At 43.3% G+C, this 288,358-nt stretch overlaps 3 protein-coding genes across 5 annotated transcripts; 2 read left to right on the forward strand and 1 right to left on the reverse strand.

Annotated features, from left to right (window-relative positions):
• The first annotated feature begins 28,155 nt into the window (after positions 1–28,155).
• TPD52 (tumor protein D52) lies at positions 28,156–158,423 on the forward strand. Of its 3 annotated transcripts, XM_054189892.1 has the most exons (7): positions 52,836–53,196; positions 58,351–58,466; positions 60,142–60,290; positions 61,156–61,257; positions 68,224–68,272; positions 91,006–91,187; positions 158,132–158,423. In XM_054189892.1, exons 1-7 carry the CDS (start codon positions 53,025–53,027, stop codon positions 158,283–158,285), a joined length of 924 nt encoding a protein of 307 aa, XP_054045867.1. In that variant the 5' UTR covers positions 52,836–53,024; the 3' UTR covers positions 158,286–158,423. The 3 variants fall into 3 exon arrangements, with proteins under 3 accessions (XP_054045866.1, XP_054045865.1, XP_054045867.1); XM_054189891.1 differs by lacking the exons at positions 52,836–53,196; positions 91,006–91,187; positions 158,132–158,423 and adding exons at positions 28,156–28,700; positions 69,387–71,092; XM_054189890.1 differs by lacking the exons at positions 91,006–91,187; positions 158,132–158,423 and adding an exon at positions 69,387–71,086 and having other exon boundaries at positions 52,654–53,196.
• A 53,867-nt stretch (positions 158,424–212,290) lies between these two features.
• HEY1 (hes related family bHLH transcription factor with YRPW motif 1) lies at positions 212,291–217,090 on the forward strand. Its single transcript, XM_054193095.1, has 5 exons — positions 212,291–212,547; positions 212,702–212,777; positions 212,864–212,947; positions 213,060–213,141; positions 213,933–217,090. Exons 1-5 carry the CDS (start codon positions 212,339–212,341, stop codon positions 214,514–214,516), a joined length of 1,035 nt encoding a protein of 344 aa, XP_054049070.1. The 5' UTR covers positions 212,291–212,338; the 3' UTR covers positions 214,517–217,090.
• A 22,046-nt stretch (positions 217,091–239,136) lies between these two features.
• STMN2 (stathmin 2) lies at positions 239,137–278,811 on the reverse strand. The gene is made up of 5 exons (XM_054191712.1): positions 278,686–278,811; positions 252,267–252,362; positions 251,462–251,634; positions 243,343–243,534; positions 239,137–240,435 (listed from the first exon to the last, which is right to left on the reverse strand). Exons 1-5 carry the CDS (start codon positions 278,702–278,704, stop codon positions 240,376–240,378), a joined length of 540 nt encoding a protein of 179 aa, XP_054047687.1. The 5' UTR covers positions 278,705–278,811; the 3' UTR covers positions 239,137–240,375.
• Positions 278,812–288,358: the final 9,547 nt, after the last annotated feature.

The raw sequence follows: 288,358 nt of genomic DNA on the forward strand, positions 1-288,358 counted from the left end.
TCCTCTATCAGACTTCAGCATGGTACTTCCCGAATCTCTCAGGTGTGCTCTGCTGGCTCAACTTTGATGGGATAAATGTGCCAGAGCGTCCAAGGTGGAAACATTATCCTGCTACAGTGGAATGTGTGTATTGGAGATTGAGAATACAGAGAGGAGAGCCTGCTTATTCCTAAGGTGACAACCGTCATTATAAACCTTCTATCTGTTACTAAAACCCCTGTAAACAAAGAAAAGGCAGCTAGAATGGATAATCTGCAGTATTTACTAGCACTTCCATTTGAATAAAATCTCATAGCATTCCTTCCAAGCCACAAAGAATATTAAAACCTCCTTCGGTGTGGCCTTTAGGGTGGTTAATGATGGGAATGAGCATTCCTTTGGGATACATAAGGAGGAAAAGAGTCAAAAACATCTAGAGCTCCACTGCTGTAGTGAATGTGCAATTCTGTTCCCATGAGGAAAAAACAGACTCAGAAGGGACAGACTTTTTAGCTTCATTTTCAGCAGAGGACAGATTTGATCCGAGGGGTGAGGGGTTGGGCAAGGAAGGAAACGCCGAGAACAACAGGACATGGAGAAGGGGCAAGACAGGAGCTCAGCTCTCAACTTCCAGATTGTTCTGAAGGATGGGGCCAAAGCTCCTCTTTGACTCTGCCACCTCAGGGCCCCTGGGATGGTGGGTTTCCTCAGATCCCAGAGCAAACTGCTGAGCACAGGAGCCGGCTCCTGCCCCTGTTGGGTGGCTTACAGCCCGCCCACTCACCAGGCCAGGCCTGTCCCACCACCCCAGCCAGGAGCAGGGTGCTGGGGGCACCAGGGAGCCCCAGCCCTGGGCATTGGGCACCTCCATGGGCATGGGGACAGGCCAGGACATCGGCATGGCTCGGTGGGGCCCATGGCCAGGCAGGACAGGGCTGTGGGGAGCTGGAGACCAGCCCTGCTGTGGCATCTCTGGGGCAGGGGCTGGTGGCCCCAGGGGGCTGACATGGGGTCCTGGGCCCTGGGCAGGTGTGTGGGGAGCCTCGGGGGACTGACAGGGCCAGGCAGGGCTGTGGGTGCCCTCAGGACCTCGACACTTTTTTCCCCCCTTCATCTTCTCCAGGATTTTAAATGCTTTTGCTGTCTTTCATGCAGCTTTTTCACTCCTTTTTCCCAGTCCTGATGGATGGCGGTTCCTCCTTGTCTGACCTGGGCCACAGCGGGGCTGGCGGCAGCGGGTCCCCTGCTGAGTGTTTCCTTGGTTTTCCTGGGTCCCCGCTCCAGATGTCCCCAAGGCCGTGTGGGGCTAGCAGACCTTCAGTGATGGTGCTCCACAACCCCCCGGCACCAGCCTGAGGGGTGGGCAGCCCCTCAAAATGGGTCATGAGGGTTAGCAGGAGGCTAGGCAAAGAAATGAAGGGAGGCCAGATGATGCAGGAGGTATTGGCTCATAGAGTTGCAGCCGTAGCGGTGTCGGAGCTGTAGTACTGTGGAAATATAATAGGGGCAATATCTGGGGGAGAGAGGGATTATTCTGGAGCACGAGGTTGCTTATTCTTCCAGTTATTTCAAATTCTGTAATGAAAGCAATTACTTTGTACAAACCTTTGCATATTCTCGGGTCATACTGTCAGCGGTGCCCAGTGATAGGACAAGGGGCAATGGGCACAAGCTGGAACACAGGAAATTCCATCTCAACACGAGGAAAAAAAATCTTTACTTTGAGGGTGGCAGAGCACTGGAACAGGCTGCCCAGAGAGGTGGTGGAGTCTCCTTCTCTGGAGAAATTCAAAACCCTCCTGGACACGTTCCTGTCCAGCCTGCTCTGGGTGACCCTGCTCCGGCAGGGGGGTTGGACGAGATGATCTCCAGAGGTCCCTTCCAACTCCTGCCATTCTGTGATCCTGTGATTTTAAGGTGAAAGAAATAGTAATCAAGGAACTAGAGCAATACCATCTGCAGTCTGGTGCGTGCACTCCCCCCTTTCATATCGGCCTGTTTGATTTATTTCTTCATTTGAACCTGACGCATTTTCCCCTCCTTTCTCTCTGCTGCCCCCTCTCCCTGCAGGGCTCTCCATCCCTGCTCCTACCCGGTCCCATCCCTCGGCATGGCAGGGATGGGATGGGGTGCCAGGGCTTCCCAGCCCCGCTGCCCCTGCTCCTGGAGCTGGGCGTATGTTTGATAGCCGGCTGTGGAAATTTTACGTTGTGATAGTTTTCATGGGAAGGGTGTGTTAATTAGCTCACTAAATACTTTCTTATCGCTGGCAGGCAAAATTAGGGAGTCACCTTTACTGGGAAGTATTTCAAAGCAAAGGAACTTCAATTCTGTTTTCTCCTTGTTTCTCTTTCACACCAAGCCCAGCATTTAAAAGAACCGATTGTTTCGAGCTTTAAAGTAGCTTGTGTTACTTTTTGGTATATCTTGTGGTTGATTGTACCAATTCTGCCTTAGCGTTTTGGAACATAACAAAATAATTTCCTGCTTTCCTCCTCTGCTGCTGCATGTATTGTCAGGAGTGCATAATCATCCTTTTGTTTTCTTTTACTTATTTTACAAAACAAAAAGTCTTACCCATGCAATGCAAACAATTTAATTTGAACAATTAAAGAAAAACAACTTAACTAGAACTCACTGCCATAATTTTAAGACTTTTTTCCCAGTAAGCGCTTTGGCGAAATGATGGCAACTGGAGCCAGCGATGGTTGGGTTTACTTTTCCAAAAAGGGCTGAGCTCTGCTGAGTCAGTGTTGTGCAGGATTGAGCAGAAACTGCTAAAAAGACTTTCCAAACAAAGCTTGATGAACAAGCTTATAATATTGTTCTCTAAAAAAGGAAAATATTGTTTCCTATAATGGCAGAGTTACTGAGTTTTTATCGCTTTTGAAAATCATTCAGTACTTAGAAATACATATCGGAAGAGTTATATCATGGATTTTGTAATACATATTTAATTTTAAAGTTTTCCTTCATTATTTCATGAAACTTGCCTCTTATTTTTATTACTTTGAATAGGTTCGTCTCTTGGAAAAGTGTAAAATCATTTTCAATGAGAATTGGTAAATACCTTAGCTTTAAGTTCAAATAAACCATGGCTGAACAGTCAAACCCATTGCTCCCCAAATCAGCACATAATTTTTGAGCGATAAAATGAGATATTGAGTCTTTATCTGACTATAGAACTTAAAATTTTTAACTCTAGTGGCTGAGACTTCCCATTTTCAGGCTTTATCAAATATGAAGGAGAATTTTCTTCAAAGTCTTATTACAAAGCAAAGGTTTAAAATCCTCACAACCGAATAAATCCTGGAAGCTAAGCTTTAAAGAAAGCACTAGATGCTGGAACACATTCTATAGAATTTTAAAAAATGCAAAACAAATCTCGTTGTCTTGAAAGTTACTTAAAGCAAAAAATATCTCCTCTGTTCTTTTGGGAAAAAAAAAAAAAAAGTGGACCTAGAAGTATCCAGCCTTCTCGGACAACACAGATAATTCTTCTCATGCAGCTATTGATCTGGGGGTATTTCAAAGAGCGGGGGTTTGTGTGGTGGGCTTCGTCAGATCCTTTGAAGTTTCTCCCCTGATGCGTTTCAGGTATAAATTGTAATTTCCGAGTGTGTTATTGCTAACCTCAGAAGATTCCTTATTCTCTACTCTGCTATTTTGATACTTTATACATAAACGTAATTTTAAAATTAGGTTAAAAAGTAGTAGCTATCTTATATAAAGACAGCCTCCTGAAGAGCTCTTTCATTTACTTCCTTGTTTGTTTGCTTGGGGGGCAGTCTTCAGCGGGAGTTGCCAAGCCCTCTTCTCTTGTAATTAAATGGGAGCAAAAGGAAAATATGTAGTGGTTTGTTTATTCAGGAGGAAATGTTTGATTTAATTTAACAGATTATATTCTTGAAAAGGAACAGGACCAAAAATAGATCCTGAGCCAAATTTTGCCTTTAGCTACATCTTGCAATCTTAAGCGCCGCCAGAGCCGTGCCAGGGAGCCGGTGCCTGAGAAACCGTGGAGGCTGTGGTGGGGCTGTGTTACAGCTCTGCAGGGCTGGGAGGGGAGAGAATGACCTTCCTCTGACAGCTAGAAAAACTGGCCTTTGGTCTGCTTGTCTGCCAGCTCCAATGCCAAGGAGGGAGGCTGGGGAATGTACTCTGCACGTGTGGCACCCCCACGGCGGGGAGGCTCCCTGGGCACATCACGAACCGGCTGGGAACGACTGCGGAGAACAGGGAGAGCGACTGCATCTGTGGTGACTGAGAGACACCAGCTGCAATCACTGGTCTGATAAAATACACCGTGGTTTTTGCACAGTCACCTTGAACTGAGCGTGGAAGGTTCCTGCCTCTCTTGTCCAGTGCTGGAGGTTTGAAAACTTAATTCTGCTCTTGGAGATACCTGTTTGAACCAAGGGCCTGAAACAACTGGCTACCAGTTGTCTTGTAATTTAGTCTTAGGATCAAGATTTTGTACAATAAGGGCCCATTCTTGCTTGGTCTTGGGGTGCCTCTGCAATGCAAATACAGGCAATTAAGCTGGCGCTGCAGGGAGGAACACGCCGCTCCCAGGTAGCGTAGGGCTATTCTACAAAACAAACACGGACTAGTCTTGGGAAGGGTGCAAGGTTAGTAAAGGGTAGTAAAATCTTAAAGGTTTCAATTGGACTTAGAGGAATTCTTCCCTTCTTTTTAAAGAGACAATATGTCCTGTATGTATTGGAGTGAAAATACCACATCCCTACTAACCTTCCTTCTCAACTCCAGGTCTCAGTGGACACAGAAGCAAGGGAGAGGTGGGGGGTGGGGAAGCGTGCAGACCATTATGGTGAACCACCTTCTCTCTTCCAGAAAAACCAAACCACAAATAAAGAATTTAAATTACTGGGAGTCGTAGCTGCATATTTCAGGAAATTGGGACATTTCAGTCAATTAGGAAATAAAAAGGAGAAGGGAAATAGAAGAATTCCCAGTGTTTGTCATCTACTACGCGTTGCCATGATTCAGCTTTTCCCCTCTTTGGGGTGGACTGAGATGAGGAGGGAGCATTTAATGTTGTTAGGGCTGGGCATCCTAGAAGGGGAAACTGATAGCAGTGGCCAGTAGCCACCGGTAGTTTTCAGCAGCTCGCTGAGGTGGCACAACAGCTACTGTTCAGGATGCTCCTGTTCAAGCTCTGCAATTACATCATTTTAAAGGTTTGATCTTTTGATCCTTATCTCCATCCCTCCTTCACTTTTGTAAAGCCACTGAACAATAGAAGATACCTGAGGAAGAATATAAACCCAGGAAAAATACAGAGATAGTATATAAAATACTTCCCTTATCTGCAGCCATTTGCAGCTTGGAACTACCTTAGATGGAAGGGGTGATTTGCATTAAACAGTATTTGATGACTTTTTCTTCCTTTTTGCCCAATTGCTCCTTGAACTTACAGGAACTCCCCAAGACTCCTAGTGTCCTGTGACAAGGAGCTTCACAACTTAATGCTGCAGGGTGCTAAGTACTTTCCATTATTTTAACTGTTTTGTTTCATGCCTCCTGGGGTTTTGTATTGTAAGAGAAAGTTGTTCTCCGCTTTTATTTTCTGCATCGACCATGATTTTATCAGCCTCTGCCATAAGTCCCCTACTCCCTTAATTTCTTTTCCCTGAGGAACAGACCACCTGGAAAACAGAAGTGTATGAAATCCTTCCAGGTACCTTTAACAGAACATGCAGTCACAAAGTGTCTCCTCATAAAAGCAAAAGCAACAGCCTTAGTCTGTGCTACAGAGTCTTCTTTCTTGAAGGAACGTCTTTGTGTGGGACAACACTCAAATTTGAGTCCTAAAAGCAAGACCTTGACCTTCTGCCAGTCTAGTTAAACCAGCTTTACGAGCATTATAAATCCTGGGCTGGTACAAAGATTTTGAACAACTACACATTGTTTTGAATCACAAGCAGCAACAAAACCTTCGTGTTGCATTCCCATGACTACTTTAGTGACAATTTTAAACTTTGGAGAAATAAAATGTTACTTTCAAGGCTTTTAGATAAAGGATCTATTTCAGGAAAGTATTTTTTTTAATATTTGCAGCTAGTGTTTCTCCTCTTTGGCTCATCTTTCTTTAGTATTAGTTGTACCATATTTCCCAACAAACTGCAACCTCCAGTTTTGGTTGTTTTTTTTTTTTTGGGGGGGGGGCGGGCTCTATTTTGCAGCTGTATTTACGATAACTGGGAATTTGAAGGTGTCAGGAGAGTCTGATGCTATTAAGCAGTGACTCCACCGCTCCACCTGCAGGCCTGGGGCTTATCTTTAAATGCACTACTTGTACTCTGCCAAAGGCTTTTGCATTTCAGAGGCAGAGATATGTTCAGACAGTGTACGTGTCCTGACACCCGTGGAATTGAAGACCTGGCGAGAGATTTTATTGCTATTTGGTTTGGGAATAACTTCGCGTTGGAGAAAGTGGAAACATTTATCTGGCACCTACAAACCACAATATTTCGTTTGACTGCAAGTGTTTTCCTACATCACTTGTCACTCACAGGCTGTACCGGTTACATCTGCAAGTGCCCAGGATGATTCTGGAAAACAGCTCGCAGGTGGTTCGCAGGACAAAACCAGCCCCTGCTGCCCTGCAACAAGACTTCGGCATGAGACCCCTGAGTGAAATCAGACTTTCTCTCAGACCTAGCTGAGAAGCTCAAGGACAGAAAGGAAGAAGGGACCAGCTGGGAAAGACTAAACAAATCAGCCTGAACACCCACACCTCATTCTACTCAAATGGCCTTGAAATGTGTTTACAGACAGAAGAGCTGTGAATTGTGCTATTTGACGGCGCTGGGAATTACTGATAGGAAATCAGTGTAGGGAGCCAGGGGTTAGTTTATTACCTTTGCAAATCTTAGGAAGTTATTTTGCTTTCTGTTAAAATATTATTGTGCTAAGAAGCTTTTGATAGCAGAGCCTTCCCTATGTGGTGTTAAATTTACTGCTGGCCTTATTTTGGTAACAAGCAAAGTAGAAAGAAGGAGCACATTGCAAAGCAAAGCCACAAACCCCTCTGACCCTGGAACTGCTTCCAAAACAGGACTGGTGTTCAGACAAGGAACATGATCATGGCCACAGGGGAGATGATAAAATGTTATTTCAGATTCAGAGAGGGCTCTAGCAAGGTGCTCTCACTGCTGGCCAGATCTTCCTTTTTGCTAGGTAGGGAGAGATGCCCGTGTTGCCCTTGGCTGAGCACCCTGGCAGGAGGCAGCAGTGTGACGAGCACCAGCACCCCACCGTGCCTGGTTCTGATGACTGTTCATAAGGGCATTTTTCTTTGCTGTTTGTTATGCGGTTCAGAATATGGTGTCTAATGGGCAAGAAAGCTTGCAGAGTATAAACTCGTAACACCCGTTTGCCTGCCTTCATGAGCACTTGTCACCCAGATGATCTCCCTTGCTCATCCTCCTAATTAGGCTTCTAGTCCTATAGCCTCAGAACCAATGCAGCTTCTGCCAAGAATCAATAGAATGCAAAGCAGCAGGCAGGCAGCGTGCAGCCCATTAGGTACCAGATGCTCATGCCAGGGTGCTTTCCTATATCAGCATACCAGGAAACCTGAGAGGAATATCTGAAAAGGACTCCTTACCTCTAGGGTCTTGCGTATCTGTGCAGCGTCCTTGGGACACAGCTTCCTAGAATTGGATGTGGTGTGATTTTTAGCACTGTTACCATGGAAACTAAGCAACCTGGAATGAGCCACCTCTTGTTGTCCCTCAGGCCTATGCTGCTCCAGGCACAAGAGGTGCCTGCACAGTCTGTAAAAGTGCCCACTGTGGCCGTGAGCCCTCTCCCAACCTTCCATCAGCTCAGTGTAAATCACTTTTATCCATTAATTTAAACCTCTCTTTTTCCACAGAGTACATGTTATCAGTGTTTGTGCATTTACTGGTGTTTGCTCTGAAGTTGTGTTTTGTTTAAGTATCAGTATTTTTTTTTGAACATTTTGGGTTTCCCAAGCAGGATTCCCAAAGCATTTGCAGGGCAGCCTTTGTATGGATCGTGAACCTACCTTGGCTTTGTACCCCAGTGTTTAATACTCATGGGGCACCAAAAGCACAGCAGGCCCCGCTGATGCTTGATAACGCAGCCAAATGTGATGCAGCATGGGAGGTATGCATCCCATATAACGTATCCCATGTAGTCGGGTTTTCAGAAGGGACTTCAGAACCTCTGGAAGGTCACCGAGCCTTCATGTCCCAGCTGTGGCAAAGCTCTCTCTCCTTTGCTTTTCCATGTGCTGTGCAGGATGCACTGCACAATCATGATTTGAAACACATATTTTTCTGTTGCCTCAATCTTCCTATTGATAGGTACCGTGTATGCCTCATTTTCTCAGCCACTTTCAGTCTCAGCTTCAGAGAGGAGAGTTAAACAGGTTTTGCTCTATGAGGTAGCAGAAGGCTTCATTGCTTTGTGTAGGAGAGGACAGGGCGCCTCAGGATGAGAGCAGGAAGGCTGATTCTGTTAAGATGCATCAGACAGAAGGAGAGGTTACGGTGCTTTAGGCTCCCACCCAATGAGGACTAGCCCATAGCCCACGTCTCGGAGGTTCACATGATCCTGTGCTCATGTAACTACATCTGCCTGCTGTGTGTGGCATTCATTCTCCCTTCTCCCATGGAGAAAACACCTGAGAGGTCTTGAGACACAAGCAATGGCATTTACCGCCCTAACACCATCACAGCATGAAGAGCTGCCATGCCCACAGCCATCTGTTGGCAGTTTGAAAATGTCACAGCCTACCTGAGCAGTTGGCTGGCGTGGGGAGAGAAAAACCCTTCAATTTGTCCCAAAGACTGGACTGAAGTTACCTGGGCCAGGTATCCCACCGAGACTCACTGAGCGATCCCGTGGCACACAGGGCTCAGCATCAACACAGTGAGCATCACCCCACTGAGCACATACGTGGTGGAAAATTCCCAGTGCATTCCCAGGGGAGCAGTGAGAAGCTCTTCTGTAAAAGATTGTTGTTCATGGAGATGCTCCATTTCACTTCAGATAGTATGAACCTGAAGGAAATAATTTTGAAAGCACATCCACGCAGGTATGTGAGGCACACTGGAATCTAAATAACATACCTGCCCTCGGGGCGAGCTCTCCCCACATACGCCTCAGTATCTGACCCCTTCACAATATTTTTGTGGGGAGGCATACACATCAGGAAAGACGGCGAGGGAGAATTCCTCTCTCCAGCACCTTGGGCAAGCATGGTTCTGCACGAGATCTGCAACACTTCTGCTCTTAAAGTTAAAAAGGGAGGAGGAAAAGAAAGTGAGACAGCCCTCGCAGCCTCTACCTTGGCTAATGTTTGCACGGGAGCAGGGAAACGTCAATGGGGCTCAGAGAATCATTAACTGTCCCTGCTAAGTTTTGTGGCCTCAAGGTCACAGAGCAACGGTGCACTGGAAGACTACAGGAGAGCAGCAAAACAAGTCTGCTGGTGCTGGGGAGACCAAAGCACCTTGTCCATGAACAGCAGAGCTCTGCGCACACCTATAAAGCTGCAGCCAGGTTTGCTCCTGGGATTCTGCATCCCTGAGGCTGACACAGCACAAGGGCGTGAACACTGGACCTCCTAAAAGCTGTGTCTTTAATTTTTATTTTTATTTTTTATCCTTATTCTTATTTTTCTCCTGTATCGCAGTTCCAGGGAAAAAATAGCTGCAGATGTCTAACTGTAGTTACCACCTGCTAAATTTCTGACATCCTGGCCTAGTTGCCTTGTCTTCAAGGTCTTGTTTTCCTGACTGGACAATGTGCCCCCTGTTATCTGGTTAGTACCTGTATTGCTGGGAAAATTAAACCCAGCTCTCCCCCACAAACACCTGGCAGCTCCCTCACTCGTAGTGCGATTAGTGAAACCTCTTCTGGGTGAGGGCAGAAAGTCACTTCCCTTCTTCATGTCCTTGAGTACGTGCAGAGCCTTTGTTTGGGGTCACTTTTGTCTTGTAGTCCACAAAGCACAAGCAAGGATTGCCCTCTTGGTGTGGCACTCATATTTTGCCCCTATTTCTCACCCCCCAGCCCAGGTGAAGATAAAGAGCATTTGGGGTGGAGGAATGCAGATTCCCCCCTGGTCCCCCCAAACTGTGTGCCCTCACCAATGAACAGGTAGGTGTCTGCTTCCTCTAAGGACATCCCCCCTCCTACCTCCCTGCCGTAACAGTCAAACTCCACCGATTCTCCCTGTAGTGCTGGCATCCTATTTCCAGGACATCTATCGCTTCTGTGCTGGTTTGAGCTGTGCCTGGTGCCTGAGGCTCCTGAGCCGGGGATGAGTCACAGTGAGTCTGCAGTGTCCTGTGCTCAGAGCTTCGTTCCCCAGACATCATCCCAAGGCCACTGCACCTTCCTCCTGTCCCCCATCCTCCCTCTTGCCTCATAACATGACGTGGTGCACTGACATCCATCCAGCCAGAAAGATCTCAATCTTAGTATTTACAAACTTAAAGGTCAGGTCAGTACATCTCACTTGGCATGAGCAGGAAAAACACACCAACCTTGCAGGAAGGTTGATGTCTTACTGTGTGTACGTTTACTTTTGTGCAATGTAAGCACGATCCTGAGTTTTCAAGGCTTGCTCTCATTCGCTTTTTTTATTGCAAGGAAGATGCAGTCATAAAATGCTGCCAGCATGCAATGCCCTCATATAATGTAATTAACATTTTGACCACTGGATGTTACTGTTGCTCCAAACATCTGCAGAAAAATGGAGGGTAAAGACTTACTGACAATGCAATCTTCTAATTTTTTAACCTAGAACCTAGTTAAATCAGACAGTAACCTGCGGATAGGTGGATGACCTATTTATTGCCTGCCCATCAACTGGAGATGAATACTGAGTTATTCAGATATAAGGGAACGTCTGCATCCAGCAACATGCAAGCAAATTATTAAATTAAAGGTACTGGACTGAGATTTTTGTAATGAAGAAGCAAATTTAAACTGTTAGGCTTGGGAATTCTAGCACGTTGCCCAAGACAGTCAAATGGTTTTGTATGTATTATACTAGTGGTACATGAAGCCCATAAATAAACCACATTTTTTAGGAACCTTCAACCACTTATGTTGTACTCTACTCATTGATCCACCTCCCCTAGAACAATTAGTCTTATGCGTAAGCGATCTATTTTAAAAAATTGTGGGCTTATTATTATTATTCTAATCATATGCAAACATTTTTGAACACTTCCCGGATCTCTAATTATCTTTGCTCTCTACTACATGCCTCCCCCCAGCCTTTCTATATGGATCCCCCACACTTTGTGCCTGCAGCTTTCACTGATTTATCCTAAAGCGAAGCCTTCCTATCAGATGAGCACAGCTGGTAGGGTTGAGGTGTGCCCAGAGCAATTCATCATTTATTGATCGGTACCTCTGTGGAATACTTCCTTTGTGCATACTGTGTTGCAGGAGCTCCCGTTTTCATCTGCCCCAAACAAGAAGAGCCTTTTAAATATACATGATAGTTTGTCCATCCATAGGTGGACACCATCTGGGTGGACGATATATGCACCTATAGGTGGACACAACCATTACTACACTGTACAGACCTGACAGAAGCTCAGTATGTGGCTGCACACCAGTTGTCCACAAAGACGCTTCTGCAGTTTTTGGTATTTCCTTTTGATTCCTCATATATTGCAGGAAACATCCATGAACTGTTCCCCCAGCAAGGCAGCGTTTTCTTATAGTATCACCTTATCTGTAGACCCAGTAACTTATTTATGCATTACCTTATCATTTCACAGTTTCAGTATCTCCAAGCAGGCATCTCGAAGAACAGGTTTTGCACACTTTTCTGAAATCTCCGTGTGATTTCTGAGCCAGCTTGTTATGTCTGAAGATACACCTGGCTTGAAATCAGACGTAAACGTCCTGCTTGGTATGTGAAAAGTATGAATGCTCACAGACAGCACTCAAAAAGGGAACTACTCAAGGGGAATTCACGTTGCCTATTTTAACTGCTTAATGTAAATGATTAATGCTCCTAAAAGGGTGAGCCAACTGACCTATGGCAGAAACCTGATCCAGAAAGATATGAAACTCATGATGGGGATGCTGGTTTCTGTCCATTTGTGTGTTGAATGGCAAAGGGAAATCTTCATCACTGTGCATCCCAATACAGCATAGAGTTATTGAAAAAAAAAAAAGAAAAACATCTTTCTCTTACTGACTTGGTGTTATCACTTAAAAGAGTGGCCGGCCAAAAATTCTGAACCACTTTCTTTATCTCACCCGAAGAAATTCTTAGGGACTTGATACTGAAAATAGTTTATTTATCAAACTTTCCCTCTCTCCATTTTGTATGCCTTAGTTTCTGCCTTGTCTCTGAAAGACTGCTAGTGGGCTGATGGGATATTTTAACACAGAAAATGTGGGAGATTTTTTAAAGTGACGTGTAAAGGCTTCTTCTTATTTGAACCACCTAGTCTAACTCTGCTTGCTTGCTAGGGCAGAGCAGTCTACACCTTTTGGTACACGCCTGCCTGTTGCCATGCTTTACACACCCGATTAACGTGAGGGATAATAAATTAACAAAGTGTAGCTCCATAGTGCATAATCCTCTGTGCTTTAAATTAAAACTGTGCTGTGGGCAGGAGATTGATCAGAGCAGAACTTTGCCCTGCAGGCACGTTTTTCATCACCCCATCTGTTGCCCCAGATACTAGGGATGGAAATGCCCATTTTACTCTTTCTTCTTTTAGAGGATCATTTTTTTTTTCCCTTTAAAATTGTTCTTCCTATGTTTTCTTTCTTGAGACTGTTGCAAACGACATATGAAATGCAACATTCAAACCAGGGCACGGAAGTGGAATGCATGCTAGAAGCCAGAGCAGTAGAAAATATTCAAAGAATGAAAACATGCGTATTCAGGTAAAGTAAAACGAGGGATCCCTGCAGTCAGTTCCTTTCTGTGACTTGAATACATTGTTAATACTTAGCAATTATTTGCCAGGATGTCTTCTTGTTTTAGCTCTCTTCAGCTGAAGGGTTGGTGGCCTGACATTTGGTCCCTGGAGTCTTTTCCATGTGATCTGCTTCAATCCCACGCCAATCCTCTTTCCAACAGCTTGAGGAAGCAACCTTAGCTTACTGTAACATCTTAAGGCAGGCAGGGTACCCAGAGTGGAATAGGTCAAGTTCAAATGATCACATTGCCCGATCGCCCTGAACTTTATCAGGAGCTGGTTTCTTGATGTCTTTGGAATTCCCCATGAGTTAATCAAAGCGAACTCTCAGGCAGATTAGCTCTGAAAGGTTTGGAGAGGGGAGTCCAACAGCACGCCAGAGCAGCACCTACAACAGCTTTATCTACAAGAGCTTTGCTTTCCCCTCTCTCTTTCTTCTCTCTTAAGGACCATTATTTCCTGCTATGGGCTGGAAAAGCATCTGTTCTGGGAGAGGATAGAAACATGGGACACAAATTATTGTGAATGATTTGCTTTTTATTAAATCCATTTGATCCTCCATTTTGCACATGCAGGGCCAACACAGTCTCTTTCAAGGGTACCTAATTGTGCAAAATTCCCTCCACACACGCTTTTGTCTCTTTTTTCTCCACATATTCCCTATGTGAGATTGCAGCGGACAAGCCTCTTTGCCACATGTGAATTTTGCTCAGAGCGACCAGTATATGAGAGTTTGGATGAGAGAAGTTCAAACTGCTCATTTCCCACAGCAATTTGCCAACTCATGAAAACTGCTAGATCACTAAATATACATAGTCAGGTTTTTAAGCTTTGCACACAGAAATACAGGTCTAGCTCAGTGAATGTCCAAAAGCTGAATGGTTGGACACTCTTGCATTGATCATTTCATGTAACTTTTCAAATATATATTCCTGAAATACTCCTGAGCTGTATTACTTTACAGCTAAAACTTTGCAGTTCCCTCGTATCTATCTCATGTAAAAAGCCAGCATGGACCAAATACTTATCCTGACTTACACAGACGTAGGATCCCCATAGGATCTGAACGTCAAATGGCAATGTCCAGGCTTCAGGGTGGTGCTGAGATAGAGCTGGTTGTGGGCGTCTGTTGTTAGTTCTTAGCAAAGTGTGGAATGAGGATGGGGAAAAATGTCCCTAGTTTTCCCGATCTCCCATTCCATCACAAGTCACATGTCCACTGCTACGTCTAGAAAAGAAGAGCCCTGGGCATTCAACCATTTCAGGTCCAAATGCTCTGACAGAGTTTGCTTCAAACATTCCCTTGGACATTCTGCTCCATACACCCCTAGGGCACTGCCTGCTGTCCCCTGCAGAAGTCCCTGAAGCTCTCCAGGCCACCATGGCTGAAAAACTGCTCTCTGGTAGGTTCAGATCTCTTCCCACCCTCAGAGGCAGACAAGTGATATTAGATACCTGCTGGTTCAGGAGGGAATTACTGGCCTCCACAACCAGGTGGGTTGCTCCCTCTTCCCAAGGCAGTCGCTTGGGACCAGTGGTGGCTACTCTGCCAGTAAGGAGTCCTGTGAAACATCAAAATTAACCTCTGGGTCAGAATTTTCCTATATGACTCTGCACACTCTCTAACTTAGGCTCCATCTCATTTACAACATGTGACTGCTCACCTCCAAATTGCTGATATTTAAGTAACACGATAAGCACTGAAAAGTTAGTATATTTAATACTATAATTGGGACACATGTTGCCTCTCTGGATCTCAATGTGCCTGTTGTCTTCTCCATTACTGTTTTCTTATCACCACACACATTTATGCCAGTACATAGCATAAAATGAAAGCAACTGCATTAACTGGAGTTTTTCGGCTTGTTTCCACAGATGCTACCATTTGTATAGAGAAATGGGGAAGGAGAGCTTGCTCCATACACATTTCCATCCAGTGCTACTAGATCCAGCCCTGGCACTGTTGTGCAGAGCTGTTCCTCAGTTTCTCTGTGTGGGAGAACTTCAAAGGGCTTCAAGCCTCCCCGAGATACCTGTCCTCACTTGACATTAAAGCCACATTAACAGCACGGCCCCTCCACACAGTCCAGATAAGGTGGCAGATGTGTTTAATAGTGGGAGCAACAGTAGCAATGACACGTATTTTGTGGGTTTTTTTTTGCCAAGGACAGACCAGCTCCTCTAAATGGATTACTTTAATCTACAAGAATAACCCCCTGGGTTTCCACACTCCCTGCAAAGAAGAGAGAGCAGTATGTTAAAAAGCTCTTCCCAGTAGCTTCTCTAAACCTGTCTTCTTCTCCTAATCCCCCAGTTTCAGTCTTGAAATTAAAATATGCTTTCTTTCTCCTTTTATCACGAAGTCACTCAGCAATTAGCCTGCTGAAATGCAGGAAAATTTTAATTCACGCTAATGAGATATATTTCTCTTCTGAGTGCTATCTGTGCAAGGAGCTTAGAAGAAGTTGGAGAAAATTATGTTTCTAAATGGGGATGGAAAACCCAAACCTCCTTGCCAGGGTGCTGAGCACATCCCCTTCTGGAACGTAGCTGGCTGCGTCCAAGGTCGGCTCATCCACTGATAAGAGCTGCTGTGAAGAAACACAGAAGCCTGCTCCTCCTGTTTCGTGGGAGCTGCTTTTTAGCTGAGGCTTCACCCCTGGCCCCCACCTGTGCTACATCGCTGCTGTGCCACAGCAATGCCCGCTCCCGGGCTCCTGCTGCTGTGGTTCTGGCCCTGGCCCAGCTCCACTGGCTCAGCGTCTTGGCTTGCCCTTGGACATGTCTGGCCGCTGCAGACTTGCTTGGTGGCCACCCAGCTGTGTCTGACCCCAATCACTCGCTGACACCTGATCCTGCCCCGGACCACAGAATCACAGAATCACAGAATGATAGGGGTTGGAAGGGACCTTCAGAGATCATCTAGTCCAACCCCCCTGCCAGAGCAGGGTCACCTAGAGCAGGTTGCACAGGAACGCGTCCAGGCGGGTTTTGAATGTCTCCAGAGACGGAGACTCCACCACCCCTCTGGGCAGCCTGTTCCAGTGCTCTGCCACCCTCAAAGTAAAGAAGTTCCTCCTCATGATTAGAGGGAACTTCCTATGTTCAAGGACCTGCTGCTCAGCATCCTGGTCCCTTCTCGGTGAGGGCTCTGTTCAGTGAGGACCGTGGTCCTCGCTGTGCCCCGACTTGCTTTTGGCTTTCCAGAGTAGGATTTAACCCCATTTGTTACTGTTCCCTCCAATTCAAAACCCAAGTGAGACTGAACTGGCCTTCTGTGGCCACGTGATGAAACTGTTTCTGCCCGCCTCGTTATTTCCAATGAGTAACGTCAGATTTGTCAATATTTATACTGCATCCTCAGTAAAAGTCAGCTTGTTTAAGCTGAAGTCAATATAAACCATACTGATTCATGCTGGCTGAGAAATCTGTCCGTGTCTTCTAAACACTTCAGTCAAGGTAAAATCCCTGCACCTTTAGGACAAGAAATATCTGCTGTTAATATCTCCGAGTTAATGTTTTCCCATTATGCAGATCAGAGACTTGGGGAAGTGACATTAGCACTATCCTTCAATGCCTTTTATAGCTCTTGACAGGTTCCTGACATTGACAAAGTGTGTTACAAAAAGCAGAGTCAGCTGGCTGATGCCGACTGAGTTATGTTCTTATTAAAAGTATTATTCAGCTGTCATACAACGTCACATGTAAATATCCTCACAAGCTTCCAGTGAAGCAGTGTCATATATGCAGACGGTCTCAGTTTCCACTGTTTCCTTTGCAGCGGCTGTAAGGATACCATGCCAGCGGAGAGAGAAGGGAATGGGGGCCACGAAACTCAAATCCACCCCTCCTGGTTCGTGAGTGACCAAAGTGTGCAAAGGCACATGACAGATGACTTCCCAAGCTGTGTGAGAGCGGTGTTACCTTCCAGATAGATATATCAAATGCTAAACAAATATTTAGAGCCACCATTTTCACTCTGTTTCTCGTGTGAATGCATGCTCTCAGATTGACCTGCTTTATAAGACTCAATTCTGAACTCAGTTGTGATGTATTATGTGGAGGTTACTCGGCCACCTCCCATTGCAGCGTGTGCCTCACAAAAAGCAAAGATACCTCTTTGCATACTGGACTCACCACCAAAAGCGTGTCTGGTGGAGGCACACCCTGACTAGTTCAGCGACTGACTACGTGCAGCTGTGCAAGCCCAGGACTCATGCTGCACTCCGTATTTATGCTGCTCCTGGGGTAGATTTTACAACCTGCAGTTCAATTCCTTGCTCTACAGCTACATTCCTGAAAACCCCAAAGCCAGGTCCTGTGGAGCTGGCCTGGAGTCACTGCAGTGATGTGGCACAGCCGGTCCTTCAGCCTGCCATGGACCACAGGGCGATGGACAGCAGGAGGGATAGCAGCAGAGTACCATGACTGACTGGGCCTGCAAAATGTGTTCCCATTTGACTCTGGCATTGTTTTTCCAGCAGATATAATAGCCATAAGCTTGTAGGACTGATCTAAAAATGGTAACTAGGGAACAGGTTTGGAAAATGAGTTCCGAGCACAAGGCATCAGATCCGTGGTGAGCAGCTCTTGCAGTTTGATGCGAGCCGTAGTATTTGGTGTTTTTTCTCTAAATCCGGCTGTCTCCTGGTTCCTGATTATGTATGGTATTCACCTCATTTTTTTCTTCTCCTTTTCTCTATGGAGCAGAGTTAATTAAGCTGTTTTGACTCCAATGTGCACATGATCTAAATGAGGACAGCACCGTGTCGTTAAAACTTACCAGGAGTCTGAGGACATGATCAGAGTGCTCCCTCAGGCTTCTGGATCAGAAAAGAAAGTGAAAAGAATCAGAGTGATATCAAACACCATTTTTCTTCACCATTTTAAAGATTTTGGAGACCTTATCCTGTCTTCAACAGTGGCAATAAGAAGGAGGCATAAGCCTGGCCACTTTGCACTGCTTACTTCTCCTGCACACACAATTACATTAAGGCCATGCAAAGGCACATTCTTGCCAATTCCTTTTAGTATTTATAGTCCTGTTGCCCATGAAGAATACAAGATAAGCAAAGAAAAGCCATGTAAGAAGTCTTGTGAGAAAGGAAAACTGTTGGATCTTTGCCTTTTTTTCTCTGCCAAGAGAGCTACCTTGGAGTGCCCACCTCCAGCCACCGGGCCCAGGGGTTGTTTCTGCTCTCTGATCTGCTGCTCTCTCCTTTCCTCCTGCTCTGCCCTGGGTGAGGGATCCATATGGTTTGCAGGCCGTGAGGCTGCAAGAAATGCATAATGAGCAGCGAGGAGGGAATTCACCATCAGCAGACCAGGCTGCTGAACTACAGCCCCTGTAAACATTCATTGCACAGCGCCTGGAGGTGCTCTGGGGGAAACCCACACACATCACGTGGAAGGTACCAACGTTTTCCTCGGCTTTGATAGATGTGCATGTGTACCTTCCAGAGGGTGCCCCATGACTGTGAGACAGCGTAATTGCGGAGTGAGGTGGCAGTTGCTACAGAAACAGGTCGCTGGAGGAGCCAAGCAATTAGGCAAGTAAAAGCCAAGGAAATCACCCATGTGTAAACCGATTTCCTAAACTTCCCCACCTCCTCGTATTGCACGCACTCACGTGCAGATAGATGGAGCGTGTAAATAGGTGGAGTATTTATCATTAGCCAGTCTGAGATGTTCTTTTTTTAATTTTTTTGGGGGGAAGTGTATGTCCTCTTTAAAGATGAAAGAAATGATCACTTAGAGACAGAGGAAGCTTTGCTAAAAGGTCCGTCTTCCCCTGGCCTTATTCATTATTTAGTTCTTCAGCTGACACATTTAATACTGCAAGGCACTTGGAGACTCTAGTTTGAAAGAAATATACTGCACAAAATCAAGCTTCCTCACAGGAGCAGGAAACATCTTGAAAAGTTAATTGCTTTTTCACAATTAAATAAGCCTCTTTGTATTACTGCTCTGTTCAATAAGGAAAAAGGATATGCAGCACTTCTTTAATTTCTTCAAGATGCATATTATACGGGTAGCCCAATTCCCCTCTCATTTTCTGTTTTGATAGCAGTGAACACTTCACACCAATGAGTTGACTCTGAGTGTATCTTGGTGCACGCAAGAGGAGAATTAGGCACGTTATTTGTGATATTTTCTTTTAACGCTGAAATTGGCTGGAGACACGCAGACATATACGGATTTACTTCACAAACCCTATGGATAAAGCATAGAAGAGCTGCAAAAGAAATTACGGGCTTTGTTGTAGGCTGTTTTAAGTTGACAGCAGTAGATAATACATTAAGTGGAAAGCACACCGGAGAAACCACTGTGTACCGTCATCACAAGAGAAATAAAAATCCAGAGTTCAATGTTCAGAGAGAACAGCTGCAAATACTAGTTCTTCACCCAGATAAGTAGGTGCTGGCTCCAGGCTGAGCAGCAAAACTATTCACATGCCTCTTTCCTTCACAGCAAACCACAGTATTGCTCATAAAGCTGCTGTGAAGACCTTGATTAAGTGATTAATTATCACGGGTGTGTTAGGAGGTGAATTGCAGGACATGCTGCCTTATAGCTTTTGAGCTCAAGCACTCCTTTATACCCTCAAACTATGGCACCCTGAGATCTGTGTGTGTGATGGGGGGCTGTCGTGCATTGACTTCTCCTGCTTGTGTGGAAGGGGGTACACACAAATCTTTTCAGCAGAAGAACAGGCAACCGTCTGTCTTCTGAGACCTCCTCAATAGTGCTGAGGATATTATTATTTGTTGTGTTTTGCATACTCCCAGGACTGAACAGAACGGATTTAAGGTTTGCCCTTGGTAGTAGTCCCTTACCACAGTGCAAAGCCAGTGGCATTAAGTGTAACATGTCACTTCTTTGAGCGAGGAGCCCAACGTACCCACCTGGTAGAGGTTTAAAAGGACAAGGCTGTGACCGAGGTTCTGGCTTGCATTGCGGGGTCCTGCCCATGCAAACCTGACCAAGATCCACCAGCTGCCATCTTGGACTCTGAGGACGAGGGAAATAAGAATAACTGTGAGTCGGAGTGACCAAGTGTGCTCATGGCTGTGGGAGGGAGAAATGGAGCAGCTGGGACTTGATGCATATGCAAACGAGAAGGTGATCCAGTGCACATACGAGGGGCTGGACGGGTGTGGGAACGGCTACATTACAGAGGGAGACACGGAGGTTAAACAAATCCAGATTGTAGCTTCGTCCCCTGCTGTACAGCACACCAGGAGTTCTGGAAAGAGCTTTACATTATTTATCTTGCAGTCACTTCCAGTTAGCACCGAGAGGCAGCCACCCTGCAGTGTGGAACATCAACATACCTGCAATGACTTTCCTTCAAAGAATGCTCAACAGCCTCTGCAGCTATGAAGGGAGCAGAGTCTGTACCGAAACCAAGTCTGGCTATTAATCAGATTCATAACAGAAACTCAGACTGTTTATTTAGTAAAGTAATGGAAACGAAAAATGTGTAATGCAAAAATACAAGAGAGTAGGGGGATTTTTCAGGCACAGAGGTTTCACAGCTATTCACCCAGTTTGCATTTATTTATCGATCTGGAAAGCTGCTGCTGCGGCGAGGACTGAAACTGGAGCTCTCAAACCATCAGCTGAGCGCATCTTGAGCTGAAAGAAAGACCTGAGAGATGCAAATTTGGAATGGGGGCGTAAACTGGGCTATATGTGGCCCAGCTAGTGCTGTAGGAGGGCAGGGGACTGCTCTAAGAGGCTTAACTTCTCCTTTCGGTTACCGGTCAGATAACTGCACGTACACTGCAATCGCTGGCAGCATTGCTTTATCACAGCTTACACACCTACCCCCTCAGCGACTGCATGGGCAAATAACACCCTCATGCTCGCATTTAGCACAGGCACCGAGGTATAATGCGGGCACAGAATACACAGGCTTTTGCAAATGAAACAACTACCAGGATTTTCTCTTTGAGGGGAGAAAATCTAAAAGCGAAAGCCGCTCAGGCCAGGGAGGGCAGGCTTTGCAGAACCACATCTGTGCCTCCTTGCTGCTGCTGGGCCGGGCAGGGGCTGCCCTGTCGGTGAGAACTTCTGGTGGAAGTTCAGGTTCACTGAGCAACCAGAAGAACTCTGTGCGGCTTTTAAACAAATAGACAGGCAGTAGGAAAGGAACGGAGAAGGTCTGCTCCATCTGTTTTGCTCTGGCTGAAATGGGAATTACAGCCTGTCTGCTTTGGGGAAATTTCAAGGTAGGATTTTGCGATGAGTTTCAAAGTGAGCTTTGGAAGATCAGGTAGGAACTGTTTTAAGAGACATAGTGAAATTGGCTTCACAACAGTCTGAAGGAAAAAACAAATTTACTTGAGTTATAGCTGATTTGTGTATCTCGTGTGTTGGAAACATATTTCTAAGTGAGATTGTGATGGAACTGCCTAGTGGCTGAGTAATGGCAGCAGGGAGTACACAGTGTTACTAGTAAAAGATTGATGAGATGAATGAATCTTTAATCTCAGTGCTCATAGTCTAATTTTTTGCACTTATTTTCACTTCACATTGGCTAGCTCAGTGAAATGCCTTATCAATGAGAACAGCTGATATGCTTACAAGCTTGAAACAAAGATTGTCCGCAAGAGGCTAGATGCTGTGTTATCGAGGAACTATGAGGCTTGATCTTCTGTTTGCAAAATAGGGAAGGAGAAAATGTCTGCTGAGCGAATTTAAAGGCTGGAGTTCTGTTGCTTGTGTTACGCAAGTAAGCAGGCTTTTGCAATAGTCTTTTTCTGCTTGTAAAATCCGTAAATAATTTGCAGCAGTTTTAATTAATTGGGCCATTGCATTTTTTTTTTCTCTCTTGTAACCTTTTAATTGGACCCCTGTATGTTTCTTTCTGGCTCCAGTTCTGCTTTTTTTTTTTTGTCTGCTTCTAGCAAATTATTTATAACATTTGTGTTTTGGTTTACCAGTAATAAAGTGGACCTGGTAGTACCTAGTCATCTCATAAGAGTATATTGAAAGTTAACTACAATTTGAGAAGCAATCCTAGATCCTCTGGTTCTTAATTACCATGTAGTAACTGTACAGCACTGCAGCCTTACAAATAATTTAGTAATGAGTTACTGAAGACATGACCTCATTTTACTCCTAGTAAAAATTTTTAGAATATGAAAATATTCCATTTAGTCCATTTTCTAGACTAGAGTATTGATTAGCAGTTAGTTGACAGGGATGTAATTTATCTAAAGCTTTATCTACAGTATATTTACTACAGCAATAAAGGTGCTTGCTGCAGATGGTAATGCATGTGACAAAGAAAGTACTGTGCTCCCCAATCGATATATTTATGTTATAACTGGAAACAGCTCGGAGGCTTGAGAACACTTTATCACATCAGTCCTGTAATTGAGCAATCCTTATCAAAGGAAGCTGTGGTACAAAGGTAAGTTAGTAATGAGAAGTTAGAAACATGTCTTCTGCTCACAAGAGAAAGTAAAGAGCGGGGGTGGGAAAAGAAGGGGGGCAGGGAAGGAGAAATACAAAGTATTCCTAGATATACATGAGTTTTAGTAACTTTGCAAAAGGGAAAAGTAGTGACTTTAACATCAAATTCATAGTTGCATTATATCATTGTCTTTTATGTGATGACGTTTACAGCATTTGTGCATCTGTGTGTGCATCCATGACAAATTTCTTGTATCTCATGCAAAATAAGCCTTCTTAGGACTTGTGGGGTCGTAATGAAAATAAGCACGTAGGTACTCTTCCTTCACCGGGAAATGATGAAATAACCAGGAGACAGACAAAATCCAAGCCCATGGGGTGCTCTAGCCCTCCCTCTAGTGCCTCTGCAGCAGATTATACACGGGGTTTGAATTATATTTTTATTTATTTTTATTTTTACCTCCCCCCCAAGTCTATTTATCCCGCACTTGCTAGCAGCTGTACAGAGTGGGTGTCAAGTGCTGCTGCAGATGGGCGGCATGAATTCCCAGCTAATGGCCGTTTGCATGCACCCAGTCGGATTAGTTACAGGAAATGAGCTTCATGCAGGCAGGTGTCATGAAGCCTGTTCCTTTGATGGAATGTTTAGTTCCTGTAGGGATTTTGGGATTTGGCCTAGGACAAATAACTAACTGTCTTACAGCTAGATGACCCCTGCGCAATGCTCGGGGAAGCTTCACTATGGTGTACGATGCAGCTGAAGAGCTCCAGGTTCTTTTGGAGGCATCTCCAACAGCCCTGTCCTGAATGTATCAGCACCCAAATGATTAGAACTGCAAGGTAATTCTCTTCTGAAGCCTTTAACCAATTCAGAATTTAACTCCCACTTGCAAAAGTGACCTTGAACTTGGAGACACTCAGGCATTTAAAGAGGCAGAAAGGCATCCACAGATATTTTCAGCAACGTTCAGCGCTTAGCTTGTGGTGAGATGGGAGCCCGTGGGATTTTAGAATCCCACTAGGCATCTGCTTATCTATGCCAGTGTGTATATAGGTGTGACCTTGACCTGTAGACACTAAGGGGTGTGAAGGATTTATTTTCCGCAAAAGGCTTTTAGCAGGAAATACATGAGTCAAAAATACAGATTCTTTGACTTGACGACCAGCTGCTGCCCAACCTTAAAGAGGCGCTTACATGTTCGGTGTCTTTCTTTGACAGTACAGTTAATTAGGCACAGGCAATTCTGCTTTTAGGGATTTCTAATGCTGCCTCAGGTGGGACATATTTGCGTAGGATTTCTGACGCAATGTATGCTCCTCTTTGGCTGCCAGGACTCTGATCCAGTAAGTGCTTTCAGGGTATGCCTGGTGCATCAGGCAATAACGTAGAGGGAGGGAGTGTGTTTGCTTGTCTGTTTTCCTTCCCCTAATATCCCACTGACATTCAGCTAGGATATGGGAAATATAGGTTCATTGAGTAGCTACAGTTTTTATTTGCCCATGATATTGGTGGTTCACTATGTACTAGTCTCCCCTCCCGTTTTGAATTTGCACTTTGCAGGAGAGGGCAGCAGGTTATGAGGAAGGGGCTACCAGGTGAGCCAGCGAGCTGCGTGAATACCACCCTGCCATCAGGGCTGGCTTCTGGGGAGAAAAAAAAAACCCTCTGTGTTTAGCTATGTCACACTATTTAATAATGTCCTTAGTAGAACGCATCTGAGTGACTACTCTTTTCTCTCATTAAAATTTAACGTCAGAATCTTGATTCTGTGACCTTTTTTTTTCATACACAGTGGAACCATTTCCATTGGAGGGACTGAACTTTTCCCACACCATGGCAGGATGCTTCCCCCTGAGCTTGGGACAGGTCTATGGGAGATAACAGAAGAGGGAGTGGAACTCAGGTTTAGGTTAACAAAATCCTTCTAGGCATTGCCTTGCAAAGAAGCCAAGCTCTTTTGCTGCAGAGAGTGGTGGTGAATGGAGTTAAATCCAGTTGGTGTCCGGTCATAAGTGGTGTCCCCCAGGGCTCGGTGCTGGGGCCGGTTCTCTTTAATATCTTTATCAATGATCTGGATGAGGGGATCGAATGCACCCTCAGTAAGTTCGCAGATGACACTAAACTAGGCGGGCGTGTTGATCTGCTTGAGGGTAGGTTGGCTCTGCAGAGGGATCTGGACAGGCTGGACCGATGGGCTGAGGCCAATGGTATGAGGTTCAACAAGGCCAAGTGCTTGGGTCACAACAACCCCATGCAGCGCTACAGGATTGGGGCAGAGTGGCTCAAAAGCTGCCCGGCAGAAAAGGACCTGGGGGTGTTGGTGGACAGCCGGCTGAATATGAGCCAGCAGTGTGCCCAGGTGGCCAAGAAGGCCAACAGCATCCTAGCCTGTATCAGCAATAGTGTGGCCAGCAGGACTAGGGAAGTGATCATCCCCCTGTACTGGGCACTGGTGAGGCCCCAACCTCGAGTACTGCGTTCAGTTTTGGGCCCCTCGCTACAAGAGGGACACTGAGGTGTTGGAGCGTGTCCAGAGAAGGGCTACAAAGCTGGTGAGGGGTCTGGAGGACAAACCTTATGAGGAACGACTGAGGGAGCTGGGGTTGTTTAGCCGGGAGAAGAGGAGGCTGAGGGGAGACCCTGTCACCCTCTACAACTACCTGAAAGGAGGTTGTAGAGAGATGGGGGCTGACCTCTTCTCCCTGGTGACAAGTGATAGGACGAGAGGAAACGGGTTCAAGTTATGTCAGGGGAGGTTTAGATTGGATATTAGGAAACATTTTTTCACTGAAAGGGTTATTAAACATTGGAATAGGCTGCCCAGGGAGGTGGTGGATTCACCATCCCTGGAGGTGTTTAAAAAAAGGGTAGATGGGGCACTTAGGGACATGGTTTAGAAGTGTTTTTTGTCAGGGTAGGTTAATGGTTGGACTTGATGATCTTAAAGGTCCCTTCCAACCTCAGCGATTCTATGATTCTATGATTCTATGATTTTGAAATGAAACGTTGGACACGTTCCTTAGGATGGATTTCTCCCAGAAGATGACTCCAGGCTGTGAATGAATGGAGAACATTTTGTGCCAAGTAAAGTACTACAGCCCTGGCAAGACAAGGATGCGGGACAGAATCCTTCAGCGCTTTCTAGTGCTTAGGTTATGAGACATTCAGGTCTAAAATACTTTGGGATTTAGCTCTCTTGGTAGACGCAGCCCACTCAGCGCACCTAGAGTTGTACGATGTTGTTTGTGTTTGCCATTAGATCAGCATAACAGCTACCATCATCTGATTCAGCTCTGTGTACGTAGGAAGGGATCTGTTTGGAGGCAATTGCATTTGTAACTACAGCAGGAAAGCTAAAAGGCAGCTAGGGTCTTTGAAAAATAATGGGATTTAAATCTAGATTCTTAAATCCAGATTCTTAAATTTGGATTTAAAGTCTTAAATATGGATTCTTCAATAACCTTGGCAGAATTAATTCTTTGAAACCTTGGCCTTTATTCACTTCTGACCGCCCTGCCTGTTATGTGCAATAAACAGCTGATGGAGGGGGAATATATTTTAAAACTGGGCTCTGCCTGCCCAGCGGGAGATCTGGCCTATCTGTGCAGCAGAGCACTTGGGAGGCTCAAGTGCTGGGAGTGCGAAACAAAACGTGACATTCAGCTACAACGTGACCTGCTTCTGCATTTGCTGCTCTACTCGTATTCCCACACAATAAATGTCCCTTGCATGGGACAGGCCCAGTCCCACTCAGGACAAAGTATTTTGAAGTCCTGTATTTAGGCAGGTAGTTTCAAGTTCGAATGGGCTTGTCTTCTATACATGTACATGTTTGGTTTTGTTTTTGTAACTGAAGGAAACAAGAAGTCACGGGCACAAAGCTCAATAGCTCAGCACACCCCTAGTCCCGTTGTCCTTCACTTTTGTCCTTTTTCATAAATACAACAAGACGTTCAGGACAGATTCAGTCTTTTCTTCTCAGTTCATGTTTTATGATCATAATTGGAGCCCGTAGGCAATATTCATACAACTTTTAATAGGCATTGGTTGGAGTAACAGATGCTCATTACAACAATTCCGTCTCCTCGCTACTCAGGGCTATGTGTAAAAAGGCAATACATCATCGTGTTTGGAGATGGTGGATTTGAATGTTTTCCCATGTAAAATCTTTCTGGACAAGACAGCTGGGGGCCTGGCTGGGCTGTCATCCCACAGGTAGCCCCGTTGCCACTTGGAGTGGGCCACAGCAGCTAGGGAAACCGAACTGCAGAGTGCCTAAGGGACCTGTGAATGGGGAATTTCTAAACTTAGACACCAAGTTCAGCGAAACTGGTGCAAGGCTACACCTGTATTGAACAGGGCATTCCTCAGCGCGGCGGGCAGTGAGACAGTCAGCAGTGCTGGTGTGAGTTTCACTGTCAGAAGATATTGAATCAGCTCTCCAGATAATATCCCTCTTGCTTTTTGGGATGTGCTGGTGAAATATCCCTGCCCCTAAAAAAAGCAGCGAGATGCTGACAGCTTTACTGCTCTGCAGGTTGGTGCCTGATAGGCGTTTCAGTAAAATAGCTGCAAAGGGGAGCAAATTTTAATGCTGTTGATATTCTTCCACTGTGATTACAGATCATGTATCACGTATCAGCTGCTCAGCGGGAAAGCTTGGGACTTCAAGTGGAGTACTGTGGGGAAAAAAATATTCCTTTTTTCTTTTTTTTTTAAAAAACCAGATGTACGTTCTCAAATATCTATTTATTTTTTGAAACAGTCATAAAACATAACTGAGATATGTGGGATGAGCTTGTGGTGAGAATCATATATTTGAGCAAAGTAATTTCTGTGCTGTGAGATGAAACAAGGCATAAACATGCGGGGATATATTCTGATCCGCTTGCTATTTTTATGGCACCGTTGTAACACCCCCCTGCTGCAGCTATGCAGAGCCTCGAATATAAGCAAGCATTCCTTTACCCTAGCAAAAGCTCACGTTCCTCAGCTGCTTCATAGATTGAAAAATACCTGGATTTGCTGCTGCTGTTTGTTATCCAAAGCAAGGACATCCTGAGCTGGCACCTCCTGACTCTCTATTGTGCTCTGCTTTAGCATGTGACCGTGCATGCTGAACGCTGGTGACAATTTGGCTATTCACACAGCCCCACGCCGTGGAGGCCTTTGCCGCTCATTCTGCGCATTGATCTTTTCAAACAAACAAATCCATGGATGTCAAGGCTGGGGATTCGAAGAGGGTGGAGTGAAAGATCTAGTTGGTAGCTTAACATCCCTGGTAGTCTTGTGAAGCGGCTTGCTGGGCAAACTACGTAATGAAAACTTCTCCACACTTTGTGGTATTTTAATAGAAAGAGTGCAGCTTGCAGCTAGGATAGTTGTTGGTTTTCTTTTCAACCGTTAAAGTCCTTTTAATGCAGCCACAACGCATCGCTTTGCCAGGTGTAAGCGCTTGCGCGTCTCACAGGGGAATCTCGGAAGATGAAAATAAAATCACAGTTTAATTTCTGTAACGCAGTGCAATGTGTGAGGGTGCACAGGCTTCGGTAGCAATGCTAACGAAGAGGGGGGAGAACCGCCGGCAATGGGAGCTTCCACAACTGATCTCGTCGGTGCCTGAGGCTGTGCAGCCTCCCCCTGCAAGCGGTGCTAATTGGAGACAGCAGGTTGTTCTCCTCTTTCCTCATCCAGCCCGTGCAGAGTTGCGTTAACAAAAGCCAATGGCAGCACTGCACTAGTTGCACGCTGCCCGGAGGGAAAAATAACACAGACGAGGGCTCGACCCCGAGGAAAGCATTACGGCTGGAGAGACGGGGGCGCTGCGGCGGGACAAGCCCCCGAGCCCAGCTTGAGGATTCCTAGTGCCGGATTCGAAGCGCTGCGGCCGGCTGAGGCGCAGACCCGAGACACGACGAATTCCTTCGGGCGATTCAGATCCCTCCATCTCCTAAACCGCGCCAGGATCCAGCGGTTGCTGGGCCCGGGGCCGGGCGGGGGCTCCACACTGCCCGGGGTCCCCGCACTGCCCGGGGACCCTGCACTGCCCCGGTTCCCTGCACTGCCTGGGGCCGGCTGGGGCCTCGCACGGCCCGTTTCGCCGCACCGCCCGGGACCCTGCACTACCCCCCTTTCCCCGCACCGCCCGGGCCGGTCCGCCCTCACCTGGGCGGGGCGGGCCGGGCCGCTGACTGACGGGCGGCGGCCCAGCCCCCGCGGGCGCGGGCGGCGCCTCTGCTGCCAACCAGCGGGGGGAGGAGACGGCGGCGGTTGCCGAGCCGAGGCGCGGAGAGCCGGGACAGGCGTCGGGGCAGCCATGGAGCCCCCGAGGGATCAAGGTAGGGTGGGGGGGGAGCGGGGGGCTGCTGCCGCGCCGCGCATCGCCTCAGGCGGCGCCGGTTGGTGGTGCCCGGTACGGCCCGGGAACGGCGGTTCCTCTCGCAGCCCTTCCGCCGCCGGCACGCCCGGCCCCGACCTGCCCTGCCCAGCCCTGCCAGCCCGCGGCTGGTCCGGCGCGGATCGTGGCACGCTGTGTCCCTCCGCGCCCCCGGGGCCGGGCCGGAGCGGGGAGCGGGAATCCCCTCAGGAGGTAACTCCGGTGGCGGGCGGGCGGGGGCCGGCTGCGGGAGCGGAGCGGGGCCGGTGCAGGAGAGGGTCCCCCCGGCCTGTCGCACAGCTGCGCCTCCCGTCGCGCCCTCGGCTCGGAAAATGCGGAACCGGGGGGCGGGTGGTGGCTTCCCGCCGGGGCGGCCCCCTTCGGTCCCCGCCGCGCTCCCCCAACTCAGTACTCCCCTCGATCCCCCCCTCGGCTGTGGGTGCCGCCGCCCCACGGGCAGGGGAATCCCGTCCTTCCCACCGGGTGTGGGGGGGAGAATAAACTTTCTGATCTCAGCCAGGAGTAAAAGTGGAGCGCTCCCATTGTACGAGCGTGTGACTTTTGGTTAACCGGCACTGCTCGTGGGGATCTTTCCCTCTGAATTCCCTCCGTCCCAGGGCTGCCGAGCAGCTGGCGGCTCCGTTTTGGCAGCCGCCCCACGGCCCCTGAGCGGTGGCACCTCCGGGCGGTGGCCTGCGTGGCCCTTGTCGGCCGCGAAAGGCCACGGTGGAGCTTCTTCTCTCATGTGCGTTTTGCCTGGGGAGGGCTGTTGTCTGCCCTAGCTGCCGCGGTTGCAATGCTCTTCTTGAAACTTCGTGCTTTATGTAGAAGAATAAAACCTTGGGACCACTGCCCAAGTGAATGGTTGGTGCCTTGATGGGGCCTGACCCGATTGCGTGCAAAGCAGGGTCTCTTGCTTTAAAAGCTTCTCCCGTGAAAGCACATTGCATATATCCTGCTGATCCATGCATCAGTCAGAGTTCTTTTATATGGTATTGTGCTGAACTATACACCAGCTGCTTTCCACAGGACAGTAAGGCAGGCTGGGGTCAGTAAGCGACTTTGTTTGAGTAAGCTGGTGGGGCTCGCCCAGCTCTGCGTCTGCGCCCTTGGGCTGATTTATTTTTTCCTGCGGATCCTGTTTTGGGCAGTAGGAAGTGTTCCCTTGGGGCTGCAGCCCTGTTGGAGGCACACGAGGTGCTGGGAGTGTGACCCTGACTCTGCATGGTCGAGGTCTCCACTTGGCCAGGTGAGCTGCTTCAAGCACCAACCTTCATCTGTCCCCATGCTCGTGTAAGTGTTTTGAGGCCGCTGTGGTGCACTTGTACAATTAGTGACTTCTGCTTTTCTCTGTATGTAGAGGAAAGGGCAAGTTGTCTTTGCTGGAGCAGAAGATAATCTGGGGAGGGGCAGGATGTTCTTTCAACCATTCTGAACTTCTGTGTGTAACTTCAAAATATACATTACAAAAAAACCCAAAACAACAAACTTCCAGAAAACAAACCTCCAAACCCTGTTCTTGGGGACTAACAAACAGAACTGCTCAGCCAGAAAACAGCACAACTGTCAGTTCCATCAGGATTTTAATTCTAATTGCAGGAGCATTAACGCAGATTTCGGTATTTGTCCTGAAGTTCTTTCTTTGTGTTTGAGCCTATTAAAAGGCAAACACTTCTATTGAAGCTGTAGGGTCTTGGGCAACTTCTAATGGAAAAAGAGAGTAAAATACTGTGATCTCCTCAAAAGCTTTGGTAACGATGCTGACACTTTCTAGAGGCTTGTTTTGCTATTGAACTGATTTTTCATATAAATACCGCTTTGTATGAAGAGGGTAGTGCACCTCAGGTTGTGTATCAGAATAGCGTATCTAGTGTGATGCAAGTGACTGTTATGGAGCAAACATGGTGCAACACCTTCCTCCTCTGCCTTCTTTTTGGAGGTGATTATGCTATTTTCTCTTTTGTGTGAGTTGAAGACCTGCAGGTACAGTGGGAAAATCTAAAATAGCTAACACACTTGCGCCTGTTCAGTGAATGGCTTCTAATACCCTGCTGGTTAGCCCTCAAAGACCCATCTCCCTGGCAGACTGGAGCACTTGCATTGGAAGTTGTGCTTGATGATACGGTATTACTCACCAAAGCCATGTACTTGGCTAAAATCCAGCCTTCCAGGTCCTGTCTCTGGGACTGGCTTAAACATCCTCGACTGCCTCCTCAACCAGAAATTCATTTGTTTAAAAGTGTGAGTCAGAGGTTGCACTTTTCGTTGTTAGGATGACAGCTTTCTCAGCTAGCGAATGTTAGGAGGTGGGAAGAAAATCTAGGTTATAGTTAAGACTGGGGCCAGACTAGACAAAGCTAATCCTCCAGGAGTGTAATGTGTTTAAATCTTCCCTTTCTCTTGAGCGGACAGGCATGGCAGCAGTCCTTAAAGAGTTGTTACTAGCCTACTATCAGCAGCATCAGAATGATTGAGCAGGTTTTCACCTGAAGTGTCTTTGTTTTCAGGTAAGGGATGTTTGGCCTGGCCGTATGCCTCTACACAGAGCTCAGTGCACTCCAGCCACTCCGGAAAGCTTGGGCTGCAAGCGTTTGGGGTCTCTTACTTTGTGATTACAAGCACCAAAGCAGTACTGTCGGCTCCAGCCAAATGGATATAATGTTCTTCTGAGATGAGGAGTCCCTTGTCCTATTGCTTTGCGTTAAGTTGCCAAGAACAAAAATCTGTGCTTTCACCGCGTGGACTCAGTTGCTGAATGGACTAATAACTGCAGTTGTGTTTTCACAGAGCTTTTGGCTTTTTTTTTTTTTTTGTGTTTTTTTTCTCCATAAAAAATCATGTACTTGGTTTTGCTTGCAAAAAGAGTCTCTCGGTGCCTTGCCGTTGTTACTGTTAGTGCTGGTATGGTTCACCACTGGAAAAATAAGGATGAAGCTGGCCCAGCCACTGTAGAAGCAATGTGCTGATGTACTCTGAGTGAGGAGACTGTGCCACTGAGCAGTCTCGTGAAGACGTGCAACGTGGCACAGACAGTTCTCTAGTAATGCTGCATCTCCGACGTTGTGTTTAGAGGGTTCATCTTATGCTCCAGCAGCTCTTCACTTACATAACCTGGTGTCTTTCAAAATCTTCTGGCTTTGTGGGACTTAGGAGTCCCAAAACATTACACATGATTCCTTGAGAGCGTATGTAAGCCTTTCTTTTCCTAGAGCCTTGACTTGCGCTTTTGGAGCTGACAAAATGGACTTTAATGTTCCTTTTGCACAGAAAGAACTTGTCGCTGGCAGTGGGACAAGATTTCCACCATTGTCCTAATGGACGAAGCTGTACCTCTTTCTCCTGCTTTGTTTGTTTTCTTTATCACTAGGTACTTGCAGTACTGTAGGTAAAATTTTTTTTTTTTTCTTAAAGTGCAATTGTGAAATCAAACACTTGTAAGTAAATAAGAGTGGACAGCAGTTGTCAGAACTGCAAAGGAAGAATGATTTCACTGAATTGAGTGTCTGTAGCAGTGACTTGAAGATTAAAGAGGAAAAAAATAGTAAAAAAAAATAAATTAACATCGATAGGTCCCTTGAACAGCAGCAAGTCTCCTCCTCTCATGCAAGGGGGAAATCTCATTGTTTTGACTCAGGCTGAGGGTCCTGGCTTGACAGGGTGGCGTTACGTGAGTTATTTAACGGCATTGCTATTCTCCCTCATCGTCCGGTGCATGAATGAGGTACTGAAATGCAGGGGATGGGCGCACTGCGTTGGAGGGATGCTGGAGCAGCTGATGCACAAGCAGCTGCTTGTGCATTGGCACGGGGTGGGCAGCCAGAGGCTGGAGCAGCCTCCACTGTCCCTGCCCTCCCCAACGCTTGGGCATCGAAGGGCAACGTTAACTCTTCATTTGTGCTCACACCTGCTTCAGGAGAGGACGGAGGAAGGCGCCCGCCTGGCTCTCCAACAGTGGAAAGAGTCTGTTGCTTGTGGTATGCATGGATCTTCTGTCCCTGTTTCCATAACCAGCGCTGTCACATGCTGTCAAGACAATCCTTCACCCGCAAGAGTAAAGCTTGCTCTCAGACCTTTCAGGGTAGGGAAAGCTTAGCTAAGGATCTGCTTCCTTTGATCCTCCAGTGAAGCCAAGCTGTAACTGCTCGGGGGTTTTAAAATCCCAGTGACATGAAATTGATGCAAGTCCTGTTTGTTCCAGTTTTCCACACTTTGAAGCCCTGTGAAACAGCCCAGGGGTTCCCCTTTCTCCCGCAGCAAATGCCCGTCTAAGCAACGGGAGACCTTGGAGGCTCGGTCTGACCTTGCTGGCTCAAAAGGAGTCACTGCGCCTTGGCTCCGGTTTAAGAACTGTGCGGGCGCAGGCTGGGCACGCGCCTTGCTCTGCTTGATCTGGGTGCTTTGTGGGTAAAGTGGGAACAGCTGATTTTTATGGCTGAAGTTGGCTGCCATATGTTAACACCTCTCCTAAAGCTGGCCTGGGTATGAGTGCTACTGAGCTGCTTTCAGCTGTGCCTGGAGCGTGGCCCCTTCCATCTGTAGGGGCTGGCAGTAACCACATACTGCACTAGTCTGCCTTGGGAATTTTATTTGTATTCATTTTCTTGCTCCTGTCTGTCTTGTACATGCATTTTTTTTTCTCTTGTCTTCATTCCATTATTGTGAGAATGGTGAGGCTGGAACAGGTTGCCCAGAGAAGTTGTTGATGCCCTATCCCTAGAATTGTTCAAGGCCGGGCTGGATGGGGCTTTGAGCAGCCTGGTCTAGTGGGGGGTGTCCCTGCCCATGGCAGGGGGGGTTGGAACTAGATGATCTTTAAGGTCCTTTCTAACCCGAACCATTCTATGGTTCTACGATACAGCTGCTAAATACAGTAGCCCTTCACTAACAGACTTTGTTTCAGAAGCCAGATCTCAGCATAGTCCCTGGAGGAGCTGGGTGGCCAGGGGGATGGGTGTTGGGGCCACGCACTGACCCTGCTGGGTGAAGGCACCTTGAAAGCTGCTTTGGCTGCCCTGAGTGTTGTAAAGGCTGGGGTGCCGGGTGGGTTTTGTCCTCTTCCTTCACGACCCTTTACTCCTTTAACAGGGAGGGGTCCAGACAATTTTCCTGGGGAGGGAGCTGCTCAGCCAGTACAGAGAAGTCTTATGTGAAGTCAAGGGACTAGATTTGCTATGTAAAATCAGTGAGTTCTTTGTGGATTGCTGTTTCCTGAGGGTGCTGGACATTACTGCAGGTAAGGCAGGATATCAGCTCTGTCTCTTCTAAAAGTGATGTTTCCATGGCAGCAGATACAGTGCAGGGAGTCTTCTTGAAAGCCGATGTTTTCTTGACCAGCTTTCAAAAGAAAAAAACAAAAACCAAACAACTCCATTCTTAGTTTAACAGGAAAGAACAACAGTGTTGGTTGCTGAACTCTGTGCAGCAGACATCTGATGGATGTGGGGTTTTCCATGTTTTTAAGAGAAGCTTGCCTCCAGGTAGGATGATGTGACCCCACTGTTGCGTCCACTGTTGTCTTTGTAATATGGGCACTTCTGATTTGAAATTTGCTATATGGAGGAAGGGAGGTGTGTACCCTTGTCCTTTTAATATCCTGCAGTGAGTATGCAGAAAAATGTCAAACAAAGGGTGACTGAAAGGGAAAGCAAGCATTAAGCCAGATTAAGCACTAAATTGAAATGCTGTTGTTCAGCCAAAACTGTCATTCTGTGTCAGCTTCAATTTAAGACTTCAGAGGGACAGCTTTCTCTCCTGTTAAAGGTAGCGAGCATCTTCAGTTCCCTTGTGTTTGGATGTGTGTTAGCCAGAGAGATTCACTCAAAAAAATCTTGTATTGGAGGGTAGGTTTTCAAGCATGAGCCTTCTCTTTTGAAGAAGGCTGTAGTAACAGACCAGCAACCCATAACCTTCTAATCTGGATCTCTTCTGCAGGTTCAGTATCACTCCTGCCATTTCCTCTTGCTCCTCTTCCTCCCCTTCTTCCACTGGTTAAGGGAGCTGAAAGAACGTGTAGCTGTGTGTTGGCTTTGGCAGTTTGACAGAGTGATGCCATGAACTAGGGTAACTGACGTTGAATATGGTTGCCTTGCTATGAAAACATGTATCTCTGGCAGAGGTGTAGACAGCTGTATGGCTTTTTCTGCTGTTGCAGCTACAAGCAGTGGCAATCGTCTGCATGAGTCTGCAGTCAGTTGCCCCCAGGGGGAGGGCAGTGCAGCGGGGGGTGCTCTGGCTGCCAGCAAATGCCGTTGTGTGGAAAAACGCTCATTGTGCTATTAGTTGCTCCCTAACAGAAAGGGGTGGATTGATGCTATCTAGCGAGAAACCAGCGCTACTATTGTGGTGTGAATGCTGTCACTGAAAGAGGCAGCTTTCCTGTTTCACAAGCTGACTTCTCTATTGCAGAGTGAGAGCAGAGCAGTAAGTGTCCTCGGATGCTCACTGACAATGGAGTGCTCTACCAAATGTATACCCTGCCTTGGCTGAGCCCGGGATGCTCCATTAATTTCTGCAGAACTGAGGTCTGTAGGAACACACTGTGCCACGCGTGGTTTGGGATGACAGGCTTCTGAACTGCCCCTCTCCTGCCTGTAGCCTACCAGCAGCACAACAAATGTGTGCTGTGCTTAAAAACTTGATAGGCAAAGAGGAAGCATGCTTTGTGTGTGTGTATATATATATATGTGTGTATATATATATATATATATATAAAGAAAGCAAATAATTTATTTTTAGCGTAATTGAAATTTTAATGATCTAATTCAAGAATGATTATTAGTTTAGATCTTATTACAGAAAAAGACTTTATGCAGATGAAGTCTTAGCAATAATAAAGGTAATGTTGTATGCACTTAGTTTCTACACCTTTTCTTGGAGTTATTCTCATCCTTCCCCTGGCTTCTGGGGCTGGTAGTGTCATTTTGGTCGTGGCAGGAGTATTATAGCAAGTTGTCCATATTGTGACTCCTTTGCTGGGAGGAATAGGATGTTGATGGCTTCTTCTTCCTCGCTGTAGGATACACTGCTGTTCTTATCTTCACTTTTTACATGTTTGCTCTTTCTTTCATTGCTCTGCAAGCTCCATGTTGCATCCAAATAAAAAGTGCCTTTTATGTATGTTAGATATTATTTCTTTGCTCTCTTTGTTACCTCTAAAATAGTTTTGTCCAGCTGCAGATCTCCATTGGCAATTGATGACTTTCTTACAGCTGTGGGGTCTCCAGCGTCAACCCTGTGCCCTATTACTTATCGTACCGTGCCTGTACCGTCACATCCCATGTCTCTACTTTCTGAGATACACCAAGTAAAACAAAGCTGCAGGCAAATCAAGAAGAGTTCAGACAGAGCAAGCCTGACAAGCCTCTAGTCCTGAGGCCTTGCAAACTCGATTCAAAGCTTATGGCCGGTTACTAGCAATGGCAATGTGGTGTGGTGGGGTAAGGAAGAGGCTGGTGAGCAGCCGCAGCTTGCTGGGGTTTGTGGGAGAAGCTGGCAGAGGCAGAACAGCAGGTTTTATTCCTGTTTTGCTTTCCCTTCTCTAGCAGCTAGAGGGGAGTGGAGTTTCGTCAGAGCCCCCTAAGCCTGGGATACAGATGAAAAGATGTGCCAAGGGAGGCAACCTGGGCCAGAGTTGTTATTTTCAGTCATGTGCTTCCCCTGTGCTTTGCTAGCATCAGAGCCCATGCTTGGCAGTCATCTTGGTTCATGAGAAAAACCTCAAAAACACTGAAAAAGAAGCTTTGTAAGTAATGCTTCTTAGCTGCTCTTTAGCATGGCAGAACTACATGTTTCATCTGCGAGCATTGGGGATGTTCCTCATGTCTGTTTTGCTTTGTTTACTTTTTTCTAAAGTACTTTAATTAAACTACTAGCAGGAGTCCTAAGATGAACAAAAAGCAATCCTACTTATCCCTCTCTCTTTGACTGTTCTCTGCCTAAACATGTGTCACATCATGGCGTTAGAAAGTCTTGATTAAGGATAGCAGAATTTAGAAGAAACCCCCCTGATGCTTCTACTTGAGTCATTGCAGTGCTCTACAGCAGTCCAGTCCCTGCGAATCTCATATAATAGCGGACATGTACAGCCGCTGGCAGGAAGGGCTGCCTTTGAAGAAGGCCATTTCTCTAAACTTGCATCTTCTGGTCCTCTGTAGTCTTTGCAGAATAGTCTAGGGTCCTGATATGTTCCCTGCTTTTCCTCATGCAAGCTTCCAGGGGTGGAGCTGTATAAGGACTTGCCTGTGAGCATCTTTAAAGAAGCTGTCCTGTACGTAGGAACCAGTACTTCCAACCCAAAAGAAGGGTCGGGGACATGAAATGGGCACAACTCAAACTGGCTGAAGTGTGTCTTGCTCTCAAGTCGCTGTATTGCTCTGTAAAAGACAAATCCCTTCAGCACAGCTCAAGTGTGTTTTGCCTACATCTGAGGAGTCTCAAGAAGAAAGCCGAAGGCAGAGCAGAAGCCCCCAAATCAATTGCTGTTTTTAACTAATCTGCTGACTCTTCTGTGCGTTTTGATTACTGTTTGCAAAGCTTAGTTTTATGCCTGAACATAGACAGGCTTCAGTCTGCATGAATGGATCAGACGCTGCTGCGTGCTGTTTCCATAGCACCACTCAAATCTGTGCTAGGCAGTCCCTGAAGAGGCTTGCTGAGCAGCTGATGTGCGTTCAGGGATGAGGAACATCAGGAGTAGTACCAGCCCGGTGCACTGGGTAGGGAAGGAGCCTTATTTAAATATTGACTTTCCTGTTGCCAGATGTCACTCTCTTGGCAGAAGGAAAACAGGCCGTTTTACTGCAACATGCTTTGCTTGGAGCCGTGAGCTCTTAAAAGCACGATTCACACTGTGCGTTTCATCTCCTGGACAAGCCACTTGCAGCGTTGTGCTCCAAAACTTTTTTTATTTCAGAGGGGATTTGGTCTTGAGTAAAAGGATAGACCTGCAGTGAGTTCTTGTCTTTCTCTCTGGGCACTGGAACAGGCTGCCCAGAGGGGTGGTGGAGTCTCTGTATCTGGAGACATTCAAAACCCGCCTGGATGTGTTCCTGTGCAGCCTGCTCTAGGTGAATCTGCTCTGGCAGGGGGGTTGGACTAGATGATCTCCAGAGGTCCCTTCCAACTCCTATCATTCTGTGTTTCTGTGATTCTTCTCCCAGGATTGCCTGGCAGGTATTTGTTTTCCTTTCTTGTCCTCTGGGTTGTGACAGCCCTTTGTTCCTTGTGCCTAGGCAGGCTCTTCAGGTGCCATGCAGCTATAGTGCCCCAAGTAGGTAGTGTATGGGCCCTTGAGCAAGGGATACGTCCTGGATGCACCCACCTGCTGTATCCAGAGCATCACCTTGTGGTCCATCACCACCTCTGGAGTCACACGAAGGAGCAGGGAACAGAAGTTACTGTAGAGGATCCCAAAGAGATAACTGTCTGGACATCTGAAGAAGGCCAAGTGATGTGTCTGAAATGGTAAGCTGGGATTGTGCTGCTGCCTGCCAAGCAGTTGCTCATTCCTGATGTTTTTACTGAGCTAAACTGAGGACAGCATGGATCTGTCTCCCTACTTTTCCCAGGTTTCAGCCATGTTTGGACCCCTGCACACTATTTTCCCACTAGCTCTCGCTCCAGGATGCGTGGGGACCTCAACCCCAAGCTTGGGCTGGGGATACATACCCCAAACCCGAATTAGGATGTATGGGTGTAGGATCCTGTGCTCCATAGAAACTGTCTTTTAATTTATGAAGGTTAACTGCTAAAAATTCTACTGCGGCTTCTAGCTGGCTACTACTGTTGCATGATTTAAGTGCAGTAATTTGGAAGGAGGGGAAGACTTTAAAGCTTTACTGTTGTTTTCTCCAATAAATCAGTCCTTAACTGCAGCAAAGGTGTGTTCTGGATGCCCGCTTTAAACCTCCTGACTCTGAGGTAGGAATAAACAGTCGCTGCTAACATTTAAATAACTGCTTCTAGGAATCAGTCTTTAATATTAGCCTTCTCTGAAATACATTTGCATTTCTTAAAGCACTTCTAGCAAATGCTGAGGTACAGCAGTGGGACCTGTCTGTATCTTGTGAACTGCTACTTGAGTTTTGTATACTGATCTTGATGCTCTGCCAGGACTGCAGATCAGTCTAAATAACGGTCTTTTCTGGGTTCAGCGCCTTGCTAGAAAATATGTTAGCACTTCACTTAGTTTAGCAGAACGAGTTTACTACTACCTAAGTAGGTAGTAGTAAACTTCTTTGAAAAAGTAAAACGCAGTAGCTGAACATCTCTTTTTGCATAAGAACTTGATTTCTGGATGCAAACAAGTCCTGCTTTCCTGCCCTTCGTGTTAAGCTTTAAATGCTCAGTCAACTATGTTTTTTCTCTTTTGGAGGAATCTCTAAGTATTTAGTGTTAGGGGCAAAATTCTGTTTTGGACTGCATTGTCTCCAACAGTTAATTTGTTCAGGGAAATAAATCTCCTGCAAGTGTATTCTTTATTACTTAGTTCTAGCAATCAGTGCTGCTGTTCAATATAAACTTACTTAGTTGTGTTTCCCACCAAGGGAGGAAAAAATCAGCAGCTCACCAGGCATGTAACGACTGCCAGAGAGACGCTGCATGCGTTGCAGGACATTGCCACCATGTGCAGTGCCACACAAACTGCCCATTGGTTAAGTTGGTTAGACAGTACAGAACAAGCACTTCTGTAAAGAAGCAAGAGTTTCATGGCTTTGCTGGAGTGTGTGTGGGGTACCTGTTCAGTATGTTTCCCCACCAGTCATGGTTGTGAAGACTTGGTTTTAATAGTCCAGCAATCCTGAAGGAAAGGCGGTTGTTGCCCTGAGAGCTGGGACAGTAGGTGAGCCTTTTGCCTAATGCACCTCTGAGTACATTGCCTAAAAGAACAGCTTGTGAGCTGCAAGCTGTTCACGCTATTAAGTGTATAATTTGTTCCTGCAAATCGTTCTGGGTCAGGGCAATCCCCAGTATCAATACAGGCTGGGGGATGAAGGGATTGAGAGCAGCCCTGCCGAGAAGGACTTGGGGGTACTGGTGGATGAAAAGCCAGACATGAGCTGACAGTGTGTGCTCGCAGCCCAGAAAGCCAACCATATCCTGGACCGCATCAAAAAGAAGCGTGGCCAGCAGGTCAAAGGAGGCGATTCTGCCCCTCTGCTCTGCTGTGGTGAGACCCCACCTGGAGTACTGCATCCAACTCTGGAGCCCTCAGCACAGGAAAGACATGGACCCGTTGGAGCAGGTCCAGAGGAGGCTGCAAAAAATGATCAGAGGGATGGAACTCCTCTTCTATGAAGACAGGCTGAGAGAGCTGGGGTTGTTGAGCCTGGAGAAGAGAAGGCTCCTAGGAGACCTTATTGTGGCCTTTCAGTACTTAGAGGGCCTACAGGAAAGATGGGGACGGACTTTTTAACACAGCCTGTTGCAATAGGACAAGGGATGATGGTTTTAAACTAAGAGAGGGTAGATTCAGATGAGATATGAGGAATACATTTTTTTATGATGAGGGTGGTGAAACACTGGCACAGGTTGTCCAGAGAGGTGATAGATACCCCATCCCTGAAAACATTCAAGGTCAGGTTGGACGGGGCTCTGAGCAGCCTGATCTAGTTGAAGATGTCCCTCCTCACTGCATGGGATGTTGGACTAGATGACCTTTAAAGGTCCCTTCCAACCCGAACCATTCTATGATAAATCACAGACACTGTCTGAACCTTTAATTGGGAAACTTAAGCCACCCTTAAAGAGTATTTGGGGCATTCTGCTTTGATACTGTGGATTGTGTGGATTGCAGATGAACATGAGTAGTATGGTTGGCAAGAGCAGCGGTGATCAGGGAGAAGTAGTTTCTGCGTATTTCTAAACATTAGCAAGTGAAAACTGTTGGAATTAATGCCCTGAAGCTGAATGGTTTTGGTTGGTTTGCATGCCTGTCACTGAGCAGGTTTTTTGGTGTGAAAGACTTTTGGAGATTGTATAAGAAGGAAAGCAACTTGAGTGTCAATGGAATCTGCATAGCAGCCTGTTGAGTGCTTCGTGCAGTGGTGAGGGAGTGTTTTTGGAGTAAATGGCAAAAGGGAGAGCTTTACTGGAATAAATTTACAGTCATCTTTAATTCCACGCAAGCACACTGGTACATGAAATCTTTAATATGCTTCTGTTTCTTATTTACAATTCAAGAGCAAACTTCACCTTGGTGAATCACAGAAATGTACTTCCCTCCCATCCCCAATGAAAATTGCTTTCCTATTCAAGAAACATCTTTTGAGAAAGTGAAAATATGGAATGGGAAGAGAGATACAGAAATCAAAGGAATTCATCTATGTGTCGTCAAGAGAAGTTGAGAAGACTTCTTAAGCTCTTTGGGAGGGAGAACTGATAAGCTGAGCACAAAGCAAGCATCAAGTAAAATAACTAAACTTCTGTAGCCTGCCTGTTCCAAGGCCATGTCACTAGAGAGGTCTTGGTTCCCCTTCATGCAAGGTGGTGGCAGCAGCATTTCTGAGGGTTGAGATGGCTCCTTAGAAATAATGCCGTATCACAGCTCCCCAGCTAAAGTGCGTGCTTGGGGATTGACTGCTGGGAACAAGCAGTATGCAAGTCGGTGCTTGGGCCTTCCCCTCTTCAATATCCCGATCCAGTTCTTATCTGGCGGTGCAGAATGAAACATTGTGAATTGCATCAGTAATAGCTATTTAAGCTGTGAATTATTCTGAGTGGTTTCTGTGCTGATGGCTGAGCTATGATGCACCAAAGCTGCTGGGTAACCTGCTGGGTATCAGCTAAACCAATCTTTAAGCATAAAGTTTGAAAAGTTTACCAGACTAATCCATTAAACAGAACCGATCCATTAAACTCGGACTGGAGCCTGACCAATACTTAGAGTGGCTATGAATACATGTATTTTTTTGTTTGATGTTTACAGTTGTGAAATGGTGTATATGACGGGTTAGCTTGTACGATAGGGAGTGATGCTAAACTTAGACTTCACTTGGCAGTGCAAAGCTTTATTTTTAGGGTTTGCAGTGATGCTGAGTTTCAGGTCAAATACTGCGAGGAAGCAACTTGTAGAAACAGTGCAGTGCAGTTCTGGACCAGCAGCTCAGTAAAAGCAGTGGAAATGTGCGTTCTTTAAAAAAAAAAAAACAAACCCTAAAAAAACCCCCCAAACCCCAAAATCAAACAAAACAACCAAGCCCACATAAAACCAAACAAAAAAAAACCCCAACAAAACCTCTTTCCCTTCTTTCTTTCCCTCCCTCCCCCCAAGTTTAAGAGCTGAAGCTCAATTTCTTTCAAGGCACACCCTTTAAACTTTGATCCTTCAAACCCACTGGACTTTGTCATTCCCCCTGTAGTTTCCATTGTGTCAACTGTACCGGAATCAGGAAAAATGTCTGCCTGACTTTGTATTCATCTAGATGTCTTTCCAGTTTTGTCCACTCTCATATACTTCAGTAAAATAAATGGTTTAACTTGCTCTTCTTACTTCACTGTGAAATATAAGTGAGGAGCCTGGGGATCAGCTTATCGAAGCATGCTGATGTTTAGGAAAACGTACCTTTGTGTGGAATGGACTGGGATACAACTAAATCACGCGTAAATATATGAATGCTGCTTGGAGATTTGGAGAGATCCATACTTTTATGATTTGAGATCAGAACTTTTGTGATTTGAGATCATCCTTTTCTGATCTGAACCTGTGTAGGTTGTAAAAAAGCAAACATAGATTGCCTATAATGTCACCTGGAGGCGAAAAGCGATGTCTTATGTCCAAAGTCTGATCTGATGGAAGAGGGTATGTTCAACTTTCTCTAGGACCTGGAAATCATTGAAAGCTTTATTTCTTTGTGGAGAATTATCTCTGGACAAACTTTCTAGACCCTTCTCTTTGCCTTCCTCTGCTTTTGGAGTGATTAGTGTTTTATGACTCTCTGTTGATTTGTGTGACAGCAGTATCTCTGTAGGCTAACAGTTTCATTTAATTTACTGTTCTAGTCTGACTTGGAGTAGGAGCAAATGTCTCTTAACAGGATTTACTCAGCTCAAGCAGCATTAAAAGTCATTAAAGGACATATCAATCAGATAAAACCTCAGAGTACTTATTAATATAATGGGAACTTCAGTGGTCATAATACTTCAAAGGTAGATGCATTATCTGCATTATTTTTAGAAAAAAATAAGCCAGTCAATGCAGTTGGTTTGTTAGTGAATGGCTCCTGGTTCATTGCATGTAAAGTTGCAGGATTCTCCCTCTTATCTCTTAAATGAGATTAAGAGCAGTGCAGAAATATTCAAGACCTGTGTCTTGAGTTTGACCAATTTGCAGCCCTGGCAGAATGCGGCTCAAGGTCCCTTTGCTAGTGACAGCCACTGCTCCAAATCAGTTTGGAAGTGCCGCAGGAATTGCTGCTGCCCAGCTGGGTATGCAGTGTAGCAGTACGGGCAAGTAGCAGCCAAAGTTCATCTGGAATGGGACACTTCAAGTACTACACGGTTGGATGAGTGACTTGTAAAATGCTGGGCTGTAAAGGAATAGGTAATGTATCTTGTTTGATGCTGCAGAGAAAACACCACAACTTATTCTGTGTTTTTGAATGAGAGATACCCAGTAATAGGGAACTGCTGCATCGGTGTGCAAGAGTACTTCATACCAGCAATCTGTTGGTGTGCCATTAGCACTCCTATGTCAGGTCTTATTTTCTTAAATTTAGGTGGGCTCGCCAAAATTCTTCAGTGGGTGAGAAATGTAGATGAATAATATGGGCTTGTCTTTGTTATGGGCTCACCTGCTTGGATAAGCTACGTAACCGGCTCAATGTCTATTGTTGGGTTTTAAGTACTTCATGGACAGGCTGGTTCTCTGAAGGGTTTGTGGCAAAAAGCATTACTAGTCTAAAGGTGTGATTTGGCCGGGTGGGGAAGGGGGATCAGGAGTGTGTTCTTATGACCTGAGAGATTTCTGGGGCATACATGATTGCATATTTATTGTACCAGTGCACTATTTCTGCTGGCTAGGCAGGGTTTTACAGTGTCATGGACATTTCACACTATCTTCTTGGATAAGCCAAGAGCAAAAATGTTAATAGGATTTCTGCACAGCTTGCTACTTGCAGTTGCTTGTGTTGGAGAAATCATACTTTTCAGTGTTACGCAGTTACACTTGTTTGACAGTACCAGTCTAAATCTTAAACTTGGTTAGTCAAGGCCTGAGAAGGGAAGAGAGTATCAACCTGGTGCTTGTCATCATCATGTTGAATTATTAAGCAAAAAGCTTATGTTTGTTGTGGATGACTGAATAAGGAACCAGACTACAGCAGAAGCTTAGCCATGCAACCAATAACTTGTGTGTGGAAGTTCTGGCAAAAAAAAAAAATTGCACGTTTTTACAGCTTTGCAGTTTCCAAGAACATGATGTGACTGCAAGGAGCTGTGAGACTTGAGAAATCAGAAAGGTTGCTTCTCAGGAGGGTCTACTTAAAAGTAACTGGTGTCCCAGGAACTTGTGCATAGCCACCTCTGGTAAAAGTCTGTACAATGAGGGCTAGATTCAGCTGTAAGTTTTCAAATTAATTTCCAGGTTTTAATGTGCCTTTATTGGAGGGGTGTAATTCCCTCCCAAGTTACGGTAAGCTTGGAGTTGAGTTTGAGGAGGAAAAGGATAAATTCGAAGCCTGGGCTCTTGTACATTTTTGTAGCTTACTGAAATGGCTCCAGGCTAGTATCAAGTACCTATTTTTTGGATCTGTTTTAAGCTGTCTGATGCTGTGAACCTAGAGGAGGGGAGGGTAGCCCAATGAGGGGATTAGGCAGAGGAAAAAAAGTAATTTGTCCAAACAACCTGGCAAAAGATTGGCTGCCAGGCTTCCATATGAAGGCTGCCACCGAGTAGTGTGTGTATGTGTAACAACAGAAGTCAAAATGGTGCTTCCATTAAGTCCCATCAAATCTGCAGTGAGGTTGCCAGGGGTGAAGGTATGTGAACACTGCCTGCATTTAGAAAATTGGGTGGGGTCTTAGGAGAGCACAGGCAGCTAGCTATTTCCTTCATTAATGTTAGGGATGTTTGGAGTGGAATTATGTCAACAGGAGAAGGCTGTTTTGACAAGATGAAACTTTCCATACTTTGTCTTCTGATGGTAAACTTAGCAGTGCTTCTAACACGTTTAAATCCAGTTGGTGTTACGTGTGCATCCTTTGTGGGAGCCCACCTGCAGGTTACTGTGCTCTGACTATTTCTGGGCAACTTGTACAACAACATTAAAAACTACTATGTCCTGAATGCAGAAGTGACTCTCCCAGTGCTTTTGAAGGGCAAGGTAACATCTCCAGCTGAACCGACACATGTTTGGAAGCTTTTGTCTGGACTGAAGGGCTTTGCTAGGAGAACCCAAGAGCAAGCATTAAGGGAAGGTTGCTGGAGTAATAAAGGAAGCTGCACAGGAGTGGGTACACAATAAATTGAGGAGTCTGAGAAGGGAATTCAAAGACTTAACTTCAGCCTAGTTTCCCTGGGCTCTGTTTAATCGATAGATTAAAGGGTAAGAGGAGGAGAGGCTCCTGCTTCTAAGGTAGCTTTAGCATAATGACAATGAGCTAATTTGTCTACTTCAGACTTTTCTTTGTATACAAGAGTGAACTCCTCCGGCTGCAGAGGCATACATTTGCTTCCCTGCTGGGGAAAGGGGGGTCAGGGAGAAATGAACGGCTCTCTAAAACATACTAGTCAGGAGCTTCTTCTGTGTTAAAGGTCTGGAATCACGTGTCAGGCTCAAGAAGTTGCTCTTTCATTCATCTTGTAAGCAAAACGTCGGTCAGTCCCTTTTATGCAAATACAGGATGTTATTTCCCCAGAATCTGGCCCAACTGGACTGGTAAGCTATTTTTTTCCTGCAGACTCCTTCCAAACTGAAATCAAAATACTCTCTGCTGCCGTAAATGCTGTTGCCTTGCTTGTCAGCTGTCATAAAACTGCCATACACTGGGGAGTTGTGTGGAAGTGCCAAGTCCCCTGTGAAGTACCTCAGTTTAGAAAGTATGGGAGAAAATTGAATTTTATTCTGTCAGCAGGTAGATATTTGCAAATCTAATTCACAAGGTGAAGGGTTGGCCACCAGGACTCCTTGTGTTCCCGAGCAGTCTCTTCAGGGTTGCAGACCTTGGAGGATCTGAGTGAGCCATTGTCTTAACCATAGAATGGTTGAGGTGGGAAGGGATGTCTAGAAGTCATCTGGTCCAACTCCACTGCTAGAGCCAGTTTCCCAGGACCATGTCCAGACGGCTTTTGAATATCTCCAAGGATGGATTTTATGAAGTATTTATCCTAAGCCCTGTTGCTTGCATAAAATTGCGCGCTGCTTGGTTGCTTAGGTGCTTCTGTACTTCTGTCCTTGACAGTAAATGGTGCAAATTCTGTGCTACACCAAATCCAGGCATGAACTTGATAATTACGTGGTAGGAGCTAGTGTGTACCTCAAGCACTGAAGTGTGTTTGCTGGTATTATTAAGGTATTGCTGAGACTACAGATGATGCCTTTTTTGGTGATTATCCTTTCAGGTATCACAGTACGTGATTCAGCCTAATATGTAATCAGATCTGCTTTGTTCTTAAAACTTCAGTATCATTTTAACGGTGAGACCTGATGATGTGGAGTGGGAATGGTGGGCTTTTCTGGAGCTGCTTTTCAGAAGTGGAAGCTTTGGGGTGCAGTGTTGAAAGAGGGAGGTTTGCTTTAAGAGTGCAGAAGAGCAGAATTTCTTCCGAGGGAAGCTGGGAATTGCTCCAATCAAACTCATTCAAGTAAAACTTCTAAATAGATTGCAAGGTTATATACTAAAACTTTGTTTAAAACAATCCCGTTCTGCACTATAGCCTTTTCTTCCTAATCTTTTCCAACTGTCATCTGGCTGCAGCTCAGCGCTACTTCTCCAGCGTTTTTGACAGGTTCAGTCTCTTACCAGGGATTGGAGTCTCTAGAGAATGGCAGCGTAAATGGGATAAGCGGATGAAGTCAAATAACTAAATACATTCCTCTAAAATCTACCTGTTAATCTCACTTGGAAATGTTCCTCTGTATTTGCAGAATTTGGCCTGACTTTTCCAAAGTCAGTGCAATGCCCTACCTGATCACTGATTCTGGGGTGCTGACTACTGCATCCTTTGACCTGGACTCTTCCCACAGATTGGAAATGCTTTTCACCTGCTATGGAGTTGACAAATGTGACTGCTTTGACTTCTGTCTGAGACACAAAGCTTTGCTGTAAGTCAGGGGTTTCTGCCTAATGAGAATCTTGTAAGTGCTGGAGGAGTTGTATTCAAAAGGTAGTGGAGAACCTCTGCAAATACATAGACTTCTGATATGAATGGGTTAAGAGTCTTACTGTGGTATCAGCTTGTCTGGCAGCAAAATATGCCGGAGCACGGATCTACTCCCTCACAAGATCTCAGGAAATTAGTCTGAGTTTATAATTGGATTGGGAGGAGGAGAGAACAGAACTGCTGCCTTCGCAAAGACATGTGTCAGCCCTCTGAAATGCCGTGGGCTGAGACTTTGGTTTCAGAAAAGTACAATACTAGCAACCTCGTAATCTTTAACTGTAGCACACATAAGTGTTTGTGTTGTAGAGTGGTACATCTTGGGGGAGAATATTGATCATTCTGAGAGGGTTTTGTTTGTTTGGTGGGTTTTTGTTTGTTTGTTTGTTTTTTAAATATAAGTACATGAAGGCAGCATTTAATCTTAAGAAAATGCTGGAGAAGATATTTCTTTACAAAGGACCGTACTGGACAATGCTGTTGCATCAGGGAGAGCTAGTCCAGAGAAAGCATGAGGCGGGAGGCCGAAGTAATGAGATTAATATGGTGGTGTTGAGTTGGGCTCTGCTAGAAGGCAGCAAATGCTTAAACCCTTAAGCCACAGTCTGCTGACCATTACTGACGGTGCTGTAGAAGCCTGTATTCATAATGTTCAAAAACTCTTATAGCTGTGCAGCTCCATTCATGTCATGCACAAATCTTGGCAGCTGAAGGAGGTATCTGCCGTTAAGGGCAGGGGAGAGAGCCCAACGTGGAAATAGGAGCAGGCATGTACTAATTAAATGCTTGCTTAGTGTTTGGGATTCTGTCCTGTTGCTTCATGGCATGTATTCTCTTAATGCAGTTTTAAGGCCGTGGATCAGATGCTGAAAGGCTTTACTCATCTGTAAACTGGTAAGACTTTGAAGATCAAATGGATGCTACAGAACCTAGATTGGCTTAAGATGCTTAAGTAGCTTTATAGCTCTTAAAATGGCTTATGCCCTATAAAACTCAGTTGGGGTGGGGAGAGGAGCCTGACTGTTGCTGCCTGATTGGGATCTACCTCTGAAAGGTGGGGGTGGGGGAAGACCTGGCTGGAAGTCTTTACCCCAGCCGCAGTTACTGGAAGGTTCCCAGTCAGTCTTGCCTGTTAGCAGACTGCAGAAGATACAAATTCAAACCAGGTATAGGCTGAGCAGGTAGCTGAATCTTAACAATCAACCTTGAAATAAAAGATTGAATCTTTCTGCTATGCCCCCAAAACAGCAAGTGCCTCTTTCGCAACAAACTCTTCCCTCATCTTCCCCCATCCTCTTTTGCTTGCTGAATTAAGTGCTGGAGTCATGGTAGGCTTGACAAAAGTATAGGCTGTGGTGCCCAAGTTTTGCATCTCTGTGCTTGCACAGGACACAAACACAGGATGTCCCAAGGTGGTGAAGGTGCCTATGTAGCAGCAGAGCTCTAATGTGATTAGGCACAGATTTTGTGGGTTGGTTATTTAGGTATCTTTATCCAAAGTATTGCTTGGATCTTGTCCTAGGGTAGCCTCTGCATTCCTCCAGTCCCAAGGCATTAGTGGTAGCCTTTCAATTTTGAATTTAACTCTTTGTATGAAACACTCCTGAATACATAGCTTAGTTTCTTCAAAATGCAGAGATGGCATTCACTTGAGCTGAGTTTGGTTTCTTTAGGGAAAGAGGGATATGACCTTTTCATGTATAAGCAAACTATTGTTCTGCTAGACCTAAATGTGGGAAAAGCAGCTTTTCTGCAAGGTTACCATAACATCTTATCCTCCTGTAGCTTGCAACAGGGTAGAAGTGCTGTAATACTATATTGCCTTACTTAAATTGCTACTAGAGCCTTAGGTTAAGGTGGAAGCTGCAGACATGGGCAGCAGGTGGTATCTGAAGAAAGAACAATGTCTGAGACTAGGCAGGCAAATATCTGGTTAACGGTGTTTGCTCAAACTTAACAGTTTTTCTAGCTGTGCAGGAAGTTCCCTCCCTTATGATTCATGACGTGCACAATCTGTGCTGACTGTTGATGCTAAATAGTTACCTGGGAAAGCTTTAAGCACACTCTCTAACCTTAACAGAGGAGATTACACCATGATTAATGGTAGGAGGTGTGATGGTAATGCTTTGCTGAGGCTTGCCGAGCCTTCCTGCGCCGCTTTGCGACATTTAGTTGAACTTGTCAGTAATTGGTTCAAGCATCCTTGACAGAAGTTACCTACCTTCACACCAGTCTCTCAAACACCAGCTTCTAAAATGGCATAGATAACTTAAGTACCAACCTCTTAGTTATCCTGAGTTGTTAAGGGCAAATGAGCACTTGTTCTGGAACAGCAAAATCTTCAGTTTTAATCTCTTGCATACTGACCAAAACCCCACTGCTACTTGTCTCTGGAGCAGATGCATCCTTAGGCTTCAGCATCTCTTCAGGTACTGGCTTGGAGCTGATAACCTGCAGTAAGAACCAAGGTTCACCTGTAACAATCGAATTTGCTAGACAGAGCAGAGAACAAAGGTACTTGAGCATGTACAATAACTACTCTAAGCCACATAACAAATCTAAACTTTAGCTTCAGCTCTAAAATGTGTGTCTTGCACTGGGAAGGCAGGGTACATCTAGCATGGTATGGCTCTGTGGCCTCAGTTGCACCTTGAGCCAGCTCCATGTACTCTTAATTACCATGAGGAGGAGGGATGCCATGGGGTGGGATATTTTGGTCATGGGAGGGCCCTTTAGAAAGGCCTCGTAATGAGCCTGTTTTCATAGTGTTGAGAAATCTTGCTTCTTGCCACTGCCACTCAGGCCGTTGAGAGCTGCTAGACTTGTCAAAAAGCTTCATGCATCAGAGCAAAACCGTTCTTTGCGGTTCCGTGTGGCTGCTGTCTGTCATCCCCATCCTGCTTTGTTTCCTTGGGACCATCACTTTAATTTGGAAAGTCCCTTGGAGAGAAAGTCGTTCCTCTTCCAAATGCCCCACACTAACAGCTCGCAGGGCCCATCCCCAGACTGCCTTTAGACAGTGTAGGGGGAGTGCTGCCTTGCTCTGCCCTGAATCCCTGGCTGTGCTAAGGAGCTACTGCGCAAGAACTGGATAAACTGACTGTTACAGCTGGCAGGGGATTACCTGTCTTTCCTGAAGTGAATGAATTAGGGATGACAGGTAGCCTAGATGTTGTCCAACAGCAGGTTTGGAAGGGTGGACTGCAGTCCTTTCTCCTTACAGCCGGATTGGCTTGTACTTCAGGGTGAAGACCATCAAACTTCCCCAGGTGATGAGGAAGAAGCTTGTTCAGCAAGACAGCTTCTTTCATTGCCAGGTAGGATTTGTAGCTGAGAATGTGTGAGGAGTGACGCTTCCGTAAACTCCTGCAGGTAAGAGATCAGGAGTCCGATGTGTTTAGGTGGCTTGCTTGGGAGGTGCTATTGCAAGCCTGCTGTATGGCCCCTATAAGATAGTTTAATCTGAGCAAAGAGGGTAGTTGTAAGTAAGGAGCTCTTCCGCGGTCCCTCTCTTGGCATTGATCTTAGGACAGTAATATTTCTAAAATCTAGAGAATTGTCTTGGGTGACTTCAGGGCTCGTGCTCAGGCTAAGCCAGGGCAAAAGCAGAATTAAGCCTCTCACGTGTGGGCTTGGATTCGTAACTCAGCAAATCTTCCCTGTAAGCTAAAGGTATGTTCTAGTGGTGGGCAATGTCCTGTACTTGTCTCTCCGACTACACTGAAGATGTGTTGGAGAGTTTGGCCCATACATGCTTCTGTCTGTAGTGGTGACAGGCCAGGTCAGTGGTCTTAGACTGGCAATCCAAATGTCTCTAGGGACATGAAACCAACTTTGCACAATAAAGATACAGGAAGAGTGTTGGATGTTTTTGAATGGATGGTATGGGGTAAAACTGAGTGCAGGGAGTTCCCTGTCAATGACAAGAATATAAGCATTGACTCCAGTAAACACCCTTGGCCAGGAAATGGTATTCCTGATTGTTAGTAGTGATGAACAGATCTTCATAAAGGATTCTTTTTCCTATAATAGCTACTTTCAGTTGTTGTAGCCTGCGAGCACGGACTGGTGTTGCATTGAATGGTTCTCTGGTGTTGGGAAACAGTCCTAGGTGGTTTAGCCTCACCTTCGCGCTCTCTTTCTCTGTTGGGAGAGCGATGGTAGAAAACACCCAGCTCTTCCAGTGTGCCACATCAGATAACTTGCCACTTTGCCTAATCCAGGTAGTACAACTACTGCCTGAACATTTGTACACAAGGCAGCCCTCGTCTGCTGAGCCCCCTACACGAGGGAAAGCTGCAAAGCAAAATCGGTAGCTATGCATATTAGTGTGCTTGGTTAATAGAGAGTATATTATTACTATAGCCATGTTACAGTTCTCTGCTGCCTCTGGATGCTTTAACGAGAATCTGTGACCAAAGCTTTCACCTTTGTCAGGTGAACTTTGCAGTATTTCTAGCAGATGCCGCAGCCACGTGTCAGGAATGCAGAGGGGCATTGTATTTTTTCTTTTGGTGGGTTGGGAACATAGCAGAGACCTGTGTTCCAGGCTCCAGCATGCTCATTGTTATGAGCCTGCAGGTAGTCTGTACCAGAAACGAATGTAGGTCTGCAGTCTAAAGGAACTGCTCTTTAATTAGCTGGAAGGTCTGTTCCTGCACCCAGTGACTGCAGTGGAAGTGGGAAGTTAAAACTTCAGGTGGAATGCTTTCTTCTCGTATCCCTGGAGAATACATTGCACAGGCTTGACTTGGGTATGCTGCAAGGCTCCTTCACTTCTACAGCTTTGAGCGGAGGGTGGTGTAATGTCTCTGATCAGCTCTGTCTTAAAACATCACTCTTACAGTGGAGGAGAAGATTAACTTCCATTTGATTATGCTCCTCTGTGTGCAGGCTACAGTGAAGAGCCCAGGTGAAGGTGTGGGGTTGGGAGGTAATTGTTGCTTAGCTTTAAAGGTTATCTACACTGCTAGTAAACTTCTTTTTTCAGTGAAAGATGCTGACCTTGGAAGAAAAAAAATAGTAGTGACGCACTGCAAAACTGTGCTGAGTGCCTTTTTTAGGTAAGAAGCTTCTGCTTCCCAGGGCTAAATCTTATACCCCCAGCATGAATTCAGATGGCTTACATAAGTTGATCTTCCTTCATGGTATACGTGTCAAAACATAAATACAGTTCATCAGGGCGATGGATTCCAGTGTTACCAGTTCCCGGCATAACTGGTTGCTCTAAATGACGGTGGCTGAAGGCGGTACACATCAATGTTTTAAAAAAAGAAAAACAAAACAAAAAACAACCCCCTCATACCCAGAAATGTTTAGCTTTATGGGCAAAAATCATAATGCACACTAGCACGTTCATTAAAAAACCTAGGTAGCGTTTCTAGCATAGCCTTCAGAGATGCTGCTTTCTCCTATTCTGAGCTTGCATTGCAGTGGGATACCTGGGCAGCAGAGACTGGGTTCTGGCTACTGGTTATTACGCTGGTGGAAGCAGCTGGAGAAATAGTTACGCACGCAGAATTTTCCATTAATCAGAGGAAAAAGTCCTACACAGATGGTATATAGGATAGATTACGGCTAGTAATCCTTTTGTGTCCTAGAAGATTAAGGATATCCTGGTGTAGCTGCAGTCAGCTGACCTTTTTTTATTTAAATGACTGAAAATTCTTGATGCAATTCTGCAGAGGACCAAGGCTCTTCCAGAAGCCATGAACGGTGCGCTGTGAATGTTTGTTAAAGGAACGGTCTGTTTAATTCCAGCCCCAGTTACAAATTTACAGGAACTTAACTTTGTGCCATGTAAACAGCAGCAGCTACAAGATGGCTAAGAAATCACCTGCTAGACGGCTCTATCAAATCTAACAGAGGCGTAAGAGAACTGAATTTTCTGAGGAGGTATAGTGCGTGTTGTGAAGAAAACAGAGGGTTTCTGAATCCTGCTGTCCGGGTTGTCCCAGCAAGTGAAGATGAATGCTTTGGTGGAAGACGAGGACGCCTGTGCGCTCTGAATTTTCTGGCATGGATCTGTATGAGGATTATAAATCGCCCTTCGATTTCAATGCCGGAGTGAACAGAAACTATCTTTACCTGTCGCCTAGCATAAACCTTTCTCCTCCTGGATCACCTACACTGGTGAAGTCTGGTAACTTCTTTCTCTTTCTTTTTCAAAACCTTTACATGGAAAGCTTAGTGATTAATATCTGTAAAAAGGAACTTCTCAAATTAAGAGTTTTACAATTTGGCTGAAACACAGGTGTAAATGAAGGTAAAAGTAGACTTGCTGTTAACTCCGGTAGTTTATTAGCTTTGGTGTGTCATGTAGGTAATACCTCATGTGGTATGCATTTACCAGCTTTACCCTATTTGTTATTTCTTAATTCAGTAGAAAGGCGGTTTGAGGGAAAATGAAGTGAGCAAAAAAAAAATTATTAACAAAAGGGCAACTTCTACAAGACTGAAGTAATTGGCCTAGTTTGACTATTAGCTTTTTGAGGGGGGAGGTAGGAATTGCATGCTTAGTATGATTTCAGACCTCTGGATAGTCTGACGTGTGCTTTTGCCTTAGTACTGAAAATATCACCGATTAACGAAAATGCTCTCTAAAACCTTTACTCTGTTCCACCTAGCAATTAAAGTGCTGTGGATCTTATGCCTGCAGACACTAACTGTACCTGTGCTCCCCTGAAGTGGCTGTTGCTGTGCTGTGCTGCAGCAGCATCCGTCTGCTGCTTAACCCTGCTTGTTTCTAGCTGGTAACCTGTTGTAGAGAACACCTACAGCTGTGCCTCCCAACACATCCTGCTCTGGTTTTACCACCTTTCCTTTCCATTCCATGCTGCCAGACGTGATCTTCCAGAGTAATTAAAAATATAGAAAGCTTAGCCCCTACATCAGGTGTGACAAAGCAAAGCTACAAAGGTGGCGAGTTGGGTTTTTTTTGATGGACTTGTTCTTTAAAATTTTAAAGAAATGTGTGTCCCCTGGGGAACCTCTGTGTGAACTAAAACAAACCCCTCTGTGAACTCGATGAGCTCGGGGCCTCTGGGGAGCCGCAGTCAGCTTTCACTTCTGCAATTACTGCATCTCCCACCTCTCCTGAAGGCAGGGGAGCAGTCCTTTGTATGTGGTGGTGATGCATCACCATAAGCACCAACTTTTGTTGTGCTGCTTTTTCCCCTTTTTCATTCACTTTGAATGAATATATGATTAGTGTTTGGGAGAAGCCCAAGAACTTTCTCCCCCAAGTTGAAGAAATATGTCTCACTTTGGCATTTTCACTGAGATAAATGGGAAGCACTTAAATTTGATCTTTCTTATATATTGCAAAATAAATATCTTTTGTAGCACTGTACATTAGTCAAATGTTGGAGTGATTTTATGATCTTATAACAGCTTGTTCTCTTGAACTCTTAACAACTGCCTGCTTTCTTTAGCTTTCCCAACTGTATAGTGATAGCCAAAATGCTCATTCGGAGTGTCTAACACAGAGCATGTCCGTCTAAAGATAAAGCTTTGTGAGGGCTAACCCTTCCCCACCCCAAAGGCTCCTCAGCTGAAATGACTGGTACTTCCTTAAACTGATAATGTTTACTGCTGATATCTGAATTCAGGCCAGAAAGAGGTAGGAGCTTCTGGTCAAAATAGAGCACGAACTTGGGTGGAAACCAACCAAAGCAAACCTCAAACCAGAAAACCTGTGTGTTAGTTGAATGACTCTAACGCTTTGCCTTCCCTGGCAGAATAATAGAGACTTGAGTGCCATTCCCCTGAATGTGATCTGTGGAATCCTAATCAACTAACTTCTTCATGTCTTTATTTGGTTCATTTAAGTAGATCTAATAAACTGGTGGGATAATATGTTAATCTTAGAAATACAGACATCTAAAAACTGACCTTAAAACTAAGTAAGTTTTTCCAATACTAGATAAGTCTTCCCATTTTTTTTTCCCCAAACAGAATTTTTAAGACTTTGAGAGACATAAAATGCTCAGCTAAACTTGGTTATAGCAATCAGAGTACCAAGCGACTGAATTTTAAGACCTTTGCAACTCTATGAAGAGTTGCAACTCTATAAAGAGGCCTAACGTAATGAAAGGTAAAAAGTTGGAAGCCAATAACAATGGTTCTGCTGGTAAACAGAGAAGACCACAAGTGAGAAATGCTCTCTTAATAACAGATTGAGCCGAAGTATTTCCATTTGTTGGATGATTGCTATGTCCCTGGTTTCTTGTCCCACACACTGCAAAAATTTCTAAGGTGGGCTGTGCACCTTTCCTTACGAAGTTTGCTCAAAGCCAGGATCTTACTGTCTGTCAGCGCTAGCTTATGGGGTATATTTGGCTTATAGCCACACTGTTGTGGGTTGTTATCTGTGCAGACATTTGCTTCTTGGTCAGGCTGCCTAGCACAGCCTTCATGTAGCACAGATGAATCCCGTGTCCTGGAAGTATTGAAGTGAACTGAGGAATGGGAAAAAAGTGATCAGAAAGGTGAACAGAAACAAGGGAGGGGAGGTGCCAGAATAGAGAACAATGGGAAGGTGTTTGCGTACTTCATATGGAGCTAAAGAAAAAGTAATTAATGGGAGGGGAGCAGAAGGTGAGGAGAAGGCATGATTAGACAGACAGGGTGAGGTACGGAGGACTCTGAGTAGCAGTGATTGCCTGTCTTCCTGAGAGATCTAGAAATGGGAAGGGGAGGAGAGATCATTCCCTTGCTTATTAGCATTGTGTCTTAAGTTCGATGTAGCCAACAAGCAGCACAAACTCCCTTGAAACACCAGTTTTCCAAAGAGAAGGTACATTCCCAAAATGGAAGCAATCGCTGCGGGAGACAATCCAGCATGTTTCCCTGCTGCTGGATTCACTCGATCTATTTTTGGTGAGATAATCCAGATGACTCTTCATAACCAGATTGAGCAGACTTTCAGCTGGATGTGCTAATGCTCTTGGAGTCAGCGTGGTCTTTGGTACTTGCAAACTTTCTGAACTCGCTTTAGCAACTGCAAACTCTGTAGTCCCTGAAGGGGCTGCAGATGGAGAACAAGGTCAGGAGCTGGAGGTTAACGTACTGGGGGTTGTAGAGTGTCAGGAGAAAATGCAGTTCAAATTATTAGTTTTCCTTCAGTATAGGCATATGTAATTAATAGCATAAGTAGCAATTTGACAAAAAGATATTGCATTCTTAACCGTCTGATGTTAAGGAAATAGGTTGATGTATAAACCAAAAATTAAATTATCTGATTGTGAGACATGAGCTGTAATCCTTTTTTGGTTTGTTTTTTTTCTTTTTTTTTTTTCTTCCTTTTTTTTTCTCCTGGTGCTGTAGTGCTGTGCTTTGGCTTGGGCATTAGACTCGAACTTTTTTTTCTGCCCTACATTCCTGATAGAAAATAGTTTATTGGGAAACCTGTAGGAACTACATTATGTTTGTGTAGCAGAGAGATGTAAATCTCTGGGAAAACGTGATATAGCTTTCACAAATAAATGCAGAATGGGTTTTCAGTTGCTTTCTGTATGCTTTCTTCTCAGCGTACTCTGTGGTAACTTACCATTTACAAATGTTCTGCCCGTGTAGCAGTGTGCTTCTAGAGGACACAACTACAGGCATTCTGGGCACAAATACAGGCAGAAAATACACTGTTTTGGAAAGAATTTGTAGAATTGAGCTTTCCTGAGTTCAGTCACTTGATCAAGGACAAGGCCTCTTCTTTTCTTATGCTTGACAGCTCCTAGGAGTACGTTTCATAGAATACTTAACAGCTAATTACAGACTCGCAGAATCTTTTTTTCCCTGACTTTTCTGTTGATTGCGATGTAGCTATTTGATATCGCGTCTCACAACAAAATCATAGTGGTGGTCTCATTGCACATTAATGAGTTTTTGGATTCCCAGACCAAATGGTATTGTGCAGGGGCATCAGAAGCTGCTGAAATGAGGATGGAATCTTATCTGGTTAATTACTATAGTGATTAGTAAGGCAACATTACTTAATATGTTCTCAACTTATCTGAATTATATATTTATATACATATGTATGCACACTCTCACCCTCTCTCCTTACAAACCATCAATCCTTATGGGGTTTTCTCTTCTCTTTTAAGATTCTTATTTATTTTTTTACTATCTATAAAACTATTTTACCTCTTGAATAGAGAATTAGTTCTGGGAATCCACAACCATTCCAGCATGCAGTATTTCTGCAAACTGCTCTCTTTGCAAATTAGAACAGGATTCCTTAATTCTGGCAAACTGTATGTTTAAGTGTCAGCTACAGAGATTCAAAATGGGAAATCTTTTGCTGGAAAATACGTTTGTCATGTAAAAAGGTGTTTAAAGTGATCTTACCGTAAGCACTAAGGACTAAGAATAAGGGAATCTTAAAGTGAGTGTATCTTAGTAATACAAATAATAATCTCCTTCCTTTCCCTGAAGCTGTGAAGGTGAAAGTTGAGGAAGACCATAGGGATGTTTGGTATTCATACAGAGGATTTTTGCAGAGTTTTGGTTTCTGGATTTGGAAGAAGAGGTATCATTGTGAGTGGATGGGCATCCTCATCAGTCCCTTCTCAGCGTGCCACCACTTTGTCTGAAATTACGGCCTTTTGTTCCCCAGTTCCTTCTCTGTGCTTCTTATCCAGGTGCAAAAAAGCAGCTTACTTCTAGTTCCATGATATCTGCGACTTTCTAGCCACAGTGGTACCAGTTATTAGGGACAGAGAAGTTGGGTAGGGTATGGGGGAAGAGTTCGTACTTGCAGTGCAGCCCTTTTCTCTGCTGTTGCTGAACTTGCTCGTCGCGATGACCGTTACCAGTATGCCGAGAATGGGCGTTTTTTTAAAATCTGATCCAGAGAGCAGTGAGGGAGGGCGGCCTCTGCATTGGTCTTGAGCACCTCCAGTGCTTCCAGAGTTTCTGTGCCACATGAACGAGAGAGAGCAGAGAGTGCATCGACTCCTGGGCAGAGGGGCAGAGGTTGTGTTGGAGTCACTGGTTGGGACATAGCGTTCTGCGCCTTGTTTTCCATTAGAGTAGTGGGATCCATTGTTCTCAACATGTTTCCAGCCTCCAATTATAGCAGCAGTTGCAATTATATTGAGCTTTAATACAACTTGGTAGAACAAAATAGCCAGTAAAATGCCTCTGGTTTCCTGTACACCGTAGCACTCTGGGAGCGTGACTTTGGTGTCCTCTCATCAGTTTTCTTTGTGCAGTGGCACAAAAAGGGCTGTATATTAACGTTAGCTGCTATCTGGCAGAGATGTGATCTGACTTTTAATGGTTTATTCTTCTCCAGGGCTGCTAAGAAGTGACTCTATACCTGAGGTTGGAGAGGATGCTGCTGCTACAGTTGGTATGGCAGAAACACTCTCAGAAGAAGAACAGGATGAGCTAAGAAAAGAGCTTGCTAAGGTAAATTTCTTGCAAATAGCTCTTAAACTGCTCTTGAGAATGAAAATCTGGGATAATGCTGTCTTTGAACATACAGTTAATGCTTTGCATATTTATTCTGTGAGTGTCTAAAGCTGGGTATGGCACCCCTGTGTATTGCGGGGAGGAAAAGGGAGGGTGTCAAGGAGAAAAGAACAGCCAGTTCTAGCTATGAGGAATTACGCTAGAAGTGCTGAGTGTACCGATCTTAAACAAAGATGCATAAATGTCTAGCCCTTTTGTTTTCCTCAAGTGAGAAGGGGGTAAATAAGCTATCAATGAGAACATGATTGAAAGCCAAAACCAAGTATTGTCTCAACTGGTTTGCAGTGACTAAAGGTGTTGTTTCCATGAAGGATGCTTTGTAGTAATATCCATTTTTTCGCTAACATCTAACCATGTAAATATTCTCACCCATAGTTCACATAGCAGATTTTTTTTTTAAGAGCGAGTTGAAGTTGCACTTTTTGAAGGACAGTTAAATATTCAAACCTGATACATGCATTTCAAAAGTTGTCAAAGCCAAGCTATATTGAGTTGCCAGTCTTTCTTCTTTTTTAGCTTTATGTGACTTTAGGACCCTAATAGAAGACCCTAACTTAAGCCCAAGGTTGGCAAATGAAGGATAGCTGTGAAATAAGCACATTTAATACAGTCTGGGGTTTGGTAGTCCTGAGTATTATTTCATGCCAAACCAATCAGCTGAAGATGGTGAGGGAGATCTGGTCCTGCTAGGATACGTCACGCTGGACTTCGGACAGGTATCCAAAACCAAGATGCATTGAAGATATTGTTATTTCCTTAAAGGAGCTTAAATGAGCAGGCAGATTGATACTTTAAAGTAAGTGCAGTCTGGATGAGGAAGTAGGGTTGGATGTATGCCTTTGCCTTTGTACCTATTACCTTAGTACCTCTGTCACATCTATATAACCCACAGAATGGCACTGTAAAATGGATTTGACATCTCTGATCGTGATCTGGTCATCTTTCTGTGAGAGGCTTAAGTGACCATCTGTGTAAAGAAGGAAGTGTACAAACAATACAGTTTTCTAGTTGCTGAGCAGGTGCTGTGTTTTTGTTTTCTTGTGGTTTTTTGGGTTTTTTGTTTTTGACATTGTTTTGTTTTAAACTACTCAGTCTGCCACCATTCTGCCCCTGCTCTGGGGAAGGCGCTCCTGTGGCTGGATCCAGCCTGCAGTTGCTGTCTTAAGCCACAAAAGAACTTCTCTGTTTAAGCAAGGAGGCAGAACTTGTGTGCAGATCAGACAGGCTCTAAGTTTCCTGATACTGGTTATACATTGGTGTCTCTTCTGACGTGGAAGAAGGCTTGGCAATTGTCCCAGGTTTGACTAATCTTCAAGCTTCACATAGGCTAATGTTGTCTAAAGGTAATGATTTCTAACTATACAGTCTTTTAGTTACCAACTTCCTTGTGCATGTTCCAGTAACAGAGATAGCTGCAGGTAGATTACTTTCTCCCTAGCTCTTAATGTAGACTCTGTTGGATTTTCCTTTTAGTATTTAGAAATGTGAGGTAATGTTAAAAATGCGTTAGCCCTCCCATTACTAATGTCTAGCAGTTGTTCTAATAAATACATAGTTAAATGGCTGGGTATATCGCTTGTTAACTTGCCTCTCATCAACTCCACTGCCACAGGTGGAAGAGGAAATCCAGACACTCTCACAAGTGCTAGCTGCCAAAGAGAAGCATCTAGCAGAAATCAAGAGAAAGCTGGGAATTAACTCATTACAGGAACTAAGGCAGAACATTACCAAAAGCTGGCAAGATGTTACATCAACCACAGCGTATGTATCAGTTCACAATGATTGTCTCAGCTGTTGAGGTGAAAACTATGTAGTTCTTGTCATGTCTAAACCCTTTGTTCTTGTGCAATGAGTTGAGTGTAGATAACACGGAGTTAAGTTGCACTAAAACTTTTCTGGATAAATCAACATAGATTTCTTTCAAGAAGGCCACTATTAACCATACCATCTCATGCAAAATAAGAACGATTAACCATAATATGGGCAATTCTGATACACTTTTTGCCTGACAGATCTGAGATACCATTACTGAGATACAGAGGTGCCCTGAGTCCAACAGAGTGCCCTTCTTTTCCAGCCTGAAAAATTGTTGTAAACTGAGCTTATGCAGGAAGAGGGCAAAGTCACAGTTAATGTTCTTGCCAAATACAACTGTTAGCTTAAGGTCTAGAGTGAAATGCGTTCTGCAATTAATGACTATGCATAATGTAAGAGGATGTACCTCAAACTACTTATGTTGAAGTTTATTGACAAAACCATTCGGTGTAAGATTTTAGACACTTGGCACAAAAAATTAGGCCTCTGTTCTTTTTAAGTTTGTGTGCATGGTGTTTTTTTGTTGAGTTGTTTTGGGTTTTGTTTTTTTTAAGTCTTACAATAGCAGAGAACATCTGTTCTGGGGGTGGGGTAGTACGTGTATGTTGGTGAACCTCATCTGAAGTCTGAGGTGGCAGGGATGCTGTAGCCAGAAGGGACTGCAACGGCTCAAAATAATCTCTTAAGTAGCTTGTCCGTTTGACCCCAAAGTTTAAGTATACCTCTGGGTCTCATACAAATTTACGTATACTAAAATGTTTCTTATGTGTTCTATTAAAATAACTACAGAGTTAATTTTGCTTGAACACAGATACAAGAAAACATCAGAAACCCTTTCTCAGGCTGGTCAGAAGGCTTCTGCTGCTTTTTCAACTGTTGGTTCAGTCATAACCAAGAAGTTTGAAGATGTCAGGTAGGTTTCTTTCGCTTTTCACAAGTAGTTGCGTTTTTGATTTAAGCAGGTGATGACTGAAATGAATTTATGCTGTTAACGTACCTAGCATTTCTAAAAGTTAATCTATCAAGAACCCTTAGCATGTGTTTTAGGTGAGCTGAGCAACTTGCAGCAAAATCTGCTTGTATGTCCTCACTGATGCAGAAGAGTTCTGTGGTGTGTATTTTATATATACAAGAGAAGCAATGTATGCTATTACCTTCACCGCTACTCTTACTTTTTTGCTAGGATTGCAGGTGGCAGTGTCTCTGCCTCTGTGTGATGCACATAGCGCTGTCATTTCTGTTCTCTGACTTTCTCAGCTTGTGGAACACTACATTTAAACTACTGATGTCTTTAGCTGTTTGTGGTTTGGGTCGTTGGCTTTTTTGTTGGTTTTTTTTTTTTTTTTTTGGTCTTGTGTGTGGATTCCCTTCAGGTGTGTTTTATTTCTTTGTAAGCTGTTCTACGTCATAGCAGTGGCTTGATTTTATTACCTTTCAAATAAACTATTGGCACTTTTAAATTCTTAAATATTGGCATACAACATATTTTGATTTTGTGTCTAATGACACAGCCCTTCATGCAAATTAGGTAAGTTTGGTGATCATTTTTAGCACTATTGTGAGCTGCATGCAGAACTCTTCCTGGATGCAATCCAATCATCTGCTTAGCTTACAATTCTTTGTTTTATTGTATAATTTTTACTACTGGAATATATGCAACCACTCGTCTCTGCTTGTAACTTGTTGTGAATAGTGGATCAAACTTATTTTTCAATTGTTGGACACATAAAAAAATCACACATTATAACAGAATACTGCTGCAGTGTAATAAAATCAGCCCTCTGTTTTAAAGTGCTGCCATTAACCTCTTTCTTGCTTTTTGAAGTCTGGTGAGAAAACACCTTTTAGGTGCAGCTACACATTTACATATTTTTCTTCAGATTTATCAGAACTTCCTTTCTCTCTTTAATGCTTACTCTGGCATTGTGCAGACTACAGGCATTTTCACATTCCTTTAGGTAAGGTGGGCGCAAGAACTGTTTATGAAACTAAGCATGTAGTCAGACTGTCTCCATTAAAATCTTTAAATAAGTTTTGTCTGTAAAAGGTAATTTCTTTTTTTTTTTTTCCTCCAGTGTTAGTTAATGTAAAACTGAAGCGCTTTTAATGTCAGGGAAGATGTTTCTTCATGTTCACCTGGTAACTATCACAGAACATGAAATCTTTAGAGTACATAATAATCAATTAGTCTCTCTTCCTTCTAAGACAGACATCTGTTAAAGTGATTCTGCAAGTTTTTTTTGTAAAAAGACAGAATATGGTTTTGAGGTCAATGGCATGCAGAATTCCTCCTTCTCTTTGTCTGTACAGTGTTTTGCTTTGACAGAGTAGAAATTTTCCCTTTTTTGTCTCTATTCCAATGGTTGTTTAGCGTTGTGACTCTAATCAAATCACTAGAGTCTAAATGTAAAATAGTTTATGCATTCTCTGTTCATAGTTTGTCCAGTGAAACAGCCCATATCTTTGAGTTGATTACTTTAGCAGTTCCAAGACACTGAGTATTTTAGTTACCTTGTCTGCATTGCCTTTTATCTGCCTAGTCTAAGCAAATACTCAATGTTAAGTTTTCAGTAGCTAAAATTCCTGTGTAGCAACTTAGGTCCGTTGCCTCTCAGCCTGTCTATACCCGCCTCTGAGTCTGGCTTCATCTTTTCTGCCCTCTCACTAAGTAGCTAAAGACAGCAGTAGGATCTCTATAAAGAGGTAGGGATCCGGCTCCTAGAGTATTAACGAGGAGCTGTAGCCCCAGGGGCAGGAGGAGCGTGGGGAGGAGATGGGCAGCAGCACAGGATGCTGTCAGAACTCAGGCTCTGAAGTGAGCTTGGTTCGCTCAAGTATAAGAATAGCAGCCTGTCTAAACCGTCTCCCCTTTAGCACCAGTAAGACAAAGGGAGCCTGGAAGATGTCTCTGTACCTTTTGGATGCTTGGCTGCTCACTTAACAGGGTTCACTTTTCTTCCTTAAGGCTATGGTTTTCCCCTGCTAGTCTTAGACTATTGCATTCGACAAGGACAAGCGCAGACTCATAGCTCTCTTCTAGCTTTAGGAATGTAATACCTCAAAAGAAGAGTGTCCTAATTAATCAAGTTAGTGGCTAGGTGGGTGTTGAGTACGCTGTATCAGAAACTGGGCCACTGGGAGGGAATGTAACAGGGCCAGAGGAGCCCACACTGTTGGTGTGCTTCTCGGGGAGAATCATGGCCATGGAAATTCAGGGCATGGTTACAAATTCAGGAGCAGCTGGGTTTAAAAAACCAAAACAAAACGTGAAGAATTACTGCCATTCAAGATCTTAGTTGCACTTAAACAGGAGATTAAAAATCTTTGAGTTTTTTGCTTTCATGAGGACCAAGTTCATCTGGGATTCAACCAGTGAATTCAGGTCCCAGGGTTATGTGACTACTCAGGTGGTGTCTGCTTTTAAGACTGCTCAAGTTTGAACTTTAGAAAGTTTTCCATGCCCAAGTTCTTTCGTGGAAATGAGAATCGATGGGCCTGATACTTACTTGAACAAACACTGAATATGCAGGTGTGTTTTTATTCTTAAACTCTTGTGTGGCTGTTTCATTGTGGCTTCACTTTTCTTGTTTTAGCTTAGGGACCTCTCAGTTGTAATGGCACAATTTCTTCTGTGTTGGACTATTTCCACATGTTCCACGCAGCAAACATCACATGTGGGTCTTCATTCTTGCACTGCAAAGCTATTTTGGAGGGAGTTGCAAAAGGGAGTAAAGCAGCTGGTGGAGGTGTAAACTTGGAAAGTACTGAAATAGAGAGGAAGAGAAGGGACTGGTAGTGCGAAGTCAGTGTGTTGTTGCTTCCTTTTTGTGTTTGTTTCCTCTGCTTTTTGTTTTGCTGAAAATGAACTCTGTTCCTTCTTAGGTTTCTCTGAATACCTTTATTCTCCTTTATAAGAACGTCTTGGAACTTTTGATGAGCTAGCCACCCTTGTGCAGGCAACATCAGTATTACATGCAAACCAGCAGCAGTACCAAGATGTAGCGCTCTTCAAACTTCCTGAGCAATCATGACTTTGCACTTGGCTCCTCTTGCACTGCATCCATATTAAGTCCTCACCTTTGCCCTGTTCTGAGATTGCAGAATAACTTTCTTTCCTTGCTTTGAAAACCTGATATGATCATGGACTCCTAAATATCATAATTTATCAGCATATCAGCTGAAAACCTATTAATAAAAGCAAGTTAACTAGTGTTTATGCACTCTTAAGGCCATGTTTTCCAGACAGGGTCTCTGGCATACCTTCTTGTGCATTTTCAAAATGTGAGGCAATGTACTAGCTAGAAAAATAATCATGTAAAGGATAAGAAAGCTGTTACTGGAATACAAAATACATGGAAGGCTGGAGAGCAACTTCTTGTGCCTTTTTTGGTTTTATATATATGTTTTTAACCTAGGGGTTTGCTTGTGAGCCTTGTAAAAAAGGGCTTTGCTTCTGTAAACCGCCCAACCTGATGGCCTAGTTATGAGTGTGTGCTTTGATGTGGCATTCTGACGTTTGTGGAAAGAAATACAAGTTCTTTTGTTTGTAAAGCTTTTCAAGGCTTCATCGTGCTTCTTTGCACTACTTGAAGAACTGGTGATTTGATGTTAAAAAAGATCAACTGCACTTACCTAATCCAGTTCTCCTGCAAACCAGATCATGCTGTGATAAAAGTATATACTATCTTATGTTGACATTTTATAAAACGGATACTGAGTATACGAAACTGTATATTGTGCAACAGCAAGTAAATCCTTCACGAATGTACAAATAGTTCTTCCATTAAATGATCTCTATGAGATTAAACTAAACAACCCTAGGCACCTGTTAAAAAATCTGCAATACACCATAGGTTGTTGCTTTTCTGTGTGGGCAGGTTTACAGGTTGTAAATGTGTAAGGGGAAAAGAAGGTAACTTTCACCCTCTTCAGCCTTAAACTTCATGTAGGGAGGCACTTCTTGCAGGGTGAGGGGAAGTGACTGAGCATGACTGGACAAAGAGAACTAGTTTGTATCAGCCTACTTCTGTACTAAAACTTGGCGTAGAGCAAGATCAGAACTTGTAGTAACCTGCGTCACAGAGCTCCAGAAGACAATCGGCTTCTAAGTGCTCTGGAAAAGTTGTGGAAGTGAAACCATTCATGAAGATGAAAACCAGCAGAAGTGTGTTTGGGGAAAGGGATGAAACACGGCCACATGTTACTGATGCGTGTCAGGACAGCCTCTGGCCTTTGCATGTGTGGTTCGCAGTACATGGTACTGGGATGTCAGTTGTGCATCTGCCTTAAGGGATCCCAGCCTTAAGGGAACTTTTTATGCCTCTAGTTTTTTTCCTATCACTGTGTTCTGCTGATGAGCCTCCCAAAAGAATCTCTTAAAATTTGTTCTGCAATAACATGGGACCTTTTTGCTTCTGTCAACATATCTTCCATTGTGCTGAAATACTAATTGGAGTTTTGGAGGTACATAAAATGTGAGAGAAGGGGGTTTTTTGATTGTTTGGGTTTGTTTGTTTGTTTGTTTTCCTCCCCCTAGCAATTGTCTGGAAAGTATTCCCTTGAAAGACATTATAAAGCCCAGTCAAATTTAACATTTCAAATATAGTTATGAAAAAATGTGATCATCAGTTTTTCTGACTTACTATTGTGGTATTTGACAAGAAACATGTAACACATAAGACTAATTTGTATCAAGAGTAAACAGGGATTTTTCTAGAATGTGGAACTACATTAGATTCCAGATGGTCTTGAAGTAATTTAGGAGCTCCTTAATCTATATCCAGTCACCTTCTAGTAGATGTGTGTTGCCACTAAACAAACAGTAACTGCATAGCAACATGGGCAGGTTACAGAAATCTTCCATGAATTTTGGAACAAGGTTGAGACTAGGACTTTCTCCCTGTCCCCAGCATAAACCTGACCTTGAATATAGATTGATGTGATTGCTCTCGCTAAATAATTTATATTGATGAGTAGATGATTTGTATTGATGAGTATGGAAATCTTAACACTGAGTTGAAATGGAAGACTTCTGAATGTGGGAATAATTCTTTCAGTAGGAAGATTAGTGGATTGATAAGACTTTTGAGTGTTCACTTTCTACTTGATATTGTCAAAACTGTAAATGCAGCATGTCTCTCATTGCTTGAGAAAGTTGACGAGTAGACAGACTGTTGCAGCTAAGCAGAATATGTACTAACAAGCATGGCACTTGAATCTTTCTAAAAAGGAAAATAAGTTGTTGCAGCTTTTGCTTTGTTGTACTTGTGTGCGTGCATGGCTAAGCAATTTAAAAAAAGCAAAACCAAGCAGTTACTGTGTAAAACTGTGTAAGACTGTTCAACTATTTACCAAAGATAGTATCCAGAAGTCAGCTCTCTAACCCAATTTCTTCTCAGTCTGTCACTTAAACTAACATCTCGCTTTCTTTTTTCTTAATGCTGGCATTTAGTATACGCTCCATACAACATTCAATTAGCATGCCTATTATGAGGTAATGTATGCATAATCCAGCTGTTGGGTTTATTTATTTTCATGTGTGGAATCAAGTCAAACTGAACTTAAGTCAACTCACATAGATTCAAAACAAAACCAAAAAACCCACTCAACTTTGTCATGGGTTTCCTGTACCAACATATAGGATAAAATTAGTTTTATTTCTGCTTAATGGTGGTGGTTATCGCACATCTGGAATGTGACCAAGTGCACTTCCCTGCTGTTTGGAGAACAAGAACAACTTTTCCCTGCCTGTTAGAAATGTAATGTTAATAAATGTTTCCAAGTTCAAAAGGCAATAGCTCGGCATCTGTTTTAGGACAATGAAAATGAGTAAAAAATACTGCGGTTTCACAGAAAGCCTCCTGCTGACTTGAAGTGCTTGCCTTTTCTCTCCCCTTGCTTGGCACTGTGTCCCTCCATCTCCTGAGAGAGCCTGGTTTGATATATATATGTCACTGCGTGCTTTCCCAAACGAAAGAGTGCTGCTAAGTGTGGGTGACCTACACAAATACCAAGCAAAGAGGGATGGGAAGCTTAAGACCTATTTTGAAAAAAAACCTCCTGTCTTTCAACTCTATAATTTGTTTTTGAGCCTGCTATGAATCCTTAGTCCGGTCCACTGAAGGCAAGCGTTTTCCATCCTGCATAAAGGCAGAAGAGGTGTACAAGCTATTGCACAAATCTGCAAATGGCAGTGACAGCTAGTCGGAGCATTAAGCCACTCTTCTGACCCTAATAAATAATACACTGGCCCTCAGCATTGAAAATCCCAAGCTGCCCTGCTCTTCATATGCAGAACTTACCATTTGTAATCACAGCTGTCTCCAGCGCTTAAAAGCCAAGGGGGAGTCTCCCTTAAATTTAACACGTTAGCAGAAAATGACACTGCAAACCATGTTTTGTTGATTGAACACATAGCTTATTAAACTAGTTTTCCTATAACAAGTGAAAACCTCTGATGGCAAGCTTTCTTCAGCAATAATGTACTAGGCTAACCAAAAGTGATGACTAAGCTTTTCGGAACAAATCCTTTAAGCCAGAAACCTGTTTGAAATCACTGGCAGTAATACGCTAAACCTAATACTTGCTAGTTCTCCCTTCCATGTTGTGATGAAAGATCCTAACACTGAGCCTGGCAATGCTTAGTTGCCAAAGATACAAATGAGCTGCAACTTGAGGGTGTTTGGATTTTAGTTTTGTAGTACTTGGGGAGATCCAGATCTAAACTATTTTTGGGCTACCCTTAAAACGACTAAAGAGCCCCACACAAACCAAACGCATGCTGACATTGCAAAAAGCAACTGTCTGCTTGGTTTTTGATATTTAAAGACTAACCAGGTATGTTTTTAATTCTGTGGTTCTCTTTTTTTTATTTTCCTAGAAATTCTCCTACTTTCAAATCCTTTGAGGAAAAAGTTGAAAACTTAAAGGTAAGCATTACCAAAATGCCTTGGTGATTGTGGAGCTGGGGATGTGGAGAAAAGACTGAAGTGGACTCTGGGTAGCCTGTTCTCTAGTTACTGGTGAACTGTTGAAGGTGCTTAGATGACATCTTTTTAAGTACTGTGGAAATGGTTTCTCGGCCTAACGATTTGAGAATAAAAAATGGTCTTCCTGCACCTATTACAGGAGGATGCCTTTACCTAGAAGGACTAACAGCTAGTTAACTTGCACAAATAGCTAGTGTAATATACCTGCTGTTATGTTTCCAAAATGGTCTAGGCTTTTATTTCTATGCCTTCCTAAGGACTAGTATCCTACACAGGAGAACAGCTTGGGATGTTTCTCTTATTTCTGGCATAAAATATGAAGGCCTTTGTACCATAATTTACAATTTACTCACAAAAGCTTCAAGTGCTAGAAGCAACCATTAATAGCTTCTCCAGATAAAAAAAAAAATCACTTTAAAAATAACTAATACATGTAATTGGAACCAGATTTGACTGTTCTTGTGGGCATGCTGGGTTGGATGAAGAAGCATGAAGCGATAGCATGGGGAAATAGGCATTCCTTTACAAACTAATTGGCATTAACAGTCCTGCCATCCCATGGGGTATATACTGTAGAGGGAAGTGAAAAGGCAAACACATTACCTGGAAGAAGTAAAATAGTTGCCATGCTCCACTAGAGATCTCAGGAATTGCTGTTGAGACTGAAAACTGTTCAGGGTTCCTGCTTGAGCAATACAGAAGTGAGTTTTAACTTGGAATCTTTCAAAGCCTGAATGGCTTGAAAGGCTGCTTACCGGTATCCATTTTTAACGGAGCGTGTGTCAACCTTCAGACTTCTGGAATTGGGGCTGCTTCACGCTTTGTGCATCTCAAAGTCAAAGGGAGACTGCTACGTTAATCTGCTGCTGTTGTTTGTGTTCCACATGATGCTTAGACTTCTGAGTATTGTGGGGGTAGCCCAGTCCTGGAAAAGCTGCTCTGCTGAAAAGAGTTATTAAACTTATTCATGCGGAGGTACTGGTTTTATACAGTTAAGCGTTTTTGATATGCCAAGTAAATGCAATTTTATGTTGAGGCTCTCTCTGTGTTCTAGTCTAAAGTTGGAGGAAGCAAACCTTCCGGCGGAGACTTTGGTGACGTTCTCAACTCTGCTGCCAATGCCAGTGCCACAGAAACTATTGCAGAACAGACGCAGGAGGAGACCCACTGAGATTCCTGCCTTTGTCCTGCTACCCACTGCCAGATGCTGCAAGCAAGAACCAAGCACACTTGTAACATTCTTTGCGCTCTTTCCACCAGATGTGCTTTTATTTAGCACTTAGCTATTTTACCAGATTAACTGATACCAAGCTTGTTCGTGGGTTCCAAATATTTTTGAAACTAAAATACATTGTTTGGGGTTTTGTGTGGGAAGGGGAATTTTTATGCCTTTCAAGCATTTAAAGGACTTATCTGTAATTTGAAGGCAACCTTTAAAATATAGCAATGAAAAAAACTCTTTTGAGAAGTTAATTATACTGTACATATACTGTGGATACATCATTTCTTTTGAATCTGTAACTACTGCTGAACTTAATCATTATGAATCTACTGCTGCTGCCAAAATGAAGGTTGTTACTTCACTCCCTTGTGATTATTTCAGTTAAGTGTTGCCTGCATGGGGAACACCAGACTAGGAGGATCACTCTCAGCTAAAGAAAGGACTTCTGCTTCAGCAGGCTTTAAACAAGTTATTCATAGCAGGATTACACATGAGTAGGAGTGTACTCTCTCACGAGCATGTTCCTCATACAACAGATGCAGATAGGGTAATACGTAACATCTAAAATTTACTAATTTGTCTGTGGATTGTCCATCTAGGAAACTTCTGACCATCGCAAATGGAAGCAAGATACCTACGAGTACTGGTTTGGTTCAGTTACAATAACATTTTCAGTCTTGTTTTTTTTTTTGTAAATGATGTTAATGTGGTAAGATATTCTGAACTTTTGATCAGTTGTGAATAGATTCATGTTAATTCACACGTGGTAGTGTCCCGTTTACACTAACGAAGCATGGACTGTAAGAATAAGCCTGAGCACAATAGTTCTTTTTTTTAAGCCTCAAGAGAAATGCTCTCAAATGCTAATGTTGTTTCTCTTGTAGGCTGACCATCAAAAACATCTGTTACACCATCTTTTTTTTTTTTTGATGTGTGAAAAGCCTGTACCACTTGCACTGCTGTTCCTGCTTAAGGCCCCAGAAGTCTGTTTTGAGAGGTGCACGGTGTCATACCGCAGCATAGCTCTCTTACAAGATCTGTTCTCCTACATGTTGCTTTATCTGTTGTATTCTTCAAAATTCTTGCATTTTGTATGTTTCTGACACATGGTGTCAGTAAGGTTAGAACTTTTGGCAAGTGTTTTATCACCATGATTAGAACTGGAAACAAGTTTTGAAACGTTTGTGTGAAATCCATGAAACTTCAGCCGCTCACAGATGTCTGGAGGAAAAAAATCTTGGCTCCTGACAACCTTGTTAGCATGTCAGATGTAGTATATATGCTTAATTACATGTGAGAAGCTTAATAAAAACCTGTATGTGAGGAATGTATTGTCCTGTGAATATGGAGGATTATATAAATAAGAAATTTTCATTTCTAATTAAAAGTCCTTTAAGTTTGGTTTCAAAGTAGTGCTGATAAATACTACTGTATGAGGGGGTATCTGCATGGATGAGTTTGGCATTTCTAGAGAAGACTACGACTAGGTTGACTTCTAGTAGCTTACATAAAATTAAACCACCTTGATTACCTTGGGAAGTTCAGAAAATGGGTTGAAGTGTACCCTCAGCCTCTGACAGCTACCCCTTAATGAAGGGAGACCTGAATGACAGTGAGAACAGAGATCTTCCTCTATAGGGTCAGTAGCAGGTAAGGCAGGTCCTTCTAGAAGGTGATCCTTGCTGTATCGATTTTTTTGATGAACTGAAAGGTCATCTAGTCCACAGTTTGGCTTTGTGGGTTAGGAATTATTATTATTTTTTTTAAAGCCAAGTGGCTACATCGTTGGCTCTGTAACACATCACACTCAGCTTGCAGCTGCAGCCTCACATAAGCTTCAGCTGCATCTTCATCCGCCAGCTTCCTTAGCGGCAGCGTAAGCAGCCTCAGGCTGCCTGTTGCAATTCCAGTGTTACGTCCAGGGCTATGCGCGTTAATATCGCGGCCGCATCCACCTCCCGCTCCCTGCGGTAGGACGGCCGCCGCCTCCAGTCCCGGCCGGCCAGACCGGCTCCCCTCAGCCGCCTGCCCTGCGGGTGGGCGCTCGCCCCTCCGCCGGGCGGGACAGAGAGGCCGGGGAAGGCTTTCCCTGCGCTGTCCCCCTACCTCCACAAGCCGCCTCAGCGGGAGGCCGGCGGAGGAGAGCGGGCGCCGCGGTCAGCTGGCTCGGCAGAGCTCAGCAAGAGTTGCCGTGCCGGGCCTCACCCCCCGGGGCGGTGGAAGGAGGCAACCGCCTGAGGGAGGCCGCCGCCCGGCTCCCTGAGGGCCGCTCCCTCAGCCAAGATGGCGGCCGCCCCGCCTCAGTCTCGTCCGGCGCGCCTGCGCCCGGCGCGTGCCGGTGACCTGGGCGCGGCGCGGGGTCGGAGTTCACGCACCGCCCTCCACGCGGACAGTCATGGCGGCGCCGAGCTGGGGCCTTGCCGCCGCCCGGGCAGGGCTCCGGCCGCGGCGGTCGCGGCTGCCGGCGGTCAGGCGGTGCAGCGGTGCCCCGCCGGCGGGACCGCCGGATGCCGGGGCCCTCCCGCAGCAGACGGAGCAGCGGCCGGGCAGCGGTACCGCGGCCTCCGGCCCCCGGCAGGTGAGGGCGCGGCGGGGGGGCCGGGCCGGGGCAGTGTCTGGGGGCGGTCCTGGCCTGGCTGCCCCTGCAGGGCCTCCTTGCGGCCCCGCTACCGCCGCCTTCTGCCTCTTGGCCCGTGCGGGAGGCGTGCTTCCCCACCGCTTTATGTTTTTGAAACGCTGGCTCCATGCACAGCCCTCCTAGCTGCCTGCCTGGTTGCTTCTGCGCATTTATCTCTCTTCTCACCGCTTCACCCTGCTTAGTAAGCATCCCACAGAAATTTGGACAGTTCTTATGCTTTTTTCATAACATATTCCTACAAAAATCTAACGTAGAAAGCGTACAAGTAGTTTTGGGTGCGTAGAAGGTGAAGTATAGCTCTGTGGGTGAAACTGCAGTCTGGCAGGGAGGATGTGGAGAATCTTTAATTAAAACTATTTTGGCAAGTCAGGTCAAAGACCAGTGAGGTCAGTACTCTAGAGATTTGTAGTGGAAATAGGAAGTCTTGTATGAATTAAACGCATCTGGAAATGCATGTGTGAAGGTGTCAAAAGAAACAGCAGGACAGGGGTTGAAAGAATAGTGTATATTAATGAGTCTTATGAGCAACAGCTGAGGGAACTGGGGTTGTTTAGCCTGGAGAAAAGGAGGCTGAGGGGAGACCTTATCGCTCTCTAAAGTACCTGAAAGGAGGTTGTAGGGACGTGGGGGTCAGTCTCTTCTCCCAAACAACAACTGATAGAACAAGAGAAGATGTTCTCAAGTTGTGCCAGGGGATGTTTAGATTGGATATTAGGAAAAATCTCTTCACTGAAAGGGTTGTGAAACATTGGAACAGGCTGCCCAGGGAAGTGGTTGAGTCACTGTGCCTGGAGTAGGTATTTTAAAGACGTGTAGACGTGGTGCTGAGGGACATGGTTTAGTGGTGGACTTGGCAGTGCTAGGTTAACGGTTGGACTTGATGATCTTAAAGGTTTTTTCCAACCTAAATGATTCTATAATTCTGTGATGCTGTTCTCAGGAGTAAAATTGAGGATCATGATGTTCTTGTCAAGGCCTGCACTTTGATAAGCCTGGAGCATGGATAATTCATCAAGAGCAGACCCTACTTCCAAACAACAACAGGAGGGCAACAGGCTTGTATCATATCTTATGTGGCATTTCTTTTTGCATTACTCCCCTGTGAAAACAAAAATGGAGAGATAGATGGTAAGCAGTAGTCTGCTATTTATTGAGGCTGCAGGAAGTGAGATTCTGGAGCAAAGGACCACCCTGTAAACAACTGTTGACTCCTGAAGAGTATATGGGATTTTGTCCAAAAAATAGTTCATAATTGCCAAACAAGAAGAATGTCAGAGATGTGGCGAGACAGTGATAACTGCCATCCTTTGTGCTTGGTGTTGCACCCAAGTGGTCCTGCCTAGAACACTTCAGTATACGCCTCCTGTGAGTCTGTGGGTATGAGAATGTGAGCGGATGAAATTTGTAAAAGAATGAGTGTGAGTGGGTAAAATGACTGTAGAGAGTTTGTGAATAACCATAGTTTTCTCTGGCTGTTGCGTTGATTTTTGTCGTGCTGATTTTCCACCAGTGTCCGCTGTGCCAGTGGCTGTTAACAGACGTCTAGGGAAACAGAAAAAAGTGGTGTGTGTGTACTAATGTATCCCAGAATATCTCTTCCAGACTGAAAACCCCTGACCTCTAATTTTTCCTCAGGTGGAAGTGGTTCCATGCTGCTCTTCATCCTTGCCACTCTTCTTTTTCTAACTTTTCCATTTCTGTTGGACCACATCAGGGGCTGGGATTACTTGGAGTGTGCCCGGTAGGATGTGGAGATTAATGCTGTGGATTAATAGTGCGGGACTGGTTTGGTACTGGGAGTGTAGAACTAGAAATGCCTCTGTCATTTGTCACCTGATATCTAAATTACAGTGTAATCTGTAACACATTGTTTTCTGTTTAATATCCACACTGAAAAGGCTGGCTGTGCTAGGATCGAAGGTCGGTCTAACCCAGGCTGCTGGCGCAGGTGGTGTTCAAGGGGGATGTCCACAAAAGAGTTTGAGAAGAGATCCAGGTGATCAAGCTGTAGAAGATACTGAACGCTACTTCTGGATTTGGGGGGTTGATTATATTTTTTTTCTGTTGAAGTAAGAATCTGGGAACGTAGTCTTTTTTTGTTTCTATCTATAAATACGTTGTCATCAAGCTTTTAAAGGTTCTGAACTAACTAATGTTACACAGTATTCACAACATGGTGTCTAAATGGAATTACATATACATATTATATAAATACTGCAACACAGAAATCAAACTAGGAATGTAAAATGAAGAGCTGGACTACAGCTCTGGATTTCTCTATGCTCTGCTGAATTACTTTCTCACTTGAACTGGGGGGAAACCAGTAGCTTGCTTTGCAGTGACACGGTGACGTTAAAAACATAACAATGAGATGACGGTTGTCGTGAGCCTACTTTCATGCTGTTCTTAGCCCTGTTTGGTGAGCCCAAGTGTGATTGATGATTATTCACTGTTTGCTCTTAAAAGAGTGTGCAGAAGAGGGAGTGGGTTTTGGTGAGAATGAGATACTGAAACAAGAGGAAGATGAAAGGGATCTGACTCGCAGTGTAATCTGTTGGTTCTGTGTACCTATCAGATACCAAATCTGGTATCTGATTTTCTTGAAATCACCTTTTCACCAATTTTAACTGATTTTTGATTGCTAGGAAGTGTATTATTTGGTAATAAATTTTCCACAGCTGGGAGCAATGCTGAGCTGGGTAATACTCATGGGAGGATGTACTGGATGCAGCTGGAAGAACTCCAAGCGTTAGAAGACCTTTCGAGAAAATCATTTTAAGGGGAACAACATGCTCCCCTCAGGAGAGGATGCAGTGGCTCTAGCTGCAGTCCTTTTCTGGGGTGCCACGCGTCTGCAGGATCTGCACTTCCAAGCAGGAGGAACATGGTCTTGCTCATCCCTTACCTGAGCCACAGCAGGAGGAAAGCTTGTGTTCCTTATCTCTGCTGGCAAATAGACAAGTACAAAGCACTGTCTGGCTTCTGGTCGACTTACGGCCTGTGAGAGTAGAGATGTTATTTGGGTCCTTAGTCTTTCTGGTTTTTTAGGAAAAAAATACAGAGGGTTGATGACTTTTCTGCACTGGTTTCCTTTGTCAGCTGGCTTTCCCTCGTTTTTGAAACTGGGTGAATGCTGTGGTATTTGGTAGGCAGTGGCTTATTTTATATGAATAGCAGGAAACTCGATAAATGGGCATGTTGGCATGCATTTGTCTAAGATAATTCAAAGAGCGTGATGATATTTTTCCTAGGTAGCTTTTTAGGATTTTTGGGAACAGCAGCAAATGCATACTGCTGACCTTGCTTTGTAGTTGCCTGGTGTTATTCTCTGCTATGTTGGTAATTTTTTAGGGGCTTGTGTTTTATTTTTCACTTTTGGTTCACAGTTCTGTTGTTACTGTTTTGCAAATACTCAAACTTACAGAGCAGGCACTTAAAATATTGATTAAAATTGTTAAAAATGTAGCAACATGGTAAGCAAAATGATCTCAGAAACCCACATGATATTTAACCTTGTCTACAGCAGGCAGCTTACTTCTTGCCGCTTTTTCCTTTTGCATTTTTATAACATTTCAGTTTTACATTCTTAAACTCAACAAAAAAAGACAGGTTTTAAGGTCTTTTCTTCTCCATGAAATTAAATAAAGAAATCTTTTAGAAGGACACGAAATGCTTTAGGTGTTACCTTTATTTGCAGACTGAAGTTGCCTGCCTAGCAAAATAGGAAACCTTGCCTTTTAGGTAGGGTGTGATGATTTTTGTTGATATGGGTAGAATAGTGGTTCTTGAGCTGTGTTCTTAGCTGGGTTACCAACTAAGAAGAAGAAAATCTAAGAATGAAGTAACTAATTAAGAATAAACTGCATATTTTTGTGCACTGTGAACTAAATAGTCTAAAAATATTGTGGAAAAAATGAATGGTGAAGTTTCTCAAATACATTTTTAGGTACAAATGGGTTATCAGTATGATAGCTTTGCCACTGGGCTGCAGTATGTAGCACAGCATGTTAAAACTTCTCTTAGTGTTTTTTTACTTTATAGTAACAGGGTACGAACCATCAGGTGCGTGTCAGTAATCAGAGATATGAGCAGAAACGTAGTCTTTGCTCAGAAGCAGAGATTTCCAGCTGCAGGTCCCGCGGAGGCAGCCGGGAGAGATGCGGTGCTGGGGTTTAGGTGAACCTCCACGCCCGGCACAGCAGAGGGCATTGCTTGTTTCTAGATGACGCAGGAGAAATAGCACGTTTGAGGAATTTCCTATTTAGTTCCTTGAATAATGTGTTTTAAGGGAAAGCATTTATTAGGAAGAACTGTAACTGACTTTTTCTAAGGTTCAGATAGAAGGGACTGGATTGCTATCAGTACATCATAATAACTAATTTCTCAAATAGAGAAATTACATGCATTTCTGGAAGAATAATTTTGTTTTAAATTTGCTTACTCAGCCAGAGGTTCTTTCCTGAAAGGATTCAGGAATTTGAGGAGGGTGTCTGTGTATTTAAATTTCTTGTCACTAGTTAAAACAATGAAATACCAATATTCTTAAGGAGAAGAAAATAAAAACTATTTTAATAGGTGATATAAAGAGTTGCCTTATCTACTTATGTGTTAGGGGAGACATTATAAAGTAAAACACAGAAGTGATAATTTTAAAGGAAGGTATTACACTTCTGAAAGCTACATGGGTATTCTTTATAAAGGATGTGTGTCTGTTTTGCTGATGCAGTATCTTGGCATTAAAACAAAAATCAGAATTATTTTTAATGTAACTATTGATAGGAATTATTTCTCTCATTCTGTCTTCCCACCTAAGCTAACAGTTAGAAGACAATTTAACTGAAGTTATAGTTATTTGGGAACAAAAAAATGCTTAGTTATATTTAGTGCAATTTTCACTTGTAATTTTCAATTGTGTAATTTTTTTAGGGCATCTATAATCTTTGTGTGGATGGAGTGATTTTCCAGTGTTAGTAAATAACTTAAAAACATTTTTAGTTTGATTACAAATGTAACAAGATTTAAAAAAAAACCTGTACGCCAAGCACAGAGATTACTCTTTTCGGTAGATTACCTTCTGGCCAGCATTCAAGTACTGGAAACTGCTGACTAACTGAGAGGGGGACTTGCCAGTTGTGGGATTTGCAGGAGCTGGAGTGAGTTTTCTTTACCTGGAAATTTCTCTTACTTTTTCAGCTTGTACGTCTGCGTTTGAGAAACTTGGGTTATGTCTGCTTCTGCTGCAGTGTGAACGCGTCCTGGTGCTTTCATGCTCGTGCTAGATAAGGACTTCTCAGCATCCTCTCGGCTGGATCTGCTTGAAATGCTCGTTTGCGTTATAGTGGGAATGAGCTCGATTGTCCTTGACACCTCTCCAAAGGAGCAGTTTTAGCCTGTGAATGCTCCAAAACGGGTCTTCTGACCTGGACTTGTCCCAGCTGTAGGCCCAGCTGGGTCTGTTGAATGACCTGTTTTGCTTATGGCAGAAGTGCTTGCATGATGGGATTTTGTAAAATTCACATGGTGTTGGAACAACACTCTCGGAAATGAAGTAGACAGGAGTTTGGATGTTGTTGGTGAACAGCAGACAAATGACGCATGCTGTGCCTTTGGAGGACATAATTATAGTTCGGTAAAATTCTGCACAGTTGTGAGGGCAGCGGTGCCTCAGGAACACAAGTCTGTGTGGGAAGGCCCTGAGCACCTTGCACACCTCCATCCTCAGGGTGAGGAAGACTGAGGTGCTCGAAGAACAGTGTCTGCAGTTGTCTGCTAGAATTCCCTCTTCAGGTAGCTCCGGGTCAGCACCTGATTGCTTTGGCATGTCTGGAGGTCCATGAGTGGTAGGCATATGTGATATGCCTACCAGATGTGTCAGAGTGGAATGCCAAAATTCAAACTGTTTTAGAACTACCAGTATCATGGAGAAAAACAAGTGAATGCTAGCTGCCTGCTCTTGATCGGCTGGCCGCATGTGAGGTATCTGAAAGAAGGTGCACGGAACCATAATGTAAAGGTTACATAGGAATTGAAGTCCTTCCTAGTGGTTATTGTTATCAACAGGATATTGACATACAGTATTGCTGTGGGAGATCCCAGTTACTCTCTTGAATATGACTATTGAAACAGCATCTTGTCCTCCAGGAGCCTAGAAAAAAGAGCCTGGAAGGGCAGGGTGGTGATAAGTGGAGAAATTGTTGGGCTGAAGATAAGACAGTGCTGTTGTGTGGGATTGCCAGTGTGCCATTTCAGCATGGCAGCCCTGTACAGCAACCTAAAACGCGAGGACACAGACACATAATTGCTCAGAGAAATGATGCAGAGTTCTGTCTAAGCAATCTAGGTGCTGGGCAGGTGCTGGGCTCAAAACACCGACTGCATGTGCTCATCTGCTATGATTTTGATGTAATCTGTGCAGTAGGTTCGCCCGCTTTTCCTGATTGACTAGGTGATTTCTGTTCAGAATTGCACTGGAGAGTTGGACATTTTGGGTGTTCTGCAGGCTGTGAGTTTTGGTAAGCTCACACTGGCAGGTGACCTGGTGGTTGTGTGCTCCTCAGAGCGAGCAGGAATCTTGCCATTGAAGTAGCTGATCCCAGCACATTTAGGACCTGGTGTAGGCACAGGGGAGGAGTGTTTATGAATTGGAGGTAGCTGGGAGAAGCATGAAAAACTGTGGACATACAGGTTCAGGGCACTGTAAGAATCACCTTTTGGTTCTGGTTTGTTGTTTTTTTGTTGTGTTTTTTCTTTTCTTTCCCTATATTGCATAAAGTAGTAAAAATATTTTGGTGAAGAAATTGCAGTAAGACTTGGCTCTCCTTTTATTCCTTAAAACAGAACATCAATGAACTTTTATCTGTACTGTTGTCTTCACAGCTTTGTTTTCATTTGATCTTTCTTTCCACCTCTCTGAAAGCTTTGTGTTTTGTTAATTGAATAGTTACCATTGCAATGTTCTAATTTTTTTCTATACAACAATCCTTGAAAGAAAGATACAATTTAAAACATGAAGTATTTATCTATATGTAGAAGTTGTTTAAATTCAAGAAAAAATTTTTAAAAAGTTACTATTTTGTGTTATGAAATAAATTCTTAGTTTAGTAAATGATCCTTCTGGCTACTCAGCAGTGTATTTTCAAAGCTGCATTTGAAACTCTTTACAGAAGTCTTGTTTTGCAGTTTCTGCACTGTATGTCCAATCAAAATGTGAAGATAACTGGAAAGCCTTCCTTTTACTACAGACACAAAGAAGTTGGTCTTGTGTCAACCAGTGCAGGAGATTGGACATTTGTAAGATTTGTTGGGTAAGCCTTGGTGGTTTGGGTAGCATTATAATGTGTGCGCAATATGACTTCGCTGCTTTCAGGCATTTTAAATGGCTAATTGATTGATGAATTTTCACAAAAGGGTCTAGAAGCAGCTGTAGGTGCTTAATGTTCTTGATACAGCTGTGATGTCCTTCCCCTGACAAGATGTACTCTATTATTTATGCTATTCCTCCTAAGCACAGTTGGGAAAAGTCACAGGAAAAAAAGTATAATTTTAAATTTTAGTCATGTGTATCCCTGTGTATAATACCAAAAAACTCAGATGCAAACAAAATAGAATATAGCTTTGACTCATCTAATAAGGGGCAGGCATAGCCTAATTGACTAAAAAAATCACCCATCTTTGGATTTACTGTGATAGCACAGTATTTGTTGTAGGACATAGGAGGTTAGTCTGTTAATTGAAAAAATTTACATTTGTTTTGTGAACAGTATTGCTACATCTGATTTAGCAGCATGTAATAAGACATTGGTAACTTACCTCATCTTACAAAGTATTCTAAATAATTATGCTCTTTCATGAGTTTGAAGAACAGTTCGTGTACTGCGTCTTGACAGTAAGTCTAAGAAATATCTATCTTCAAAAAGCTGCAGATAGCCTTAACAACAACATAAAGAGATCTCTAGATAACAACGAAATTTTGATATTAAAAGTGCAATTCAGGAAAACCTGTTGAATATTATGCATAGTGTACAAATCCTATTCCTGTGATCTTGTTTTTTGAGATCTGCATGATCCTACTTGAAAAATGTAATTATGAGAGACAAAGATTGTTTTCACCATGGTATTTTACCAGTTAAGTGCTACATGTATTTGTTTAATTGTTATTTGCATCTCTTTTAAAAATGTGCTTAGGTCACAATATTACATTGTTCATTATTATGAGGACAATATATATACAAACATATACATACAAGTATATTGCGTGTTCTCTGCACAGCTGAGATACTTTTAATTACAAGCTATTTTGTATGCAAAAATAAAGTTAGGTTTGGAATATATGATATTCATCAGTCAGCATTGCAATGAGTACCAAAATATGGAGCTTGATGGAAGGATGTTGATGAACACAAATTGATATAAAATACTGCATGATGAATCTTTCATTGGTTTTAAAATATAAGTGTAATCCTTTCTGAATCTCTAATAAAAAAACAATTTAAACATTTTTTTTAAAGTGTCATTTTAATATGTGAAGTTGGCTTAAAAATTGCATCTGTAGCCAAGCAAAATCTTCCAGTGCTCTTTGCCAAGTATGACAACTATTACCCTTACAACTTCCTATAACCATGTTTGTTTCCCTTTGGATAATGCTATGAAATATGAGTAGTCCTATTATTAGTAAAACTGAAGTTTAGTCCTTTTCATACGTTTTGGGATGAGAAAGGTTGATAAGTAGGAATTGTAACTTGGACAAAATGAAGATATTCTTCAGTGAAAATCTGTTATTTCTGCATTACATGCATTTCAAAATAGCTTTGTGGATATTTTTGTGTAGTGGCCTCTTAATTAGTCACAATTCTTCCCAGGTGGAAGTCAGTGAAGCAATGCAGCTCTTACAGATCTTCTTTACAAGTCATGTGCCAGAAGATTTTATTGCTTGCATAGACGTTGGAAAAATGGTATCTGCATTGTCAAAAGTATAACGTGTACTTAGGTAACTGAAGATTAAACAATTGGTTTTTAGGCTGGAAAGGATCACTGTGGCCATCTAGGCCTTATTCGACTGACATAAGGCACTGAATTTCAGCCAGAGACCCTTGTGCTTACCCCAGCAAGCTTGTCTTTCAGATAAACTTGTGAACTTAAAAATAAATAAGTACCCTCTGCTCTGCTCTCATTAGACCCCACCTGGAGTACTCCATCCAGCTCTGGGGTCCCCAGTACAAGAATGACGGATCGGGTCCAGAGGATGGCCACAAAAATGATCAGAGAGGGCTGGGACGCCTCTCCTATGAGGACAGGCTGAGAGAGTTGGGGTTGTTCAGCCTGGAGAAGAGAAGGCTCTGTGGAGACCTTACTGTGGCCTTTTAATACTTAGAACACTTGTAAGAAAGATGGAGAGAGTCTTTTTACCAGGGCCTGTAGTGATGGGACAAGGGGCAATGGTTTTAAACTGAAAGAGGCTATATTTAGGGTGGATAAAAGGAAGAATAGTGAGGGTGGTGGGACACTGAAAGAGGTTGCCCAGAGAAGCTCTTGGTGCCCCATCATTGGAAGTGTTCAAGGGACAGTTGGACAGGGCTTTGAGCAACCTGACCTAGTGAAAGATGTCCCTGCCCATGTTGGACTAGGTGATCTTTGAAGGTCCCTTCAAGCCCAAACCATTCTATGAAAAAAATGTCAATTGTAATGCCTGTGTGTAAGAAAGCAACATCAGAGTTTCTATTCCAGTATTACTTTTGGCGTTTTCTGCCTTATGAGGGCAGCTTAGATATCCACTTAATGTAACAATCTAAATGGGATTTCCTAGAGGCTTTTTTCAGTATTATTGTAGTTTATTTAGGACTAAATTGAAAAATAAAGGAAGATATTCTTCATTTCCAAGGGCTTATAGCTCAGCTGGTTTCAAATGGATTGTCAAGAGCAGCTTTAAGCTCTCCAGTTTACAACTAAGGTTTAAAATATTGTCAGGTTGTTTTGTCCAAGCTGCGTAGAAGGTTTATGGAATAGATCATGCTCCCTCAATGTTCCACAGGGCAAAGGGTGCTCTTCTCCAGGGACTTCAGTTCAGGTGTGCTCCTAAGTCACATTGGGACACTGAGACTTGTATGCAGCGAAGTCACTGACGCATTTTGCCTTCAAGTTAGCAGTGAGTATGGAGATAACTTCTGTACCTGTGCTCCTTAAAGCCTAATCCTGCAGTATTTAAAAAAATAAGGAGTCAGAGTTTTAACGAAGAGGTATTTACAAAATACTATTACTAGCACAGTAAACTAGTTGCCGAAAATCCTAATATCTACAGTGAAATTTAAATTATGCTTTGCCAAAACACTTAGGCACCGCTTCTCACCAAGGGATGCTTAAATGCCTGATTTCAGCTTTTTACTTCCAGCCTTTTTGGCTGAAGAGTTTTGTTTGTTTGTCTTTCTAAAATAAACCCCCTTTTCTTCACTGTGCTGAGGAGAATCTATGGATATTCCTCTTTTGGTTGAAACAGCAGAATTTGCTTTGCTTTGGGGGTGCTTGAAGTTTTAAGGCTATGATGGGAAATAACTAGACAATTAAAGCCCTAAGTATGCAAAGTTTCTGAAAGTTAATAAAGACTTAATAAATGTAAGAATTAAAATATAGCAGTCAGTTTTCCTCATGCTCTTCTAGGCAAAAAGAGCTGTTTTCTTTTGCTTTTTCCAGTCATAAAATCTGAGGGGTTTTTCCTACAAATTTTAAAGTTTGAGAGGGAAAGCTTTCAGTGCTCACTGTGCTCTTCTTGAATACCAGAGTTGTAGTACCATATTGTGTTAAAAAGTGGTTCTGTTTTCTTCTGCCCTCTCCTGCTTTCTTCAAGACTTACCTTTGAAAAAATAGGCACAGACAGTGTGTATGTTTATACCAAACTATATAATTTGGAGTTTGCTGCCATTGAGGGTGCAATTCAAATCATTACTTGGGTAATTGAGTGGAAATTAATGAATATGGTATTTGCTGGAATTTTTAGTTATACTGATATTTCTTCTACTGGACTATAGATACTAAATAATTAATATTAGAATACATTAGAATCCTTATAACTAAAATAATTACCTTGAAGAATTCAGTTCATCATAGTGTAATCTGGTGTGCAAGTGCTGTCTCTACAGAAATTTGGCGTGTGGGAAGTGACTCATATGAAGCTTTTTATAAATATCTTCTTGCTTACTAGCAGGGAAGCTTCCAGTTTTCTCCTTGACTGTTTTCAGAGTTCTCCTTTGTGACTTTGCATCATTAATCTTAGATTTTTCTCTAAATCACTGCTTTTATTTCTGCTTTGAATCACGGATCCTCCTTTTATGCTTTCTCTTTGGACTGTTTTTTCCTTCAGTAGTTTTATTAAATAACACAAATCTTGCTTTTGTTTCAGCTTTATACAGTAGTTAATCTTCAAAACCCTTTGTTTGCAAGAAGTTTATATTAGTTCCTCACTTTTATCTGTTTTTATGGAATAAAATGGAAAAGTCTCTTGTTTAAAGGAAACTGAAGGCATCTTCCTTGTCTTTGTGGTTGCCTAATTTGTATTGGAAGTTGAAGCTGTTGGGAAACAGTATGAACTTCAGTTGTTTGATTATTTTTTTGTTATTATTTTTTTTTAATAGGACAAAACCTCAGGCCACTAATCGGGGAGGAAAAAGAGCTGTATAATGGTAGGGAAAAATGTAAAACAGACAGTGGACTTTAAAAGAACAATCTCTGAGTTCATGCTGTCTTTGATTATAACTGCATCCTGTGAGTGGGATGATGTGAAGCTAGTTAGAAGCTTTAGTAGGTGAATTTTGTGGCAGTTGTATTTACTTGTATACTAGCTGAAAGTTGTGTACTACTTTGCATTATGGAGAGCTATATAGGAATAATCTACCCATTTTCTACTGTGTGCATAGTTTCACGTCTGCTTTGTTCATAAGCATTTGGGTTTTTTAAATAATAGCATTTTAATATTTGCCTTGGTACCTATTGCAGAGTTAAACGCCAGGCTTCAAAAAAGGCTAAAACAGCCTTGTACATCTCTCAGTCACTGGAGCATCAAGCTGGTGTCTATGGTATGTTTTCTCCATGTGCAAATAATGTGTATTGGCTAGCAATTTGCAAATTGTCCTCTTTAATACTACTTGAGATCCATGCTGTTTGCAAGTAAGAGGATAATTTGATATTTTTTGCAAATGTCTCTTTTTCAAATAGTAGAGCGGAGATGGAGAAGATAAGGTATATGTCGTACTGAAGAGGTGGTTCCTGTCTTCACATTACTGTTTAGATGAAAGTCTAAGTGATGCTCTGGAGTCATATTTCATCTTAGACATTTCTCCCAGTACTACAAAATATAAGCAAGTCATGTACTGTATATGACAACTAAAACTATTTATCAGATTTTGTTTCTATTTATCATTTACGTATCTGTGGATAATAAATAAGTAGGTGAAGCCCTGGCATGCAGAGCTATAGCTTGTGTTGTCTGAAAAAATAATGGTAGGCACAAGCCTTCTGCAGAGGAGTAGCATAATGCTGTAGTCAGTGCTGTATATTGAGGCAATTACTGGTGCTGTTTTCTGCATCTCAGGATGTATGTAAACCGGGGGACAATATTTTAAAAAGTTGAAGAAAGAAAAAGAGCAACCTGTGCCCTGTGTCAGCCTGTCCTTTGGGCAGAGATGTGAGTGGTAGAGACCTGAGGTGGGCAGTGCGGGGCATTTTGCCCAGTGCAGAGCTACTTTAGAAGAGGAGACAAAAAGTCTGTGACTGCAGGAAGTTTGGAGGGCTCTGCAGGTTTAGTGGGAATGCTGTCTTGGTAAACAATAGCTGTACAGTGGAATGAGCCTGAAGATGCAAGACTGGATTTAAGAAATCTAGATTAGGCACTTAATAGAGGTTGACAGTATTTTAGAGTAAATACGTAATAAACGTTAATGTCAGCTCTTAACTTTAAAAATATATATTTTTTTTTCTAAACTTTTCTTTCCTACTAATACACGAAGCAGAGCTTTTGGTTTGAGAAGGCTCTAAAATCACTGATTACTGCTAGGCACAAAGTTGTGAACATGTTCAAAGTTGGAGTTATAGAAGGTACTTGAACTTATTTGGTCAAGGGGAGACTGAGTGCTGTTCATCTCTGAGATGAGTTAAAGGCATGAGGCCTAAAACTTGAGTGATTATATTGAGACCAGAATAAGATATACTGAACTTCTCCATAAAGAGTCATCAGCATTAGATCAAATAGTTTAATGTATAAAAAGAAGGTGGCACCCAGAGAAATTACTTGGAGCTGTAATTGCTTCTATGTGGAAATGTCAGTCACTGTAGTCATATATCAGTCCTCTTGGTGCTCCTTCTGAGGCTTCACCCTCATTTCTTGGAAGAAACTCAGTGTGCAGGGAAACTGTGGTGGTGAAAACAAAGCTTGGTGCTTGTTGTTTGATAGATTTAGGAGAACTCTTGAGTTGGCAGTGCTTGTTATGCTGCTTCTGGATGGAAGGGCATTAACTGTTGGATGTCAGGTTTTGCGGTTTATTGTCTGAGTTTGTCCTGTTGCCTTTAAGGTGATATTCTTCTGCATGATGGAGTTTTGACTTAAATAGAGCTTGTTGCATTTGTTTCAGTAAAAAATAGTGAAAGTATGCTAGAGAGGAATTCAGTAAATGAACTGCATGAATTACTGTGACCTGTTACCCTAGTAAAGCCTACAACAATTTTTAAAAAAATCCTGGGATTTAGGTTTATATCTAAGCAACAGTGCACACTTTTAGTAGTTACAAGGTATGGAAAATTAAGGTCTGGTGGGATAGTGGATAGCGAATTTTTTTTAGGTTGCTGGTTGAAATAAGTGCCTTATCAATATATACTTGGTCAGAGAGTAGCTTAATGTATTGGGTTTTGTTTTAATATTCTTTATAGCAGGCTCCCAGTCTTCTATCTTTCCTAAATAAAATAATACGTGTTGAAAGTGATCTCAGAAGGGCATCTATTCAGACACTTTGCTCCAGGCAGGACAAACTTGGTTCAGGTTGTTCAGGGTCTTTTCCACTGAAGTTTTGAGTATCTCTAAGCCATTGGACCATTAGCTATTGTGGCATTGTACTGACTTGTTATTGCAAATAAATTTTCACATTTTGTTGTTTTGTGTAACTAACTTGGAACAGAAAAATCTTTCTAGCTATGGATGACAGTGCTGAGGAAAACAAATTTGATAGTTACAGAGGGTTGCATTCTTTGCATGCTGCTTGATGTTAATATGTCATTCACCCCTTAATTGTAGCAGTCAGATTACCAATCTCCCATCTCACTTCTCCATGTTTCATCCATATCTCTCGCATTCCAACATGTGTGCTACTTGCCTTTGCAAGCAAACATAAACCATGTAGCTAAGGTTTTAAAGACATGTTGCTCAGTGGGTGGGATAGGACCACCCTGCTTGTATAGTCATAGGCTGTGCTCCAGAAATAGTATGTTACATTCCTCCATTGGAGTTACTTCTTTCGTTTGGATTTTACTGGGATATAAACCTATGACTTTTTCCACTTTCTGGTTAGTATATATCATCTTGAAGAGTATTCTGTTATTGAAAGAGCTACTGTTTTTTTTATTGAACTATGCATGGAAAGTGAAAGGCATCCAAATATTTGTGAACAACTTTAAAACCTAAAAGTTAGAAGGAAGATCAAACAAGTTAGGCATTTAAGGAGGAGGGGCAACAGGTTCTTGAAAAGAATGTGCCCTTTGTGCTTATGAATTTTGTAATATTCTCCATTTTTTGCAACTTGATGTGTTATCGATGCATTATCTGTCACAGCTTCATGGCCAACACTCCTTGAGAATCAGAAAAGTAGAGTGCTTAATACAATATGCTGCCCTGTTATCTTACTGTCTTACTGTTTTTCTGTAGTGCTACTGTGGGGAATCTTCTTAAGGACATTCAGAAATTGTGGAGGAAAGTACTCAAAATGTCATTAAATCTCTTTAAATGTTGGAGATAAATTACTATGTAATGAGATCCCCTTTGGGTTATGCAGAAAACCGGAGAAAATACTGTGTTTTAGCTCACTCTGTATCTAGACTGTCCACAAAATAATCCTTGATGGCAGTAACCAATGGAGTCTCTTGAGGATTCTCGTATACATAAATTAGATATTTGTGCTCTTGAGAAGTTCCTCTCCAGAAAGCAGAATGGAGAGCATTGCAGACTTGTAGACCTGTGATAGAATTCAAACAGATTCCCGGTTGCTTCTTGGAAAACTGTCCACAATGAAGAATGGCCAAGGATTTCTTTGTACTTTAGCATCTGTATCTTAGTGAGTTTAATCTCTGTTCTAGTAAGGAATGAGCACATCTGTCAGTGTGTGGAGGTAGCACTTGTGTGTCGGGTACAGAGCTTATTTCACAGGCAAGTGTGCACATAGGATAATTTTCTATCTGTATTTTTTTCCTGCCAGGGAGATAAAGGAGAGGAATATTATTAACTAGAATGGCCCATTTTCATGGCATGAAGGGACTGAGAGCAGCCCTCCTGAGAGGCACTTGGGGGTACTGATGAATATGAGTTGACAATGTGTGCTCGCAGCCCAGAAAGCCAACTTTATGCTGGGCAGTATCAAAAGAAGCGTGGCCAGCAGGTTGAAGGAGGTGATTCTGCCCCTCTACTCTGCTGTGGTGAGACCCCACCTGGAGTACTGCATCCAGCTCTGGAGCCCTCAGCACAGGAAAGACATGGACCTGTTGGAGCGTGTCTAGAGGAGGGCCACAAAAATAATCAGAGGGATGGAACTCCTCTTCTATGAGAGCAGACTGAGAAAGTTGGGGTTGTTTTGTCTGGAGAAGAGAAGGTTCTGGGGAGACCTTATTGTGGCCTTTCAGTACTTAAAGGAGGCCTACAGAAAAGATGGGGACAACCTTTTTAGCAGGGACTGTAGCAATAGGGCAAGGGGTAATGGCTTTAAACTAAAAGAGGATAGATTTAAACTGGATACAAGGAAGACATTTTTTACAATGAGGGTGGTGAAACACTGGCAGAGGTTGCCAGTGGAAACGTTCAAGGTCACGTTGGACAGGGCTCTGAGCAACCTGATCTAGTTGAAGATGTCCCTGCTCATTGTATGGCAGGGGTTGGACTAGATGACCTTTAAAGGTCCCTCCCAACCCAAACTGTTCTATGATCCTGTGATTTTTAGGTCATAAAAATGGGAAATCCATAGGATGTTAGTGCACCCAGCTTCATGATGTGGAGATAAAAATTTCACAAGCAACAAGTTTTTGTAGTGTAGCCTACTGTGTGTGCCATTGTGTGAAGGCAACAAGAGTGAGGTAAATGCCATTTAACGAGTGTAATTGCGAAGAGATGAAGGAATTTACTGTGAATTGTATTACTGCTTAAAAAAAGCTCAGTGTTGCTTAGTGTGTTCCATGTCCATTACTAATACCATCTTTGTAGATAACTTGGGAAAGTCTCCTTCAAACCAAACTCAGAAGGTCTCTTGATCCTCTCTACTAGCTCAGGCTTTTTCCAGTTGATCTACATATAAGAAAAGGCAGTTCAGTTTTTGGAACTGGGTCATCTAGTGTAGTGTCTGATTCCACTGGCATTCATTAAATTAATCCAAACCATAAATGGACTTCCTCACATCCTGTTGAAATATGAAAACAAAGCTGCTTTTTACCTGAGACCTGAACTTAGCTGTGGAGTATGTATGCATTAGCCTACAAACGGTAACATCTGCCTTTCTTTGTGGTTTGTGGTGGTTTTGTTTTGTTTTGGTGTTTTGTTTTTTTTCCTAAACCAATTTTATTATTAGTTTGCCTTGCTATGAAGGACAACTGAAAATATTCTGGGATGAAATGATAGCAGTCCTTATCATCCTGAGTTTATATGTTGCTGCCGTATTCTTATCTCTGCCCTTATCTGTGGGTACTCTCACAGTCTTGTTTGTTCATCCTGATGCTCACTTGGTCCTTTGGTGATTTAGTTTGGAAACTAGACCAACAGAAAACTGTCCGTACAAGAAAGTAAATGGGCTTTTGTTTGTTACATTCCTGAAACAGGCTTACTCCAGGTTAGGACAAGTTTCAGTGGTGGCATAAGGGGACAGGAGTTCTTTCCGGGAGGGAGTGGAGAGGGCAGGATGAGGTGTGGCAGTACCAGCTTGGTTGATTTAAACGCTTACAGACCTGTGCCCTAAATTAAAAAGACTTAACAGAGTTTTTGGAGGGCCCCAGAAAGATTTTTGTCAGATGTTTGGTCTCCTGGATGGAGCAGGTGAAGTATTTGGAAGGATGATCTATTCCAAAACACCAGTTTCTGAAAAGCAGCATCTCTGCCAGTTGATGATACTGTGCATGTGTCTAGTCCCTTCAGTATCATACATGCTGCCCTTCTGTATTTACATTATGTGTATTTTTTAAGTTCCTGCAGGCATCCCCCCTTCATAATGTTACCTCTTACTTGGGAAAGTTGTTTTTCTATGTAGCACTCAGCTGCTTCATTTGAGAGACTGAACATCCACTGGAAATCCTCTGCTGTGAGTGTTCCTGTCGCTTTCTGGATGATTGTTTTCATTGGCATCATCTTCCTCAAACAAATTGAGTTAGTTCAGGAGTAAAGGATGGAGAAATGGGATAAGGCTGGTTAGGGAAGTAGGGAATTGAACGATTAATTCGGTGGATAGAGTAGTTGGCTGTGGAGTTTCGTTGTATTTGACTGCTGTAACTTGGTGTTGGGTGACAAGGTATAACTAAGATGAGATGTATCATCTTTGAAAACAATGTTCATGAGCATAGTGGTGACGGAAAAGTGTTTATTACTTTACAGAGCCAAGCAGTTGAATTCCAAGGCAATTGAGTGATTATGTGAACTCTAGTGAGTTCATAGGGGGAAAGTCAGTGGAAGACCACTGAATTTTGCACTTTGGTGTACCTCAGTTTCCCTTAAAACAGGTTTTGGCATTTCAATATGAGGATTGATTTGTAATCTCCTGCCCAGACGGAGTCATTTTGAGGGGATGTTAATTTTGAAATATTTACTTTTAGCTTATGGCTTATACATTGAGTTAAAGTTTCTTCTAGATTGCTGCTGCCCCCTCAATTCGTATGATAAACCTCATTTAAGTACTCCCCTCTTATTGCTTCCACTATGTTGCATTTATTCTTGGAGCACTTACAGGATGCATTTGTACAATTAATTTTCATGTATTTGAATTTAGACTGCATTGTGACATTCAAACAATCCTGTGTTTGGAACCTTATCTGATACTAGCTTTCCTGTATAAAATCCTACTTCTGTGTTTGCGGTTTACCATCAGCAGCCGCTTTCCTTTTTGTGGTGTGTGTGCATGCATATGTGTGCATGTTGCATTTTCTTCAGCTCTTGTCCTTGGGATGCTACGTTTAACAGTTCCTGTTTCTGAAGCAGCAGATTTACCACACGTTAGATCTCTAGCTTACAATTCCCGGGGCCAGGTCACGTCAGAACAACCCGCGCTGTTTGTGCCTTCCAGCAGAGCTGGAATTCAAAACTGTCTCTTGTTTTTACTTCCCCAAGAATAAAAGTTTACAAATGTACAAGTGGAAAATTATGGTATTTTTCTCTGTTTGTATAAAATATAGATGGTTTTTCAGCATATACTTGAGGTAGTTAATGGGAAAGCGTGTCGCTGAAGCCAAAAGGTCTTTCAACCTTTAATTGCTTGTTTATTTTGTTCTGTTTAGTTCTTCTGGCTTGAAAAAACCCTTTTTGTATGTTACAAGTTTAATTTAATTCCTTCTCCAAATAGTATGTTTTGTGATTTATTTTTTTTTATTTTTAATCTGTAGGTTCCTTCAGAGAAATCAGAATCCTTTGCATCCCTGTTGAGGCGCTCTCCCTTAATTCAGATGGGACCTGCCAAAGATAAAATTGCCATTGGTCGAATATTCCATGTTGTAGAAGATGATCTTTATATAGATTTTGGTGGCAAGTTTCACTGTGTGTGCAAAAGACCAGAAGTAGATGGAAAGTAAGTAATAAACTTACGGTAAGCGATTACTATATGTGACTGACATACTGAAAGGCTTAGCTAGTGGCACTTGACCATCTTCTGGATTGAGTTTGGGTAATTCATATGAATTTTATGGTTTAAACTGTGGAAGTTACCATATTGTGCAGAATTAAAGTATGATCACAAACAGACCTGCGTAGCTCAGACATCATGGTCTAGAATGCAGATTCCTTTGCAAGTTTGCATTGTTACTATCTTTGTTAATCTGCAAGATCACTGTGTCTAAAATATTAAGTATAATTCCTGCAATAAACAGTTCTGAAATGATTGATTTTTTTAAAGGAAAGATTTATTAGAAATAACAACACATTTGTGTGCAAGTTGGTGATAGTATTTTATCAGAGCATTTGTATACTCAACTTTCTTTTTTTGACGGGTCTATGAATTTCAAAACAAATGTAACTGATGGCTCAGGATAAACTGAGTCCTTTGCGCCTATCACGTTTGACAGCAGGTGAAGATTTTCGTAGTCTTTCGCTGATGCTGTGATGGTAAAACCCTTGTTGCTCTTTGATTCTCTTGCTAATTTTAAGCTGAGACGAGCTTTTTCTTTCCCAATGCTATTCTTGCATGACTGAGGAGTGTTTCTATATTCATCTCAATCTATGACTGTTTGTTTTGGTTTTGTGGTAGAGTTCAGATCAAAGCTCCCTGTTCAGCTTACCTGTCCTTCTGCCAGGCCCACTTGACTTCCCCACGCACATTGGGGAAGATGCATCTGGAGCATTGGGGAGTTTGTCCTTATGGATCAATGGCCTCTTCCGGGCACCTTTTCATGTCAGGACAGCGTCTTGCCTGCCCTAAACAAGCCTACTATCCTGAAACTCAGGAGTCTCTTCTGGCACTTGCCTTTTTTACTTTCCTTCAGAGTTTAAGCTTTGTCATTGGTCGCTGCTGCAGCCGAGGCTGCCATCAGCTGCCACATTCCCAACCAGTTCTTTCGTGCCAGTGAGTAACACATCCAGCAGACCTGCCCTAGTTGGCCTGTTTGGCACCTCTGTCAAAGAAACGTTACCAGGACACACACTCTGGATTGCCTGTGCCCCTCCATGTCTACTTGAGCAGACATCAGGACGTCTGAAGTCCCCTGTGAGAATTAAGACCTGCAATTGTGAGGTGGTGTTTGGTTCTTTAAATAAGGTTTCATCCACTCCTCTTCCTCAGCAGACAATCTGTAGCAGCTATCCACCATGACACTGTTTTTATTAGTCTCCTCTCTGATTCTGACCTGTAGCTCTCCACTGTCTGCTTGCATGGTTCATATCAAGGCTCCATGCGCTCATACCCCTTCCTCGCTTCCAGTGCAGCTTCTTTACTGTGTCCCGTGTTTGCTTGTGTGCTTCCTCCCAGGTTTAGGGAGTGGGAAACTTTGTGCGTTGTCTTCAAATCCCTGACTGTGATTCACTCCCCTTGTGAATGCTGAGCCCACCACTCACCCTTTCCTTGTGTGGTGTTAATATCTCATTTTGTCACATTGCTCTGGAATACTTGGGTGGCAGGACAAATCAGAGGAAAGTAATGAACTGTGTCGTCTTAAAAAAGCTTGCAGGCAGATAAGTGTCTTTCCACTCTTTCCCTACACTCATCTTTCTCCTAATGCTCTGTCTTTCCTTCTGGTGCATGTTGTGGTGGTACAGTGGGAAATGAGGCCCAGGGAAACTATTGTTGGAGCAGATGCTTCAGAACAAGTCAGTTGTCCGCTGAATGCTGGGACCTGAGAGGATCTAGGCCAGTTGTATTTTTGGCTGCCTGTTATAATGATAAAAACAAGCGGATCCACATAAGGCTTGTTTACGCTTCCCTCTCACTGCTTTTGAGTGGGAGTAGAGAGTGGGAAATTAACAGCCTGGGCATTTTTAATGAAATAAAATTTGGAACTAAAGACGATAGTCTACAAAATGATGCAGACAGCATTTACAACGTTGAGGAGTGGCAGTGGAAGTAGTAGTGTTGATACTCTGTATCTAATGGACCCTGACACTTTTTTCCAATTCATAGTGGTTTTGGAATTGGAATTTCTAAAATTTACCTGGATATACAAAAAATTGCAGTCATGGGCAATCTTTTGTTCTGTTTTTTTAGCTTGTAGTTTGTCATAAGGTGCTGTGTCATATAACATAGTTGTACCAATTAATTTCTAACTGGGATTTTTAACACAAAATTTGTAAAGTACTGGTGGAATCAAAAATAAACATGGACAACTGCTGTTTTAGCTAGCTGCGTGTGCCATCAATAGTATTCAGGTGCTGCTGAGTTTGGATCTCCTTGCTTATTTAAAAGGAGTAGGAAGACTTATGCCTTTGCTTGTACAATTGCTTTGATCTGCCTCCATGGTAAAGACAGCAGCTCATTGATTTAGACAGTAAAGTTTGCCTTACCAAAACAAGTACAATCTTTTCATACATTGGCCCCACCTGGAGTACTGCATCCAGCTCCTGAGTCCCCAACATAAGAAGGACATGGACCTGTTGACGTGAGTCCAGAGAAGGGCCACAAAGACGATCAGAGGGCTGGAGCACCTCTCCTATGAGGACAGGCTGGGACAGTTGAGGTTGTTCAGCCTGGAGAAGAGAAGGCTCCAGGGAGACGCTGTAGCATGCTTCCAGTACTGAAAGGGGTCCTACAGGAAAGATGGGGGGGGACTTTTTATCAGGGAGTGGAGCGATAGGACAAGGGGTAGTGGTTTTAAACGGAAAGAGGTTAGACTTAGATGAGATACTAGGAAGAAATTCTTTACTGTGAGGGTGGTGAGACCCTGGAACAGGCTGCGCGGAAAAGTTGTGGATGCTCCATCCCTGGAAGTGTTCAAGGCCAGGCTGGATGGGGCTTTGAGCAGCCTGGTCTAGTGGGAGGTGTCCCTGCCCGTGGCAGGGGGGTTGGAACTAGATAATCTTTAAGGTCCCTTCCAACCTGAACCATTCTATGATTCTGTGGCCTTAGTAACTGTGAAGGCGTAGAGTCTTTTGATGAACACTGACATCTCTTTGGAAGGCAATAACTGCTTTTGATCACCAGAATAAAGGTTAAAGGCTGGAGTATCTTCTACCAAAGCTTGAAAGTAACTAGATAGAATTTGCAGTGTGTATTTATATCTGTATCAGCTTACATTGGTGACTGCAGGAAGACTTTGTTACTGTTATTTCTGTTAATTCACTTGCTGACAAAAGTGACTTCAGCACCATATTGTACGTGCGTGTAATCAGTAGAACTGTTTACTGTTTTGTTTGCAAAATGTTTATTGTTTGTGCCAAGGGGAAGAATGGGCGTTTTAATTTACAGATAACAGAGGGTTTCTTGAAGGCCATCAGTTCAGGACAGAAGAGCCAGATTTAATCTTCTGACATGGAAATTCATGATACCATTTTTAGGAAGTCAGTCTTGAGAGCATGGCACTTCTAGTACATGTATTCTGATCCTGATCTTTGTTTTTAATGTTTTGTCTTTTCGGGTATTTGTCAACTCCTCCAAAATATCAGGTTAGCATCTTTAAAGGAAAAACTCCTCTCTCTTGCCATTTATGTAAGAAGGTATCTTCATGAGGACATGTGCTTTCAATATTTCATCAATTATCTAGCTTTTTTCTCACCAGGACTCAACTATTTTCATGATACTGTAATACAGTTTTCTTTTTCTTATATAATATCCTTTGCTCTTTGAAAGTGCTAGAAGTTACTTGAAAAGAAACAAAAATCCTACAAGAGGTTCTTGTCTGTAAAGCTTGTTCTCTTAAATTGCTCAGTCCTGATCCTAACAGTTGTGATCTCTTGGGATGTCCAAGTGAAAAGACCCTGTAGTGCTACCACCACGTGGCCATAAGAAAAGATTCCACCCTCAAGACTGTCTTGGGTAAAAAAGCAACTACAAAAATAGGTGTCCCTCACTTGGAAAATTTGAAGTAGCTACATAAATACATTTTCCCATCAGTTCTTCTAAAGTAAACTTCAACCTTTTAGGAAAAAAAACCCCACAAAACCAAAACGGAATGAAACACCACAAACTATTAAGTGAAAGAAACCTCAGACCAGTAATGATACAAAATTTAAATTGAATAAACATTTGAAGAACCTGCTAGCTGTTTTCTTTTGGTTTTTGCTGATTGTTTTACTTCTTTGTATCCTCTTCGGGAAAGCTGTTTCACAGGAATGCAAAAGATAGATTTCATTACTGACATTGATGGTACTGAGATTGGAAGCATGCATCAGCTTAGTTAGAGACCAAAGATATTGTTGGTAAAACCTCCCTGGGGTCAGGCAAGGATGTATTTGGTTATAAATGTCAACAGCATTTTGTTATTTGGGTTTTATTTAAATGACAGGAGTATTCATTACACTTATTTAATAAGACCATGAAACCATATGTGCTGTACTTATTTAATATATACTGTAATTAGTAAAAACATGTTTCTTGATACACTTCGACTTAAATGCTGTATTAAATTTGTGGTTTATGCTAACAACATATAGCAGTTTTGTAAAGCATCCAGAATTTATACAAATGAGAAAAGGTCTGTAGGAAAGTAAGTGTACAGTAACTTTTCAGCTATAGGAAGAAAGTGGTGTATTTTTTTTCTTTCTTTTAACATGCCGAAGAAATTAAATCCTAAAGAGGAAAGTGTCTGCCTTAGATCTCCAAATGAACAACAACCGAATCCATGGCAAAAAGGTGCTGTTACAACCTGCTTCTGCCATTATCAGATGGAATTCCTAAGAACCAGAAAATGTGGGAAGGGGTTGTGCTGACACTGCCTGTTGCATGGTCTGCACCTGTACTGTTAATGACCATTTCCCATCAAAAGCACAATGGCTTTCAGCAATTTTCTAAAATGTAGGATTGTGGGACCAGCTTCCAAAGAGGATTAAACTGCACCTCTCCATGCCAGTGTAATGAAGCTTTATTTTCAAAGACTGCTGTAACCCTCCAGCAACTCCAGTATTATCAGGCTGTAGGATCAGAAAGACACTTCCTTTATGTTTGAGTATGCAGCTGGTGCAGGGATTTCCAGTATATCCTGTGGCGATTTTACTTGACACCTTTTATACCGTGCGTATTTGCCAAACTTAAATAGTAGAGAAGGGAAGAAATCATTTGATGCTGGTTGTGATTTAGAACATGACAGCTTAATGAGCATCATAAAACATTACCTAATGCTGTTTCTGTAAATTGTATCAAAATATTTATACTGTTTGAATGGTTGCCAAGGTGAATTTTATTTGGGAAACATTTTAAATTCTTCTCCTTTTGTTCTTTTTTTTTTTTTTAAATATTTTATAGATAAGGGCAGAATGGAATCCAGTTAAAAATAGACTTTTAGACTAGGTAATGTGAATAAGGCTGGCTGTTTTCTACCATATTCATTTTATTAAGACAGTCTTCAATTTAAGTTAACATTGAAAGGTGAAATTATTTGAAAGATCTTGTAAGATTAAAAAAAAAATCAATTTCTGAAAAAAAAGAGGTGCATGGAGAGAGGTGCTCTGCAGGGGGGAGGATTTCAATAAGACACTATTTGGTTTGGTTCCAGTTTGTAGTTAACTATTCTATTTTGATGCCATGTGAATATGCTCCTTGGAACGATTAGTGCATCTTTCAACCAGAATGAGCAACCTCACACAAAGGTACTTCACTCTCGGTGTGCGGCAAAGATACTTGAAGGGAAGATGTCAGCGTGTGGTAAATTCACCTGTTGCTTGCTGAACCCTTAGTTTCCCTGACTGTTGTGTATATAATGGTGCAAGATTACTATGGAAAGGTTTAGAGAGATGATGTTAAAGACATAATCATTCTAACTCTTCCTTTTAAAATTGAATAAAGACTGGACAACTGTCAGGAGGCTGGCCTGATAGAGAGACCCAGTACCCCACTCTCTTCCTCGGGGCCTTTGCTCCTTCTTTGCCTGAAGAATCACAAGCATCAAATTCACACTTAACCTGGTGTCTGTGACTAACTAGGAGCAAAGTCTTTGAGTAGCAGTAAGGGCCACCCGTAGGACACAGAGCTGGTAGCAGTGGAGTGACTTACTGATGTTTTCGTCAGAGTACGTATTGCTTTCCTGTCAAACTTGGAATGTTGATGGAACTATTACTGCTAAAAAAAAAAAAAAGGGGGGGGGTAATTAATCTGATACATAAAGGAAACGTTTCTTGCTGCACTAATGCTGATTTTAGTTTTACGTTTGTTTTTATGGTAGTCTACTTCCTTTTTACTGTCTGTTGCCAGCAAAATACCATCTATCTGTAATGTGTAATTCTCAAGGGGAAAGAAGGAAATTGCTAACCAGCAGTACAAGTGATATAATAAATGATGCTTTTGCAAGTACAATTCTCAAACTCATGCAGATGCAGAAAAAACGTGTCATAAGAAAGAGACTGAAAACCTGTAGAAACTTAGTAATTTTTTGAAATTATTATTAATGCATGTTGAAGGTACTGATAAAATGAACACGGTGCTGGGCCGGTGTGCAAAATTGCTTTTGATTTCCATGGTGTAGTTCTTGCTTAGAACAGGCTGAAGGTCTGCTGAGGAAAACTGTTCTAACTGCTACTTTTGGTAAGTGAGGAGCATGAACACAGTAACTATACTAGCAGCGTTTTCTTATTCTAGTTGTATGTTCAAATTGTTGCTGTTCGCTCATCAGAATTAAATCAGTGGTTTCCTCCTTTGCTGCTTCTATTCTTCTGTTGTAGTTTTTATTCCCAACAGATCAGTCTTTTTCTCACAAGTCTTTCTAGTAGTAACCACACTGTAGAAAAAAAAAATCTCATAAGATGATGAATGTAAAATGTGTAACCAGCCTCTTAGAGGGAACACGTTATCTTCCTTCCTTCCGTCATCTTTTGCTGCTGTTGTCTCGTTCATGTGCTCTGTTAACTGTTTGTACCCCTTCCAGGCTGCTCTCTGTATTCTTTTTTCCAATATTGATTGCTAATATATATTTCAAATATAAATATAATGTAGTTACATTTATAACTAATTGCAGTTTTATATTATTATATCTATTCAGTATTATATGTTAGTAAGCCTTTTTAGCTTTATTGCTCATCTTTTTACCACTGTTTTCCCACTGAACTGTTAGAATTTGCAGTTTTGTTGTGTGTTTTTAAGCAGTCGCTGTGTTTTAGAGGTGGCTGTATTACAGCAGTATATGATATGTTACTTCTAATAATGCTTTTGGAAAGTTTTATAAATAATTTTTGCTCATTTATGCATAATTAAAGCAGAAATTGCATAACTTACTAAAATATCTATTAACATAATCTTATTTAGTCAGCATGAACACTTACCTGGCTTTCATAGAAAATTTGTCATATTCTTCTGTTATCAGCTCTGATTATTTTTTTTTTTTGTTTGTTTGTTTGTAAAGTATTTCTTGCCTGTCAAAATAAATAGTAGTGGCATAAGTAAGCAACCTGGGAGAATTTGGTAAGTTTATATGACAGTGGTTTCCTTTGTGTCTGTAACTTCAAATGATTTGAGTCTATCACTGCCACATCGCTGACTAATACGTTTGTAATATTAAATAGGTATCTGAAATCAAAGCAATCTTCATAGTTCCTTGCTTCTTCCTTACTCTCCTTAGCTTCCAAGTTGTCCTACCTATCAGGTAAGCACCTACTTATTGGAGGGCAAAATTCCTCTGCATTTTGAAAGATGAACTTAGACCATATTATTTTTGAATTGTTGGTTAATTATGACCTGGTCAGATTTGCTGGAGTATAAAACAAAGTGTGCACACACTCTTTCCTGAGTCTCTTCCAGTTTGTGTCTGTTATGGAAAACATAAACCAGACAGCTGGTCTCCGCACTGTGAAAACCAGTCTCTTTCTGTGATTAAAATTACCAGAATGTCATGTTGAAACTCTCTGAGGACCAAGGTGGTTTGCACGAGTCATCAGCAAACTTGGGTTTTGGCACTCTGGTCAGCCTTTGGTCTCAAACTTTGCCCAAATTCCAAGGAGAAATGGTAAGCGGGACTAATGTTGTTGTCTTGTTCCCACATACCAACACTGCAACTTAAAAAGGAGGCCTTGTTGTTTATATTGAAGAGGGCTAAATTCAAGGAGGTGGCATGAACTCCTTTTTCTACAAAGCTTCCATACAGTGCAATACGCCATTGCTCCGAGCCCAAACAATGCACGCGGTGCCACTCTGTCTGCTGTCAAACAATTTCATCTCTTTCTTTTTTTTTTTTTTTAAATAAGCATGCAGAGTAGCCGTGTGATTGCAAACTTAATCTGTGTACTTCAGCAAATAACCTCTTAACTTATTTATAGCAGCGTGCATTTTGGAAATTACAGCATTTTTATCCCCTATGGACATAGCTTATTATTTGCTTGGTTACTTTACAATTGTGACTGTTTTTGCCACCCACTGTATATCGTTCTTCAGCGGTTATTTTCAACCACAAATGGAGGTGTTGGCTTTGTGTGGTTCTGTAGCACACAAGACTGTGCTTCCAGAGTTCCCAGAGCCCACAGTCTCTTTTTTGGATGGATACTGTAAATTTTTCATCACAGATAAATACTTCAGAGTTTAGTTAGTGTAATAATAGCATGGGACAGGTGTTTGTTGTCAAAAGTACAACTAATCCATATTAATGAGGCACTCTGCGCAGCATTTGGTATGGAGTATGCAGCGTAGACCTAGGATTATGGCTGCACCAGTGCATGCAGACCTGCAAATCACTTTTTCCATATTTGTTTTCACTTCTGTCATGAGTTTGAAGTAGCAGAGAGTTATGGAATTTGATTGCCTTTGGAGAAAAACCACACAAAACTAGTAGCATTTACTGGTGAAAATTTTGTGCCAGCTCTGTCTTCCCAGGGCATCATGATAAATGGGAGATGGAATATGCTGTATGAAACGTCTTGGGAGAACAAAGCAGTCCATAGGTGGCCTGGAGCTTTTTTGGCAGTGTCAAAGTCTGTAAATACTCGTTAAACCACACTTTTTCTCATATGTGGACGTGCACACATACACGATAGGAAAAAAAAAAAAAAGGCTTGGGAAACTTATTACGGTATTGGAAGGCTTGAGTGTTGTCTGTAGAAGATGAGGTAGGTTAACTCTCTCTTCCTCTAATTCAGGTATTGGATGTCAAGAACTGTAGAAACTAGAATTACAAACTCATGACTTAGCAGAAGAATTAAAATTGTTTCTAGTATTTTGTTTTGAAGTTGATGAGAATAAATGGCTTGAATCTCTGCATGTAGCATATATGGAAATTCTCTTCCCCCCCCTCTCCCCCCCCCCCCCCCCCCAACACACACTTTGGAGAAAGCCTGGTAGTTTGCATGTGGGGAGGAGCTCCCTCACTTAAATATTTCTAGCAAAGTATAATTAATTACCTCAATAGCTAGGAAAGGCTGTAGGAATCTTAGCCATTCCAGATGCAGAAGATTTTTAGTGAAAACCCTAATGCTCCCCAACACGTTTCACTGACTGTGGCTGACAGTGGATGAGGTGGGGACGTGGTGTCTGATACTCTTCAGAGGTACAGGGAGCTGTACTTTACTGAACTGCAGAGCAAGGTGCAGATGATTCTGGCTTTAAGTCTGCTCAGTTTGACCTGTTCCTGTAACAGAGGTAAGGACTAGGTGAAAAAACAGTCCAGGTTACCCAAGCAGTATAACTACTTTATTAGGTTGGGTGTAACTGCGCTAAACCCTCTTTTTAGCATAATGAGTTGAGCTGCAGCGCTGCGCTGGTGTGGTCGCTTGAGTTCACTTTGGGAGCCAGCTTGGTCTAAAGTAGCTCATGGGCTCTGCATGGCAATCCACTGAGAGGTGTAGACTTGCCCAAAGACAGAAGCTATTTAGTTTCTAAGTTGAGAAACTGAATTAATGATGGTTTGGACCAAATGTCTTATAAGTCTTCATATAACATAGATCTTACTCAGGAAAATTAATGCTATCGTATAACCATGGAGTGGTAATTATTCATCCCTCTGGAATAGTTTCAGTAAGCAAGTCTGAGAAGGGAATTAACACAGTGAGGGAAACACTCTGCAGGTAATATATCAACCTCAAGCTCTTCAGAAGGCATGAGTCAAGCCTCCCACAAATCATGATATTAAAGTTTTTATTCTTTTTGTTTTATTTCTTTTTGGATTCTTTAGTCTTTGGGTTCACATCACTTTTTTTTTTTAACTTGGCAGAATAGGAATTTTTAATTAAACCAATTTTTTTTTTAAAAGGCAATTGAGTGCTTGTGTAACAGTGTAACTGCAAGAACCAAGACTTTAACACACTAAATATCAGAAAGATATAACAAAATTGTTAATATTAGCAAAGCTAGAGATGTTGTACAGAATTATTTCACTGATAATTCTTCTCAGTCTGCTATATAATATTAAGATGGCTCAAGCTGGAGGCCGGTAACTAGCAGCGTACCCCAGGTGTCAATGCTGGATCCAGTCCTGTTTAACATCTTCATTAATGACCTCAGTGATGGGACAGAGTGTACCTTCAGTAAGTTTGCATAGAGTACAAAACTCAGGGGAGTAGCTGTTACACAGGGTGGTTGTGCTACCATCCAGAGGGACCGTGACAGGCTGGTGAAATGGGCTGAGAGGAGCCTCATGAAGCTCAACAAAGAGAAGTGCAAAGTCCTTCCCATGGAGGGGTACAACCCCAGGCACCAGTACATGCATGGGCCACCAGTCTGGAAAGCAGCTTGGCAGAGAGGACCTGGGGCTCCTGGTAGACACCAAGCTGAACATGAGCCAGCAATGTGCCCTTGTCGCAAAGAAGGCAAATGGTATCCTGGGCTGCATTAGACAAAGTATTGCCAGCAGGGTGGAAGGAGGCGATCCTTTTCCTCCACTCAGCCTTGGTGAGGCCAGACCAGGAGTTCTGTGTCCAGTTTTGGGCTCCCCAGGTCAAGAGACAGTCCAGTGAAGGGTCCCTAAGATGATGAAGGGACTGGAGCGTCTCTCCAGTGGAGAAAGGCTGAGAGAGCTGGGACTGTTCAGCCTGGAGAAGAGAAGGCTCATGGGGCATCTCATCAATGTGTATAAATACCTGAATGGAGGGTGCACAGAGCCAGGCTCTTTTCAGTGGTGCCCAGTGACAGGACCAGAGGCAATGGGCACACATTGAAACACAGGAGGTTCTCTCTTAACATGAGGAAACGCTTTTTTTTACTGTGAAGGGTGACTGAGCACTGGCACAGGTTGTCCAGGGAGGTTGTGACCCTTTTTCCTTGCAGATATGTAAAAGCAGCCTGGACATAGTCTTGGAGGACCTTGCTTTGAGCAGGCTGGGGGGGCTTTGACCAGGTGGCTTCCAGAGGCATCTTCCAACCTCTGCTGTTCTGTGATTCTAACATGATAACTTGATAGAAGACCTGTCTGCCCGACTGAAGGCGGTGGCCATCGAGGATTCAGTCACGCAGTTGCATTTGCGGTCAACTGTCCGTACAGAGGGATGGTTGATCAGAGGGAGGAGTGGGTGTTGACTGCCGCTTGGAATAGGCCCAAAAAGACTGATAGAATTAATTCTGTTACTCCTACACACCGAACTCCTGACAGATGCTTTGCTTCCCCTGATGCTTTCTGTAACTCCTTGTCAGCCTATTTCGATGCCGTTATCCAACCAGGGCACAAAAGCAGATAAATTCCTACAAAGCAAGGTAAGCCTGTTAAGGCCGAGTGTTTCTGAGCTGTGTAGGTGATTCAGCTGCTTTGCTATTATTAGGCAGCTCAGCAAATCTGAATAAAAAGAAAAAAAACAGTGTTTAGAGGCAAAAATAAATAACATTTTATTGCATGTCTATTATTTAAAACTAATTTTCCTTTTCTGCTCACTAATACACTAACAAAAACTACACAGTCCTTGCCGCCTCTCCTTTTGCATGCACTTGTGTGGAACTAAGATGGGAAGAGCAATTGAGTATAATTTTTATATGAAGCGTTTTTGGAGGAAGAGGCAGAAGCAATGGAAGAGCTAAAGTAACACTTAGGTTGTATGTAATAGCTCTTACTGAATAAGGAGCATCTGACAGCACAATCCCTGCTATTGTATTTGCTTGCCTGATTTTTCTAAAACTTTCAAGATTAAATTTAAAATCCTAGGCAGGTATGGCTGTTGTGCTGGAAGAACTGCAGTGTAAGTAAAAACTCATGTATTTAAAAAGAAGAAGAAAAAAAAAAAAAGAAAAAGGAGTTACTCTTCTAAGAGTATTCAGTAGCTGTTAAAACTTGCCTTAATAAATTTTGGAGTCTGTGTGTGGTCACTGCTGCCGTGGCTCTGTCAGCATTTTAAGCATCATAACAGCCAAGCAGGGATGCAGATGTCTGTTGCTTTGTGAACTTGCTGAACGCAGCCATGATTTATGGATACTGAAGTATGAAGTATGATGATAGTCAATCATGGGGTTTTTCTTTCTTTTTTTTTTTTTTTTTTTAACCAAACCAAAGCACTTTACTTTTTCCTTTTGTGGTAGCTGTCAAGAGAGGCACATTTTCTGTTTTCCTGTTTTAGCATTTTACAACAATTTATTTCTTATCTAAAGAACTCAAAATCCCGCCACCCAGCTTGGGCGAGAAATAACAACCACCCCCCAGTCCTTCAAATCCTGAAGGGATTGTTATGAAAATACTGAAGCTGTATTTTAAATGATCTGCTTTGAGGCTTGGCGGGCTCTGATGACATGGAAAAGTGCGCATAATGTGGTCACACTGCGTGAGCACGTACCCACTTAACCGAGAAATTGAGATACGACTCTAAAGGCGGGGAAATAACCATTGGGTACAATGAAAAATGCCTATCACTTATTAGTGTTTGGTGACTTCCCATTAGTAGGGTAAGAGGAAAAGGGCTTAAGCAGTTTTTCTTTGATTAATGATTTTATTAGAAGGAATGAAGGATTGCTTACTTGTTCTGTGTAAAACCTTTTGTTCTTTATTTTCATAGTAGTTAGCGGGCTCTTCCAAAGGCAATGAGATCTTATGAACCAGTTTCACGGTTCGTGTAAAGCTATATAAAGCATGTCTTTATAGAAACACAAAGCTCACGTGTTTAACCCTGCTGAAATCTTCTGGAAGTAATGGAGTGTTAATTTTAAAAACTTAATTATTTAAACTTTTATCTTCTACAACATGAAATCCCAATGAAACTTTCAGGTCTTTTCCATATATCGTAAGGAAATGTAAGTAGCATACAAGTTTAATTTATTTGCAATTTGTACTCATTAACTTCAAGTATTCAGGTAGAGATCTTAATCTGAGTGGTAATTATAAGTTGATTGCTAATCTGTCTTCCATTTAGGGAGTTCACTTACTACTTTTCCTATGACTTTATACATTTGAAGTTGCCTAAAAGTGTTTTAATCTTTCAGATCAGGTATTGCCTGCTCCCCTTCACTCATCTTTTGGTGCCAGACCAGTCTACTTACCACCCAAATACTAGATTTTGCTCCCTCCGAAGCCTTTCAAGACTGTTCTTGGCAGCTGGCTTGACAGGGCTGCTGGAGATGAGACTGAAATGCGCTCTCCTTCCTCCAGACAGAGCTCGGTAAACAAACTGTGATCCTCCGCTTGGCAGGAGGCAGAGCTGCCACTGCTGCCAGCCTCGGGGGGCGAGAATGGGGGGGCGGGACGCAGAGCAGCGGTGGTGCGTGGCAGCAAATACAATATCCCTTTCTGAGTATTTCAGTGACTTGACTCACACATTGCTGTAATGCGAAGGTTTGTGAAATATTCCTCTGCTTCTGCAAGATGTATTAGGAATATGCTAAGCTTTGGCCTGGTGTACGCACCAGCGGTGCATTTAGCTAAAACTAAATTATAGTAGCCCAGTGGAAAGAAATAACGCATGGCTGGAGTAGGTTAGGCTGGGTTCAACTTGCTAAGCAGTGATATAAATTTACAAAAAATAAAAAAGGAGTTTTGCAGTGATCTAAAATCACTCTGTTGAAAAAATTGGTGGAGCAGAGTTTATTGCTCAGTTTTCTTCTCTCATCATAGGGAAAACTTAAAAGGTCTTTCTCTGCTGAGAATTACCCATTCAATATAAAAAAAAAAAAAATTGTGCTAGATGTTAATTCTTCCAGCTGCTTTGATCAGCCTTTAGATCTATGAGTATTCTTGTGGCAGGGTATGTAATAACCCTAATAGTAGTTGAAAGGTGAGGATTTTCCTCCTTTGAAGTGAACTAAAAACTGTCCATTCAGGATTGTGATTGATCAGGTCCTTGGTAGGCTTGCAGGCATGCTTTGGCATTCGTACAAATGTTTACCTACTTTACATACTCAGTGCCAGTATATTCAAGTGCAGTCATATGTCTTATAGCTAGTGTTCAAAGCAGGCAGGCCTGCTTTATTTAAATAAGGCCATATGTAGATATAAAAAGTAGGAATTCTTATGCCATTATAAAATAAAGTATCTGAGAATAAGGTGATGGTCTTCACATATCTTTCAGGTTATTTGCTCACAACTCGCTTGCCAGGAGTTGGAAGTCATGGCTTCAGACTCCCAAAATCTTTGACTAGCTCACACATAATGAAACTTTCAATTTGTGGGATTTTTTTTTCCCTGGCATTAGACATTAATTTTTCTTTTTTTTTTTTTTTTTTACTATTTTGGGGCTTTCTCCTGTAGATGGTTAATGTAATAACAACGTTCCAGTATTTTGAGCTTAAAAAATGAAATTGAAAGAGCAGTAGAAAGCATGCTAATGCTATGTTGGCTGTTAGTGATAAAATGAACAGTGTTCTTTGTGTTCCATTCATGGAAATCCAGGGATTTGTTTAATTTAAAATGCATTTTTCTTCTCTCTCCGCCCCCCCCCCTTTTTTTTTAACCAATTCACAGTTGTAAAACATTTTAAACAGTTCTTTCACTTCAACTTTGTCATGTATGACTTTATCTGTAGTACAGGCTTCATGAGTTAAAGCAGTTGCTAACTCCCATGTTACCTTCATGCTAATCATTCTAAAGTCTAAATACCTTTTGCAAGCAAAGACTTCACTCCTTAGAATAACGCATGCATATTTTGTTTTATATTCTAGTATATAAAGCAGGTGAAGGTAACAGTTGTGACGTTGTGCAAGAGGGCTACTTTTGTTCCTTAAACATGCTTATAAGGATGGTGATGTAAGTAATAGAAGCATGGCTTCCATAAAGGGAAAGTTGACAAAAATAATTATTTGATTGTAATCTATATGAAGTGGTTTTTTTCCTCTGCTAATAGCTAACTAATATACAGGAGCATGTGCAATATTATGTATATGATAAATTTTCCCTGACCCTTTATTTGTACAATCTAAATATTTTGTGTGAAATACAGATGTATAACTATGATTATCTTTTGTTACTCTTCTCAGTTCCTTTAAAAGCCTTTGCAGTGGGGATTTAAAATGACGACTACCTTGTTATCACCTTTGATGTGCCTTTTGAAGGGATGCAGGGCTGCTGTAATTCTGTATCCCATGCTCAGTTTTCATGCGCAGCCGTGAATTGTGTCACGGTGGGGAGGGACGGGGTGTGGGGTGGTTTTGTTTTTGAAGGAGATAAAATACATTCCGTAAAACCGCGACGCTGTCTTCGTATGCAGGCTTCGCCTGTGGCCAGAAGTGAGAAGCGGGATGGGATGGGGTGGGGTGGGATGGGATGGTGGAAGCCCCGTGACCGGCGACCGTGGGCTTCCCACCGGAGCCCTCCCGCGCTGGCGGGATCCGCCGCTGGCTGCCGGGGCGAGCGCGGAGCCATTCTTCCGCCTTCACTTCCTCGGCTCTTTAGCCCCCATTGAGCGGCAAACAGTGGCGGGAGACAAAAGCTGTATACACTGTACAAACAGAGCACCAAAGCGGCAGTACACTGACTCATTCTTCGCTCTGTGTGAGAACTGAGGGGGACTCTATTCACCGCCTTTGTGCCGGTGTCTGTCAACAGCGCTGTTTGAGGCCAGCCCCATTGTGCCGGCCAATGTTTCTTATTGACCCGAGTCTGTGCCCGCAATGTTCCCAGGGTCGAAGTTGCGAGCAAGAGAATGTTTGAAAAGGGGTAATCGTGGGCTAAATGCGTTTTGCTGCATTGTCGTCTGACCTATTAAATCTAAACTGCGGGCCGCGTTCATGCAAACAGGTAATTATGTAGTCACAGCTGTGGCCATTGACATCTGGTTACCGCCCCGTGGAAAAAGGGGATGGGGCGCTCGCCTCTCCCTCCAGGCTCTCAAGCACTGAACTGTAATGATATTAACTGAAAATAGAGGGTGGATTAGCGAGACTGACAGGTCAACAAGGTGGATACTTTATCCATGTAGGCAGAAATAAGTCCGAGTGCAGTTGCTTGGGTATTTCTGCTACCTTACACATCAGATTTTTCCCATAGCTGCAGGCTTGGTTGGGCTCCTCTAGATCCAGTTATTATTAGCGGTTTTAGATCAGGAGAGGCTGCAAAATACTCTTGTTATCTTGTCTGTGCAGAACAGCTCTGCAAACAGCTACCACGTTAACTAATTTTATTTTATTTTTTTTTCTAAAACAAGTGGCTTACAATGGCCCTTGTCCCTGGAGGCCGGGTCGCCAGGATTTCCAGATAACAAACCTTCATTATCAATAGGCCAGCATTTCAAAACTTAGTGGTAAGTGTACAAGGGTAATAAAACATTGCTGGCCATAAATTATTTTAGGGCAACTGCTTTTTCTTTTAATGTACTTTGAAATTGAGGCGTAGTATTTGCATGTAAATTAGTGTGACACATCTTCTCTGTCATCCCCCTCTGCTCCCCCCTTCTGCTGGGAGGGAAGAGGTCTCTACGTAACACACGTAATGATTCAAACAGTGTGCTTTTCTGGCCTGTGCAACTTTTGGTGATGGGGTAGACAACAGCCACTATGGAAATTAGGAGAGAGGGTTACAGGGCCGTGGGTGACTTCCCTGGCACATCAAAGCTGGGAGCAGGCTGGGTGCTGGGCAGCCCTGCCTGCAGGGTAGGAGGGGAGTGCAGCCAGCTGATAAATTCCTGTTTTAAGGGATCTCCTGCAGGAATGAATGGTTAGCTGCTGCTCCTTGCATTTGCATCCCAGCGCTGCTCCTTAGGAGCCAATTATTCTGAAGAGCTGTTGCAATGCAGTGTGTAATGCAACAGGGAGAGTAGGTGCTACGTGTTATGGCAAATACATAACATATATAAATATATATATATAAAAAAATCCTTCATGGTTATGGGAGGCCTGTAATTGCTAAAAGTGTGAAACTTTCTCCTGCAAAGGCATGTCCGCTGTTTCGGAGCTCTTGACTCATGGAGCAGGGAGGGAGAAAAGCTGGTCTGCTCGGACTCATGGGAACCTGTGTTTATTGTGGATCTCTAAAATTGTCTTGTTATGTAATTAGCTTATGCTCTTTTTCTGTGGGTTTGGGGGTTTTTTACTTGATTTCTGCCTCTTCTACTCCATACAGGCCTCTATAGAACTTACTGATTATTATGCAAGAAGCAAGGGTAAAAAAGCCAAACCCAAAAATATTTCAAATGTATCCAGAAATGTGTTGGCATTAGCATCTTTTTCAGGCAGAGAGCAGTAAGGAAAGACAAGTCCATCTACCAGCAAAAGACAGTTAAATTACATCTTCACAATTATCTGATCCTGTGTGTCTCCAATACTTATTGCTGTAGGAAGGAGTAAATTTCCTTAGGGACTTTTTTAGGATGTACCAGGGCTATATACAGTCTCTTTGCTGCTGTGTGTCGAGAAAAATTTTTCCAGATATGCAGAAAATTCTATTTGTGCATTTCCCAGTAGATTCATTAACTTCATAAAAATACTAGGTAGTCTTAGGAATTTGTTGTTTCTCACCTATGTAGCTCTGTCTCCTAAACCATTTGCCCATTTCTCTGCTTAACAAAAAAGAAAAGAAAAAAGAAAATATTCAAACCAGAGTATTTCCTCTTCACCACCCATTGTTTTTTCTACTGTAAAGGGAATACCAAAAAATTATATTTAAATAAGGACTCAAAAGGACTCAGTTGTCTAAAACAGTATTCTTCTCAGCTGTGTTACCTGTAGAAGAGATAAATGAGACTGAAGACTTATCCTGTAGAAGTCTGTAAGTGCTTTGCACTCTTAAAATATTTTACTTTTATAACTAAGAAGAAACCTGTTCCACTCCAAATATGAAGAGTCAGGAAGAACTTGAAATGAGAATTCCCAAAAGAGATCAAGAAGCTTCCTGGCTAAATGGTTTGTTTTACCTGACTTACCTAATAAGTAAAACTTGAGCAAACTTTTTAATTGGGTATTCCCATTTTGATGCCATGTGCATTCTGTGATATCTCAGTTGTAATTCTGAGTGTCTCTTTAGGGAATTCAAAAGGAGTTATAAGAATGTGTTTTTCAAAGAGTCAAAGATGACTTCTTTAGACGTGTCACCGGACTTACTGAAATAGGTACTAAGCACTGCGGCATTCTTATACCTTTGGAAGGTGTTGCTGTATAATGAAAGGCAGGCTGAAAACTAGTTGTAGAAATGGTTATGCACTCAGTAGTTTGGGGAGTTAAGGTAGTAATATCAATGTAATCGGGGGGAAACCTTGCATGGCATATGTAGCTTAGTTTCATGCTTCAGCAAACAAGGCATTATAGACAAACTTTTTAAAATTCAAGGCAAAATAAGAGAGCAGAGAATGTAGACTTCTTGGATACGCACTGAAAACTGATGAAAACATGCAGTATGTGTACTCGGCATCACAGAGGACAACTTCAGTGTGGGCTGCTAGGTTTTCCTAGAATGAAAAATTCATGATGACTTCATTGGTCTAATTAATTTTCTTGAAGCAGTAAGAGCGTACAGAGGTAAAACCAGGCAATTTATTTGAAACATGAGGGTTTGAAATCTGAGGTTGAACAATGAAGGGTTTTTCTTTTTTTCTTTTTTTTTCTTTTTTTTTTTGTCTTGGAGGTGGCTGTATGTAATGCTTATGATTAAATGGGAAATAAGATGCCTCTGATCAATGCTTAGCAGGTTTTCCTTTGTCTTTCACAGTAGCAGCATGTATCAAATGAAAAACTAATAGTAATTTATTATACCTTTTACAAAGAATTCTGCTTGATTTTTGTTTTAAGATTTGTTTATGTAGTGAATTAGATTCTGTTTCAGTTTTAGTATACCTCTGTTTCTATTTTAGTTAAATATGAGTTAGCCTATGTGAGACTATTCACAATGCAACAGTATTATCTGTCAATCGGTATCTCTCTTTCTGCATTGGAAATGGAAATGAATAATATTCTTTCTGAAACTGGTATACTTACTGGCAAAATCAGCCCTAAATATGATGCATATATATGCAATCTATATATGATGCATACGTAGCTATAATCTAAATGGGCATAGTTCCTGTATGTTTCTTAGAAGGAGAATGAAGTGTGAGTCAAAAAAAAGAAAAAGGTTTTGAAGAGAAATTAGTTGACTTTTTTCAACAAAGGGCCCCAGGGTATCATAACCTATGTGTAAAAACAACAGTACGCTTGGCACGCATTGCCCGAGCGAGTTCAAAAGAACTTTATGGAAACTGAAATAACCTTTCTAAAAATATATTTGAGGGCATACCCTTTGAGTACTGGAAATAACATTCTGATAGCACGTGGTAGGACAGCCCTTTTCCGATACATAGCGTCTGTGGATTACAGCGATAAAGAAAATACGGCAGTGAAGTGTAGGAACGGACAATACTTGTAGATGAAGGCTAACCAGTCACTGGTGCTTCCTTTAGGATTTGTCTTTGTACAGCCTGTGGGAAAAGATTTGCGGTTCTGTGAGCTCCCAATAGAAACAACTGAATGTTAACAATTTTCCTTATAAAGGTTTTTTCAGGTTTAAAAAACTGTGTTTATCTCAGCAGAGAATAGCGCAAAACATTTGAAATTATTTTTGTGAAATTTAAAAAAAAAAATTAATTCATTTAGAGCCCGCTAGGTACTTATTTATTTCAGTTTAAAAATCTACAATATTATCTAATGCTGAGACAACATTAGGAGCATGTTCATGTAATGCATGGTTTTCTGGATGCGTCAAAATGAAGAGCTCAGATGTTGCTTTACATAAACACAGCTATAGGGAGGATCAGGTATTTGACTTGTTAACATACTGTCTAAAGCAGAGAATTTCACTTCAGAAAAGGAAGACTCTGCAGGCAAGTTCCGATCAGTAATGGCTTTGGAAGACAGCTCTGTTCTTCCTGTCACGGGGCAAATGCACGGTAAGAGCAAAGAAGTGGGGTTGGATTACAAATTATCTCATTTAGACTGTGTAAAATCCAGATTTATTGCCCCAAAGTAATCAAAGCCTCCATTACGAATGTCTCGTTATACTCAGTAATATGAGGGCAGTTGGCTAGTCAGCTGAATTTTCTGGTCTTGTAACTTTTTAAAAGTTGAAACAGTTTGCTTTTTCCTATTGGTTTTATTGCATGTAGACATTTCTCATATTCAAGTTAAGATTGGGTGGTTTTTTTCCCCAGTTACTAGAATTAAATTAATTTAGTTCATCTCTCAGTCACATCGTAACTTACTGTTTTTCATTAGGGAAGATTTCCACGTATAGGCAGGATGCGGTGGTTAAACAGGGTTTTGGAACAAGAAAATATAGATTACAATTGGTGCAAGTCAGCCTCGACGCGGGCTTCCTTTTACCCGCCCTGGCTATTGTCACAGCTTCCCCTCATTCAGTTTGGTGGTGGCTGTTTGTTGCGTGAGACCAATAGATAGTATCGATAGATTGGCAAATGTTGTGTTTATATTTGATCTCTTGTAAAATAGAAAGGGAGTTCTGGCTCCTTCAGAATTCCTCACTAGCCTAATGACATAATTGTTGCTCTGCAGCCTTCAAGAATGAAACAAAAAACTACTTGGATAGTAAAGAATTTTCAACAACCTCTTCTTGCTTTATTTTTTTAAAGGAATTTCTGCTCTTTGATAATTTGAGATCTGTCTGTTTTTCTTTGAAGGAGGAGAGACATGGCAGTTCACGCCAAATTAATGCAAGAGGAATGCTTACTTGATTTTAGAAACGCTGCTAAAAGTCATAGTACTGACTACCTGATTAATTCATCTTCATTTATAGAATCGGTGAGGTAAAAACGTGTGGAGGGCTTGGAGCCCTCACGGTACTGGTAATGTAAGAGCTGCTCAGGTATTTCTAGAAAGAAGATGCGTGTGCCTTGGTTGCTTCTGGAGAAGGTAGGTGCAGCAGAGGGTTAACTCTCTGACATACTGAAGTGTCTTAATTAGAGCTTGGCAAAGAGCCACTGCCAGTAGAAAAAAAATACGCCGTGCCTGAGACGACAGCAATAACTAGTAGCTTGAGCCTCTGGCAAGGTCTCCTGCATTCAGCAGCGCTCTCTGCTTGTGCCTACCTGTTGTGGGAAAGCAAGATGCTGCCCAGACCCGAAACAAAGCAGCCCAGCATTTTCCCATCCAGCTTCGCCATTGTAGCCACAAAAAGAAAGGATGTGGGGATGCGGAGAGGGGGGAGATACCTGTCAATAAAAGCAGCTTTTGCGGCCACTCGCTGTACATAGTGGCCCGCAGTTGAAGGAAAGTCTAGTGAAAACTGTGGAGCAAATCTGGATTTGCACACTGTGGAGTCCAGTACTTGCCTTAAAATGGGAAAATAGAAGAATTTGAAGTTTGAGGCTGAGAAGATTTTAAAACGTTGATGACCTGTGGTGATGCTTTTCAAACTGGGAATTACTGCATTGTTTTGAAGAATGATGACGATTTACTTGTAAGAATTATTAGTAGATACTGCTTTCCCAAGGTTATGGCTTATGTACAGTCCTGATGGGGAAAAGTATAATATCAGGTTGCCCAGTTAATGATATACTGTCACAGGATGGATGACACAGATTAAATGTAAAAAAAAAAACAAACATCAAACCTGTTATTTAAAAATGAAAAAATAAAACTACTTATAATTTCAGGACTAGGTTGCTGTATCTTACAATGAGAAATACAGAGATACAGACGTGATAAAATTGAGCTGATAACGTTGTGTATGTAGAGACATATTCAGACAGTAGGGTATGTACTCCTCAAGATGGTATATTTGTGAAGTGTGTAGAAAGGCATGTATTTTCACAATTTAAAAAAAACACAAACGGAATTTGTAAGACTGCATCTTGGGGTCTGTGTGAATGTTGAAATGCCCTGTACCTGTATTTGAAGAGAAGAAAAATGTGTTGTAAGCTTAAGGGATTTTTCAGTGGTAGCAACAGCAATTAAGCTCTTCTGTCCCTCACTGAATTTCAGTGGAAATTAATCACCTAAATCCAGTCAGTGGAGGCCTGAAAGTCATCTCCTTTTAGGTACAACGACATTAATAATGCATTGCAGTTTGACTCTACAAAACCACAATAACAAAAATAGTTGTTACTGATATTAATATTTAATGATAAGTAATAAAATTGAATCAAAACCATACTTGTGTGTATCTTTAAATCTCTAGGTAAACCTTAGTGTTTACGTAGTCAGACTTCAGTGTGACTCTGCATTACGCAGTAAATCACATCAGAGGAGGCTTGCAGGTCACAGCAGAGTGGAAGTCCTGCTAATTAGTTAGGCACTGTATGGTCATTTAATCCATGCCAGCATAACAATAATCTGTTACTTTAACACCTCACTGGAGCATTTTTTGAGTTTCTAACTCTACCCTTGCCTATTGAGTAAGTAGCAATGCTAATGTTGGCTTTGTGTGTGCCAGGCTGGTGGGTACCGTCACAGACCTGTTCTGCACTGTTGGAGTAGGTTTTGGATATATGGAGAGAAATTTAAAAATTATTTAAATTTAAAATTTAAATTTAAAAAAACAGCTCTTAATTACAGTCTGCAGTTTGCTCTGATAAAAACGCTCTTGGAATAAGGTCGTAATGGCCCTGGAAAGACTATCTCCCGTTTTATGCTTTCTACTTACAAGTTTGACTTTTTGCCTGGGATCATGCATCACTTCAGAGGAACACATCAGGACCTTCTAGCAGTAAAAGTCCATCCTGCAAAGCAGAGGACAGGACCTGTTTCCGTAGCATTCAATCATAGCGCAGGCTGCTTCAGAAGAGAAGGATCTTCTTTCTGGAGAACAACACCTGCTTAGGTCTTGTTGCATGAAGAAGGGTTACCTTCTGCTTGTGAAAGGTGATCTCTTTTAATTTATAGTAAACACAGATAGTGAAGAATCCTGGGTCCCATGGAAGACTTCCCAGTATGTGTACCTGATTGGAATATAAGGAATTGAGCTTCTTGGATTTATCCACCTGCATTATGCCTCTGAGACAGCCAGCTCTTCTTGTGTGGGCACTTAATTGTATGCTATGGATAGCTGAAGTGTCGCTTCCCTGCCTAGTGAAGGCGTGGGTTATTCCTTGCAAAGAAGCTGCATGGGAAAATAGATGATGTCCTTGAGCATGGAAATGTTTTGTTCTGACCAGACTTGTCTTGGGTACATGCAGCTACTGCAGAGTTAATTATGCTGCAGGAGTTGTGCATTTACATTTTCTGCATATGTTTTCTAGGAGAAATATTTGGATAGTCAATGTTCTGCTCTGCTTTTCCGAATGTTTGTGCAATTATTTTAAATAGAAATTGAAGAGCAAAGTCAATACTCAAATATGTTACTGTAGACAGTTTGCATGTGTGTTTGTTTATTCTAAGGAATGTAACGTGTCTGTGTAAATTTGTATTTAGACACTTGTAAAAATAACAGTTTGACCCAGTTATCTGAGAGCAGTTGTTTTATGAAAGGACTGCTAAGGATCAATTAACATCTACCTGAGAAAACACATATTGGAAAGCATAATGAATATTTAAAGTCTAAATTATTTGAAAACTACGTATATAGTACATGTGTTTCACTGATATTTTTGATGGTTAATGTCACTCTCTTTAATAAAATCCTTTTGCTTGTAATGACCAGGAAGAAAGCTTTATATTTGAGCCTTAGCTTGTAAAATACGTTAAGGAATGAGGTTGACTTTTAAAAAGTCTTGAAGAGAAAAGTAAGCATTTGCAAAAACATTTGCTTTTTAGATACACTTGTCGGAGAACTAGATTTGCTCATTTTATATATATTGATTGTAGTTGTAGTGAAATCATTTGTGTTGTATTAGAAGTACAGTTAACTGGCTAGGAATTGTATGTGTGCATATATACATTTATATGTAAATGTATTCAATTCAGGTATTATTTCTTGGGTTATGTTGTTTTTTATTTCGAGCTCAGTTGAACAGAGGATGGTGACAGCCAAACTGTTGCCAGGTAAGAGAACAGGTCAGTTATACTATTAAATTGCAATGGGCATTGCACACTTTCATATTTCGTGGTTTGCAGAAGTGTAGTCATGTAGGTTTGTAAAACTTGATGGTGGGTGGAAAACACATCTTACTGCCATCTTCACCTACTTTTGACATGGTAAAACAGGGCACAACAAGTTGCAAGAATGAAATAGGGATCAAGATCCTATGTGCAGCGTGGGTATTTAGCATCAGCAGACATTTCTTGGCAAAGAGGCTGTGTACTTTCTGCAATGTGCTTCTGCATTTTATGGTTCCTATGTATGTTGTGTTTTATTATATACAGTTCAGAGACTGATGGAATAAATACGTCTAGAGGTGTAACTGAGCATGGGACCAGTCTGGCTCAAACTCGAGTACTTGAAACACTGTCTCGGTATTGCAATTTTAGTGTTGTTTAACTTCAGTGAGGCTTCACAACATATGAACTTGAGCAGATTTGGCCCTCTCATAGAGCTGTGGGGTTTGTAGTATTGTACTTGGGTGACTTTAGTTAATGTTAAGGGGAAGTGAATTCATAGGTAAAAAATTCAACACTTGATCTTTGGCTTTGTTCTCTAATTGCACAGTATTTCATATAGCACTCTTGCTGCAAGTTTTCTCTCCGCAAAGAAAATGAATTCTTCCCTGTCCAGAGCATTTTCTGTTTAAAATCAGATAAGTGAAGCAAGGACAGCAAAATTAAAAGCAATAGAGTTTAAGACGATAAGTGGATCTATCTACGTTTAATCTCATTAATTTTTAAATCTAATAGAATCTCACTCAGCCTATCATAGGTGACTGTAAACTTTTAGAGGTATACTGTAATTTACTGTATGATAGTTGTAATTGTTTTGTTTCAGTAAATGAAATAATTTCCTTAATCGCATTTTATCTTGTGAAACCAGTGAGTCTGTCCTTCTGTTGAGAGGATTTCTTAGGCCTGGTGATGGGACAAATTCATAGGTGTGGTTAAACGTGTTGGATTGGGAAGGTGGCATTGTCCTGACTTTGTTTTAGAATCGTAGAGTCATTTAGGTTGGAAAAGACCTTTAAGATCATCATGTCTAACCATTAACCTAGCACTGCCAAGTTACCACTAAACAATGTCCCTCAGCATCACATCTACACGTCTTTTAAATACTTCCAGGGATGGGGACTCAACCACTTCCCTGGGCAGCCTGTTCCAATGCTTCACAACCCTTTTCAGTGAAGAAGTTTTTCCTAATATCCAGTCTAAACCTCCCCTAATGCAACTTAAAGCTATTTCCTCTTGTTCCATCACCTTTTACTTTACTGACCCCCACCTGGCTACAGCCTCCATTCAGGTAGTTGTAGAGAGTGATAAGGTCTCCCCTCAGCCTGCTTTTCTCCAGGCCAAACAACAACAGTTCCCTCAGCCACTCCTCATAAGTCTTTTTCTCCAGACCCCTCACCACTTTTGCTGCCCTTCTCTGGACCCGCTCCAGAATCTCAATGTCTTTCTTGTAGTGAGGGGCCCAAAACTGGACACAGTATTTGAGGTGGGGCCTCACTAGTGCCGAGTACAGGGGGATGATCACTTCCCTAGTCCTGGTGGCCACACTGTGTCTAGTACAAGCCAGGATGCTGCTGCCTTCTTGGCCACCCGGGCACGCTGCTGGCTCATATTTAGCCGGCTGTCGACTGACACCTCTTCTTCCAGGCAGCTCTCCAGCCACTCTTCCCCAGGCCTGTAGCGCTGCATGGGGTTGCTGTGACCCAAGTGCAGGACCCAGCACTTGGCCTTGTTTTGCATTGCGGTGTATCTGTGGTATCCTGCGGTCGGGACAGATAGTCACTGGTCAAAAGACACTTTTGTGGCCTTTCAGGCCCCTCTGTGAGCACAGTTTTAATTCATCGAAGTACTGATACTGTGCGTGACCTCCTGCCATGTCTGATGAAATTCAGTCACGTTGCGTTTTCAGTGAATCACAGAATGGTTTGGGTTGGAAGGGACCTTAAAGATCATCTAGTTCTAACCCCCTGCCATGGGCAGGGACACCCCCCACTAGACCAGGCTGCTCAAAGCCCCATCCAGCCTGGCCTTGAACACTTCCAGGGATGGGGCATCCACAACTTCTCTGGACAACCTGTTCCAGGGCCTCACCACCCTCATAGTGAAAAGTATAAAGTATGTTATTGGGGGTTTCCTTCAGTAGAAAAGATTTAGCTCTGGATAAACTCTTTTCTACAGCTACTCAGTGACAGAAAATCTACATTTTTAATGTAGAATCTCTTGGTTTTGATTAACCAAGTGCTGAGTCAGCTGCATGCATTTTAATAGGTATAAATACATGAAAGGAATAAGTTTGCTCAGTTGCAATTCTCAGCGACTTCTTAGGGTTTTATTACTTCAAATGAATGAGGCTGTACAAGCATAAAAAATGTAAACCATTTAAAAAAATTTAAACCAATTAAAGCAAGGTTGCATTCCTGGTGAGAAGAAAGAACAACTTTTTGCTGAATTACCTTCAGTTTAGATTCAGACTTATTTTTTGCATCAGTATTTTTAAACCAATGATTTCTAAAACCTTTTCATGTTTGTTTGAACAACAGAAGGTTTCCAGGGCATCTTATGTTTTCCTTTTCAGTGACTAAGTTTTGCTTCCAGGTAAGTGATGAGATTCCTGGTCTTTGAGTATTTTTGGTTTAAGTATAAGGGTACTTTTTAAAGACTTTACTTCCCTCTGATCACAACTATTTAAATCATGTCTGGGAATATTTGAAAATAATTGAGGTTTTTAAGGTGTTTTGAATGGATGTGGAACACAGAATTGAGGGGAAAGGAAGGAACTTCCCAGCTGAAGACTTCAGTCTCCTGTCGCATCCTCCAGCCTGCCTGGGGACCGATCTCCTGCTCCCAAAACCGAGCCTCTCGTTGTGGTTGCCTGTGGCTTCTGGTGGCAGAAACAAGAATATAAAAACAACTATTTTGGGTAAGACAGCAGTACCTCTTGCAGTGCCTGGTCTCCAGCAGCAGCCAATGCCTGGGGAAGCTTTAATGACAGGGCAGTAGCAGAGCAGTGCTTTTGTTCGGCTTCCAACACCTTGTGGCTGCAGGGGGTTCCTGAGCATGAGGTGGTGTCCTCATGGTTAATAGCCCTTCACTGATCTCCCCTGTCCCACTAAAACACTCCTTGAACTTCTGTCGTCTGTTTTAGCATCTGCAATAACTTATGACAAGAGTATCACAGCCTGTGTGATAAAATAAAGTTACTTTTCCTTAGCTTGTCGTGCCAGTTTTATTTAATGCCCACTTATTCTTGTATTAGAAATAACAGTGAACACTTTTACCCACTCGATGCTTTCCGTGACTCAAGACTCAAATGTATTCCTGGTCAGTCCTTTCTTTTTTGAGGCTGAACAGTCCTAGCTAATTTTCTCCGGTGTTCTCTGAACACTTCTTGGTTTAACTATATCCTTTTACAGGAGAGAGGATGAATCCCGGGGACAATTTTTAAGGCCATGGTTTTGTACAGCAGCATAAAAAATTTTCAGTTCTTTTTCTTATGTAAAGCCAAATACTTGATTTGCTTTTTGACTGCAGCAGAGGCTGAAGCTGGTGTTTTCTTTTAAATCATCTCTTGTAACCCCGCTATCTTGTTTCTGAGCAGTAGAAAGTAGTTTAGTGTAAATGTAGTGTGCATGTAAAGTTTAAATGTTTTTCCCTCAATGTGCAATGCCTCATACTTATCTGCATTGAATTGAATTTTTCACTTTATATCTCATTCATGCTACTCTGTGAGGTGCTTACGCAGTTCTTTGCAACTGGCTTTATTTTTACTAATATAAATAGTATTATGAGCAAATCCTGTAACCCCCTTATTCATTTTTAGGGGAGACTGTTTGTATACAGATTGCAGTATTAGATTCCTGTGGGACTTCACTTCCCTTTATTGAGAAAATTAACCACTTTATTCATTTTGTTTCCCATCTTTCCCATTGTATTCATTGATGTGATAATTATCCTTCTTATCCTATGACAACTTAGTATGGTGTTCAGTGTGGAGTGTTTTTTTATGATCTTCTTGGAAGGGACCTTCTGAAAACCTCTGAAAACTCGAAGTAAACTATTCTGGAGTGATATAGGTCAGTGTTTTTGCTCTTTTCAGCCTCGCACCAAACCATCTCTTCCCAGTTGCCTAGTCTCTCCTGGGTTTCCCACTGAAAAGAGCGGCAGGAGGGCATCTAAGGACTCCCTCTTCCTTCCTGTGGCAGCCAGAGTGGCTCTCAGTGTGCCATCCAGACTGGGTTGTGCTGGTTTTACACAGTAACCAGTGCTAGGGGCAGAGGAAACCGAAATTTGAGGTAAATCCAACAAGTGGGACATGAGATATGTGAAGACTTAAGAGGACATAAATGGGATTGTTGCTGTTGTTTAAAAGTAACCTTTTTCTTGGCACCTGGGCTGTTCTTGTCTGCAATTTGAGCAATGTTGAATGATACGGGATTGTTGGGGAAGGTGGAGAAGCTGTTTCTTGGGAGTAGTCCCATTAACTCCACTGGGAGTTTGATCATGCTGCATATCAGAGGCTGTTGGATAAATGAAGCCACCTTTTTTAATTGCTGGCTGCCGTTTTAGGCTAGCCTGTCCAGGAGTCCATCTTCTAAAGCATCCCACTCTGCGCAAGTGTGCGTGCTGGAGTATGTGTCTCTCTCATATACTTGCAAAGGTGCAAATATATATCTACAACTTCTAATTTGCTATTAGCTTTTTAAAATAACTTGGTTTTAGAAACTGTTATTAGAAACTGTAGGTAAGAGATTGCATACCAGCTCTCGTGCTGGGCTCTCTGTGTGGGATTATTTTGAACGTAACTGTTAAATTAACACTTATATCAAGTAGGAGGACTGCAGGATATGGCACTGTATAAGCTGTGAGATCAGTAATATAAATCAATGATGATCACAATAATCATAATGGAGTAAATAAAAATAAATAGCATTCTTAACAGATATGCAGTCTGAAGTAAATTTGCTCAGAAGAAATGTGTATGATTAAAGCAGTGAATTCTTTGCAGTCATAAAGCCCAGGTCATCACCTTCATATTTTCTGTCTGATTAGTTCTGGGATTATTTCTGGTTCTGTTGTGTCTGCTTTCATTTCATTACAGACACAACTTCATCAAATATTAATGGTAAGGGGCATAAGATAAAACCTTTGTGTCTGTTTCCTTGCTCTTCCTCGCTGCCTTATCAGCAGTGGGAGCATTCTGGAAATCATGGTCAACTGCTGCTGCAGAGCCAGCAGATGGAGAACAAGAACGCTACTCTGTTTCTGTGAGGATATGAAGTAAGGAGTTGCTATTGTTTGATGAGGAAGGGGGGTAAAATGTAATTAGGCAATTAATACCATGAATAGAAGATCAGGTTTCTGAAGGTTAAATTTTGGAAAGAACACCCCCGGATACTGCCTCCCCCATCAGTTATTTTCCCCCTTAAAACATTAAATGTACTCAAAACTTTCCGGCTGGGCAAATTGACAATTAATTCTTGTAACATGCAGTCTAGCAGTGTGTCGAGCTTCTACCTGAATAGTTTATTTTAGCTTTTGGCATCCTGCAGCTGACAGAACGAAGTGATCGCAGAAGTACTGCTGGTAAGAATGCTTTTGTTTTAACTGGGCTTGAAATTGGCACCTGTCGGGTATACAGTGGCAGATGAGTATAGTTCTGTGGGTACTGGGTACAGCCTTTCTCTGAAGGCAGCCACCTGGAGCAGCTGGCTATATAGCAAATGTACCATTTTATCAATCAATCATTCCCCTAACGGAGCATCTCCTGTTCTAGTACTCCTCCTTTCTTGATTTAAAAGTACAACTTCTAGTCATTTCGCGGAAGGTTGCTTTGTAGCCAACTTTAATCCCAGCAGAAAGCATTAATTATACAGTGAACTGAGTGACATGTACTGACAAAACTATAAAATCTTTCCCCAATATTCATATCAATAAATCAGGTAACTTCTAGGATAATAAAGTATTTTTACAGTCAAAATTTTGATTCATGAGAAAGGCATCTTCTAATTCAGGTGATAATGGGGTTGTTAAAAGTCCCTGGTTGGAAACAACTGGTCTATGTACTTACTCAGGATTCTCACTTATGACAAGAAAATTTTTTTATTTAACAGAGCTCTTGTGCTCTCACTCGTGCTATCAAACCTAAAACTTCTCACACACAGTTTTAATGAGTATTTTATGGGCTGTTCATAGCAGAGAGTCTCATGCTCATGTTGTATCATCAGTGTATCCAGGCTCAGCCTGTCATAGTTTATGAACCTATTCCCTTAAGGTTTTAGTCACTTTGAATATCAGTTAAGTAGGATGGGATAATGATCCTAACTGCACTTTGAAGATTACAAGCGAAATTTTGCCTGTGTCCTTCTGTAGGTTAGGGACAGTGGAGTTTTATTCTGGTAATGTCCCGTCTCCTGCACCCATCACCGTCTACGTACATTCCAGCAATGCTGTGAGAGGCATGGCTAACATCTGTCACATGCAATCCGCTCTTTGTTTCTCTTTCCTTTTCCCAGGGGTAAAATTTCATACGGAATTTTGTTTTTACAGATTTTAATTCGTATCTCATTTGTTAAGTTTACTTCTTAGAAGGAGCCCCAGCTGAAGGAATGCAGCTTGTGCTTGAAACACAAGGGTGTGCCGCGGGATGGTTCTCACGTAGGTTCTCTTTTCATGTGTATGTCCTTAGAAAACAGCCTGTGTCTTGAAGACTTAAGTTGTGATTTGTGAATAAGTAACTCCACATGCTTCAACTGCAAAAATACTTTAAAATAATAGAAATCTACCCAATAGAAGATCTTTTCTATATTCAAGCCCCGTGTCTTGGAAGTACTGCTGAGTCCAAGGGATGAAGATCTTGTAATACAGTGCTCTCTTTTATAAGTCAGTGTGCTGATCAAAGAGCGGGGTTTGATGTGCTCCTGGTAACCTGTTTTGCCCAGGAACTTGTAGCTGTTGTTTCCTCAAGAGTGGCTTGATGCCCAGAGAAGTGATGATGCTGTTGTCCAAGTGCCTGATACTCACCGATTTCCCTGACAGTTGGTAAACTGAGTATTGCTGGTTTGGTCCAGTCCCAGAAATTTGCAGAAAAAGGTTCTTCATGGGAGAGAGAGGAAAAGGTGGAATTCAGGTGCTCTCCTCAATTCCCACCACTTAGAGGAGGCCTAACCGTTCTGTTATCTAAGCACTGGTACCTCTGAGAAACATTAAGAAGGCAGACTGTCTGAAAAGGACTTCAAAAAAAGACAGTAATCCTGCTTGTCTAGTTTAAAGTAAAGAAATGAAGATGTATTTATTTCTGAGGTCAGGCCAGTATCAGTCATGACACAACATTCTTTTCAGTATCTGGTCATGGATATCACTAAGTATTATATTAAATTTTATGTGAGACCTTAGTGCAGGTGGGACTTTGGTACCTGTAATGGAGCAGTTTTTCTTCACTGAAACCAGGATCTACTCTTCCAGTCAGTAAATGCCCCACTGGTACAAAACCAGAAAACACATGGGGCAAACTTGCAAAGTTGGATTGAAATCCCTTTAGACTTCTTCATTATTTCCTTGTGCTTGCAAGGATTGAACTGGAGGAAAGTTGAGGAGTTGTTTAATTGGTGGTGGAAGGATGGGCTCACGGTACCAAAGGAAAATTTTGGATACCTGTGATGAGAACAGGTCTCTGCAGTGCATTGGGCTAGACTCTGCAGCAAACTGTAGGCAAAACTGATGCAGCAGTGCTGAGTAATGCTGAGGTGCCGAATAATTCTTTATGTTTTAGTAACTTATACAAAAAAAAAAAATGTCCCTTTTGCAGTCTCTTGGTTTCAGAATTAGCTTTCCATAAATGGTGATCACATTTGCATTCTTTTTTTATTTTAGAAAATTAGGCTGCTCTAAGGTGTCATGAGGGGCTCACTGGGATGAGAAGCGTAGTGACCAGAGTATTGTCACCACTGATAAACCACCTCCTTTATTCATCTGCAGACAGAATACTGTTGTCCTCCAGTCAATTTAGTGATTTGAGCCTTTGTGGACAGACCATACCTGATTGAATCACTGAGGTTCGTTTGTTTGAATGAATGCCTAATTCAGAGGCATTATTCAAGTTTTCCGTCTCTGGCAGGTGTGGCTTTTTGTCATGTTTTTCACTGTGAGTTAATACTATAACTGCATTGCACTTCAGTTAAAATACAAAAAAAGTTTCCTTTCTCTCCACCTTCTACCTTGTGTTTAAAAAAAATTGCACCTTCAAATTATAGATAGAATAGATATTCTGCCACGTATTTGTGCTTTAGTGACTAATTGAGTATAGTTAAAGAATCTTTCTTTCCCTTTTGCTTATTTTATTGATGTACTTTACAAATTAATTTTCTTTATTTTCAAGGGGGGAGAAAAGCTTAATACTTTTGTTAATTACATAAAAGAACTAACATTGTCAAATACCTCCATTTAATTGGATTTGGAAATACCTTTAAATATAGCTGTCACGCTTCTCGTCCCACGCACAAGGTGGGTGCAGGTTCGCTGCCTGCAGTTTGACTAGAGGACGTTGGGTTTCATCTCAGTCTGGGCATGGGCAACTTTTGAGCATGTGAAAACTGAGCTCACGGGCGGCTCCTTCTCGCCAGGAGCGGGGCTGTGCGTGTGCGAGCCTTGTGCAGCCAGTATCCGCAGTGACAGTAAAAAAAAAAAAAAAAAAAAAAAAAAAAAAAGTGAAAAAAACCCAGACTGGCTGCAGCCTGCTGAGCATAAGCAGCTGCTGCTTGCTGTCTTCTGCTGTGAGAGCACCTTTCTGACAGGTTCTCAGGCTCGGCTCCGAGGTCAGCGCGGGATTAGGATGGGAACCCACTTTGCCTCTCCTGACAGCTGCAGTGTTTAGTCACCACGCGGTGACTTCAGCCCTGTGGCTTCTAAAGAATGTTTAATTAGTTTGCCTGCTATCGAAAATTATCTCAAGCAGAGACGCAAACATATGTTGCAACTGGAGAGGACGTAGCAGGGGGGCTGGTGAAGGGTGTCATACAAAATATTATGAATAATTTTTTACATAGGCTGGTATGCTTTGATTCTGGTCTTGTGATTGCCTGTTTCAGTACTTTGTTTTTTTATTTTGAATTACAGTTTATTTAAAATTAAAGTCTGTAGTGAAGCAGTGCTATTGTAACAGACGTAGGTTTAATTTTGATGATTTGAATTGTAATCTAAGCACTGTATCTGGTATTATCATATTCTACATGGTCTGTGTTTTGGCACGCGGAAGTGAAATTTAAAGTTTTCATAGGTAGTAATCCCAAACTGAAGAGATGCTTTTGTTCTACATAATCATTTTTGCGACGTCCCCCAAAATCAGCGTTTCTCCTCTAATGAAAAAGCATGCTGAAGTGAACAAGCGCGCTGCTGTTCTCTCCTGTGGAGTAAGAGGTTGGTGGGAACTTGAGGAGCCTTGGGAAGACACAAGTGCTGTTGTGCGAGGAGAGCCAGCCCGCCGCGCCAGCGCACTGCGGGCACAAGCCAAGTCGAGCAAGTTGGTTGTGGATAAAAGTGTTGGATCTCTCCTGCTTTCCCCTGGGACCGGCGGTGTCTTGCTGTAAATTGTGACCCCACCGCACGCTGAAATATTTCCTGAAAACCCAATTATTTTGCGAATAGCTTTTCAAACTTCACAAAATGTATCGGCGTTCCCTCCTTTGTAAGCTTCCTGTAAGGAAAGCAGTGTTTGAAGGTTAAACCCCTTTTCACTCATTTAAATGCTTATCTGCGTGGCTTGCGGTGGGAGCGGGGACATGGGAGGTGAAACATGGCAGCACTCGCTGGGTTTCACAGCCCTGTACGAGATGTGACCTGCAGCCACTGCATCCACTTAGCCAAACCCCCCGAGAGTGATGCTCCTGTCCAAGGGCATTTTCCCACCAGGAGACTAGGGAGGAGGCTAAGGAGAGCTCGTTGGCCTGCGGGGTGAGTTGCTGAATATTTAGGTCACATTAGACCAGCAGAGAGTGCAGTACAGAAATATATGGCTACATGTTCATAGGAACCCTAAAGACATATGCCCAGTTACCATAACTGCAAAACAAATTGGGTTTTTTTCTGTCCTTGTCTTTTACCTTTTCTCTGCCTTTCTTTTATTGACTGTTCTTAGGACTGTTTTTTGCTACCATTTTAATTGTAACCTCCTTGTGGTATGGATAATCCCTACAATGAACCTCAGTCTGTATTTATTTTGTTTAAAATTGTTCTGAATTATCATGATCTGTACTTTTTAAAATAGGTCCTGAGTAACCTCATGGTCTATTTTTCATCTTCACTTGTATTTCCCTTCTGCTGTTTTAAGCTGAAATAATTTTTCATCAAAAATAAGTTTGTAGGCTTTTCAGTGTAGGAATTGTATCATCTTGCCTGCTTTGTGCATCCCTGTAATAAAGTCCTGTTCCTATTCATGATCTTAGGCTCATATGGAGGGTTGATGACATTACAGGGGAAACAGCCTGTTGCATGTATATATCCTAGTTTGTATGAATAACCGTCAATACGATGTTTCTCTGCGCAAGTTGTCATATCAGATTACTAACTTCTGTTGTTGACTTTGGAATCCTCAATCCCATTATAAATATTAATGAAACATGTTTTTCAACATTCCACTGCTATAATAAACTATTATTCCTGTTTTATGAAAGAAAAAAAAATTACAGCATAGAAACTGTAAGGTACCCATTAATACAGACTTTTTTGGCAGGAGTAGTTAGTAACTGAATTGGTTATTTCTGTATTTTAACCAGGAGACAGTATTCTTCGTGGCTGAAATTTGTTGATTCAAATCATAATTGAAAAGGACTCTTCTGATAAATGGCATAAATGTTGCTGTGGCTTCCCAGCATCTGTTTTTTGGCAGTCAGGCTGTGGAGCAGCTTGGAGCTAGTGAAGCATCTACCTCTCTGCTTGTGCCAGTTTGCAGAACTGTGCTGTAGTGGAGGGTGTCAGCAGGTTTCTTCTCCTCTGCTTTGCAGCAAGAAGAAACACTCCACACACCCTTCTTCCTTAGTGTTCAGATTCTTATTTTGCTTACGTGAGCTCTGTAAGAATAAATTAGGAGGATTAACAGTTTAATGTGCATAACATACATAAAAGCAGGTAGTTACATCCTCATGCCTCAGCCAGTTGCTAAAGTTAAACATTGATTGGTGTTTTGCTTAATGTACCAGATAATGCTGAATGTGAAGGTAAAAATGCTGTATATGGTCCTGAAAACAGATTTTTTTTTTCTTATGCTTGGATAAATATGTATAGAGAATTGCATGTTTAAAAAAAAAAGTAGATTTTCCTGTAATTCCAGTATGTGTTGTCTATTGCAAATGTTTAATGGGCTTTTTCTATTTATGACTTGTTCATAGGAAAAGGTTCCTGTTAAAACCTTAATTCTTTCTTATTTAGCTTTTATTTTCTGTAATATAGTATTGGACTCCTTTGAGATATGTAGAAACACATGGTACCTACGGAAAAACCCAGCTTGTGTACAGATTGGAGTTGCTGCTTGTAGAATATAACGAAAACAACCGGTATGAAGTGGCACAGTAATTATGCCTTCAACAGAGGAGTAGCAGCTTAAGACTGTTATCTTCTCCCCAGAGTGCATACTGCCTGTGTACACTGTTGTTGGGGATTTGTTGCGTCTCTACAGTACATCTAGGAGTATTTCTTACGTGAGGTTTTAATGTCTAGGACTGCATTTTCTACTGACGGTCATTGTTTCAGAGACAGGCAGGAGGGTTTTGTTTGTATTTCCCCCCTATCCTGTACATCATCCAGTTTGACACCAGCCACTCTTCCTGTTGTGCCTCAGGTGCTGTGGATATGATGGTCCACTCCTTGTCTGATAGGAATCAAATGGAGAGTCTTTAGAAAGTCAGGAGAGTACCTAATGGCAGGATATTCTAGCCATTATTTCTCTAAACTGAACTAAATTAAGAAAACCTTATAATGTGCTAAAATCTCCAGATCCTTCACTGGTGTTTTGGGTGAATGGTGGAAGTCATCCTTTTCATAGCGCTGGTTTGTGTTGGCTGCCACGTTAGGAGTCTGGTGTTTAGCTGAGAGAATCATAGTATCAGAGAATGGTTTGATTTGTAAGGGATCTTCAAAGATCGTCTAGTTCAAGCCCCTTGACACAGGCAGGATATCTTCCACTACATCAGTTGTTCAAAGCCCCATCCCACTGGACCTTGAACACTTCCAGTGATGGGGCATCCACCTCTTTTCCGGACAACTTGTTCCAGTGTCTCACCACCCTCAGATTGTAAACATTTTTTTCCTTATGTCCAGTCTAAACCTACCCTCTTTCATTTTAAAACCATTGTCCCTTGTCCTGTCAGTTCAGGCCCTGGTAAAAAGTCTCTCTTCATCTTTCTTATAAGCCCCCTTTATGTATTGGAAGGCTAAAATGAGGTCTTCCGGGAGCCTTCTCTTCTCGAGGCTAAACAAAGCCATCTCTCAGCATTTCTGCATAGGAGAGGTATTCCAGCCCTCTGACCGTGTTCGTGCCTTCCTCTTTACCCGCTCTAAGAGGTCCCTATCTGTCTTGTACTGGGGACCCCAAAGCCGGGCAGGTTCTCACCAGAGCAGAGCGGAGGGGTAGAATCACCTCCCTCTACCTCCTCAACTAATGTTGCCTTTTAGCTTGTGTAGCTTGTCATTTCTCTTCTGCTCTAAATCTTTGGGTCTGGAGATATTTTGAGAGTTTTTGCTTCATTTCCTCAGCTATTTCAGTGTACATTGGCTTTCACCACAACTGGTGTATCCCAGAAAGAGGCAAATGCCTTTAGCATTTTGGGAAGAAATCTCAAGAATTTCTTCTTTTACCTGAGTATTGGAGAGGGGGCAAGGAAATTCTTGAATAATAGAGCAGTGGAAGGTAACATTATTGGTAGTGAGTTAATCTTACCTTTGTGTATAGGGTATTGATAAAAATGCAGCATGTCACACACTGATATATTCCCTTTCATTAGAAGTAGTGTGTGAATGACAGTGAATTGAGTAGGAAACACTAATTATCAGCCAGTTTCATGTATAATTGGGCCCATAATGAGAAGCGCGAGTGGTTTGTTTACTGCGCGCTTCAGTTCTGAAACATAAAAACACAGCCAGCAGCACAACGAAGAGCTGTCCTCACAAGTTCACACAATTTGATACCAGTGTTAAAATTTGTTTGGTATTAAAACAGTGCATTGAAGGCATACATCATGGTACAGTCATTTAAATGTACATTTAAATTTTATACAATATAAAGCTCGAGTGGCCATCTATGATGGAGTGACTACACCAGTGGACAAGGGAAGAGCCATGGTTGTCATCTGTCTAGACTTCTCTAAGGCCTTTGCTATGGTCCCCCACAACATCCTTCTGTCTAAATCGGAGAGAGATGAATTTGGTGGTTGGACTGTTTGGTGGATGAGGAATTAGTTGGATGGTCGCATCTGGAGGGTAGTGGTCAATGTCCAGGTGGAGATTGGTAATGAGTGATGTCCCTTAGGAGTCCGTACTGGGACCAGTACCATTCAATATCTTCATCAATGACATGGTGGTATCAAGTACACCCTCAGCAAGTTTGCAGATGACATCAAGCTGAGTGTTGCAGCTGACAGGCCTGAGGGACAGGATGCCATCCAGAGGGACCTGGACAAGCTCAAGAAGTGGGCCTGTGTGAACGTTATGAGGTTCAACAAGGCCAAGTGCAAGGTTGTGCACCTCGATCAGGGCAACCCCTGGTAGGTACAGGCTGGGGCATGAGGTGATGGAGAGCAGCCCTGCCAAGAAGGACTTGGGGGTACTAGTGGATGAAAAACTGGACATGAGCTGTCAATGTGCGCGTGCAGCACAGAAGGTCAACTGCATCCTGGGCTGCATCAAAAGAAGCGTGGCCAGCAGGTTGAGGGAATTGTTTCTGCTCCTCTGCTCTGCTTTGTTGAGACCCCACCTGGAGTACTGCATCCAGCTCTGGAGCACTCTGCACAGGAAAGATGTGGACCTATTGACCAAATCCAGAGGAGGGCCACAAAAATGATCAGAGGGCTGGAGCACCTCTCCTGTGAGGACAATCTGAGAGATTCGGGGTTGTTCAGCAGGGCGAAGAGAAGGCTCTGGGGAGACCTTATGGTGGCCTTTCCCCCTCCTCCTTTAAAAGGGGGCTTAGAAGAAAGATGGGGACAAACTTTTTAGCAGGGACTGTAGCAATAGGACAAGGGGTAATGGCTTTAAACTAAAAGAGGGTAGAGTCAGGCAAGGTATAAGGAAGACATTTTTTACAATGAGGGTGGTGAAACACTGGCACAGGTTGCCCAGAGAGGTGGTAGATGCCCCATCCCTGTAAACATTCAAGGTCAGGTTGGATGGGGCTCTGAGCAGTCTGATCTAGTTGAAGATGTCCCTGCTCATTACACGGGGCGGGTTGGACTAGACGACCTTTAAAGGTCTCTTCCAACCCAAACCATTCTGAGATTCTGTAATTCTGTCCCTTGAGAGATTTTGGTGGGGAGGGCTTCTCAGTGGAATGAGTTGCACCATATTTGGACAGTGGTTACTTGTGAGCATGGTTATCTGCTCACTGACATCTTGTATACAGCTGTTAACATTTATGTTAGTGCCAGTTTATCTGCAGTGATGGTATTCTTGAGCAGGATGTAGGCAAGTGAATATTATTGTTCCCTATGAAATGTGGCATCTTTCAGCAGTAGCCCAAGGTATTATGCTGTGGTGTCACCACTGGGGAAAAGAACATCACCTCTTGTGGGGCTCAACCCAAAGAGACTCCAGAGGTGGCCGTGCTGCCATCGGTGGCCGACACTCCAGAGGGCCGTGCTGCCATCCAGCGTGACCTGGACAGGCTGGAGAGCTGGGCAGAGAAGAACCTAATGAGGTTCAAAAAAAGCAAGTGTAGGGTCCTGCACCTGGGAAGGAAGAATGCCAAACACCAGTATATGTTAGGGGTGGACATGCTGGGAAGCAGCTCTGAGGAGAAGGACCTGGGGGTCCTGGTAGACAGCAAATTATCCATGAGCCAGCAGTGTGCCCTTGTCGCCAAGAAGGCCAATGGCATCCTGGGCTGCATAGGAAAGACTGTGGCCAGTAGGTCAAGGGAGGTCATTCTCCCCCTCTACTCTGCACTGGTGAGGCCACAACTGGAGTACTGTGTCCAGTTTTGGGCTCCCCAGTTCAAGAGGGACAGGGAACTACTGGAGCGAGTCCAGCGTAGGGCAACCAAGATGATTATGGGACTGGAGCACCTCCCTTATGAGGAAAGGCTGAAAGAGCTGGGACTCTTTAGCCTGGAGAAGAGAAGGTTGAGGGGGGACCTGATTAATGTTTACAAGTATCTAAAGGGTGGGTTTAAGGAGGACGGAGCCAGGCTCTTTTCAATGGTTCCCAGCGACAGGACAAGGGGCAATGGGCGCAAGCTAGAACATAGGAAGTTCCGTTCAAATACACGGAAAAACTTCTTTACAGTGAGGGTGACAGAGCACTGGAACAGGCTGCCCAGGGAGGTTGTGGAGTCCCCTTCCCTGGAGATTTTCAAGACCCGCCTGGATGCAGCCCTGAGGGATGTGGCTTAGGCAATCCTGCTCTAGCAGGGGAGTTGGACTAGATGATCTCTAGAGGTCCCTTCCAACTCTGAAGATTCCGTGATTCTGTGATTCCTGTCAGCAGATGAGCAAGAGGAGCCAAAGTAGTTTACACAATGGGTCACCAAGCAGCCATGGATTGCTGTAGTAGCAGCCTGCAGAGCTCGCTCACTCATAGTGATTTTACAGTAAAATTGAGGAAGAATGTTTTACAGATGACCAATGCTGGGTTACAAAGTATCTGCAAAGTAACTTTGATCGCTTTCTTAGCGATCGTTTTCAGTGTTTGATCTTTAAACTTTACCAAAAGCCTAGAGAACTTGCGGAGGGGTAGTTAGTAATACTGTGACATTGCATTTTCTTTATATTTTTTTCTGCTAGTCTTTTTTAATAATGTGTTTGAATAAAAACGTAGGACTTCTTTATCTAAAAAACTCTTTGATCAATTTATTTTTTCTTAATAGTGCTGTATGGAGTAATCCAAGAGGATATAGAGCATTTCTGGTGATTTGAAGGTAGATGGTTTCCATTGTGTGTCAGGTGTTTCTTTCTTATGGGAACTTTCGAGAGACACTTTCTAGTAAGTTAGTGTACAAGTATTGGCTGTTACTGTATTCTGCCAGCAGCTGTAGTAGCTGTTAAATTGCTTTTATACCATTGCATAGCCAGTAATTATGTACGACTACCTGAGAATAGAGGTGGCAGTTCCCAGATGGTTGAGGTTGTTTTTTCTTTCTCCAGACATTTGTTCAGAAATTAAGCCAGAATGACAGGAAGGGTGGGTATCTCAGCTTAAGCTAAATGAAGTCTGGGATGTTCTGGAGAACAGGAGGACGCATGGTGTTGATACTGCAGAATGTGCTATGGACCCGAATCGGAGGTACCTGACTGCATGGACTGCCAGCTGTGCCAGCCGTGTGCTGGGTCCCACAGAGGCACTGGAGATTCTCTGCGCCTGAATAGAGCTTTCTAACCCTTGATCTCACTCTGGAAATGAGACGTGAAGTTAAGAGGTGGCACAGAGGAAGAACCTGTGCTGTGCAAAGCTCCTCATCCCATCTTGTACCCCTAGATTTGCCTCCACTTCTGATTCTTGTCCTTTGTTTGGTCCCTCCCTGGTGCCTTATATGCTGAAGTCCACACCAGCGAAGATCCTGTGTTTCTGAAACACCTTCCAGTTCTCTCCTCTTCTTCCCACTTCTTCCCCACTTCTAACTCAAAGAGTCTGATCAGTTCTGCTAGCCCTGTAGTTGCCCTTTCAACAAGGAAGGGGATCTGAAAGCCCCTTGTGCTAGTAATTACATGCATTTTCTGTACCGGTTTGAGAATATAGCTCGTTCAGTGTTTGTTGTCTGCTGGAGAATATCAATTGACATGGCTTTTTCCAAAAGCGGTACAAGCTGCATACAGTATTTATGTTATGCAGTGAAGTACAGACTGCTACATATGCCTGCTGAGTCAGAGCAGGGAAACCAGGGCATGTTTCTCGGGTATGTACGTGTTGTGTATACGTGCACTCCTTTCTCATGCACAAACATGTGCTTGAAAAGCAACCGAAGAGGAAAGATCCCTATAGCTGTTTACAAAAATCTAGCTAGCACTTAGAAGTTGATGTGTGCTTAAGTTGCCTGCCTGTGCTTAATTTCATCTTGAATTTTTCTAAGTCTTTAATATTGTTTAGTGCATAGAATGAATGGCATTTATGTAATGAACAGCTATGCCATGCTTTGAATAGTTCACAAAGAAGATAGAATTCCCTATTTCTTCTTGGCATTGGTATGATATCATTATATTAATATGCTTCACAGTCACAAATTAATTTAGTTTTTCAGGGTCCTATGAGCAGAGAGACATATTTATCCTAGTTCACAAATGGGCAGCTAAGGATCAGAGATTAAGGATGCAAGTATCTATTATAAATTCTGGGAATTATGATTACACAGCTTGAGCCATTCCATCTTCCATTTCTCCTCTGACTTTGATACCTAGCACTCTTCCTGCAGCTGTATGAGCTGAGCAGCTGCCTTTGCAATCAGTGCCAGCATTAGATACTAGCCTGTGCCTCCAGCACTTTTCCTTCAGCTGCATAGGCAGGCAGGCAGGCAGCTGCTTTTATGTATTAATATGTGAAGTTGGCACTGGTTATTAAGGCAGCTGCTCGCCTGCCCTTACAGCTGGAGGAAGGGTGTTTCCTACTAGGAACAGCTCATGAGAGTGGAGAGACTTCAAAACAAGGAGGGTATGGCCGGCTTTTTCATCTCGAAGCTATATTGCTTAGGGCCGCGAAACTGTTTGATTTCGTTAGGAAGTGTAAACAATTAATGGAAGTAATTGGGTATGTTGAAGTTACCTACCATTTTTTTTCTTCTGCATTTTATGGGTTTAGACTGGTGACAAAGTCACCCTGTGACTTGATTTTTTTTTTTTTAAGCAGAAATGTTTTTATTGCTTATTTTTAGCCAATTGAGTTGAAATTTTATACTGAATTTAAAATCTTGTGACACTATCTCTTTTAATTGTACAATTGGCGTTAGGATCTGTTCACAAAAGTTTCAACATTTTTTTGTGACTTCCATACACATAGAGGTAAAATGGAGAGTAGCGTGTGGCCATCCTTCCTTGCAGCACTTGTCCGTTTGTTCGGAGTACTTCTGTGGGGTGTAAAGACTCAAATGGGTTTGAACCTGGAGCTTTTACTTCTGTCCTTATTTAGAGCAAAAGAATAAGAGCTTGCATTATGGTTTGTGCAGCCTTTGACAGATGAAAGCTCTACTCTGCTGTATTTCGTCTGGTCATCAACAGCCAGTGGCAGCTTGGTTTTGGAAGGCCTTGTCCATATGAAACTTCCTCCTGTCAAATTCTCAAGTAACATAAGGCTTAGAAGAAAAGAAGAATGGGGATTAGTGAAAAGCCTGAAAGTGCTGTGTTTGACATAAAGCCATGCCATCATTGGTAAATGACATAAAGCCCACCACTAAGCTACTTCAGACTTTGTGGATGGTGTTGAATGAAGTAGCAAAATTCTGCAGGGTGCACCAAAGTGTTTCTTGAAAGAGGAGAGCAGCGGAGAGCGAGTGAGCAAGGCAATATTTAAAATTCTGTTGTGAGTGGGCAAAGCAGGCTTCAATGGCGCAGTACTGTGCACCTCTTGAGTCTCTAGCGAGCCTTCATGTAGGGCTAGTGGAATAAAGGAGGTGTTTGAGGAGAAAATAGGAAAGCGTGAGGGGATCTTGGTGTTGACAGGAGCGCGTTCCTCCATGTGCCTGGGAGTCCTACGCACCATAAGCTGCTCTTGGAGGGTAAACAAACACCTCTTGGAAGAATGTGGCGTGCTTCCCTTTGATGTTGCTGAGAGGTTTTGGAGTACGTGTAAGAAGTAGTCTTCCTCTTTTTCACACCCACCTCCTCACACCGCATAGTTAAAATTAGTTTCTGTTCTTTCCTATGATACTTACAGCATGCAGAGTCAAAGTGTTTTCTTTTTTTTCTTTGGCTGTAATGAAAATCTCTTCTCCCTTCAAAAGTCTTCAGACCAAAAGTTAAGTTTGTCCTACACTATTTTTAGGTGTCAATTCAAAGAAACATTATTATGGAGTGTAATTTCTCCTTTGATGTACAAATGAGGTTCTTTTGATGTGGGGCGGTTGTTCCCATAGCAAAGCAACTCTTCAGTGCAGTTCATTATTAGCAAGCAATTGTTAAATGAATACATCTGTTTATACTATGTAGGCAAAACTGATTGTGGTGCTAAGCGAGCTTGCCTCATACGCCGTGTTTTATATCTCCTGTTACTCTGAATTCTGTTGGATTTTGAATGCTTGGTATTAAATTATCCGTTGTCATTTTTCCTTGAGTCTGCTGTTTGTTTAATTTACTTTCTGTATTGCAGAACTGTTTCAAGCATTTCTGGAAATATGTTGCTGTGGGTGTTTTTTATGGAGTTTTTATCCTGCTCTGCTTCTGGGCAAAACCTTGAAATTTGACAGGGGTAGCCTTTCTCGGGGAGGTGCCTTGTGCTACTTGCTCAATAATCCACATAGACTGAGCTAAGATAGGAGGTGTTTGGACATGTGTAGAGATTTGATAGGTGAGGATCTTCAAACGCATCAGCTTCTCTGAGCAATGTTCATCTCCAGATAATTCTCCGTTATTTTCAGTACCCTTTAGCGTCTACTGGCTCTTCTCCCAGACCAAAGGCAACTTGAGCTCTGACAGCAGAAATTCGTCCTACGGCCCAGTGAGGGAGGATGGATAGTAGTCAGGAAGAAACAGTGATTTCTGGACTTCTTCATGTTGTACTTCTCCTGGGCAGAAAAAGAATAATTTTCATTTCACAGTTCCTTGATCGCTGTGCCAGTCATCAGTCTTATGATTAGAGAATCAAGTATCATTTTTTGTGTTGGATAATAGGCAGTTTGCACGGGGTGTTTTGTGCTAGTGCCAAGAGTAACAGATAGTAGTAGTGATGATCTCAGGGGAAGAAGAGAAAACTGAAAACTGAGCTGGGATTTAGAAAAGTTAGGTGCTTTTTTCTGCTCTATGATATGCGTCCTTTAGCAGTAAAACCAGTTATATTGAATGAAACTTGAATGTATACCTAAGGGACTGAATTGCGAATGTTGGAGAACCTTAATTTCTATCTTTAGCTTTTGAAAGCTTGTTTTTGCCACCTTAACTTTCTTATAGCTTTCCTTCATGTCATAAATCCGAGAATTAACAAAATGTTAAAGGAAGTCTTGTATTTCATCATTTCTTTTTTAATCATTTCCCTGTGAAAAAAATCAGTTCGAAACCTATTTCCAGTATAGAAAATGATTCAGTCATATCTTTTGATCTTTGCTGGAGGAAGAACAAAAAAAAGTTGTCTTGGTTTAGACAATTAGCTTAGACAATTAGCTTAGATATTAGGTAAACAAGTTCAACTGTTAGGATGGTGAAACTCTGAGAGGGCTTACCTAGGGGCTGTTTAAAAAACGCTTTCCTTCATAGAGGTTTCTTAAAAGCAAGTTAGATAAATATTTGTCTGGGGTAGCCTCCTCCAGTGCAGAAGGTAAGACTGGAAGTCTCCTCCCACCTTTACTTTTTCTGACTTTGCTCAAGCATTTTAAAAGTGGCTGATCATTGAAGATGACTTGCTTTGACACACTTTAAGGCAAGTACAGTGGAAAATCCAGCTTTCCAATACAGTAGGTGTCAGTAAACACTTCAAAATTCCTGAAATAAATATTTCTGCGTGCTGCGTGTAAAATACTGTCTTTTTTCCAGGATTTTGTGTTCCCTTATAAGTGACTCGGATGACTAGTACTCATAAATACAGTCTCAAAGTAATCTGCTCAGCTTCTTTTGTAAATGACCATTAAATAATTAGGATTAACATGGGAAGCCTGTAGCTGAAATACTGATACAGCTATTACCCAGAATTGATTCTGCCACCTCAGTTTCATTTTGTGCATTTTCTTAGCTCTCATTCCTTTCCATTTGCTTGATAATTGTTGGAAGAAGCTAAGGTGGTCAATCATACGACCTTATCTCTAAAACAATTTACTAGCAGGCTTTTCTAAACTGTAACTTGAGTAAATATATATTTTCTGGCTCACCAAGAGCTTGCACTGTTTAACAAGAAGTAACCTCGTGATGTGCCTTCTCAACTTCTGGCTCTCTAATTTCCTGGTTCTCTCATCTGTGCTACGAAGAAAAGTGGGTTTTATTGAAGAATGAATATAGTACTTACATCTTTGTACCTGGGTTGTTTTCTGTTGAAGCTAGACAATGTTAGGGGAAAAAAAATAGAAAAACATGTGAACGCCCAGTATCACCATCATATTGAAGTATTTGGTATGAGCCTACACACACACTATAGTTTAATTAAAATCTGTCATTGCTTGACTGCTTGCATGTGTGCACATGCACAGACCAGTTGACTCCTGAAAGGAAAACTCTTTAAGAAGGTATCTTGTAATCGCCAAATGGATCAGTGAGTCATTTCGTAGAAGTTACTTAGATATCGAAATCAGGAAATAAATGTTGAAAATGCTGAAGAGTTATTTTTTTTCTATCACTTACTGTTACACACTGTAGAAGCTTGAGTTACAGCAGAGTCTCACTCCCTTGAGTTGGAGGATAGCATCTTTAAGACTATTATACTGCTTCACTGAAAAATCTAAATATTTTTAGTGGTTTTGGAGATGCAGTTTAGTTACCTGATGTCAAACAGCTAACCTGCATATTGCTGCACAGCCTGCACAATTACTGTGCAAAGCAGTTTGCGGTGAAACATTTATTTTGCAATATCCAAGGCATGAACTAAGGATAAAACCTGGGTGTTTGAATATTAAATTATTTAATTTTATCAGTCCTCATTTTTTATGGGTTTTTTTTTTGCACTTTATCCAAATTTCTACAAAATACTGGTTTTGTAAGACATTTTTAGTCCAGTGTTACCTTTGCACTTATTATGTTTGCACATAAAATTTTGCTTGTAGTCAGAGTGATGCTTATACTGCAATATGAAATGACACAAGTGTTATTATGAGTTGTTCTTTTTCCATCGCAAAGATGGATGAGTGTGTGTTTGACATGCAGACTGTGATAATGGTATTCCAGGAACATTCAGTAAATACTTCCCCGGTCTCTTCTCCAGTTGCTCCAGCAAAATTATTTTGGTTTCTTAAGTAAGGCTGAAACATTAGAATTACGCCTGATAAAGCTGGAAGAAAACCACTGAAATAATTATTTGGAGCTAAATCTGTTCTCTGTATCATTACGTGTCAAGAGTGTGAGGAATTAACTGTTCACGTAGCGAAGGGGAACCCTTGGACTTCCCAGAGCCACTTCACTGTCGCCGTTGCAGCAGCGAGGTTACGGTGGCTGCTGCCTTATCATTCCCCCGGCTCTGCGGGGGTGAGTCTGCCTCCTGGTCCCCCGCTGCCCTTCAGAAATCCTGCTCCTGCTTCTCTTGGCCACAAAAATTGCTCTTGGGGCAGAGAATCCAATGCACAGACAAATCTAAGTCCCCTGCCAGGGGTTTCCAAATCCCGTCTAACAAATAATTGCAGTGCTAGCTGAACTGTTAAACTTCTGTGGTTTCTTTCTGATTTTTACTGCAGTTGATGAAGCAAAGCCGACATTCTTGCATTTATTTGCTGCTTTATTGGGTGTTAAGTGTGGCATGTTGCTAAAATCCTACGTTAAATAAGTCTGACTTTTTATCTATTAAATTTTATGTATGTTTCTATAAGTTTTACTTAGGTACTATAAACAATATGACTTTTCATATATTAAAATGATTCCCATGCAAAAGTGATATTTTAAAGTTTAGTTAATTACTCCTATTTAGTCACGTCATGTTATTGGGTTGATTTGATTTGCTCGAACCTGTTCTGCCGACAGATGAAAGGCTAAACAAATTCATCATGTATTGTAAAAGGAAAGTCAATTCAAGTATTTAAACATTTCCATTTAAGAATTTTTAATTGCAGTGTGGAATAAATAGTGACTTTTTAACTGACAATTTTCTTTGTGTGTTAGTTGTGCACATCCCTCACTACTGAGTTTAACTAACTTCACCTTCACCAGCACGCTTTCTTCGAAGTTTCTTCTAATAGTTCACTGAACTTTGTAAGTGTGGTTAATGCTGAGATGGGACAGTGTGAGTGTGAGACACGGTCCGAAAGGTGGCAAGTCCAACGTGCTTAAAGAACTTGGTAGATAGATGAGTTGCTGAAATACTGCCAGCCTCACTGGAGTTAAATTTAAGGTTTTGGTCCATAAGCATTGCCGTACGGTGGTGTAACAGTGCTGACCGTACATCTCTCCGTGGAAGGACGTATGCTGTGTGTCCTGGCTGCAGGTTAAATTTCTGCAGGTGGTAAATGGCCAAGCAGGTACTGAAGATCAGTCCTGTAGCAACGTAAACCTGAACCTGCCTCCTGGTGCTCTGCCACGCTCTGGGCTCTGTGGGTGTTTTATCACCCAGGTAATCCAAGTTTTTTCCCAAGCATAAGAGAAAGAGAATTTGACCTGGGTGACTGAATGCCTGGTTTTGCCTTGTGTAGTCATTATTATTATTATAACTAACACCAGCGGCTTCAAAAGCGTTTTACTGCAGGCATGATCTTTTAAAATGCATAAGTAAATTTTTTCAGAGTTGATAGAATATTTTACTGGAATTGACACATTAATAGGCAAAATTGTTTATATGTAGTTTTTTCCATTTCCCGGTGTGAGAAAACTTTCAGAACGATTCTTTCCACCACAAGAGTATTACGGATTGCTTGGACCATCAATACTTTCCTCAAATCTTTTGTGAAGTACAATAAAGCTCCCTGTCCTTTTTATAGAGTGAGTGGTAGAATTTCACCCTGCATTTAAAATGTAGATAATACATTGTTTGGAGAAGTTTGTTTGAAAAGGTAGGTTAAGCTGGAATGAGTCGTCACCTAGGCGCTCTCTGTGTGTGTGCGTGTATCGGGAACTCGATACTGTGGGAAAGCTGCAAGGCACCTTCTAAGGTGATGGAAAAGAAATACTGTACCACGATTAGTTTTACTCACAAACGAGAATAGGATTTTGTTATCATGATTAATTGCGTCTTACCGTACTCCACCAGAGGGAAAGCAATAGCAGGAGCTGAAGTTCTTGAACGATAGAGAGAAAGAAAAGACTGACAAGTGAAAGGTACGGAAGCCGTCTTGAGATCTCTCTTACTTTTGCTAACAAACACAACCACAGGCTCTGACTTCTGAGATAGATGGAAGTGATAAACAGGTCCCTTTTCAATGACCAAGCTTATTTCAACATTGATTAAGACAAAACCATTCTTTGTTTTATTAGTATTACTGGGTCTTTAGTACAAAGTTGGCATTTAAACCAGGGGCCTTTACTACAAGACTACTTTTTAACATTTCAGGTGCCCATTTTTTTCCAGGCTTATAAACTGTGAATTTCATTTGCTTTAATGAAATCCCTCCAATAAGATACACTGGCAAGGCTTGTTGTCTTTTATGCTATTCTCCATCTAACTCGTTCCTCTTGATCTCAGTTAGTGGTGGACAAAGGGATGGAGGGGTCCCAAGTCGTTTTTATGGTCTGGTCTTCTGCTGCGAGCAGAAGCAGGCAGGGTCCACATTGGCATTATCTTCATCTGCTTGCACTGGCCACCTCCCTTGTGCAGCTGCATTTAGAGCTGGGTCAGGGAGCTGATGCAGAAGAAAACTGCTCTTTTTCTTTTCCTTTTATTAGTCGTCAGATGGATCCAGTTCGTGATAAGGTTGGCAGCCAGAGAGCTTGCACTGTCACAAGGACAGCATCAGGAGTGGTCGGGTGGGGGTGAAGGAAGAAGGCTCAGACTGCCTTTTCAGCAGCTCAGCTTTCTGGAAACTCAGGTCTGTGAGTATGACCAGGCAGTCCCAGCCCTATAGACTCCCAACATCCCTGCTACATGCAAGGCAGGACAAAAATAAGAACTGCAAATGAGTGCAGCCTTCTGCTTCAGCTTTGTTGAGATAAACTAGAGCAGGGCAGGTTTAGATTAGACATTAGGAAGAAGTTCTTTACAATGAGGGTGGTGAGACACTGGCACAGGTTGCCCAGAGAGGTGGTGGAGGCCCCATCCCTGGAGACATTCAAGGCCAGGCTTGATGGGGCTCTGAGCAACCTGATCTAGCTAAAGATGTCCCTGCTTACTGCAGGGGGATTGGACTAGATGACCTTTAAAGGTCCCTTCCAACCACATTCTTTGATTCTACGATTCTATGATAATGCACTGCAGCAAAGCCGGTGCATGCACAGCATCTACCACAGCTCTCTACAGCACAGTTCCTAGGAGTTTGAGGGTGGTAAAAAAACAGTAAAGGTTTTCAAGGCAGCTTTGGAAAAAGAAAAAGAAAGTAAAAGGTTAGAACTGGAAAACAAAAGAGCGCGTGACCTGGAGAAGTGTATGGAAGGGTGATGGGTGGATGTGCTGGGCTGCTTTGCAAATATTTCCAAAAACACTCCTTTTCGTTCATATGTGCCACCACTCTAAGTCTGCAGTAATTGACTGGAAGGATGTATTTAGTTTACTACTCCTGAACAGCTTCAAAACCTATTAAAATACAAAACTTGTTCTTACTTGTCAGAAACTAAAGGTGAACATACGGAACATCCAATTACAGTTTGCTGTAGAATGGTTTCCTGTGTTTATAAAAAGGCACAGTGCATTTTATAAGCATTTGAAATCCTTAGAGCCTTGAAATATCTTTTTGGTGTTTTTAAGAATATAAACATAAATGTTCAGTAGAATATTTTGCAGATAAAAGAAAAATAGGGAGTAGGCTTGAAGTCTGTTCCTGTGATTTTGCAGGTAATTTGTGGGAAACCTTTCAGAGCTGCAGTGTAAATAGATTCTAATTGAACAAGCGAAGACCCTTGCAGAATTACTGCATGCAAACTAGATGTGGACTTTTATTTTCTTAAGTAGCAAGGAGTTTGGCAGTAGGGCTTGAAGATCAGGACTTGGAGGCACTACAAAGGAACTACAGTGATGAATGAAGGAGATTGTGATACCCGGTTTGAATATTTTTTGCATATTGTCAAGGGTTGGATGTAGAGTGTAGAGCAGTGGTAGGTAACAGAGAGAAAATGAGACAGATCTTAACAACTTTCCTTTTGCACTCTAGTAATATAGGAAAATAGGCCAAGGTGCTTGGTCTTGTAGGAGTTAGTGAGAGCATTAGCTAGGAGCCAATGTCACTGAATGCTTGTATCCTGTGACAGCAGCTGTAGAAACTTCTGGTGACTTTTTTTTAAAGCAAATGCATGCTGATAAGGAGAGGCGAAGGAAATTAGATGGTGAGTCTCAGTTTGACTGCCTAAAGTTTGGAGGAAAATATGAAAAGTAGAGTAGGAATGCTAGTGTTGCATTTGTAAAGAAGAGTTATTGCTCTGAAAAAAGTCCAGCCAATGAGAGATGTTGTCTCCTTATTTTGTTCTAGATGTCTTTCATTATTTTGGCTGGGTTGTTTGGTTTTTTTTAGCCTCAATTCATCAATCACTCATGCAGGCGTATTGCACAGCTATCTGTGTAGTCCCACAGAAAGCTTATCCATGTCAATGACATGGACCGGATCTCTTAAAGAATCCACACACTTTGCAGATATTTCAGGATTTGCTGTCTGTACATGTTTGCACAAAACCTGGTACAGTCACACTCTCAAAATGGGTTGGGGATTTGGCACTGACAATGAGGAAAAAAAGGAAAATTCTCTAAAAATTGTATGTGTCTTATTTGACTGACTTCAACCACTTTTAGTGTGGTTTTATGAGCATTTAAATCAACTCATTTCCTGCAAGACTGTCAAATGAGAATGAAAATACATTTTCTGTATATGCACAGGGATTGTATCAAACAATTATTTTTATTCTTTGGTAATTTTTATTCATGCATAGAACAGGTGAAACATTTTTCTTTCACAGAGTACTAAGCTCAAGTGAATGCTCGAACTTTGTTCAAGTATTCAGTTGTGTTTTATCTAAATAAGTCCTAGTTTGAACTACATTCTTTGCCATCACCTCTTTTCCGAGGTGATTGAGGTGGAGACACACAGTTTATTCCATTTGCCAGGATCTCATGGCTGTCGCGTAATGGACTAGGAAGGACACCCGAGTGGTGCCATGCTGTCAGCAGGAGATGTTGGTACCCGCTCACCTTGGGCCCCTTCAGACAGTGGCTGGTTTCTTGCAGTGCTGTGTTGTAGCCCTTGGCATCCTGAGTTGCAGCAGGACACGCTGGCTTAAGTGCAACGCTGAACTAGAGCTGACTCTTCCCGTTCAAGTAGCATTCAACCTGGGTTAATAAGACCTTCTGGAAATTGGAGCCCAGTGCAGAAATGTACAGTCAGTCTAGATTTGGCAAGGTCTGGGCAAAACATGAGCGGAAAACCCTTTCTTGTCCTTAGCTGGCTTTCTGCAAAGCCACATTCACTGTGCCCCTCAGAGTTCCTGATAGTGCAGGAACTGATGGCGTCTAGTGCAGCCATATCAGATCTGGCACCGTAGAGAAGCAGTTTAGATCTGCATGGTTCGGTAGTCAAGATCTGCCCAGTAAAGGTGCTTGGGCTGCTTTCGCACCCAGGGAGCCCTGCTGGAGCTGAGCTGTGCATGCCTGAGTTGAGCCCCCCTCTGCACTGAGCCTCCTAAAGTGGAAGTGCTGGACCAGTGTCTCCAAATCCAGAGTAAAATGCCATGGACATCTCTCTGAGATGATGCAGCTGGTTTGTTCCCTTTCCCCACGGACAGGAGTTGCAGGAGCTGCTGTAACTGAGTCTCCTCTCTGGAGAAGGCGCACACAGGTACCATTGCATGCTGAGAGCAGCAAATGTCAAACTCTTTGTCCGATGTGTATGTCAAAACCTGCCTGTGGTGTTGCTCGAGCATGTTCCCGGCAAGGTGAGTGTTTGAGAGGCTGATTGAAAGGCTGAGCTCTGTTCCAGATTTACATCTCCTGGCTCCGTTTTCCCCAAAGGAAGGGGATGTAATTTCAGACCCTTGGTTAAAGAATTACAAATATTTCGCGAAACAGATAAGTTGCTGCTAATTGATTTCCTGGGCCGCTTGTTCCCAGTTTTGGAGGTAGTAAAGATGAGGCATGAAGCAGTCCAAGTGAGTGGTCTCTTGTCAGATGATTAGATTGCACCACACAGGTTGGGAAGGAGCAGCTGGAGAAAGGGCAGGAAGAAAAGGAGAACATGGTGTTAGGAAGCATAACTCCAGAAAAAGAACTTATAGTTTCTTCTGATTTTTGTATGTAGCCAGGATCTTCAACATATTTAAATGTCACCGGGCCAGGACAGTCTCACCACCGGAAAATACCTTCTAAAGTGGAGAAGAAACAGTGCTTTTCAGTCCATCAGTAAAGAATTGTTGGATTATTTAAATAGCTGATTAAGTAGGTCTTATAAAAACAAAATATAAATACTCATCGGTAAGCAATGGTCTTTGCCCTTTCTGTAGAGGGTCTTTCTATAATCACTTCCTTCCATTGGGCTGGTTTTCATTGCCTTACAGCTTTAATTTTGTGGTAGTGCAGGTTCTTGGTTCCCATTCTCTGATGCTGCTCTCCAAGTAATTGACCCAACGTTCAGAAAGTCAGCAGTATTTGTGCTCTTTATGTCTGATTCCCCCCTCCCCCCACTTTTTAAACTTCACTTTCTTCATAATCAAAGCCCACGAAAGCATCCATCTTGTACGAGATGTTTTACAATCCGTAGTTCAGCGTTTCACGAATGAGATCTACATTACAGTCATAATAATTTGTACTAAAGGGAAATGTAGACCCTGAATGCTCAGATTATTTGTTGAAAAGTAGATATATGTGTTTAACACCTAAGGAAATCCTTTTTGGAATAAATAAATCCAGGCTAAAACTAGTAATGTGGAAGAAACTTAACCCTTTTCACTGGGCTTGGAGAAGGAGTCGATAACTGCTGTGGCTGTTTGACTCCCTTGTTCAGATTAAAAAATAAATTAAAGGAAGGAGGAAGGGAATGAAAGAGCATTTCCTTACCAGGCAGTCACACAAGCTATTGTCTGTGAGCTCCCCGCCCCCATCTCTTTCACACAGGCGCACACACACACACACACGCACACAAAAAGCCAGTTTTGTGTCCTTCTGAGCACACAGATGTTCCTCTTGGCACCCCTACAGTATGGATAGGTTTTTTTGCCGGCGCAGAATGTGAGGCTTCTTTGTTGGAGACAAAGTGTTGCCTGTGGTGGGAATTGCTGCAGTGATGGGAAAGTATCGTAATGTATTGTTGGATTACTGTGTTTTTTTCCCCCAGTAGAGACAGTACATTAAAGTAGCTTTGTGGGCAGTGAATTGTTTGAGCCAAGCCTGGCTAATAACACTCTCTCCTTGGCAAGCAGTCGTACAAGGTATGGTTGGCATAGTTTGGATGGTCACGGGGTTTTTCCCAGGCATGGGCAGCAGTTCTGCTGCATAGAGTAGAAGTCTTACCAGCCGTAGTTGGTGAGCTAACAAAAGTGATCTGACTGTGAAGATAGAGCTGTTGTACTTTGAGCTCTGCATTTTTTAACTGTGTGATGATCTGATACGATACATGCCACCTTCTAAATCCTTTTTAGGACATCTGTTGAGGGTTTTCTTTATAATGGTTCTAAGAAAACAACTTAAAATTAAAAACTAATAGCATGAAGTGTTTGCCTGAGCTTTCGTACAGAAGAGGAAATAGCCCTTTCAAATAGTTTGTTGTGCCACAGCCTGTGGGAGAACATGGTGCTGCTTTGGGCACAGTTGAGGATGTTGTCAGCCTAAAGCTCTGAATCCAGCTCTTCTGTTGGTGGTGGTACCGAGCAAGAGAAACACAGGTCTGCCAGCTGGGGTCTAGATTAAGTTCCTTTTGCCCATATCATGTTATTTTTTACCTCCATCCCTGAAATGCGCACAGATTTTGTCATGACTTTGTCTTTTGATTGGTAGTTTTGTACCTCCATAATCAATACGTTTTGATGTGAAAGATCTGCTCATGCAGATCCAGTTGAAAGATTGCACAGTTTAAAATGGAGAAAATGAGGTATGGCGCCATTTCAAAATGTCTCAAGAAAGAGCTTATAGATGAAAAATTCCTTGAAGAAGCTGCTTGCAGGGAGAATTTGGAGGTGAGGAAGTTACCCGACTCTCTGTGATAACCATTAATTACTTTGTTTCTCAATTTGTTTCTCTAATGACAGAAGAAGTTCCTTCCTTTTTGCCCAGATCTTTTTATCTATCTCTAGTTTCCTCACTGTGGAGAAAGATGTAATGATTTAATTTTCTGTGGAGCTTTCATCTTTCCACATCTAGAAAAAAAAGAACCACGGCCTCATTTGGTGTGTGTTTTCTCAGTCCGTGTTTGTGTACCATGTTTAATGAGAACTTAGCAGTGTTTCTCTGTCAACCAGAAGATGATCAAGTGGTTATAAAAAAATGCATAAGCCAAACAAGTAGATTGGGAAGCTGGTTCTTCTCCCGGTACAATGTCATGGCAGTTGTTGCTAGTTCATTTCTAGGTATTTTCCACATACTGGATGTGGATCTACTATCATGAATTACACCTACTTTTCACTATTCTTAAATAAGCTTTTTTCAGTCCATAGGTCTATTTCTTCTTTGTCTCTCCAGTTCCACTGAATTGCTTAGATCATACTTTAAGCTTTTCCCTCTTCTTTCACTCCTCCTTTTAAAACTATGAGCATGCTCCTGTTTCTGTATCGGTGTCTCTTGAAAAGAATTTCCTTTGGAAACACTTCCTACCCTTCTGCTGCCTTTGCTTTCAGGAACCCAGGACGTGTTTTGCTGCAGTACCCAGCACCATGGTTTCTTTTTCTGAGCTTTCCCTGGAGGTCCCTCTTTGTCTGCTTCCAACCTGCAACTGCCTGCATGTCTCTTTTGATACGTACCCAACTGTTCATTTCTTCTTTATTGCCTCAAAAACTAATTTTTCTGACAGACCTTCTAAGTTCCTTTTGATAGTTCTTCTAAGTTCCTTTTGACAGTTTATTCAGGGATTGTCTATATTTCCTTAACCTAGTCATTGTCGATATTTCCTTAACCTCAAGCATTATAGCATAAGGATAAACTTTGTAATTTCTAATATTTTAATAGTGTCTGGTAATACTCTGTTTCATGCTATTTTGTATGCTTTTTGCCTCCCTTCAGTATTTCTAAAAGCTACCCTTAGCAGTCGGAGCTCACTCCTGACATTGTGGTGTGCAGCAGGTCGGTGGTTTGCTAGGTGAGCTGTCTCACTGTTAACTCCTTCCCTGGACCCACCCTGTTATTCATGGATGTTCTTTATACGTTTTCCTGTTTAATGTATTTCGTGAAACACATTTTTTTAAAATCTGAAACACACCTTTTGCAAAACTGTGCCTCTCCAGACTCCAGTTAAGATCTCTTAGCATTAGTTATTTTTAGCAGAAAGTGGAACCATCAAATATTGGGTTTTCTCAAAGACAGGTGCACGGCATTCTGCAGAGAAGTGAGCCTTCTCCATGCTTCACACTCTTCCTTGCCAGTTCTTGAAAATCAAACTGACAATGTCAAACCAGTTGTATTTTTAAGGCGCCACTCCCCAGTAAGATTTTCATGTTGTTTCTGAATAGGCTTTTATTAACTGTGAAATCCATTTGAATGAATAATGCAAGTGTTAGCTTACAAAGAAATGTTCCTGACCAAATCTGAAAATGTCCCTTTTACAGGAGCACCATGACCTCTTTTTCATCAAAAAGTCTGTTCAGTATTAGTCCGTATTGTTCATTCATAACGTAAGTAGCTGAGATTGTTCTTGGGACGTTCACATTAAATGGAGACTAGTAAGGAACTGAAACTTAAAGAAGTATTATTTGACGTGCCATAAAATGTTGGGTAATGTTCTCTGGTATTTAGATGCAGGCATATATTTTAGATTTGCCACTTAGTGATGCTTCAAGATGGTTTGTATGCACTGGAAATAGTTAGGTCTAAAATCTGTTGTTACAGTGGTGCTTTTTCCCTGCACGATCGCATTTTATCCTCTTTCAGCTTTGTCAGACCATAGTGTTGATACTGTCAGAAACTTTTAGCTAAAATCTTTGATTACTTCTTCACTTAGTGTCTTGCAGTTGTCTGAGCAATCTGCGTATGCTGCATCTTATAGACTAACTGTTAGGTAAATGTGATTTGACTTTTGCCAAACAGTAAGAACAGTAAGAGTGAGTGAGGAAGCCCGAGGGCAGATGTTACAGGCAGTGCTTTTGTGTAGGCACCAACAGCCAAAAGGAGAACTGGGGAGAGACATGGGAATAAGGGGGTTCAGGGAAGAGACTGGTACTTTTCAGCAGTCCTCCCTCAGCCTTAGTTATTGATAAAGGGGAACCATACGGTACCTCCAGCTCCTCTTGTCTTATGGCCCCATCCACTTCTTCCTCCTTATTGCTCTAGCCCAACTCTCACCAACCCAGTATTCTCCACAGACCTCACCCACGTTCTCCAAAATTGTATTCCTCAACCTATATCTCTTCCAGACCCCACTGCCCTCTCCCAGTCTTTCTCTGAGACCCCAAAGCATTAGTGTTCAGCCTTCCCCCATCTTTAGCACCTTTCCCATCTCACCTGTTGGATTCCTGTGCAGCTGAGATTTCAGGTATCTGCTTCAGCTGTTCAGCAGCTCTGTTTTCTGTCTGTCTGTGTATGCCAGCCCTTACATTAACACAGTTACCAGCACGCACTGCCGATGGATGAGGCATTCTAGTCTCACCACCCGTCTTCTGCATCCAGCTCTCCCAAGAGAAGAATAAATCCAATTTATAGCTATGATGGAGTTTAAAGACAGAGAAAGGACATGGGCAGTACTTACCATCGGCACAGATGGGAGCATCAGAGCAGGGTTAGAAGACGTGTCTGCAAAAACCTGCTGACAGTACGTGAATTATCCTGGTTTGCTGAAGTTTTTCCTGTGTGACAGCTTCTCCAAGCTGTACAAAGCTTGAGGGTTGAGCACCAAGGCTGGGCAGGTTTTTAAATGCGTTGTCATTGTTCCCATAGCTAGTGTCATTTCCCAGACAGCAAGGGGGAGAAACAGTCTGGTTTGAATTTTGATAATAACCGTCTCTGGAAACCTACTATTTTTAATCCCTTATAAGAGACCTGCCAGGATGGCTGGTGCAAGGGCACTGGAATCAGCTGAGTGAGAAAACTGAGAAGCACTGCAAGAAAAAAAAGACGACTGAACTTAATTGGTACTGGTGAAAGAGAAACCTGTGATGGGGTAAGAAACTGAAAAGAGAATGAGGTTGGCTGGACACATGGGCTGGGACGAGGATCAGTGAGGAGGCAGTAAGTAAGAGAGGACAAGAAAAAATGTCTAATAGCTTTTCCTGGGGTAGAAAAAGAAACCTGGAAACACCTGGTCAGATCTCATGGGGACAGCGAGAGATAGAGGAGGAGCTGTGCTAGGAAAACAGAGTAAGCACAGAAAGGAGAGTAAAATTTGAGACCACGTGTATGAAGAGGAACACTAGAACAGTATTGTGGCAACTGTTTGAAATTTGGAAGGCCGAGGATTTAGGACTATGTACATGAAAAGTATCTGACTCAGACAAGTTCCCAGCATGGGAAAGAGAAGGGACTGGAGCTGAGATAGACATCACTTGCAGAAAGATGGACAGAAGAGTATCTGCAAGAGCATCCTTTGCATGAGTTTGCTTTCTTTCACTTGGGTATCTTCTTTCATCTTTTAAGCAGTTTGTCTGGCTTCTGGTGGCTGTGAGGATGAAGGGCTGTGGGTTTTTTTTAATGTTTTGTAGTATAAATGGCTAAATTTTTTATATATTTAGGTGTGTAATAATCTTTATATTTTAGCATTTTGTAAGTTCCAAAGCAATATTTTAATGAAAATAGTTTACTGCATAGTTTAAAGAGCAGAAAAAAATATAACAATTTGTACTAAAGACTCAGATTTCTTTTATTTGGTTCCTTTAGAGTGATGTTTCCTCTCAAGTTAAAGGGTATGTTTTACGTTATAGACTGAGAAAGCACATGGCATAAATTACTGTATGATGACATAACTATATCTGATACAAGTTCTTAGATGACAGGAGCCACCTATTGCAAGTTTCATTTGTCAAAGCTTACCTCACCATGCCACAGAGAAAAGGTTATAGCATTCATCTTTGATGTGATATATTTTGAAATATAGATTAGTCTGTGGATTCCTACTCTAAAAAGGGAACGATCCTGTCCCAAAAGTTTTAGGGAATGCAAATCGATTCTTGCAGAGACTGCAGCAAAAATTACAACAAGATTTTTTGTGTCCATCTAGTAAATATTGGGTACTTGGTTTTTGTCTGAATTGAAGGCAAGCGTGTTACTTTTTAGCAATTTTTCACAACTAAGAAATTCTACTCGGAGTCTAAATGTCCCGACTGAGTGGAACAGAATTAGAGTTAAATATTTGTCACCTTTCACTGTATTTTTTCATTGTCATAGAAACAAATGCTATTGATTACTGATACCATTGTACTCGCAGAGCTTGACAGTGTCTTCACAGTGATTTGCTCGGGGCTTTTCTGTGACAATGATACAACAATTCTTGTCAGGCTTTGCATTTACCTGCTTTTAGCTATAGGAATGGAAACTTCCATGTTTCATTCACCTACATCTGTGACACTTGGTCGGCTGCTGGTCATCTCAATAGCTGGCAGGGTGACAAGGTCCCTGAACTTGGGTCCTGCAGAATGAAGGTACCAGGGCTTGACCAATGTGTAATGGCGCAGCTCCATAAGCATAATATTTTATCCCCTAATGATGGGGAGACCCCAAAACTGTGCTACTATTTTGTTTGGTAGTTATCTTCTCACTAAGTGTCAGTATATACATCGATGTTCATGTGCGCGCTTGCTTCTGGAAGCTCCATTTGGCCAGGGCTGTATTCACGTGCTTCAGGGTATTTTTCACATGAGGATCTAGTGAATATCCCCAAACTCTTTCTGGTATTCATTTCAAATTTCTGCTTTAGCAGCAGTCAGAGCAAAGCGGGGTTTAACTTTGGACTTCCTCGGGTGCATAAAGCACCTGCTGGTTTTAAGGATGCTTGCCATAAGCTCTACTTGTACACTCTCGTTCGAAAACACAAGGTGACAATGACTGTTCTTTAAGCTGATGGTTTCACACGGGCTTACAGCATTCTGCTAAATGCTTCCAAGAATGTAAGAGGCTTTTATCTGCTTTCATCTAGCAGAGTATCTAGATCTCTGCTTGTATCTAACAGAGTATGTAGCCTTTTTCCTTGTGAAAGGATGGTTTTGACACAAGGAGCAAAAATATTCTGAAAAAATTATTAAGCAGGTGTCACAAACGGTAAATGTTCAAAAGAAATGAGAGCATATTTGCCTGCTTAGTTCATGGAAAGAGGAAAATAAATTGAGTAGGAAACAAATACAGCTGAAGTGACAATGGGTTGGTGAGTCACGAGAAGAAAGATCACATTTTCTGATGGAGTATAACCAGCAACCTTGGAGCATTTTTTGTGAAGTGTGTGATTGCAGAGAACAGAGATGCTTTGAAAATCCTATTTTGAGCATCCATCCTTCATTTGAATGACTGGGTGCTGTGATAAAAAATAATGGATGAATGAAATTTAAGCCAAAAGGAACCTTCAGGTCATCTCTCAGGACTTCACTGTATCAGGAGACATGACATTTCAGCGTGTTATCCTAAACTGAACTAACACATCTGTTCTGACATCTCTTCGGTTGAAGCTGTCAATGGCTGAAAAGTCTCAGTGCTTGGAGTTTTTTCGATATTCTCATCAATATTATTGGCAAAATTGCGATTCTCATTTGCATTTGTTGGACTTCACTTTCCTGCCGGTACATGCTTTTCCCAGATAGATTTAAGTGCCTTTTAATACCAGTATTTTCTTTCTGTAAAGGTATAGACAGCTCAGTCTTTTTAATAACTTAACAGATCCAGATCTTTACATGGTTATCCATTTTGTGCATGTTCTTTGTCCTCTCTTTAATAGCCTTTGCAGAAAGGTGGGCAGCAGGATACTACACGCTCTCCTAGTATCTCCTTTACCATCCCATGTTCTGCTCTGTGCAGAATTCACGCTAGCTTTCTGCTGCCACTTTCTGCGGTCTTGCTCATACATACAAAGCTAGGATTTGGTCTTTTTGCCCCAGCATTGCCTGGGAGCTCATACTGCCAGGGGGAGGTGTTACGGCTGCTGTATCGAGCTGCTGGAAGCAGGATCACTGCCCCCCCCCCGTCACTAGATGTGCAATGTGCACCTCGCTGGAAAAAGCCACTTCAGCAAAATGTAGATCACTGCGTAAAACTACGCAGCCTTCTACTTGAAAGCAATCTGCTAATCTCTGTCTCGTCCATATGTCTTCTGAAGAAGAATTTTATATATATTGGCAGTGAGTGAGGGGTTGCTGGGAAGTGGTATGTTCTTGCTGAGCTCCTTGGCTGTAGGGCACCCGAGGGTGGTCTATACAAAAATCATAGACATCTGTGCCAGGGTAGCTCTGTAAGCTGGTCGTATGGCCTCCCTTTCCTGATAAAGTTGAGACCAGTGTAGGCTTGGGAAGCATCTGTGAGTGCTTCAAAATATTTTCGAGAAACAGGATGAATTGCTCCGGACACAGCTTTTTCCCACCCCAACTGCACTGCTTTGCTGGTGGCTGGGGTTAGTTAGAGGTGGGCTTGCTCTCTGGGGATGCATTCTGGTTTCGGTACCACTAGTGAGGAGCTACAGGGAGATTTTGAGTGGATTCGAATGGCGGTGAGAATGATGAACAAAAAATCTGGAGAAAAAGTGATGGTCAAATTTACTTCCTTACCTTTTTTGTTGTGGTATTTGTTTGTGGGGTTGATAATGTGATGTCTTCCACATAAAAAAAAAAAGAGGAAACGAAACACTTAAGAATCTTAAACTCTTCTGTACTGTACTCTGTTAAGGCACTGAAACAAAACCTTGTGAATAACAGATCTGAAAAAAAAAACCACTTTGAAATTCTCACGGTACAAAAATGAAGGATGTCAAGACTTCTCATGGCATTCTCTGAGGGTGCTGTGGGAAGCAATGGAGACTAAAAACCAGTAACCAAATAGAGAGAATATAAGTCTAAGTACTACATTTGTCTCAAAATAGCAGCCTGTATTTTTGTAGTATGGAATAAATGGTATCTGTGAATGCATTTTTAAAATGAGTGGGAAATACCAGTCAAGACCTGGTGAGACTTAACTGTTTCTGTAGTGACGTTGTTATTTTTGTGGCACTGTTTCCAATAATAGAAGGGTTGTTGCTTTAAATTTTAAAATAATGACTTGAGTAGTTTTAATAGAAAAAGGACTGCTTGCTAATTTGTGATCACATGCAGTTTTAAATATTGGATAGTTTAACAAAATGCTTTAATGTTTACGCCTATAATTTAGAGTTTGAATAAAATTCTTAATGCTGGGAAGTAATGGGGATGCTTCCTCTACATGTGAAATTGCACACCTGCAAAACTACTGTCCCATTTTCTTGGTAGCAAATGATATAATTAGGATCAAAAAAACATTTTTAGTTATAGCCTCCTTGTTTTTATGTGCTCACTGCTTTCCAAGTTAACTCCCTTTGTAAACCTTTTTCCTGAAATGACTTTTAAATTAAAAAAAGAACATTTCCTCGCCAGCTTTCTTGAAAGTTAGCAAGAACTGAAATAAGTCATTCCATACCCTCTCCCTCCAATTTTATTATGTAAAAATATTTTGTGGGGATGGGGAGGGGCTGTTTATGCATATGTTTTAAGGGGACATAGTAAAATTATTTACTTTTTAAAAATTGCAAGTTTAAAGTCTTGACTGAAGAGTTTGTGGGGTTTTGGCTGTTTCCTTTAGTTTATCGTTAAGATTTTGAGAGATTTAAAGCTTCAGTGCAAAAGTGAAAGAATTAGGAGAGGGACCAAATTGCAATAAATGGGATACAGTCAGTCGGAAGGAAGCTTCCAAGTTGCTTAAGTTTGGAAGTGCCCACTGTGCTATTTATGTGTGTTCAGCAAAGAGAAGACCTACTTTATGTAAGTTAAGAGGCAGTAGTGTGATATTTGTGTGCGAATATGAAAGGCCCCACTTTTAATGTAATAAGAGAACATATACTTTAATTTTTCTATTTGCTTTTAAAGTTTTTTTAAGCAGCGTTAGTAAAGCTGTACTGTCTGCTTTCTCTGTGCTCGTACTCTATTATACTGGTGATGCACAGTTGTACAGACTTATGGTTCAAATAAGAAAAAATATTTTCATCTTGCATCTTTTCAAATTATTTTCCATGACACTCCGAAAATTACAAAGCGCACTGAAACAATTCTTTGGGTTGCCTCCAACTTCACTTAAGGTCATCTTCTGGAAGTTTGAGGAAAGTTGTGCCTGTACCCACTGCTTTGCCCTCTCCAGAAGCGATGGAGAGAAGCCTGCAAGCACTCATTCAAACTAAGGAAAGCTTTTTGGAGCTCATTGATCCTTGGCTGAAGTTCAAGAGAAGGTTTCTCTTGACAGTGGGTGCTCTCCTGACACTGGCCTGAGACAGGCTCACAGCTCAGCAACAACAGCCGGTGGATTCCCACCTCTGAAGCTGATGTTAGGTGGAGTCCTTCCATGCAAAACTGGTGTTCCCAAAGGGTTAATATTGGTAGCTTTTGTAAATAAATTCTGTAGAAATGGAGAAAGCTTTGTCTCTACTTGCAGAATAATTTTTTAAGTTCTGTAGAATATTCCTATACCTTCAGTTACGTATGCAACCAAACTACCTTTGTCTACTTCAAAGTGAACTTCATACTCTTACCTGGCAGTAGGAAGTGGTAGGAGGAAAACAACGTGCATCCTCGACAAACACCGTGCTTGGGGGTTGGGTGAAGGTTAATGGTTCCTGCGGAGGGTCATGAGATTGGATGATCTTGAATACCAGCATTGTTACTTAAAAATAAAGCAAGTCCTTTTGCAAAATGGAGTCGACGGTTTCTTTCCTTTTATGCTGGTGTCCTGTGTCTCCTAGGACGCTGTTCCTGAAAATAATAAAATGCCTGCTTTGTTTCTGGGTCCTGCTTCAAGCTTCCGCTTTAACCGTGGGATAGTTTATCTGGTTTAAGGATAAATACCTTTGTGGGTAGAATATGCTTACTATGCATAGGGCAACCTATCATTTGCTTTAAATGTGGTGGATAGACCACCACTGCACGTTGCGTTCGTGTTTCTACTTTTTCTACGTTTTCCACGTCTCGTTTAGAAGAGTTTTAGCTGTAGGGAACATCTGTCACAAACCCAAATGTTTATATTCACACAAATTGGCAGTTGTGTCAGCTCCTTAAAGTGATGTTCTTCAGGATCTCTTTGTAAACAGATGTGCTGTGACTGGAAAACCTTCTTTAATAATTGAGTTAAGTTCGGTTAAAGCATCTGGAATTGGTTTGAGTTACGGAAGCAGCACTGAAGATTGTGGTGCTTTTTACGAAAATACAATTGCTTGGATTTTGTATTACAAATATATGCTAAATTGCGTCTGGAAGTTTGAGCAAAGTTCTCTGCAAACTGTACAATGAGCAAAGTCTTTGTAATGCTAAAATGGGGGGGAGTCGCACTTAAGATTATTCATTTATTATTAAATTAGATTTATTAATCATGAGAAGTACAGTTCTTTCACTGATTTTCCTCGTTGACTGTCCTGGTTCTAAAAGGCATTTTTACCAATTTTATTAGGAAAAAATAGTTTCATCTATTCACTTGCACAACACTTACGACTGTACTCTAGCAACCAGCCCAAAAGGAGCTGTTGCATCACGAAAGTAATATTTTGTATTTCAGCGACAAAGATGGAACTTAATATCTCTGCTACTCTGTGCTGTTGAATAGGCAGAAGACTTCCAATTCAATGTAACCTCGTTCCGTTCGATCTTCTGTAGGAAAGTGTTGGGCCCTGAAGCCAGTTTTCTCAATAGCGTCCCGCTTTCCGTTACTGGTGAGCTGTGTTTCCTCTAGGAGAAGGGAGAGAAGTAAAAGGCGGAGGGATTGCTGGTCTTTAAAATTTGTCACAGAACCACTACTTTTAGTATTGTGTTTTATTTAAAATGCATCCTTCATCTTTCTAAAAGCAGCACAGAATGTTGTCGTTTACAAGGTCTGAGTTTAGCGTCACTCAAGCTATAACACTTTCATGCAGTCTTTACTTTTCAGAGACTTTTTCCTCCTCTTTGTCTCTACTCTGTGTACTGTTTCCTTAATTTCTACACTATTTGCCTACAGTGTTTTCAGTGCCTTCTCATCACCGGCTTTACCATTTATTCTCTTTCATATATTCCCAAGCCACGTTTTTTTCTCATTGTAGGATGTCAGCTCCCTCTTTTCTGTTTCCATAGACTAGTGCTCCTCAGTTTTCTTTCTCTGCCTCTTCTTTTGCCTTCTCTCAAAAGTAATTTCTCTCTCCATTTTTATTTTTTTAAATTTCTTTTCTCTTGCCCCACCCACTCCTAACACACATTGGTAAAGGCCGAAAAGTCTGATAATTTGTGCTAAAAACAGCATTAGGGATCAGGATAACTTTATGGTTGTATGCTAAGACAACCCATCTAGCCTGTGGCTGTCAGTTAGGGAAAGGTTGGGTTCATGCTAAAGACTTTTCTGTAGATTTCTCCCATATACCCAAATGGCTAAAATCGTTAGTCAGCTGGCGTCTTCATTTAAGGTTCCACTTTTGGCTGCTAGAAGGAGTGAAGAACTTTCCCCTTCATACCCCTTCTTAGCTCAAAACATCATGACTTCTTTGGAGAACTTCGTCTTTTAAATAAGCGTAACAAATCCTGGAGAATACCATCCATTTTTAAGATCTTATGCATTGTCTTTTAATTTTGTTTTGCCCTTGCCTTGCTCCTCTGAAAAGTTGCACGTTAGCTTTCATGAATTACTGTCATCAATTGTGAAACTGTTGAATTGCAAGTTGAAACAATTGAAATGTAAGTATTTCTTTTATAAAGAGACAGAATTGATCTTTTCCAGCTATGCAGGTAACAACCAAACATCAGCTGTTCTCTGTCTTTGGTAGGTGGTGACTTGCGTTTTGGGCAGATGAAGGACATCAGTTTCATGTTTTTAAGAAAACATGCAATTTTTGCACTGTGTTGATTCATGCAGATCATCACAGAGTTCATTGAGATGAGGGTGGGCAGAAACCTTGCTCACTGCAGTACTCAGTGAAGCTGCTTGTTCGGAGTGGAGGAATCAAATGGTCTTCCTTTGCAGTTTGTAACATAATCAAGCATTCTACCCGGGGTTAACCAAGAGCCACAGGAAATTAGACAGAATTGACAGAAAATGAAAAAAAAAAAAAGAAAAAAAAAGCAAGCCCAGCATCCTTTCTTACAATGTAAACATTGCTTGTTTTCCAAAAGGATCTTGTTTTGTTGTGCTGAAGAAAGTTGGAACCCAGTTCCGTTTTGCTCCATGCTGGCAAACAGTTGTCAGACAGTAAAGATTGTCTGCCCAGGCTGAAGGTGAAAATGAGCAAGGTGGGAATGCCTTCAACCAGATTTCCGTGTGACATTTTCTCCAGTCTGTAACTGGAGAATGTTTCAAACTTGCTTTTGCTTTTGCTCAAGGTGGTCAAGCTCGGGGCATCTTCAGCTCTTTATGCTTTGACTAGGAAAAAAGGGGCACGGCTTGAACTTCCAAAAGAAGAATAATTCTCAGATTTATTGCTGGACTTTGATCGGTAGCTCTCCAGGTGCATTATAAAAGATGCTAGTATTTCAAAAATTTTGCGAATTTGGCATTTGGCAAACCCCCATGACACAGGGTCTGTTTTTAAAACATGTTGAATGCTGGCATCTTCTGACTTAAAAGGAAAAAGAAAGAAAAAAAAGAGCATAAAACAATAAACCCCGACCCCTTAGGCGGCATGTTTCGTTACAATAGTTGTGAGGTTTCTTTTTAATTATATGTGGTAAAAAACTTGCAGATGATACCAGCTCTTTGGAGGAGGGGGTAAGAGAAGTTCCCTTGCCTGAGGCCCAGAGTTGGAAATATAAACCATAGTTAGCTGGCATTATACTTTTTTGATAATAGCAATGTCACCAGTGATCTAATGATGACTTGTCCTCCCCTTTAATGATAACGTTGTCCTGCAGATAATTGTGTGCATGATAGCAGATGATACAGTAAAATATTTTGATGGAAGACACAAATAGTTTCCTGTATAATAACTGCTTTTCTCTCGAGCCTGCATTCCCTCAGCAGGATCTGGTGGTGTCTGCTCTTCCGTGGGCAGGACTTTATCAACAGAGGTTGGCTCTGTGGTGGTACAGAGCATGCCCCAGCAGTTCTAGTGCGGATGCGTTACAACAGTGTTGGACTTGCATTGCAGCAAGTTGGTTTTTTATGGGGCTGCAGCCTTAGGAGATGCAAGACCGTCGCTTAACAAAACTTACCTTCTTCCCCCTCTCCCCTTTTCTTCACAGAAAATATCAGAGAGGAACCCGAGTGCGCCTGAGGCTGCTGGATCTTGAACTCACGTCTAGGTTCTTGGGTGCAACAACTGATACAACATTGCTGGAAGCCGATGCGGTGCTTTTAGGGCTCGCAGAAAGCAAGCAAACAAAGCAAAAGGAGTAAATTTTGTGTAAATAAATGCACTTTGTGCTCTATTGCAAATTATACAAACAGAATGTTTCCTCAGGAAATAAATGAAAAGTTTCTGTCTGCTTGTTTATGTAAATAATGTCATCAATAAAAGTCAATAGGCACATCTTACCTGATTCTTGCTCCATTTTTGTTCACTCATCTTTCTAGCTCTTTGCCTTTAGATTTAAATGTGAAAGGTTAACTGAGCTTTTGTAAGTAATATTAGCTGAATGTTTACATATTCTTGCATAAAGAATTCCAGAGTTTGTCTTTCCATCCCAAAGGGGTGTTGGTCTAAGACATTGTAGTTCCATGGAGGAGGTCCAAAGCTTGCTCTCGTGGTGCTCCTTCCAGTATGGTGTTTCATACAGAACAACGTCAAGGGTTCCTGATTTCCAAGTTGCAGTGCAGAGTGTTCACTGCAGATTGGTTTTAATCTCTGTTATAACACATCGTGCTTTTATCTCCATCTGCATGAAGAACTAGAGATAATTCTTTGCTTTAATTGGAGCTCTCATTTCCAATGCATGTTAATAAATTTTCCCTGGTTGTTCATATAAATGAAAAGAAACTATTTCAATGTCGTGGGCCAAGTGTAGGTCTTAGGTTTCTGTAAGTGTATTTAAGATATATATAATGGGTATTTGAACGTGCAACCAAAAAATCATTCTGTGGTGTTTCCAATACCTTTTTTGGAGCATTTGCTATCAGAGAGCATTTCTTTTGATTCCGATATATCCAAGTCTGAATTCTGGACAGTCATTTGCGATCTGCAAAAACTTGACAAAAGGAAACTCCTTTCCTACCTCTGCCCTTTTGGAATACTGAGAAGGGAGGCGTAGTGCAGGCGTCAGCTGCTACAGGTAGTCTCCAAAATACATCTCATGCATGATCTGTCAAGGAGCATATTTTTAATATAAGGTATTTATTTGCCCAAAATACTAGGAGGAGTCATGTGGAAAATGCATAATCATCCTGAAGGGGATGGGCATGTTTTAGCAGATCCTTTTATAGTTCTGCAAACTAAAGTTTAGTTTCTGAAATCAGTAGGGATCCAAGCAAGAGAGAGGAAACAAGCAATATGAGCTTATTTTGTTGCTTTAATTTGCTCATTCATCTCGGTGATCTTAGAGTAGTTTGAACAGGAATTTCATTGGATATTAGCCTCCAGGTAAAGAGTTATCTTAGCACTGGAGCAGGAAAAGAAGCCCTTTTTAAGAAGCCAGAAGGGTTTTAAAATACCAAAGAGAAATCCTGACTGCTAAATGTAACTCATCCTACATGCTTGATCAACCTTAAGTAAGAGTGATTTGGGAGGAAATCTATGCGTTAACGTTATGGCGGCAGGTTAAGAGTTATTTCACAGTAGGGTATCAAATAGGGATTTTATCAAATCTTCATCTGGATAACCTTTAGATAAGTGGCTTTTGGAGACTGTAGTGGTTGCTATGTCAAATCCAGCTTAGTGTTTTATTTGGAACCCCCCAGGCTCACCTAAACCAACCCAGTCTTACAAATCATGCGGTTGAACCTTCAACGGCTTTAGGCTGCCACTAGCTGTTCTGGCCTTTGGGAGAACCGGTTGTTCTCCCAGCTCGTCTTCGGTCACCTTCAAGGCAGTTATTTATTGGACCTCTAAACTGTTCAGGCAAGAGTTGGCCCATGGAGGAGACTCTGTTTGGGGTAGCCTGTGCCCATCACACATCGCCTCAATTCTATCCCACTCCCAAATGCAGAATTACCATGCTAAAGCAGGGAATTCTGAAATGCCTTTGTGGTGGGCTGTTGGGGTTGTGTTTCATATATGTAATACCTACATATGCCGAGAATGTGTGTAGACTACATGTCCCTAATGCAACGTAAGGAACCACCAGTGTTGCTCATTACTGAACAACCACGGTGGCACAATTGCATGGCCCTGTGTCTATAAGACTGTTCTCATCTTTTACTCCAATCTTTTATCAGAGGAGAAATTGATAATGCAAACAGGTATTTCTAGTGCTGTCCAGACAGAAGAATAACAAAGACAAGACACTTTTCTGCTGGTTGCCACCCGTCCCCAGGAGTTCCCTCTTTCTTTGTGGCCAATGCCTTTTTGCTCCTTCTCTTTGCATTTTCTGCTGCCAAACGCCCACAAGGGTACGTACAACACGCTCTTCTTCAGCAATGCACAGTGAAGTCTCCTTGTCCACGTAGTTCAGATTCCTGAGCGGCCTTGGATGTGCCTTGGCTTGGGCAGGTGCATGCAACTGACTTCTTGTTTGGAGATCATTCTTATTTCATGTATAAGGAGAGTTGTTTCTACTAGCATAAAGGAAAGGGAAAGCCACCCCAGCAGCTCCTGCAGCACCGTGCCTAGCCCGCACCACCACCTGGAATACTCTTAACACTTAAGCATACTACATGTATTACTGGTACTAACCAAATGAATGCCACTGATTCAGCATACCGAGACTGTAGCTGTAAGCGTAAATCCATCATTTTGCTGACAATCCTGAGGCTGGTATAAGCCAAGTTCTGCAACTGTGTTCATCTGGCTCCCAAAATCAGGAATTTCTCTATATGCCATGCTGCGTTCCCTTCTAAATGTTGTAATTTTGACTTACTTTGAAGCACTGACCGGATGAGCAAAGATAATTGATAAAATCACATGGACAATCTTGCACAATTCATTTTTTCGATTATGCAACTGACAAGACGCTTGGTGCTAGCAGATCACAGTCTGTTTTTCAGAGGTGGGTTTTTTTCCTGTAAGAGTCTTGATATTTGAAAGTGTTTTAAGGTTTATTTTTCTCTGAAAACTCTCAGGTGACAGCACAGACCCCAAGTTCATTAGCAGATTACTCAATTCTCCATCCTCCACTATCAGATACTGCTTTGCGTGCCGCCCACGTCTCTTAGCTGACAAATTTATCACGTAAGTCTGGATGAACGTGACAAATTCACTTCACGTAGCTGTAATTCGTGCTCGGTATAGAGTAAAGTTGACACTGGGAGATGTAACGCTGGGTGCTCAGAGGCCAGCGCGGGCTGCATCCTCAGCAGGGAGAGGAGGAGGTGGAGAGGGAGGAGGAGGAGGAGGAGGAAGAGGGCTGGCTGCCCTCGCAGCCCCACCATCCCCACTGGGCTGGGGGCGCTGGCAATAAGGTGCGGGGCGATTCAGTAGCAAGTAGCTGTTGGGCCTGTACAAATCTTCACTGCTACACAAACAAGAAACGTTTCCACATGCACGTTCTGCTAGGACACTGACTTTTTCTCGGCCTGTAACTGAAGCGCCCATGAACTTCGCCCTACCCCACATCCACTTCTTGCTCCAGCCAAATATTATACCTGAATGTCCGTAGTGCTGTCGGGTTTTGCATATGAGCAAAGTTACCTCTCATAAGAACTCAATCAAAGCTGGTTTGGGTTTTAGCTGAAGCAATACTCTGGCTTTTGTGTTATTCAGTTCCTGTTATGAAGGCTTTAATAAATTTTTCTAAAATTCTACCTTCTATTTTGCAAACAAAACATTGAAATACCCTATGCATACTTGGAAAGCAAATTAGTTTTATCATAAGGTAGATTTGGAAGAAAAAGGAAAATACTTAAATGTTCTTTTGATGGCTGATGTGCTGTAACAAGACTTGGTAAAACCCCCTGGGCTTGTTTGCCCTGGCATATTCCAGGCCTTTAGGTGATGAAATGGGGAAAAAGGGAAATGCTGAAAAAATCAGGCTTCCCTATTGAGGGCAAATTAGCATCTTGCCACCAAAGCTTTGGCACTGAACTCGTTTCTAAAGGAAAGAATACTTCACATTTTACTTTTCTTTAGGGCATTCTGGAAAATTTGGGTTCCTCCTCATTTCTTAATGCTGTCACATTTATAAATCAGGCAAATTGTTGTTCAAGCTTTTTTTCTGATAGCATTATTCCCTTATGCTGGGAAAGCTTTTCAAATCTTCGGTTTTGGCTAGAGAGCGTTTCTGCTAGATACAAGCATGCACCCTACATGTGTCTTATGAATTCTGGGGAAGCATTTATCACATATGAAGGGTCTAGACTGCCCAAATGAGGTTATTACGTTGTCATCTGGCCGTAACCCAAAATAAATATTATCCCTCGTATGACTGCATTAGGCGAACACCAGTAAGTTTTTAAATACTCTTAAAGTGTTCTTGTTTCCTTCTGGGTTGTGTCGTGTTCAATCAGGGTTAAGCAGGCTGATGCCCTCACTGCAGGGCAGCTGTAACGAGGCAATCAGCCATTCGTTAATGTTGCTGCCCGTCTGGAGCAGCCTGGGTGTCAAGTACAGCCAAGAGTGATGCTTCCCAAATGGATTAATCCATCCAAGGAACCCTTTGGATGCTGTAGTCACTCTGCAGCTTTGGGTTAACTTCTGAAAGTGGCAATTTATTTAAATTATTTTAAAAACGTTGACATCTAAAGTAGTGAAAAAGGTCTTTGTGTTGTTTTTTTTTTTTCTTGATTTTTTTCTTTTTCTCATGACGTTAATGAGAAATCAAAGAACTATGTGAAATAATGACCTCTGTTAGCTGGCAGTTCCCCTTTGACTGCCTTCTCTTCACATAACAGCAGCTCGGTTGGTTCCATCTTTGCTTGTCTTCTCAGCTTCAAACCTGGTTTGTGTTTAAGACATGACACATACAGGAACTTAAGTGGTATTTCATGGTCTCAGTCCATTAGGATGGAGAAGAGAGTTAAGGGCGTAATGCTTCTCTTCCCAGGGAGAGGAGTTGTCATTTTCTCTTCAAAATGACTAAATTGAATACAAATAAAACATGAAACTAACTGAAGTTGAAGGTTATGATCTAATGTGCCAACTACCAAAACATACAAACAGAGACACCAGAGAAGAGCGTTCACGGTATGTCCTGACCTGCCTCACAAATGAGTATATGGCCATCACATTGAACATGAATGGTCATGGTGACCAAGAGAGGTGCCTGAGGACTGGAAAAAAGCAAATCTCACTCCTATCTTCAGAAAGGGCCTGAAGGAGGACACCAGCGGTGCCCAGTGACAGGACCAGAGGCAATGAGCACAAACTGAAACACAGGAGGTTCTCTGTGATCATCTGGAAACACTTTTTCACTGTGAGGGTGACCAAGCACTGGCACAGGTTGCCCAGGGAGGCTGCGGATCCTTCCTTCTCGGAGATATTCAAAAGCTGTCTGGACATGGTCCTGGGCAACCAGCTCTAGGTGGCCCTGCTTGAGCAGGGGGATGGATCAGATGACCTCCAGAGGTCCCTTCCCACCTCAACCATTCTGTGATTCTGTGATATGTTGACATCTTATTTCTGGTGCTACCCTGTTCTTTTCTCTAAGTTTTTGAAAGCTTCTATATGCCCTGACATGGAGATGATCTGCTCCTCAGCTGGGTGGGCACATTCTTCACTTTGGGATCCAATTGATAAAGGGCTGCAGGGAATTGGGGTTCTCCAGAAGTGGCAAAGGCAGAAATTGGTACCTTCTGCCTGTCCTCCCGGCTGGTTTGCTGTTTGTTCAGCGCGGTCTTCCCTGCAATGGAAGGGAGGCTGTGGCTACTGCGTGTGGCTACTGCGTGTGGCTACTGCCATCTCCCACTTCTGCTGAAGGTATTGTTCCTCCTGCTTTATTCCTACTGCCTGTATGGGCAAACCGAGAATAGGTTCAGCACAACTTAGATTTCCTGTCGGTCAGTGTCCTGTAAATCACCAGGTGCAATCTGGTGAGGGTGTCCATACGCTCAGAGTTTGGCATCAGCTACACCAAGTTAAAGGGCAATTTTGTTAATGTGGCTGCCAGAAGCTTCTTGCGGCTGGCATAGCTGTTCTTCAAGGAGGGTTTTTCAGAGTGGCGGTGGTCCGTGGACTCCTATGTTTAAATGTCCACTCCTGCTAGTCGCTGCTAACTCCCGCCTTCCCCACCTCCCAAAGCCCTTGCGTGGGCTCCCCTGGCTTGTTGCAAGCTGGCGTGGGTCTAGCTGGTGAATTGCTAGAAGAGCAAGGACATTGCTAGAAGAGAAGGACATTTAAATTGGCCTGGCGTGCTTTGCTCAGGATCACGTAAGTGCTGAGCAGGCATTGGCGTGTGATTTCATTGTCTCTCGAGGGCCAGACTTTGCTGTCTGTGATTGAGAGACTCACGCCGATTTGGGTTCCTGTTTGCTCCCAGAAGACCACCGCTGCATTTGGGCCAGCGGGGTCTTCAGCAAGCTCAGGACGGCTGCGTTATCGTCACCCCAGTGCTGGGGGTTCCCCTCTGCTGGGCCAGCAGTGGGAAGGCGAGAGCCGGAGCCGGCAAAGGCGTGCGGCCGCCTGACAGCTCGAGCTGTGAAAGAGCAGCGTCGGTCAAAATCTTTCAGCCGTGCCCTTTGCACCGCGGGCCGCGGCTTCTTTGCACACGCTGGATCACCGGGGAGCTGAAGTTTCATTTACCGACTCAGCGACTCTGAAAAATGTTGCCCCCCCACCCCCCATCCTCCCCATCCTCGTCCCCAATTAGCGTTGCCAGTCGTCTGCCTCAATGGAGGGTTAAACCGAGCTGCCCGCGCGAGTGGTGGGCTCGGGGCAGGCAGGGGTGCAGGCAGGGAGCCGGGGGGCAGGCAGGGGAGCCAGCAGTGTGCGCCGGGGGGGGACACACACACGGCAGGGGGGGGTGGTTTCCGCCCCTCTCTGGGGCGCTGGACCCTTTCAAGCGAGCTGCGGCGCGCCGGGTTCTTGTGTGAAAAACAAGGGGCACAATGCTGGAGTCGTAACCTCCTCACCCCTGACGGCATGGGAAAGTGCACTCCTCAGCTGTTGGGTATAGAAAGGCTGCTGCAGGCATGAGAAATGTTCATAAAAATGCCGTTTAGAGCCTGCCCTTCTACTCTGCACATGTCATCTTGCCTATCAAGCTGCCTAATTGGAAAATTAGGCTGGCCTTAATTTAGAGCCTTGAAAGTTCATGCCAATAATTTCCCAGAGACTTTTTTTTTTTTTCACCAATTATTATTATAAACAGTTTCAGCACATTGGAAATCTTTACTGAAAAAAAAAAAAACAACCCACAAAAAAACAACATCCGGAAAGAGCAGATCTTTCACTTCAGAGAGATTCTTTGATTTCTGTGTGTGAAATTGTATTGTTGTGCATCCTGTGAATGATCATCCGGAGACGAATGTGAACCCCCGTTGTTTTCCATGCATCATTCCTTATTTGATTGTATGCGGAGAGCTGAGCGTATTTTAATTTACAGCATGTTATGATCTTATTTTGGAGCTTAATGCACCTGCTGTTTTCTGTCTGCTGAGGCCCTGTAGGCAGCGGTGAGCAGAAGCTGCCTTGCAGTTGTCAATGTTTACCCCCCAGAGTCTTTCTGTGGGCACCGCTGATCCCAAGTCACCTAAGGAGACCTGGGATGGTGTGCAGGATCAGGCTGGTCGGTTGAATCCCTCCTGACTTTGGTCAGGGCTCACCCTTGCAGTTAGCCACATCCAGATAGCTGCGGCCTATGTCTTCGAGATCTCTGACCGGGGCTCTGTTTAGATGATGTGCTGAAGGTCTCCTCTCTGTGCCTGGATACTGTCCGCCTGACACCCCTGATGGGGTAAAGGCAGCGGTGACCACGCACATCAGGCTGTCTTGTGTAGCCTTGGCTGTTAGGACAAGGAAGAAGGATTTCAGGTGACTCCCACTTGTCCTCCGCGGGTGGGAGCTGTGCACCGCAGCTGGCTGGGTGAGGGCCATGCAGCGGCGGCACGGCAGGGTGCTTTTGTTGCTCCTGCCGTACATGCCAGCAGTTGGAAGCTGGACGGGCTGACAAACCCTCTCGCCGTGTCTCTTGGCAGCGATAGGAGTAGCTGACATGTACAGCGGGGACTAAAGCATGACTTGATAAATCTGTTAGTCCTCTGGATTTTTATCCTGTTGCTGAAAGATGCACACACAACGCATGTGGGCGGGAGAGGTCTGTAGCTAAGATGATTTCCAAGGTCAAGATAGATGCAGTGCACTAAGGCCACGGACACATCCTCCCTGGGCTCCTGCTGAGCCATCTGGAGAGGCTGCTGCTCTTCCAGAGCTGCTCTGCTACTTCCCACCCCAGAAAATCACTCCTGGGTGAGTTTCCAACCAACTTTGACCCTGCTGTTTGTACAATTCAAGGCTGGTTGGTCATTCTGGTTGCTTGTTTTGGCAGATGTGCTTACAGGGGCAGGGGGTGGGAAGGAGGGAAGAAGGAACATCTGGAAAGATTTTGGGGCGGTTGCCTTTCCATCTCCAGGAGAACAGCGCTGCTGAGCACTGGGGCGGAGGATGCCCACCCATGGGTGAGGCCACCAGGCACAGCTGAGGGGCAGATGAAACCCCAGGGTTAGGGTTTGGCAGGTCCAGCCCTTCTCTTGGTGGAGCTCTTCTCTACGTGTGAGGAGGACCCCAAGCCTTCGTCTTCCCCTGAAATTGTCACCACACACAGGCTGGGCTGCGATCCAACGTTGACGCAGAAAGAAGGTTTCACCTAATGAATTACCGCCACCAATTATAAGAATGATTTTCCTTGAGCCATCCTATCCATCGAAGCCGTGACAGCCCCGACAGCCTTGGTTAGGCTCTGGCAAGGCCGTGGAATTAAATTTTCTGTGAGTTATACTTATGTCAATACAGCTTCACACATTGCTGTGACTGACCCACAAATCAGAAGGGAAGCAAAGGCTGGATTTTTAGGGGTGAAAACCAAAGAGTAAAGAAAATACAGAAAATAAAGTGAAAACATAGCAAACAAAACTCCTGCTCATCCCAGGCTTTATCTGCCCTCCCTGCAGGTGTATGGTGTTGCACGGGAAGTCTCCCTGCAATAAAGCACCCGCGCGCCCCTGAGAGCATCGCTGCCATTTCACTCCTGCTGGAGGGCAAAGCTGGGTCCAGATGGGACGCACAGAGCAAGGGGTCCTGTCTTCATGAGAAGGAAGTGCCATTACTGTTCCATGTTTCATGGTTTTGAAAGGGCAGGAGGTCTTCCTGGAGCAGGATTGAGTCTGACAGACATAAAACTGGGTGGAACAAGAGCGTGGTCTCTTGTGCAGCCCAGAGAGGTGTGTAGTGTACAGCATGTTGTACAAATGTTGCATGGGTACTGGGTGGAGAAAATAGAATGAAAAAGGCATATTTCCTCAATTTACACAGAAAGATAAAAGCGTGCTGCTCTGGCTGTGCCACAGCAGTGCCTCTGGCAGCACCTTGCTGCATCTCCCTTCAGCATCGTGGTAAGATCCAGAGCTCAGCCAAGTACCTGCTATAAAAGGGCCAATTGCAACGTCTCTGACCTTATTTTAGGTCGGAAATAGTGTGGCCAGCAGGACTAGGGAAGTGATCGTCCCCCTGTACTTGGCACTGGTGAGGCCTCACCTCGACTCCTGTGTCCAGTTTTGCGTCTCTCACTACAAGAAAGACATTGAGGTGCTGAAGCACATTCAGAGAAGGTCAACCAAGCTGGTGAGGCGTCTGGAGAACAAGTCTTATGGGGAGCAGCTGAGAGAACTGGGGTTGTTTAGCCTGGAGAAAAGGAGGCTGAGGGGAGACCTTATCGCTCTCTACAACTACCTGAAAGGAGGTTGTAGCGAGGTGGGGTTTGGTCTCTTCTCCAAGTAACAGGCGATAGGACAAGAGGAAATGGCCTCAAGTTGTGCCAGGAGAGGTTTAGGATGGATACTAGGAAAAATTTCTTCACCGAAAGGGTTATCAAGCATTGGAACAGGCTGCCAGGGAGGTGGCTGAGTCACCATCCCTGGAGGCATTTAGAAGACAGTGTAGAGGTGGCCTTTAGGGACATGGCTTAGCACTGGTTTTAGCAGTGTTAGGTTAATGGTTGGACTCGATAATCTTAAAGGTCTCTTTCAACCAAAACAATTCTATGGTTCTATGGTTATTTTGGGTGCCTCATTTGCTGGTGGCAGGGAGGGCACCAGGCTGGAAGAGCTGCAACTACGCACTGTGATGCCCCACCGGTGCAAACCACCGTGAGCAGCTGGGGAGGAACTTTTCCACGTCGTTAGCCCCAGCTCCTGTTACCCACTATTTGTAGGAAAGAACAGTTGTATGTACGTATTACCCTATTCGAGCTCCTTGACACGGGACTTGGTGGCCGGCCCTGATGGGTATGTGCCCCCTCTACCGCCTTCCCTCCGGGCAGGCCCTCACTTCACCAGCGTGAAGTTAAGGGGAGTTATCCTCCCTGCCTTCTGCCGCTTGCAATGGAAATTGGCTCAACAGGATGAAAGGTTGATGGTGGGAAAGCATGTCAGAAAATACAATGCAGAGAACACAACTCTTGGGAGAGAGCCGTTTGTTTTGTTATTTGAAAGGGCTCAGGATTTAGCCAAAGGGGCGTAGTTATAATTTACTTTAAGGGATGCTGACAATTGCATTTGTCAAGTTAGATTATGGTCATACTGTCATAAAGGATCACTCTGTTGTTTTACTGCTAGTGTATATATGCATAAGTACTTTGGGCCTCAATGAGGATGAAAATATGGCTCTAATGTGCAAAAACTGATACTGCTGCCTAAATTTCCACGCTGCTACACGGCCCTTTGGTCACGATGGGACTATTTGGTGCATACATTTGAGCTCTTGAATGCATTTTAAGTCTTTGTAGATCTGAAATAGCTTGACCTTCTGACAATCGTGCTCTCTTAATTACTTGTCCTAAATACAGGCAGACTGAATAGGATATGCCCAGACATTTTCAAATAGATGTGAGCTCAGTGCTGAAGAGATTGGGCTGACACGGGCACTTTGATCTACCTGTACATTCAGAGGTAGGTACTTGTTTAGCAGAGTGACCTCATGCCCTTAAACATAGTTTTGTTATTCATTATCATGACTTTCCTACCAATTTATGCCACTGTGCTTACAGCGTATTACTATTTGCCATTCCCCTTTTATTTCTCTTCATTTTTCATTTCAAACTCCAAAAGTCTGAGAATTGATCTACGTTTTTTTTTTTTCTTTTCCTCAGAAGAATGCCTGTCACTATTTATATTTCTTAATCAAATATTTCCTTTCTGCTGGAAGACCTGCGTATTGGAAAAAGCCAATTACTCCCAAGAAAGCTGCCAGTACCGCTGGGGGATGATGCTTAGCAAGGGTACGGGGACTTCTGGGGTACTGAGCCATATGGGACAACTCCAAACCGTTTCAAGCCCCTGACATGAAATATAGTCCCCCTCAGGCTGCGTACCAATGAATGCGGGCAGGCCCCCGTGTAAAGCAAGTCTGATTTGAATGTAAATGATGGGACTTTGCTGCAGTTGTCCACACTGAGGTGCTAGTGAAGAAATGGCTTGGTGATTCTGCCCTTGGCTTTGTGCTGGTGTCGGATCCCTCGCTGTCCCTTCTCTTCATGGGAAAAGAGGGATGAAGAACTGGATGGATGTGCCAGCAGACAACTGCCCGTGCCAGTTTTTTTCCCATTGCTTTCCAAATTACTCTCTTCTTTCTGCCCTCTGTTCGCTATTCTTTGTGCTGTGCTCCTGAAACCCAGTAGCTGAGCTTAGGAGAGTTCAAGTCTTTCCACCCTGAAGGGTTATTCTGAAAGAATTATTTTCTCCATAGGGGTGGGTACATTAAAACAGACCTCTGGCAGCTGGAGAGGCAGAAGGGGATGCTGGCAGTGCAGGGGCAGTTCCCCCGGAGCCGTGTGTGGGTGCTCGTGCCAGGTACTTGCTGCGTGCTCACCTGAGTGCAGGCTCTTCTGCAGCGCTACTTTTGGCTTTTTAAAAATAAGGTTTAGCTGACAAACTCCAAGTTTCTGATAGGATGCTTCGTTTTTAGTATAGAAATACTCCAATTTTGAGTCCGGGCATGCTTTTGATTCCTGAGAAACACTTGCAGGCACAGGTAGGTTTAGTCACTGGAGCTCACTCGCTCGCTGGCATCCATCTCTTCCCATCTTCTCAAGCCCACAGTCCCTTGAAGCTTAAGCTAAAGGAGACGCCATTGGGCTTTTCCTGCTGCGCTTTGCTCCCAGAATGACATGCCGTTAGCTGTGCGTGTGCTGTGACAGCTGGTGTCAGGCCGGGGCCGTGCTGGTGGCGCAGCTGTGCCGCCCACCCCAGCACGGACCCAACGCTCCCCAGTGCCGGGGCTGGTGGGCACACCTCAAATTAGCCATGTGGCCAGCGTTTAACCGCAACATTACCGATTCACATCCGAACAGCTGACAGCCTGAATAATTTACTGCATGCAAATGGTGGGACCTGCCGTCTCCGTTAGTGCCCGGATCCGATTGCCACAGCCCATTAATCGTAATTGCTAGTTTGTGCTGACAGGAGCAGGGCCGTCACCCTGTGAGTGATTAGGCAGCTACCAGGGAGACCATCCCCCTCCTCGCCCTCCCCTGCGAGGGGGCTAGGGCTTTTTTCTTTCTTTCTTTTTTTTTTATTTTATTTAATTGTACTGCAAATCCGAACCCAGTGACTCCCATATGCTGTGTCCCCCAGACAGGGCAGGAGAAGTCCCTGCCCCAGGGGAACACGGCTGCTTTGGGCCCTAATTGGGGATGGGGGGTTTTGTGAGGGCTTCCCCGGTGGCGGAGAGGACACCGTGTGCTTGCAGGAGAAGAGGTTTCCTGGCACAAGTCCCGCTGCAGGGGATCAAGGCCACCAGCCCCATCTGGCTAGCAGGGCACCGTCTTTCAGAGCCTCCCCGCCTCTCTGCAGTGTGGCGTCTAGCACACCCATCAGTCCAGTTTTTAATGACTAAAGCAAAGGAGTATCCACTCCCTGTCTTGTCTAGAGTCATGCAATCATAGAATGGCTCAGGTTGGAAGGGACCTTAAAGATCACCTAGTTCCATCCCCGCTGCCCTGGGCAGGGACACCTCCCACTAGACCAGGCTGCTCAAAGCCCCATCCAGCCTGGCCTAGAAGCTTCTTCATGACAGCCCAACTTCTCTTTTCCTTTTTTCTGTGCTGTTTCCAGCCTATTATCCCCACCCTTAGCTGGGCCATCCCATACGATCACTCGGACACCCTCTCTGCTCTGCTCAGGTTCCCTCTCTGCCCCACAAGCCCTTCAGATTCTTCTGCAAAGCAGATTTGGTCCTCAGTCTTCTTTGTTTATCAATCAACTCTTTGTGAACGAACTAGACTTTCAGTTTTGAGTGGTTTTGCAATGAGGGGAATAAGCTCCCGAAACACAGTGGTTCTGTTGTATTGGGGTATTTGTAGCTGCTACTCAGCTATTGCAGAATCATAGAATCGTCTAGGTTGGAAGGGACCTTTAAGATCACTGAGCCCAGCTCTTAACCTTGCACTGACAAGCCCACCGCTAAACTATGTCCTCTAAGCACCACATCTACCTGTCTTTTAAATACCTCCAGGGGTGGTGATTCAACCACTTCCCTGGGCAGCTGTCGCAGCCGTCGTGAGTGCCCAGGAGGGCGGATTGCCAGCAGACGCAGTTGGAGCAAGGGGGAGAGGAAGGAAAGAGGAAAGAAAAAGCTTTCCTCCCTGCAAAAGCCTGGGAGAGCAGGGACAGCGTACAACAGTGCGTGTAGGGGACAGGGAGGGAAGGAGGAGGAGGAGGAGGCAGCAGAGGGACGGGACAGTGGGGTGAAAGCAGGCGCAGCCCTGGAGCAAGCCCAGGCCTGGGGAAGCTCCTCATCAGAGCTGGGCATGAAGGAGCAGGGCTGCTCGTTTTGGCTTGCAATGACAAATGATAGTTTTTCAAGTTGTCGCCTTCTAATTGGTGACTGCGTGAGAGTGCAAGCCCACAGGAACAACTGTCATTTCAATGGCTGGGGGGGTGTGGAGAGCTGGTGAAAAAAAACCCTCTGGAAATGGTGTAACGAGCCTGTTCGGCATCTCTAAGTATGTGAGCTATTCCAGGTATGTTTGCTAAACTTCTCCGTTACTTGTCAGCACATGATATAGCTATGCCTGTGTGCGCGTCCATGCTGTATATAAGGGGACATATATCCTGGTGCAATGATACACAGGTTTCCTTTAATTCTATCATGTCAGGCCCCCGCATTTGTCAGATGAAAAGGAGATGTGCTGGTGGTTTGCTGTTCTTGTTGATACAAACTGTATTTAGACTTGACCAGCCCTTGGACATTTGAGAAGTGGGAATTATTTTTCTTGTTCCTTTTCTTGATGTACTCTCTAGCACAAATCACAAATAGCACAAGCCCTGTGTTATGCATCTCCCCTCCCTGTCAATCCATGTGCTTAGAATACGCAGCTGAATCCAGGCAAAAATTTTGGAAAATCTCTGCTGGAGGGAAGACGCATCATCTGATTCCTTCCTTAATTAGAACATATGCTTGATTTGTCTATATTGAAACGTGAAAGGCATTTGTAAGTTAAGCAAATACTTAAGAAAGGCTTATTTCAACCCTGCACAAATGTATTCAGCTCTCCTGCCTGCTCAGTTTTCCCAGGAATATGAGCATTGATGGTGAGATGCAACTGGTTTGTGTCCTGATGCTGAGAAAAAGAGATGACTGAGGGCAGGTGTGATAGAGGTCTGTAACACTGTTTTATTGTAAGGATGGATTGTTCTTCCAGTGCAAGAAATAGAAGCATCCAGTGAAGCCAGCAAGAGGCAAGTTCAGAGCAAGCAGAAGAAAAAAACCTTCTCCAGATGATGCATAGTTATCTCCTTGCTGTAGGATGCTGGGGAGGCTGAAAACGTGCACAAATCAAAGGAGGGGAAAGCTGTCAAGGGTTTCTCAATGTACAGAAGCTACTGCTGGTCGAGGCAAATCTGCCGACAGTTGGAAGCTGGACAATGCTGGTCTGACCCGGTACAGCTGTTCTTGTCTCGGTCATCCACCCCAAACAGGGGATCTGCTCTCAGATGAGGTGTCTGGGCCACATCCTACATGCTGTGTCAACCGGCTGCTGTTGGCTAAAACTGAGCTTAATCTATGACATTCATCTAACCCCACCATTCCTCTGGATGTGTTTCAAGAGCCCTGTATCCTCCAAGGCATTTATCAATGCCTACCTGTGTTTAACCTAGGAGCAGTGACCGGCCTGAAAAATCACTTTGCTTGAGCTGGCCTGTGAAATGGGCATCTGCCCCAGAAAAAAAGGAAAAAAAAAAAAAGACACAGCATATTGAATTTGATGTCCTCTTTACCTAAACCTCCCACCTCTCTGAGGCCTGGCACACACACCTCTTAGAATCATAGAATCATAGAATCTTCATGGTTGAAAAGGACCTTTGAGATCAACGAGTCCAACCAAACAACCTATAATCTCTGCCACTAGAGCATGCCCTGAAGTGCCACATCTAGACGTTTCTTAAACACCTCTAGGGATGGTGACTCAGCCACCTCCCTGGGCAGGCTGTTCCAGGGCCTGACCACTCTTTCAGTAAAGTAATTCTTCCTAATATCTAATCTAAACCTCCCCTGCCGCAGCTTCAGACCATTTCCTCTGGTCCTGTCATTATTCACCTGGGAGAAGAGGCCAACACCCACCTCTCTCCAACCTCCTTTCAGGTAGTTGTAGAGGGCAATGAGGTCTCCCCTCAGCCTCCTCTTCTCCAAGCTAAACATGCCCAGCTCCCTCAGCCTCTCCTCATATGACCTGGTCTCCAGACCCCTCACCAGCCTGGTAGCTCTCCTCTGGACCAGCTCCAGCACTTCAATGTCCCTCTTGTACAGAGGGGCCCAGAACTGAACACAGTACTCGAGGTGAGGCCTCACCAGTGCCGAGTACAGAGGCACAATCACTTCCCTACTCCTGCTGACTCTTCTGAGCGATCTTCCCTCAGTGAGAGCTGCCCTGAGGTCTGCAGGTGTTTCCATGGATGAGGTGATTACATCGCCCTCATGTGGAGGAGGAGTTTGTCCCCGAAGCCCTGCTGCTCGTGATGCCCGCGGGATTGTTGTGGCTCAGAGGAGCTGGTTCCCATTGCACCTAAACGCGGTCCGTGGAGCTCCAAACTGCAGCTGCCACCTTGTACCAGTTAATGTCTCCTTGGAAAGCACCTTCAAAATTGCACTAAAATAGGTATGAAAACCTACTTGGGAAAAAAACAAAAAAAACCAAACCCAAGCCACAAGCAACTTTCTGAATTCAGTTATCAGATTTCATTATTTTTCATTGTTTTGAGCTGACACAACTTATTTCTGAAGGATGGACTTGGTGTAGATATCTAAAAATCTCATTTGAAATGCTAGAAAAGCGTACTTCTCCTGAGCCTATTCTAGCTTCATCTTCCACGTCTGTGTCGTGCTGGGACCAGTTGTACCGGCCAAGCCATGGAAAGGTCCTCAGCAGCGCTGCAGGTGCACAGACTGCTAACCACAAATGTTTTTTTTCCCTGAGTAAGTTTAATTTGGATATTTTCCTCTCTTCGCTTAGGTGACCTTGTGGTACAACCCTCTGAAATGTGTCTCTGCAGCGGTGGGATGTCCCATGTGTCTGCCGGCGCCATTTTCTACCTCTCTGGCACTTTGCTCCCAGCCCTCCCTCTTTATGCTTGGCCTTTATAAGAAACTATGCAACACAACAGCCTGGGGGACGGGCAGGAAGAAGTGACACTTTGATTGACCATTTTACATAATCGTTAACAATAGAAGGGTTTTAGTGGCTTGGTACAGCCTGTACTCAACATAAAACCCAGTCTGTTATCTAGAAGTGCTTAGATGGCAAGATAAGCTGTTAATGCTAGTGGAGGAACATTACTGAATAAGAATACAATGATGATATTTTTTTCCCCACTTCCACTCCTTTTTCCTTATTTAAAATGTTCCCTTGAGCATTACCTGATAGACTTGAGTCCTGCATCAGGTCATTGTTTTGGTTGGACAGGCTGAGATCTTTTCCTCATTTTAGCTGATGAAATGGGTTGCATTTTTTCCCTTCTTTTTTAAGTAACTCAAGATATAAGCTAACCAAGACACACATGTGTTCCAATCTGATAGAAAGAGGCTTTTACATCCTAAGAAGTAAACCCTTGTTCTGGATTACAGGAATATGTATTAGCTAGTGATATTAATACCTAAGTAAGACAAAACTCTATATAGAAAATTTCCCCTTTTTTTGGCTGAAACTCTTGCTGAATGAGTAGCTGTTGTACGCCATACCAGGATGTATGCTAAATGATGCTTACATTATGTAAATTGCAGACAAGAATGATGCTAGGACAGTCTGTCACCAGAGCCATCTTTTGAGGCTTGTCATGGAGTAATTAGAAAGAAACCCACCTGCAGTCACCCCAGAGGTGCCCGCGTTCACCAACTGAGTGGTGGGAGGGCAGGGAGCTGGGCTCAAAGCTTCCTTCTCTTCAAAGGTGAGGAGAGTGGAGTCAGACTCCAGCATGTCCTTTGCATGTGCACCTCAGTTCTTGAGTCTGCTGGCTGTCCTCAGCTCTGCAGAAGGAGGATGCTCTCCAAGACAGTGCTTCTGCCTTGATGTCAATAGAGGTAATGATGCTCTCATGAAACTGGCCCTTCCCAAAGAGCCCCTCCATGGAGTCAGGGATGGTTTTACACACGCAGGACACCTTAGTGGGTCAGTCACATCACACATTCATCACCTCTGTGTCAGCTCCATCCTGCTCTGCCAGGAGGGAGGGTGATGTGGGGTCTGGAGGGTGCCGGGGGGACTTCTGCAGATGGGGTTCACCTGGGTGGGAATTTCATTTTTGCAGGGGAGAGGGAGGTCCCCATGATGTGAGGTGATGTGTGGAGAGATATCCAGGTTGGGGAAAGACAGGTGAGAAGAGGCTGCCCCTCGGGAATAGCAGGTCTGAAGGAATTCTGCCCAAAACCGCAGTGCTACACAGGGGCAGGGGTGAGCAACTGGGCTCTCCTAACCTGTGAAGCACTGACGTGCAGGTACAGGAGAGGCAACAGTTTTGCAAAAATGGTATTACAGAGGGTAACAATTTGGTGTTATCACGTTGTGTCAGGGAAGGCAAGTGTCCTACTGGGACATGTGATGGGAGAAGAGTTTGGTAGGACCTACAGCCTCATCCTTTCACTCTGCTCACACCGGTGTGGCCTCCACTGGGACATGAGCTGCAGTTTTAGTTTCAGTGCTGCAAAAGGGAGGTGAGTCAGTTGTTGAGCATGCAGAAGAAAACAGTGCTCAGGCATCTGGGATATGTTTCTGAGGGAATGTTGAAAAATCGGCATTGTTTGGACGAACGAATATACAATGAGGGCTTCAACTACGTATGCGTCAGTTGCCGGAAGCAGCGTTCTCCAGGTCCATGGAAGGCAGGAAAAAAAGGGAGGGTAAAAATTGCAGTAGGGGAGCGTTGCGTTAGATTTCATAAAATAATTGCTATCAGTAAGGAAACTGAAGGAGTAGGATAAATTGCCTGAGGGAATCTGCGCAGCTTTCGTTACTGGAAATCTTTAAGGACAGCTCAGGCAGACATCTACCCGGCTGCTCTCCCGCCCTGAGCAGAGGAGTGAGCGAGATGACTTCTTGAACTCTCTCCTCTTCTAGGACCTATTCAGCGGAGGGCATTAAACGTGTGCTTGAATCAGGCTGGAGTCATCGGCTTTGTCTTGGCTAGGATACAAGCGTCATAAAAAGTGTTAAAATTGATCCATATTCAGGAAAGCATTAAAACATACAAATCATTTCAGACACGTTTATCACCCGGTGGGTTTTGTCTTGCGTAGGAAGGAAAGGGCTGGTAACAGAATGTCTTAATTAACACATTTCAAAACTCCAGTGTGGATGCAGTCATGTAGCTTTCAACATCTCCTCGCTGGCCAAGTTGAAACCAGCGCTGCCAAAACTTTCCAACACATCTTTAAATCCCAGCCGAGGACCAACCCAGAGGAGGTTAAGCACGTATTTAAAATGAAGCATTTGCTTAGTTTAAATGCGGCTTGCAGGAATGCCAGGCAGGGAGCTTCAAGTCTGGGGTCGGGAGGACACTTTGTGGCGGATGCACGTGGGATGTGCCGAGCCTTTGCCGGTGGCCCATCACCTGGGCAGGGGCTGCTCTCCCTAAATCTGCAGTGGCCGGGAATTTCTACCCCAGAGGGTCAGCGTGCCTGGGACCCGTCAGAGCAAGCGACGTGATTTTTGGTCTCAGCAGAGTGCAGCGGGCCTGGCACAGCCACAGCCCTGACGGTGATGAAAGTTTTGTCTGTCGGGCGTCTGCCCGGGGACCAGCAGGACCTGCAGGACTTTGCCATCAGCTCTGCTGGGTGCTGAGAGCGGCTCCTGCCCGCCCCAGCACCCAGCCCCAGTACGTCGGGTACCTCCACTTCGTCTGCTCACGTTGCTCCATTCATTGCTCTGAGTAAACTCCACTGTGTTTTCCGTTCACCCCCCAATTTTTAATTTTTCAAGTTTATTAAACACCTCGCCGCAGAGGAAAAGATTTAATATTGAAGGTAACGCACAGGTGTTGTTATCCAGGAAAAGCCTAATGAATGATGAAATGTGAATTAATTAATACTTTATTTTAAATGTTGGTTGGGTTTTTTTTGGTATGAAAGTCCTTCTTTAGATCCTGCACAGTTGAATATTTTCTGCTTAAATTTTTAAAGCATGAAGTTAGCAGAAGAATACAGATTACGTATTTTTATATTTTAAAACATGGTATTTGGAAGACAGAGACTCCGTGAAATATTTGACTACCTTCATTCAAAAAAGGAGATACATTCGATACACATGGAAAATTTTTCCCTCCACCTGCGGAATGAATACAAGCAATTGCTTCACACAGCTCACACTGGTACTTTTCGTTTCCCTGTCAGAATATGATTTGTATCAAGCAGTTGTTGTGTTTGTGTCCTATCTGATTTACCACTTTTCATACATACTTTTGGTGCTGGAGACTGTCCTCTCTTGCTTCACTGAAAACCATCCGCTTTTTTTCTTGCTGTAGCTTGTGTGCCAGAGTTTTATGTGTGCCACTAGTATCTTTGCTGACCTCCTAGGCTCCGTAGGATATATTCATTTCCTCTGAGCAGTTGCAAAACCTTACTGTTTTTTTAGCAGGACTTTAGCACAACTTGCATCATGTGTGTTCAATCTGAACAAAAAACGTGATTCTGTTTAAATACCTGCTGGGTTTGCTTTTTTTAAGCTATTTATGGGGGTGCTAGATGGTAACCTGTGCAGCAGCACGCAGATGGTCCCAATGGTAAGGCTTGTAGTGCCTTTTTAGCCTAGTGGTTGCCCTACACTTTTGGAAAACATTTAGCTATGGCCTTCGTCAGCAAGAGACCTCATTTTACGCTAAATAGATGTCAGCCAATCTCCCCACAGCGTGCGGGGGTTTCCGTGCTCACGAAGCTTCGCCTTCTGCCACCGGATCACAGGGCCAGGACCTGACGGAGCGTGTCCCTTTGTCTCCACAAAGCCACCAGGGAAGTCCCCTCTCTGTTGTAACGAGTGGCAAAACCTGCGTTAAAATCAACAGGACCAATATTTTTCCCTGCGTGTTTCCTGTGATACACACAGCCAGGGAAAGCGTAGGTGAAACTGTAAACACTGAAGTAGCCTGGTGTGAAGAAAGGCTGGCAAGACTCTGGGGATGAGTCAAAACTTAATTCATTTTTAATCCCAGGGCCAGCCGACAGTTGCTATTCTGTTATCAACCTTTTTTCGCCCCTCAATATTTTGATTCCAAAAAAAGAGACTAAAAACAATAACTGCTTGGTTAGCGGCAGTTTCTTTATAAACAATATAAATAGATGAGTACTGCACTGCCCTACACTGAGAGTTTGAAAAGGGTATTTAGAAGGCTCCTTAAGTTAAATGAAGTATAAGATCTTTATTGGTTTGTGGGCTGTAGGCGCCTGTGGCAATCCAGAGACAAACCAAGACCAACAGGAAAAAAAAAGAAAAAAAAAAGTCCCCTTTGATAAATAACCTTTCCATATTAAATGCACATCAATCTGACATCAACAATTAGCTGTCAGGTGCTTGGCTTTGCTAGCAAAGGCCAATTTTCAGATTAGTGCTAATTGCAGGGCGGGCTGACACATCAACTGGGAGCCCCGGTAGCTAACGGCCCGGCGAGGAGCGGACTTCAATAGTGGGAGCAGGGGAGGGCTGAGGCTGCCTGTCTCCAGCTTGCTGGCAGTTTGACTGTAGACTAAAGTAATGGAGCTGGCAGGGTGGAATCAATTACTGGCCAATGAAGATTTTCCCACAGGTCGAGGCTTGGGAAAAAAAGGACGTTCCTGCTGCCGAGACAGCTGGCATGGACTGTCCACTGGGAAAGGAGCCTGGAGAATGAGAAAAAGAGGGACAGTTCTCGGTGATAAACTGGTGACAGACTATAAATTATGAAAAGGGGATTTGGCAGAGGATTTAGAGCTTGCTACCTCTGCTTTTCCCTCCCCCAAGATTTTAATGCCAGCCATGTTCACTGAGTCATTCAATTATCTTAGTTAGAAAATAAGAAGTGTTAAGAGAAAAGGCGCTCAGAATATATTTTGCTGAGCAGGGCGTGCGCACTTGTGAGCTGAGCTTTTAAAAACCTTTAAACCAGCACTTTCCCCTCCAAGCAAACCTTTGGACTGAGCCCCACGACGCAAACTGTGTCTGGTGCGGCTGGTGCTGCTGTGGCTGGTGCTCGCTTGAGAGGGTTGGTTTGCTGCAGTCCTGTTTCAAAGGTCACAAAACATTTTGCCCTTTTGATCAACTTGAAATTTTCTTCCCTGCTCCTTTTCTACAGCAGTTCACTTCCGTCCCAAAGAAAACAGCAGCAGTGCAGGAGTGCAGCACCTACCTCTGGCTCCGGGCAGCAAAGTCAGTGATGTACTTGCTCTGAAAACCATTGCCCTTCACTGGCCAAAAGGAATCACCAAAGCATTCCTGGCTGGGAACAACCAGCTCTTTTCTGTACTGAAAACAAGATGTTTATGTTCTCAAAATTAAAATACAAGAGGTTAAGCATGCACTGAAGCGAAATCTCTATGTAAAAGACTGACAGAGATGCCAAGCTAAAGCTGCAGGTCCTATTCTTCCTGCTCCTTTTGAATGTGTTTCCACGTTAGGACGAGGATTAAATTCTTTCTTTCTGCCTCCTTTTTTGTACTCGGAGGAGTTTAGTTAGAAAAGTCAGGAGGCGATATGGCAGCACTTGTTGTTTTTTGCTGTGTAACATTTATTCCTAATAAAACTAAGACTCTTTGGGTTGTTTTTGTAGCCTCGTTATAGCTGAGTAATGTCTGTAGTGGGGCTCTTGTGAGGCTGATGAATTTTTCTGGGTTTTACGTCAGTGTAACAGAAATGACTGTGTGTACGCCAGCAAACCTGATACGTGGGTATGTGCCTGTGCACGCGCCTGTATTGGTGAATCTCTTTTTACGTCTGTGCACTCCAAAATAAAACATAATGAAGGCATCCAATCACCCAACAACTACCAAACTGAATCTTATACACCTTTATTTTGCAGGTCATGGTGGCACAGGGCAGTTCACCCGAGAATGGAGTCACAGCCCTGCAGTGACTGCCCCAACCATCCAGGACCAGGAGCTATGTTGAGCTGTGGGCACGGTAGTTACCACCGGCTTCTTTTATTTGCCTTCTGTTTTCTAAGCCAGTATGATTTGCTTGATTCAGTTTTGTGCTTTCTTTCATGGCCCTGAGGGATAGAAATCTACTTTTTAATGAAAGCTGAGATTCTCACATAATGATTTCCATTCGGGAGCTGGGGCTTTAGGAAAAACACCCGTTATCACAAGACATCAAGAAAAACTTTCAGGAGAGTTGGCAACGTTAAGTTTAGGTTAGGTTTGAAAGGCTTTGTGGGAGGTTTGTAGAAAATATGACTCTGTGGTTTACATCAAGTTTAACTAGATCTTTCTGAAACTTCTTTCCATTTGTGTGTGTCAACAGATGGATGGAAAGGAGCTTGATTAACACCTCAACTTGCAGGGTCTGGAGAAGGATTTCTCTTGACTGTGCCAAGACTTGGGAGAAAGTACATAAAAATCCAGCAGTCACCTGGCTCAGGCAGAGCCCCTTTCTCCTTCCCACTCCTCGATGTGGTTGATCCTCCTCTCACCTAACTGTCTTTCTCTTTTCCCCCCTATAGACCAAAACAAGTCCCACTGCTGCCCCTCAATCACGACAGGGGAGACCAGTTCTCCCAGAGACTTTGCTGGCTGCTTCACCATTTCTTGTCACCCTTCTTGGCTTGAGGCTTGGCATTTGCACCAGCCCTGGGATCCACCATGCCTAACCTCAGGCAACCCTGCACGATGGCCACCATGGCCACCACCACAGACTACAATAGACCAGCAGGGGCTAAAGCCCACCCACCGCTTTTTACCCCAAACTCCAGCTTCGGCTGATGGTCTCTTACCTCATTCAAATGGTTTTTTAAAGGTGGAGAGTGAGGTATTTCTGCCAAAGCAGGTAAGTGAGGAGAGGTGATGTTAGTGTCAGATAAGGTCATGCTTTGGGGGGTAAAGAATCTTCTCAGGCCTGCCTTGCTTTCTACGGTCTCTCCTTGCTCTTCCTTTCCCTTCCATGCTCTCTCACAGTGATACCCACATGCAGACTGGAGCAGATATAAACATGTACATGGGAACCATGCATTGTTGTTGGAAGAAAAGTCATCTACTGATGTTTTCTTTGTTTGGCTTGCACGGTCATTTTCATGCCTCTTTGTGAAAAAAGGGTTTGAGGAAGTCAGATCAGAAACTACCAGTGCTGTTGAGGACCCATCAGATGCCGAAGGCATGCTGGGCTATTCCTAAAACCTGATGGTGTCCTGGCCTCACTACTGCTTTTTCTGTTATATTTCTGGCAAATCTGTTCTCCAAATTGTATTAGACATTTTTGTTTTCTGGAATAATTTAGAGACTTACCTGACCCTGCTGACAGGTCTGGAGGCTGAGCCATTTCTTCGCCAAGAGAGGCAGGTTGGGCCGTGCTCCTTATCAACCACAGGACCCCCAGGACCCCCCAGTTTGAACTGCAATTTGCTTCCTCCTATTGGACATCCCCTGGTGGGGTGCCCCGTGGGATGAGCAGCCCCGGTGCTTGTTTTGGGGCTACCTGGTGTGTGTGGTACCTACTACAGGGAGTGCTGGCAATCAAATACCAACAGGACTGGGCTATGCCATATCTTTATAAACTCAGGAACTGTCCTCTTAGGGCATGCAGGTCGAAGGGGTTTTAAGTGTGTCACACGCATGTTGGCCTGGCAGCAAATTGGTTTGATTGAGTGGAGCAAAAAGGCACCCTCAGAGTTTTCCCTCTGGGCTGCGCTGAGCCCTGCTGGGTACCTGCAGCTCCTCGCCAGTGCCTAATGGCAGGGTGACCATGGACTTGGTTAAATTTGGTGATGTCATGGCCTCAGAGCCATGCAGTGAGATAAAAAGAGACAAATTCAGATCTAACTGGTGTCTTGGCTATGATTTTTTCATTATAATTGCTGAAGACTGTCTTCTGTTGGCTGCATCCTGTGGCCATTGCATGTTAAGGGAATCTCTGTGGCTTCTGCTTGGTCTTGACTGTTTTGTGACTTACCTTCTAATAGATTCATCTTTCTCGTGTGACAAGTAGCATTCAGAATAGGAGAGAGGCTCATTAATGGATGTGAATATGTGGTAGACGTGGCACCGAGATGTCAGGATCAAATCCAGCCATAGGCTGGTGGCTGCAATGAGAGAAAGGTGTCTGAGTGACAGGACAGCCTCTCCCCATCGTTTCCCTGGTGGAAATCTCTCATTAGACGTATTCAAAGTGCACTGGAAGGTGAATAGATGGGACAAAGCTGTTTTTAGCATCAAACAGGCAATGCAGGGCTATAATACTGACTGTATCATTTATTTTTATATGTAGTTCAATAAAATCCTCAGGGATAGCCTTGCTTCAAAATCGGGCCTGGCTTACAGCAAGCTGTCAGAAGTTTTAATGACTCTTATGCAGCCCTGGAAGAGGTCTAAAAGGCCAAAGAGGAGGCGCAAAGCTCTTCCACTGGGTAAGGGAATTATTTTCATCATCTGAAGTGCTGTCTCCAAAGTCTCTGCTTGAAAATCCGCCCCCCTCTCCCCAGAATAATCCAGAGCAACTCTGATTGTGGAAGGAAAGCCCTGGGAGCAGGTTTTCTGGGGTGCTTCTCCACGTCTCAGGCATGGCTCCTCATGATAAAAGGGAAACATGTGAAGTGATTCAGAAGCCCTGTAACAACAGCTGCGGCAGATAGCCGTGCTTCTGGAGGCTTTTCCCACATCTTTCCCCTGCCTCTCCCAGGGAGACGGATGGGCAAATGCTTTTGGCTGGTGGAAAGTCAGCCAAGAGGGCTACAAAGCCTCCCATCACTTCTGTTTTCCTTCCTGCCCCCAAACTCGGACTGAAATTGGCCACATACCCCCACGGCGGCTGTAGTGGCGCTTGCATGGCTCTGGGGAGGCCTGCTGGGTGTCCAAGCAAACACGGCCGCTCACGGGGGGACAGGCCAACAATGCCGCGGCCCAGAGGATATCTCCACCCAGAGACCTGAGCTGATTCCAATCTTGAAACGTTGAGGAAACAATTGAAAGCTTTCAGGCTTAGGTAAAAGGACTGAAAAAGGCTCTGAAAATGTGGAGCAGTATGAATTAAGTGTGAGCATCCTGAACAGATCCTGTTTAAATGCTGGCACAAAAGACTTCCCCAACAGGAGCCACCCTTGCCATCCCTAGGGATGCTTTCTAGACAAAAACACAACATAAAGAAAAAGAAACCACTCAAACACCCCAAAACGGATTGCTAGTGCCCCTCAGTCTCCAGCTCCATGGATGGGCCGGCATGTCCCTGCTCACATCTGAAAGCCGTATCACTTTGGTGTGCTCCAAGCCAGCTTACACGCACGTGTTGAAGCTCCCATGGTGGCAATGGCTGCAGGGTCCCCAGCGCCACCACAGCCAGTGACCTGGGACAGGGTCCGCGGTGGCAGAAGCGGCTCTGAATTCCCCTAGCAAATATACATCCCCTGAGTGACTTTAAGAAACTTGACTTCTGACAGAGGCTTTCCATGCCCAGAGCCAAAATGTGAGGCATTTTGAAGGACTTACTCAAACCCGCTATGACTCATGCGAAAATAAAGCGTTTCTGGATATGAAAAGACCGTTTATCCCCTCTACACACAAACCCACTTTTTTTTTTCCCCTCTCCACATTGTAAGCTCTTTGGGAAAGGGGATTTGTTATCGCTCTCAATTCAGGGCTTTATGACCATGTGGTATCTGATTTTCTCCCGAAAGGAAATAATGAAAAAGCATCTTTCTCCCTTTTTCTCTCTTCAGCAATTCAGGCTATAAGAAGATTAAAATTATCAGGATTTTCAACTTCTTGTTTCCTTATGTAAATACATACAATATCATGACTGGGAGGGCTGAAAAGTTGTCTATGAAACACCGGTAGCTGACAGCATAAAGCTTCATATCCTGGCTTGTCTTCTATTAATGTGTTCATCTACTCGGTCTAAAAAAACATTTCAAAATATTAATAAAATATAGAGTAAATTTGGCTTATCTCTTTTTTTTCTATTTCGCTATTTGACTTTCAGTCAGATGAAATCAAAACCTGACTGCCCAGGCAGCTCCTCTGTCCTGTGCTGTCCTTCTTTAGCCAAATGTTTCTGGTATTTATTCTTTAAGAGCTCACGCAACCTCCGGCATCTGCAGAAATGAGATCCAAACCTCAGTCATGCTCTATAGGGACGCCAGCGTATGGCCTTGCCTGTTGGCAGCAGGGGTCTGTGGGGGGGGCTGCGTGCCCATCTCTGAACGCCTGATGCCGCATGACGGTGCTGCCATGAAGCACTCTCAGGAGGACTCTATTCAAGATTTATTTTTGCTCCTCCAAATATCTTTTTAAGTCACTTCTGCTTATTTGTATGGCTTTCCCAGAGTCCTCTTTCCCCAGCTTGTTTATAGTTGGAAGGCCTTCTGCTTATTGCTCATCCTAATCTCTTGCATCTTTACTTAGCAACGGTGAACCTATCACCCTCATCCCCATCTCCACTTTACTACAATTGATTTTGCTTTCTTTATGGATCCTCTCTCTCCTTGCGTGTTTAGCTTTTCTGTCTATTCACAGCACGTTTGCGGTTTCCAGGATCACAAACGTGCTACCAGGGTTAACTCTTACCTTGCAGAAAGATCCCTTTTCCTAAGACTAGCTCCAAAGCTGAAGCTGCCTCCAGCTACTCCCCCATGAGTCTTATGTCTGAGGCAGACATCCTACACTTTGCTCCTCGCTAAGGGCAGCATTCCCTTTTTTTTGGGCTTGCGAGGAGACCATGATGAAATCGGTCCCTGGGAATCAAGCCTCCATTCCACCACCCTCCTATGACCCAAGGCCTTCATAAGCTGCAGCATTGCTTTTCACCATAAAGCTTTCCTTCTCCCTTCCTCCCTCCTCTCCCCCCAGCCGCGGCAGTTTGCCCGAACCCTTTTTTGACCACATTTTTGTTTTTTTCTAGAAGCCCTTTTGAACCACTGATACATGTTTCCACTTTTCCTTTCCACAGACCTAAAGGCTGGCACCGTTACATTCTTGGCATGTGTAAAAACCATCTCCTAAATTTCTCTCCTCAGCATCTTTGGAGGTCTATATAGCATCCACCCTTACATTTCTTGACCACAGTGTTTTCCTAATCTCTACACTTCCTTGGCTTACTTAAAGTATTTGCTTCCGATTTCAACCTTAACAAAAAGCTATCGCTCCCACATTTGTTTAGTTTTATACAAGAGAGGCAAACACAAGCTTTCCAGCTCTTTATATTTAAAATTCCTCAGTAATTTTCCTGCCTCATCCATTTATGTCACCTGCACAGTATCAGTATTTTAATGAAGATAATAATGCTAGCTCAGCGTTTATTTTATGTATTTGGGTAACGTGCAGTAAAGCATGTTGCTAGCCTTCACTCTCCATTACAACGTATTTTCTTTGTCTGCCAGCTGCTAATTGGGGAGCACTTGCCCTATCATTGTTTTTTTTCATTCCTTACAAATATCCAAGGTGCTAACCAGGTTGCTTTTCTGTAGTAGCAGGTAATTTATTTGTCTCCATGGAGATAAACTGTTGGCACTTTTATTCATGCTGTTTCATCGTTAAAAGATACTAATTATCTCAGAAATCCTGAGGTTCCTGCCTGAGTCTTCATCCTGCCCAAGATCCTTATGAAATCCTCTAAACCTAAAAACCTAAAAACCGGTTTCAGATTTTTAAAAAAGGAAGAACGTTTACACATGTCTGGTGAGGATTTCTTACTAACAATATCTTGCAGAATAAAATCATTTAGTATGTATCTATATTGTGTCTTTCATCAGAAAGTGCTTTTGAACCTTCTGAATGGCCGTAATAAGTAGAAGAAGGACTTGAAATGTATATATCATTGAAATGTATAACTCCAGACATAAAAACACTGCAGTTTTTAGCATCTTATCTTCATAGGCTTTCTCTTTAATGAACAAAGAGGTAAAATGAGCATGTAAAATTAACCTCCTTTCAGTATCTCACTAGTTTCCAACGAAGATGATCTGAGCTCCAGATCTACCCAAGGAACTTGCATCGTTCCTCCAAGTTAAAAAAAAAAGGAGTTGTAGCATCCTGATGCCATTTTTGCCTATCTGGAGAGCACGGACAGTTTGAATTTTATGACTCATATGGTGTCTGTGCACAGGGGAAAATTGTCTATAAAGAGAGGGAAAGGAGAAAAGGCACATCCACAAATCCCGCCATATCATTCCGTAGGTTAATTCCTGTCTGCACCCTGAAACGGAGCTGTCTCTCAGCCTTATGAAAGGAAAAAAATTACAGTCTGGTTTGCAGATTTGGTTGTTTTCTATGAAGTCAGCTCCCGATCTGCACCCCTCGTGCCCCCAGAGCTTTCTGACTCCTGCTGCCTGCTGGCCTCGACTTAAGGCTGGCTTGGCACTCTCCAAAACCAGGGAGTGTCTCCAGTGACTTCTGGGGACGCTGGCTCCATACTGGATTCCTCACCCTCACCACAGATGCTTTCAGAAACATACTACAGAGCATCATGACTCTAAGTTTTTTCTTTTTCCTAGAATTAGCTATTTTTTTTTTCCCATGCCTGAAGGAAACCCTTCTTTGGAGTAAAATGTTCTCTCTTGGATGGCCTTCCTTTTCACTCCCATCCCTCAATGGGATTGTTGGGCAGAGGCAGCTCCGCTCTCTTGTGCTCTGCTCCACAGTCCCAATGAAGTGGCTGGTACTGCAGCCTCTCCTTATGTGCACAGACCCTTTGAAGTCACATCAAAGGGGTTGTTTGCGAAGGGGCTGCAGGTACGAGGCGGTTAAATATGGGCAATACCGTCCCTACTGTTTAATGATTCAAACATTATTTCTTATGAGCAAACAGAGGCATTTTTTTATATTGTTGACACTGATCCTCTAGCTTAGCAAAGGGCACTCGTGCAACATTTTCTGACTCAATTTATCATCTGCCCTAGGCATTCGTTGCACTTTTCTCATCATTAGGGAAGAAATAAAAGCCATTCGCTAATCCCCAAACCACTTTGTTCCTCTATGGCCCTTCAAAGAGCAGGGCCCCTAAATGGTGATTAAGGACTCTGGAGACCTTTCTCAAGAGAGATTCCTTTCCTTCCCCATATCAGGCAGGAGGAATCAAATTCTCAAGCTGGGTAATGTTTTTTTAATTAATACCACGGGACTGAAAATAAAATAAAATAAGATAATTATATGGGGCTTTTAACCTTTTTTATAGGCTTTTTATGTTGCCTTTAAATAAAAACAACTCTCTCTGCTCAGCTTGTGGATTTAGGGTGATGGTGTTAATTCGCAGGCTGAGGCAGAGATGATGGGAGCAGGGAGTTAGGCTAAGCTTTACCTGGCCTCCTTGTGCCCTCTTTCTCTTGGACTTGGGATGTTGCCTGCACAAAGCCAGAGGAACTTCAACCCTCCCCAGGGACAGGAGAGGCCGGGACTTGGGCTGAGCCCCTTCCCCGCAGGGGCTGCGGGACGTGGGGGTCTGTGGAGGGTACGCTGCCTCCACGGGGAGCAGCTGCCCGCCAGCGGAGCCTCCTCTCCCCAGCTCTGGGGACAGCAACCCACAGCGCCAGCAGCTGTGGCAAACACTAGGTTTTCTGCCCCCTTGGTGCACGTTGAATTCTCTCATGTGTGTGCAAAATGTGGGAAGAAGTATTGGCTCCTGTGGTCATTTGTGCGAGTGTGAGTCAGGTGCTGGGCAGAAGTTCAGCAGAAAATGCCCACCCCAAAAGTGGGAAAATTTAGATGCCTCCATTTCTATTTTATGACACTTCTATTTTTTATCTGTGTGTTCTTTCTTCTTCTCTGGAGCCCCTTCCAGTAGCATGTGCCCTATTAATGCTGGCTTGAGACATGACCTCTAGTTAGAAGTTTTCTCTCTCTCCCTCCCGGGCTGCATGGTCACATTTCTTATTTTCCTTTGAGCACAGCAAAGTTTTTTTTAGCTCTGGTGCTGTTGTTAGAGGCTTGGGGACACAGGTGCATGCGTGGGAGAGCCAAGGCACCGCCACAAGTTGCACCCTGTTTGCTTCGCTGTTAGAGGACTTTCCTCTTTTACCTCCATCCCCAACCACAGCAAACGTGGGGGTTCAGAAGAAGTTCTGTGTGACACAAATGAAATACGTTTCACCTCTTACAGTTGGCTTCAAAAGCTCAGTGCGCTCGAAAACTCTGATGAGTCAGTAATACCCATGAAAGGAAAATAATTGACACGGTTCTTCTTATGATAGTGTTTCTAGGTCTGCTTTGTTTTCAGCCTCCATTTTAGGAGAACAGTGGGAAAAGCACTTTTTTAAAAGCCCCCTTCCTGATACCAGTGGAACTGTGATACTCTTATTTAAAAAAATCATGAAGCCACCTCACAGGTAAGGGCAATGGTATTGGAGTTGTAAGGGGGCTGCAGAGCCACCACCGCTTCCATTGGGCAGTGCAGGAGCTGGAGGGCTCCGTAGAAGGCTCAGCCCAGCGATGCTGATGCTGCCTGGTGGGTCCCAAAATACAGCCCAGGGACCAGCACTGCCCTGCCCCAGCTCAGCCGGAGGCGTCCCAGCCTGAGGATGCGACATGCAGAATGGGTCTTACTGGGGGCTCCAGTTTTGGTGTAGCCCTCAAGAAATGACCCTCAGGATCTTCTAGAAATTGGTGCTGTTGGTGCCCGCGGGAAGAGGAGGAGGAGGAAGATGAGGAGGAGGAGGGCAGTTCTGTGGCAGTAAGTAAGCAGAAAAGCTTTGCTGTTATCCGTAGTGAATATCACAGCGCTTTGCCAAACCTTCTGCAAGGGAAACTGGTTTGTGCCTTTTGTACGAACCACTGGCTGAACTACTAAGCTATATTCTTCCCTCAATTCAGGCCCTCTGGTGTAAATCCGGAGTATGCTGGTGTGAGTCAATGGAGGCTCAGCAGCACCAACTGAGCAGAATTTGTCCCTTTGGTTTTTCTCACCCCTGGCGGATCCATCTGTCATTGGGAAGAAGCAGAAACTTATAATTAACGGAGAAGCAGGAAGGGAAAAGCAGAGTTCAAAGCCGTCTGCCAAAAGAAAACGATCCCAACTGAGTCTCCCATGATTGTGTCTGGGATGACAATCGCAGCCCAGCACTTCCAAGGACAGCTTATTGTTGTGCTGTGCTCCCTGTCCTCGGCCGCCGCTATTGTCCCCCTGCCTTGCCTCGCTTGTTGAGCCGCAAGTTGCCAACCCAAAATTAGGACTCTTCAGGGGCTAAAGGTCAACTGGCAGCTTTGCGATCTTTCGGAGGATGTGAGTTATAATGAGATCACAGAAAAGTGTTCAAACGATGCGCGATGCAGTGGCCGAATGGGTTGGCTTAGTGATAAGGAACAGAGCAAAATGGGGGGGGCTGATCCATTCCTCTGGGTAAATTTCTGTACTAGCACCGGTCTCATTTCGTCCGCAAGCCCAGTTTAACCTATTTAAAATGGGGTTAAAAGGGGTCATAAATCTCTACAGGAGTTGAGGATCCGCAGAAAACTCGATCTGATCTCTTTTACATCTGTTTCAGGTTCTCAGCCTTATCTGCTTCAGCTGCCTTTACTCTTTGTGGCCGCACACAAATGCCGCGGAACAAAAGTCCCTTTGCCGGGGCTGAGTGGCAGGTATAGGGTGACTGTGCTGCGGGCGCAAGCGGAGGCGGAGGGGCGGGAGCGGCGGGAGCGATCGCCGCAGACGGCCCCCGAAGCCCGCCTGATTGACATTGTAAATCTCTACAGAAGGGGTTGTTTGAGGGGAGCCCGTCAGATTGACAGCGTAAATGCGTAACACACACACACACACGCTCACACACACACACACACAGCCTGGGAGAGAGGAGCCTGCCGGCGGGTGGGAGAGCGCCGGCGGAGTGTCGGTCACACGGAGATTGAATTACAGCTGCATTAGATCAGAGCTGTGGGAAACGGCACCTCCTAAACACACACACGGCCGGGGCGGGGGACCGCCGGCCGGGCAGCTGCGGGGCCGGGGCCGGGGCAGCCACGGGCGGAGGCAGCGCGACCCGCGGGAGCCGCTCCGGGCCCTCCCGCCCCGCTCCTCCGCGCCCCGCGGGACCCGCTCCGCACTCTCCCGCCCCGCGGGGCCCGCTCCGCACCCTCCCTCCTCGCTCCTCCGCGGGAAAGGAGAGCCAAAAAGAAACAAACAAACAAAAAAAAGACGTTAAAAAAAAAAAAAAAAGGGAAAAGGCCAGGATGGGAAAGGCGGGATGGCAGCCCCGCAGCTGGAGGGGAGGGGGCGGGGGTGGTGGTGGTGGGGCGGGGCAGACTCCAAAGGGGATTTTGCTGGCTTTAAGCGATACCTTTTAAGATTTGCGGGTTTAGAGCGTTTCACTGCCGCTGTGGGGAAGAATCTTAAGACCCTACCGGCCCCCTCAGATACCAATCGCCCTCCTAATCCTTTTGATTTGCCATATACTCCGCTGGCATTTCACAAACCTGCGGTATTAATGCCTCCGAGCTGAGGGTCGGGGAGGGCTGGAAAACAGAAACATTTTAAGCTCTATTAGAAAGGGCAAAAAGTCAGCTGGCTTTGAAATGAACTCGCTCAGCAGGAGCGGTGGAAGCATTTCCAGGAGACAGCGGGAAGGCATTTGTTTTCTTGGCTGGCACCGAAGCGCCGGCTCGCCGTGCCGTGCACAATGCGTGGCCTTCTGTGGGGCCATCGCACCTCGGCGCCTGCCAGCCACCCCTCCTCGCCCGCCGCCACCCCGCCGCGGGAGGAATTTCGCTCCACCGGAGAAGCAGCAGCCTCCTCGCCTCCCCTTTAATCGCCTGTGTTTGCACATCTCCCTGAGGGCTGGGTGAGCAGGGGTCAGAAAATGACCATAAAGGCTTGTGTCCAGAGACCAGATTATTATTTTTTTTTTTTTAATTGTTATTTTTATTATGCAACCCATTTTTCAGGACAGTATTTTTTATCTGATTTTTTCCAGTGTCTCACGCTTTGCATAATCCCCTTTCTGCCCAACTCTGCTCACAAACACTGGCCAGTCCGTTTGTAATTTCTCAACCTCCAGGCTAATTCTCATAAATAAAAAGCAAGCCAAAGAGCGAGACAATGCCTGACAGTGGAGCCAGGGCTCCGCAGACTCCGCAGATCCAGAGGGCAGCTTGCCCCCAGCGACGGGGCAGGATCAGACCTATGCTTTGTAGCTCTTGAAGTCTCTGAGACTTACTGGGAGGCTGATCTGTGCAGCCCAGAAAACCAGTGTGGCCGGCAGCAGGGAGAGACTGTCGCCGAGCTCACGCAGTTGTGGGTCCTGAACTGGGGAAGACATAGAGGTACACTATGATTTGTAGCAAGTGGCCCTGCAATATAAAAACCAGAGCCATTTTTCTCTTGCTCTTCCCGGGGATTTACAGACCAGATTGGAGCCCTACTGTCTCCACTGGTAGGATGCTCCCAGTAAAGGCAGACCCCTGGCGCCTTCACATTTTGTCACACTGAGCATCAGACTGAAGCAAGCGGTGAATGTCTTGTGTTCAGTGTGAAGGGCACACAGAAGGCCACCATGCATCCCCTGCCTGCAAGTCAGCCAGAGGGAGACTTCCCCAGCTTTGGGTCGTTTTACCTCCTACAGACATCACAGCTGATTGCAAAATCAGTCCTTAATTCTTGTCTCTCTGAATGACCCAGGTCCTCAAAGAACCTCCTACCAAAACTGTTCAAACTCAGGCGGGCTTGGCAGACCTGGCCTGGATGAATTATGCCCACAGCTATGGTGGCAGAGCTGCTGAGACGGGTGGGAGGGAGGGACGATACACTTTGAACAGCAACTGCTTCAGCTGTCTCAGCTACAGCCAGACCAACTTCAGGATCCCTGTTCACAGCAGGATGTCCCTCAGCACCAGAAGTTCAAGCTGACTGGCACTGGGCTTGGCCACTCTACCATGTTCCAGGTTCCAGGCTACCATTCTGTCTGGGCTGTCTCACACAATTTTAGTGCGTATTGGATACGCAGAAGAAAGTTTAGCTATATGGATATAAGCTGTGTTGTGGCACTTGGCCTCTTGAGCCCTGGTCTGTTTATTTGCTAGCATAGACATAGTCCAGGTAGAAGTAAGCCCAGGGCTTTACAGCAGAGGTTTGCTACTGCCAGTTCACAGACAACCTGCCACACAACAGACTCTGACATTTCTTTGGGTCACAGGAAATTAAATCTCAAGACAGAGCCTGGCAGACTCTGTGAGGAAAGTGTCCCCCGCAGTGCATCTTCTGTGCAGTCCCCTTGCTCACAGGCCAGCCAAGGTCAGGGAAAGACACGTGAAGATGGACAGATATTTATGTCGCCTTCTGTAAGAGATGTCTGTGTTTCTCAGCGTGAAGGGAGCTTTGAGCCCTGGCTGCTTGCAAGCCGCGTGCACGCAGGGTTTCTCACCGCTTATCCAGAGTTCCTTACAGTGCTGTCAGCCACATTATTTGGGGAGGCAGCTACATTCAATTTCATGGTTGTTTATAGTTTGTTCACCTTTGGAAAGAGGGTAAGGATTGTTCCAGAAGTTGTTGGTAGACAACAAACCCCAAATTCATGTGGTTTTGATATTCGTACTCACACTTACAAAACGAGAACTTGAAAGATGCATAGGGCAGCGTCTCCCCCTTCTCTGCCTTCAAGCTCTGCTAGCTGCCATGGGCACGGCTGTGCTTTCACTGCCAAAATCATTGCCCGATCTTGTCATTTTGCCAGGCCTAACCTTGCTGGAGAAGATCAACCCAACTTTCTGGTGAAGCTGACACAGCCTTATAGGAGAGCAATAGGGTCCAGGTGGCCCACTCTTCGGCCAACAGCCAGGCCTCCTCCAGCTAGCGCTGGCCACTGGAAGATGCTTCTTCTTGCACATGGATGGTTTTTGTTGAAGTCTCCCAGGTTAGCCTAGGACTCCCAGGAGGGAAGTTATTACTCTTTTGGGTTGAACCCATACATAGGAGTAGAAAACTTTGTTAAGTGCTACATTACTCAAAAGCCTTGACTGCAAGGAGGAGAGGAGGTGCTTCTCGAACTTGTTGACTGATTTGGGGTTCAGCACAGCTCACTTGGTGAATAACTCACTGATTCTGGTCCTTGCTGCTGTCACTCAAGGGTAAGCCTACACCAGCAGGCACCCCTGTGAAAGGGCTGCAGGGTGAAGCAGGATTCCTTCCACCTCCTCACAGATGTGGCCAAGCAATTTGTTGTCCTGAAAAAAGAGAAATGAGTTCTTTTGAAGAATCTGCTAGTTGACAGCGGAGCACTACAGAAAGATGTTTTCTTGTACAAAGCAACAAAGACTATGAAAAAGCAGACTTTTATGCTGTGTAAGTCAGAAAACTTTACATGACTTTGTGAGCTATTTTCATGGCCTTTCATGAGAGGTAACCATCAAATGAGGTAAGAAGTTAGAGCTACAGATGCATTTGAGTGTCAGATATCTTGACAGGTTTTGGCCCTTGGGTGAGAAGGTGCTGATGCAGTGTGGCAGGGCAGGAGGCAGGGGTCCATTTGCAGTTCTGCAGAGGATGGCCAAGGTATATAATGCAAATAACTCACCTTCTTTGAATTTCTAATGCTATCAGGGCTGAAAAAGTGTAAATCCACAAACTCTGGCCATCAGGAGCTTTCTCTGGAGTGTTTTGCACCAGCAAACAAAAGTTCTTCAAAGCAGAAGACCTTTTTCCAGAAAAGGATTCAATTTATTAAAAGTTTGAAATGAATATGCTGTGCCAAAGTCACTGAAATATAATTTAGTTTTGATATTTTATTAATTTACTCTAAAACATAATTTAAATAGAATTGCTATTAAATAAATAGTTGCGACTCTTTCCTATATTATCAACTTGGCAACATTTCTGAGAATTCAGTTTGGAGTCTGAATGTTTAACATGAGGGTCCTCCAAAGGTTACCCCATAACTTCAGAGAAGACCTACCAAATAGGAATACCAAGGAACAGGGTGATGTTGTCCTTCAGGCAATTTGAATTTATCACAGCTTGATGAGATCCTGACTATTCATTTATCTGGAGAAGGTAACTTTTCTCCTTGTTTGCTGCATGCTTGCAATATAATTTCTCTTTTAATTCTCATGGTACTTTAAGGGTTGACAATAGCGTTTTGTGTTGGGGCTGCTCCAGTTTTCATGACAGATGCAGCAAGTGAACAACCCAGTCCTGTGACATCTCTGCAGGACTCTCCTATCTCACATAACCACTGACTCCTTTCTCAGCTGAAAGCAAACCTCTGTGTGAAACACATTGATTCAGTCACCTCAGCACACCCCCTTCTTTTCTTTTTTTTTTTTTTTTAATAACCTGAATTCCTGCCAGCTCGCAATGCAAATCATTTCAGCCCTGGTTCACAATGGAGCAGGAAGGCTTTCCACTGGAAAAGCATTCGGTTTTGAAAGTGCATGTAGCGTTGGAGAAGCTCACGGGTTGCGGCCAAGCAGGGCAAGATCACACTTCCAGGAAAGTATGACTAACCCAATTTCCACATTGACTTAGCACACAGAGTGCCCCGGTAAATATAGCACCTCAGAGGTCATAGGGATGGGGTGCCGGGGGTAGAGTTCAGTTAATTTATGGCCGGGCAGCGCAAATCAGACATGGGGTTCAGCCCTTTGATGTCAACTCTGTTATCGGCTCCGGCTGGCTGGGTGTGTGAGATTAGCTAGCGTGCGTTAGAAGGTTGCAGAGCAGGAGGTTGTTTCCTGGGCAGGCAAAAAGAGATGCTGCAGACATGGGGCAGCATGCCCATCGGAGCTGGTGGGCTGCTGACAGAGGAAAGCGGGTCTTAGAGAGGCGGTGGGGAGGAGGTCACCAATGAAACAGCTTATCAAGGTGGACATCTGCAAATGCATGCTCCATGAGCTGTTTAACCTGCCTTGGCCTTCAGAGACCATTGAATGAGTAGATGCAAGTGTGCAAGAAACTAATTTTCTTTAAAATATACGGTGTATGCAGAACGCAGAGTTGGGCAATGTCTTGGCACTGCTCTTCTTTGTTGCACCTACCCAAAGTCTCCATAGCATCTCCACTGGTGATCAATAAGGACGCCTCTGCCATGTACTAAAAGCTGCCTGGTGCACCACCAAGCACCCATGGGATCTCTCCTTCAGGGGTTGCAAGGTGTAACATGGGAGCTACTACATCACTGTCATGTGCACTTTTCTGTAGATTTTGTTAAAAATAGTAAAGATTTACAGCATTATAAGAAAAGCTTTCCTCACTTCTGAATTTTGATTCCTTTCAAAGAAAAGACTTCAGGAATTTGTGTCTGAAAGTGTTCACGTACACCTAAAAGAAACAAACAGCAGCCTTGTTATTTACTATGGCCAAAACCCACTGGAAACTGGAGAGTGTCCCACTAAAAATACCAAAAAAGAAGAAATCTTGTGTAACGGGGGAAGAAAAGGAAGTGCAATCTAGTGATTAAGGCAGGCGCAGGACTGCCAGGAGGTCTTTCTGGCAGTAGTTTTATTCCTGGCTTTACCACAGGCTTCCTGTGTGACTGGGCAGGCGCTGAAGGGCCTGACAGGGTAAGCACGTCTCGGCGCACACCAGGAGCAATGCCCTGGGATTGCGGCCAGGGTGTTCATGGGGTCAGGACTTTGCTCTTGGAGCAGCTCATGAGCTGCTCTCTAAAATCCCAGCCAAGGAGCACGAAGCCATCAGATGGCCCGGTCTGGGATAAGGATCTGGGGAAGAACCACCATGGGAAGGGTGTCCTGTGCTGGAGGAGAGACAGGCATCATCCTGGCCTTGGCATCGCTGCCTCCGGGTGGGCTGACCGGCCCCACTGGGGCTTGTGCCGCTGGAATAAAGCAGGGTTTTGAGTTATGACTTTCTGAGCCCAAATCCATTCTCCTCTGCACTCATGGTCCCTCTTTGTGTGGTCATGGTGGAGGCTACTGGACTTGGGAGACTTTGTAAAGCTGCCCTCATTGAAGCACACCTTCTTAGGGGAAAGAAGATAGCGGGATTGAGATACAGAGGATTGTTTGTGGTCTAATCAAAGAGGCTTCGCCTTTTGCTCTCATCACCCCCCGTCTGAGTTTCCCCTCCATGGGCAGGATGAGTGAGGAGGATGAAGGAGGGACACAGATCCAGAGGCACTGGCTGCCCTATTTATACCCATCGCACATTAAAGGTGACCGCCCTGGGGTGTCTGTGTCCCCCTCAGCGGCCGCCTCACCAGGCTCAGATAACAAACACAGCCCTGGCTGCACAGCAGATCTGTCGCGGGGATTATCTGCTCGTTTGAAGTGAAATTTAGCTGGTCTTAATCAGAAATCTAACCGCATCAGGTTCGCATTAGCTTGTGCGGAGGTAGTAGTTTCACACGCTGACATGGTAGCAATTAAGCGAGTCGCTACTGGTTCTTACCCCAGGGTACAACTTTGTTTTGTTCCTTGCAGATTAGTGGGGCTGCGTGAGTTTCCACATAGTTTTCTTTCCTGTAGACCCTGGCTATTTCATGTAGAACCCTCTGGGACCGTTTATTAGACCACACAAATGGTAATTATTTCCCAAAGAGGCGGACGGCGTTCCAGACCTCTAGCATGGCCAGTTATAAAAAATGTTATGAATCTGAGCAAAGGAAGGGATTTCGCTAAAGCCAAAGAAGCCTTAAAACTACACAAACACAGGGCACGAAATATTTTTGAACAGCAGGAACAGAAGACAAATATTCATTTCAAAATGCATCATTATGCCTTTCTTGGCATGGGAGGTGAGAGAAAGGGAGAGCTCCTCCTGGGTCCCCCTTAATTTCCTCCCTTGGCTCTTTGGCTTGGACAAAGCCACAAACCTCATCTCCTCTTCATGTAAAGCCCTCCCGGGGGACCCAATTATAGCCTGGTTACCCCTCACATGAGCCCACCGGGAGAACTCACGTTTATTTTAAGACTGAGGCTGAAGGCCTGACATGCGGGAAGGCGTTGGATGTGTCCCACCCTTGGAAACAGCACTTTGTATGAAAGGAAGAAGTCCGCGTGGAAAAAAAGGTGAGATCCATAAGTTACAGCCAATCAAGGCGAACACACACACAATCAATTATCTGAGCCAAAACTGAGCCCCTTTTCACTATGAGAGCAAATGCTTTTCATAAGACGACCTGCTCTCAGATGAATTTTCAGCACGTGACAGTTTTTCATCTTGAGGACCACACGCCTCTGCGTGGCAACTATCTTTTCCTAAACAACCCTATGTCTTGTAGATGCTGTAATGAAAGGACTGCTGTCCATTAATTTCTAGAGTTCCCTCCTACAATATTCTGAGGCAGTCATGCAGGGGAGTATCGTATTCCAAACCCATTGTGTTTCTCTTGGCGTTTGCCTCAGTCAGGAGTGGATTATTTTCATGTGAATTGAGGGGCAAAATTCCCATCTATTACCTCAAGAATGTAAAATTCCATAGCCAAAATTTCTTCCACCTTCTAGATCAAACCATAAAAATACAGGAAGAAGAAAAATTAATAAGATAGCAATTTGCCTGGTCAAAGGCAATAGATGATCATGTTACCCTGATGTTATCTTGTTAAAGTAACGTTAATCTCATTAAGTCATTTCATAACAGGCTGACTTTTATTGATCCCAAATATATAGGGAGTCACTTACTGCAAGAGAGGACGGACCTAAGCTAATATTGCTGCTGGACGACTTGGGCAACGCTTCTATGGTATTTGAGTCCCCTGAAAACTGTTTGAGGAGCCATCAATGCTCACGGAGTGGCCCCAGCAAGGGTTCTAGATGGAAACCTGCTTATGTTGGACCCTTAGCACTCCCACAAGCACAGCAAAGCCAAGGGATTGGGCAGATGCAGGAAGGCCGGTATGAGTTTTCTCAGCTCTGATGTCTACATTTTGGAGAATCTGCAACATACAAATACAAATAACACATGAAGCAAGGAGGCCGGCATTTCTCACGTGCTCAGCTTGGATCTTCGCAGCAATAGCCACAACAGCTGTTAAGTCCGTAGAACTTTTGAAAGGCAAACATTAACGCTGGCAAGAAAAGATGATGGCAAATCCAGCTGTAAGTCACCAGCTGAGGATTTTCTTGAGATAGCGAATGGCCTGCTGCAGAGACCTGACTCCTGTCACGTTTGTGGGCTTGGTGAGTGTCCTCGCTGCCGCTCATGCCTCCTGCTGCAGCTGGCAGGTGAGAAGAAGCCCAGGGCCATGTATCTCTCCTTTGCTGGTACATGCTCTTGACAGGCTGTCTTTGGCACCACTTGGAAGAGGTGTCCACATCAAGGCTGCATTACCAGGTCAGAGACCCAATTCTGGCTCCATTAACATCTGTATCATCTGGAGGGGGCTGAGCTCCAGGTCAGGAAGGTCTCAGCTCCAGAAGCTGCAAGCTATACCTGGCTAGGAATCAGTCCACGTGCTTCTTATCTAAGAAGGTGTATTTTAATTTTAGCTAGCCTGCATCACACTCTTCCTGCTACCAGCAGCAATGTGGTGGCTGAATGAGGCTTCTGTGAAACCAGCCATAGTCCTTGGTAGACTTGTCCAGATGGTGGATGGTTCTTCACAGCTGGGGTTACCTGTTAGCACCTCCTGCATGCCGTTACACCTAGGCTCCATGCTGGGGAGCACTCCTCCTCTTCCATCTCCACGGGATCCTGCAGGCTGTTTGTCTATCTCTGTAATTAGCAGGACTGTCTCTAACATTAGCGGGTAATGGCTATTTTTATATTCTTGTAGCACTTTGACTGGGAAAGTGTTGTACGTTGCCTAAAGGAAGATGGTGTGTGTGTGTGCGTGTGCCAAGAGATTTCATGGATAACATAATAGTAATGGATTTTAATGCCGTGCTCCACAGTTTGGCCAACAGAGTGAAAAGCAACATAGAGCATTTTCTGCATTAGTGCCCCCAAATCCAAACAGACTCCCTGTCTTCCTCTTGGTTTCAGTTTAGATGCTGTGTTTCTTTACAGAGACACAAGTGACAAAGACTCCAATAAGCACAATTTCAATGGCTTTCTAAACTTATCCCATAACAGAGCAGGCGTGTTGTATTTTGTAGGGCTTACAGAGTATTAAGACAAAATCAACTGACGGTTCAAAGGAGGCTGGGAACAGAAATTCTTGTTCCATACATTATACCATTCCTGACAGCAGCTACTGCTTACATTTCTTGCTGTTTACTTTTCAAGAGGTCAACAAGCAGCATCTGCAGGGAGTGTTTGCCTGGGAGTTATAATATTCCAAGTGTTTTTTTCCTTTCAGCAGCTCCCATCTTTTACTGGTCCAAGGTAATAACCATCTTTCCATATTTTCTTTTTTTTCTTTTTCACTGCACCAGAACTACTCTCTTAAATTATGCATACATATTTTTCCCATTAGCCAAAGCCCCCATCCAACCCCTTAGTATTTATGAAAAAGTATAACAATGAAGATATCGACTTCCAGTTTTGAGCCACAAGATTGATATTCCTCCAAAGTAAATACTGGCCTTGGCTGTGCCACAGTCAATATTTACCTCGAGTAAAATAAATCTTGCTGACAACCAGAACCCGAAGTCAATATTGGCTTGCTGTAATCCAGCTGGTATAAAGTAATCAGTTTCCTTTATATTACCTGAATGCTTTATGCAAATATTTTCAAGTTAAAGGTGGGCTCTACATTCCTGTAGCTGTAAATGCAGTACTGAAGCCATCCCCCCCATTTCCAGTCATCACAAATCTGAGAACTCTCCAAGAGAGCATATGAAAGCTCTCCTATCTCGGAAACAATCTGCGAGTGACTGATTAACTATCTAATCTGTGTACCTACTCCGAGACCCATTACTCCAATGTCTAAGAGCCTTCCAAATCCTTAAGAGAGGCAAAGTTTGCAAAGAAAGGGAATACCTTTTACTAGACCAGGTGATATAGCTGAGAAAGTGGATAAACTGGGCACACAAACCTTAGATCTAAAGATATTGACTCTTCCTAAAAATCCTCCATCTCATTTATTTAGACCATCAGGTCTACAGCAATATCATTGCTACCACTACCTCTAAGGAGACAAACAGTTTCTTTCTCCTAATCCATGGGGAAACATTTTGGTACTCAAAAGTGGCTCTTTTTAAAGGGATTTCCTTTGGTAACCAAGCCTGGGCAACCTTCTCATTTATCTGCCTTGCTCTTTATCTGTCTATCAATCAGTCGCTCCCCACTCAATAACATTGAAGCCTGTTGGCCAACACCCACCGCCTTTGACAAATGGCAGATTCAAACTAATTCAGATCCTACAGGTTTTATGCAAAACTGGTGAAGAAGAGGGACCTAGATTAGTCTTCCACTGGCCATGCCAGGGCAATCGATCTGTGTAGTCAGCACGCCCAAGCCTTCATGCCCGCCGCAGCGTAGTCTGCCTCCTGTCCACATGCCAGCCTGTGGGCGCAGGCAGCAGCACCGTGGAGCAAAGTGGCAGGTACAGATATTGGGCCAGTATCAGGATGTAGAGCATTACTCCATAAGAAACAAGGTTTGATTAATTCTGCTGACCATGGAAAAGCACCATTTCTTAAATTTTTGTGTGTAACCGAGTATATTGTACCAGTACACACACGGAGAAAGTTGAAATGAGGTCGTTCACTTAATTTGTAGTTCCAAAAGGGGTGGGCATCTTCGCAGAGCATTTTGCAATTACCATGACCAATGCACCCAGAAGCCTCTCTTTTAGCTGGAGCTGTGTTGTTCCATTGCAGTGGCTGTTGTAGGCAACTGTGGCCATGAAGTCTGAGTGAAGCTCCCCCAGGCAGCTAAACCAGTCTCAAATAAGCTTTGCATATCAGGACAGGAATCATGAGCCACTTTCCATATCCAGTGAGAAAACAGGAAAAAGAACAGAGAGCTTTCGAATGACTCACTGATGGGCTGGGATTTTTTTTTTGTCCTTGCTGGAGCTTTTTCATTTCTAAATATAAATAATGAGTTGCAAGAACTGAAAAATCATTAACTAGATTAAGTCCTGATGAAGTTTTGTAATTGTTACAGTGCACAGAATTGCTTTGCTAGATTATTTTTCCTTTGGTTCAGGTTACTTGTGCAAAGATGTTGGTGGTCCTCACAAATCCTTAAAAGATATCTGAACACAGCACTCGCCACTCCCTGCAGTGCAATTTTTGCCTGATTAGCAATGTCTCTGGGAGGTCAGTGGCTGGAACAGTTTGTGAGATGTATTATAAAAGAAATAAATAATTTTAATGTTTAAGGCCAGTGGAAGACCTCAGGTGCCAAAAGCTGCAGACTCTATAGACTGTTAATGCTACATTAAAGCCTAGTTTTCCCCTCGGTAATACGGTAGCCATTCCCAAGAAGAGGGATGCTTTCCATCAGGCAAAGGTAGATCTGACAGGACACTGCTCAGGACTATTTGCTTGTCATGATTGCTAAAGATATGAACCTGGGGACAAGTCAGGGGTTATTTAATGGAAATAATGAAGTTAACGATGCACATGCGAATGCCTTCCATATTTTTATAGGGTGCCTTCCTTGCTGGCTACCTGTTTCCTGGTTAAAGCAGGCCGTGATGCAGGGTGGACTCTGCAGGTCTTTGCCTCATTAGGTTTCTCCACTTTCACGGTGGGTGACCCTGACTCCAAGGCAGACTGTGCTCTGTGACACACTGGAGCAGCAGAAGCTCCTGCTCATCTGCAGAGGGCTGGGTCACCAGCTACTTGGTCACATCTATCCCGAAATTCTAGCTCCTTATCTCATCGAAAGCTAGATTGCAAATATTTCCCCAATTTACCTAACAAAGCAATTGGAGCTACCACGTGGATGTGAAGTGTTTGTAAGTGGCAAAAGGGGTTATGAACAGAAAGCAGGATGTGCATGATGGTGTGAGGATGCCAGCTCTGAAGCCTTGCACATTGTGTCTATAAAACACTTCTTTCCACGGCAGGAAAATTATCCAGTCTCGCTCTGGGCCAGCCAGCCCGTACCTTCAGTAATTCAAAATATTTTCCTGTACCCCGAGCTGAAGAGGGTATCATGAGACAGGTAACCCAGAACGGGGGCCTGGTCTCGAAGGAAAAATAGGGTTGGGGGATGACATAAACGGCAACATCCAAGTATTATATATGACACTCAAAGAGATGCACTTTAAAGCTGAACTGACTCACAGGGAATGTTTCACTCTTTCCAAAACCTAGGACTTGTTTTCCCCACAGGACGGGAAAACCCCAAACCAAACAGACTTAGGATACTTCAATTCTCCCCGACCCAAATAAAAACAAAATAAAAGCGTAGAAATATTGGAATTTCCCAGAGGATGGAAATTTTGATTTTTACCTAGCTGCATCCCACAATGGCAGGGCAGACGGATAGCCATCATTTTGGGCTTTTCCTTAGACATTGATGGAGCTGTAGAGGAAAGCACAGGCTATACCTACTTCCGCTGAGCCTGACTACAGCTATTGCCAGCAAACCTCTGCTTTCATAAGATCATGCCTGGTGAAAGAGAAGCAAACATAGTCTTAAACCTTCTCCTGTTCCTGGGTGAGCACTTAGCACTCCCCCTTCCATGTGGTAGGTTAGGACCTGCCTCCCCCGAGCATGCCTGTGTCTTTGCTGAGCCTGGCAGCGATGATAACACAGGCATTGGGCACTTCACGCTAGTTGTCTGTGGTTGAAATGAGAAGAGCCCCAGCTACAAGTCTCCCTTCAGCTCTCAGCACCCCACTTTTTTCCTCAGCCTGTGAAGCCAGAGAACGTGGAGACCTCTAGACCCACTCTAGACCAGTGGGACAAGGACTATTAATGCCAGAAAAGCAGGTCGCCGGGGCTTGCTGCCTCAATGAGAAGGATGGGTTACAGCTAAGGCTGCTGATGTGACACCAGGTGTTGGTGGGACCCTGGCAGCTCCCGCCGGAGGGGCTGCAGGCCCCGTGATTGTGCAGGCTGCACGCTGCCTCCACGATCCGAGGAGGGTCTACTGTGCTCAGCGTTTGAAAAGCACCAGGGCTGCGGGTAGGAGGATTTAATTGGAGATCTAAATGATAAAAAAAAAAACAACAAAAAAACCCCCAGCAAATCAAACATTGAATCTAAAACCTGATCCATGCACAGGTACTTGGTCTCGCCATGTGACTTGGCCTTGCTGTCTGATGCCTGCACAAATAAGCAAATGCCATGACTCAGGTAATTCTCCCTCTCCCTCCCTCTCTCTCTCTCTCTCTCTGGGTCTCATTTTGTTTTGCAAGCCACGGCATGAGCTAGCTTCAGCCTTGCCATAAAAATCTGACTCACTTCCTCAGGGCAGGCTAAAATAACCTGACGATTTTTAAAAATGCTGCTTTTACCTTCTTAGCCACAACAGAAAGACACTGGAGATTTCTGGAGGAAAAAAAAAAATAAATAAAAATCAGGTTGGTTTAACACAGATGAGATGTTCTTTCCAGCCCGTTTCTCTTTGACTCTGTAAGGTTGCTCCTTTTCAGAAGAGAAAATCTGTGCCTCTCCCGTGGCTAGCGTTTGACAATCAGCACTTCTTCTCTCTTCCCTGAGTGGTAAAGCCCGGGGACGGGGGGAGGGAGAGGGCTGAAAGTAAAGCAGAGAATTGTTCAGATTGCCTAGATCCCTCCAGGAAGTGATCTTTCTGCTTTTACTCCAGACACACGCCTCCCAGCTAGCCAGCAGCTCCAACTAATTAGCACACGTGATGGGAATAGGAAACAAAGTCACAAACAATAGTAGCGTGGGAACGCAGTGTAAACTGCAATTACATAGACCCCCCCTCCTCCCCCCCGCCTGCCCCCCACTCTGCCCTTCTCCAAATAAATAAATAAAGGCATAAATAAATAATTAAGCGCATAAATACGAAAGAGCTGCCAACAGCACAGCGGCTCAGCGCGGAGGCAGCGCAAACCTTGCTGGGCAGGAGGTGAAGACCGGCGTTTGCGGGCCGAGCAAGAGCCAGCTATTATTTTCATTCCATACTCCAAGTATATCGAGGCTGCTCCGTTTCCTTTTGTTCAGCGTTGGGGCACAACAGAAAAATGTGTTTGGGGAATTTCAGCACTTGCCAGGTCATGTGGGAGGTCAGTCCGCTTTTGTTGGGAGAGAGGCAGAAGAAGAAAGAGGGCAATCAAATATCCTCCTTGAGACAGCTTACAAGCACGTCTCATGCTGTCAGGGGGCTAGGCTCCAGTGTGACACTTCCAGCTTCTTGTCTTCCTGCCAAGCTGAATATGTTTGGTATACGTTATATATGTGAGAAGTGGTCACCACTTCCCTGGCCGACCACAGCTCTAAGAACATATTAGAACGGAGCTATTGTGTGGGATTAAACACATTTGCTGTGGTTTAAGCATTAAGAGCGTGTGACTGCGCTCGCTTTAGAGCACCGTCATTAATACTGACGGTGGAGGTGTTCATACAGAGCTGCTCATCACGGCATCACAGTGCTTAGTTATGTATTGAGAGCCATTGGTTTTGTAACTGGTAAACACAAGGGATTTTTATGGCAACTACAGCTGTATGGATCAAAAGAGAAGCCTGGGTGCGCATGGGAAGTTACTGCTATAGCTGTCCTGGCATGCTGCTTTGGTAGCTCCTGTTCCCATATAATTGAGATTACCTGGAATAAATCTTTCAGATGGGTGCTATTTTGGATTTAAACTATTTCTCCTGGAATAATTTTTCTTCTTTAAAAGCAGATGAAATGAAGGTCACTCTGAGAAGGGTGGATCCGCATTTATTGGTCCTGCACTGCGATACTGGTCAGCTCTGCCGGGTCCACAAGTCTTGACTTTTCTGAAACCTGTAGGAATGCTGCGGCTTTTAAGTACTGTGAGCAAGACTGAAATAAGGCATCTCACAGGAAAATACCCTCAGTGTCAGCACAGGCCATTGCTTATTTTGTTACTGTGCTTTCGTGGCACTTCTATATTGTCTTGACTCTCTTTGTCCGCTGCTGCATGATGCCTCAGTTTGGATTCGGAAACTGTTCAGGTCAGATGCTGATACACATTTAGATGACTTAAGAAGTAAGTTTCCCTAACAAAAAGTATCAGTATCTAACTTTGTTCTGGCAAAATCAGAGTGGCACTTCTCTTCTGCTGTTTATTTTTATCCTGGTATTCCATAATGTAATGGAAGAGATAACTGATGGTAGGATTTGATTTTGATATCCTCCAATGTGCAAATACTCTGCCTGCCTGGAATAAGGTTTCATATTCAAACCAGTCAAGCTCAGTCTTTATTTTAATTAAAGCAGACAAATCAGGTGCCTTTGCTGGGATCTCCGTGATGAAACCTCAGCCAAAGTCCTGACAGCCTTGTGACAATTAAAAATCCCTGGCACTTTCTCACTCTTGTCCCAGTTGCTAAACTTCCCCTCACAGTTCATTTCTCTGCGATTGAGGGGTGTCCTATGCAGCATTCATTTCCTCAGATCTAACTTTTGCTCAGGTGTGGGACAGCGGGTGTCTAGTAAATGCTGTGGCAGAAAGGTGTGAGGTGAAGACAAGTTATCACACGAGAGAAAGTAAAGAGACGCTTTTCCAGGAGTTAGCGCTCACCATGTCAGGTAGGTCATATGCACTGTTTTCATTTCACTTGTCTGTCATCAAAGATTTTCATAGCTGGTACCTTCAAAAGCAATAAACTATTACTTTGATTTGCTTTATCCCAAACTGTACTTACCAACAGCTCAACTTTAATTTTTATTTTTGCACAATGAAGTGTAGTTCTAGGAAACTTGTTAGGAAAAATGGTTTTCGATTTGACAAAGAGTCAGGTTTTCCCCTTGAAATAACATACTTTTAAATAACAGCTTGTGTGGAGCCGAAGGTCTGGGAGTGGTTTTCTATCCTATGCTTCCTAGCAAGAAAGAATAGCGCACACACATTTTTCTCAAAGCTGCATCTTACTGGCAAAGAAAACTCAAAGTAGGTTTCAGACTGTAATGTCTTTGGAGCAGGGACTTCCTCTCCATACATCACTCTATAACCCCAAGCATGGTTTGAACACTGCTCTTAAAACACTGAAGTTGCAAAATTTCATGGGAAGAATGGCTAGTCAGGCTGTTCCTTGATGGACTGCGAGGATTTTGACAGCAGGAAACCAGAGCAAGTTTCTGTATGATTATTCCTCAGTCCAATTATGAGAAAAGTACCGTAGGAACAGAAGAAAACTATTTTGGCAAACTACAGAGGGCTTGCTTGAAAGCAGGCCAAAGCAAAAAGAAAACCATGGTTTTACTCTGTGATATCTGGTGCAAACTGTACTGTGAGATACCAAGGAATGAACACAGGGATAAATAAACTGCCCAGCTGTGGTGAAATTGTCACCTTGGTGGGATGCTGTCTGTAGTTGACACACATCTGTGACCACTGTCCCCTCTACCATTTGGCAATGCTGAGAGAGGCTCTCCTGCCGAGAGCATGCTGCTGAATTTCTTGTGTGATTTTACACATGAGGTACACTTACACACATGGATGGTAGGTCATTTTCCTGTAATTAAGAGCAAAGGCGGTTGCAAATCAAACCAGAATTTTCCGCACAATGCCACCCCAAGTCAACCCCCCTTTGCATCTATTATGAGACAGCCATTAACTAACATGAGCTGGTGTTATTCCCTCTGTAGGATCTTGGCCTCCTTCAGTGCACAGGACAGACTGTGCTTTGGGAATGGAAGAAAGGGTGTCTGAAGGAAGCTGCTACCTGTAAGAGCCTTGACTCAGAGGGAGGCTTGCATAGAAAAAGAAAATCAATTGGAAAGGAAATCAAGTGATAGAATAGCCAATCTGTCTGTTCCCACCTCAGACAGGGCTGATTGAATATGAGGTAGCTTTGCCTGTCAGCAGCTTGAACGTGCATTCACAGATTAGCCTTGTACACAGCTATAGCCCAGGTCTGGTTTTCGAGATGAGCTGAAGCCTAATCAGGTAAATGCAAAGTCTACCTGCATTGTCCAGAGCCATCCAGAAGAGAAATGTCTCCACTGCTGTTGCTAATATGCTGACAGTGCCGGTCTCACTTATTTATAGCTATGCACTACTTCCAAAAAATGAGTGCAGAAGTGTTGCAGCTGAGGCATTCTGCTTACAGTAAGGACTTTGATGTAAAAATTATCCCCATCCTTGACCACCTTAAAGATAGAAATGACTTGATGAACCTGGACATCACTACAGATGCCTGTGAGTATGAACGTGTAATGTTTATATTCTTCTGCGGCAGCGGTTGCTCCAGCTTTGTGCAGTGGCAGTATGGTAGCCCTTGGACTAGTCTGGGCAAGACAAGATGTTAAAAGAGCTCTATGCTGCAGCGGGAGGAGAATGGCCCTACCTGGAGCCTCTGGCAGAAAGCACCAGGGGAGATTTGAGGTCAGCCCCTAAGATTTTGGAGTTGGGGATACAGAGGATCCAAAGCCTGCTACACTCCAACAGAAAAAGAGATATTGGCAGCATACGAAGGGGCTCGAGCTGATTTTGGAAGTGGTTGGTACAGAAGCACAGCTCCTCTTAGCACCTCGACTGCCGGTGCTGGGCTGGATGTTCAAAGAAAGGGTCCCCACCACACATCATGCAACTGATGCTACATGGAGTAAGTGGATTGCATTGATCACACAGCGAACTCGAATGGGAAACCCCAGTCGCCCAGGAATTCTGGAAGTGATCATGGACTGGCCAGAAGGCAAAGATCTCAGAGTATCACTGCAGGAGGAGATGATGCATTCTGAAGAGGCCTCACCGTATAATAAATTAGCAGGAAATGAAAAGAAATATGCCCTGTTCACTAATGAGTCCCATCGTATTGTAGGAAAACATTGAAGGTTGAAGGTTGCTGTGGGGAGTCCTACATGATGAGTTGCAGAAACCACTGAAGGACAAGGTGAATTGAGCCAGTTTGCAGAGGTGAAAGCCATCCAGCTGGCTTTAGATATTGCTGAATGAGAATTTATCTCTATACTGACTCATGGATGGTGGCAAATGCTCTGTGGGGGTGGTTACAGCAATGGAAGCAGGAGCAACTGGCAGCGCAGAGGCAAACCCATCTGGGCTGCCTCATTGTGGCAAGACATTGCTGCCTGGATAGAGTATGTCACGTAGATGCCTACATACCCAAGAGTCAGGCCACTGAAGAATGAACTTTGATGAGACTGAACGAAATGCAGTTGTGATGGAACCAGAACTGGCTTCAGCAGCACAAAGATTCTTGGCATCTGCACAAGCAGAACTTGGGTCCACTGTGCTTGGAGTGCACCCAAGCCCAACTTCTGAATGGGGTATCTAGACCTCAGAGACATGCAGACGTGAATTTCAGTGTTCATCTCCTGAGAGAACACCTTTACAGTCACAGTACTGCTAACACATCACACGAGAAGTCTAAGAAACTCTTCTGTTGCTCCGTTCACTTCCATTTGATCCATGATAACTAGTTTTGAACTGTGCCAAGTGGCACCCAACAATCGACACATTCAGCCAGAAGTCAGTAAAGAAAAATACAAGATTTGGAGCAGCAACTTCTTGCTTGCAGAGCTGATGCTGCAGCTTGATGTATGCAGGGGCGGGTGCGGGGGAGTTGGTGGGGGTGGGGGGGACTCGATGTTTTTGCCTGGCTGCAACTCGAGTGCCAGAGCCACCGGTTGAATTGGGCACCGTAACCATAGTAACGGCAAGTTTCCGGGACTCGGGGTGACAGGTTGATGGGATTACTCTTCAAAGCACTTGCTCCCTTGGGAGAGAAGACCTAAAGGAAGGGGATGGGAGTTAATTTAGCGCACACACTAGAGCAAGGGTCAGCAGTGGCAGGTCCCTGCTGGAGGGAAGCCTGCAGTGGCAATAAACAACTCCCTTTCAGTGGGACTTTGACTAGCACCGAAATCACTGTAGGAGGCATTCAACAAAGAAAAACGCTGGGGGGTGCACACAAAAACTGACACCACTCCCTTCTAAGGGACAGTCGTGACCAACAGTTCCTGCAGTGTTTCAAAGACGAGTCTCTGCTTTGCCCTGTGCTGACTTTACACTGTCCTGCCATTCCTGCTTCCAGCCCTGGGGCAGCCAGATGCGGCTGCGGAGCCTGCATCTGGAAACGCGGAGTTGTGCCAGACCTGGAAGTGATGGGGAAGTCGGGGGGGTGGGGGGAAGGCGAGCGTGCTGGTGTGTATGACAGGAGAGGGTGTGGGGTGCATCTGTGGGACAAAAATGTTTGGACGGTGGGGAGGCTGAGGCACGGGCATGGCTGCAGTAAGAGGTGGGCAGGCAGAAGGCGAGAGGCTTCTTACACTGTAATGCGAGGCGGGGGGAAGGGAGGCACCGTGGCGGTGTAGGGGACAGGAGAGAGGGCTGTCGTCTCCTAAGGTTTGTGGCCTCGTTGCTGTGAAGTTAACAGTGGTGTCTGAAATTAAGCACTTTTGAGAAGTGCCGCCTTCTTGTGCACTGTCATTTTCATTTCCTTGGACTTTGGTGAGCAAAAGGCTGCTCTCCCGTCTGCCCTTCTGCCAAGAGAGGTGCATGACAGTGCTGTCTCAACGTGTTGGTAATTTCTGGCTAATAAAACTGCACTTTGGGCCACGGTTAGCAATTAGACCAACGCTGAGGATCGGGCCCTGCCCAGTACCAGAAAAGCACAACAGTAATTCAAAGCTGGTTTTGCTCTCTGTTCCTCCTAGTGCTGGATCGAAACCACACATCGGCAAACATTTCTTATCTTCCCAACTGCAATTGCTCACACTGGGGCCCAGCTCCACTCTACCTGCCCGTTCCTGTAAGTCATTCGGAGAAGTCAGTGTCTACACAAGCTCCGAAAGCATCTTCGGAGACTGGCTGTCCCCAGTCATTCATGGAGCCAAGGATGGGGGTCAGCTCCAGGATCTGACTGCTGGGAACCTGGGTGGCCAGATCTCTACTCACAAGCAATGAATGGCTGACACCAAGTAATTTCTTTTACAGTGTATTTTTCCCCCATAGTATGAAGAAGACATGCCTGGGTGGGAGAAGTCTGATGTTTAGTCTGCAGGCCAAAAAGGCATCAATGTCACTGTGCCTTCCACTGACCTGGCTTTTGGTCCTTTAAAAGCAAATGGTACAGGCAGAGATGTGATATAACAAAAATACAGAGTCTGGAAAGGTGGATGTAATAGAAGTGCTGACACAAGCTTAATTACAGCTCTGCAGAAAGGATAGATTTATGAAAAATGTAATGTGGGAACAGAATATTTCTATCATCTGTTAGCTACTTAGAGGTGGCTGCAGGACTGTTTCTATCTTCTTAACTGCAGCTCTTTTGCTACCTTTAGCCTGGTCCTTGCTTCCATTTCCCTTCCCACCAGAGATCTTTTGCAAAAATATGGGCAGTTGCACAAAATCTGGAGCAACTGTGTGCCAGGAACTTTTACCTAAACCAGTGGGAAGCTGAAAGCAGCTCTTCTGGGGTCTTGTAATGGGGAAACCCGGGTTCGTTGATTCTTTGCTGTCACACTGTGCACAACTGAGCTACCCTCCAGACCCTTCAATTGCGAAATGCAGAAGAGTCAACTTAGAAAAGGAACCTTAGTAGAAAAGCTTCATGTAAATGGAAATTTAATTATTATGAAACCACCTCAAAGAGTACGCCCTCATCTCGCTCGTCCCATTTTGCCAGTACCTCAGCCTGAGCGAGCTGGCAAAACGAAGAGGGCTTGTGCTGGGGGACACGGCAATTTGGGGGGAATGTGGCCCCCAGGCAAAGCAGCACATCCTCGCTGCCAGTGCCAGCCGGGGCTCCGCACACCCCGTCCAACGCTGGCCTTTCCTGTCGCCCCTTCTTCCCTGCCAGCACCTCCACAGCACCGCGCATTTGCTCTCAAGCTGCTTAAAACCTGTTCCTGCTTCTCCCCTTCCACCTCCCAGATGCAGGAGGGGGGGACACGGACGGGATTTGGAACGGCACCGTCGAGAGGGATGCCGTGATTTCCTTTGCAGAAAAAAAACAACCTCAACCCTAAGTTTGAGAAAAAAAACTAAGTTTGAGCCTCCTCCACTTTCAGGCTTTAGCCACCCATTTAACTCATTTTGTTCCGAAGGAGGGCAAGCTGCTCCCGCTCGGGCTTCCCCTTCTCCTCACGCAGCCTGCCCGGAGGAACCGCTCCGGCCTCGGCTGAGGCAATGAGCCTCCACGGTGCGGGGACGGGGGGGCGTTATCAACCAGCAGGGCTCGGGCTACTGGGGACCCCGCCGTGAGGGCTGAAGACAGCCCCGAGGGCGCTCCGGGGCTGTTCATTCCCCGGTTCTCCAGCCCGGGACGTGCCCCCCCGCCTCCATCCCCATCCTCCCCCCCTTCTCTCTTCCCCCCCCGCCGCCGCCGCCGCCGCCGCCGCCGGGGCCCGCACGCGGCGCCCGCCGCTGCCGCGCGCCGCTTTCCCACGGCCGGCCGGCGCGCGGCCGCGCCTCCCCCGACCGCCCCGCCGAGAAAGGGGGCGGGGCCCAGCCGCCGGTCGGCCGGCGGCAATTGGCTGACGCCCCGGCGGCGGCGGCCAATGGGGGGGCGGCGGGGGCCGCGCGTGGCCGTGCTGAGCGGCGGGCGGGCGGACGGCGGGCGTTCTCTGCCCGGCTGCCTGCTGCCTGCCCGCTGCCTGCTGCCTGCCCGCTGCCTCCTGCCTACCCGCTGCCCGCCCGCCCGCGGGGTGTGAACGCCATGGGGGAGACGGGTGCCGGGCGAGGCGCGGGGCGCGCGCTGGGCGCCCTCCTGCCGCGCGCCGCCCGCCGCCTCCCCGACGGCCGCCCGCGCCCCGCGCTCCCCGCCGCCGCCGCCATGAAGCGGGCGCACCCCGAGTACAGCTCGTCGGACAGCGAGGAGCTGGACGAGGCCGTGGAGGTGGAGAAGGAGAGCGCGGACGAGAACGGGTGAGCGCAGGCCCGGGGGTTGGGAGCCGTCAAGGCGGCCCAGCGCGCCCCCGACCCTCCCCTCAGCCCCGCGAGGGGACCCCGACACCCCCCCACCCCAGCCCCGTCCCTCCCTCCGCCGGGGTGGTGACGGGTGTCCCGCTGCTCCCCGCAGGAACCTGAGCTCGGCGGCGGGCTCCATGTCTCCCTCCACCACCTCGCAGATCCTGGCCAGGAAGAGGCGCCGAGGGGTGAGTGAGCGCCCGCCCGGCCGCGGCTCCCCTCAGCCCCGGCACCACCCCCCCCCCTCACCCTCACCCCCCGCTTTCTGCCCTAGATCATCGAGAAGCGCCGCCGCGATCGCATCAACAACAGCCTGTCCGAGCTGAGGAGGCTGGTGCCCAGCGCCTTCGAGAAGCAGGTAGCGCCCGGTGACCCACCCGCATGGGCCCCCTGCCCCCGGAGGAAGGGTCACCCCTCTTTAACGCCTCTGCTTCTGCCTAAAAGCTGCCGTGCTTCCCCTTCTCTCCTAGGGATCGGCCAAGCTGGAGAAAGCAGAGATCCTGCAGATGACTGTCGATCACCTGAAAATGCTGCATACTGCAGGAGGGAAAGGTAAAAGTTTGGTGCCTGACAGCAGGTCTGTGAGAGGAGTGCATTCCCTGGCATTTGGTGTGCTGCGGGAGCGCTCGGAGAAAGTGAACAGGGACTCTCTCCTGTTTCATCAGGAATTCGGGACTTTCTACTTGACAAGATTTGTGGCATCGCTAGCGCTGAAACATTTTACTGTGCTAGCTCCGGGTTGTTCTAGGGGAGGGTGGTCACAAGTCTCTCTAGCGATGTGTCAGAGCTGTGAAGTGAATGGGCTTTTGGCAACTTGGAAAACACAAAGTTTTTCTTGTTGTCAAATGTTTGTTTCTCTAACTTTCTGAAAGTTCAGAACAGAAACTAGAAAAAAATACAGGTTGAAATGAGTAGTGAATGAGCAAAAACGGTGAAATGCACTTTTAGGAAAAAAGTACGTTGCTTGCAGAAGTCCCCTCTGATAAGTCAGGACTTGTGTTTCTAATGAATTTTACTGCGCTGTGGTTTTGCTTGCACAGGGGAAACATGAAAAGAACAAAAGTGCTTTCCTCCAGTGGCAGTGTGCAATTTCAGTTTAAAAATGGCAGTCTGTGACTGGTCTTGGGACTTGCAGCATCACAGCACAGATATAAAAGAAAAGCTTGTTAGACAAAAAAAAAAGAAAAAAAGAAAAAGGAGCTTGGCAGCTAATCTATGGTTGGGAATACTAACCACATCCAAGTGAAATATGCTTATAGGGGAGGGTGGAGCGGGGAGGCTACATGTAGACAATGACTAGAAAACAGCATCTTAAGACTCCGTTCTTTGTTCTTTTCTCTTAGGTTATTTTGATGCTCATGCTTTGGCTATGGACTATCGGAGTCTAGGGTTTCGAGAGTGCCTGGCCGAAGTTGCTCGATACCTTAGTATTATAGAGGGTCTGGACGCCTCTGATCCTCTGCGAGTTCGACTTGTGTCTCATCTCAATAACTATGCCTCTCAACGGGAAGCAGCAAGTAGTGCACACACTGGCATTGGACACATTCCTTGGGGCAGTGCCTTTGGACATCACCCTCACATATCTCACCCATTGCTGCTGGCTCAAAATGGGCACGGTAATACCAGCACTACAGCATCTTCCACAGAACCACACCACCAGACGAGAATTGCTGCCCCACATGCTGAAACTTCCTCACTCAGAGTGCCCCCAAATGGCAGCGTTGGACCAGTGCTCCCCGTGGTCACATCTACGACCAAACTGACTCCTCCTCTTCTCTCCTCCATGGCATCTCTTTCTGCGTTCCCCTTTTCATTTGGCTCCTTCCATCTGCTGTCCCCCAACGTGCTGAGCCCGTCTACACCAACGCAGTCAGCAGCCCTTAGCAAACCATACAGACCCTGGGGGACTGAGATTGGAGCCTTCTAAGAAATAACTCTTTAGTAAGGGTGGGGAAGCCTACAAACCTAGCTGAGCTGGGTTATGCCACGCTTAAAGTTGAAGTTCTTAATAACAGGGACAAAGGTACAGCTTCACCTTAACTAAGTTTGTCTAAAAACTGTCTCGTTGGATTTTTCTTTTTGTTTTCTACATTTTTGTATTAGCAGGGTTTTTTTTAATAGTTGCTGAAGTTGTCCAAAAATAAAATTACAATAGTGGCTGTTAACACTTGTGTTAGATCTGTGCTGAGCATTTAAATCACTTTTGTAAACAGTTTGTTTCAAATGTTTCATTTTTCCTGAGTATGTCAGACTGCCTTCTTATGAAGAGATATCATCTATTGTTAGCAATGGCCTAGTTTAGTTATTAATTTTTCCAAGACCACTCTTCTCAGCATTAACAAGCCGTGGTTTTTGTTAGTGTTTTGACATTGAGATGTTCTATAAAGAATTACTCTTTTTGTAAACTATATTTGAGTCTTATATTTCTGAACAAAGCGTTGACAAATCAGATGGACCAGCTTGATCAGCTTTATCTAACAGCCCGATTTCTATTTCTTCTGCAGTGGTTTGGTGTATTGGTGGTCTTATTCTAGTCCCTAGTGGACATTTACTCACATCTCAGAACCGCTATGCTGTTTCTTCCACCGGAAGGAGCAGTTTGCTTTAGAGCAGACTCTAGAGTGGGGAGGGTGAAAAAGCCAAATTACACACTATCTTGTTGGTGGGTTTAGTCACCGGGGAAGTGAAGGGAAAAAAAAAATTGTCACCTGCAGTAGTCTTCCAGCAGGAGCCAGTCGTATGCATAGTAATTTCATAGGGACAAATTCTGCTTTGAATTACAGTAGAGTAATTGTTCTATCACCCTGTGTTCTTGGGTTAACTGAGATCAGATTCTCTCCCTCTGTGAGCTTCAAATTTGCACCTGAAAGGAGTGATGCTGGTATTTAAATAGCCAATGGAATGGTACAGTGGGAACCAGTTCAGTGCACAGCCTTGTTGCTTAACAGATTTATCCTAACTGGCTGATTTTTCTGGTGTGTTTTACTTTTAGGTGCAGTTCAGTGCCATTCCTCATTTTCTGAGGGCTCTGCCGCATTCTTGTGTGTGTGAGAGTGTGTGCGTATACATGTATATTTTAGTTGATTTCATGAGAATCTTGATCTGAACAGGTTTATCTAGTGAGTTCCACTGGACGGGGTCTGACTGCTCTTGTATTTGTGTTGTGGCTAAATAAAGGAGAAAGAACAAAGTATTTTAAATGACATGTTTGTCTGATATATATCAGTGGAGAATGCTGTGCCTATGCGTATCACGGGAGATGTTGAACAATTGCTACTTGGTCCTGCTGTGGGCATTTGCATTTACTTTTTTCTCAAATATTGTGGCTTACTTAGCTACACTAGCTGAGTACATAGAGAACCGCGGAGCCTCAGAATAACAGTCGAGGGAAGGAAAATGTAGGTTGCCTTTTGCGTGTCACTTTTACTTGCCTGGCAGCGTGTGGGCAGACAGCAAAGACACTGGGATTACTGCTAAAGAAGAGGTTAAAGCTGCACTGCACCCGAACATTCTTACTGATTTGTATTAATATTAAAAAGTGATCATCTTTACAAATGTGGAGTCCTTTCCTGTCTAACTCATGGAATCTTTATCTGTCCTATAGCTCTGTAATGAAGTTTTGTACCTGATGGTCTGGTTTAGCTCACGTTCAGTGCATTAGTGCAGAATCTAGCCAAGGTCTCCGACTGACCCTGTATTTGTCAGTGAGGGGTATTACACTTTTTCTGGAAGTAACAACCCGACAAGCTTACAGGTAGATAGGTATTCTGCAGATGCAGTCCATCCTACCTGCAAATCTCTACCTGCAGAACATCAACAACTTCTCCTGGAAGTACCTCACTTCTTTCCTGTGCATTGGAATTTATGGTACACTCGTGTTGGTAAACGGCACATCCTTGTCTGGATTTAGCTCTGCCAGAACAGCAGAAAGAGCTTGGCCCTGTGGGAGACGAGAGCTTTGTTTAAAGAGGGGCTCTCGGGCCAATTAAGGAGTGGCATTGATGAGAGGCTTTCTCGGAAGATGGATTGCCGTGAGGCTGGAAAGAGTGGGAGGGCATCCAAGTGCGTAACCTTGTTTTACCTTCTTCCCTAGGCTGTAGGAGACCGCTGCTAGAAATGAAACGCAAAACACTGTGGGAGCTAGAAATACATAGGTGGTGTTGAGGAAAGATTATAGAGCATAGTATTTCGTGTAGAAACCTGAAATAAGAGGCTGTAAAATTCCAAATCCTGTTTCCTTTTCACAGTGTGTCCTGTTTAATTATGCACTGTCCTGTCCCTAATAGGTTTTTATACCAAATTAACAACTCCTACCTAGAAGATTGCTATAGTGCGTGCAACTATTCTTTAGATCTTTTAATAAATGGCAATGCTTCTCAGCCATTTAATGGTTATTTCATTGACATTCAAATGACTTTGCCTGCCTCTAAATAGCTGTCTCTTTTGTGTGGAAAGACCCCTGTAATTATTTTTGTCCCACTATCCTATTCTTGAATGGACTTCAGAAGCAGAGAGTGCAATAAAAGTTTAGCTGCTGGTGTTTGTCTGTATATGCACTGCCTTCTCTTTCCATTACCAATGGCAAAGGCATTAATGAAAAGTACTAATTTTAATCAACTTTTGCTGTCAATCTATATTAATTTTTAGAGACTCAAAATCTGATTGTTATCGTAGAAAGAGATGAACGAACTCGAGGAAGCCGCAAAAACTAGTAACTCACATGGGAAAAGCATGTCCCAGAACCTGAAGCACTGGGGTTGGAAATCCAGGGCTGTGTTACTACTTGTGCTGCTACCTTACTAACTCATGCTTGGCAATCACTTAAACCATATCTGTTTTGTCAGCTGTGAAAAAGGGATGGCGGTTCTTGTTCTCCTTTCATTGGGAGACAGTGGTAGCTGGAAATTTTTTATATGAATGACAAATGCTGTTGTTTCTCAAAAACTACAGTTCTGAGATGTTCTGCCGTTTTCCTTCCCTATAGGATGCTAGGTTTCTAAAGACAAACTGGAAAAGGCAAAATAAGCTTGCTTCTATAGACAACAGATATCTCCTGACCCCAGAACATTTACTTGTTTACCCTATTGCAAAAGAGCAATTCAGGAGCACAAGCTTAACCCAAGGGATGGCGGAGAAGAAAGGAAATGCATATGTGACTTGATCCCATGACCCCCCAACTACCTTCAAGTGCTTTGGATGAACTGTGTCTGTCCGGAAATCCTCAGGCTAAAGCTTTGTGCGGGATGTAAGATGATGTGGTGTTTCATATAAGCTCATATTATCTTCCTTTATCAAGGATTTGAGTGCAGAATAAATGTAAGAGGATGGTAAATACTGCATAAAACCAGAAACAAACCTTTGGAAATCCATTCTGTGCTTTGGCGTAAAGGAATGGCTCATCAAAGTGGCATTTTTTAGCTTTTGGAAAGAAGCTGTCGGTAGTTCTTAAGACAGTTTCTGTTCGGCGCTCCCGTCTTAACACTAGTAGCATGACAGAGTTTATTAGGATCATGCTGCAAACCCCATGAATCCTGGCTATTGCTCTCTTCACTCACACATCAGCATGTGAGTCCCCAGGTGACAAGAGCCTTCCTAGACTATTGCATAGTGCTGGGAAGCCTGCCAGGTTTTTTGTTTTTTTTTTTTTTCTCCCAACCAACAAACAAGTCCAAGTGAGCACAGATAAACTGAAATCCTTCTTCCTGTTTTATATTGCCTGCATATTCACAAGCGCTTTCTTGCCAGAAACTCCCAGTTTGGATCGTAACGTACTCTATAGGGAGCTGGAAGCCTGCAGTGAATAACGTAGAGGTCATGCTGGAAGGCAACAAAAATGATTTACACAGCCCTTTTCTCAGGCTTTACATGAAAGGCTGCAGAGATGGGTTGTGGTGCTTGTGACTCAGGACGCCAAGGCAGGAATATGTCCATGTATTAACCAGCCTACCCGGCCTTGTAGAGCAGTGTGTGCTTTGCCTGTAACTGAACGCCTCTCTCTCTCTCCACTTGCCCAGCTTATAAATAAAAATTAGAACACTCCCTTTCTTCTGGAGCCAGAAGATGCAGGCATTGACTCATGCTTGCAATATATTAGCTTGACTGCAGTAATAAATGTTGAAATGCCAGTGCCTAGTAAGATACAGATACTTGAAGGTGTCTTTTGGGAGTCTGAAGTGTTCATTTGGTGAAAGCTTTTATTAAGGAAGTGCTTGGGTATTGTATGCTGTTGTCTCTTATTCCAGCTAGTCACACGCATTTTTTTCTCTAGCAAATTCTACTAATTATTCATACAGCTTGAAGGAGAGGACCAAACTGCCTTGCCTTGACCTGTGCTGTGTGCAGGCTGCCTAAGCCTTCCCAGCAGAGCAAAGTTCATAGACAGAGGTTCTTTTCCAGCTGTTTTTTCTTTTTTCTTCAACACACCATGTAACACAGCTGTATAATGCAGGAGGGGCTTGTCTAAAGTGCTCAAAACAGCTGAGCACTAGGGGCATTCTGCCTTGCTTGTAGAGCCCTTAACCACATTACGCCATTTGGACCTTTTCAGAATCTTTTACCAGGCTGCCTTCTTCAGAAGAAGCCTCCTGGAAAGGAAGAGGAGGGAAGCTGGAGCCAGTTCTGCACATCTTCTGTTCGTTGGGGCAGCCTCAGCACGGGGAGATCCCCTGCAGACCACCTTCTTCTCTCTGCATTGGAAAGGCTTCTTGGAGCTTTCCAGGTGGCTTGTATTTCTCCAAGGTAAGCTGTAGAATCTAGGCACAGACAGTAGTAACAGGTTAAACACTGACAGAACGTGCGTTTCTGTGTTTTGCGCTGCTTTCACAGAGGAAAGGATGTTGGGGTAGAAAAGTTGGTGGAACAACTCTGCGAGAGAATGGCAGGGAGCAGGAAGGAAAGGTGATGTGCAGGATGAGAGGAAAACTGAGGCTGTGAACAGATGAACGAAGAGTTGCATTGTTCGCATTGCCTGTTGCAAAGATATGGAAATATCTTGCGTCAGCTGACAAAATAAGCTGCATGCAAATGTGTGAAGGATTCATAGTGGGGAAGGTATTCATGATTCTGCTCAGTAAGCCAGAATCAGGCGAGCAACATGCGAAGACTGAGGCACATAATTTAAAACCAGTAGGGTGCTGAAACAAACGCGTGTGAATGTCTTCATCGAACTGATGGGCCATCTCGCTGACTAGGGAGGAACCAAGGCTCAGATGGACTATTGCCGGCTGTAAGAATGCATCACAGCATGATTTACTGATCGCGTTTGTACAGTCTGGTCAAGTGACTATAAGGAGGTCAAGGGATTAAAGCACCGTCTGTGCACAAGAGGGGACTTGTGACCCAACTGGGCAGAGAATTTGATACATCGGGATAACTGATATGAGCTCCCAATGACTGGCAGCCATCTCCACAAATGGCTCAGCCTTTATCAGCAGCTACCACCTAGCTGCTGGTGCAGCCGCTTAGCTCCTGGGTTTTGGTGTGGTGGTTTTGGGTATGTGTTAGTCGTCTACGCAGGTATGAGGTCTCCTTCACCATCAGGTGAGTAGACCAGGTGCATGTTCAAACTAGTAGTGGAAATCTAGCTCTTCTGGTGAAAGGGAGTATGGAACCTGCTTCTGAGATAGGGAACGTCTGGTAGAGAGAATGCAGAGTTGCTAACTTGCTTTGCATTATCTATCTGCTATTGATAGTGCGGGTAATAACTTGATAATACTGCTTCTTATTACCATCAAGCCTCTCTTCTTTTACAGAGAGGCCATTTCAAAGGCTGAGTTTCAATATCAAAAGATGAAACAATGAGAATAATTTTCATCTGTTGTTGTTCAGCAATGGCTATGTAAAAATTTGTGGGATTGGACAGGGATTAAAAAAGTAGCAATGGGAACTGAAGTGTGTGCTGTAGGAACTCTTTTGCATGCTACACAGCAGGTAGATCTATTTTTTACTTCATGAGGAAAACATCAATGTGACTGAACAATGTTCCCTGTATAACGTAGATGCCTAACTGTCTGTAGATTGCTGCTTTGAATTTCTCTGGGACTCATTGCGTCTTCTGTTAAGAGGAAATTATCAACAACAAGAGGAAATCCTGTACTAGTACTGAATAGTCCTTATTTTAAAGGTACTTCCCTTCTTGTGGGAATTGTATATAATCAGAACAACACTCCATAAAACAGATGAATTATTTTAGAAGGAGACGGTTCAGCCTTTTATTTAAAAGGTCTGACGTTATTGTACCTAAGAAAATCAATTGTTAGAGTGGATGACATTCTTCCACGAGCTGCCTGTGCTTCCCAAAGGTGGGGCAAAGTTGAAGGCATTGGTAACAGGAAGCTTGGGCTCCTTAGAGACTTTCATGTTTTCTGGAGCACGCAATGACAAAATTACTCTTTTTCTTCACGAAAATAGCACCAGGAATAATAATGATTAAACTTTACCCTGTTAAAAATTGGAATAGGTGGAGATGCGAATGGTGCACATACCTGTTAGACAAAAACAAATATCCATTAAGTTGGCGTGGGCAGGGGTAAGGTGCATTACTCAGCGGTGTGTTGTGAAGGCCATGTAAGCAGAAAGAGCAGATCTTTTGAAGACAAACCCTTCCCTTCCATTAGGTTTCTGAGATCTGGCCCTCTGTACTACAGCTCCAGCTGCACAGACCTTTTCCACTGCATAAACCAGTACAGGTTGAGCAAGGGGCAGGTGCAGCCCCCACCTGAAGCCAGGGGCTGAACTGCTGCGTGGCCACAACTGCCTCCCAAGATTTGGGGCACCACATCAGCCAAGGACACTAAGAGGTGTGATTGTAGACCTAAAGCTAAATGGTTGTCACTCCCTCACCTGTTAAATCCGTGCCTGTTTCAAAGGAAAGGGTTGAAATCCCACGGATCCACCCCCCAGCCCATCAGCCATGAAGCTCTGAGAGCCCTGAATGATACTCATTGAAAAAGCAAAATCTCTTATGGGGCTTTAAAAATCCTTGGGTTATTGTTGTTTTAGGCAAAGTTCATCTGATTTTTATCTCCTCCCTGGGAAGTAAGAAGAGAAGGCTCCCGGCTTCTTCATGGTGCTGACAGAGGTCTGCAGGACTCTTTACGCAGCCCCCTCAGGCCTGAACTCATCCTGCCAGTTAACAGACTGAGGCCTCATTTTCCGACCCTGCAGCACAGCAACATCCGAGGCTGAAAGCACAGCGTCAATGGCAGGGCTGGCTGAGAGCCACAGGGGGCCAAGACTGGGAATTCCCATGGTCTGCCCCCAGGGACAAAGCTGAAGGAGTGACGCATCAGGTTTCCGGGTAGAAAAATCCCTGCCCTATTTTTTTTTTTTTTTTTTTTAACAGCATCAGTATCCTCATAATGTACTAGCCAGACAGTCTGACTTTGTGCATTTTTTAAGCAAAGAGGGAGCAATAATGAAATTATTCTTTAGCTTTCATTTTGGCTGTATACTTTCTAATGCAAAAAAAAAAAATGTTTCAAAATCCCTTCTTATTGCCAGGCCCTGTGCTAGGAAGTGCAGCCGTCCCTCCATACTATTTTCATTGCCTTGGGTGAGATAGAAACCTAGGCTGTACCAAACAGTTGCTAAGAAAGCCGTGATTCAAGTTTTATATACTGAAATACTTTTTATATCAAAGTCTATCGGGAAACAGCCTGTTCAGCTCAGCTATCTGCATTGCATTAACTTTTATAACCCAAAACTCCCATCAGAAAGGAGACTCTTACGTGATTGTATTTGACACATCCCAAACAAAGTTCCTTTAACAACTGTGTCTGACTGACTGAAAAAGGCTAGAGAAGACTTTGCCAGGGGCTAGTGCCACCTCAGATTTCATTTTCTGGCAACAGTGTCTGCTCCTCACTCATTTGTACTGGAGGAACAGTTGCAACACTGCTGTTAATCCTATGGGACAGTGAGAGATGATGAAAATAAATTTGTATACCAAACTTGTAGCCGGCATCTAGCCTCGCTTTGTTCCAAGATCATAGGAGTTGCAGAATTAAGCGTATTCCGGGGTGTGAGTAGGGCACAGGGGAAAAGCTGAGTCCCCTTTTATCTTGAAGCCTGACTCTAAAGAGAAGATTGTTATTAATAAGCCTCCTTCTCCCTATCCCCAGGGCTTTTGAGTCTCAGCACTACTACATTTCTTCCCCCAAAGTTACGTGATATTTGCAGTGTCCTGTGGAGGTGTAGCACTAAGTTCTGGGCGGTGGGACTCAGAAAGTTGAAAATCAAATAGTTGATTGAGTTGCTTGTCTGAAGTGTTTCAAACTGGGTTGTTTTTTTCGTCAGGACTTCTGCAACAGTTCCTGGATTCAAAGCACAGCTGCTCCTGACTTTCTGGAAGCCACAGAGGGCGAGTACTTCTTCACGTCAGACTGACCTACTTCCCATGTCAGAGTTTCAGGCAATGAGGAGCACTGGGAACTTTTAGGGAGCCTTCTGCTAGTCTCCTACAGCACTTAAGCAAATGGAAGTGAAAAACCAGAAGAATCCAGTTCCCACAGTACCCTTCAGTACCCTTAGCTGTAAGACTGTATTTCACGCTCCAAAGTCTCTTAACACATTCAACTATTTCAGCACAGCAATAACTAGACCCCTCACTACTCCCTGATGAAAGAAAATCCAGCCAGTGGTTGGAAAGAAACAGATTTCTTAGGCAAAATGAATAGTCCCCTTAGATGTGTTTTTGTGTGCTTGACTTCACAACTCAATATTGTATTTTTAACACAGTCTTTTGTGTATAATGTACTAGGTCTTAAATAAATTATTTGAAGACACAGCTTCCCTGATGATGTCTCAGATGTGTAGGGTTCATCAGTAGGGCTGAAGGTCTCGGATTTGTTACTTAGATGCCTTCAACTGGGAGGGGTAATTGAACACATGTATGTTATCTTCATGTGGACCAGATCTAGAGAAGAGTGGTTTAAGGGGAAGAAAAGTATCCATCTGAGGAGCTCTGTGTGGGGGCAATGGTGGGGGCTGCACAGCTGAAGGCTCTGTTGAGATGGCACAGATTGCCAGTGTGGCGCTGGGTCATGGTAGGGATGTGGTGCAAGCTGGGATCCCAGTGGAAAATCACGCAGTGACAAAAATATCTTGGAGGTGAAAATTGGCAATTAGACTGCAGCTTTGGGAGGAGTTAAAGGCATGAAAAGAAACTGGTTGGGACTGTGGAAAGAAGTTAGGGTTGAGGAAAGGCTTGTGTGTGAAGGGGGAGGAAACTCCTCTCAATCCTCTTCATTTGCCAGAAATGTCATGGTTGTTACCAACCCTGCATGACTCATCAGTAACTGGGACACGAGAGGTAGCATCACCATCAGTTGGGCTGGACCTTTATTCTGACTGAAGCTGCCTCTATTCATGAAATGAACTTAATTACCTGGATGAGAAGCTGGCAATAAAACATCACTCCTTTTGCACAAGGTGGCCCAGAACCTGAATTCCCGCAGACACAGCTGTACTCTTACAGCCTTCCCTGGGCACAAGCAGTACTGTAGTAGATAATTTTTCCCCTGACTAATTGATTGTTTCCCTTCTGTTGCCTCTCTAGTTCTACTGCCTGATACCAGGAACAATCCTTTGTAAGGAGAGAAAGACTATATCTTCTTAGAGCAGGTTGGAAAACTCTTTTCTGGAGGACGCACAAAAGTACATCGGTTAAGTCTCTTTTTAGGGAGTGTACAGAAAACGCATTACAGATTAGTGTCTCTGGGACAATTTTGGTTTATGCTCTGGCTTTCACAAGACGGAGGAGGAAGGCTGTGAGGCAGCAGAGCAATTGCTGTATTCAGCAGCGTGGCCCATGGGAGCGAAGGAGCACCGTTTGGGGCGGGGGTCTTGGCTGCACAATAGCGATGGAGCTGTTTGGGAAACACTTTCTCACAATTTTATGAGAGAGAGAAAATAGACGCCTATAGAAATAACTTTTACAGCTCTGTTGATTTAAAAGAGAATGAGAGTGCAATGAGGGTGCTTTTGTTCCAGCAGAGGACTTTATAGCCTGTATTGTCTCCTGATGTCTCTGTGGCTTTCTCCAGGTTGGGGTGCCGTGGGCTGACTCCCCTTGGTTTTCCTTCCTGTCCCTCTAAAGCCAGCAACTGTGGCTGGGCTCAGTTCTAACATGTAGAGCACAAGGGAAGGAGGATTTCCTTAAAAAATCCCAAACCAACCAACCAAAAAAACCCACAGCTGTGCAGAGGCTCGGCACAATGGGTAACAGTTACAGTTTCACTCTGCTGCCTTCATGGCCTTCAGGGGATGAGGTCCCTGTTGCAGCCCAAGAGTGCCGTTTCTTCCTGCGACCTGTGGGATTAAGGGTTACGTGGTCAAAACTGCAAAATAATAATTTCAATGCCACTGAGCACTGAGAGATCCCTTACAGAAAATAATCTAGTGTCAGAAAATATCTTTCTGCTCTGGAGCTGTACTGGCATCTCTGGAGCAAGAGCATTACACTCCCGCAAATGCCTATTCCAGATGAGAGGTTATATTTATGCTCTGGTGAAACAGTCACTATTAATAGGTTTGAATTAATTGTTATTAAAAAATGAGAAAATAGTACTGTGAGGCCCAGTCTGAAAAGTGGAATGTGGTGGGCACACTGAACTGTCGGAGTCCCGCAGGCTTACATACACAAGCATACCTAAAAAGTAACAGCAGTTGTAGGCATCACTGCAGATCCTCCCTCCTGCCCCCTGAACTTTCTATGATCTCACAGATAACCCAGCCTACGCATCATGTGCAAGGGATGACACACACACCTCTAAGGCATCCAAATGAGCAGGGAAGGACCAGTGTTAACCTTTATTTTCCAAACAGATGCTTCATTCTGGACAAATTGTTGAAGAAGTGAGACACAATTCAAACCACGTACACTGTTGGTATCGAAAATAAACCAAGTCGCTTTGACTTTTAAGAGGCAGTGATGCCTGGACTAGGGATGAAACCTGATGGCAAAGTGCAGCGGTGCTGGCCGGAGGATTTGCATCTGTGACACCTCTCATGTCGCTAAACTGCTAGAAAGTAAGCCCATGCTTCTGGGAGGGAATGTTTGCCATCTACTTCCCTCTGTTGACTGAGTTACTGTAGTACACTAAACTTGGGTGAACTGAAGGCAAACCTCACGGACATTAAAGTGGGGTTGAAAGGCGGACAATAGGCCAGATTCCTGGCATTTGTGATCTGGTGGAGCTTAGCTCAAAATATTGCAACGGCTGAGGATCAGCCCACTTTGCTTTTAGTTTAAGCAGCCCCTTTTACATAAGACTATGCTCTCAAAAAGAAAAGGCATCTTAGTGTGTACACACTTTTGCAGGTGCTTCATCTTTTTCATGTCTAAATAATACCACCCCAACCTAAACTTTTCTTTACATCAAACTGTCAGTCATTGCTAGTACTTGGCTTAAAATCAGGGAGGAAAATGAAGCAGAACTATGGTTTTCTTGTTCCAATGGTGTTTTTAAAACAACAGCTTTGTATTAGTCACCACAGCTACCAAATGCGGGCAGCGGTTCAGGAGAGCTTTCCAAGAGTATTGCTTTCTGTCGCTGAAATGTTGGTAAACTCACACTGGCTGGAAGGCTGAGTTTCCAGTCCTTCCTGGAGTGCTATGGAAATGCAATGTGCATTATAGAGAGATACCTTTATTAAACCCTAACAGCTCATTTGCACTGGAGTCAAACTGCACAATATCTATCATCCTGTCCTGCTCTGCCTTGACCAGGGAGTATACATTTCCCTCTTCTGGGCAGGGAGAAGTGGCAGCAGTGACTCATGTTTGACGCTTATGTCATTTGACATGAAAACAATTTCCACTGGAGACTTGCAAGACCCTGGCTTGTAGTTTCTTTTGTTTTCTCACTACTTCTCTGGCATTCTCCTACGTGACATTGTGTTTGAAAATGCTAAAAGGGGTGCTCAATCGGCATAATATCCACATGATTTATTTTCTGCTGACGGAAGAGTGTTACTCAAAGTGGCTTCAGCTCTGTATAAAGCACCCCTCAAATTTGAACAGATTTATGTTTGCACTGGTTGCCTGAGACGCACTGCAAAACAGCATGTCTGTGCCCAGAAACAGATTTCATCCGTGACAACGGCACCTTCATGGTCTGACACGATCCTTCCTCTGGGCCTAGGGATGGCTTCAAGGTGCCCCCTGAATTGGTCAAAACAGCAGCATAAGCTCTACCTTTTAAGAAGTGAGCTGAAGTTCCCCATCACCTGCTGGACACTTTGTTGCAGCTTACCCTCTGCTGAGATGCCACTGTCTGTGAGAAAATTTAGAAATACTGTGGATCTCTTTAAGAGAGTAAATCTCTTAAAGCTTTTTGGCAACAAGACATGATCATCTGCCTATCTGCAGAATATATTGTCTGGCCACTGCATGGTAGTTGTCAAAAATAGCTATGAGATCTCCTGAACGTGCCAAGGAATGCTGCAGTTCTTGCTTGGTGGCCTTTGATCAGAGGCACCAGCTCATGATTTGCTTGGCTCTGTTCAACAGATATACGTTTTAGGACTCTGGTTTTAACTGTCATCATCAGGCATCTATTGTTGTTATCTTTACTTCAGGCCTGCTCTGGTACAGGCAACTACCAGTGGCTTTGCTCAAAGGTCAGTCATTGAGCAAAGGTCAGTTACTGGGATGAACCAGGTTCTTCCTTCATTCAGCTCCTGCATGGTGCTGGGCTCACTTCGGGTACCCTGCCAAAATCCTAAACAATCCTAAATGATGTGGGGTCACAGGCCACTGGGAGCACGCCCAAACACATATATCATTAAATCAAGTGAGCATAAAGGTTCTATCATTTACATCTCTCTCCAAAAGGGTTGATAAAGAAACTCCTCTTCAGGATGGATTAGAATAGATACAAGTAATCTTTACAGTCATCTTCACAGATGCCTTACTACAACCTATACAACATGTCCTTGACTTTAGGTTTAGCACCTAACATGATGGGGTAATTAAACAGGATGTACAGGGATGTGGCCTGACTTATTACTTTGAGGATAGGTTGGTTTGTCGCTGGGAGTTATGGTAAAGCAGACAAGCTCCTCCGTGCACATCTTCTTGCTGTCAACATGAGACCAGTGTTGCCTGCATCCAGCACACGAGGACTTGCCCTTAATACATGCCACGTAGGTCCTTTGTTGAGGTGTAGAGTCTGTTATTGTTTGTATGTCTTGTACCAAACCTACTATTCTGATGGCTTCATTAATAGCGTGACAAGGTTTGATAAACTCATGAGAGCTCTGGCAAGCAGGAAGGTAGGCAGGTAGCCCAACCAGAAAGTTCATCTGAATGGAGGGATGCAGCTCCTGAGCTGAGTCCCACATGGGGTCACAGGTACTTAACCAGGTAACTTTTTCTTTCTTTGTAGGAAGCCAAAGACAGTATTTCCTTTGCTGATACTGCTTTTTTCAGTTTGCAGGTTTCAGTCAGGTACTATTTGGGCACATGTGATGAATGAATAAATGACTGCCATAGTTTTAGATCGAGAGCAACGTACTTTCCATTTTAGGGAAAATTGTGCCATGGAATCTAGATAAAAAGAGGATGTTATCTGAAGGGTCGTAGTATGTGCCTTTTCTTATTTACTCAAGTGACTCTAAATGTTTCCTTTTTACAATGACTCAGCTTTTCAACTGTGAGGTTTTGAGTGATCTATTTGGAGCCTGATTCAACATTTACTGACATTGTGGAACAAATTTGTGTTGGTATTAGTGAATATTGAGGTCAGATCCTTTATTAGCTGTGCAAAGATGAAATGAATGACCACACCTCTTAAGTGCTATTTTATCATTTTCTATGGAGTTTACAAGTTTACAGTTAATTTTGAACTGTGGTGTTTTTTTTTTTTTTTAAAGTATGGTCAAAAGACAAAGGTTTAAATCTATAACTAAAAAGATTTTACTTTGAGGATGTATTTATTTGTGACTGTTATAGCACCATAAGTTTCTCTTTAGGATAATAAAAACAGATAACATTTCAACACCAAAAATTCATTCAGCATTCTCTCAGGGATGAAAACATGAATGATTAAAACCAATTAAATGCTAATGTAATACAAAACATTCGCAGCACTTACTAGTGATGCCCAGTTAAAGAATTCCATATATGGTCAGAATGCCACAGCCATTTCATTATAATCCATTCTCTTTTAATAGTCCATGAAAATGGTCCAGGTTTAAGTAAATCAGATTGTGATTAATGGGAAAGAAAAGGAAAGAAACTTATCCTGAAGTAATTTTGCAGGTCCACATCTGGTTTTTGAAAGGCAAAGTTAATTCTTCACAAAGTAAAACACTTCTTCAGTTTGACAACAAGTATTGGATTCGGTGCAATTCCTTGTGTGTGACTTAAACAGGTTTCCACAGGGTAAGCACTGGGCTGTTTTAAGAAGCGCACATGAATTGATGAGGTCCAAACACTTAAAATGATGTGTTACCTTATTATGTATGTTGTTTCATCCCTTCGTTCAAATCCCAAAGAATGACCTGCATTTGCCATGAAACACTTTTACCAGGACTTGTGAGTATTATCTTATTTTATGCTATGGTGAACAAAATACATAATACAGGGTAAACCAGACATGTTTTAGAAACTGTCTGCCTTCTCCTTTACATATTTTTCTCTACCATGGCCTCTGAGACCTCTTTTGCCAGAAAATATTGAGCAGTTTGTAGTAAGAGGGGAATGTGTCCTTTCTAAGATGTTAATAGCACTTGAGAAGTTCATGGATTCACATTCTCTTATGACTGCTGTACCAAATGAAGCCAGTGCCACGCTCAGGCTCACTCAGAGGATGGGTAGCTTGTAAGGGTAACTAGGGCAGTTGCCTGGAGGACTTGGGTCACAAGAGAGTCCCAGAGGTAGCATGTGAGTCATCCAAAGCGGGGGTGAGAAGACAAAGTTAGAGGAGCTTTAATTTCTGTTTTGAGTTGCCTTGAATTTAATACTATTTATAGGAACAGTGTCTGTGCTTCCAGCAGCTTTCCAAAGGCAGCTTAAAATCTGTCAGTGGTAGCCAGGTAATTGCAGCTACCTGAATGCAGGACATTTTCACCAGAAGCATGTACCTACCTGGCCCACTGTTTGCAGGAGTGGCCATTCTGTGACTGGCAGGTGCCCTCTGCTTCTTGAGGAGGCTGTTTCTGTGCAGGACTATAAACTATTTCTCCTCTTCTGCATGAAGAATCTTCCTTGCTGGTCCCTTGTCAGAGGGTACTTTTTTTCTGCAGCTTTTTTGATAATTATGTGATAATAATTTTATGATTCCATGTGGAGTTCTTAATGCTTCATAGATTGTGGTACTTCAGTGGCATATCATACCCAAAGCCTATGAAGACATGTAGGTAATGGTTTCTCCAGTAGCAGGCTAAATGATACACTTGCTATTGAAATTTGTAATTTCATAGTGGAGCTGTTCTTCAGATGTAATAAAATATCTGTAGTTACCGACATGGTTACCTCTGTCGATGTGTAGCAGCTACCTTTTGCAATGCAATGAATACCATGAATATTCATAGTACCCACCCACATACCCACTTGCTTTTGTCTTGCTAAAGTCTGTTGCTTCATCGATGCTATTTATCTCCATCCCCAGTCATTTTCTCAGAAATAGCCCTCAAGATTAGCTAAGATTCATGAGTCTTAGCTAATTCTGAGAAAATCGTGGAGTTGTTCCAACCCTTCTTCAAGCATTTTGATATCTCAAATTCATAGTCTTTCTCTCAGACCAGCTGCTGAATAAAATTGCAACTGCTCTAGCTACTTGCAGCTGTATTTCCAGCCAGCCCTCGCCTGGCCAAGTATAATGGAGATAATTTCATATTTCATTTCTGTTTGCTTTCTTTTAAGACCACTGTAAACATAGTGGTCATTTGAAGAATGATACTGTCTTCATAGTGATGCAAAGATGTGAAATCATGTTTTAAGCCTTTTTCTTAGTGAGATAATATGCACTGTGCAAAAGCTTTTCTGTGCTTCAGTCAACTATAGCTTCTACTAAAAGGCCAGTGGAAAGAAAATAAGTCATTGTTAACACCAGAATAACGAATAAATCACTGAGCAGAATAAGGAGAAAAATCGTGTTTTTCCATGTTTTTTCCACAAACCAAGAAAGATTAAGTTTATGGGTATAGCTATGCTGGGATTCAGTATGAGTTTTTGTGCTTGATTTCCACTGCAGAAACCAACATATGCTTAGAAACGTGTCGTGTTTCTTTTTTAATCATGCATTTTTGTTTACACTCCGTAATCTGTACATCATCCTATGCTGGACTTTAGAGCTACAAAATGCATACAGTGCTTTTCAGCAAGCTAGAATACTTACTTGATTTATTGTTTTTGTCCTGCCTTAAAGTCCATTGGAAAATAGTCCGAAATGTGGTGGAATAAAGGAGACATACAGGCTACACCTATGCACTTTATTCCCCTGGGAAGCAATTATCTTTAATTTAGAAACCTCTTGCCTTTCTCTCTTTGCCTGGAGAATCCACAGAAGGCTACAGGTAAAATAGTATCTGACTGCATGGTGGTCCCCCTGTGTTACAGGACAGGGGAAAGCAGGGATCCCCTTCCAGTGTAGGGAATTATTCTCCTCTGAAATAAAAAAAGGCTAATTTCTCTTGGAAAGGAGTAAAATGGGAAGATGAAAAAATATTCCCTATAGTTTATTGGTCCAAAGAAAAAGAGAGGATTTTTTCCAGTATTAAAACATAGAAACAAATTTATCCAGTTTTCCATACAATTTGGGACAGTGCTCCATACTTAGAGTAGTAAGCAGTAGTATCTCTGGGTGACCTGTGCTAGCTAGGAGGGTTTCCATGTGGCAGCTTTTCACCTTGGGCCAGAAGCTTTGAAAATATGAAGTGGGTATCCATTTCCAGTGAGTCGGAAGGGTCACTCCACTTCTGAGACCCCACATGGAGAGACACCCTCTCCTTAGGGAAAGGACTACCCTTTGGCTGGTGACTGCCAAGAACAGGAGCTGCCTTGTGCAGGTCAGGAAGGTACATCTCTTTGTCAGTTGTGTACTGCTGTGGAGCATGTCTGCTAAACCAGGCTGATCCTCAAGAGTTACGGTCCTTAAATGGGGAAGAAATAGAATAATTTGGGAACATAAAGACAAGTAAACTGTGCTTTTGAGGGACGGCTCTGCCTTCATGCTGGTGTTTGAGTAGGTGGTGTTTGACTAGGGTTTGGGGAGTTGAGGAGCTGCTGGTCTGGAGGAACGGAAGAACTTTGTCCAGGAAATTTCCGTTTGCCAACAAATTCAAAGTTTCTTGCCTGTCTCTCTTTTTGTTTTGGAAAGAACTGATGAGCTTCTTGAAGATGTAGCAGATAGCTGATGTCAACACCAGGTGAAATCAAACGCCTGTGATCCTCACAGTCATGGGATGTTACAGATACCAGAAGTTTGCATTGGCCTCAAAAATTAATTAGACATATTAATAAAAGAAAATATCCATCAGGGACATTAAGCATACTAAGTAACTCTTGCTCAGGCAGCTTCAGGAGTGCCTGTTGTTGGAGGCTGGAGAAGCATTGCCATGTGCCCATACCGTTCTTACATTCATCTTTGAGCATTTGCCACTGCCCACCAGCAGCAGCCGAGTACTGGGCCAAATAGGCACTTGGTCTCGCCCAGTGCAGCTGCTCTTGCAAGTGAAGGTTCAAAAGATGTAATGAGGCAAACCTGAAAGACATCATTCTTGCAGTCAGGTACTTGCTTAATTCAGAGGCAAACAGCAGGAGGAGTCTGAAAAAGCTTGAAAAATTGGTGAATGCCTTAGGGAGCCCTGCTCAGAGCTACAGGACAAACCTGCAAGTCCTGCCCGCACCCTTCCCTTCCTATCTGCCTTTGGTAGAGGTGTCAGTGCAGAGGTGCAGCAAAGGGAAGGAAGTGGACAAGTGGCTTTGGAAGTCAGCCTCAGCACCACGGCAGCCAACTGGAACTTCCCTAATGCCTCCTGGAGGAGAGAGGGAATCAAATCCCTGTTAAAGAACACTCAAGGACTAACCCAAGGACTAACTGGGCTTTAGTAGGCAGGAGCAACCAGCTTGCTTGCAGGAAGAATGGGGAACCATGACATGGGAAGCCTAGACCAGAGGAACATGCTGCACTGGGGGAAAAATAGATGGAGTTTGGTGGAGGACTAAGTGCCAGGTTTGCCTTGACTCCAGGGTATGCAGGGACCTGCACAGCCATGGTGGGTCTGCCTACCCTCCATATCGGCTGAGCCCAGCCGGCATAGAGCTGGAGTCCATGTAGCTGTGCTACAGCAGCTGGGTGCTTGCATTGGCATGTCCTGGGACTCCCAGCATGGAGTTGCTTGGCAGGGGAGATTCTGTTTTCAAGCTGGCTGAACTCAGCCGTCCTGGAGCCCAGTCCAGGGAGCTTAGGGCTGGTTTGGATACATCATTGCACATCTACTGGAGGAGCCAGCAGATGCCTTGGGCAATGCAAAGGACTTTGTATAGCCAAGACTGCTTGCTACATCTATGAGCATTAAACATGCCTCGGCATGGAGGCCAAATGGTGTCTCAGTAAACAATCACAGTGCCCAAACAGTGCAGCTGCGCACAGGCTGCCTGGTAGGAACGTGGGGCTTCCCAAACCTGCCTGGGACCTGCCAGGTACAGCAGCAGCTTGCCCCGGCCAAAAGTGTGCCTGGCAACACTGTAAAGTCTGCATGTTCCGGAGCTCTGGAAGAAGATATTAGGTGTCTTTTTTATTTTTAACGGTCTCCTCCTAGTCCTCCACAACTATGTAGCTTTGAAGGAAAAAAAAATCTGTCTTTGGCCTTGATGTGGAGAGACAGACCACCTTGGATAACCCAAAAATAAAGGTAAATAATGAGGAAGAATCTGTCTAATTACAATGTTGTAAATTCTGGCTTGGTTTGCTGATGAGCTGTATCAAAACTACAGAGGTACCTCCTGAGAGAACAGAGATGCTACCTGCCTTTTTGAATCCTTTCACAGAAAAAGACTAACTTTTTTAAAACTAGCCCAAGTGTTTGGTTATTGCAGAAAGCAGGAGGGTAAAAACGCACTGAAAAATAAAAAAGTAGTATAATTTCTACAGTCAGCTCTATTATGGAGCCATCAGCTGGCCAGGTCACGCAGATAACGCCCAAGGCTGGGGAACACAGGGGCACACACCCATGTGGTGGTGTCAGTGCTGCAGAGCATCTTGGATGGCTCCAGAGTGCAGCTCCCAGCTTGCCCCATGACCCTGTGCAAGGCACACCTTCCCACAGGACCCTTCCTGAGGTCCCAGAGATGGCGGGGGGGAAACTCAAAGCAGAAGCGGCACCCCCAAATTTGCCCTCGCCCTCCCCCAGCCCTGGTGCTGCTGCCAATTTTCTGCTGTTTCCCAGGGGCAGCTGGCAGCCTCCTCCTTCTATTCAGTTCCCAGGGGATGTCTTCTTTCACTCCAGCTCTGCTGCCGGCTGTGGCTGCACGGGCAGGCACCTGTGCTGACACACCAGGCTGGGTCGAGTCAGGCTCCTTCCAGCACTGGTAGGGTGTCCTAGGAGCATGGCACAGGAAAACTGTTCTGATCCCTCATGAGGATGTCTCAAGGTCTAAGAGAAACTGTCAATTGAGGCTCAGGCTGTGTTTTGCAAGCAAGCAGCTCTGCTGCTTCCAAACCTCTCCCTGGAGGTAGAAGACATGCATTTATCCGGTGCTGCTCTCAAGCTAATACCTGTGTCAGAAATAATCTTCAATCTGGGTAACCAGTTCATGGTTCATTGAGAGCTGTTCATACGCCACTGCGCTCCACCAGTTTTTAAATCATTTGGAAATGCGTAAGTGTAAAATGCAGTGCAGGAGGGGAAGTCCCAGCTGTTGAGTCTGGTTGCCTCTGCTGTGAGCACCACCCTTTCCTGGCCTGCTCGGAATCCAGCTGAAAAGCAGTGAGGTTTTCCTGCTTCCATCCTAGTTCAGACTCCCTGGCGGGTAGGATCCATCTCCTAAACTCCAGACTAAAAGAGCAGCTAATTTTAACCTGTTTATTCATATGACTACCTTATGCTATAGTCTATATGTCTGCCCAGTGCTGTATTCTTAAGGTAATCTAGCTGAAGTAATGAATTTTGCTCAAAGAAAAAGCACGATCTTTTATGTTGCATATGAACCCAAATCCAGATTTTAGGGCAAATATAGAACGTCAATCTCCACGATGCTCTAAAGTAGGATTTCTGGATAGAGCACAGCCTGTCAGGCTTTTCTAAGTAAAATTTACCATCTGTAGTTGCCTGTTAAATAATCAGAGCTTGCCCTCTTCTGGTCACAAGCAGTTATAGATAAGGATTTTTTGTGAACTTCTGAGAACCTGTGGAAATTGTTATCTAAAAGACTCTTTGGCAAATTGTATATTTTAAGAGTTGATGTTTTTAAAATGTGTTTTATTATGGTGTACTTGTTTTCCTAAGTTTGCTTAAAAGTCTGTTGCAACTATAATAGGTAAAAGAAATTTAAGTTGAAGCTTGGCTGTTTCCCTATATCACAACTGTCTAGGCTGTATCTTGGATAATGCCTTTCAAGTCGTTCATCTTCAGGAGCTGCCCAGGAGCTTCCTTTCCTGGAAGCCTTTTGACCAGGGCCAACCTGTTACAGTTGAAGTACAACTGTACAAACGTACAACTGGCTTCTATGGTACAGAAGACATTTTCCAGCAGCTATTTGCTGCCACCCATAAGAAAGGGAGCATGGCCTCACATTGTAAACTTGAAGAAGGTGAATGTTTTCCTATGGTCTTTGTGGACATTTGAATAGAAAAAGGAACCTCTACTAATGTCCCCAGAGGAAGTTAAAGCTCAGATGCTATCAGAGCATCAGCGTAACACTGAAGTTAGGAATGGCTGAAGCACAGGCATTTTATTGTACATTGGAGAACTCCCTAATCCATGAGGAGTCCATAGCATAGTCTATTTTCTGCTGCTCACAGATCTATGGGTTACATTTAGATCTATACTGTAGGCTGGATTTTAGGCTCCTCTGCCTTGTGCCCTAATTCTGAGTATTGAGGTCGGGGTGGAGACCTCAAAGTTCAGTGTTTTTCAAGGGTGCCAGCTTCAAGGGTGACCATCCTCTCTCCTCTGCTGGGACATGAATTCTGCTTTTCAAATGTGAGAGTTGTTTCATGATTCATTTAGCCCCTGATCTGCTGATGATTTTTGATGCTATCTTTTCTTGCTCTTCCCTGTGTTTCTTGTACTTCCCTGTTACCTTTATCATGTCCTTGGTCTTTCTTCTTAGCTGACTGCTGTGTATTATCTGTTGCTTTCTAGACATGTCTGAAAGTTCAGTAATGCAGATATTCTCATAGTCATAAGAGTTTCTGATGGTGGTGTTGCAGGAGTTGTAATTCTGGCTACTCCTTGTTCCACGCAAAAATATCATCTCTTTTTGATCTTACAGCTTTCCGTGGTTGTGCCACTCATGTTACAGTGGAGTTAAACCTGAAAATGCCTGGACTCAGTCTTCAGATTTCAGAGACACCATCTACCTTACATAAAGGCCTAGTGTAAACTATGCGGCAGACTAAATGGATCTCCTTCAGAGGAAATCCTTGCAATAATCCCTGGTGTATTTAGAGATTATCCCCGATTATTAAGACTGACCACTGCATGGCACTATTGCACCAGCATCACTGAGGCACCAGCCCTGAGGCATGGGAAAGATTATCTGAAATTCTCCCATTACCTCCCTTGCAATATCCCTTCTGCTGAGTGTATGGCTGCCTCCTTCCAGCGCTGAAATATGCTCAGAATGGGGCATGTGCTGCAAGGTGGAAGCAGGAACTGCTTTTTCCCATGCAGTGCTGTCTTCTCTCCACCAAAAACCTGATGGTAGGGTTTGGTTTTACATGATGGCATCTGGCTACAGTTGGATGAGAAAGGTGTTCGTGCTTCCCTAAATGGGTTTAAAACCCATATCCTTCTTCTGGGAGACAAGAGAGAAGTATTTCTCTTCTCTGTATGGCCTAAGGTGCTGGGAGTGAAGCTCTTTCCTACACTGATCACAGTGACCATCCCTCTGACAGGACTGCTGAAGGGCAAATGGGTAGACAACTCCGTGCCGGTGTGTGCAGCACACTGCTGTATCTCAGTGATGTGTTGGGGGATTCTGGAGCAAAGGAGCAGACAGACATTGCTATTTGGCTATCAATGGGTTAAGTGAAAAAACCTCCATGTGACAAGAAGTGTGTTAAAAAAGGGAAAAAAGGCATTGTTTTCAAGTTCTGGATCAGTGATGGGTTTCAACTCTACATCCAAGCCTCCTGACTTTGGAAATGTTTGGCTGGGTTTGAGCATAAATTTTGTAGCTTCAGGAGGACCACGTGAATTGTGACAGGTTTTAATTGTTGCTGTTTGAATATTTGGGCAGCCCTGACATAACTGACGGCTTAGCTAATAGGAAACTGAGCCCTACCCACCCTCAGAGGTAGTCCTGGTGGCACCTTTCTCTGATGCTGCACAGCTCTGCCCTGCTGCTGAGCCATCATGTACCTCAGTGAGAGGAGGAAGCATCCGCGTGGTGCAATGCCGACACTCCAGGCTCCCTCCTGTCCTGCGGGAGGTCTCAGGCAGCCTAAGGAAAGTGTTCTGCATTGCAGCATCAGCTGCTCACAGCTCACGGCATGTAGTTGGGCATCTACAGTTAATCAAAGAAGCAGCCTAATTTTTTTCATCTGAAAGTCCTGAGCTTGCCATTGAATTAAAAAATAAACTAAGATATTTCAAGTAGCCAGAATGGTAATACTTTAAAAGTGGGTGTTTTGAATATTTTATTGCTTTTCAAGGAGATCTTTAATCTGTAACTCCACATGAGAGACCCATAGCACCAATGCGCTTTTGCTAGCACAAGCAGGGAGGAGCTAGGAAGGCAGCACTAAAGCAAAATATAAGGAAAGAGTATAAAGAGTAATATAAGGAAACGGCCTTGCTGCAGCTCTCCAGATATTTCTTTTTGCTATTACAGACTAAATATGCAGTGTATTTGCAAACAGGCTTACAGACCTTAATAAAATGAACTCTAGACCCACAACTGTTAAAAGATCCAAGTGGACAGTAGCAGAGCATGGGCTCTCACACAGGTCTACAGGGCTCACACTGTCTTGTTCTTCATTCATTTCCCTCATGCAGTCTTGGTACCTGTGGAGAATCATTTCCCAGGCAATGCGCAGGTCTGTGCTGGGGTGAACACGTGCCAGGAACCATCCCAACTAGTACTTTGGATGTGGACACCCTCGTTTGGTGGGGAAGGAGTTTAGCTCCATGGAGGCAAGGCTAGCTGCCCAGCTTGGCCTCAGCATCAGAGCTTTGCCTTTGGCCTGTTCTCTGAGCAAGTGTAGCCAGCAGGACAAACAGGAAAAGGGCTTGAAGCACGACCAGAGCTTGTTAAGTCAACGGACAGGGAAAACTGTGAGTGACTTGCCATTGGGGAATGAAACCAAAATCCACGAGCCCTCAAACCAAGATCCTGGACCTTAAATTGAAATATAAACTTGACTGAATGACATTTTTTACTGGGGCTAAAACCAATATACAAACTTTGAAGGCTTGGCAATATTGAAGCTCATGACATCCAGATTCAAAGTTTGCTATTTGGCTCCTCTGCCAGGTGATTTTGCCAGAAAGACAAGTAATTTAGACAAGGAAACACAGCTGCCATAACAAGCTGAAGTACTCCTCTCATTCTGTGGTACAGAGCTCATTGCACACAGAGCTGAGCTTGCAGCCTTGTGTCTGGATCAGCTTCTGCTGCTTTTTGACTGCGGGCCAAGTCTTCCAGGGACATAAATTGGCTCTGAAATAAAATAGGCTGTGTGGGTCAGAAACTGATTGCTGTAGATCTCGAGCTTTTGGCCCATCTCTCCAGAAGAGCAAGTAAATGATGCCACTTTCAAGACTTTAAAGGAGAAAACTAATCCTAGAGGTAATTTTTGATCACCTGTCCACTTCTAAATGAAGTCCGATCCAATTTTATCTCTCAGCTCTACAGCTCATCAGCTTCCCTAGCGATTTTGTGTTTTTCAATAAATCCTATAAATGAATCGCTTTTACACTGAAAATCAGCGTGTTAACAGCCAGAATCTTGCTGCAACTATTCATTTATGTACCCGGAGTTATATTATTCACTTTTCTTTCCCCACATTCCTTTTTTTTTTCCCCAATATTGAGTTAGGATTAAGGGATACATGTGCTTATGTGTGTAGCTAGTTCTCCTTTTTAATAAACTCAGTGCCCAAAGGTCACATTTATAGGCTCTGTTTAGATGGTAATCTTTAAAAGAAACCAGTCTTAACACTGGGAAACACATAGCAGGGGTTAGTCCTGTATTAGCAGAGAAATAGGCTTGAGTTATTAATAGGTCTTATTTAAGTCTTATTTCCATGCTTTTAGGCCTACATTAGGTTTTCACCTCACATGGGCTCATGTCACAGAAGTAATGGTGCGAGAGAAGAGACAAGCCCTTTTTCAGTTCACAGAACCCCAATTCTTTATTAATCACAGCTTGCTCACAATGACATACAGGAAAATAGCACTAATGAAGAGTAGAATATGCAGGCAGCAACCTCCAGGGGGTAGGGACAACTTCAAAACTGCAGCTATTTTGGGGACGATGTGTTAGGTTTGGTGATACTGTACTTGGCACAAGCACCCTGTCTAGTCATTCCTCCTGCTTCAGGCCTCTTAGTCCTAGATGTCTGTCACTAGGTAGGGTTGGCTAACACTGAAGAGTAAATGACGAATGGAAGTCAGCAGTGTCAAAAAAAAAAGGTAACAACTGGCTCATGGGTTCCAGGTGAAATACTTGGTAGCCTCTTGTACTATTACACATGTAATGTGGTAGCATCAGATTAGTATCATAGATCATGGCATCTACAGATAAAGCCACTTGATGCTTTTAGTTGCTCCATCAATAAATTTTGAAGTGGAGAATTAAGCTCACTTTACAATTAGCGTTTGTATGGCTGTTTGGCATCATCCATAATAATTTGTCATAGCTTGATGGTTACGATGAGCCTCTTAAATTTGCCTCAAACTGATCCCACTTGCTTTCATTCTGTTGCACTGCTGTATTTGTTGCCTCACCTCAAAAAAACAGAAGCAACAAGTACTGCGTGTGGCAATTTAACCACAATTACATAGCACACTACAGATTCCTGTAGTGTGAGTTGCATTTGGAGAAACTACATTTTAAGAGCCTTTAGTCTTGGACAGCTGAACGAGAAGTCACGGTACCTGTGATTGAGTCACTGTTTCAACAAAGCTTATTGATGGCAAAGCGGTCTAAGTTATTAGTCAATGACTGGTCTCTAGCACCATAGAACTACTACTGACCTCGTGGTGGGTTGGAATGAAAGTTGCAGGGGATGGAGTTAGACGTGAGGTGCTTCAAATGAACAGACCCAGCAAATTCAACCGAGTGGAAATAGACAACATCGGAAGCCTGTTACAGGACATGTAAGATTATGAAATAACTTGCATAATGCAATACTTGTATTTTTTAACAAAAATGTAAGTATTTACAAAATAAGATCCAAGTTTTTTAAACATCAAGCAAATCATTCTGCAAAGAGACCGCATTGTTTTTGTTTTTAGTTTTGTTTCTTTTTTAAAGTTTTTTATTGAGTTCTTGATTTTTTTTTTAAACCATGTCATACATTTCCCATACTGATATCGCATGATCCATAATAATATAGGCAGGGGGAGTTTACTAATGGTGGGGATGGGTCACATCCACCATTGCTGTTTTCAGCCAGACAGTTCCACCTGGAGCTCCTTGTTTCTACGGACCTCTGCAGCATGCCTCTCCTGGAAAACATCAAGAAGGACAAAATCAAACCTCTCTCATTCCGCCTGCCCAGGGAGCCTCCCAATGACAACCCATTTAGGTTGTGCATTTGATGCTTGTGCAAAATTTGTTTCACAGCACGACCATCTTTAAAGGATGCAACTCAGGAGAGGTGCACCACCACCAGATCAGCCTGAGGCATGTTCAATGCTTACATTCTACTTATGCTCAGTAAGTAGACCGGAGCTCAGTCTTTTATCTGATATGGCCTTGCAATTCTCAGCACCGCACAGAGTTTCAATTTAAAGACCCACACAGAGAGGCGTTACTTGCAGCATAAAATGTGCCACTTGCTCACATTTGCTCTTTGAATTCCTAGATGTTAAACTAAATATAGGGAAGGATGAGTTGGCTTGAATTAATTGCTTGCACACTGTATGCAGAAGAAGTGTTAGTTACTGTGTTATCTGTAGCATTTAGGAACCATAAATAAAGGTCCAAAAATTTAGTTCCACCAAGGTGGGTCAATCTGAACATCTCAAACATCCCCTTAGATGGAATGATGAAGCTAGCTGTCCTCTCCATTCTTTCTCTGGGATGCAGTTACCAAAAGTCAATGCTAGACCCTTCTGTCTGCATTCAGCCATGCTCTCTTCCCTTTTACAAAAGCATTCATAATTGATTTAGGCTTATTTGAGCCATTGTATATTCAGATACTTCTGTGGAAATGGGCCTGTGGTCAGGAACAACAGCTGTCAAATGAATTTAGGAATGTTCTACTTGGGGTGTTTATAAAACTACTATTCTTGGCAACTTCTGGGTTTTAGTTTTTGTGGTGCATGCCTTTCTCCTTTCAGCTGTAAAACTATCAGAGTTTTACCTCTTGTGTTTAGTCATTAAAAACAACCCCAGACAACCAAATGGCAAGCACAAGGTGACTACCAAAGCAAACATCCATCCCTAGCTGACTTCAGTTTAAAGCTCTCCCTAAGTATTTCCATGCATTAGAAGGTCTTTAATGGTCAAAAATTCACTGAAGTCAACAGTTATCCTTTTATTGTCTGAGTTGGACTAGGGATCCAACTCAGGAACCATATGGCCAACTCTATGGATCTAAGGCCAAGACAGCTTATTGCATTTACTAACTCTGTAAATCACAGTTTCTTCCAAGATCCATAATTCTGAATGCTAGATTTTATATGGGACTTGTTCCTTGCCCCTGTTAACTGCAGTATACAGTATTTATCTTTGACTGTAGGAACTTCTAGACACCAAAACCTTGGAGTGTTCATGGTTCTGTGTAACTTTTGAAGATTTGGACCCAGATATCTCACTTCTTCTTTTCCTGCATATTCAGGGTTCACTTTGGTGTTGGAAAAACTGTATAGTCATACAATTTTTATTTACTGGTCTGTACAAATATTCCCAAATGACTTATTGTCATCTTTATTCAGAAGCCTTCTTTGGATTCCATGTACATATGCCATCATATTGCTGTGGGAACAGGGCTTAACAGTCTGTTAACATTAACACAGGACAGAGAGATGCTTCAGCTGTCCTTCCCATTTCCTTGTGGACCTCAAGGATGGCTAATTGGCTTTTCCCTTTGTTTTCATAAGCTTTGCAATATATGTCTGTGAACTAATCTAATGCAAAAATGTCAAGTTATCCGGGTATAGCTCTTAAGCTCAAGAATTATCCCATTTGCATAGTGACTTGTAACATCATCCTTTGGTTTCTGTTGTTTCTTTCATGCTCTCCCAGGCTTTTGTCTCCATCAAAGAAGCAGAGGTTCTTATGGGGAAGACCTCACTGAAAACCTCTGAGAGCTATTTTATTTCTGTTAGTCAATTTACTAATATATTAGAAAGTTCATCATTGGGAGAAACAAGTGATCACTCATGGAGAAGTAATTAATTTTTTCTTAACACTTCTAAATCTTTATTTGCATGCTTCCCTCTCTTGTGTGGAAGGGTTGTTTTGGAGAAGGGCACACTTGATCCCGCATGGTGGGGTTTATGATTTACCTGTTTCTTCTGGCTGTACAAAAGATCTCCAGAAGAAAATTTACTCTCTTTTAGTTGCAGTTCTTGTGGAAGAACAGGGCCCTTTTGATGTACAGGAAATATTTTATTTCCATATTTTTTCACCTTTCTCCTCTGAGAAACCAAGAACTACAAACACAGGACAACTGATTTGACCAATGACTTCTCTTAAAAGCTAAAATTCAAACACAAGCGACCTTTCATTTGTTCACAGCATTTCTTAAAAGCTAGAAAATCAGCCTTTCTCTGGAGACAGTCCGGCAAAGGGCCATATGAGGATTAAGGAACTGGAGCATCTCTCAGTCTCTCCAATGAGGCAAAGCTGAGAGAGCTGGGACTGCTCTGCCTGGAGAAGAGAAGGCTCAGGGGGATCTCATCAAAATCTATAAATTCCTGAATAGAGGGTGCAAAAAACCAAGCTCTTTTCAGTGGTGCCCAGTGACAGGACCAGAGGCAATGGACAAAAACTGAAACATGGCACATTCCCTCTGAACATCAGGAAACACTTTTTTCACTGTGAGGGTGACCGAGCACTGGCACAGGTTGCCCAGGGAGGTTGTGGATTCTCCTTCCTTGGAGATATTCAAAAGCCAGCTGGACATGGTCCTGGGGATCCTACTCTGGGTGACCCTGCTTAAGCAGGTGGTTGTACCAGATGACCTACAGATGCCTCTTCCAACCTTAGCTATGCTGTGATTGTGTGATTATAGAGGTTCAGTCTTTTTTGAAAGTGAGTGGTGGTTTAGATAGGCATCAGGGGCTCTGACTTAAAAATTGCTCAAGTGTAGCACCTGAGATAAGAGCTACCCAAAACATCTCTTCAAAATACTGGTTAGATTTTCCTCTCTAGTCTAAGGTGAGAGGAGTGATGGTGTGGTTTACCTTTTCTTGGAGACGTTCAATAAGAGCAGCTAAATTAGCTTCACGGTTTTCTTTGATCTGTTCCATTTTCAGTATCAGCTTTTCCTCTGCCATTTTGCTGAAGTTATTGTTCTCCTCCAAAGCCTTTTGAAGCACTTCTCGCTCATGTTCTCTCTTCTCTGCCAGATGTTTCAGCACCTGGGCCTCCTGGGACTGGAAACAGAGAGACGTGGTTGAAATGAAGTACTCATATGGAGAAAAAAAACCCCATAGGGCAACAGTTTACTGAGTTCAGAAACTGTGTAAAGTTTGTTGCTTTGTTATTACATGCACAGTTTGGAAAGATCACGTCTGTATAAACCAGATTAGCTTCAATATCAGGGTTTTAGAGGCACTGGCTGAATATGGAGCACAAGCCTCAGGCAGCAGCAAAGAAGTGTCTGAACCACTTCTGTTAGCAAGAAATGCTGTCATGTGTTACTCTCCTGGGTTGTCTGTGTTACTGCAGTGGTTGCTCAACCTCTGACAGCTGCAGTCTTTTAACTATGAGCATGTTATTTGTAGAGATATGGGATTGGAGCTGAAGGCATATATAGTGTTAAAAAGGAGGTTGCTGACACAGGAGATGTGCATTTTTCACCTACGTTGGACTAGCCATTAATGTGCTTGAATAGTTAACAGCAGGCTTTGAAGTTTGCTGTTATGAAAGACAGACAGAATCAATTCAGACAATGTTATTTCCCCATGATACTTTTGTGTGGCTTCATCTCACTGATTAGGAAGATAAAAAAGGGTTTTATTCTATAGAAAATAGCAAAAAAGTTATTTAAGTTCAAAATTCAAATTTTGCAAGGCAGATGAAAATTGCAGATAGGAATTAAGTGGATGCAGCCTATGCACGATACTGTGTTATTCTGCTTTGTAAACTCACTGCTCATAAGCATAAGCTTTGTTATTTATTTTAAATCAAACTACTACCACAAAACCACTAATCCTAGGAGGGAAGCCAAAGAACTTGCAGCATTGGGCCCATCCTCCAGACAAGTCTAGTTGAAAAGACAATATGTTTCAGAGGGGTTATTTGGAAAAGATAAACAACATTGTATGCTTTTGGATAAACTAAATTAGAGGGAGCACAAGAAGCAAACAGAAAACAGGGAATGAAATACGGCTCTGGGAAGCTAAATGTGTATTTCAGTGCAGACCGCAATGCACTGTTGCCATTATTATCTGCAAAAATGAATTAGTTTAAGGCCTAAATTAAGGGCTTTAACCAATAATTACAACTAGTGGTAATGAATCCTATTAAATTCTATCGTGTGGCTTTAAATGGAGTGAAAAAGGCTGCAGTTCTTTCACATGAGTGAGATCCAACTAGGAGGAGAAAACAAATATTTTAACAGAGGTAAGATACACATAAAGCCAAATGCGCTGATGAGGTAAATTAAGCAGATTCTAGAAAAGGCTGCAAAAGCGAGGCAGAACATCTTGCAGCAAGACACTGGACTAAAACATACCTGTCTTTGTGAGGCTGCAATGCCTTGCTTGAGATCAGAGGAAAAAGCTACTTTCATCCATCTTGGCCACTTAATGTATTTGCTTTGACCTGTGGGCCGGTTGCCGTTAAGGGCTCATTTCTCAAACTCTGATCCCTGGAGCACTTGCTGATGGGAAGGGTCTAATTAAGCGGTTGTTACCTTACAAAGTCTCCTCCTGGCTCTTACCTCCATTATAGCATATGCCTAACAGATAGTAATAGAGCAAGTGTTTTTCAGGTCTTTCACTCAGAGAAAATAACTGTTGTGCAGGCCAAAAGATGGTGCAAATGGGAAGAAAAAGTCCACAGACAGGTGCAACCAAAAGCAGAAGGGGTTCCACTGGTGGAGAATGGAAGGAGAATGAGCCAACGGGAAAAAGAGCTGGGCAACGAAGGAGTTCTGTAGACTAATTGAAAAATCGTAAATTTAACGAAAACATCAATAATTTTAATAATCGTATAATAAAAATAGGTTATTTTGAAACAAAGTATATGATTTCAGATACTTAGCATTTAACCTTTCTTTAACTGTAGACTATTTAAAAAATGTAAAAAATTTACCTTGAAAGATTTGGTACAATGTAAAACTGAAATAATTGAACATCTTCATCTTGCTTTACCATTTTTGGACCAACTTGAGTGGCTCAGTTTGACCAGTGCTTGTAAGGTTATTCTGCATTTTCAGTTTAATTTACTATTCAATGGCAACCTGTCATCTACTTTTGGAAAAGTCATCATCATTAAATTTTGGGTGGTGATATTAATTTTGTGAACCCTGTTGTTCAGTCATCTAAAAGTAACTTTGATAATCTAAACCTATATTTCCATTCCTGTTGTGAGTTTCAATAGAAAAGATACTATGATACTAATTGTAATGTCCTTTCCCTAACATTTCATGGTGTTTCAATATGTGTATATAATGTGTTATAAAATCAAGAATTTTCAGATTTGGAAAACAGACATTTCCAAGGGCAAATCCAGGCTCCATGGAGATGCTATAATAAAAAGTAACATTTGGACTAAGCGGCATTTTTTAAAAGAACATTGGCTTTCAATGGGAGGCAGCAAAATGCCTTTGAGACTTTGGGGCTCTTGCCCATTTTTCAGGTTTTGTTTTCTTCCATTCAAACCCTTTGCCTTCTGGAACTACTTCTTATTATCATAAATCCAGGAGAACAGTGAAATATTAGAGTTCCACATCAAAGTACACACAGTTCTGGAGGCTGTGCTGGCAGACAACACATTCAAAAGTAATTTGTCCACCAATGGATGATAATGAAGAAGATCCTTATACTCTAATTCAGTATTTACTGGATGCAAATTGCGTTGACACCAGTAAGAGTCTAAATGAAAGCTAAACCAGGCTTCAGGAACTGACTGCACACTCCTAATGCCATTTTCCTTTATGACATGCCTCAAACGGTATTCTTTTTCCTCCCTCAAAATGTTCAAGGTACCCAGGACTGGTTCAAAATAAAGGGACCTCCCTCCCTGCCACAGAACATCCACGGGGTACAGTCTCCTGTAGACTGACATCCCTCTTCTAATGCTGTGTTAACCCAGCTGGGAGTCTGCCTGTTTCCCTGGTGTTCAGAACATTTTTGAAATTGCCTTACAACAATTTTGGAAGGCAGTTGGTATGTTTTTGTACTGGATTGTCAAACGGTTTTCTGTTTCCAACACATTTGGCAAAAGAACTTGGCTACCCTGTCTGTTCAAAGTCTACTACACATCCAGAAATGACTAAATGAATGACCCCAGATACCTAGTGGGGCTGGAATTAATAGACTCCCTTTGTTGTTTGTGCTGGCTTTTAACTGCTGTGTTTGGACTCCGGTGGTCTTGATACAGGATTCCAATATACGTAGGAAGTTTTTATTCCAAGTTTATTTTCAACATTGTATTGTTTGAAGTGATAGAAAGGATATTCTCAAATCCTCGATATTCTAATCTAATCTAAACAATCCTCGATGTTCTAAAACACTTGTAAGTGGCTTACAATAAGTGCTTCTTCTACAGCTGTTGTGAGAAAATGAGTAAAAGAGTCTGGAAATGGAATGAAAGACAAAGAAGGTCAATGAGGAAATTAAAGTATGGAACGGTGGAGAAAGGTAAAAACAATACTCAAGGGGAAATATCCAGAAGACTTCCTAAATATAACAAGGCATAATCAATGCAGCTATAGCTGCAGTCTTTAGGACTAGGTGTGGAGGAACAAAATTGTTGCAAAACATGCTAGAAATGTACTTCTGTGCCAAAAAGATGGGTAATGCAGGCAAGCTCCTATGATATTCATGTCATATTTCTCATCATGTACACCTCCAGTTTTCAGAGATGAGTGCTTCGAAAGGAAATCCACATCTCATAGCTAGCTGACCAGAGACAGATGCAGACAACTAAGCACTCACTTTATGAGCAAAATTATTTATGGCAACAGGCTTTGGAGATGCATATTTTTAATTATTACTCACCAGAAGAAACTCCTACTCATCTGAGTAAGAGGTGCTTCATTTTCTCACTATCTCACTAAAATTGATCTATTTTTCTTTGACATGTACATCCAAATATTGAAGCTATTTGTGCAGAGCTAAAATTAAGGAATTACTTTTAAGGAAGAAATTGGTGCACACAACTACTTTTAAACTGGGAATTTCAGCTTGAATCCATTCACCCAATGTTCTTAGAGCACAGTGAGCCTTGCCCAGACTAGGCTGCACGGGGGGCTTACCTTGTGACATTTCATAGTAATGGTATTAAAAACTCATGTAGCTATAAGTCTATATCCAAGAGCATGAAAGTTAAAAAATATGACTTTGTGGCACTAAGCACTAGGGAGGAGCCTGATTCAATTTCATCCCAATACAAAGCCATTAAGAGGATTTAATTACATACAATTTCTCTCCCATAATCCGAAGTCTAGTAGAAATGTGTGTCCCTTTAGTGCTTCATTTTTATGCCAGTAAGTTGAACATGGGCAGTAAAGATATATAATTCGACATATGGCTCTTAAAGTCTGTATATCAAGTGTAATAATAGCTGGACATTCAAGGCCAATGGGTAAAAATTGATAAATGTTAAAGATGATGTAAGAAATAAACTTATGCTCCATACAATGTCACTGTGCTCTAATTTCTTCAGTGGGAAGGATGAAAAGATCTTTCTGATTATCCACCAAGGTGGGAAAATATAGCACACATAAGCCAAAAAAATAATGGGATAATAATGACATGCTGTAAAGAGGATTCTATAAATGGAAAGGACAAATCTGTAACTAGCCCAAATGGGTCTCGCTGCATGGTGCAAAAGGAAAAAATGCCTCAGGTGAAATTCTCATTTTGGTTTGAGAGTATGAGGTCACAGTGACTGTGAAGTGAGGTAGAGAAAAAGGGGGAGAAAAGGAAAGGGTCCTGTGAAAGCTTGCAAGGGAATAAGCAAGAACGCTAAACAGGACACAGAGTAAGTAGGAGCCTGCTGAAGTGCGTGTATTGCTGTAGATGTTCTCATGAGTTTGAAAATGAACACTGCCTAATTAACAGTGCAGAACCTAATTCCTAAGCAGTGTGAAATCAATTAGTATTTTTTTCCAAAAAGGCAATTCTCATCCATTAGTTATACTTGATTTTAATTAGAACTGTGCTGGAAGGACACGATCTAGAATGGTAATGCCTGATAGCTGTTGTACATAGGTTGAAAAGTACGACAACAACTGCCATGCTGGGTGTCAGAAAAAGTCTGCCTGGGTTGTCTAGCAGCAGAAAGTGGAAGATGCTTAGGGAAAGTGCAGATGACTATATATACATACATATATATATATATAAAAATATATAAATACACACACATATAGCTTCCTAGCTTTAAGCAGTCACCAGGTTACACATTTTCAGAGCCAGAGGTTGCACCCATATAATCATTTTCTACAAGGTAGTGCTCTGTCAATTTTTCTATTATCTTTTGGAAATAAATAATGTTTTAATAATCTCTAAATAGTCTGTGATAACAAATACAACTTGATTAAACAATGCACGAAAAGGTGATTCCCTCTCTCTGTTTTGAAATTGCTGTCTGATGATTTCATTGAGTGTTTTTTCCTCTTTGGATTGCGTGAAACAGAATATAATTGCTCCTATTCATCTTCTCATTACCATTCATGACTTTGTAGACTTCTATCTTATCTTCCATCTGTTGCCTCTTTCCAAGCTTAAACGTGGACTATTTAATTTATCTTCTTATGGAAGACGTTCTGTTCCTCTGATTACTTTTTTATCCTCCTCTGCAATATACTCTTTTTCAGGCCAAAAATGAAGGCAATAGTTGAGATACGGGAGCACCAGGGATTTTAACAGTGAGGTAACGAAGTTTTCTGCCCTGTTCTTTGTTCCTTTCCCAGCAATTTCTGCTGCAATGCTAATGTGGAGGATCTTGTCTATTAAAATAACTCAGTCATACGTTCATTCAAAATTAATATAGTACCAAAGGGAAGAAATGGCAGGTGTCTGTATTGCTATCACTGATTACCAGTTTATTGCGCAATGAGTTTTTCTTTAGAAATGAATTAACAGTTATGAAATCAATGAAATGAAATCACTGGGATGTTCAATTTCTATTTCGCACTAAGTATATGCATAATATCAGGCTTCTTAATTGCTGCCATTGCATTCTGTGTCCATATCTTTACTTGAGTACTTGTACTCGGTACAGAGGCACTTCACAGATGAGTCTTTGGGGCGTATCATCATTTGGGTGGGTGAAAGCTCATACTTCTGGGCAGGTGCTAGTGCAAATGCATACTCCTTTCACATACAGTCATGTTTTTTACTGAAATGAATACTCTGGCAGAAGTATTTCTTTGAAAGAAACAGTAGTGTGAATATGTGTGCATTAGAAGCACAGTCTTGTGTTAGCGAGGCAGAAGAAATGGCAAATGTGGCAACACTAAATAATTCCCTAAAATTACCGTTCCCTAAAATAATTGTTCAAATTAGTAAGGTCCAGAATAGTGAGGTTTTACTGCAAATCAAAACTGAGGGGCAGGTTTTAAGGATCTATCAGTAATACAGATCTACTGAATTCAATGGCCTTGCATCTCAGCATACACCGATGTAATCACTCCATTGGGTTTCTTGGAAGCGACCCTGACCTGGTCTGACAGGAGTGAAAGGAGAATAGAGCTGCTTTTGTTGGAGCTGCTCCATGTGCTGTCTCTGTCATATTTGCTGTCCCTGGACTTCTGTATACATTTTTGTCCATACCTAGAAACACTTTTAGTAACAAATATATTGTTTAAGAGATAAATAAAAGGCTTAGAGACAGCTAAGTTTGTTTCACTTTCAGATATGCTCTACCAGGGACTCCGTGAGCAGGCGGAAGGGGTTTCTAACTCCAATTTAGCTTGTGCAGGCAGATTGGCCTCATAAGAACATTGTTTGCCTGGCTGACAGACACAGAAAGTCCTTCTAAGGCTCCTGAGGCTTCCCTGGCTTCTCTTTCTCTCCTTTTGTTCCATAGCAAAAGGAAACACGGATTAACAGAACAATGTGTTACCACATCTTGAGTTTTCTGTGGCCATTGCAGCCAGCCATGACTTTTCTGCAATGGTGCAACACAGCATCAACACTGGGCCCATCCAGAACACTGCTAATTTTCAGACTGGCAACTCAGTCTGTAATTGGCTTTGCCTGTCATCCTCTGACTTATCTGATCTGGAATTTGGCTTTTTATCTTCTGAAAAAAAAAAAAAAGGCAATCTGAGCTAGCTCTGACTTAGAGCAAAGAAAGACCTCTTCAACGCATCAGCCATGATGAAAGCCAAATAAAGGGTTAATGTGGACTTCCTGCTGCATGCGCCCTGCATTTGTGCTCACCTTTGTGAAGAAGGTGTAACAACCCTTCCAAACCCTATGTGACAAACTTTTGATTATGAAACAGGGTTTTACCATTATGGATAAGGTCATAAAGAAGGGAAGGCTTAGTCTGTAGATAACCCTACAAGGCCAGCTTCCAGCACTATTGAGAGTATCTGCTAGAAATGCCTCTCCTTACTATCTGTGCTATGCTAGTATCTTCATCGAAGTGTGTGGTGAATGATCCAGAAGTCTGTTTATTCAGGGCTGACATGGCTCCATACTGTATAAATATGACATTTTAGCTGCCTGAGACAGACCTTGTGAGTAATCTCCATTGGCACTACAAGGAGTCAAGATCTGGGAATCCAGACAACAGCTGTTTGAATTGCACATCCACCTCTTAAACTTAGACACCAGAAGAATTGCACTAATTTTCAGCAACTATTACAGATGCTCTGAATGAACCAGTTACACTCGCACAGTAAGCATACGTATTTGAACGCACTTGGACCTCCTGTCCAAAGCTATCTGCATTTTGTGACGCGTGCTTCCCAAGCATCAAAACCAGTGAGGTTTGTTTGCAAGCTGCAGACAGAAAATAAACTCATTTGTTTCTTTAAACATGTTAATAATTTTTGTCCATGCAGTACACTGTTAGTCAGTGATGGCAATGGAAAACATACCAACGGACAGGAAACTTGGCTGTTATTCTGTACCCTAAGTCAGGTCTAATTATTAGCATTTTTTTAAGGAAAGATACCTTTCTCCTCTCCTCTGCAGCCTCCAGCTTTTTCTGGATCTCCTCAAGAGAGAGTTCTTTCTTCTTTGGAGAAGCTAAAGTTCGTGGTGCTTCCGAGATGGGAGATGGCGGCTTTAGGATCAGTTCAAAGGCCTGGCCCGAGGCACGTTTGTTGATTTGTTTCACTTCCATGTCTGCACAATAAAGTGAGAAATGGTAAGCCCTTCAATACCTCAGCGGTATTGAGGAGAGGAGCAGCACAGCCCTTAGTAGGACCAGAAGTACAGACAAAAGATTTAGCATCTGTGCCTTGGGCATTTTAATTGCAATGGCAGATTATGGGCTGAAAACTGTTCTCAGAAGCACATTCCATTTTGTCTGTAATAGCTTAATTATGCCTTAATCTCACAGAGATAAAAATGTACATCAGTTTTGGAAGCTTATTGGGGATCTGTGTCTTTTCACACCCCCTGCGAGCAGTGCCCAAGCTGATAAATTTTTTAAGCATGCTTTCATCTTTTCTTAGTTTCCTTGGGAATTATGTCTGCTGTGAAGAGCTGTAGTTTTCAAATGGGTAGTAGGAAAAATACAGCTCAGTATGAGAGGGCTAGCTTTAAGAGTTTAGTTAGCTGCTATTAGGAACAATATCCAGCATCATGGGTAATACACAATCAATAGAAGGTAATAGCCAAAATCAGCAAATTAATTGTTAAATCAGCAAAACATCCACTGAATAACATTATGGACCGGGACGGTAAACTGAGTCATTTCCCAGCATTAGCACATTATCTGACCTGCGGGATGATTTCCAGTGAAAGTCACTTACCATCATATTTATAGATGTTCATGTTGCGAGGTTCAGGGTAAAAACAGGAGCAGATCAGAGAGAGCATGGAAAGCTCCTTCATCTTTTCCTTGTAAGCTGAAACAAGAGACATTGTTAGCATGCTTCACTTCCCCAGCTCCTCCTTAGTGAATCTCTGACTGAGGTCACTGGCTGGGGACTAGCAAATCTGCTCTGTCACCCACCTGGCAGATTTCTCTAGAATATTTACTTTCAACTATTTCTTCTGAACATTGAGCCTTTATCAAATCGCACAAGAGATGCTCAGTACTGCAGAGACTGCGTCTGGTCTCATACATGACCTCAGCCTTGGGTGTAATGCAGACAGCCCTTTCTGGTTTATAGAAAGTCAATCTAGCTACCAGGAAATGTATTTAGCATTGGAAGAGTGCCATGACTCCACTCTCTCCTGGCAGGTGGAGAGAAATGAAGCTCTTACAAATTCTCTGACGTATCCAAATGCAATTGAGAACAGCTCTGAAATGCTGCCCGTGTGTTGCCATAGGCAGATGCTAAAGACATTATCTGTTACAAATGAAAATGTCATCCAGATAATTAAAAATAAAACCAGAAATGAGGATACATTTATCAAGTCCTTTGCATAATGTCCTTAATATGCGTAACTACTTCAAACAAAGCTTTTCCTTCCTCACTTACTCTCCAAAATACATTGCTTCCATACTCAGGTCTAGTGTATATCAGCTGATGCAATAAATACCCTTGTAATTTACCTTTACGGTGTTCCCTTTACTGACTTTGTAATGCCTATAGGCTCCAGTCATGGACTGAAGAGAAGTTGGTCTAGAAATGGTGATACCAGTACCTAACCATTATACAATGTTCTGCATTCACCCTTTCTAATTGCTGTCATCCGTAAGTGTGAAAATAGACTTGTCGCTTGGCAGGTCAATGACAGAGCTCAGGCTAGACCCAGTTCCTGAGTCCCTGGGCAGTACCTTAGCCACTGCCCACACTGCAGAAAGTATACATGTTGAGGGGGAAGGTTGCTTCAGAATTTGTCTTGGCACATACAAATCCCTGCTACTATCAAAATCACATCTACAGAGGCAGACACACTTTTGCTGCTAGCACGTGAAAACATGGCTTAAAATATAACTGTGGCTGAAAGTGTTGTACTTAACAGATTAGAACAAATTAATCCTTGATGATACTAAAGGAAAATCAGACAGCCCTTTGATCCTCAAATTGTGGATACATATGAAATTGTGATTCAACCTTTCTCGTGGATGCTCTTGTGCTTTTTTAATTTGTTTTTCCTACTCAGAAAGGCCCTTGAGATTGATGAGGGCTTGTGAGCCTTTGGGCGCTGCTCAAAATGGTGGTATTCGAATGATCCATCAACTCAGGAATGGATTTCTAATTGTCAGTGGATGAGCAATCTAATTAAGTTTTGCATGGGAGCCTCTAATAATGAACACTAAATAACCCACCCAAAGGACATACAGCTTTTCGGAAACCATTGCTGAAAGCCAGTATTTCAGGTCAAGAGCGTACTGAAGTTTTTTTCTTTGAACTGAGGTTGTCAAGGGAGCTTGTACTTGACAAGTTTTTTGGCTTGAAATATAAGTACCAATTTGCAAGGAGTAACTAAAAAATCCTCTGAAGAGACAAATCATGTCCAACTGTCTGTTAGGTTGATGGTTGGACTAGATGATCTAAAACGTCCCTTCCAACCTAGGCAATTCTATGATTCTATGGTTCTATAATGATATTTTCATTTAAGCCTCCATCCAACAAAGCATCTAACTTGCATGCGTAATTCTAAGAGCACAGGTGTGGTTGACCAGACTGTCCTTTGAGGAGGGCTTGCCCAGCCAGCTGCCTGCCCCACCAAAATTGCATCCTTTTCAGCAGAGAGGTTGTGGAGTGGGTGCACAGCAGACCCCGCAGGCTGCCTGGGAGGCTGCTAAACATGTAGAAAATGGATGCTGGATTGAGTGTTACAAGATATGAAGCTGAAAGCTCAACATTCTTGTACAAAGTCTGCTAAATCACTGCTACAATGTATACCTTGAAATAGCTTTTTAGAAAGAGACATGCAAACCAGCGTCCTAGGAATCCTGCCTTTTGGGGCCTTTATTATTGTTTTTTATCTTTGACTGACATTAAATATGTCTTGTTTTCTATCAGCATTTAAAACAATTAGAAAAAGGTGTTTGTTCTCCCAGCTTGTCATCTGCAAAACATGGCTGGAGAAAGATAAGAACGTGCTCAGCTCTCCTTCCTTTCAGCACAATAACTGCACTGAAAGAACGCTGGTGAAATGATTGTCTTATTTCATTCTGGCCACTGACAGAATTAGGATGACTTTCCATGCTTTACAAGCATTGCATTTTCTTTTTTCATGGTACTGATTTAGTCTCCATTTGTCCTAGAAAGTCCTTCAACCACAGTTGGAACTTGGCTTGAATACTCACAGCAAGTTATGGAGGTTGCTGCAACCTTGGGAAACAAACAACACGTGGATGATGCAGGAGAGCATGGGAAGGAGTCCTGCTCTGCCTCGGGTGGCCATTGGGAGAGTGTGCAATGCATCCCATTCCTGACGTGTTGACAAGTACCTCTTTTTCTCTTGGAGACCAAAGGGCTGAGGGCCTCAAAGGAACTGAAGGACCTCCTCAGCACTATGACTTGTTCCCCTTGACCAGGCAAAGAACAGCTTATTTGGCAGCACTGAGTAGCAGGAGCCCTGCTTTGGTCAGCTGTCCTTTCCTTAACTGCCATACATTTAAAAAAAAAAAAAAAGTAGTAACGTTAGTCCAGTTAGTGGCCTGATTATAGTGGCTGGCCCATGTCACGCATGTTGAACAGGGAGATAACTGTGCTTTCCTAAATCCCAAGGAGTTAGTGTTTTAGCCATGGAAGCCTGTTCTCTCCAAAAGAATCATTTTTCTATTTAAAGACAGCACAAACAGGCCAGAGAGCCAACAGCACAACACTTACGCAACCTACACAGGACCTCTTGTGTTAACTGAAATAGGCACAAAAATTATCTGTCTTATAGTGGAGCTTTTAAAAAACCTTTAAGACAAGCAGTGATTGCAACAAAGTTTATTTTCCAAATGTGTTTCAACTGACTTGCTAATTATATAGGTCCTTGTGCAGTCATGTAGGGTACATACCATTCCATTAACTGGGCAAGTTAAACGAAGGAAAGTAAATGATGGTAATCGTAATACTACAAAAGCTTTGATAGGGAAATTGCTACGAAAGAACAGTGTTGACAAAAGATGGCAACAGAATCTTCTTAGTTAAATGCAGCAAGATTTAAATGTTTAGATGCATTAAAACCTTCAGAGTTAGGCAAGAGCAGAACACTGATTTTTGCTAAAACTAGAAGTGAATATCCTAATATTTACAGGTCATCTTAATTTCTGAAGCTGTGTGATTATTTCAGAATCTCTTTTTTTTTTTTTAAATAAATCCTCATACTCAGAGTTGCAGAGAAAGCCTTAGAAATATTATCTAATGCCCCCAAAACCTTTGACTGCTTCAGAGAAGAAGAAACTCAGCTTTGAAACTCAAGAACGCATGATTTCTTTTTTCTGAATGAGTCACAAATGCACCTAAACACCATTGTTTTAAGCCAGTCTCACCATTTTCTCAAACTTCAGGCATTACTTTTAGCGGCTATGTTTAGGAACTGTGAAACCACTCCCTGTGTTGGGTGAATATTTCCATGCTCTTTCTTTGTGAGCTCTTTCCTTTCTGGTCCAGATAGGATCTCCTGGAGGCTTTCATGGGCACCAGTGGGCTTCATGGGCAAGCAGGGAAGCACAGCAGGACTGGATTTCTGGAGGGAAACAATTCCAAGGACTCTATGCCCATGCTGTATGTATTTTGTGAGTCTTTTCTTTATGCTAGCTTGGTCCCATGATCTGACCAGCCATCAGTGCCTGGAGCATATTAGATGTACTACTAACACACATCTTCCAGTTTCATAACCTACCAAGTAAACCAGTTTGTGCACTCTGAGATTGCTCTGCAATGTGAACCAAAGCATGGTCAGCTGGGGCGTTTTGGCGATTCTCTTTGAAAGTGCTTTCCTGATCTCAAATAGTATGCTTTTTCAGATACATCCCACATTCCTCCACTAACTTAAGAAAATGAGTCCACCGCCAGTCCTGCAGCTCACTTGTTCATTGAGTGAAGCTAATAAGGAAGAGTGTTATGGCTGCCTTTAGAAGTCACCATTTATTTGTTGCTGGGAAAAATAGGAAGATTACAGAAAACACTGGTAAACCCACCCTGTCTGTTCTCATCTGTTATTCAACAGCTATAAGGAATTTTTGACAGTTTACACTGTAAAATGAAAATCTGTCCTGACTGATGGGCCATGGGCAATTTGGGTCACATTTTGTTCCTTGGCAAAGTACAGCTAGGACAGATTGCTGTGTCACAGCAGAGACCGTTATTCATAAGCAAGACTATTTTTAACACATGAAAGCAGAGAGATAAGTGTAAATGTTACTTATAATTAACATCTGATGAAGGCAAATCTGTTGATGCCTTTTGCCTTACTGAATCCAGTCTGCATATAATAAAGCATTACTGATTTTTCACACTTCAAGTCCCACTAGCCAAATAGTTCTTGAAGTTCGGCACACCTGGAGGGAAACAGAACCTGGCACGTTGCCCATGATCAAAATGTGCCACGTATAACATGGCTCAGCCCGTGTTCCCTTGCCAGGTGTCTGTGAGACAGACAGTTTTCTGAGACTGAACAGAAATCCTGCTTTGTTTTCTGCTTTGGAAGAGACTGCAGGAGTGAGAAGTAAGATTAGGTGAAGCATGAAACCCAAGGTACAGAAGACCTACCACAGCCATCCTTTACATCGATTTCTCATGGATGTTATTGACAAAGCAGTTTGTTACAAATTTCACTTTGTTAATGTTCCCTCTCAGGTGCTACAGTTTTTGGTTCGTCAAGACAATGCTTTAAATCATGAAACACCATGTCATTTTGTGAACACCCACAGGCACATTCTGTTGGCCAGTAATTTTTTTTTATAATCCATTTTAGTAGTGTGCTGCATGCTTTCCTGTCAAATGAAATGGTGTTATATGATCATAAATGTAATTGTTTCCCCATAGCTGGTGGGGTATTTGAAAAAAGCTGCATGGTAAGTGCTTGTAAAGTAGAGAAATAGAATTGGGACTAGTACATGGGATTCAGGGAAGTAAAACTCAAGGTGGGGCACGAGTCACAGATATTCTACATGTCATTTAGTTTTTGGCTCTCCTCTGAGATGTAAGTCCGGGATTCACTTTAATTAATGCTGGTTATCTAATATTTAAGACATCTAGTTTGCAGCAGTCATGAAAGCTTTCTTTTTGGTCAATGGAGAGATAAGCACCATCGGAGAGTGACTGGTCCCATTCCAAGGGAGACGTCTAAGATAAATTCAATAGGTTGTCTTAAGACCAATGAATGTCCCTCCGTTGTCAGAAAACATGGGGATGTTTATAGGCTTATGGATTTACCAGTGATGGAGGGAATGAAAACAAAAGCCTGTGCAGTGAATGTATCTTAACCACCCCTTAAGCCCGGTCAGGAGTGACATCTCATTTTGGTGGTTCACACAGGTGGGGCTTATTTTGTGACTGTCTCTCTGAATGCAAAACACTGCTCAACAGAATATTTGGAGCAAGTCCATCTTGCAACCTTATATACATGTGCGCTTTACCACTTTCCACAACAAAAATAAGGTTGCTTTAAATTGTACTAACAGCTCATGGGCTCAAAGCAAGGGCACTTCAGATGAGCTGGACAGAACTGCTTCTTTAATGCCCTATAGTGCTCACCTATTTCACTGCTGGGAAAGGTGGCACAGGACCCCCACTCACCTGGGGCCATCCTTTGGTGACCAAGTCTTTAAAATTGCTCTCTTCATATGCTGCAATGCAGTTTAATATAAAGATGAGTATGGAGTTTTGGTCATGTCTCCTACCCCTGAATTTTGTGATATTTCTGTATCTAGGCCATAGAGGGAGCAGGTACTATGAAAAGGAAACAAGAAACAGACAACGAGGAAAAATTGTGAATTATTGAGTTTCCTCTGTCAACATTGCTTACCATATGTCCAGAAAATGAGAAAGAACAAACTTGAACAGATCTAATCTGCTTTTGTGGCAACTGCGGATTTTAAAAAGTAGCTTTAGGCCTTAATTTCTGTAACCTTCATGACCATTCCAAAGTCACTAAAGCTACCTAGGTTTTGGCAGAATTATTAGCAATTTTATTCTCTTCAATAACAGATCTGTTTAACAAACAGCTTTAAAGTGATTTGGGATGGAATCAAGCATTAGGGAGCACTGTAACATCAGTTTTTCAAAACACAAAAAAAGATGCAAGCGACAGCTCTGACCCTTCACTTTCCTACTAAGACTGTGTCAAATTGTACCAATGAACCCTGTCCTCTAGTGCAAGCCCTTGCGTGCCACTTCTACAGCATAGTTCAAGTGACAGCACAGAATCTGCCTGGAAAACCCACCCCAAGGAATACACAAGCAGCTGTTTGTTTATGCAAGACCATCCAATAATGATTTTCTTGCATCTATGGTGTGTAGATGCAAACACACGCAAACATGCAGATTAGAAGGTGGCATAAGTCTGACTGAAAATTGCCCCTAAATTTACAGCTTAATCACTGATGATGACTACAGATTTTTGGACTAAAATGGATTGCTCCAGATGCCATGTCTATGATTTTTACTTCATATGTGTGATTGGATTCAAATGTCTTCGTTCACTTTATTTTCTGATGTCAGAGTGTTAAGAAGTGAAGTTACTATTTTGTACTATTTCAGTTTATGTAATTTTCACTGCTGAAGCAATGAGAAATTCCATTTACTGAACCCTGGCTATTATGGTCATCTGTGACATGAGTTAATGGGACTACTTCATCAGGCTAATGCAACATTGTCATAATAATGGAAGGGCTTTTTTTTTAATTTGGAAAAAAAAATATCTTGTCATGGTAACTCAAAACAAACAGTGATGCAGATGCTTTGCCATAGTCACTATTAGAGAGCCTTGGGCCAGATTGTGCTGTCTGTTTACAGAAATGCGAACAAACACACACACACACACATTTCCTTCCAGTGTGGAAGGAATACAGACCTCTGCCTGTCCAGAGCCTGTCAGTGCACTCAGGGCCCTGATAGCCTCACGACATTGCACGCTGGTGGAAACATGGAAAGAGCAGAAGCCAGACAAGGAAGCTGTGGGTAATCCTCTCCTCCTTCTCCAGCTCTGCAGAAACTAGTCTGTAGCAGTGGCAGAGCCAGGCGCTAGACTCTCCTCTGAGACAACCCTTTGGAGAGCCAGTGCATCACATCAGCGTGAGGAAGCTCTTGGTAGCTGCGTTCCAGCAGTCCTTCAGGACTGAGGAGAAGGCAACAGAGCCCAATGCTAATACGGAGGTCTGCAGCCCTCCTGAAATCCATTTGAACTTCAGGGAACTTCAGCCAGGATGAAAACAAAAGTTCCAGAGATTATTTTTTCACAGTGGGAGAAGACCTCCTTCTTTAAGGTCTGCCTTGCCTTTGCAATTTTTTCAAGGCATCCCCCCCCATATTTCCCTCCTTACCCCTACACCCCATCTCACTTCCCTCAGTTTTCTCTCATACAGCTCTTTATGTAGGAAAGAATGTGAGCAACTAAAACTGACTTTGAAGACAATGGAGAGGATGAACGCAACGGCCACAGTATTCCTAAGACAGCTTTATTTCCTGCTGGTTAACTGAAACCAGCTGTTTAAATTTTTGCTGTGAGAAGTTCTACTCCTGTTCTTCAGATGCTTTGGCAGGATGCTGATGTTTAAGAAGCTGAACTTGTACCAACCTTCACAAGAGGCCATCACAGCCATAGACAGTTCCTGATACGCTATTATCACCTAAATGTGAAAGTCATGTAGGCATCAATATGTGAGCTGGAAGGTAAAAGAAAAGGGGAATAGGCAGCAGCAGCTGCAGCAGGAGGAAAAAACCCTCCTTCCTTGGCTTACCTTACTTGCTTGAGAACTGTTGTTGGTTTTGTTACATACCTGCACATGGGGAAATCACTCTCTTTTGACTGGTATTGTAGCAAGCTTTGCTCTGTCGTGTCTTATAGAAAAATCCTCAATTTTACTTTTAGTTTAGGACTACTGATAGAGTAGTAGTAATGATTCTGCATGAATCATTCTGGGTCTGATCCTATCATTAATTTTCTTGTTCTCAAGAAAAATCTCTATCCCCTGAGCTATCATCCAGAGTCTTATATGAATGATTTAAGGATCAAAATCTTAAGGCCTGGAACTTTTGAATGGGTGGATTTATTTTCCATGATTTAATGCTCACTGTGTGTAATGTATTTCCTTTGCATCGTATGCCTGAAGGGTTGTCACATACTCTTTTGCCAGCACAGAGAGCTGTAAAACTCTTACTTCTGAGACAGCTTATGTATAAAATGGCTTAAAACCCCAGATATTTCACTCAAAATTTTCCACTAACATGGCTTTGAAGATCCCCCTGGTAAGCAGCACTGAACCAGAATCTGAGGCTAAAAGTGGTGTTTTCAGGAATGCTAATGTTCATGTGCAAAGGTCAGAAAAGCAGAAGGCTTTTTAGAGACTCTCCTCAACACACCCACCCCAGCCCTGCCGTACACAGGTTGTCTTGTCTCAGCATTTCTGAGACTGGGGCTACCACTTGTACTAGCCTGCCATAACAGACACCTAGTAGTGTTTGCTTCAGGACGTTCATGCAGCAAGACAACTCCCAGATTTATGATCTTTCCATCAGAAGTGACCTATGAGCCTCCTGAGCCATGCTGTTTCCTGGGTGCAAAGCTGTGATGCTTGGCTTGGTCCTGTGGCCACACTGGTGGCTGCAGCACCAGCGAAGGACTTGTAAAGGAGATGGTACTTCTTCTGTGTCCTTGTAACTGTTAACAAGTGAGGTGTGGAGTGGACTGGGTTACGGCTTGGAAGGACAGAAGTTGCAGAGCCTGCAGGAGCCTGAACGTGCAGGAGCCCTGTCACGTAGGTAAAAGACACCACAATGGCAGTGTGCCTACATCTTTCTGCTTAGAATCATAGAATGGTTTGTGTTGGAAGGGACCTTATAGATCATCTAGTTCCAACCCTCCTGCCACGGTCAGGGACACCTTCCACTAGACTAGGTTACTCAAAGCCCCATCCAACCTGGCCTTGAACATTTACAGGGATGGGGCATCTAGAGCTTCTCTGGGCAACCTGTTCCCTCACAGCAAAGAATTTGTTCCTAATATCTAATCTAAATCTACCCTCTTTCAGTCTAAAACTGTTACCCCTTGTCCTATCGCTACAGTCCCTCATAAAGACTTCCTCCCCATCTTTCTTGTAAGTCCTCTTTAAGTACTGGAAGGCTGCTATAGGGTCTCCCTGGAGCCTCCTCTTCTCCAGGCTGAACAACCCCAACTCCCTCAGCCTGTCTTCATAGGACAGGTGCTTCAGTCCTCTGATCATTTTTGTAGCCCTCCTCTGGACTCAATCCATGTCCTTAGGTCCTAGGTCCTAGGTCCTAGGTCCTAGGACTTAGGTCCATGTCCTTATGTTGGGGGCCCCAGAGCTGGAAGCTGTACTCCGGGTAGGGTCTCACCAGGGCAGAGTAAGGGGCCAGAATCACCTCCCTCAACCTGCTGGCCACACTGCTTGCTGGTGATCTAGGCACTGGGTGGGAAGTGCAACTTCTGGTCCTTGTGCTGAGCACACTCATTTCCCTTGGAGCACCCAGCAGTCAGGGACTAGGCTATTGGAGATGGCTGCTGTGTCCCAGCACGCTCTTAAGGTCACCTCGTTTATTGTACTGCAGGACCATGTGGAGGCCCAGCTGAGATCTGCACTACTTTCTGTACAAACATGTCGGATGCGAACACCCTGTGCCAAAGAGCTCATGGTGTAAGTGAGAAAGACAGGCAAGGGATGCCAGGGGAGAAATGACCCAGAGGTGAAAAAAAACTGCCTCAGGTCACAGACCCGCTCTGTAGGAAAGCTTCGTGGAGAACACAGGTCTCCTGATTTCTGGATGAGTGACACCTCCATTGGCACAGGCTGTCTCTTTGAGAGTGTTGCAGACAATTTGGGTGCTGGCTGGTGAAAAAGCCCCTTGAGTGAGGATGCAAATCAAGGATGATGAAATAGAACAGCAATGGTATAGTTATGTAGCTTACTATGATCAAACAGCATCTTTCCAAGGTATGAATCGTGCTGCCAGTTCTGTTTCAGCACAGTAAGACTGGGTTACTAGAGCAGGGTGTGACAGACAGACTGCCAGCACTTCTTTTATTTTTCTGAATCCCGCCCTCAGCCATGTGTGTTTGGAATGGTGGCATTTATTCAGTTTTTCCTGATGATCTCTTCAGAGGCTTCCACTGACTTAATTTTGCATCACCCTGATCCCTTTATGTAGGCTCGACAAACTCTTCCTGGTCTTGCATCACCCGGCCCTGCATCACCCACTGACATTGGATGTCATTTTATTCCACGGCGGCTGTGTATTATCATGCTTAGAGAGTATTGACATAATTCTGGCATACTGTTAGTTTTCACAATTGATAAATGAGTTCTGCTACTGTTTCTTTTCATCTGGACACAGTAGATCCTTTCTGGGCTTGTACTGATATTTCTTCAATTATGTTATGAAATCCCTCCTCCTCATGTTTGGACTGACTTTACAGTCAAATTATTTTAAGAGCCATATTGACTTCTCAACAGAGCACATTTTAGGAATTACCCGCACGTTCTGAAAGCAAGCCATTGATACAGCAAAGGAATGGCCCTAAACACTTCAGCGAAGAAGGCAATTAAGAAAGAATGGGTAAAGAATCTAACTTTTTCTGTTTTCATCACTCAAGGAGTGTCAGCTGTTCTGGAGTATCTCAATCAAGGGAACAGAGCTGCACTGCTACCAGCTTCCATGAACAGAAAGTCTGGTCCTTGCCACTTTTCTGGGATCAGATATACGTGTGGTTTTAATAGAACTGTAAGTCAGATATAAAATGTGGCTTTTTTTTTTATAATTCATATAGGGGTTGTAACCACAACCCTCATTAATACACATCCTGTACAACTCCAAAGTGCATATATCTTTGATGTCTTCCAATATTTTAAAAATTGTGCTTTGAACTGATGAAAGCCAAAATATTAGTAAGTCATAACTTAAGACTCGAAAAACAATAAGCGAATTTAATTGCAAGGTGCATTTTTTTTTGGCTTTAGGCAAAGGAAATGCTGAGGGCAATCATCTAAGTAGACATTTATGTTTATATTATGTGGGATAACTGCAATTAAAATTTGCAGTAGGGTTGGACTCTTGATCTTTATCTTCCAGTAATTAAATGTATTCCTTGCTTACTGAGTCATTTCGCTGCTTGTGGAACCTATTGTAATTATTTTCACACCATAATTATCAGGAGAATCCATTTTAGAGACAATGTGCTGCTGTGAGGGCTGTGGAAGGTACCTCTCAAACTAATCATTTCATATAGCCTAGAAAACCCATTTTACAGGGTCTGAATAGGAAACACGTAGACCAATTTATTATTTAGTTTATATATATGTGTCTATACATGAAAGTGTATAAAGTTTTTTTAATGTAAGTTTATTGGTTGATTTTGAGCAATCAATATGTATTTAATGTACTTAATCCAACGCCAAATATGTGTAACTGCATCTTTATGCTACACAATCATTCTTACTGGCTGCCATGATTACCGAATAAATGTCAAAATGCAAAAGACAATGACAGGAGACAGTTTGAAAAATCCAATTTTCTTCTGGGTTTTGAACGGAATTTTAATTCTGTGGGACATTTTAAAATAAGGATGTCTCATCAGTTTGAATAAAGGCATTAGTTTGCTTTCTGTACACAATTGCAAATGATGTGTGTAAGTAGATTACTTAAAAATGAAGGGTTCCTATCCTTGCAATAATACAAACAATGGCATATACATTATAATTGTGTTAATTAACAATGTTATTTTAAATTTGAATGCCAGAACAAAATAAGCTCTCAGTAAATGACTGTTAAGTTTCCGTATAAAAATGTTTAATTAGAGTATGCCTGTCGATGTAACTCGTATTTGTGGCGGATTGTGTTTAAACCCAAGGAGGTGTGACAATGGAAACTGTCTTGCAGATGCCCTGATACTCTGGTTTATATGCTGGTGTTTTACATCATATGTCTTAATTCCCTTTTTTCATAACAAAGACTATAGAAATTTAAATGCTTTTATAAAAATTTTAAGAGTCTACTCAACTGGGTATATGTGGGATTACAAAATATTCCAAAGGACTGAATTTTTAGTTTTAGAGAAATTTAGTCCCTAATTTAAGAAAGTCTGCCTATGTAGGAAGCCTATCAAGGGTGTGTTTATCCCTGGAGAAATCCTTTGGTTCAAACATAATGTCTTTAGGTTTTGAAGGACTTTGAAAGCACTGCACAGAGGAAGCAAAAATGACAGCAACTCCCTGATCAACCATGTTTATACGAGGCAGATTCTGTAAAACTCATCTTTTCATTTGGTGTTATCTCCTAACAAGCAGGCAGCAGAATGACTAGGAAAAGTAACTTTTGGCAGGTCCACAAATCTAGAAACTTGGGCTACTTCTAGACATTTCAGTGGTCAACATGTTCACTGTGAAAATATATTTTCACAGCATTTAAAGACATAAGAAAATTTTCTGCTAGTTTTCTACACAGTCATAAAGAGAGTACAAATGCCCAAGTGAGATTTCAGATGATGTTTCAGTGTGTGGCTGCATAAGCCCATAAGTGTCAATGCTGAAAGACGAAGTCTAAGCAACAAAATAGGAACAGATACTGGGGCAGGGACTGTTTTTTTTAAAATAAATTTACAGAAATAAATTGAGCATATGTAGGTTGGCCCTGAAATTCTCACAAGGAAGGGTTTTTTGCTATTTCTTCCACCTTTCTTTTAATGGGGTCAGGTTGGGGAAATGGAGAGAAGAAGCAGGCCAGAAGCAGAGATGTGTGTGACTAAACAGGAGGGAAGGCTGGATTCACCAGTGACTGAAGGTATTTGGTGCTGTGGAGCTGCACTTGAGGTACTGCATCCAGTTTTTGGGCCCCCCAATTTAATAGGGACATGGAGGAACATGTGAGGGTTAACAAGCAGATGAAGGACCTGAAGCATGTAGCCTGCGAAGGGTGGTGGAGGGGGCCAGGTTTGTTTCTTTGGGCATGATATGCTAGCTGCTTACAACCGCTTGAAGGAAAGATCAATGAAATGACAGACTCAAACTCTTCCAGTTAAATAAGAAGGAACAACAGCCACAAATCACAGCTTGGTAAGTTGTGAGATCATCCATTAAGGAGTTGGCTATGCAAAGTGGTGATTGTCTTTCTTCAAGAAGGAGGACAGGCTAGATAACCTTTAGATGTCCCTCCAACCAGTTTCTTCATAGTTCAATTGAATGAGCTCAATTTCATGTGTGCTGTTGTGGGAGGGAGGGCCTGCTAGCAACATACAACCCCAGCTCCACTCCTCTTTGCTATACCCACCTTTTAGTGCTTGCTCTCCCCAGAAAAATGCATCTCATCTCACTGGAGCTCTGCACTATTTCTATCATTCAGGATTTGTGCATTAGCTGCAGACTCTTGGTGAGCTCATCCCCAGCACACTGTAGAACCAAACCCCTCGTGCTCCTTTCCTGGCTCTTTCCCCAGTCACTTACTCACTCACTGCCCTCCATCCTACCTCCTTGCTTGACAAAAAACCTCATGGTTTCCTTTTGCCACGTTCTGAGAACACCTTGTCTTGAGAGACCCCAGCTGTCCAGCTGTTGGACTTCAGATGTGGCCATCACCATAGACCACTTCCCCAGTCATCTTACATCTTTTGAAATGCAACCATTCCAAGTAACTTTTCAGATTTGGTAAAAACTCTCTCAGCATTTAAGCTTGCTTGCAAAGCAAGCAATAAGCCATACAGAATAGACACAGGCAATAAAAAAGATACATAAAAGTAAATAAGGAGAATTATTGTCACTATCCTTTTAAATTCTGGCTTTGCCCCACTGGGAAGATTTTGTATCTAAATGATCATTTCATTCTTGGAACGGTTGCAAATAAAATAACAGTCTGGTCATCAGTGAGTATTACTTTATGCAGCACAACAAATCTGGACTCTCTGCAAGTTTTGTTATTGAGCAAAACCATAAAATTGTGTTGGAAATAGAGCATGTGGATATAAACGTTCCTATTTTAACCAGAAATTGGCACAATTGAAAACATTTATATAGGTCAAATTTAAGATCTAATCCAGATCATAAAATAAATCTGAGAGATTTATTTAATTGGATATTCTTTGGAGTTTTTTTAGTAAAACTGATTTGGGCAGTGACAACAATCAATGGAGTGGCTTGTGTGAAGTGATGGATGAAATTTTCAATAACTTTGACTCCTGCTAGGTGACAAGCATTTTCCAATTTGTCACATCCTTTCTTAGCCTGAGGAAAAATGCATGCAAAACATGTATGCTAAAATAAAGTTTCAGCTTGAGCACGCCCTGAACTGTGGCCATTTATCAGTGGTCCTCCAGAAGCCCATGTAGAAGATATGGCCCATGTCCTGCGTCATTCTACTGTCATGAACTTACCCTATCTCCCAGTAAAATTAATTACAATAGTTTGAAGTTTTTGTCACTCCTGATCTTGAGTTAACTAATACTGTTTTATTAGCAATCAGATCATTCATGGATGAAATCCCAGCCTTGTTTTAAGTCAGTCGGAAAGTCCTCTTTGACTTCGGTGCATTTAAGTTTTATCTAATAGATGCTTTCTGGGGGGCTTTCTATTTTCTGAACTATTCATCACATGTCTGTTATTCTGTGGCTTTCAGATTTTTCTGTATGATCTTTAACTAAACTATCTATGCAGCTATTATTACTAATTATCTGATTTATACTTCTACTATTGTATCCTGCCATGTCTTTATGCATATATTCAAACATTTGATTGCCTCCATTAAGAAAATAACGATACCACTCAACAGCATATTGCTAAAATTTATCACAGTTAGGCATAGATTATAAATATTATTAAGTACTTTAATAAGAAGATGTGTAAAATGAATGAGAAAAAAAGAAAAATAAAAAATGACAGCCTCTTCTTTGAAACCATGATGATTGTTCAAAGAAATTAGTATATTATTCAGAATTGATTAAATTGGCTGAGATAGAACAATTGCTGGTAGGATATTTTTGTTACAGTTGACACTACAATAAAACTATAACAAGAACCACTGGTCAGAGAAAGTGACCTGTGTTTTAAATAGCTTTACTCAGATTTGCATAAAAGAAATGCATTTATTTTTGAAGATGTAAATTTGATGCATAGATGTCTAAGCTATAACAATTTATATGGACTTTCAGTAATGTGACTGCTCACAATTAAGTCTTTCATGATCCACTTCTGTTTTTCATCTTTCTCTTCTCCTTCCCTCTATTATACTGTTTTTTGATTTATTGATTTTTTTTCCCGTTCTGAAATATTACTGAAGATTTCTAGAATTCGTTTGCTCTGTCAGTCTATTTCTCTCTCTGTAGCTGTTTATCTCTCTGTCTCTCTGCCTCTCTTTTTCTGCAGTATTCGCCTCCACTTACACAGAGAGGATCCTGAAGAAATCGGAGGCACTGCTCTGCTATTAAATTAATCACATGAGGAGTCAATCCCTGCAAAGAAGCTCCATTGATTTCGGTGGGGCTCTGGTGTGAGGGTGCTTGAATCATTTAGGATAAAAAAGGGTCTTGCAATAGCTAGATTTCCAGGGCGCTGTGCACCAGCATAACCCAGCATCAAAAGTTTGTCATTAAAGGCAAATCAAATTGTGTTGTTCAGCCTGTCCTTTATAACAGACTTATGGAACTTCCAGGCCTGGCTTGGTCACATCTTCAGTGTGTTATAAAAGTAACAGGAGCTGGAGATACCCAAATGACAACTTATAATGGCCTGTTTTTTCTCTTTTGTTATATAATCAAATTCTTTCTCTCATATAAAAAAGTCTCTTTTCCTGTATAATCAAATTCTCCTTTATTAGCATAGCTGGCTTTCATACGACTCTTCAAAATAATGGAGATGTTTACTTCCTAAGCTGCCGCTTCATCAGATTTAAAGGGAAAAAAGGGGGCTCATCAGACATAAACCAACATGGGTCTACTACCATAGGTTTGCACTGCTTTAGGATCTAATTCCAGCAAGACTGGTGTTCCTGGCCTTTGCACACCTTAGCCACTGAAATGTGTGACCCATACGCCACCATGAGCCATCGCTATTTGCCATCTGGTGTCACTTTTTTTTTACTTGCACTGCATTAGAAAATATGGGAGTCCTTCCGCTGAGTATTACTTTGTTAAATTACAACAATTTGGCCTACAGTTTTCTTGGCTGGAGGGCTGCCTCTTGCTGCATTTTGGAGAAGCTTTTAGCAAAAATCATTTCACTATTTCTGGGAAGATGACTAGGGAAAAATACACAGCTTGCACGTGGTAAACTAAACGAGCACTTGTTGTATTTGTTTGAAAGGCTCTAGCACTTCGTGCCAGGAAATCATTCCTCACATGAAAAATCTGCCCAGGCCTGGCTGTGGAATAAGTCATTGAAACATCTGATTTCAGGCTTCAACCATGGCTGGGACAGACATGTTCAACCTTTACAACTAATTTCTCTGAAGGCACTTTGTATTGGACATGACTGGCTCCACATGGGCTGATAGTGATGCTTCATGCACTGCTCCTCCTAGTCACTGTGGACCAGAGGAGCGCTGGAAATTGGAAAGAGAAAACTCTGATTAGGATGGCAGATTGTTCACAAGAAAGTTCAGAGCCATATGAAATAGAAATAAAAGGATCATAGGATCATAGAATCATAGAATACCAGGTTGGAAGGGACCTCAAGGATCATCTGGTCAACCTTTCTTGGCAAAATCGCGGTCTAGACAAGATGGCCCAGCACCCTGTCCAGCTGAATCTTAAAAGTGTCCAGTGATGGGAATCCACCACTCCCCTGAGGAGATTATTCCGATGGCTGATTGTTCTCATTGTGGAAAATTTTCCTCTAGTGTCCAATCGGAATCTCCCCAGGAGTAACTTGTACCCGTTACCCCTTGTGTTTTCCATGTGACTCCTTGGAAAAAGGGAGTCTCCATCTTCTTTGTAGCTACCCTTTAAGAACCATAACACGGTGTACTTTACAGTACTGTTCACATCTTTTGTGCAGAAGAGATCAGGATGCCATGCTCTAGAATAGCATTGGCAAGCTATGCATACCAATAATTACAATTTTGCAGAGCACTTGAAAGTACTTCTCTCATATTTAATTCTGTTTTTCAGACCTTGCACACTAGAAGGTGAAATTCTTTACACTGTTAACCTAATGCACTATGATTCTCTAAGTAAGGTTTTTCTCTTAATGTTTCACTGCAAAAAATGTGAATGTACTTCAAAAGTGAATAACCTGAATCCTCAATGCAGATTAAAATAAATATCTTACTATTACTTTTCCTAAGAAGTCCTTATTGATATTCTACTTAGAAAATAATGATGTTTAGAGGTAGAACATCGTTTCCCCAGCAAGAAGCTTTTTGCCTTGAGAACAAGTATTTTGTTGACAAATATTCAACATTTTGGTTTTCCAACCACCATGAGTATGAGCTTCTTTCCTATCTACAACATATAATAGCGAAAGCTCCATGACTGCAGTCTTGAGAGCGTCAAAAACTATCATCTAAAACACATAGAAAAGATACTAGCTTAGAAATAGTCTTTTGTGTTACATCTACGTAATAAATTGAATAAAAGCTGGTACCTGGAGACAAAGACTGTATATCCAAGTGACTATAAATACGACTGATGAGTGACATCAATTGGTCTTTCTTTTCAAAGGAATGATGTAAGAAACAAATATATCAAAATAGTTAAATGTGGTATTTAGTAAAGGCTAATGAAATGGGTTACAGAAGGGAATTTCACTTCCAAAAAATGTCTTTGAAAAATTATAGAGCTTGATTCATGCATTCATTTTAATTTAAAAGATTTCCTAGGAGTGTGCAAACATTTCTTACAGCTCCATCCAGGTAACTGGAGGATCTGCAGTACAAATATACTAGCAAACCAAAAAATTTAATTTTTGCTACATTTTTATATATAAATGTAGGTAAAAATATTTGTGCATCTTTGACCTGGCTTTGATTTATTCAGTCTTTTGAAATGGAAAAAATAATAACCATAATAATACTAGACACTTCAGGGAGCCCTGCCAATGAAATCCCATTAGGACCCATCCTAGTGGAAACCCGAGGATGAATTTTAAGATGTGTCTATCAGAAATCTTAGGCAAAAAGGACAATTTGTGTTTTCAACAACTTTAGGAAAGATCAAAAATATTATCAAGATCAAAAGTTATAGTTACATAGTCGCTTAATGACTACTGAAAATATTTAAATTTATTGTAAAACCCTGAAACATTAAGAAGTGCCTTAGCTAGCTTCAGGTAAAGTATATCTCAGCTTAAGTTAAATTCTCAATTTGTAGATTTCTACGCCAATCCATAGTATAAAATATATGTATCATTATTTTTTCTTTACCTATGAAATTCCCTAAGGATTATAAAAAGTACCTGGATAGCACAGAATGCTAATACAGCCTTAGAAGGTAAATTGTTCTGTTTCCTAATCTGATCGGTATGGATTTTTGCAACTTCTATAACGTTAGAGCATTGTTACACATTTCAATGCAGTATGGGACATAACCTCTTATCCCAAATCTGAGGTAAGTATAAGATATTATCCCCATCTTAATGAAGAGAAAGTCAGGTCATAAAATGATTAAGGGACAAATCCAGTAAAGGAGCTAGATGCCTAAAATGATATTTAAGAAAAATTCAGGCTTATAAAGCCAAAATGCGATTCTGCAAATTCCTACACAGTTGCAGGGATGTCATGAAAATCCATAAATACCACAATTTGTGTTCTTCAAATTGGTGCTGCATTGCATGTAGGTTGCTACTTTCTTTTCTACAAGCAAGGATGTCTCAGACTTGAAATGTTTAATCCCCTAATATTGGGAATTGCGTGTTCTTCCAAAACAGTCCTGTCCTCTGAAGAAATTAGTGTAGCCTATTTTCAGAGAGTATGTTTCACAAAGAGATAGGACAGGGTCCTCCATAAATGCAGGGACAGCTGAGGAGAAACATTGCTGGGTGTCTCACTCCTGCCCTTTGGTACAACTGTGAGCACCTTGGACTGGGAACTGCCAGACTTGGGTTCAATGTCTTTCAGAAATGAGGGATTCAAGCTGAAGGGTCCTAATTGCCACCCAATAAAACTTGAATTTTATTTTCTGTTCCCACAGCTGTTTCTATTTTTTGTCCAGTGGCTGTATCGTGCAAAATCCAGCGATGGTCCTATAAACCAGAGCTTCCCAGTTAGTAGGTGGAGGTCATGGTTCCTCTTGTGTGTTCTCCTGTCCTCTCTCCAGCATGATGCCATTCCTACGGAAGGGAGGGAAGGGGCCACAGCTTGGTGGCTCTGCTGTTGTCCAGGGAGGGAAGACATGCAGGGACAAGGGCCACCACATCCCAGTGCCACACTTGGAGACCAAACACCAAATGTTTGGCTGAGTGGGAGGACTTCATGCATTGCCACCTCTTCTTCCTCCCACCATGATGGTGAAGACCAAATAAGGGCTTCTCTGTGGCTGCGGGTAAAACGCCCAAGGGACTGTTGAAGTCTCACCATTCCCCCCTGTATTTCCCTCTGGTCATAGGGTGATGAGTACACCTACTCTGGGAAGATCTTAGCAATGGCCAGAAGAACTGACCTTTCCCGACGTGTTGTGGAGGTACAGTCACACCTGCATTCCACCACAGGTGCCGTAGAGCTTTACTAACTCTATCTTCAGTCACCTCCTTAAACTAACCCACCTCCTTGGCTCAAAACTGGTGAAAAAAACCCCCACCAATCCTTTTCCGTGATTGTGTACGTGAATGATCATGATTCCTCCACACAAAAACTGCTACAACAGTGATGTTTTGTGTGTTAGAATGAATGCATAAATTATAATTTATTTATTAACTTCTTGGATTAGACAGCTACACCTACAAAAAATAACATTGCTAAATGTATTCAGCAAAGCCTAATGTTTCGTGTAGACGCTGTGCATCAGTTTAACAGCACATCCTGGCACAAAGAGCTTAAATTCATTTCATTTGTTAAATTATGTATTAGCAGACAGGAAAAAGAAAAACATAGTAAGTGGAAGAGAAAATCAAATAATTACTGAGCAGCTTTGTATGCTGGTATTACTCGGATGCAAGATGTCTTTAATATTTTGTTCCCAGGGGCCAACATTTCTGCATTCATCCATTTTATGGACTGAGGATGCAGGTCTCTGCAGACTGAGGTCTCCAAAGCAATTTTTTTCTGTTTTTGTAAAGTGCTGAGAACTAGAGCAATAGATACTGCCTGCACGGTAGTCATGGGTGCCCAGCACCTTTCAGGACTGAGATAATGTGCCCCAGGTAGAATTGTCGGCTGATGTTCACATGGGAACACACATTTCCAAGTGGAATCAACAGTATTTTCAAACTGAATGAAAATCAACACCACCTCAGACTGTATCCATGGAATTCATAGCGTGAGGATTGCGTGTAGCCTAGAAAGAATTGTGAATAGCAGCCATTCCTCCAAATCAGCTACGGATTTTTGTGTCCCCATGGGCTAAGGATCAGCTGGTTTTGCTGAGGCCAGTGGCTGAACTCCACTGGCTCCAGTGAGGCAAGACTCATTTGCAAAGTTGGTTAATCTATCACCCATTTTATGGATACTGCTGAAGAAGACATGTTCTCTACAAGCCACATGATAACAGCAACAGTTTTAATTTATAAAGGTGACTTGTGTGGAGAACTAATGTTGGATTTTTTAAGGTAGTTACTGCAGAGGTAAGCAAGCACTGCTGGTTCATGATGTGATATTTTCTCTTCCTTAAAGCATTGGGCAGAACTGCGGAGGGTGCCAGAATAAAGGGCTTTGAAGTCTGATAACATAATTTGAAAGGTAAATGTACTCAATCTATATACAGCCTGGGGGGAGCACACTCTGTGAGAAGACTTGTTGGAGGACTTCGCTGCCAGCTGCGTGGTTGTCCACAGGTCACTGGGCAAGGAGCCACCCTCAGTCCCTTACATTCAAGTGGTGGCTTTCTTGCCATACAATCTTTAGCAAAGCTTTTAGTGAGGTAATTTTCCAACTGTATCAATTATTTGGAGTGACGCCATTTTAGGATGCCTACTTAAGACACCTAGGGCTTGATGTTCTTCAGGAGCGCTGAACATGTCTTGTTCCTTTTGACTGTGAACTAATAAGGTAGTTAAATTAGACCTACATGAAAATGCTGCGCAGGTCAAGTATTGCCCAGACCTCCCTGTCACGGGAACCCTCTGATCTCTGTGTTTCAGACTACATAATAATGCCTCCTCCTCACAGAAGCCTCTTAGGAGAACTAATTAGTTAATTTTCTACAGTCTTCGAAGGCTAAAATGCTATCTAAATATATTGCTGGATATGAGTGTCCCATCTCTCTTCTGTAAAGAGTGGTTTTTTTTAATTAATGCTATTAATTTGAAAATGGAGAATTCTTTTCAAAAGAAATGAGTATAAATGTCACCTGAGAAAAATCTAACCATGAGGTTAGATTGCACATATATTTATAGTAAAAAAATAGTTGTGCAAAGTGTGATCTAGACAAATGTACTACTGTAGAACAAATACCAGAGAAATTAAAAAAAATAATTTCCAGGCTTAATTAATTAATGAAAGGAAATTCAAATTGGCAAAAACTAAGTGAATGAATTACAGGAACACATCATTAAATAGGGAAGCCTTTAGTCTAAATAGAGCTTATATTTGGACAAAGAGGTGATGGAGGTGGAGGTGAGAGAACATTTTGGAAGTGTTCAAGCTGCTGAATTTTATTTTTATTTCCTCAGCATGTTATGGGATCTCTTCCATAAGATGACAGAATAGATGACGCTCCATCCTCCTGCTTGTACACTTCACAGGGTAAGTAAAGAACTGCTTTGAGGCAATATAAATTCTTAGCCATATGGGCTGTTTTTAAATTATTACTGCCTCAGTTCTCAATAGCAGAAAGAGTAATCCACTCTTTAAAAACAGGAAAAGAATGTGAATAGGTGTTAACCTTCAGTTCTCTAGTGAATTGTACTTGCCAACAACTCTATATTAGCTTAGTAATCAAAATTCTCAGAAAAATAAATTAATTGAAAGGTTTCTTCTGCTAGATCTTGACAAAATCTGGAAAAATGGTGTCTCACTCAAATCACATTTCTGCTAACATTATGAGACAAAAACTCTTTTCTGAATCTTGTCTACATATGTTCTCATCTTAAAGTAATTTCCTATTTGTCTATTCAGATAAGTAGTTTTCTGACTGTTGAAAATAATTCACTGCTGACTTGTATTCATTTATTTATAGAAGGGGAAGAATCGTATTTATTTATAAAAGAGAAAGGTTAAAACCTTCTGCTAAAAACTGCATAATATGGAAAGGAGAGTGTTCAGTCCAAATTCCGGCTGGTGCTTAGCCATATGTTGTTTAACTTGAAGCTTGTCGCTGCCACTGATGTCCAGATGACCACTCATGTGCAATTGTTGAAGATCAAGCAATTGTTTAAGTGCACTGGCAGATCAGAGGCAGAATGCTTACCCCTTTGCAGTAAAAAAAACCAAACTAGTTATTAAAATAATTGAACCAGTTAAACTCAACAACCGTACACTTATTTATCGCTTCATATGTATGTTTATATACCAGATAAAACAATAATGTAGTACTCATTTAATAGACAAACTTAGGAGTGACACTGCATCCATCAAGCTAAGTATCGAGGTCTGAGCTTGTAACTAAAATGCAAATGACAAAATAGAAGAACAACTCTGAAGTACTTTTACAACAGTTTAATCAGTCTTACTGAGATATGCAAAGGAGGCATCGTGGGCCTGCCTGAATTCCCGTATCCTCATAATCCCACCCATTTATCACCTCACAGAATTCCTGACTACCTCAAAAGGAGCCCGAATTAAAAGACTTCCTTAAAGCATTATTAACACATATCCCATTTATTTCTGTTAAACAACTTCCTATAAAATAAACAAGAACCATAAGCGTGACTGAGATTTTCTATGTGGTAATTGTCTGAAGATGTTTTCGTAATAAATATTCCTTAAATTAAACACTGCAAGGAAACGATGAAATAATGGTTTCAGACACCTTTTTTAGTTCCAGGGGCATCACTAACTGCTTCACCCTCACACTGCCATGTACATACCCTAAGAAAGTTTATCCAACCAGGTTACGTGGCCTATCAGGTCTGTAGTGACCCCACCTGCAGGAGCTGCCCATTTATGTTACACGCATCCCATATGGTAGGGAGCATAACGTATGAATGAATCCGTCCATACAATCCAGACTTCATTTGGAAGATGGCGTCAAGGGGAGGATGCAATATAAAAGTTCCCAGAATTTCTGTACAGTCATACAGTCATGTTAGATGAAATTTTAAAATAAGACACCCTTAAATATAAGTTAACTAACTAACTAACTAGATTTGTGCATGTGTGCCTGGTATGCATCATTCATATACTATGTAAACTAAACAGAAGGAAGAACTTAATGGGCGTTCAGGTTGTACTGAGCTCCAGAAGTTCTTGCAGCTGTTGAAATTCCTACGTAAGCCAAAGGAGCTTTCCTTGAAAACCTTTTATTTAACAGAGCCTAAGAGAAAATGAGGCTTAATTTTGCTTTCTATGGCAGAATATAAACACAGGCTTATCAAGGTATTTAGCATCTGCCTAACCTGAGTTATGTGAAGAGTTCTGCCCAGAGCCAGCAGGACTATTGACATGCTCAAACTCAGACACCTACTTAAGTGCCTTGCTGGACCAGGGCCAGAAACATAATAACGGGCCAGCTTAAGCTGATTAGAAATGTTCTGTTGGCTCCAGTGGCAGCAGGATCTAGCCTTTATTGCCACTTTGCAAAACACAGTGCTCAACGGGGGAAAAAAAAATCAGGCACTCTGTAATTCTCTCAGTGGTCTATTGGGTAAAGCTAGAGTACAAAACAAACGTAGCTTATTTAGCAGTAACTGGAAATGTGTATGACTGAGGACGTATGACTAATATACTATCTAGATCCTTATTTTCTCTACAAAAAACTACAGCAAGGAAGAATAAGATTCAAAGCAGTGGTGAAGAGAATCTTTAACCTTTCTGAGTTTAAAGAGGGAAAATGCTTTTAATAAAATTTCTTTCATTTTTTTTTGTAATTGAATGCTGTTCTAATTAGTATTTTTAGAAACCTGGGCAGTTACACTGCTTTTTATTGCCTGTATATGTAGCTTGTTAACCAGGTATTAATAGGCAAACTGGCGTGGCATAGTCAATCCATCTCTGGGCAAAGCTAATGATTCCAGGCATCTCTCTTGCTGCAGGAACCTTTATGTTTGTGTGCTGCGAGATCATTAATCAAAGGCTGAAGAGCCCTTTCTTCCCTAGTGACAGAATTCCTAACAGGGCCTTCTGCAGTGATAAGTCTCCGACCGACTACAAATTATCAATACTGATTACCAGATTGCTGCAGTGGGGAGGGGACGGCGTGCTCGGCACTGCAGGGCTGGCCAGACTCCCACAGCCGTTGTCTCCCTCCTTTATTTGCACCTACAGCTGTCTCATGCCTTGTTCCCAGTGGTGCCACAGCCAGGTTTAAATTGCTGTCAATCCCCACCATTCCTCGGGAGCAGAACATCAGCATTCAGATAAAGAAATGTATAATGCATCGGTTACAGCCAGCACCAGGAGGATTCGATATAACTTTGTGCTACATAATTAAAAGTGATAGCAGAGTCTGCACAGAATGGGAATTTGAATGGGATTTGCTTCTTGGGGAAGGGTAATAATCGCATTGGAGCGCTTCATCCTCATTTTGTGGGATTTGTGTGTGCATGACTTTAATGATGAGTGATTGTGAAAAACTTGAATTTGAATGCGTCAAGCGCAGGTCCTGCCTCATCCCCCCCCACCCCAAAAAAAGAAAAATCAAGGAGTAATAGGGTCTGGATGCTTCCAGCAGCCAGTTGTTTCCCATCTCTCGCTCCCACACCCTCCACTGCGATTTTCCGCTCCTCCACCCACTCCAGCAGCCTCCCTCGAACAAAGGGGCCGCAGCCGGGCTGCTGCCTTGCGCCCCCGCCGCCGGGACAGGCGGGGGGGTGTCTGTGGCCAGAACGGACCCGAGGACAAAGTGCTCCCCGAGACCCGCAGGATCCCCGGGGCCAGGATACGGCGGGGAGCGCCCCGCCCGCTCCCCGGGGCCCAGCGGTGGGGCGGGGGGCGGCGCAGGGTGCGGCTCCTGGCCAGGGATGGCGGGCGGGGGAAGGGAGCCGGGGCGGGTGGGAGGATGCTTTGCTTGCAGCTGAAAAACGCAAGATAACAACCCCCTGGGAAAGAAAACCAGGGTGGGAACGCTAGAAAATACCAGCTATCCATGATGCAGTGACCTACTTCAGCCCCCCCACCTCCGCCGCCTCCCTTCCCGGTCTCCCCCCATCACCCCCCCGACAGACTGCAGGTGCGGGCAGCGCCGGGCCAGCAGGCAAGAGGCGGCTCCTTCTTCCTCGCCCCCCCGCAGCCCCCGCGCCGGGCTGGGCGCGGCCGGCCCGCAGTGCGCGTCGCCGCAGGTGCCCGCCCAGCTGCAGCACCCCCCCCGACCCGGCACCACGGCCCCCCGCCCGGCCCGGTGTCTCCCCCCCAACCAAGGGCCGCCGCCCGCAGCCCCCCCGCCCCCGCCGGGCTCGGTGCCGCTCGGTGGTGCCGTTCGTTTTCCCTCTTCTCCTCCCCACGCGGTTCGTTTCGGAAGCAGAGGGGAGCGCTGGCCCCGGCCGAGGAGGGGTATCGGGGCGGTGGGAGGCATATTTATAGCGGGGATAACTTTCCGGTTCTTTTTTTTTTAATTTTTTTTTTTTTTAAATGCCATAATATATATATATATTCATCTTTAAAATAATGAAAGCCGTTTCAAAATCAGGCTGTGCTCATGTGCTGACCTCCCCCATCAGTAAATCCTTAATCTGATCTCAGGTTAGGACTTTAAAAGATCACACACCCCCTCCCTTTTTTTCTGATCAAAGAAATTAAAAATACGGTTAGCGTTGTCTTGATTTTTTCTAAACTTCAGGGGCACTGAGAAGAGCACCCAGTGTAGGAAGCAGTCCTAGGAAATAGTGGCCATTGTACTGGCTGAAGAAAAAGAGATGCGTTTTCTTACCCATTGCTGTTTTAGCCATGGTAGGATGTGCAGGCTCTCAGAGGTGGTGAAGGCAAAGGGGTCCAGCTACAGCAGTGGAGAGAGGGAGAGAAGACTGAATAAGGCACTGAGTCAGCAGAGTGGGGCTGTGCAAGAGAAGGAGCAAGAGGCAGGAGCCCATGAATAATTATCACTCCTCTACCCAAGCAGATTGGCTCTAGAGGTCCCCTGACATGACTCCTGCAGAGCCAGAATCTCTGGGCATTAAATATTGATCCACCAATGGTGCTGGAGTACAAAGTGCCAGAATGCAGTTTGAAATGGAAATCAGTCCTTGAATGCCTCTCCCCCCTCGGTCTGGCTTTAATAGTACATTCCATGTCAAATGCTTTATGTCTTACATGAAAAAAGCCTATTGGTGTTGAAGGCTCTGCTGTTGCTACCTGTAAAACATGCACAAATTCATTTTAACACATCTTATTCCAAAGACATGACAAAAAAGAAAGGATCAGTGCAAGAGGTTTTCTAAACCATTTCAGCAAAACAGATGCTCAGATTATTTTTACCTCTGCATCCTATTTCCTACAAAGGTATACAGATTCCATATACAGTTGTTTTATGCTGAATGTTCCTGCATTCGAGTATTTATTTTAATATCCCCTGACCTAACCCTGGACAACTCGAACTCTGCTAAAACTTGGGGAATGGCAGCTGCGCGTGTTCACACTCTCAAAGGGTTCTGCAAAGCCAAAACCAGGATAAATGTGAAAATAAGTCAAAAACCACTTCTCTGATGTACTGTAACGAGAGCCACTGGAAAGCTGTGAGCTTGATTCACATGATAAAGTGTGCAGAATGGGACCTGATATGGTTATTACATGAAAGGGGATAGACACATTCTAAGGATTCTCTACATTAATTTTAAGGATTCTCTACCCCAAGCAAGAGGAAAGCCAGTGACATGACTGACAGCCGCTGAACAGTTGTGGGTGGCTAATTGAAATTTTGGCTAGAAACATGGCAGTGATGGGACCTATTTGTACACCCCCTAGGGCGGGAAGTAGTTGCTGGCTTAGAGGAGACAGTATTCAAGATAGTGATACAAAGAGGACGACACTCAATCTTTACCTTCTTATCCTCACACTGTCCCACTGGAGATCGTTTGCCTCTGCCAGGGCAAAACCAGTCTTTTTGTCAAAAGCTTGCGTTGATAACAGACTCCCACACTGCTTGCAGACAGACAAAACATATGGCAAATTTTCAGCTTGGAATTTGGAGGGCACCACTTGTGGAGTTCTTTCATGGTGTATATGGGTGGATGAGAAGAGTAGGAGAGAGCGGGCAGAAATCTGCAGGGTGGAGGTGTGTTCTCCCAGAGCAGGCAGGGCATTGGCACTGTTCTCCTTCCCTCAGTAGTGCCATTTGCAGCTGCACAGACTGTGCAGTGTGCCAGCACTAACCACGATGAACTTCCTTTGTGTCTGCTTCCCTAGAACAGGTAATGCAGGATTATGCTTTTTGAGCTTCCTTGAGGTCAGTAAGCAGCATCTTTGAGTAAAGCAGGGCCCAGAGTCTGAGGGTAGCTTTCTCTTTTGAGTCACTATTGATGATTTCTGAATTGCAGGAACTAGGCTTTTTCTTTAAATGAGAACAGTCAAGACTGGAAGTGAGTTAGGGGAAGGAAACATCCCCAAATTGTACAGCATGCACAGAGAGAGGCGTGTGATTCACCAGTGTGTGAGCTGTGGCACAGCAGATGCTGTGATGGCTCCTTGCTGAGGACGCTTTGGCTCAGTGGTGAGAGGGGGATGAGGCAGGTTTGCTGGGATGCAGGGGTTGTTCTGTCTTTCTGTAAGGCCCTACCCTCACCAAGAGCAGGAATACGTCTCCAGGGGCCCTGAGGCCTTTTCATAGAACCATAGAATGGTTAGAGTTGGAAGGGACCTTAAAGATCATCTAGTTGCAACTGCCCTGCCACATGCAGGGACATGTCTCATTAGGCCAGGCTGCTCAAAGCCTCATCCAGCCTGTCCTTGAACACTTCCAGGGGTGGGGGCAACCACAAGTTCTCTGGGCAACCTGTTCCAGTGCCTCACCACCCTCGGAGTAAAGAATTTATGTTGGGGTGATACAGCTGTGTGGTTGTGTGTTGGGGGGAGGGTGAGCAGGAGACGGAGATCTAATTGTACTGGGATGTCTGTGGAGAGGGGAGCTTATTCCTGAAAGGAAAATGGTGAGAAACGACTGACTGATGTGCGCATAGGGGCGGAGGGAAGGAGGCGCCTTAGAGGGCTGGGAAGCCTCGCCCTAACCGAGAGACACCCCCTGGGCCCCCAGTAGGCAGGGGTGTCCCTCCGTACCGTGATGGGGGCCGGCCCGGCGGGGCAGGCGGCGGGGAGGGCAGAGGGCGGCCGGGAGCTCTCCGTGGTGCTGGACGCGGGAGGAGGACTGCCGTGCGCTCTCCATGGTGCTGGAGGAGGAGGCTCTCCCCTGGGCAGTGCCCGCCCGCTGCGTCTCGGCCAGGGCGGGCAGGTGGGGTGGGGGGCGGACAGGCGAGGAGGGGGCGGGCAAGAAGAGGGGCTGGGAGCAGCAGGGAGGAAGGGAGGGATGGGGAGCCCCCCACGCCGGCCCTGTGGTCCCTCACCGGAGCGGGTGAGGTGCCACGGTGTCGGCCCCGCCCGGGCCGGTCGCTCCCCACCGCCCTGCCGCCTTCCACCGAGGAAGCGACTGGGTTGGGCTTGGCTCTGCGGGGCTCAGCTGCCCGGGGGCGGCGGGGACAACCGGTGCTGCGCTGTCATAATGCATCTTGGCTCGGCTCGGCTCCCCATCCCCCGCCGCGGCACCCGGCACGCCCAGCAGGCAGCAAACCCGCCCTGGCATCTGTCTTTTTAAATTTAATTTCATTTTTCCTCGCCTTCGAGCTTAACCAGCAGCAACGGGCGGCAGGCAGAGTGGGAGGGTTCCCGCCGGCGGTGGGTTCCCACAGCCCTTGCAAGGAGGGAGCTCACTTTTGGCTCTCCGTTAGCCACCGCCGCAGCGACCGCAGCTTTTCCCCGCTGCCTTTGCCGCCTCAGCCGCTGCCACCCGGCAGTGCGGGAGCGGCTCCTCTGCCCGCCCCCCTGGTGCCCGGGGCCGAGGCCCGGACCCGAACCCTCCGCCGCCCCTTCCGAGGGAGCCGGCGCGGTGCGGCCGTGGGTTGTCAGGCCGTGGGCGGCGGGGGGACAGTTCTGTTCTCCCCCAGGAAGGACGTATCGAGCTCCTGGGGCGGGGATTGCTGAGAAAGTGGTGCAAGAAATTGCATGGCAATCACTGTCATGTCAAAACCTTGGCATATACAGGAGCAGTTATTAGACACTCCATATATCATTTCTGATCCACTGCCACCTTTTGATGTTGTGTTTCACATCAATTTTAGAGAAGCATGAATTAAGCTTCAGCATGTCCTAGCAAGGCTAGGACTTGTATTTTTTCACAGGCTGGGCCTTCTTTTGATTGACATTAAAATGCATTTGCAGACAGCCTACCTCCAGGTTTGTGGATGTACAGGCTGTAAGGATGTGCTGCTGAGCAAAGAACTCCTGAACTGCTTCTAAATAGCAGTGGACTTTCATCCCACTTTTGTTGGACATTTCTTCTGTGGTCTTGGCCAGATGATTGAAAAGGTTTTGTTCTTTTTTTCCCATTTGTTATTTTCTTCATTTGTTAGAAAGGATCTTACTTTTTACTGCCTTGCAGACAAGACAGAAGGGGAGGTGATACTGGAAAGATAAATGTTTATGCAGCACTTTGGAGACTATTGTTGCTAGGTAAATGAACTACATTGGCACTGAAATAATACAAATGGCAGAGACGGGAGTAAGTCATGAATCTCTTACTCTTTGCCTGTGCTTTGCGTCTCTGCTGCACTGGCTGGGAGACTGTGCATCCTTTTTAACTGCCTTAAATAGCTTGAGAAATTCAGATTTTTCTTATTGACTTTTGGGAGACTTGTTTACACTTAGCTTTTGTCATTAGGAAAAGTAATGGACCTTATTTAGAGAAGCTGATTTTTTTCTTTGGTCACTCCTAAATCTTCTTTAGGCCTCCCGGAGCAATTTCTCTTTGTGTCTATGCAATTTTAGAAAATTAATTAGTAATTAGTTCATGATTAGCTTGTCTTCATCCCTATTGCTTCCAACCCGTTACCCAAACCTATGGTAAAAGATATTATTCAGACTGTATGATGAAGTCCTCAAAAGTCAGAGAAGAATAGTGTCTGTGCAACTTTAATTACTCCTTCTCAAGCATATGTATCACGATAAAGTTTTTAATGCTATTTTTTTCCACCAGATTCTCCCTACATGCATAACAAGATGGATGGTATTCCCTTGGTGAGCACTACTTGATATTTTATTTTCATTCTCTTCTCATAAAACGGAACCTTGACATAGTCCTCTGTGCCCTTGAAAGCATGGGAACAATAAAGATTTTCTTGCAGGAATGTTTGCCAGAATATTTTCATAACATGGGCGAAAAAATCTTTTGTCTATCCTTATTCTTCACAGCAGGCTAAGTACAGGTTAGAAAATGTTCGCGTAGTTTGAGTTTTAGTAAGCAAACAAAAGCTGCGTATTTTAATGTGAAATTTATAGAGAGAAGACTACAAACACATGCATGTGTGATTTTGTAATTTTTGTAATGTTTTTGCTTTTTTTGTAACTTTTTTCTGAAATTTTCTACAGGACGCTATAAATATACCAAGCAGATGAGAAGATTAGCTGTGTACTGAAAGCACAGGGAGAAAGAAAGAGCACTGATACATATATGTAACTGTGCCTTATGTCTGAAGCATGGTCACCTTTTTCTTCTTGAATTATATTTTTCTTATCCTTTAATTTTCCTACCTAACATTTGAGTTACAAAGCAGGAACGTCCTGTTACGTTTCTATCAGCATTTCTCTGCTTCTGAAATTGTGCTTTTTTGCTAGGTATAGGCTATCTAAAAATCATCTTGTTAAAGCATGATAGTGTCTTGATAAGCCAGCTGCAAACAACGTCACCATTAGTGATTGCAGTTGCCGCTCATTCCACATCCATGTTGGAATAGTGCAGCTTTAGTGCTTGCCTGGTTTCATGCAGGCTTTTATACTTGCACGGCTGCACATGGTGTTCCTTTCAGCAGCATTCAGGATCTCAGCAGGGAAGCTGAATAATGGTATTATTGTACTTGTGGATATTTTTTTCCTAGAAATCTGTAAGCAATGGCTTAATGCTAACACAGGGATTGTGCATAATGAGATCTCCCTCACCACCCTTGTCCATGAGACGTGAACTAGAGCTGTGCACACTCCGGCATGATGGGAGTGACTACGTTGCATCTAGACTTTGTCCTGTGTTGCAAATACATAACACACCGTAGGCCTGGTGGGGATAGATGGGGGAAATTGAGTCAGAAACCAATTGTGTGATTCTCAATGAGGACAGCATGTTCATGAAATCATGAGGACTGTTGTCTGGGATCAGGCGAAGGGGCCATCTTTTTTTTGTGTGTGTATGGTTGGACTCAATGATTTCAAAGGTCCTTTCCAACCATGGAGATTCTATGATTCTATGATTCTATACCCAGTAGTCTGTAAATTGTATATCCTCCCTTTCTAAGGCCCCACCAGATAACAGGTTTTTCTTCTGAGTGACGTTCTTGCCTTGGGTGAACCTGTCATCAGCAGCTCTTAGAGGAGGCAACTTAAAGGGGAATCCTGGTGTCTGTGGATCAATTTCAGTTTTCAAATCCTGACCCATCTCCGGGTAGGCCACCACTGGACACCTCCCCAGGTCCTTGCATACGTTCGGAGCGCTTACAGAAGTGTTGTTAGAGATGATAAGCTTGATGTGTCCCGTGAATCCCTATTTTCTTTGACTCTCCCTTGCCTTCTTGTTTCCACTTCCATATTCCGTTGCATTTGTTTTCTCTAATTTCTTTCTTCATTGTTCACTGTTCACAGGTGAAGTCTTAGGGGTATTTTTAGGGGAGAGCTGACACCTCTCTCTGAAATGGAAAACCAAGTAGGAACAGCAGCCATAAACACAGGCCTAGGAAGAGCAGCAGAGGCCAAGCATATATGATAGAACTCCTGTTATTCTCCCAGTGTATACAGTTTGAGACCTTCCTGTGGTTTCTACACATTTAGTAACCCTCTAGTAGTCCAGCCTCTCCTTATTATCACTGGCTGTTGGTGAATGCTGGGGAAGACTAAGAGTAGGAGAAGCACGTGCCGTACTCTCCCAGGGATCATTCCATCCACTGACTGCTCTCAGGAGATGCCTGAGCCTGATACAGTTTTCCTACACAGTAACCTTTTGTGGATCTTTCTTTCTTCTACAACGTCCACGATGTCCTGTGGCAGTTGCTGTGTAAAGAGGCATTTTCTTTTGCTTATTTTAAGCATGTGTCCTACCAAGACCTACTATGTTTATCTCTAGTTGTGGGATGCTAAGTACACTTTAAATCCTAGAATCATAGGGTTCTTCACTCTTTGAAGTAAAAAGTAATGGAAGGAAGAATACCAGATCCAGTTCTCCTTTTAAAATGGGAGAAGACAAGGAGATGATGCAGAAGGAGCTAGATTAGACAGATGGCGGAAAATGCCATCCGCTGCACCTCAGAGGTTCACAATGAAATTTTCGTAGAAAAACAAAAACGCCAATATTCAGCAGATCTAAATCACAAGTCATTTCAAGACCAAGAGGTGTAGTTAGAAAGTGTCTTCCAAATATCTTGTTGAAATGAGGTATATACTGGCACATTTCTGATTTGGTTTGCTGACTGCAGTTTTCTGAACAGCAAAATGCCTTGTATAACAAGAAATAGACAAGAAAAGTATGCTGCAAAACACCTAATTCACTTTTCTTTGCCTCCCTTACTGTTTGCTGTGACGTACACGATTATTTTAACTTTTTTTTTTTGCTGTTTTTGCTCTTCTTTGGATTGACTATTTTTATTGTGACTGTTTGCTGGATATCAGCTGCTTCATCATGGCTTTTGTCTCACACCCCTTGGAGAAGACCAACAGACCGTTTGATGCTCCAAGTATATTCTAGACCATTTTTCTCTATGTAGTCCGGCATATTCATAGATATGTGCCTTTTAGGACAATAAGTGCTATGCTATAACTGGGTCTCAAACAAGGATCCAGTTCCTGATATCAGGCTCATCATCTATTCTTTTTGCAACTAAAATTTATTTTTACTTACTCAGTGATTTATCACAGTAAAGACAACAGACGATGATAAAGGAAAAATGTGCTGAGAATAGATAAAACAGTCTCTGAAGATATTAGTTGCATTTGGGTGAAATTCACACTTAGAGGAAAACGATAGCAGAAAACCACTTTGAGAATGAAGTGTAGGAGAACTTTCTTATTTCTAGTCTTGCTCTTAGCCCATTAAAAAATTTAAAGAAAATTTAATTCAACAAATGGTTTTGCTCACAGCTTTGCCAGACTTCATTATCTTCATCTGACATTTTCAGTGTTGCATGCCCATTGATTGTTGTTTGTGTTTGAAAAAAGTCAGTAGAGATGTTTTAGCTTGTTTTGAGGATAAACTTTATACAATATGACAATGTTTTGTTCATTCTGGTGATCTTTTCTTGGAAATGCAGTAACATGCCCTATTCTGCAATAGATAATTGAAATCTGCCAGGCAATTGTTTTGGTAGCGGGGAGGTGGACTGTCTTTTCACTGTAAAAATCCACTTAAACTTGGCAACTTATTAATGCTTTAGAAAAAAAGTGCTTTATACTGCTTTTGGAGACACTTGCTAACAGCTAAAATCTCTGAAGTTTCTCTCCTCACTGAACACACTTTACTTTTTAAACAGCATCTGTCTCATCTTTTGTAACTGAGAGCTGGTCAGGCAAAGAGGAAATGGAACGGACCAAATGGACTAATCATGAAGAACACAAAGACAGAATAACAACTGGAGTGACAAGGGAAAGCTGGTACTGGCTGGACAAAGAAACTGCAATGAAGAAACCTTTGGGAGCACAGGTAATTAGGGTCACAGAAGCAGACTGGGGAAAGAGTAGGGTTGTGAGACAGGGCCTGGCATTTGTTTGCTGAAGAGATGAAGGACAGGGATTTGTGGCATAATGTGGGGAAGTGGTTGCTTGGCAACCTTATTTCAGTCCCCTTATGATACATGCGTGATCACATATTGTTTTTATGCAGGATTTCTGGCTCAAGCGTTGTGCAGGATGGACCTGCTCTAGGGATGTACTAGGGCTGTGCAGGAGAGATGAGTGATGCCCGCGTGACTCCTGCCTCATTTATTGCTTGAGCTGGGAAGTCATTAATGAATGAAGAAAGGGAGGGGAAAGGAAGGTCACGTGACTGAAATACTGCACTGTTGCACTGGACTTTTCCTACCTAGTGCTAATATAGCCACTTAAACCAGTTCTGTGATCTCTGCATGTGGAACCTTTAATAGTCTAGTAGCTTCTAATTATCTAATTTTTAATGACCACCCTTAGAATCCTAAATCCAGTTTGCTCAGCAGTCACACCTGTGACTCATGCAGCAACCTCTGTGCTCGAAATACTTTTGAGATACTGTGTTAAATACTTTTAAATTACATCTATGATGCCTCAGATGGGACATCAAAAATCAGTGAATACCTCTGCCCTTAATCTTTCTGTGCATCCACACCCTATATTTTAGACAGCGGTACTACCTTTTCTTTGCCACTGTGGATTTTTGTGAAGCTAAATTAATTTGCATTTGTGCAGCACTCAGATATTGAAATGATGAGCACCATGAGAAGCCCTGGAGGAAATTAATAATTTTACTGTTATAACACAGTTGAATAATGGGCAGTAAACAAAGCATGGGCCACACGGTGAGTTATGAGGTGAAAGCAAAATATTGATTAGCTGTTTGGTGAATGAAGCAGTGGTCCTGTGCAAAAACAGTGGTGAAAGACTGTGTCAAAATACATAGATATAAGATATGATTATCACCCTTGTACAGGAGAGATTTCCAAGAGGGGGATTAAACAACATACTGATGCCCCATGTGCCCTTTTCTGTCTCTAGGGCAGGGTTGTTTGTTTGGCTGGTATGGAGTTTCGGGTTTGTGATGAGTACTTTAATGCTTATGCTCCTATTTGAAGTGTGTAGGGTTCATGAGTGCACTTTGTGCTGAGAATAGAAGGTGATGGAGTTTTTTCGAGGTTCTTGTCTCTTGTGAGAATTTGATCCACACTATGCCCCACATAGTCACTGCCTCCGAGTGGTATGGTTGAGTACTAAGGGTACTAACTAAGGGTAAATAGTGCTTTGGTAGAGATTTAATTAGTGCCATGGAAGATAGCAGCAATGCATTAACAGCTTATGCCTGGTTGGAGATCAGCTAAACATCTTTAATGCTATTGTTTGCAAGGGAATAAGAGTTCATGCAGGTAGGGAGCTACTCTCTCAGTAACCCACAATAAAAATCATTCAAAGAGAATAAAGAATTGTTTCCTTTTGTATTGATCTTTCGTTTTGATTATCGATACACATAAAGTGGGTTTTGGTAGTGTCTGCTTGTAGGTACTGTAGGTATGGTGCTCAATAGGCACCTGTTTTTTGGATCACATAAAATTTCTCTCCAAGTTTCTTGGTTTATCTCTGAACTTACCAAAGCCCATGTACCACCTGAGTTCCAGCTCTGTGAC

This window comes from Rissa tridactyla, chromosome 2 (assembly GCF_028500815.1).
Source record: "Rissa tridactyla isolate bRisTri1 chromosome 2, bRisTri1.patW.cur.20221130, whole genome shotgun sequence".
Classification (NCBI taxonomy): domain Eukaryota; kingdom Metazoa; phylum Chordata; class Aves; order Charadriiformes; family Laridae; genus Rissa; species Rissa tridactyla.

Bases quoted from the DNA above. Each gene is read 5' to 3' on its own strand.
- STMN2 (XM_054191712.1), bottom strand. The intron at 251,635-252,266 runs GTAAGTGACTTT...TTTATTGTGCAG, and splicing joins GAACATCTATAAATATGATG to ACATGGAAGTGAAACAAATC. The intron at 240,436-243,342 runs GTAAACCACACC...GATGTTTTCCAG, and splicing joins TTGAACGTCTCCAAGAAAAG to GAGAGGCATGCTGCAGAGGT.
- TPD52 (XM_054189892.1), top strand. From the start codon at position 53,025: ATGCTTTGGTGGAAGACGAGGACGCCTGTGCGCTCTGAATTTTCTGGC. The intron at 53,197-58,350 runs GTAACTTCTTTC...ATTCTTCTCCAG, and splicing joins ACCTACACTGGTGAAGTCTG to GGCTGCTAAGAAGTGACTCT. The intron at 91,188-158,131 runs GTAAGTAATAAA...TTTTCTTCACAG, and splicing joins AGACCAGAAGTAGATGGAAA to AAAATATCAGAGAGGAACCC.
- HEY1 (XM_054193095.1), top strand. From the start codon at position 212,339: ATGGGGGAGACGGGTGCCGGGCGAGGCGCGGGGCGCGCGCTGGGCGCC. The intron at 212,948-213,059 runs GTAGCGCCCGGT...CTTCTCTCCTAG, and splicing joins CCAGCGCCTTCGAGAAGCAG to GGATCGGCCAAGCTGGAGAA. The intron at 213,142-213,932 runs GTAAAAGTTTGG...CTTTTCTCTTAG, and splicing joins GCATACTGCAGGAGGGAAAG to GTTATTTTGATGCTCATGCT.